The 241,242-nt window shown below is 40.3% G+C and overlaps 3 protein-coding genes across 14 annotated transcripts in view; 2 read left to right on the top strand and 1 right to left on the bottom strand.

Annotated features, from left to right (window-relative positions):
- Positions 1-39,167: 39,167 nt before the first annotated feature.
- On the top strand, positions 39,168-177,874 carry camsap1b (calmodulin regulated spectrin-associated protein 1b). 3 transcript variants are annotated; one of them, XM_073052848.1, is made up of 18 exons: positions 39,168-39,725; positions 88,589-88,851; positions 110,598-110,759; positions 122,433-122,513; positions 137,908-137,940; positions 142,357-142,498; positions 143,243-143,382; positions 145,798-145,894; positions 146,166-146,304; positions 146,616-146,707; positions 151,542-151,626; positions 156,091-158,662; positions 165,071-165,207; positions 168,429-168,637; positions 169,294-169,411; positions 169,823-169,938; positions 170,030-170,148; positions 171,828-177,874. In XM_073052848.1, the coding sequence occupies exons 1-18, from the start codon at positions 39,542-39,544 to the stop codon at positions 172,128-172,130; spliced, it is 4,992 nt and encodes a 1,663-aa protein (XP_072908949.1). In that variant the 5' UTR covers positions 39,168-39,541; the 3' UTR covers positions 172,131-177,874. The 3 variants fall into 3 exon arrangements, with proteins under 3 accessions (XP_072908949.1, XP_072908948.1, XP_072908950.1); XM_073052847.1 differs by having other exon boundaries at positions 146,166-146,331; XM_073052849.1 differs by lacking the exon at positions 137,908-137,940 and having other exon boundaries at positions 146,166-146,331.
- A 15,657-nt stretch (positions 177,875-193,531) lies between these two features.
- Positions 193,532-225,468, top strand: LOC140730166 (uncharacterized). Its single transcript, XM_073050291.1, has 9 exons — positions 193,532-193,785; positions 202,821-202,931; positions 206,840-207,373; positions 208,188-208,367; positions 211,742-212,859; positions 219,790-219,928; positions 220,118-220,969; positions 221,644-222,099; positions 222,665-225,468. Exons 1-9 carry the CDS (start codon positions 193,740-193,742, stop codon positions 224,581-224,583), a joined length of 5,355 nt encoding a protein of 1,784 aa, XP_072906392.1. The 5' UTR covers positions 193,532-193,739; the 3' UTR covers positions 224,584-225,468.
- Positions 211,666-241,242, bottom strand: part of kcnt1b (potassium sodium-activated channel subfamily T member 1b) — a 490,876-nt gene continuing 461,299 nt past the window's right edge. For 7 of the 10 annotated variants that reach the window (XM_073052836.1, XM_073052844.1, XM_073052842.1 and 4 more), the window contains 2 exons: positions 240,658-240,742; positions 232,246-234,965 (listed from right to left, as the gene is read on the bottom strand). In XM_073052836.1, coding sequence (XP_072908937.1) covers positions 234,848-234,965; positions 240,658-240,742 — 203 coding nt within the window. In that variant the 3' untranslated portion in view covers positions 232,246-234,847. Of the gene's footprint in view, positions 211,777-215,094; positions 215,449-232,245; positions 234,966-240,657; positions 240,743-241,242 lie in introns of those variants that run through there. The other 3 variants (XM_073052840.1, XM_073052837.1, XM_073052839.1) reach the window with 3 other exon arrangements.

The following is a 241,242-nucleotide window of genomic DNA, read 5'->3' as shown; positions in this document are numbered from 1 at the left end:
TAAGGATTACGAGGAAGTAAAAAGGGCTGTATTGAAGAGTTACGAGTTGGTGCCAGAGGCATACCGGCAGAAGTTCCGGAACTTCAGAAAGTCGTGGAACCACACATATTTAGAGTTTGCCCGTGAGATGCAAATGTATTGTGAGCATTGGTGCGCCTCAAAAAGGGTTGTTGGAGATTATGATAAACTATTACAGTTAATTCTGATGGAGCAGTTCAAAGGTTGTATCCCTGAGAGTATGAAGACATACTTGGATGAGAAGGAGAAGGTGACTCTGTCTGCGACTGCCAAATTAGCAGACGAGTATGCTTTAACCCACAAAACAAAGTTTTCCCTAAATAAGTGCTACCAGGTAGGCAGTAGGAATGGCAGAGAAAGCCCACCGGCTAAGGCAGAGAATAAGCCGGGAGCTAGTGGAAAAGGTAAGGAGGAGGAAAAGCAGGCAGGCAGGAAGGTTCCCAACTTAACGTGTTATAATTGTGGGAAAGCTAGTCATATAGCATCTAAGTGTTTTGCTCCGAAGAAGGAGACAGGAAAAGGGGAAAACGGCAGTCCCGACTGATTGCATTGAGTCGGTCAACAGATTGATGAGGAAGGCAAAGGTAGATAGAGCACAAGAGGGGCGTGAGAAGTTTATCTCGGAAGGGACAGTGTCTGTGAAGGAAGGAGAAACCCAGTTCCAGTGCGGATCTGGAGAGATACTGGGGCTGATCAGTCATTGATTCTAAGGAAGATGTTAGACTTCAGTCCTGAGACTGGGGAGGTTGTGTTAAGAGGTATTGGAAAAGGGACCGAGGCCGTACCTTTGCACAGGATGTTTCTGAAATGTGACCTGGTATCTGGACCAGTCGAAATGGGGGTGCGGTCGAAACTACCGATGGACGGCGTGGACGTCCTACTTGGTAACGATCTGGCAGGTGGTGACGTGTATTCAGCAGTGAAGTTAACAAGTAAGCCTGTAAGTGCTGAGGACCCGCCCATAGATTCCAAGATTTATCCCGCATGCGAAATAACTCACAGCATGTCTAGAAAGGCGGCTGAGAAAGGAGACAGTTTAATTGAGTCCAGGGTTGATTTAACGGAGACATTTTTGCCGACTTTGTATGAAAAGGGGTTACCGGAGAAGGAAAAGGATAGTGGGGTTAAGGAGAGTAAAGGAGAGGAGGTAGATCTACCATTAGCAAGGATGGACTTTATAAAGGAACAGAGTCATGATGAGGAGCTTGTGGCATTGAAAGAATCAGCTCTTTCTGAGGTAGAGATTGATAAGGAACCAGGGGATACTACCTGAAGGAGGGAGTGTTAATGAGGAAGTGGAGGCCGACCACGGTGCCAGTCGATGAGGACTGGGCGGTGGTACACCAGGTGGTCGTTCCGAAGGTTTATCGGGACGAAATTTTGAACTTGGCTCACAAGGGACCTCTAGGTGGACATTTGGGAGGAAGGAAGACAGTAGATAAGGTTATGAAAGATTTTTATTGGCCAAATATGAGGAAGGATATTGCTGACTATTATAAAAGGTGCCATACTTGTCAGGTGGTAGGAAAGCCAAATCAGATTATTCCTAAGGCACCTCTCAGACCCATACCCGCCTTTGGGGAGCCTTTTTCCTGAATCATCGTGGATTTTGTGGGTCCTTTGCCTAGAACTGCGAGTGGGCGGCAGTATGTCATGACCATGATGTGTGCTGCTACTCAATTCCCGGAGGCTGTGCCCCTGGGGAACATTAGGACTCCTGCGGTAGTAAAGGCACTCATTAAATTTTTCACCACGGTAGGGTTACCTGGAGAGATACAGTCAGATCAGGGAAGTACCTTCACGTCCCGTGCATTTCAGCAAATGTTGACATGGATGGGAGTTAAACAAATTCTAGCCTCTGCATACCACCCGGAATCTCAAGGAGCATTGGAAAGATTCCACACAACTTTAAAGACTATGATTAAAACTTACTGTCAGGAAAACACTCGTGACTGGGATGATGCATTACCACTTCTGTTATTTGCAGTGAGGGACACGGTTCAGGAATCTCGGGTTCAGTCCATTTGAGCTCGTTTTTGGTCACAGGCCCAGAGGACCTTTAACCTTACTCAAAGAAAAATGGTCTAGTTCGAATGTGCAAGTCAATGTGATTGACTATGTTCTGAGGTTCTGTGAAAGGCTCCATAAAGTTTGCGAGTTTGCGAAGCAAAATCTTAAAGACTCCCAGACTAAAATGAAACAATGGTATGATAAACGAGCCCGAGAGCAAGAATTTCAAGTGGGCGATAAGGTTTTGGTCCTGTTCCCTGTAGTTACCAACCCCCTACAGGCGAGGTTTCAAGGGCCGTACAAAGTGATTAAGAAAATAGACTCTCTGAAATATGTGATCGAAACACCTGATAGGCGAAAGCCGAGCCAGTTGGTTCATGTTGACATGCTCAAAGGTTATCATGACGCGACCCCCACGGCGGTCGGTGCTGTCGCGAAGACCGATGAGGCAGAAAGGATTGATAAGGAGGGGTTCGAGCATTTTGAAAAGATAAGCATAGTACCCACCAGACTAGAGAACTCTGTTATTTTGGCCAACTTTGCTGATAAAGTCAGTCACTTGGAGCCTGAACAAAGAGAGCAACTGACACAGCTAATTAACCAGCATGCAGATTTATGCCCAGATGTTCCCAGAAGGTGCAAAGTAACAGAGCATGATGTTATTGTTACCTCAGCCCAGCTGATTAAACAATCCCCTTATCGGATGAATTTGGAAAAGAGCAAGCTAGTGGAAAAAGAAATTGAGCATATGCTAGCTGCTGGTATTATTCATGAATCTTCCTCTGCATAGGCATCTCCATGCGTGGTTGTACCGAAGCCGGATGGTAGTATAAGATTCTGTACAGATTACAGAAAGGTGAATGCCATCACACAATCAGATGCTTACCCTATCCCCAGGGTGGATGATTGTATTGATAAAGTGGGTAAAGCGAGATACATCACTAAGATTGACCTGCTAAAGGGATACTGGTGTGTTCCTTTGACTGACAGGGCTCGAGAAATTTCAGCCTTTGTCACACCATCAGGGTTTTATGAATACAGTGTGTTGCCATTTGGAATGAAAAACCCTCCAGGGATATTTCAGAGAATGATCGACGCTGTGATTAAAGGGTTAACAAACACAAAGGCTTACATTGACGATGTAGTAGTTTGGAGTGACACTTGGGATGAGCACATTGAAGCTGGGGAGAAACTGTTTAAATGAATGTCTGCAGCCCACCTCAGTGAACCTTGCAAAGAGTGAGTCTGACCATGCCACGATCACATACCTGGGGTATGTGGTAGGACAGGGGCAATTGGCTCCTGTGCAGGCTAAAGTACAGGCTATTTCCAAGGTTCCTGTCCCAACAAATAAGAGGGCATTGAGAAGGTTTTTGGGCATGGCGGAGTACTATGGAAAATTTTGTGAGAACTTTGCGGACATTGCCCTCCCACTTACAAAGCTCCTACAGAAGGAAGAACAATTTGAGTGGAGCAGTCCTTGTCAGGAAGCTTTTGAGAAGTTGAAAACCATATTGTGCCACCACCCTGTGTTAAAAGCACCTGATCTCTTGAAACCTTTCTCCCTGGCGACTGATGCAAGTGATGAGGCTGCAGGGGCAGTCCTATTGCAGAAAGCAGGGGATGGCGTGGAACACCCAGTGGTGTATTTCTCTCGAAAGTTCAATGTGCATCAGAGAAATTACTCCACTGTGGAGAAAGAATTGTTGGCATTTATCTTGGCAATTCAGCATTTTGAGGTCTACATCTGTGCAGTACAGAGACCATTAATTGTTTATACTGATCACAACCCTTTGGTATTCTTGGCTAACATGAAAAATAAAAATAGAAGGTTATTAAGTTGGAGTCTGTTACAGGAATTCAATATTAAAATACAACGTGTAAAGGGGAGTGACAATGTAATTGCTGATTGTTTATCTAGATGTTCATTTGAAAGTGTATCTGTATTATTCTTGTAGTTAAGACCACTTCTGTATTTTGTTAAACTCTGTAATTCAGTAATATGCTTTATTAGTTAATTTTCACTCTGGTGAAAATTTCCAGAAGGATGGGGGTGTTATGAGTGATGAACAGACCTGATGGTCAATGGGGTGCAGAGTTAACCATTCCCAACCCCCCCTCCTGAGAACTACGAACTATTGCTGCTGCTATGCTGCTCATGAGAGAGAGAGAGAGAGAGAGAGAAAGTCCAGGCAAGAACATCTGCTACAGATAAGAGGGGGAGAGAGACTGTTGATTTACTGTATTATGACTCTTCCTGGATTATTTACCTTCCACTACAAGGACTTTACTTTGCTCGTTAACATTCCTCAGGAGACAGCAGGAGTGGCCTGATTTGATGGACACAGTCATTCATAGTTGATGGATAGCTGAGACCCCATGAGTGGGGATAAAAGACAGGTCTGGAGAGACACCCTTCAGACACACCAGTAGACACTGACTGAGTGTTGGGAACCTACAGAAAGGTGGGGGCTTCGGAGACTGAACCAGGAGATCGGTCAGTAAAGTTCACAGTGTTACAGCAGGGCCGGTGGGGACTTGTGTGTGTGTCCACTCATGCCAGAGTGATGAGTCCACCACAGAAGAACGGTCTAGCTGAAAACCAGAGGGGTCATAACTGAATGGCCACGACGACACGACGGATTAAGAAAGCCACAAAAGGTTTGCCTGCCGCAGCAGCTGTTGCTGTTACATCTCGCTTGCTCTCTCTCTCTAACGATTTCAACACAACAACCATAACCACCTCAGCATTTATGAACTGAACTCTATACTTTCCTATGACAATTCATTTACCCCTAGACATCAATAGAGCTTGTTTATTATTGATTATTATTGCTCCTACACTTTTAGGTTTATTACTGCTAACTTGTTTTATATGTATATTTGCATTTTTGATATTGTATTGTGCAGTTTACTAATAAACACCTTTAGTTTGGTACCACCAAACTCCAACGGATTCTTCTTTCTCTGCTGGTCAGACACCCAGTTACGGGGTACGTAACAGAGAGGTCTTGAATGATGTTAGTAAGTACAAATAATTCCTCTAATTCCAATCTTGCACTCTTAATAGGAAGTGTTTAGAGTCTAGAAAAGGCCAGATGTTAACAGATAATCATTTAGTCAAAATATCTTCTACTTGATTGTATTGAAGGATGTGTGATGTGTAAATCCGGGAAGTATCTCGTTTTTCTTTCCCCTGCCCAAGTGTTTACATGAAATTTGTTTTTGGCTTCTAGAATAAATAGTAATCTGCAAAGAGTTCAACATACCAATACAACTACATCATAAAGAAGTACCTACACCGTGTTTTTTTCTTGCAATAGTTCACTTTATTTTACTGAAACCCAGCATTGAAAAAATAATTCAAAACAGAAAAGTTTTGTAAAATCTGATTTTAATTGTGTAAAATTAAAATCACCCAGGAAGAGATCAAAATTAAGATCTCCCTTTTAATGTGGCACCTTTCTGACCAGACATATCAAAATAACAGAATAATAGGCCACTGGTGTCGTGCAATAAATATGCTGGGTAGTTTGTGCACAAGAGGCTTCAAAAATAGGAACCATGATGAAAATCAAGTATTTGGCTGTTGGTTGAGGGACTGGTACTTAGTGGTATAAGGGGCTCCTTTTCAAATTAGAGCTGTAGAATACTCTATCTGCTTGAGAAAGGTTTACTGTTAAAATCATTTGTGTTTTTTTTTACAATTCTGTCCAGCCATCAGTGATAGCAAGAGATTCCTTGTGAGCTTTTGGAAGTGATGAATCTGGTGGATTTTGTGGGTACCCATTAGATAATATGTCCTTGGAGGTGCCTACTGGATAATTCAAGAGGGTGATAATTACTGCTACTTACTAAAATGCACACAAATTGCTGGAGGAACTCAGCAGGCCAAGCCACATATATGGAAAAGAGTTAAACCATTGACGTTTCGGGCAGAGACCCTTCATCAGGATCTGAGAACAGAGATTAAAATGAAGATCTCACTTTAATGCAGCACCCTTATGAAGGTCCTGATGAAGGGTCTCATCCTGAAACATCAACTGTTTACTCTTTTTCCATAGACGCTGCCTGACCTGCTGAGTTCCTACAGCTTTGTTTGTGCATGTTGCTTGGATTTCCAGCATCTGCAGATTTTCTCATATTAAAATGCACGCTTGGTTTCATAATTGAAGTCTTCAAGCATTCTTCGTTCAGCTAAAGGTTACGCTGGTTATACTTATGAACTACCCTTGGATAACATTGGTGGCGTGGAGATGGGAGACATGCAGCTTGGGCAACTGCTGGTCTTCCATTTTAAAAAAAACCTTGCTTGCCCTGGCTTGCGCCCTGGAAACTTTCCAATGCACAAATCCATGGTCTATCAAGTCTAATGGAGGCCTACATGCTGATATACTGCAGGAACAAATGTCAACATCGTTATGTATTTAAAGGGTGGTTCATTCAAAGGGAACGTGGCTGACATTTTTCAGGATCTCACATTGTTTCTTAATAATACTGACTCTCTGATTGAAAATTTGGCCGATTCATTAGCTATATTTAAGAGGAAGTTAGATATGGCCCTTGTGGCTAAAGGGATCGGGGGTATGGAGAGAAAGCAAGTACAGGGTTCTGAGTTGGATGATCAGCCATGATCATACTGAATGGTGGTGCAGGCTCGAAGGGCTGAATGGCCTACTCCTGCACCTATTTTCTATGTTTCTATGTGTGGTGGGACCAGTTTTCATAGAGGACCTTTTAAATTCCTAATATTTAGTGTAAATCCTATGTTCTTGTAGGCTTTGGTGCATGGGGAGTTTGACTTGCTTGGCCTCTGAAAGTGCCTGTAAGCTAACAGAGCCTGTGGTTGTAAACCAATGAATGACATTAAGGTAAATGTGGGGACTGGCATTCCACTGCCAACATCTGTCAAGCCACCGTGTCCATCCCTGGCCACTCACAAACTGATCTGATGCGTGGTCCACATTCTTGTTGATTGTGGGTCTGCATTCTTGACACCACACTCCCTTTTTTAAAAAAAAAGCACTCTTTTTCTGAGGTCCATCAAGAGTACATAGAAAACACTCAAAAGGTTGCTCTCATTCCCCTTGCAAACAAGTGTAATGTCCTCACCAACCAATGGGGAAGCCAGTGGCCTTGTACCTACTTGAAGGAGCAGCTAGGAAACACTGATGCTATGGAAGGCCGTGTATAAACAGCAGGAATGCACAACTGACCAGTTGGCTCTCCAAACCACTCATCAAGCACCACCTTCCCCAGCTGTGGTTTATGACTTGTTAAGTACCTTTAGAAGCTGCAAAATTGGAGTAGAAGTGATGATTTTCAATCCCACGTGGTTTGGTTTTATATTTTTAAAAATCCTCTTGTAGATGGTTGCTTAATTCAATTTGCTTAACTGTTCTGGAAATGGGGCTATGCCTTTCAATTCTAGTCCACAAGCTGATTATGATTACTGTTCAGCTGACCAAGAGGAGCAGTATATTAATAAGTGTTTCGTGCATTGGTGCTGCTTGGCTGACAAAAATGTGCCAAAGTGCTGAATCACTCTGTAGCCTGGCCTCAGATCTTAAATTAGGCTATTTATATTTTGGAGAGTTGGGACTGAAGTAATTTTAGAAATGTGATGATCATGATAAAGTGCTAGTTACATATCTGTGTGTTCGTTTCTGTGAATTTTTGGCACTGTAGCTTAAATTCTAGCTGTGTACATCGGAGTTTATATTTTGGCTTGGTTTCATTATTTTTCAACTACTGAATGACAAATGCTGAGAATCTGAATAAAAAAGCTTAGCTGGCCTTATTAGCAGGTGCTGTACAGCTGGTAATTAAACATGGATAGCTTAAAACCTATTGATAGTGGGATTGAACCAACAAGCAAAATTTTCTTTATAACTCCTGATGAAGGACCTCAGTGCAAAACATTAACTTTAATCTTAACATTAATCTTAAGAAAGAGATTAGAAAAGCTAAAAGAAGATACGAGTTTGGTTTGGCAAATAAGGTGGAAGTAAATCCAAAAGGTTTCTACAGTTATATTAAAAGCAAGAGGATAGTGAGGGATAAAATTGGTCCCTTAGAGAATCAGGGTGGTCAGCTATGTGTGGAGCCGAGGGAGATGGGAGAGATTTTGAATGATTTCTTCTCTTCGGTATTCACTAAGGAGAAGGATATTGAATTGTGTAAGGTGTGGGAAACAGGTAAGGAAGTTATGGAACCTATGACAATTAAAGAGGTGGAAATACTGGCGCTTTTAAGAAATTTAAAAGTGGATAAGTCTCCGGGTCCTGACAAGGATATTCCCCAGGACCCTGAGGGAAGTTTGTGTAGAGATAGCAGGAGCTCTGACGGAGATCTTTCAGATGTCATTAGAAACGGGGATTGTGCCAGAGGATTGGCGTATTGCTCATGTGGTTCCATTGTTTAAAAAGGGTTCTAGAAGTAAGCCTGGCAATTATAGACCTGTCAGTTTGACATCAGTGGTGGGTAAATTAATGGAAAGTATTCTTAGAGATAGTATTTATAATTATCTGGATAGACAGGATCTGATTAGGAGTAGCCAGCATGGATTTGTGCGTGGAAGGTCATGTTTGACAAACCTTATTGAATTTTTTGAAGAAGTTACGAGGAATGTTGACGAGGGTAAGGCAGTGGATGTAGTCTATATGGACTTCAGCAAGGCCTTTGACAAAGTTCCACATGGAAGGTTAGTTAAGAAGGTTCAGTCGTTAGGTATTAATGCTGGAGTAATAAAATGGATTCAACAGTGGCTAGATGGGAGATGCTAGAGAGTAGTGGTGGATAATTGTTTATCGGGATGGAGGCCGGTGACTAGCGGGGTGCCTCAGGGATCTGTTTTAGGCCCAATGTTGTTTGTAATATACATAAATGATCTGGATGATGGGGTGGTAAATTGGATTAGTAAGTATGCCGATGATACTAAGGTAGGAGGTGTTGTGGATAATGAGGTGGGTTTTCAAAGCTTGCAGGGAGATTTATGCCAGTTAGAAGAATGGGCTGAACGTTGGCAGATGGAGTTTAATGCTGAGAAGTGTGAGGTTCTACATTTTGGCAGGAATAATCCAAATAGAACATACAGGGTAAATGGTAGGGCATTGAGGAATGCAGTGGAACAGAGAGATCTAGGAATAACAGTGCATAGTTCCCTGAAGGTGGAGTCTCATGGAGATAGGGTGGTGAAGAAGGCTTTTGGAACGCTGGCCCTTATAAATCAGAGCATTGAGTACAGAAGTTGGGATGTAATGTTAAAATTGTACAAGGCATTGGTAAGGCCAAATTTGGAATATTATGTACAGTTCTGGTCACCGAATTATAGGAAAGATATCAATAAATTAGAGAGAGTGCAGAGACGATTTACTAGGATGTTACCTGGGTTTCAGCACTTAAGTTACAGAGAAAGGTTGAACAAGTTAGGTCTCTATTCATTGGAGCGTAGAAGGTTGAGGGGGGATTTGATCGAGGTAGTTAAAATTTTGAGAGGGATAGATAGAGTTGACGTGAATAGGCTGTTTCCATTGAGAGTAGGGGAGATTCAAATGAGAGGACATGATTTTGAGAGTTAGGGGGCAAAAGTTTAAGGGAAACACAAGGGGGTATTTCTTTACTCAGAGAGTGATAGCTGTGTGGAATGAGCTTCCTGTAGAAGTAGTAGAGGCCAGTTCAGTTGTGTCATTTAAGGTAAAATTGGATAGGTATATGGACAGAAAAGGAGTGGAGGGTTATGGGCTGAGTGCGGTAGGTGGGACTAGGAGAGATTAAGAGTTCGGCACGGACTAGGAGGGCCGAGATGGCCTGTTTCCGTGCTGTGATTGTTATATGATTATATATGATTAACTGTTTATTTTCCTCAGATGCTGCTTGACCTGCTAAATACCTCCAGAATTTTGAGTGTGTTGCTCATGGTTTTCAGCATCTGCAGAATTTCTTGTCTTTGCCTTTTCCTTAACATTTGCACCGATTACAAATAGATAGACAGGTTTAACATTGGCCTGTGTGGGTAAAGGGGACGAAATGTGCTTATGCAGGAAGATGGAGACCTTCTTTAGGCGTGGACGTTAGCAAAGAGCAGAGGAGGCTTCACTAGTATTCAGCTCTGTTGTCCTCAGTGTAAATAGAAAGTGGACACTGAAGAAGTCACATGGATAGATAGAGATAGACTGACCAAGGTGTTCTCCTCATCTTCTTGGGTTCAATTTTCCTTTCAGGGCACCAATGGTTGGCAAAGGTTAATTCTCTAGCAAAAAACAACATTGCGTTATTAGAAAATTCTTAAAATTTATTTTAAAGCTCTTTAAATTTTATTTTAAAGTAGCAAGTGGCAGCTGGTAAATGAGTTGGGGAAGACTTTGAGGAGACTAGCACAGCAGAGATATTAGGCCTACTGAAAGTACGAAAAAAAAGAGATTCCTTGCCATTGCAAGGGTTGAGAAGAATTTGTATTAAGTTTCCATCGCTGTCTTCAATTACAGAGCTGTTGAAATGTTTTCCAGTGCCTATATTTTGCAGTATGCTTGCTCTTTAATCACAAAGATGACCTATTGGGAGCTTTCTGAAGATCCAATGTCAACTCGTGCACAATGTCAAGATCCAAATGCTGTTGGATTAGCAGACCAAATACCATTGTTGACAGAGTATGACAGTGAATAGAATAAATCTTATAAATGTATAATAATAACTTGCATTTCATACTGGGATTTGTATAGCAAAATAGCAAGGTGCTTTATAAAGATGTTTCAAACTGAATGTGATATTGGATTATATAGGATTGATGGTCAGAGTTTTTAAGGACCCTACATTCGGATTCCTTCACTGTTCATATTAAACAAAGCAGACAGATTAACTGGTATCTTTCATTGTAAATGATCAATGTCTCACACAGTTATAGAATTTCTTCCCCAATCCTTTTGGAATTTCTCTCCTTTCAATCTGCTAAAACCCCAAAGTGAGCTGCTAGTAATTTTTATTTTAGACTCCAACAGCAACATTGGTGTGTTTTTTTTTAAAGCAGCTCAATTTTTTGCTATAATTTTCTTCTGGCACAAACCATGACACAGTGAAATGGTACCTAGCACTTTAAACTCAGAGTCGTTATACCTATAATGCCTTTTACAAGCTCAAAGGTTTGTGTATCTCTGGGGCAAGAACTTCCTCAGCTGAGACTCACTTGGCCGTAGTGTGCGATGGCTGCCTTACATTAAATAGTAGCATACACAAGTTTCTTCCAGCAGGTTCAAAATCAGGAAAAACAATATCCTCAATAGCAGCCCTATTGGTAATGTACCTGAATACCTGAGTACTTGAGAAATTCAATGTAGATTTTACTGTCCTGCATGAAATGATAAGCAAGCAAAGACCAGAAAACTGAACGAGGTGGTACATACATGTTTGGGAAAGGAAGACTGAAGGAGGAATTCCCCCTATATGGTGTGGCTCTTACCATTAACATTTCCTATTTGAGTACTTCTGCAATTGCCTTTCACACCCCCTCCACTGTAAGAAAAGCAATCACCTCATCAGTCTCTGGCTTACTTTTAAGTCGAACCACCATACTGCAGACATTGACATATAGATATGTTAATGCAAGCAACAGGTAAGGGAAAGGATTAATGTTACCATTACTCTGAGCATTCCTTGGTAAGAGTCCCAGCTGTAGAGCAACTAGTAACTTTCAGGGCTAGAGGTGGAAAAGGCATAAACCTCTAAAATGTGATTAGGAAAGAGAAGAGAAAGCTCCTCCCAAGTCTCTGAGCAAAATGCTTCAAAATCCCAGTTACAGCTTTGTCACAGAGACAAGTACAAGATTTCATCACCTGCTCAATTCTGTCTTGAGTGTTTGACTGCAGAGTTGGTGCAACTTTTCTGCCATAACAGGTGTCAGTGACTGGCAGGATGAGCACCTGACCCAGTCTGTCATCTCCATTAACCTGGCCTCATGGTGAATACAACAGCAGGCTCGGTACAGGAACATTAATACTAAAGAACTCAATGGGTGTTCAATACTGGTGGCACCCTAGAGGCAAAAGTACTTGTGTTTGCTGGTCTACCATAAAATCTACTGAAGTAGAACTTACAAAGTGACTTTTGCCTTCTCTGTTAGAAAACACCAGTGCCTGAATTAATGAGAGCAACTGGAAGTTGCATGAATTAATGAATCATAAGCATGAGGTTTTCTTGCACTGGAAACACAATCGTATCTCATGAACAAGAAAGTCAGATCCACAGCCATCAAAGGTTGAGGACCAACAAAAAAAGCCCTGTGACCCAAGGGGGCAAATGATCCCTTGAAGAGGATGCAAAGATCCAGATAATGCCTGATACCCACAATTATCATGAGGGTATAACATGCTTCAACACTGTTTAAAATATTTGTGATCTGAAACCCAGGGACTCACTCAGCTGAAAGCCCCAAGAATGGGAGAGAGGTTGTCCAGAACTGAGAAGCAGTCCACCCCTGCTGGAAGGAGCACTTTGAGGATCATTTCAATTGAGACTGCCTTTTGATTGATCCTGCATTGAGGCGGTGTGGAATTAATAGGTCAAATGGACTGCAGTGCTGTCACCATTCTGTGATTTTTGTTTCTTTGATACCCTTTCATGATAAAGTATCCTAAACTGCCCATTTAGCAGCTCCAGTTGCACAGAGCAACTGGAGTGGATGCAAATCAACCCCAACCTGAGGGTCTGCCAAGAGAAAGAATGCCTTTCACAACACCAGGAAACTCCAACACAGCCATAATACATTTTATTACCATTGTGATATAGGAAAACTTTGCCATACATGGTCCCAAGCCCAGCTGTCAGAGGAGGATTGGGTATGGGGCTAGCAATCCCATCCTGTGAAAACCCAGTACCACAGAAGTGCCAACAGAATCTCACTGGGCTGCACCTGGGGACAACTTGAAAGACTAGCCCAGGGTAGAGGACTCTTTCAAGCTGCCTTCAGCAGCCTATGTCCCAATGTGGGTGATAGGCTTAAGTAAGTGATGTAGGAAACAGGCAATTTATGTCTATATAGAAAATGGTTGAAGTATTTCTGCTACATCCACCTGAGGGAGCAGGCATCCAGCTTTATAAAACTAAGATGCAATCATCATTTGGTCACTGGCCAAACTGTGAAAGGTGTACTGTGCACCCCCTTATAACTACTTTGTTCATTCTATTACATTATTGCTTGGTTGCTATTAGTGTTCATCTGGACTGTAAATGGAATTGCCAGCATTCTTTGTCTTAGATTAAAGAATCACATAAATTTTCTTACCAGTAATGGGGAATAATCCATTACCAGTCAGTTTCCAATAGCAACAGTGCCATCCTGACACTATCCATGGTGCAGCAGGCTGGATATGTTTAGCATGGTAGGCAACGTGACTATGTTAATTCCCAGAGATGGTGTTATCTGAAAGTTCACTGTAATCAGAAAGTTTAAATTTGGCAGCGAAAGAATGCAGATGCTGGAAATCTGAAGCTATAAAGGTACTACAGGGGTTCAGTGTGACAGGCAGCATCCATGGAGGGAAAAAAACTATATCAGCTGAAGGGTTTGACTCGAAATGTTGACTGTCCGTTTCTGTCCATAGATGCTCCCTGACCTGCTGAGTTCCTCAAGCACCTTTCGCTTGTTCAAATTTGTCAGTGGAGTTCAACGCTTTCTCCAATCTATAGTGTCCTGGGCTTGGAACGTACTGAAGAATGTGTCATAATCTGTCAGTTACCCAAATTAAGTAGTCTTTATTTTACATTTTTTTCAAATAAGTCCAGTTTATATGATCAAAATGTGAGAAAATGGTGCACATTATGTATATTCTTTGTGATCTTTGTTGCATATAGAAAACACTTGCATTTACCTTGTGCATTTTACAATTTAAAAAAATACTTCACATAATATGAAGAGACTGGTGAGAGAGGTATTTGATGTCAGCTCACTGTCTTGCTTCCTGAACGTCCAAGATAACAGAAGCTTGGTGGTTAGCACTGTAGTGCTTTGCAGTGCCAACTATCAATGAATGGGGTTCAATTCCTGCTGCTGTCTGTAAGGAGTCTGTGCGTTCTCCCCATGGCCATGTGGGTTTCCTGTCACATTCCAAAACCATATAGTTTAGGTTTAGTATGTTCTGGGCATTCTATGCTAGTGCCGGAAGCATGGCAACGCTTGCTGACTACCTCCACCATATTCTTGGTCTGTGTTGGTCGTTGACGCAAATGACACATTTCATTATGTTTTGATGTCCATGCTAATCTTAAAAGTCAGATTATTGAATCTTGAAAATGGACTGGCATCACCACTATGAGCATTGTCTGCTGGCATTCTTTTCACACACACTTATCTGTCCACCAAGGTTTCTTTTCCCTTTGTTCATCTTATCCACCTTTTCACCCCTCTCCTGTTTGAATCCATCTGCCCATCGTTCCCACCCCTCACCTCTCCTCTGGTTCCACCCGTCACCCACCAGCCTCTGCTTTGCCCTTTCACTTCTATATGCAGGACAGCTTCCCTCTGCCCTGTGTTCTGACACAGAGTCTCAACCCAAAGTGTCAACTATCCCTTTGCCTTTATGGTTGCTGCTTGAGCTGCTGATTTGTTCCATCAGTTTGTATTTTGCTCCAATTTCCAATCTCTTGTGTTGTCTGCAGTAATCTCTGGCTTCCTTGTATAGCTCAGATATGGACTCCTATGGCAGTCTCCTCAGTGTTCTGCAAAAATCTCACCAAAGTAGCCTCAACAAAATCTTCCAAACCCATTGGTGGGATAAGTCAACTAATTTCAGCCCTCTCTCCCAACCAACATCTCCACCAGGCACCTTCAGCTCTGACACCAGACCTCTGAAACAGACATTCAATTCCTTCCACAGTGAAGGATTTCAGGCAGAGAATCACCTCATTCTCTATCAAATTTGTTGTTTTTCAGCAGCAATACATACGTAAAGAATGCTATAAATTACAATAAGTTGTGTGTGTGTATATTTATATTATGTATTGTCCATTCAGAAATCTAATCGCAGAGGGGAAGAAGCTATTCTTAAAACAGTGTATGTTTTCAGAGTCCTGTGCCCCTCTGGGTAGTAATAAAGAAAAGACCATTCAGTAGGTGATGGGGTTTCTTAATGACAGATGGCACCTTTTTGAGGTATTGCCTTTTAAAGTTGTCTTTGATACTGGGGATGGACGGGTTAGTGATCATGGTGGAGCTGGCTGAGTATACAACCTTCTGCAGCCTTTTCCTATCCTGAAGAACTGAAGGAAGTGTTCAAAGCATTCTTGTTTTTTTTTTAAAAACTGCCCACACCAGATCTGGAGACTCCCTGATTGGTGACTGCTCAAAGTAAAGAAAATGCCTTACTAGAAAATTTCTCAACCCGAAAATATATATCTTTAAAGAAACTGTTGCTAGCCATTTTAAGCGATTATACTGTCAATTTGATGCTTTCAAACCTCAAAGCCAACTACATAAAGAATGCCATCAAATCTAGAAATATGTGACATAGGATTGGAAGATGTTTAATCCTTGTCGGTTGAGTTAAGAAACTGCAAGGGTAAAAGGACCCTGATGGCAGTTATATACAGGCCTCCCAACAGTAGTTGGGATGTGGATCACAGATGACAACAGGAATTGGAAAAGGGGTGTCAAAAAGGCAATGTTATGATAGTCATGGGAGACCTTAACATGCGAGTCAAATGGGAAAATCAGGTTGGTAATAGATCTTGAGAGTGAGTTTGTTGAATACGTATGAGATAGCTTTTTAGAACAGTTTGTTGTTGAGCCTACTAGGGGATCGATTGGGTGTTATGTAATAAATCGGAGGCAATTAGGGACATAGGGTAAAAGAACAATATGATTAAGTTCAACTTGAAATTTGATAGGAAAAAAGTAAAACTCTGATGTAGCAGTATTTCAGTGGAGTAAAGGAAATTACAATGGTATGAAAGAGGAATTGGACAAAAAAAATTGGACGGAGCTGCTGGCAGGGGTGACAGCAGATCAGAAATGGTGTGTGTTTCTGGGAAAAATGAGGAAGCTGCAGGACAGATGTATTCCAAAAACGAAGAAATACTCAAATGGCAAAACACTACAACTGTGGCTGACAAGGGAAGTCAAAGCTAATATAAAAGCAAAAGAGAGGGCATACAAGAAAGCAAAATTTAGCAGAAAGATAGAGGATTGAGAAGCTTTTAAAAACCTACAGAGAGCAACTAAAGGAATCACTCGAAGGGAAAAGATAAAATATGAAAGCAAGCTAGCAAACAATATCAAAGTGGTAGTAAAAACTTTCTTGTCTTAAATGAAAGATGAGAGTGGAGATAGGACCTCTAAAAAATGAGGTGTGGAGAAAAAATAACAGGAGACAAGGAAATGGCAGATGAACTAAATGAGTATTTTGCATCAGTCAGCACTGTGTAAGATACTAGCAATGTGTCAGATGTTGTAGTGTATGAATGCAGATATTACAAGGAAGAAGCTACTCAAAAAGCTGAAAGACCAAAGGGTACATAAGTCACCCAGACCAGATGAACTCCACCCTAGGGTTCTGAAATAGTTAATGTTAGAGGTTAGAAGCATTAGCAATGATCTTTCAAAAATAATTGGACTCTGGTATGGTACCAGCGGAATGGAAAATTACAAATGTCACTCTACTCTTTAAGAAAGGAGGAAGGTAGGAGAAAGGAAATTATAGACCAGTTAGCCTGACCTCAGTGGTTAGGAAGATGTTGGAGTCAATAGTTAAGGATGAGGTTATGGAGTACTTGCTGACACAGGACGAGATGGGGCAAAGTCAGCATGGTTTCCTTAAGGGAAAATCTTGCATAACAAACCTGTTGGAATTCTTTGAGGAGATTACATGTAGGATAGATAAAGGGGATGCAATGGGTGTTGTATATTTGGACTTTCAGAAGGTCTTTGACAAGGTGCCACTCATGAGACTGCTTACCAAGTTAAGAGTCCATGGTATTACAGGAAAGTTACTAACATAGTTAGAGTATTGACTGATTGGTAGGAGGCAGCGAGTGGGAATAAAAGGATCTGGTTGGCTGCCAGTGACTAGTGGTGTTCCACAGAGATCGGTGTTAGGACCACTTCTTTTTATGCTGTATATCAATGATTTAGATGATGGAATAGATGGCTTTGTTGCCAAGTTTGCAGATGATACAAAGATTGGTGGAGGGGAAGGTAGTGTCAAGGAAACAGGCTGCAGAAGGACTTACATAGATTAGAATAGGCAAGAAAGTGGCAAATGAAATACAATGTTGGAAAATGCATTGTCATGCACTTTGTTAGAAGAAATAAATGTGCATACTATTTTCTAAATGGGGAGAAAATCCAAAAATCTGAGATACAAAGGGACTTGGGAGTCCTTGTGCAGAACACCAAAAAGGTTAATTTGAAGGTTGAGTCTGTGGTGAGGATGGTAAATGCAATGTTAGCATTCATTTCAAGAGGTCTTAAATGCAAGAGCTAGGATGTGATACTGAGGCTTTATAAGGCACTGGTGAGGCCTCACCTTAAGTATTATGAACAGTTTTGGGTTCCTCATCTAAGAAAATATGTGCTGGCATTGGAGAGGTTTCAGAGGAGGTTCACAAGGATGATTCCAGGGATTAAAGGGTTATCATATGAGGTACGTTTGATGGCTCTGGGTCTGTATTTGCTGGAATTCAGAAGGGTGAGAAGGGGATCTCTTTGAAATCTTTCGAATGTTGAAAGGCCTGGACAGAGTAGATGTGAAAAGGATGTTTCCCATAGTGGGTGAGTCTAGGACAAGAGGGCACAGCCTCAGAATAGAGGCTCTGCATTCAAAATAGATACAGAGAAATTTCTTTAGCTAGAGGGTGGTGAATTTGGAATTTGTTACCACATGCAGTTGTGGAGGCCAGGTCACTGGGTGTATTTAAGGCAGAGATTGATAGGTTCTTGATTGGACATGGCATCAAAGGTTATGGGGAGAAGGCTGGGGAATGAAGTTGAGATGGGGGGAGAAAAGAATCAGCCATGGTTGAATGGCAGAGCAGACTCGATGGGCCAAGTGGCCTAATTCTGCTCCTCTGTTTTAGGGTCTATAATCTTTAGGATACTGCATACCAATCTCAACTAAGAAAAAGCATTGAAAATGTAATTATCACAGTGGCAGACCTGAAGTTTTAATATAGTCAGCCAGCACTTGATGGCCTGTTTATGAAAAGCTGTTTATAATTGAGGACTGAACAACTGGTGGCCTGCTGTTAGTGACCTGTTGTTCACTGAGATTTGGATGCCACAATAAAATGCAGAATTTTGGATTATGTAAGACCAGAAACATGCCATTTCTTCTATCTCATTTCACCTTCCAAAAAGAAAGCCCTGTTTGGATTCAAATGAGACCAACTATATGATTTGTGGGGCTTTATTCACTGCTTGGAGATCAGGAGGTAGAACCAGTTTGGGTGGAGCTGAGTAATGAGGGACAGGAGTGGCAAATGGGGAACAACATGGCTTTAGAAATTAGAGGAGTCATCTATAATAAAGGTAATACAAAGACTTTACATATGGAAGGCAAACCATATTAGCAGTAATAATGTGGATGATGAAATCAGTGTACAAGAGTTATCTACATCGATATGTCCAGGATCAAATGAGGGAACAAGCTATCTTAGATGTAGTTTTGTACAGTGTGTAAGGGAGGAGTGATCAGAACACAATGGGATTCATACATAAAGGTTAAAATTAATTTAGTACAATCTGAAGCAGCACTTTAATCCAAAGAATGTGTAAAATAATTGGTTGTGTTAGTTTGGGAAATTATATTAAAAGATGATAAAAACCAACATGTAAACACTTAATACAACAAAGGGAATATACAGTATAAACCTTTTAATCCACAAAAAAAGTGATCAAGCTATAACTACTGAAAAATTAAAGATAACATTAGAGTAAAGGAAAAGACTTAAAATAAAACTAAGCCTGAGAATTAGAAAAAAACATTAATTTCTGCAAAGTGGGACCAAGAAATTGATAAAGGAAACAGGAATAAAACACTGAAAATATCAAAAACACACATTAATTTTTTTAGATCTGCAAGACAAATGATAAAATTTATTATGGATCTTTTATGAACTGAGTCTGAAAAAGTTACATTGAGGAATAGGAAATGGCAGATAAACAAATATTCTGCGTCTTGTCACAAAATGTGTAAAGGACTTCTGGAAGTCATGAAGAACAACTGATCAAAAGTGAATGAGAAACTAACAAGTTGACATGAGTCAAAACAAAATGGTTATATTAATGGGGCTGAAAGCTGATTAAATCCACAAAATGAAACAAAACCTTTCAAAATCTTGAAAGAAAGTGATTGAGATGGTAGATGGGAGTAGTTGTTGAAAATATTACATGTTCTAGAAAGAATCCCATGATTGCAAGGTTACAAATGTAATCCCACTATTTCAGAAAGAAGAATGAAAATGAGGAACTACAAACTAGTTAAATTGACATCCCTCTTTGGGCAAACATTAAAATCTATTATTGAGGAAGTGGTAGCAGGTCGGTTGAAAATTAACTGAAGGATTTTGTAGAAGAGGTGATTTAATGAAAGGAAAATCACATTTGGCACATCTATTAGCATGCTTTAAGGTAATATCTAGCAAAATGAATGATGCACCATCAATAACTCTCGGAGACGTGAGGCGAGATATAGGCTTTTATTGGCTGGAAGAAAGAACAAGCAGCAAATGACCACCACACTACATCCTGGAGACTGAGGCCGGGGCTGTGTCTCCATTCGCCTTTATACCGGGGTCCGTGGGAGGAGCCACAGGAGCAGTCAGCGGGGGGGGGGGGGGGGCATGTCCAGACAGGTATATGTAGTTCACCACAATGAATAAGGGGGAGTCTAATATATTTGGACTTTCAGAAGCCTTCAAAAGCTCATCATTAGAACATAAGACATTGATGCTTATAATCTGACATGGATTAAACATTAGCAAATGGATAGAGAACATTGCAGGAATGAAGGGCATTTTGACTTGAGAGGCTGTGTCTACGAGGATGTCTTGTGATTGGTGCTACGACCCCAGCTATTTACAATGTTATCAACATTTTGAATGAAATAACTATGTATAATCAGCTCAATTTTTTGATGATACTAGGTTTAGTTGCTCCAAGTGGCTATGTATAGCTCATGTCCAAGGTACAATCAAAAACATCTATATGGATCATCTCATCACATCAGTGTATCAAGGTAGTACAAGAGAAAAGCAATAAGAGAATTCAGAATAGAGTGTTACAGTTACAGAGGAAGTTCAGAATAGACAGTAAAGTGCAAGGCCAGAAGAAGATGAGTTGTAGGTTAAAAGTCCACCTTATTACAAAGAGGTCCTTTTTAATAGTGGGATAAGCAGTCCTTGAACCTTGTGGTATGTGCTTTCAGGCTTGTATATCATCTGCCTGATGGGAAGGAAGAGATGAAAGTTTGCAGTGGAAGGGGTCAAGGTAGCAAGAAGGTAACCATTATACAAGGCAATCTAAATACAACAGATGTCTTTCTATAACTACATAGGGCCCTTGAGATTGCACATGAAATATGCTGTACAGATCTGGTCTTTCTACTGAATGAAGGATATACATTCTTGAGTCTGTTCTAACGTGCATAGCTGTGGAATCAAGGGATAAGATTAATTTCTCCACCATAGTAGGCTAGATGCCTTAAGTGCTGCATAAAAAATGGGTACTTGGGGGAAGAAATTAGAAGGTATTTAACACCCTTTAGGAGTCGATACCTCCGGAAGACAGAAGTGGTCAAATCAGTCTGTCAATTAGATCACAAAAGGAATTCTTGCTTTGGCACATTAGTAGCTTTATTTCAGTCAGTGGATTGTAGGATCGAGTCTCATTCTAGTGCGTCAGCATAAAACTTCTTGGCTGACACTCTCATTCAGTGCTGAGGGAGAGTGTACAGGGGTTAATTTTCAGATGATATAATTGAGGCTTTTATTTTGCTCTCAGGTGGATATAAAAGATGGGATTTCAACAAAATGTAGTTACCTTGTACCGAAAATATTAATTGCTCAGCCATTATTGCTAATTATTCAGTTGTAGCCACATTCCTTAGAACCTTGATCTCATGCTGTTTGCTAGGTTTTTTTTATTATTCGTGTGTCTGCATTTCAGAAGTACTTCATAAGATTTAAACATGCTTTCAGCTTATAATATCTGCAGACTTTGCTCCAATCTTTTTTTCAAGTGGTTGTTGATTTTACAGTGTCGTAATACTTTCTAAGCCACTAGGTGGCACATTTCATACAAGACAAGAATGATGTGTGAAAGACTCATTGGAAACGGGCTCTTAAAGCATGTGACAGAAATCAGGTTGCAAAGAGGGTGCTCTTATGAAGGAGGGAAATATGAAAGCATCTGATGTTTCCTGTGAATAAAATTCCATGGAATGGTCAACCTGTGCATCTAACTCGTGATTTATTTTGTTGATTGCTGAACACGCATTTCAGCACTTTGAAGGGACACTGGAATATGAATAGATTGTTCAACCCAGTCAAACCTGTAAGGTGACTCTTAATACTTTTTAGACTTCAGCCCAGAGGCTCTACGAGACACTTGTGCTAACTTATCATTGGGCTCACATCGACCAGTTGGAACCTGTTCATCATCAGCTGAAATGCTGAGCTTTGGTCTTGATACTCCCAGAGTCCTAGTACCGGTAATTTCCACAGATTAAACATTGACTCCAATATGGAACATTCCCAGATTAACTCGAGGCTGTTTCACTATTTGATCTGACCCTATTGGACCTGTGAGCTATCTGTAAATTGGTAAATTGATTTATTATTGTCACATGTGCTGAGGTATAGTTTTTTTTAAAAAAAGCTTGTCTTGCATACTCTCCATACAGGCCAGTTTATTACAGAGGTATATTCAGTTACTACAAAATAAAACAATATCACAATGCACAAGAAACATTCAGGAAGGGTAAGATGAGGGAACCATCTTCAGGAAGGGTAAGTTGAGGGAACACACACACCAATCTTCATAGAGGGATCAGAAGTGGAGAGAGTGAGCAATTTGAATTTCCTGGGTGTCAATATCTCTGAGGGTCTGTCCTGGACCCAACATATTGATGCAGCAACAAAGAAGGCACAACAGTGTATCTTGGAGAGCATTCTAACTGACTGCATCGTTGTCTGATATGGGGGTGGGGGGAGGAGTTGCTGCTGCACAGGATTGAAGTAAGCTGCAGAGAATCGTAAAATCAGTCAACTCCATCATGAGCACTCGTTTCCATAGTATCCAAGACATCTTCAAGGAGCGGTGCCACAAAAAGATGGCATCCATCATTGAAGACTCCCATCACCCAGGACATGCCCTCTTCTCATTGTTACCCACAAGGAGGTACAGAAGCCTGAAAGCACAATCCCAATGATTCAGGAACAGTTTCTTCCCCTCTGCCGTCCGATTTCTTGAATGGTCATTGAACCCACAAACACTACCTCACTACTTTTTTATTTCTGTTTTTGCACTACTTAATTTAAGTATTTAATATAAATATATACTATAATTCAGCTTTCTCTGTATTGTATTGCATAAGCCAGTGATATTAAATCTGATTCTAATTCAATAGTGTTAGAATACAGATAAGGGCAGACAAGGTGCAAGGTCACAACAAGGAAGATTGTAAGTTCAAGAGTCCATCTTATTGTACTAGGGAAACATTCAATAGTCTTTCAACAGTGGGCTAGAGCTCTCTTTCAGTGTGGTTGTGCATGCTTTCAGGCTTTTGTATCTTCTGCTCAATGGGAAGTGGTGAAGAAGAGAGAATGTTCAAGATCTTTGATTATGCTGGCTGTTTTACAGAGGCAGTAAGAAGTATAGACAGAGGGGAGGCTGGATTCCATGATATGTTGAGCAGTGTCCATAACTCTCTGCAGTTTCTTACAGTAATGGACAGAGCAGATTGTGATACATCTGGGCTATAATTTACATAGTGCATCAATAAAAAAAATGGTAAGGGTCCAAGAAGTTTCTTTACCCTCCTAAGGAAGTAGAGGTGCTGGTTAGCTTTCTTGACCATACCATCCATGTGGTTGGACTAGGACAAGCTATTGATGATGTTCACTCCAAGCAACATGAAACTCTTAATCATTTTGACCCCATCACTGTTGGTGTAGACAAGAGTGTGTGCATCTCCCACCCCGTCCTGAAGCAAATAACCACCTCTTTTTTGCTGACATTCAGGGAAAGGTTATTGTCATGACACCACGTCACTAAGGTCTTTAACTCCTTCCTGTACTCCAACTCATCATTATTTGAGTGCAGCCCACTCAATCTGTCAACTTGTTGGTGGAGTTAAAGCAGAATCTTACCTTGCAGTCATGAGTGTATAGGTAGTAAAGTAGGGAACAGAGGGGCATCAATGTTGAGAATAGTCATGGCGGAGGTGTTGCTTCCTATCCTTACTGATTGAGTTATATTGGTCAGGAAGTCAAGGATCCAGTTGCAAAGGGGGATTCTGAGTCCCAGGTTTAGGAGTTTGGAGATGAGTTTGCTGGAGTTACAGTATTGAAGGTAGAGCTGCAGTCAATAAACAAACAACAATCTAGCAAAGGTGTCCAGATGCTCCAGAGGTGAATGTAGGACCAGGCAAATAGCATCAGTTGTAGACCTGATTTTGTAGTAGGTGAATTGCAATAAAATGAGTGATCTACCTCAGCTTTGAAATTATTCAGGCACCATTTACTGCTATCTCCCACCTTTTATCAAATAAATGAATTATATTTGCTACCTTCCAATATGCCAGCATCTTCCCTGATCCAAAGAATATGAGAAAATTAAAAACCATCTTAGTACCATGAGGATGAAATGTGGAGATTTGAGTGAGCTGCATTCACCTGAGAAAAGCGTAGATATTTTTTGATTTATGTTTGTAGGTGGCAGAGAATATTTTATATTGAATCTATTACAGCCTCAAGATATCCTAAAGTACTTACTGGCCAATGGATTTTGTGGTGCAGTCACTGTTGCCAGGATCCGAAAACAACCATATGACTGGGCTTTCATGAGCTGGGTGAGTCATAGATGTGCTGTCATAGCTTTTGATGGCTGAATTGCCTCTTGTTGACATTGGCCATCAGCTGATAGTTGTGTGCTGTGCATTTTACTTGCCACTTATTATCCTCAATCTAAATATTCCACAAGTTTTGCTGCATGAATGCATGGACTTCATCCATTATCTGAGAAGTTAGAAATAGAACTGAACGCTTGTTTCCTTTTTCAACACAGTAACAGCACAAGGTGGGGCAACCTAAAGCTTTTTCAGATTTAATTTCGAAGGAACACCCTAATTTCTCTGGACTCGCCTACAACTGAAGCCTCTCATTAATATGATCTCTTTGATCTGATGAAGTGAAAATAGCTGGATTGCTATTATAGCTGTATTCAATGAAATAGCGAGTTACATGCTCTGCAGTGTTCTACGTGGGTGATGGTTAGTTATGAAAAAAACATAAATCTGCATGCAATCTATTACAGTGTCTCATTCCTTTCATGGGATGAGGCACAATAGGAAAAGGGCAGCAAGGTGTGGCTAATAACTCTGAGGATACAATGGGCCAAATAGCTTTCTCCTCTGTAATATTTATAATTCAAAGGTAGGATTGCAATTTTCTTTTTGTTTATAATTGGCAGCTATGCCTTTAGTTGTTTAGACTATCTCTGTAGTTACCTTCTTACAGCTCTGTACCTCATTCTTCTGTTAATAGTCTGCTTAAAACCTTTTATTTTGTTCAAACATTAGCTCACTTGTCCTATTGTCTCCAATATTGGCTCAGCTTAAGTTATGCTTTAGTAGGTGCTACCATTTCATCCATTATCTGAGAAGTTAGAAATAGAACTGAACACTTGTTTCCTTTTTCAACACAGTAACAGCACAAGGTGGGGCAACCTAAAGCTTTTTTAGATTTAATTTCTAAGGAACACCCTATGTATGGCCATTTTAACTAGTGCCTTGGCTCACATGGCAACTTCAATGAATGCAGCTTGCAAGGACTTAGAGCAAAGGGAGACACTGGAGGAAAGACCACAGAATCTTTGCAGCTCTCCGAAGAGACGGCTTCCGAGAACAAAATGTCAAAGGACATGTGAGCTATAATTACATGAGGGCACAGTGATCTGAAGACCAACTGAATCCCAAGCATGGGAGAATTCCTTTCCCTCCGAGGCTGAGACTACGATTGATAAAATTTAAATGGACAAAGTTATTTTAACCAGAGGTTTAAACTTGTTACAATGCAGTTTTGTGTTAGGCTATCAAACTAAAAATAAACTGAATCTGAAATTTAAGGTCTGTTAATCCTTGACAGTGGTGATAAAATTAAAGCACTAGTTAATCAAAGTTTCCCTGGTCAGTCAGTTCCCTATGGTGGCATTGTATAAACCAAAGAATGTGATTTTCCTAGGTGTTACCATGGAGACCAGTACTCCAGACAGGCATATTTTGTTTGTGCTGTGCCCAGATGAATGCAACATGTTTGGAATGATTCACAGACTGAGTTTGAGGGCTGGAGTCTGTCCTTTTCTCAGCAGCTTCAAATTCCTAAGAAATGGATAGGCTACCAGGGTCTCCAGGAGGAGGAAGGAGATGCACCAGGGAAGATTGGGAAGTCCCTAATCTGTCTGTCAATCAAAACTTACTCTCCTGTCCTCTGTACTCCCTACTGACATTTCCCCAGAAGGCCCAGTGGGTACAGTGTATGAGAAAATTGACATGCCTTCTAGCTGTTAGGTTTGTTTCTAGTAGATTACATAAATTAGTCTGATTTACCATTGTTGTAATGTGAATAAAGTCACCAGAGAGATGCAGCTGATAGATGCGGTGTGGTCTTTTATTCAGCAAATTGAGGCACGGGAAGCATCATAATGAGATCCTTTCGGAGGAAGAGGCCCACTCGACCCAATATTACGTGACATTTTATATGCTAAATATCAAAGGACAAGTTTATATTTACAATGTATCTACAATGCTTCCTTTGAATTACATATAACTTTCACACCTGACAATCAAAATGAATGTTAATCCACATTCACGCACAAAGTACTAGAGGAACTCAGCAGGCCAGACAACATCTATGGGGGGGGGGGGGGAAGTACAGGCGACTGTACTATTCAATTTGCTGTTCCGCTTATAATAAAGCAGTCTGTTCTCAAATCCAGGAAAGTGTGATCAATATCTAATCTTGGAGAGATAAATGGTATATAATATATTAGGTACTGAGGTAATAGGTTTTAGCAGTGTGCAACAGAACAGAATCTAATCACCTCCCTTTGATAATGAAAAGCATTACCATCACTAAGTCTTCCATCAATGTCCTGAGGTTAGTATAAATTGCATTTAGCTATACCTGCTACAATGATACCACCTGAGCAGGTCAATTACTAGGCATTTTACAAAAGAACCCTGCCTACTAATTTTATAAAGTCTTCCAGCACACCTACAACTTCCCAGTCAGGAATGTAATGGAAACTCTCCACTTACTTTGATGTATGCAGCACAAATAAATCTCAAGAGGCTTGATACCACCCAGGACAAAGCAGTGTTGCATCAAGGTGTTTTACATAGCTCCCAAAATGAATTATAAGAATATCTTCAGCACATGGACTGCAACAGTTCAAGCAGCATTTAAAAAAGGCAATAGGCCCTGAAGAGAAAGGTAGCAGTTCATGGTCAAAGTCTTTCACAACAGTGAAGGTAACAAGTAACTACTCTCATTACAGAATCATAGAAATTATACAACATGGGACTCGATTCTCCTTCTACAGCAATCCATTTCCTAACATCACCTGATCTTTCCTCAAAGCCCTGTGTTCTGAGTGAATGTTAAAGCTGCTTTCTTTGGGGGAAAAATCTTAAATAAAAACTCTGAATCACATTTTGTTTTTAAAGTTGTTCTCTGTTGACCTTTCCATGTATCTTCTGTGACCATTGAGGAATGTTGGGGCACTAATTATGGGATGATTCAGAACTTCTCAGATGCCAAATAAAGAACATTGACAGAGGAAGAGGGAATGAACTTACTGGTTGGGTAACGCTGTGTTGTTGAAAACAAGTACATGGGAAAAGTAAAAGAGAACTACAGGAAATGATGCAGATATACATCCTCAGTCACTTGCACTAAACATGCAATACAGAAGTATATGTATATTGAATTCTGTAACCAAAATTCTGTTCATTGCTTTCAGTGCAGCCTGATGTCAAGCAGAATACATTCCTCAGAGATGACTACTCACTTATCTGGGAAATGAAGGTAGGAAAAAGATCCATTTTCCAGAGATTTCTCAAACAATGAGATAGATCGATGTGCCAGAGGCTTCCTCTCAGCCGGTGGTGTTGTGGCATCCACAGCAGACTTTGAGGTAAGTGGTCCTAGTTCGAATCCAGCCGGCTCCTTGTACACTTTCCATCTGCTGGGTTGAGCATCGAGTTAGCAACTCAGCCTGGTAAAAAGTGGACAAATACTAAAGAAATGGCAAGGTTGCTGCCTGATGCACCACAAGACACAGAAAGAAACAACATAGAAACATAGAAAATAGGTGCAAGAGTAGGCCATTCGGCCCTTCGAGCCTGCACCGCCATTCATTATGATCATGGCTGATCATCCAACTCAGAACCCTGTACCTGCTTTCTCTCCATACCCCCTGATCCCTTTAGCCACAAGGGCCATATCTAACTTCCTCTTAAAAATATCCAATGAACCAGCCTCAACTGTTTCCTGTGGCAGAGAATTCCATAGATTCATCACTCTCTGTGTGAAGAAGTTTTTCTTCATCTCAGTCCTAAAAGGCTTCCCCTTTATCCTTAAACTGTGACCCCTCGTTCTGGACTTCCCCAACATCGGAAACAATCTTCCTGCATCTAGCCTGTCCAATCCCTTTAGAATTTTATACGTTTCAATAAGATCCCCCCTCAATCTTCTAAATTCCAGTGAGTATAAGCCTAGTCAATCCAGTCTTGCTTCATATGAAAGTCCTGCCATCCCAGGAATCAATCTAGTGAACCTTCTCTGTACTCCCTCTATGGCAAGAATGTCTTTCCTCAGATTAGGGGACCAAAACTGCACACAATATTCTAGGTGCGGTCTCACCAAGACCTTGTACAACTGCAGTAGAACCTCCCTGCTCCTGTACTCAAATCCTTTTGCTATGAATGCCAACATACCATTTGCCTTTTTCACCGCCTGCTGTACCTGCATGCCCACCTTCAATGACTGGTGTACAATGACACCCAGGTCTCGTTGCATCTCCACTTTTCCTAATCGGCCACCGTTCAGATAATAATCTGTTTTCCTGTTCTTGCAACCAAAGTGGATAACCTCACATTTATCCACATTAAATTGCATCTGCCATGAATTTGCCCACTCAGCTAACCTATCCAAGTCACCCTGCATCCTCTTAGCATCCTCCTCACAGCTAACACCGCCGCCCAGCTTCGTGTCATCCGCAAACTTGGAGATGCTGCATTTAATTCCCTCATCTAAATCACTAAATCAACAAAGGCTTCCTTTGTTGGGGAAAAGACAGTAGTCATTCTATACGTAATATTATAACACAAACAACAATGGGATAAATACTCACAATAAATAAGAACTCCCTATATTCTTTCAATTTGTATTTATTCTCTAATAGCAAGTCAAGCTGCTGAAAGGGGCAGAAGGGGTTCTGGTTTTCGGAATCCCCTGAAAGTTCACACACCAACAATATAATGTTTCTTCAAAATTCAGTATATACAAAATCACCAAGAAAGGAGTTTCGTTCTATCAGCTAGAGTTGACTTTAGGACACCAAGAGCTATGAGCTCATTCAGAGATGTAATTTCATTTGAGTGTAAAATATTGGAGCAGATTATCAAACAAAACTGGAGTTATTTTATTAGCAATACAGCACGGTAACAGGCCCTTCTGGCCAAACAAGCCCGCTTTGCCTAATTACACACTCATAACCAATTAACCCAGTAACTTGTACATCTTTGGAGTGTAAGAGGAAACCAGAATACTCAAAGGAAACCCATGTGGACAAAGGGAAGGATGTACAATCTCCTTACAGACAGCAGAGGAATTGAACTCTGGTTATTGGCAACTGTAATGGCGTAACACTAATTCCTATGTTACCATGCCATTACTTAGATGTGATGCCATATTGATATAAAACTCTGAATTTTAGGGGGTGGTGTGATGCTAATACAATTTCCTGTATTATACTGTGTGCATAACTTTGTGTCATTGCCAGTATATATAACTGTATCTCTTATGTCACTGCCTGTGTTATATCCAACAGACTCTGAAAATGACTATGCCATATGTTATCCATTTCCATGGCAACTAGAAGTGTCACAGATTAGTTCTTTGGCACTAATTAGTCAAAAACAATTGCAAAAATGAGGTAATTTCCTCATCAGGATTGAGATATCTCCTTTCAAAGGAGATATATCAATCCTGATTAAATGACATATTGATCAAGGCAATTTGCATTAATAGGATAAATTAAAACTGTTTGATAAATTTGGAACTGCAATTTATTTAACATGTAGACTGTTAGGAGGCTCTAATTTCTATCATTGCCATTTTGATTTTGAAAATATAATTTTATTTCACAATATTTTGCACAAAATTACCAAAAACAAGAACTTCATTCCGAACAATCTGGAAACCAGGGGGGAAGATTTCCCACCTACATTTTATCTGTGCATACAATATTAGTACCACATTTGAAGCTCATTCCTAATTGTTTTTTGAGGGGGTGGTGAACAACAATAAAACCTCTGCAAAGCCCCCAAAATACATTTTTTAAATCCCAATTTTGTTCATTACACATTGTTATCATTGTGTTAAAGTGATTTAGTGTATCCCACCTGCTCCCAGGTGGAGAATTGGCTAACTCTGTACAGACAGAATTGAAAATCAGGTCTGCATAACTCATTACCTAGTCAACTGATTTGTGTAACTGAGTGTTTGGGAAAGTAACAATGACTCATTGATGAAAATCACACATTATTTGTTTAGCAGCCACTTGTGTTGTGATTTAATTATAACACAACAGAAATCATTAACTGGAAAATATTTATCAATTTTGGAAATAAAAGATATATTGATGATAAAAGGCAAATAGGATATACAGAGAGGTGTTTTCTTACGTCCAGGAACATCATGAATCAACAGCAGTAATTGTTTGTTTCAGAGACCAAAAAAAAATTCTGCTACCAGCTTTCATCATAATTTAGGAATTCATGTATGGGAATGTTGATCAACTAATGTAGGTACATTAGTCCCAAATATTTTTGTTGTTATTGTTCCTCCCTGTGCCTTGTGGTGCATTAGACAGCAATCTCGCTGTTACTTCAGCATTTGTCTGTTTTGCTAGCTGGACACTCAACCCAGCATGGATGGAAAGCATGTAAGGGACCAGCTGGATTCAAACCCAGGACCACTCACCTCAAGGTTCAGTGCAGATACCACTATACCAATGCCGGTGCTCCAAATATTGTTAAGAAATTTACAAATCTCACAATCGTGCCTCAAATGCAAAATATTTGTTCACAAAACTGGTCTTTTAAGGCCTATACAAGGCATTGTGCAGGTTGGCATATATCAAATTATTTGTTCAGGATTATTTTAGTCTTATGTAATAACTGATTCAAGATTCAAATGTATAAATCACATATACATTAAAACATACAGTAAAATATGGTGTTTGCATTAACAAACAACTACCTGCGAGTGTGCTGTCGTCAGCCTGCAAGTGTCGCCACATATTCCAGAGCCATTAATTACGAGGGGTAATTGATAAGTTCGTTGCCTTAGGTAGAAGGAGTCAATTTTAGAAAACGTAGCACATTTATTTTTCAACATAGTCCCCTCCTACATTTACACACTTAGTCCAGCGGTCGAGGAGCATATGAATCCCTTCTTTGTAGAAGTTGGAATCTTGGACTTCCAGAAGTGGTCCACAGCAGGGGTGATTGATAAGTTTGTGGCCTAAGGTAGAAGGAGATGAGTTATTAACTTCAAACATTCTGCATAATCACTCAAAAAGTTGAACTGCACGTGCATGTAACAAGAGCTGTACAACTCATCTCCTTCTACTTCAGGCAACAAACTTATCAATCACCCCTGCTGTGGACCACCTGGAGGTCCAAGACACCAACTTCTACAAAGAAGGGATCCGTATGCTCCACGGCCACTGGACTAAGTGTGCAAATGTAAGAGGGGATTATGTTGAAAAATAAATGTGCTAGATTTTCTAAAATTGACTCCTTCTACCTTAGGCCACAAACTTATCAAATACTCCTTGTATAATATTAATTTCAATTATAACCTGTGTTTATAATATATCCATATTTTGAGAGGTAGATAACAGATTTCCTCTACTGTTGGGTGTAGTAATATAGTCTCATTCTTCCAAAACAATTTTACAATCATATTACACAGGTGCAGGGTAAAACTGCACCCTTTGTGTTAAGTGCTTGTTTTCAAAATGTACACAAACCTGTTTACAAATCCTCTCTAATCTGCAGATTTAATCTCTCCAATCACAGTTTCTCAGATTGTCTACATCTGCTACAAGTTGGTAACCAGATCACATCAATAAAATAGATCTACCCCTGTTATTTGCTTTGGATGGTCAGCCAGTGGATGACTGGTATTTATCATATGACTGAAAGCTTAAGATTTGCATTGGTCTCAAATGTTCTTGATTTGGATGGATATAATGCATGTTTGATATTAAAATCAAAGTTGACAGCATTAACATTTCTCAATTCAATGAAACATAACTTACACAAAGGTCAAAAATCAATTAGACACAATTAACAGTGCAGAAATTTGATACTGAGCCCAACTTCATGTAATTCTCAATATATTCTTCTATTCCCTTCTCTCTCAGGTAGTTGTCTAAATTGCCCTAAAGTGTATAAATTGTAATCAATTCTTTAATCACATGTGGTAACAAGTTGATCCTACTAATCTCCCTCCAGGTAAAGAAACTTCTGAATTATCTATCGGATTAATTAGGACTATCGTATGTTGATGATAATATAACAGAAAATGCTAACAGTACTCAGCAGAACAGGCAGCATCTCTGGAGGCAGAAATACAATTAAAATTTTTGGTATAATCGTCTTCCATTAAAACTTGGAACATTTAGATGGAATATAGGTTTCAAGCTGTGGGAAAAGGGGGATAGGGACTGAGAGAACAAAAGGGAAGGTTTATGATGAATTGGAGGGCACATGGAAACTAAATGCAACTTAAAGCAGGTTTGATTTTAAAATTTTCTCAGTTCTGATGAAAAGTTATTGACCTGAAATGCCAGCTGTTTCTCTCTTCACAGTTGCTATCTAACCTGATTTATACCTTCAGTGTTTCATATTTCCAGCATTTTTACAGTATTTTCTTTCTGGATGTGACACTGAGTCTTGGACATCTTCAGAATGGGGTAAAAAAAACTTCTTTTATAAATGCACAAATAAACTCATTCAGAAGTTTAACCATGTTTAACAAACGGATTTGGATGTTTTCATGTGTGAATCGCTTAAAGTTAACAAGCAAGTACAGAAGACAAGTGGAATGTTGACTTTTACAGCAAAAAGGATTTAACTATGAGGATGGAGACTCATTTGAGTCCAACCTCCACCAGCCTTTTCATTGGTTACGTGATGCAGTCCTTGGTCCAAACCTACCCTGGCACCACTCCACAACTCTTTCCCTGCTAATTGATGACTGCATTATTGCCAACTCTTACACCAGTGAAGAACTCATCAATTTTGTCAGCTTCACTGCTAACTTCCCACATTCACCTTTAAAGTTCACTTGGATGATTTCTGACACCTGGCTTCCCTTTCAAAATCTCTCTGTCTCCATCTCAGGAAGCACATCCGTTCACCACCTCTTCTTGAGAAGTTCTCTTTGTCAGCACATCTGAAAAGTCCTCCTTTTTCAGAAACATAGCTTCCTCTGTGCTGTGGTTGATGGAGCCCTCACCCCTATCTTAATCTCAATCTCAATTGTCTACCTTGTCCCAGACAAAACAGAGGTGGAGTTCTCTTAATTCTCACTTTTGATCCTCCTTGCCTCTGCATCCAGCATGTAATTCTTTGTCAATGTGTCAACTACAATGCAATCTCATCACCAGTCATATCTTCCCCTCCACACTCGTTTCTGCTTTCCACTGAGACCAGTCTCTTTGTGACTCCCTGGAACTGCTCATCCCATCCCACCATCTGCCTGCTCCCTCTCTCCATGCACTTCTCCCTGCAACCATACAAGGTAAAACATGCATCCCTACACTTTATCACCATCATCCATGGACCTAAACAGCCCTTCCAAATGAGGCAGATTCACATTCACCACCTCCAACCACATGTATTTCATTCTTGATATAGCCTCCTCTACATTGGTGAGACCAGATGTGGTGGTGGTTGTCTGACATACCTGACAATGAAAGGAAAACTGCGCTGGAGTGTTTTTAAAGTGGAAAAACTGCTGCACTGAGGCAGTTCTACTCTCTAAACCTCAGATCTCCAGGTCCAGTGGTACAAGTGGTCATTACAACTGTGGTCTTCCTTGGTTGCAGTGGATGACCATGACTACTTGGTGCCTCATCATGCCCTTTGCTCTCTATGGAAAGGTGAAGAACCACCTTCCTGGCCATGGATCTCATTGTAGATCTCATTCACCAGCGCTGACTTTGATGCCTCAGACAGGCATGTCCCTATCTCACCCTCACCTGGTTTAGCCCACCTGTCAAAGCAGTATACTGAGGTGTGGCCACTGTTGCATGCAAAGAGCTACCTGGAGCCACAGGTGAGAGCTGATTGTCCAATGAGGACCAAAGGGGAATGTACTGCCCCAGATAAGACATGGCAAGCCCCTTCACCAGAGATGTTATCCCTCCCTGGATACCCCATGCACCCCAAGACCAAGCACAGAATAGGTAACCATTTTGAGATCCAGTTTGCAAGCCACAAGGCTATAAGACATTGGAGCAGAATTAAGCCATTTGGCCCATCAAGTCCGCTTTGCCATTTGATCATTGCTGATTCATTTCTCTCTCAACCCTATTCTCTTGCCTTCTCCCCGTAACCTTTCATGCCCTGACATATCAAGAATCAATCAACCTCTGCCTTAAATACTCTCAATGACCTGACCAGCCACGTGGCAATGAATTCCACAGATTCACCAGCTTCTGGCTAAAGAAATTCTTCTTTATCTCCATTCTGAATGGATGCCCCTCTATTCTGAGATTGTGCACTCTGGTGACCCTAGACTCCCCCGTTATAGGAAACATCCTCTCCACTTCCACTCTATCTAGGCCTTTCAATAGGTTTTAATTAAGTCCCTCAGAGCCATCAAATGCTCCTCATATTGGTAAGCCTCTCAATCCTGGAATCATTTTTGTGAACCTCCTTTGAACCCTCTCCAATGATAGCACATCCTTTCTCAGATGAGGGGACCCTAAACTGCTCCAGTTCTCCAAGTGAGGCCTCACCAGTGTCTTATAGCATGAATGGCAGCGATGCTTCACTATCAGATTAACTCAATGCCTTCTATGCCTGTTTTGAAAAGGAGAACACAACTACTGTGAAGATCCCTGCTGCACCAGATGATCCTGTGATTCCCATCTCAGAGGCTGATGTTAGGCTGTCTTCAAAGAGAGTGAACCCTCATAAGGCGGAAGGTCCTGATGGAGTACCTGGTAAGGCTCTGAAAACCCGTGCTAACCAGCTAGCAGGAGTATTCAAGGACATTTTCAACTCTCACTGCTACAGTTGGAAGTTCCCACTTGCTTCAAAAAGGCAACAATTATACGTGCCTAAGAAGAATAATCTGGGCTGCCTTAATGACTATCGCCCGGTAGCACTGACGTCGACAGTGATGAAATGCTTTGAGAGGTTGGTCATGACTAAACTGAACTCCTGTCTCAGCAAGGACCTGGACACAATAGGTCAATGGCAAACGCAATCTCAGTGGCTCCCCACACAGCTTTAGACTACCTGGACAACACAACAGCTATATCAGGATAACACACACAAAATGCTGGTGGAACACAGCAGCCCAGGCAGCATCTATAAGGAGAAGCACTGTCGACGTTTCGGGCCAAGACCCTTCGTCCTGACCCTTCCACCAGCATTTTGTGTGTGTTGTTTGAATTTCCAGCATCTGCAGATTTCCTCGTTTTAGCTATATCAGGATCTGTTCATTGACTATAGCTCAGCATTTAATACCATCATTCCCACAATCCTGATTAAGAAGTTGCAGAACCTAGGCCTCTGTACCTCCCTCTGCAATTGGACTTCCTAACTGGAAGCCCACAATATGTGTGGATTGGTGATAACATATCCTCCTTGCTGATGATCAACACTGGTGCACCTCAGGGGTGTGTGCTTAGTCCATTGCTCTACTCTCTATATACACATCTGTGTATATAGCATAGCTCAAATACCATCTATAAATTTGCTGACAATAGAACCATTGTTGGTAGAATCTCAGGTGGTGACGAGAGAGCGTACAGGAGTGAGATATGCCAATTAGCGATCATGACTAGAGTGAACTCCTGCCTCAGCAAGGACCTGGACCCATTGCAATTTGCCTATTGCCACAATAAGTCAATGACAGATGCAATCTCAATTGCTTTCTACCCGGCCAACCTGGCACTTAACATCAGTAAGACAAAAGAGCTGATTGTGGGCTTCAGGAAGGGTAAGGTGAAGGAACACATACCAATCCTCAGAGGGATCAGAAGTGGAGAGAGTGAGTGGTTTAAAGTTCTTGGGAGTCAAGATCTCTGAGGATATAACCTGGTCCCAACATATTGATGTAGTTTTAAAAAAAAAAGCAAGACAGTGACTATACTTCATAGGAGTTTGAAGAGATTTGGCATGTCAACAAATGTACTCAAAAACTTTTTAGAGTTGTGCCGTGGAGAGCATTCTTGCAGGCTACACCACTGTCTGGTATGGGGAGGGGGCACTTCACAGGACCGAAAGAAGCTGCAGAGGGTTGTAAATTTAGTCAGCTCCATCTTGGGTACTAGCCTACAAAATACTCAGGACATCTTCAGGAAGCGGTATCTCAGAAAGGCAGCGTCCATTATTAAGGACCTCCAGCACCCAGGGCATGCCCTTTTCTCACTGTTACCATCAGGTAGGAGGTACAGAAGCCTGAAGGACACACAAGGTGATTCAGGAACAGCTTCTTCCCCTCTGCCATCCGATTCCTAAATGGACACTACCTCACTTTCTTTAATATACAGTATTTCTGTTTTTTGCACATTTTTTGATCTATTCAATATATGTATACTGTAATTGATTTACTTGTTTATTTATTATTATTATTTTTCTCTGCTAGATTATGTATTGCATTGAACTGCTGCTGCTAAGTTAACAAATTTCATGTCACATGCCGGTGATAATAAACTTGATTCTGATTCTGAAAGCTTAACATAACCTCCCCAGTATTTATTTGTAATTTTTGGCCTTTTAGTAGTTTGTTAATTTGTATTCTCACATCCCATGGGTATCATTTTAATTATTTTATAATTAATTTCTCTCCTTGGTTGTTTATACAAATCTATCATTTGCGCTTTGTAGAAATTGTTTCCACTTATACACACCACACAAGTTTACTTTCATTTTATGTATTGTCATTCATAATCTCCTCAACATGAACTACATCCTATAATATAGCATTAAATGCATATCTTCAAGTTCCAATTCCCAATTCTAAATCGAAAATAACTAGAAAATTGTGAAGAGCAGATCCTTGTGAAAAACCCCTACGCTGCAAAATTAAAACAAAATAAAGTGAATGCAATCTCATGTAAATGCCACCGAGATCAGTTTGAGAATCAGCATATATTTTGCAATAAATTAGGCCACAGAAATTTCATGATAAAAATAAAGTGCGGAAGAACACAGCATATCATGTAGTATCTGTGGAGGCAAAAGGAAGGTTGATGTTTTGGTTTAAGACACTGCACATCAGGACAGAGAGTAGAGGGGAGATGGTCAATATATAGAAATGTCAGAAAGAAGTGATCCAGAAGTTGGTATGTAATATGTGGAAGTAAATTTGGGAGGGGGAGGATAGTGATGGAAAGATAGAGCCAGCTGGCAGGGAGGTGGTGTGGGAGGAGAGAGGAAGAATGTTGAGACAGCGTAGGTAATAAATGGAAACAGGAATTTTAAAAAAATATGTAGATGGAACCAGATGTGGGAAAGACAAGGACAGAAAAGTGATAAGAAAGGAGGAATGATAGTGGATAAAACTGGGTGGGAAAGGGGATAGGAAAGGTGAATCAAAGGAGGGGAACCTAGATAGATACCGATATGGGTGATGGGGGGGGGGGTGAAACCAGGTGGAGACAAAGAGCCCACTGTTAGCAGATCAGAATCAAAATCAGGTTTATTATCACTGACATGTTGTAAATTTGTTGTTCTGTGGCATTGGTAGTGTGCAAGACATAAGAAATACTATGTTACATAAATAAATAAATAGTGCAAAAGGTAAATAATAAGCTAGTGTAGTGGACCATTCAGAAATCTAATAGGGACAATTCAAAGTACCGGGTACATTTATTATAAAAGTATGTATACATTATACATATTAGAGGTTTGTCTGTTTACAGGCAGCCATAAAATGAAGAAACCCAAAAGAAACCATATATAAAGAAGATCATCAAACACCCAATGTGCAGAGAGACTAAAAAAACGTATCGTGCAAATAATGAAAGTCAGCAAATAGCATTCAGAATGAAATTGAGTCCACAGACATGAAGCCTGGAGTAGCTGGAGAAGACCACAGCCTCAGTTCAGCGCAGAGCCAAGTAAACGTCATAGGACAGCGACCAGAAGCAGTTCCTAAAATGTTGAATGTAGGTACCTCCGCCCTGATGATAGCAACAGACAGATGGGAAATGGAGGACAAATAATGTGAGGGCTCCATCAATTACAGCAGAAGGGAAGACATGTTTTCTGAAGAAGGATATTTCTGAGGTCCTGCAGCAGAAAGCCTCCACCTGACAAAGGATGAAGTAGAGATGGAGAAATTAGAGAAGGGGATGACATTCTTGCTGGAGACAGGGTGGCAAGAAGTATAGTCAAGGTAGCTGTTGAAGTCTATAGGTTTTTAGTAATTGCTTGAGATTCCAGCACCTGGATTACATTCCTGCACAAGTTGGCCGAGCATCCTGTTGTGTTACATTTTACTATCCCATTGCGCTGCTGTAATGAATTGATCTGGATCGGATGACTTTCAAAACAAAGTTTTCACTGTATCTCGGCATATATGAATGAATGAAATTTGAATGACATTTTATCTCGGTCAGTACAAACATAACAAAAAGCATAATTTTCAACGATTATTTCATAAGACAAAATTAAATAATAAAAGTCTTTAAAACAGACTGAAAGGGTGTAGGCTGAAGCTACAGTTTATTATGTCTACCCCTCTTCTTACTTACACAAAAACATATTTGGTGCCAGTCATCACATCAAAACAAACAATTTCATAATCCTTTAACACAAAATCCAAATCCAAGTATTATTTAGTTACATTACTCCCATTCATTTTAAATCATGTATTTTATATTTGTTCATTAAATTATTTTTAAACTTAAGTGTGGTGCATGTTTTTAAATTCTCACTACAACTGTTCCATAGATTCACCCCTCTGACCGAATACAATGATTTTTCACATTTGTTCTTATCCTTTGTTTTTGAAATATACATGTTCCTCTCAAATCATGTTGACTTTCTCTCATTTAAACAATCTTTGGATACTTTGTGGTATATGACGAATTAACCAATTTACCATCTACAGTCTTTAGTGTCCATAAATTTCAAGACGTTCTTTTATGGAAAAAAGAGTTATCAATTATTGCAAGCATAAAGAGAGATTGGAAAGTTAAACGCAGAAGATGGGCCGATTCGAAAATCCCTCCACTGCACCCATTGGCAGAACGTTTCCTTAGTGAAGCGTGGCGTGCCCTCGAAACCCTCACGGGTCGCGCTTTCGGTGGGAGCGCGGACACGCCCTTCGCGTGACGCACGCGCAGTCGGGGCGCGTCCGCGTCCCGCACATGCGCAGTGGGGCTGCGGGGGAGGGAGTGAGGTGGGTCGCGGCGGTGCCGCCTGTCAGCACGAACGCGAGCTCGCCAGGGCGACCGGAGAAGGGGTGGGTGCCGAGCGAGCACACAAAGGACGCCCACCGCCAGTGTCGACGGCACCGGCTGAGCCACCATGACTCGCGTTTTATGACACAGTCGACTGGACTTCCGCGGGCTCAGCCTGCCATTTTATTTTGTTTTTAAAATAAACTCCCATTCATTGGAGTATCACATTGATAGGCCGCGTCCTTAGGAAGGCGGTCATTGAGGTGAATTAATGCGTCGATTCTGCTGAGCAACGGCGGGAGAAGAGAAAAATATACTGGATATTTATTTGGTATTTGGAGGATAATAATTCTTATCTGTTTGGCGATGGTGGATGTGGATTTCGCTGGCTGCGGTGCATCTGGCGATGGTAGCAGTCGCAACAGCCGGAAGATGCTGGAGCTGCCCGACTCTGACTGTGCTGAGGTTGTACCGCTGGAGCTGTACGATTCCTCTAGGGCTAAAATAGCCGCTAATCTGGCCTGGATCTTTTCCAAAGCATACGGAATAGGTAACTCGAAATTTGCGCTTTTTTTTGCTGAATGCAAATATTTTTGGGGAGGGGTGCGCCCGAATAATTTCGTCCGATCCGAATTATGGTTGCAACCATTCATCACCCACGAATGATTTATTTATGGTGGTGGGGGGGGGGGGGGGAAGAAGCAAGTTCGTGGGTTGCCAAGGTACAAATAATTAACATATTTGCTGATGTCTTTGTTTAAATTTGCCCTTACGATACTTAAACAAATTAATAAATTGTAATGTAATTTTGGACAAAAAATGAAGTGCACTGTAAATAGCTCTTTGCAAAGTAGTAGGAGATATGAATGGATCTGTTTTCTCGGATTTATTGCGACTGTAATATTTAAGGATTAGTTTCGGGGCTAGTGGTTAGGCTTTTGACTGAAAAGAAAGTTTTCATTTTTGAGTTCCTGAAGCATGTATTTTAACAAGAGCGTAACGTCTATTTAGTGGAGTTCTGTTTCTGATTTCATCTTGAAAGAAAAATCTTTTTCAATATGACTTTGAATTCGTAAGTAAGAAAATAAAACGGAAACCAAAACCACTCGCCGTGCGTCCTTTGATTTGGACGTGAGGAATGTATGAAAAATGTGAAATATTTAGATGCTGTGAGGCACTAGCCTGTAGGGAAAGTGTAACTATTGTGGTGACAACTGGTCTGATTTTCTTATTAGACAACATGCATCTTAACCCTTGCAGATATTTTTATTTTTATTAAGTGGGGAAATGAGGGTAGAAGTCTCATGACTACGGATTTACAAGTTTTGCACTATAGTAAATTGCATAGGTTTTGAATAATAAAAACGGATATTTGACTGCCCTGCTTACATTCCACCTGTCGTTATCTAACTCAGTGCAGTACCGTGTAAAAGTCTAAGGCATATATACTGTGTAAAAGTATTGGGCAGTACAGTAGAATTTTATGTATTGTGTTGCACTGCTTCCACAAAGGGAGAAAAAAACAAATTTCAGGACGTGTGTGATGATGAGCTTGATTTTGATATAGGTCTCTATTGTGGACTCAGAGTGGGGAGAGGGGAATACCAGGGAAGCATTCTGTAGTGATCAATAAGCCAATTGTTTGGAATCAAATGACCTTGCCTGGGTGTGTCTGCACCTGTGCCAACCCCTGCCCCTGGCACTCCTATCACCTGTCCCACACTCTTCCCATGGTGCTCCGACATCATTTGCTCCCACCAGATTTACAGCTTGCTCTCTGCTTTCAAATACAGCACTGTGTGAAAGTCATAGGCACCAAGCTACATAATAGGTACCTAAGACTTAGTACTGTATATCCATCTGTTATTTTTTTTTTGCACTTATTCACCTTCCCAGTTTCCTTAAATGCATCAATGCAATTCTCAAAGCTATGGCTATTTATATAATACATTTAACATTAAAAGACTTCCTAAAATTTGATATTGAGCCAAGTGCAGCATTAGTTGGACAGTAAGGTTGGTTTTAATGAGTATCTTCTGGGACAGAAAAGAGATACATCAGCATCCATCTTTGATATGAGGATAGGAGTTCCTGAGCCTTGGTCTAGGGCTGCTGAAGGAGTTCTGAACATTAGTGGAATGATCAAAATTGGAAGTGACCTAGAGGCTAGAAATGGAAGTCACAGAGATCTGAGAGTTGCACTACTGGAATAAGTTTACAGAAGGTGAGGTATGGTCTTGGAGCAATTTGAAAACCCTGTATTTTAATACCAAGTTTTTACTTTAGTGTGAAGGGTGAATGTGTTTGATATGAATTAAGGAAAAACATTAACAGGTTTAAATCAAATAATTACCAATTTTATGGTCTTTCTTCTCTTTAGGTTAACTTTTTTTAAAATTTCTGTTGACTTATTGATGCCAATATTGATTTTGGGCTTTAAGCTACATCTACCCTATTGGAGTCCTTTAAATACAAAATCTAAAGACATTGTCCCACTTCTAATGGAATTGGTTCAGAATTTTAGTCTGTGATAGTCTAGATACCTTGTTTCTGGTACTACATGCAAATATCTTTTTGCAGCTTCCCTAATGCATCTAGTAGTTTTATATGAACAGTTTTTGATAGCATAGAGACTGAGCTATTAATTAGAGAGTCAATTGATCTAGGGGACCTGAATTTTAAGCCATTCACTTAACTGAATAAATGAAGGATTTGTGTAGTAACTTTGTCATTTGTTGTCATTTAGGGAAGGATATTTGCTGTCTTTGCCTTGACTGAATACTGTGTGATCACGTTGGTCTGCTGAGTTCCTCCAGCATTTTGTGTGTGTTACTGTGTGATTTCAGATCTGCAGCATTGGGGATGATTTTTTAAAAATGGTCTCAGTAAGCAGATAGTTGATGCAAAAATAATTACCTTAGGGAAATTACCACTGATGTCCACATCTCATGAAAGTTTTTTAAAGAAATTGCATGATGATTATGGGTATGATCTAATAATTTTTGTATTTCAAATTGAATTTAACCTCGACTTTTGACTTCTGTTTCTCTTTAAATTAGTTTCATTGCCTTCATTTCCTTGCAGTTTTATGGCCTTATTAATTGATGATGATGCTTTACAATTCTGTATTTGTTCTGAGCTACCATTCACCCCATGAGGTCTGTGGCAGCTCATGGAACAATCTAATTCCCTCAGTAATTTTCACCATGATCTGGGGACAATCAGAGTGACTGGTTAACCTACCAACCTGCACCTCCTTTGTGGGAGCATATTGGAGCACCAGGAGGAAGCACATCTGATCATGAGGAGAGTGGTGTATTGGGGCCCAAGATGCTGCTTTTGCTCCCCTAGATTCTTCATGCTCCTTCCCAATGAGAATATACCTCTATATTTTTGTCAAAATCTACTACTACAAATTGAAATCCTTTTTCCAGTTTAATAATATCTTGCATTTTATCATAGTGTTCCTTGGCCCAGTGTCTAGTAATGAAATTTAGCTCCATTGTTTTCCATATCTCTTTAATACTGCAGAGTTGTCTTTGAATTCATCCTTGTTTAACACTACATACAACTCTTGGCATTACAAATAATTTACCTTTAACCCAAAACTTTTGTAACAAGCTTGTTATCCATTCTGGTTTATATTCCTGATTCTACCTGCTATAACTGTAATCACGACCCTACTGTCAAGCTTATTGAAAGACCTTTTGAAACTTTTGGCATGCAAACATATCAAAGTAATGTAGAGGTATTCCACGGAACTGAATTTGTAGATGACATTATGAAAAATAAAAACATTGAAAAACTTTTGAGTTTAATAGGATCCAATTGGATGATATCCTTCAGGGATGAAATCTGACAGAGTTTGACTATGTGTTACTGTATTCTCATACTTTGACTCTGTACGCCTCTAGAGTAATCTTCTTGTAGTAATTATTATTAGGATGGTGTCATATACATCTGATGAAAATATCTACTACTGTTAGGTCTCTGGATCACTAAAAATATGGAGTCATTTTACTCAATGCAAAGTCCACTAATTTCTAATGCTTGCTATTTTGTTGCAACATTCTTTGGAGAATAGAATGACATTTTGGAGAATACTTGGTGCTGATTGCCTTTGAAAGATTTGTGAAACAGACTTGGTACATGTGACTTACTTAGATCTTAAGTTTAGCTCTAAAGCACTGTTTAGTTCTGGTCACTAAAATATGCATCAAAAGGATTATTGTATAAATTAAACATGTTAGATTGTGCTTTTAAACTTTTTTTATTGCAATCAGAAATTTTAAATATTAAAACTCAGTGTTTGGGTTATGAATCAGAGTTACCAATTATAATTTAAGATGAGTGGAAAATAGAATTTAAAAAAACAAATGTCACTGATTATGCTTGTCTTTTACTCCTTAATAGTGACCTTGCATCATAACTGAGAGACCAGTGATTAATTATGCAACAATTAATACTGCAACTTCAAGTTTAATTGTGTAGCGGACATGAAAGGTAGTAGCACTGGAGGGTTGCCCAGTTATGTGTAGGCATGCCCTGCATTATGGAGGTTGAGGAGGGAGGGTGCGGTGGGGTTGTCTATCTTTAAAGTGGTCCACATCATGAATTTCTGTAATGCAAAGCTGCATTATCGGCACATGCATCAAGCACAGAATGTAGGAAGGTGAAATAAATGTATATGGCTGGAGAAATGATGCAGGAGGGAAATTTTCAGATATTTGAGACTTAGATGTGGTATCTGGGTCAGATGGACCCTGTAACATTTAGATGGTTCACACCAGACCAGACCAGATCAGTATGACTGAGGAGGCGCTTCTTAGGATGTTTGGGGATGAATTTGGTGGTGTGGGAGGTGGTGTTAGCTGAGGAATGGACACCCAAGATGGAGTGAGCAGAGAGGGAAACTGAGCTGGAAGTGAAAGTTTGAAATGTAAAAAGAGTAAGTATTGTGGAAAAAAAAGCAAGTAGCGAATGGGTTCACAGTACGGAAAACTGTTTAAAGGTGCTATATCTGAATGCAAACTGCATTCACATTAAGGTAGATTAATGACACAGAAAAGAAGATGAAGCACAGTTAAGTAAAGTCATTAATATAGTAGTGTAGCGGTGTGCTACACGCAGCGCTAAAATAACGACACGGAGTCGGTAAACTGCAATTAAAGATGATTTTATTCGAACTTCACAGCCTTGCTTTAAAGCCTCCCTCATCCCGCCCTCCCCGGGCACGGATGCTGTAAGGGACACATACTCACAAACCCCCGCAGGCTTTTTCCCTTTGTTGTGGACCTGGCCTTTGTGCCTGCGCGCTGGCTATTTGTGAGCCGGTTCGAGTGCGCTAGGAAGTGGGTCGCCACAGTAGTATAAAATATCTATTTCTGAGAAAAAAGTAACTATAACATGGCAAAAATTTGCATTAACTTTGAAAGTAATGTATTTGAAACTGGGAGTTTCAATCTAATTGAAATCTGTTATGTGGTCCATCTACATAGACATTATGGCCAAGAAAGCACATCAGGGCCTCTACTACTTCAAAGGGCAAGAAAAATTAGCATATCCCTTTGATTCTCAACCATTTTTATTGATGTACATAGAAACCATCCTGTCCATATGCATCACAGCTTGGTGTGACGCTACTTTGCCCAAAACTGCTGGAAATTACAGAGTTCTGGACACAGCTGAGTCCTTGAAGAAAACCATCTTCCCTTATTGACCCATCTCTACATCTCGCTGCCTCGGAAAAACATCTAATGTAGTCAAAGACCCCACCTACCCCAAAGAGACATTCTCTTTACCTCCATCCCAAAAAAATCAGGTAGAAGATCCAAAGCTTGAAAACATACCACCAGGTTCAAACACTCCCTAACTCCCAGCAACTGTGCTGATGTTATAAGACTATTGAACTGACCTCTTTTATGGTAAAGATGAACTCTTGACCTCACAACTTACCTTGTCATAGCCCTTGCACTTATTTCTCTGCATGCACTCTACTTCTTTGTAACTATACCACTATATTCTGCCATCTGTTGCTTTTCCCTTGTACTACCTCAATGTGCTTGTTTTTTGAAATGATTTGTGTGCAAAACAAAGTTTTTCACTGATTCTTGGTACATGTAACAGTAATAAATAATTACCTACAACAAATGTACATTTAAGGTACTAAAGTACAACAGGAAAAATAGTTCAGTGTGGGTAACAGTGGATATTGTGATGTGGCTGTAAAGTGGCTTCAGGAGGATATAAACAAGCTGAATAAGGGAACGTGGTTAAGAACATAAATCACATGGTTAAGTGTACCTTTAGTGCTATAATTACCGGGGGTAATCCAACTTTGTGCCTGAGTGCAGGCAGGTAACAGGGTCAATCCATTGAGGTTCTTCATGTTAGATTTTCATCAACAGTGATCCTGGCAAACTCATCAACGAATTTCTCTGCCGCTTCATGATCAGCAGGCACACAGATGACCACAGATCTTTAAATTTTCACGCTGTACCTTTTCTTAACTTTCTGCAACCAGTCTTCTGATTATTCACAGTTCCCTTCAATTTTCAGTTTGTTGTGCTAGATCCTTGCTTGTTTCACGATCAGCATAATGTTAAGCGGCATATATTCACTCCGATGCTGACTAATACACTCTTTAAATACATGATCCAGGTCTTACTTTTTTCTTTATGCAGTATTTTTCTATTTTTCATGAATTTCTGTTTACTACAGCTCACTTCTCAGAACTGTGTGGTGTGCAGAGTCCTCTGCATCATGTGGGAACCTAGTATCTTGTGGAATTTTCCATTTATGACATCATGTCAATGCTCAAAAAAATTGTATTTTGGAGTTTTTCAAATTTTGGAATTTCGGATAAGGGCTACTCAACCTGTATTACTACCAGTCTAAATTTAAACACCAAATCATCATTAATCCGATGAAATATACTGTATGCAAGATTTCTGTTCCAGTTATACAACACAGTCTTTAATGACCATAACATGAAATGGGTCAAAATTTTTATCATCTGTTCCTTGAAAAAGACTGCACATTGATAGTATTGCGGATACTGCATATTTTATGCATATTTATAAGATTATACCTGTGGTGGTCAAGGTCTCAAACTGTTCAGTCTACTCCAAGACTAAGTCTCTTGTTTAATGAATGACAAATCTCCTTTGCACTCTTTTCCAGCTTAATGTCACATTTCCTACAGAGGGTGACCAAAAGTGAACATAATATTCTGACATCTTATAAAGCGGTAACATAACATTCCAGTTTTATCCAGTACTTGGTGCCTTGACTGATGAAGACCATTGTGCTAAAAACTTCATTCTGCCGTATTTCTTTATGATCTGAGGCCTTTCTGCCCTTTATATTTCTGCCAGTTCTCAGAGCATTGTCATCAATCCTATTCTACCACTAATTTTCCTGAAAGTATGCTTTCTATCATGCCAATCATTTCCCCTGAATCTCTTGACTTTCACCTAAGCTATGGGTAATATCCAGTAGCCGACCAAATAAAACATCATTTCGATGTGGGAGGAAATCTAAGCAATTGGGCAATCCCACAGTCATAAGTAGAATGTGCAGTCTCAGCATAGACAGCACTGGATCCAACTGGGCCACTAGAACTCCGAGCCAACAGCACTGCCTAATGTGCCACTTTGCCAGCTATATAATGTAAAAATTCAGAAACTATTTCTGGTGTGCCATGTAATATCCAGTATTATGCATAATCTATCAACGATTTTGTTTCAAGTTCCACTGGTATCCACTGAAGGATTGTACCAAAAGAGAAAGTGTATCAATCAGAAATTATGCACTCCAACTGATAGCCATCTCACTAAGTGGACCTGCATTACTAAGCTAATGCTTCTGCAAATATGTTGTTTTCTGTTCTATGCATCTGATTGAAGGTACATGTTGTTCTAATCCCTTTTCAGCAAACATAAACTCTAGAAAACCTGAAATAGTTCTGCCATTACATTACAATATTTTAACACCTTAAATTACAAAGGGATTGCATGCCAATAATGCTTTGATTATTTAGAATTCTATTATATTATAGATAATTATATAATGACAAAATATTTGTTACCAAAATATGGGGCAATGATTTGCAGTGGAAGAGAGGGAAGATAGCTCTAGAACCAATTCTTTAAAATTACTTTTCATAATATGGAATATTGTAATATGAGAATGTGACCTTTAAATGTGACAAATTCTGCCTCAAGTCATTCAAGCAGAAAGTTAGTTCCAAACAAGTGGCATCTATTTGGGTGAAATCTTGGCTTCATTTTCTGTCTGCTTTCTTCATGCACTTTAAATCTACATGGGGTGATTGTTTGTTTATTTATATGAAGCAGAGTTTATATCTGTATTTTCCAGGGAATTTCCTCCTGCATGTTAGCATAAAGATTTAAAACTATGCAATTTATATCACTGATTCATTCATATTTTTGTTACTTATACAGGCAATTATACAGTATAAAGCTTATAAAACTCAATTATCATTAATATATTGGTCATCCCCTCAGCCTCAATTTAGCCTAATCTTTTATCACTAATTTTTATTGCAAGACCAACAAATTGCATTAAGTACAACCAATTGACGATTACATTTTGACTGTTTAACCCAGCCACCCCCAGCCCTCATCGCCATCCCCCCCTCCACCCCTCATCCTCCCTCCACCCCTCATCCCCCCTCCACCCTCTCTCTCCCTCCCCCACCCCTCTCCCCTCCACCAGCCAACTGAATAGTAGTGCATACACAGACAGAGCATTCCTATTTTAACAGAAGATCTTTTAAGTTAGATATCAAATTTGTCCATGTTAAGATTGTGTTTGGTCGTGCATCATTTACTCTTGATGATTATAATTCCAGGTAAGAAATGTCCAAAAAACTCAGAAGCCAGTGAGTACTTGAAATATCAGGAGGTTTCCAACACTAGACTACAATCTTCTTAGCCGCAGTCAGGCCTGCCAACCAGATTTTGCATGTTTTTTTCCGTAAGGGAAAGGTGGGAGTCATCATTTAGAAGATGTACAGCGGGGTCCATTGGTTATTGTACCCCCATTCATTTTGTAAGAGTACTGATAACCTTCCCCACAAACCAAAAATTGTTCCATAATGGAGATGATTTGCACCATATACTTTTAAATTTTAGGATTTTTTTTGCTGCTGTAAACACTTATAACATATAGATTAAAATTGGACCTTAATACAGATCACATTTTTTGTTAGACATACCTATAAGGAGAAAGTCCTTCAACCTTATTGGTGCTATTAGCTCTTATTCTATACTTTTCTGTGATGAAACTTCATCCTCTTCTATCCAATAGCTGAGACTTTTTAATACAAATTCCCAGTAATACAGTTTAAAATTTGGACATGCCAGTGCCCCATCCGACTTTTTGAATTGTAGAGCGGACCACTTTATATTGGGTCGTTTACCGTTCCAAACATAGCATCGTAGTAAGGAGTCCAGTTTTTGCCAATATCCTGCTGGAGGTGCAAGTGGGATCATTGAGCTGATAAAATTAATGCGGGGTAATATGTTCATTTTAATGACTGATATACAGGCTGGGACTGATGCTGGCAGGTGTCTCCATCTATTAATATTCTATTTTTTTCAAAATTTAAGAGTAATTTGTTTTAGCCACAGATGATAGGGAAGTATTAACTGTAATACCCAAGTAGAGGACCTCATTTGTAACATTTAATCTGGGGAGGGAGAGACACCTTACTTTTATCTGTATTAATCAGCATCAATGCTGATTTTGACAGATTACTTTTGTATCCTGAAAGAAATCCAAATTGCTTCAGTGTTTTTAAAACATAGGGGAGAGTTTGTTGAACATTTGCCATATAAACTAATGTATCGTCCACGTAAAGTGATAACGAATATGATGTTGTACCTATTGCTATAGGGGAGATCTGAGGAGAGTTTCTAATTAAATGTGCAAGTGGTTCAATAGATATAGTAAGAATTAAAGGAGACAAAGGGTCCCCTTGTCGTGTGCCCCGTCCTATGTCAAATAACTCTGAGAAACCTCCTCCCACATATACCCAGCTGAAGGATTAGCATACAGTGTTTGAATCATATTGATAAATTTATCGCCAAACTTATTCTTTTAGAACTCTCCAAAGATATGGCCATTCAAGACGATTGAACGCTTTTTCAGCTTCTAGAAATAGCAGGCCTCAGGCAGGCGGGATTTTATGTGTTGCACTCAGTATGTGTTAGAGCTGGTGAATATTATTAGATGCGAGACGTCCCCTGATAAAGCCAGTTTGATCTGGGCTAATTATTTTCCCAACTACTGTCTTGAGTCTACCGACTAAGGCTTTGGAAAATATCTTGAGGTCGGCATTTATCAAGGAATTTGGACGGGGATTGGCATACTCCAAGGGGTCCTTACTAGGCTCGGATATAACTGTGATCAGGGCTGTGTTTAGATCTCTATGGAAAGCACCATTTCCAGTAGCATAATTTAATGTTTCTAACCATACTGGTCCAAGAATGTCCCAAAGTGCTAGGTAAAGTTCCACAAGTATGCCATCTATACCTGGTGTACGGCCCTCATATGTTGCTTTGAGTAGCTCATCCAGTGTAATAGGAGAGTCTAGAGTTTTGGTGTCCTCTAATGGCAATGTAGGGAGATCTAATCCACTGGAAAAAAATCAGTGAAGCCATTCTCAGAAGGAACTGAGCCACTTGTATACAGTTTTTTAAAGTAATTCTTTAATGTCTCGTTTATTTCCTCTGTTGAAGATACTACTCCACGTTTAGCACATCTAATTCCTGGTATAGACCTTTTATCTTCATGTTGTTTGAGCATTAGTGCCAAAAGATGGTTCGATCTGCTGCCTTCTGCATAATACTTATGTTTGGTTATATGGGACATATATTCTGCCCTGCTTCTTAATAAATCATTTAATTCTGCTTGTTTTGTTTTGAGCTCATTTTCTTTTGTTATGGTGTATCTCCTTTTGAGATCGGGTGATTATTGATGTTCTGTTTAATAGAGATGTTTTTTCTAATCTGCAAGCTTCAGGTTCCTCATTGTTTTATGCAACTCAATTGAATGGTGCCTTTATTCCAAAGAAAACAACCATTTTTTATGTAGCATTTCTTCATAACTAAAATTCTCTAGTCTTAATAACATTTGTGTATATCTCTACTCTCTCTAGTTTGAAATGAAATTCCTGTAATAGGACAGATGAACAATAGCCTAACTATGGACATAACTTTATGTGTGTTGAGAAGTGTATTTTTTATTTTGATTTACTTAATAGCTCTAACCTTTGAACTTTATCATTAAATTTGTAATTTAACTTTAAATGTGTAAATTAAGACAAGTAAAAATTAGTTTGTCTGTTGACTTATTAATAGCATAATCCCATTTTTAGCGTCAATGTCTTTATTCAAAGCCTCTGCTAACAACTACTCGTACATTGTTTTTGGAAAAAGCAATCAGCAGAGGGAAATGGGCATTTAAGAAATACATTTTATAAACTTAACATTCTAGAAACAGGATTAAATTGATTACACCCTCACATCTATTCTTCCATTCAATAAAATTAATTTTTTGAGATAGGCATCATTATAAGGACAGCTTGTATTGTCCATCCACGACTCACTTTGAGAAGATGATCATGAGGCCACCATCTTGAACAGCTTACCGCTGAATTGCTTCTGGTAAATTATTTGCACAATACTATTGGGGAAGGAGTTACAAAGTGACAGTAAAGGAATAGCAATATGTTTCCCAGCTGGTGTTATGTGTTTCTCGGAGGGAAATGTGCATGTGGTAATGTTTTAAGTCTTTTTCCTTTTTTGGTATGTTCCAGGTTTGGCAGGTGTTGTTGGAGTATACTGGCCAATTAACTACACTGCATGTTCTAGATGGTACATACTGCAACCACATGGCAATATTTTAGGGTGGTGGATGAAGTGTAAATCACATGGGCTGCTTTATCCTGCATAGTATTAAACTTTTTGAAAGTTGCTGAAGCTGTATTGATCCAGGTAAATGGAGAGTATTCCCTCAAACTCCTGATCTGTGGCTTGTACGTGGTAGAAAATCTTTGGGGTGTCGGGAGATGAGCCACTTACTTTTGACCTACAGTATTTATGTAGGAGGTATAGTTCATCTTTTGGTCAGTGGTTACTCTCAGTTGGTTGAAGATGGGAAAGTGAATGTCGTGCTGTTGAATTTTAAGGTGTTGTGCTAATCTAACAATGATGTCCAGGTTTCAAATATTAATTTAAGAAAAAGTAGCATGATTATTATTGAATGGCACACATTAGGCTGTCCCTTATTGGAGATAAATACTGCTCAGCCCTTTTGTAACAGAAGTTTCTAAATAGTCTGTGTCTGAAAGTTGTCATCTAGTGTTTCAGCATGGACTGCTTCATCTACTGAGAATTTATTTGTTCATGAAAGTGACTTGTGCAGTCATCAGTGAACATTCACTACTCTGTCCTTTGAGAGGAAGGTTATTTGTGGAGTTGCTAAAGACAGTTGCTTTCAGAGCATTGCTCTGAGAAGCATTTGTAGTGATATACTGGGGGAGGGATGACTGACTACTGACAGTGACATCTTGCTTTGTGCAAGATGTGACACCAAACATTGGGGCTTCATCTCCTGAATGACAATTGAGTTGTGTTCAACCAGGGCTTCTTGATGCTGCACTCCACCAAAATGCTGATAATGTTTCATTAATAACAATTTCTTGTCTCAGAATTATGTTTGGGTTCTATGTTTGGACTAAGGCTAGGATGAAGTCTGGAATTGAGTGGTACTGATGAATAATAAACTTGGCATCGGTGAGCACTACTGTCTTCTTTCTACCTTCCTCTCTTCAATGATTAAAACTACGTTGACTGGGTAGTAGTAAGCTGAATTGGATATATTCTGCTTTTTGTGAACAGCATATCTATAATTTTCTACATTGTCAAGTAGATGCTAGTGTTTAAATGTACTGAAACATTATGGCTAGATGTCTTTGTAGCTCTGGACACTGTTCTTTAGAATGATTGCTGTATGTTTTCTGGTCCATTAGGCTTTGTATCTAGCTATCAATTGTTTCTTGATGTCACATGGAGTGAACTGCATTGACTACTGATTACTTTGTTGGATCCTCGGAGTTATCTAAGTCAGATCATCCACTTGCCATATCTGGCTTAACATGCTTACAAATGTTTCATCCTTGTCTTTGTACTCATTTATCGGTCTGCATGATTATAAATGATGGGAATATTCCTGGAACAACCATTTGTTGGCTGTTTAATTGACTACCATCATTCATGACTAGAGTTTTGATTTGATCCTTTGGTTATGACCCTGTAGGTTTCCTCCTGGGTGCTCTGATTTCCTCCCACAGTTGAAAGATGTACTGATTAGTAGGTTAATTGTCCTGTGATTAGCTTAGAATTAAATTGGAGATTGCTGGGCAGTGCAGTTCTAAGGGCCGAAAGGGCCTATATTGCACTGTATCTTTGAATAAACAAATATTTTCAGGTCATAATTTATTAACAGAATCAATGACTCAAGTATGGGATTTTAGTGGTTAGTGCAATGCTATTTCAGCTTGGGTCATCAGAGTTCAATTCTAGTGTCCTCTGTACGTCCTTCCTGTGAAATGTGTAGGTTTTCTCCCACAGTCCAAAGAAGTACAGGGAAAGTTAATTGGTCATTGTAAATTGTCCCCTGATTAGGTTCAAGTTAAATCAGGGCTGTCAGGGGTTGCTGGAGCAGCGCGGCATGAAGGGCTGGAAAGGCCTATTCTGGGTCTATCTCTAACTAAAATAAAAGCAAAGATATATCAGTAACTAAAAACAGGACTGATTGGTGACTGAACAAAAGGGTTAATAAAGTAGATGTTGTAACACGTGTGGCACTAAATTAATATTACTGATAATTCTGTTCAACTTTTGGGATGTGCCATTAATACTTGCCATATATTAGTATATAGGGTTTTGCTGAGAGAATTTGGCCAATTAAATGCAAATTAGAACATTGAAACAGATCGCATCATTCGATTTGAAAAACAGGATATTTTAAAAAATGACTAATATTGGGCTGAAAATCACCTTTCAGACACGTGCAAAGCAATATAGACAGTCCATTGTTCTATTAATGACCTCTGTTTATCTGTAGAGAACACATACACTCCACAAAACACCATTCCATGTAGGCACATTTAAAGGAATACAAATGGGACATGTATCCCATTGCAGCTTAATGCACTGCATAAAGCTAAAAACAGCAGTTTTGTAGAACTATTATTTAGCTTGCTTTTATAATTGACATTCACAGAATTTGTAGTTGCAGTTTTTATACTGACAGTTATTTTCAGAGCATTTTCACTCTCTCAGTAAAATCCTAGGTACTAATAAATGACAAGTCTTCATGGCACATCCCAAAATCATGCATGGAATAAAAGCTGATGTATAATGTGCCATAACAGGTATTTTGTTACGAATGAGGAGCAACTCTGATGGGCAGAAGGGTGCAAAGTCCCCCCCACTTTTTGAGAATCGCAAAATCGCTATTATTTCGGGTCTGATACCAAGGAAATGAGAGAGATAAACAGCTCATGTCAGTTAATGAGAGAGGGACAACGCAGGGATACACAAAAGTGGAATGTCTCCTAACAAAAGTGGAATGGAACCACTGATTACTGCTATTGTCTCTTGGAGAAGGAATTGTGTATTGAGTACTGTTCTATTCACTGAAACCCCTCGGGGCAACCAGAGTGGCCTGGTTGATGGGTTGCATCATCCCAACCTGATTGACATCTGAGACCCCGTGAGTGGGGATAAAAGTAGGGTCTGGGGAAACACCCCTCAGACGCACCAGGAGAGACGCTACGAGACCGGTGGGGGCTTGTGTGTGTGTCCACCCTTGCCTGGGTGACGAGTCCTCCATGGAATGGTCTAGCTAAAGGATGGAGGGGTCATACGTGAATGGCCACAATAACAACGCATCGACGGATCAAGATCGTAAAAGGAAAGTCGGCAAGTCAATAGCTGTTTCTCTCTCCCTCCTCCTCCTTGTCCTCCTCCTTGTCCTCCTCCTTGTCCTCCTCCTTGTCCTCCTCCTTGTCCTCCTCCTTGTCCTCCTCCTTGTCCTCCTCCTCGTCCTCCTCCTCGTCCTCCTCCTCGTCCTCCTCCTCCTCGTCCTCCTCCTCCTCGTCCTCGTCCTCCTCGTCCTTCTCCTCCTCCTCGTCCTCCTCCTCCTCCTCGTCCTCCTCCTCCTCCTCGTCCTCCTCCTCCTCCTCGTCCTCCTCCTCCTCCTCGTCCTCCTCCTCCTCCTCGTCCTCCTCCTCTTCCCCCCCCCCCCCCCAAGAATTGCAACACAGCAACCAACAACTACTGCAGCCTGCATGAACTGAACTGAACTTTATATTTCCATCGGACAATTCATTATCCCCTAGACAACGATAGAGCTTATTTCTTATTAATTATTATTATACCTGCACTTTTAGGTTTAGTATTGATGACGTATATTATCTGTATATTTGCATTAATGTTATTTTTGTGTATTTTTACTAATAAATACTGTTAAAAATAGTATCACCAGACTCCAATGGATACTCCTATCTTTGCTGGTAAGATACCCAGTTACGGGGTTCGTAACAATTTAATAATACAAGACTTGAAAGGTAAATTCCAGATTAAATTCTTAGAAAATATTGACTGTTATGGAAACAAATTAATCTGTAATAGTACTTAATTATATTCAAATGCTTGTGTTCACATATAAATGTCTTCCAAAATTAGTTCTCATCTCCTGGTGTTATCAGAACACTGGTAACATCTTTCCAAATTAATTTTAATGATACTTAGTCTATCTTTATTATCCCTTTCCTTCCGTCACCAACCTGTCCTGTTTTTAGTTATTGAATTATCTTTGCTTGAGTCACTGATGATGAATTACAACCCCTTGTTGATTTTTACAGCTGAAACAATGTTTGGTTGCTTTAAATTCAATTATTATTATCAAGCCATTTAGTCTGTCCTGAAGAAACGGATCAATTTTTTAAAATTTTGCCTTGTGCCAAGTTGTATCCTTTTGAAATTGTGTTGAACGAACAATACTGATTTAATTCTAACTATAACCTAAAACTCTAACATAGTGATCCCACCTAGTTTTGTTAAGACCACTAATTGCATAGTAAATTCTATATATATCTGCAAACATAGATTATATTATAGCTTTTTCTTCATTATCATCAATGTTAACATTAAAAACCTTCTATTTTTATACACTAGTATATAAAATAAAAATGAAATTTGATACTCAGTATGCTGACCAACAGCTTCATCACAAGGACAAAACATATTTTAAGGAAGAAGAAAGGCAGAGATTCAGGTTCATTTAAGGTGATGCTTTAAATGCCTAGAGAACTTGACAGACTTGCTCATTTCTCTATTCTCCAGAAATCCTTAAGCTTTCTCATTATCTAGCTTACCATCATACAACATATTACTTGTATTCAATCGCATTCCACCTGTCAACTTTTTTTCCTGTTTTACCAATTTGTTAGTTTACAGTACTCTTGTAATGTCACTCTAGTCCTCAGAAGCACTTCCCCTCCTTTTCCAGCTTTTTTTTTTGCCAATTTTCAATAGGTGCCACTGCTTCATACCTCACAGGCACACCAATGGTATGCACAATGAATAGGATCAGTCTCAGAAAGAATCTGATAGAACACTATATATTTTAAATGTTCCTGAGAAAATACCACTTCATTTCATCTGATATATATTTCAATCCAATTTGCTATCTTTCTGGTTCTCTTTCCCCTTGGTCAACATTTAAAAAAAAATGTCCATTGTGTAATTGACAAAAATTTATGCATGCATGAAATGTGAAATAAAAACAGAAAAACAAATAGGTACTCTTGGGTCGGCCAGTACCTGTGGAAAGAGAAACAGTTCATCATCATCATCTCCCACTTGAATTTATATATGTAATCAAACGAGAATGGTGCTAATACCCATGCTTCTTTACGGAGAAAGAAAAACTTAGTTAATAGTACAGGTGGTTAACCTTATAGCAGAGCTGGTCTCCCAATCTACTGGACATTTCCAGCGTTCTTTTTGTTTAGTTTTTTTCAGCAGCTCTTAGCTCTCCTCTTCCCTAACTTTTCTCGTTTGGTCAGACAACTCCATAACCATTGGGGATCAACTGGCCAATTCTGGCATCATGTATTAAAAAATTCATCTTTAGCTATCCACCCCTCCTCCCATCCTTTCTGAAGCTTAAAACTAATTTGTTTTATTCACTTTATAAATGTGCTGTCAATGTTCTTGCATTTGTACTGTGGTGTGTAAAATAAATAAAACCGCAGAAAGCCTACAATTAAAGTGATGCAGTAAATAATAGCAATTATTTCTTGTTTACTGTTTTAGTGCTGAATCAAAATTACTTGTGACTTGAAATACTACTTTGAAAATGACCTAAAATAAAAGCATAGTCTTGTATGGTGTGTCCATTTCCATAAAAGATTCCGTTTACTATGCAATCACATTAGATCCAAAATAGAATACAGGCAGTCCCCGGGTTACGTACGAGTTCCGTTCCTGAGTCCATCTTTAAGTCGGATTTGTATGTAAGTCGGAACAAGTACATCCGGTATTATTTAGCGTCAGTTAGTCAAACGATTGTCTTAGTATATTGTATATATTTTACCTTTCTATGCATATAAAACACTTAAGAAACGCCTGTATTTCAATAATTAAACCACTGCGTTGCTTAGTAATAATTGTAGCTTTCATCGGGGCAGGGCCTTTCACATGCTCCATTATTCTCACTTTATCCATTATCCTTTAAAATTGTTCTGATCGTTGACCGACTGTAGCCTAATGCTTTTCCAATGACCGATGGCGTTTCACCTCTTACCAAACACTTTATTATTTCCACTTTATTTTCAATCGCGATTGCTTCCCGTCAATGGAACAGAAACACTGTGGGCGGTGGGTCCCAAGCTGCGCCGGCTCCCGAGGTCGGCTGGGTCCTAAGGACCACCGCACTGATTTCCCCGGGTCCTAAAGTCCACCGCACTGAGATAGGTTAAATGGCACAAGTGGGGGCTCCACAATATTCCACGTGGGAATTTAAACTAGAGGTGGCAGTGTTTTTTTTAAACGAGGTCGAGTTGCGAGCTCGACATCAACCCAGCATGGTCTGTCACTGGATCGAACTCAGAAACCTCCGTTCTCGAGCTCGGCGCTGATTTCACTGCCCCACCAGCCGACCGGAAAAGAGGGGGGGGGGGGGGGTCAGGGTGAATCTTACTAAGAAAAATTTAAGCCAAATACCAAGTTACACACTCAACACAGTGTCAACGGCAACGACTTAAAATGGCGGACAGTGTTGCAATCCGACTTAAAATGGCAGACGGTGTTCTCCTTCCTCGGTTCATAAGTGTGAGTTGTTCGTAAGTCAGACGTTCATAACTTGGGGACTACCTGTATCTCAAAGTTTAGACAAAGTAGGACTGTTATAAAATGTCTTATTAAAATCATTTACTTTAATTTCCCATTTGTTTGTGTCCATTTGACATTCAAAATATTAATTTGCAAATGTTTCTGTTTGAGAGGGGTTACACAAACCAGTCTATACATTTGAAATCCCACTTTAATTGCATGTATATGATGAAAATACATTTTGTAAATAAGTTTTTGTTGGCACATTGTGCTGTACTATCCTATCTGTGAATTTTTGTTAAAGTATACAGTAACTTCGTGAGGTTGCATTTATATTTTTCAATATTAATAACATTTGCCAAGTTCTGTAGTATAAGAAAGAGAAAATAAATCCAAATCTGTTAGTAGTAGTGATGTGATCACTTGAGTCAAGTAAGATGTTCCCCTAAAGGGTTGGCTGTTGGTTGGTCCTCAGCTGACTGCAGAGGCCAGTCTGGGATCCACATTCTGGTGCAGTGTGGACACAGTACATAGAACCATAGAACATTACAGCACCGGAACTGGCCTTTTGGCCCTTCTTGGCTGTGCCGAACCATTTTTCTGCCTAGTCCCACTGACCTGCACCTAGGCCATATCCTTCCAAACCCCTCTCATCCATATACCTGTCCAAGTTTTTCTTAATGTCAAAAGTGAGCCCGCATTCACCGCTTTATCTGGCAGCTCATTCCATACTCCCACCACTCTGTGTGTGAAGAAGACCCCCCAATGTTCCCTTTAAACTTTTCCCCCTTCACCCTTAACCTATGGTTTTTTCTCCCCTAGCCTCAGTGGAAAAAGCCTGCTTGCATTCACTCTACCTATACCCATCATAAATTTATACAGCTCTATCAAATCACCCCTCATTCTCCTACGCTCCAGGGAATAATGTCCTAACCTGTTCAACCTTTCCCTGTAACTCAGTTTCTCAAGTCCTGGCAACATCCTTGTAAACCTTCTCTGTGCTCTTTCAACCTTATTAATATCCTTCCTGTAATTAGGTGACCAAAACTGCACACAATAATCCAAATTCGGTCTCACCAGTGTCTTATACAACCTCACCATTACATTCCAACTCTTATGCTCAATACTTTGATTTATAGAGTCAATGCACCAAAAGCTCTCTTTACGACCCTATCCACCTGTGATGCCACTTTTAGGAAATTATGTATCTGTACTCCCAGATCCCTCTGCTCTACTGCACTCCTCAGTGTCCTACCATTTACTTTGTATGTTCTACCTTGGTTTGACCTACCAAAGTGCAATACCTCACACTTGTCCACATTAAACTCTATCTGCCATTTTTCAGCCCATTCATCCACTGGTCCAAATCCCTCTGCAAGCTTTGAAAACCTTCCTCACTGTCCACTACACCTCCAATCTTAGTATCATCAGCAAATTTGCTGATCCAATTTGCCGTATTATCATCCAGATCATTGATATAGATGACAAATAACAATGGACCCAGCACTGATCCCTGTGGCACACCACTAGTCACAGGCCTCCACTCAGGAGTAGTAATCCTCCACTACCACTCTGGCTTCTTCCATTGAGCCAATGTCTAATCCAGTTTACTACCTCTCCATGTATACCTAGTGACTGAATCTTCCTAACTAAACTCCCATGCGGGACCTTGTCAAAGCTTTTATAGATATGTGAAAAGAAAAAGATTGGTCAAGACAAATATAGGTCCTTTACAGTCAGAAACAGGCGAATTGATCATAGGGAACAAAGACATGGGAGACCAATTGAATAACTACTTTGGTTCTGTCTTCACTAAGGAGGACATAAATAATCTTCCAGAAATATTAAGGGACCAAGGGTCTAGTGAGATGGAGGAACTGAGGGAAATACATGTTAGTAGGGAAGTGGTGTTAGGTAAATTGAAGGGATTAAAGGCAGTTAAATCCCCAGGGCCAGATGGTCTGCATCCCAGAGTGCTTAAGGAAGTAGCCCAAGAAATAGTGGATGCATTAGTGATAATGTTTCAAAACTCCTTAGATTCTGGATTAGTTCCTGAGGATTGGAGGGTGGCTAATGTAACCCCACTTCTAAAAAAAGGAGGGAGAGAGAAACCGGGGAATTATAGACCGGTTAGTCTGACATCGGTGGTGGGGAATATGCTAGAGTTGGTTATCAAAGATGTGGTAACAGCACATTTGGAAAGAGGTGAAATCATCGGACAAAGTCAGCATGGATTTGTGAAAGGAAAATCATGTCTGACGAATCTTATAGAATTTTTTGAAGATGTAACTAGTAGAGTGGATAAGGGAGAACCAGTGGATGTGGTATATTTAGATTTTCAGAAGGCTTTTGACAAGGTCCAACACGGGAGATTAGTGTGCAAACTTAAAGCACACGATATTGGGGGTATGGTATTGATGTGGATAAAGAATTGGTTGGCAGACAGGAAGCAAAGAGTGGGAGTAAACGGGACCTTTTCAGAATGGCAGGCAGTAACTAGTCGGGTACCGCAAGGCTCAGTGCTGAGACCCCAGTTGTTTACAATATATATTAATGATTTAGACTAGGGAATTAAATGCAGCATCTCCAAGTTTGCGGATGACACGAAGCTGGGCGGCGGTGTTAGCTGTGAGGAGGATGCTAAGATGCAGGGTGACTTGGATAGGTTAGCTGAGTGGGCAAATTCATGGCAGATGCAATTTAATGTGGATAAATGTGAGGTTATCCACTTTGGTTGCAAGAACAGGAAAACAGATTATTATCTGAATGGTGGCCAATTAGGAAAAGTGGAGGTGTAACGAGACCTGGGTGTCAATGTACACCAGTCATTCAAGGTGGGCGTGCAGGTACAGCAGGCGGTGAAAAAGGCAAATGGTATGTTGGCATTCATAGCAAAAGGATTTGCGTACAGGAGCAGGGAGGTTCTACTGCAGTTGTACAAGGCCTTGGTGAGACCGCACCTAGGTGCAGTTTTGGTCCCCTAATCTGAGGAAAGACATTCTTGCCATTGAGGGAGTACAGAGAAGGTTCACCAGATTGATTCCTGGGATGGCAGGACTTTCATATGAAGAAAGACTGGATCGACTAGGCTTATACTCACTGGAATTTAGAAGATTGAGGGGGGATCTTATTGAAACGTATAAAATTCTAAAGGGATTGGACAGGCTAGATGCAGGAAGATTGTTTCTGATGTTGGGGAAGTCCAGAACGAGGGGTCACAGTTTAAGGATAAAGGGGAAGCCTTTTAGGACCGAGATGAGGAAAAACTTCTTCACACAGAGAGTGGTGAATCTGTGGAATTCTCTGCCACAGGAAACAGTTGAGGCTGGTTCATTGGCTATATTTAAGAGGAAGTTAGATATGCCCCTTGTGGCTAAAGGGATCAGGGGGTATGGAGAGAAAGCAGGTACAGGGTTCTGAGTTGGATGATCAGCCATGATCATACTGAATGGCGGTGCAGGCTCGAAGGGCCGAATGGCCTACTCCTGCACCTATTTTCTATGTTTCTATGCCTTACTGAAGTCCATGTATACAACATCCACTGCCTTCCCTTCATCCACTTTCCTGGTAACTTCCTGGAAAAACTCTTAATAGATTGGTTAAACATGACTTACCACGCACAAAGCCATGGTGACTTTTTCTTTTTTTTTAAAGCATTTTATTATTAGTTTTTCAAAACATTTTACAAATTAAAAACCCCAAATCCCAATGAGGAGCATTAATACAGTGCAAAATTAAGCGTACAATAACAATATGCTGCAAAGGAAGAGAATTTAACAAAAAAGCACCTAAATTGAAGACAAGTAAGCTTAGTGTCCTCCCCAAGCCCCAAAACACAAGATAAAAAACAACAACAATTCCAGACCGACCACAGCACAGTATAAAGAGTATAGGTCAGGACAGTCAAACTCCCAGACTGTGAATACACTTAGCAGCAGAGGATAATAATGCCTACTACCAGAAAAAAAAGGGAGCTGAAAGCAAGGGACTGAAAAGAAGAAGAAAAAAAAAACCCTAGTCTGGAGGAAGGTTATGAAAGTACTCGATAAAGTATGGAACTTTAGATCCGAATTAAGAACTGAATAATGAATTTTTTCGAGGTCCAAGCAGGCCATAATGTCGTTAAGCCATTGCGCATGAGTGGGCAGGGCAACATCTCTCCATCTAAGGAGGATCAAACGTCTAGCCAGGAGAGAGGCAAAGGATAGTATTCGGCATTTGGTCGGACCCAGACATAAATCTGTCTCGCCCCAAAAACCGAACAGAGCAATTAAGGGGTTTGGTTCTAGGTGCTGATTCAGAATACCCGATAATGTAGTGAAGACATCTTTCCAGAATTTCTCCAAGCTAGGACAGAGCCAGTACATATGGATGAGAGAGGCCACTCCCCTCTTGCATTTATCACAAAGCGGGCTAATGCCAGGGTAGAATTGAGATAGTTTAGATTTAGACATATGGGCTCTTTGAACAATCTTAAACTGTAAAAGGCAATGGCGAGCACAAAGAGAGGTTGAGTTAACCGATTTGAGAACTGAGTCCCAGCTCTCCTCGGATAAGGAGATCTTTAAATCCTGCTCCCAGGCCATTTTAATTTTATCCACAGGGGCCCGTCGTAAGGCTGCTAGTTTATCTCTGATAATTGATATTAAACCTTTACCTAGTGGATTAATGGAAAGAAATAGGTCCATAGAATTTTTCGCAGGCATTTCTCGCAGGCATTTCAGGAAAGTTAGGTATTAAAAGAGCAATAAAGTGTCGGATTTGGAGATATCTGAAAAAGTGAGCCTTAGGCAGGTTGAACTTAACAGAGAGCTGCTGAAAAGAAGCGAAGCGATTATCAATGAAAAGATCTTCAAAATGTCTAATGCCCTTCCTATACCAAACATGGAATGCTGAATCGTACGTAGTAGGTAAAAAAAGGTGATTATGTGCGATGGGCTAGAAACGGAAAACCCCTGGAAACCATAGCATTTCCTAAACTGAGCCCATATACGCACAGTGTGTCTAACCAGAGGATTAGCTATTGATCTGGGCAGACTGCTAGGGAGTGCAGAGCCAAGAAGTGCAGATATAGATAATTCTTTAGTGGAGCTCAACTCCATTGCCACCCAGTTAGGGCACTCGGGTTGGCCGTGGACGAAAGACCAGAAGGTAGCACAACGTATATTAGCTGCCCAATAATATACCGTAGATTCCGGATTTTAAGCCGCTACTTTTTTCCCACATTTTGAACAGCTTTGAACTTTGCGGCCAATAATCCGAAGCGGCTAATGCATGATTTTTTTCATGCCGCCTCATAAACATTTTGCCTCATAACAGTAGACCAATAAAATTGATGAGTAGTTCACAGAGGTCCAATGAAATTGTACGATAAATCAAGCGCACTTTCACAATTAAATTATTGTAAATCAGTCATTTGTACTCACCCTCATCAACATGGAAAACACTCGAAGCATTGTGCTGCCTACTTAGTTTAAACTATATTTGTTTTCTGTACTACATCGCGGGATGCTATGACGTCACACCCGGTTTCGCGGTGTCTTGTGGGAAAATGCCGGTTTGCGATAAACGGAAAGGAGGGGGGGAGCGCATTACGCGAGCGGCTTTGGATCTGAGCGAAATCTGCTTTTAAGTTAAAGGTGATCAATAACTTTTCCTGGTAGGCTGCAATATATATATTTTTTTACCAGTCGTTAGGAGATATTGGAATGTTGTTCAGTAAAGAAGTATACGCAACGTATATTTAAAAGTAGCCGCGTACGGGCACGGTTCGAAAAAAAGCATTTGCAATATGTATTTGTTTTTGTTACCATATGGATTTAATTAAAAGTTAAAAAAATCCTCGCGTGTAATATCTTTCTGTGTAAATATCTCATATTACAACGTGGGACACCTGCGGCCGAAAATCCGGTGCGGCCTAAAATCCGATGCGGTCTTTACAATTAAAAAATTGATTTTATTTCTAAAATTAGAGCCAGCGGCTTTTAATCAGGTGCGCTCTGTAGTCCGGAATCTACGGTAAGCGAAAGTTAGGTAAAGCCATGCCACCCTCTTTTTTAGATTTTTGGAGGTGGATTTTATTAATTCTAGAGCGCTTATTCTGCCACAGATATGACAAAATAATAGAGTCTAAGGAATCAAAATAAGATTTAGGAATAAAAATTGGGATAGATTGAAATAAGTATAAAAATTTGGGGAGAACATACATTTTAACAACATTAATACGACCTACCAAAGACATAGATAGAGGTGACCATTGTACCAGACTCTGTTTTATAGCATATGAAAGGTTGACAAAGTTTTCACGAAAGAGATCTTTAAACTTCCTTGTGACTGTAATTCCAAGATAAGTAAATTGATTATGGACTACTTTAAAAGGGAGATCACGAAATATTAGTTCTTGTGCTTCTTTATTTATTGGGAAAAGTTCACTCTTATGTAAATTAAGTTTATAGCCAGAGATCTGGCTAAACTGGTCAAGAAGTGAAAACATTAGAGGTAAGGATGTAGGCGGATTTGAGAGAAAGAGTAATAAGTCATCAGCATAGAGAAAAACTTTATGCTCAACACCCCCTCTCCAAATCCCGGTCAATTCAGGACAGTTTCGAAATGCTATCGCCAGAGGTTCTATAGCCAAATCAAAGAGAAAGGGATTTAATGGGCATCCCTGACGGGTGCCACGTTTGAGATTAAATACTTGGGATTTCTGAAAATTAGTTAAAACAGAAGCAGTAGGACACAGGTACAGCAATTGGATCCAAGAGATGAAACTTTGGCCGAGGTCAAATTTTTCTAAGACTGCAAAAAGGTAGTTCCACTCTATATGATCAAATGCTTTCTCCGCATCGAGGGAAATAACACATTCAGGAGTCCCAGTTGGAGCTGAGTATAAGATATTAAATAGACGCAGAATGTTAAAAAAAGGGAGACGGTTTTTAATAAAGCCTGTTTGGTCATCAGAGATAATGGAGGGAATAACAGTTTCTAATCTATGAGCCAACACTTTAGCTAAGATCTTTACATCAACATTGAGCAGAGAGATCGGCCTGTACGAGGAACACTCTGTTGGGTCTTTGCCCTTTTTTAAAAGAAGAATAATAGATGCCTCATTGAAAGAGGGTGGCAATTTGCCATAATTAAACGAGTCAGATAATACTGAAAGTAACTGAGGAGAAAGAAGTGAGGAAAATGATTTATAAAATTCTACAGGGAACCCATCAGGTCCAGGAGATTTCCCTGAGGACAGTGCAGAAATTGCAAAAGATATTTCTTCTGATGATATAGGCGCATTGAGTTTGGCTTTGAAATCAGATGACAGTGAGGGGATATTCAGATTCTGTAAAAATTGATCCACAGAGATATTGTCATTCAGAGATTCAGAGGAATAAAGCCGAGAATAAAAATTTTTAAATGCGTCATTAATTTCTAAATGATCCGATGTAAAGTCTCCGTTCTCCTTCCAGATCTTTGTAATATGTTGTTTAGCTTTGGAGCGCCTCAGCTGATTGGCTAGGAATTTACCAGACTTATCCCCATGAATGTAAAAGCGACTCTTGCTTTCGAGAAGTTGGCGTTCGACAGGTTGAGTGGACAGAAGGTTAAATTTAGTTTGGAGTTCAACGCGCTTCTTGTATAATTCAGGGTTCTTAGTTTGGGCATATATTTGATCCAAATCTTTAATCTGGTTAATGAGGTCTGATCGATCTGCACGGGATCTTCTGTTGAGATTTGCTGTGTAAGAGATTATTTGACCCCTCAGATATGCTTTCATGGCATCCCAGACAATCTGGGATGGCACTTCAGGTGATGTATTAGTGTTAAAATAAAAGGTTATCTGATCCTTAATAAATTTTACAAAATCATCATCCGATAATAAAGTTGAATCAAACCGCCAGTGTTTATTCCTCTGAGGGAGACCAGGAAAGTTGAGAGAGAGGGTAATTGGGGCATGGTCAGAAATCAGTATACTCTGATAGTCACAAGAGTGAGCAAATGGGATAAGTTGGTTATCGAGTAAGAAATAGTCAATTCTAGTGAAGATATGGTGAACATGTGAGAAAAAAGAATAATCTCTCTCAGTAGGATGGAGGAAACGCCATATATCAGAGATACCAAAATTAGAGAGAAACGATTGGATGGCTAAAGCAGATTTAGTAGGTGATCTGGTAACAGAGGACGATGGATCCAGTTTAGGATCCAACCAACAGTTGAAGTCACCACCCAGTATAAGAGAGTATGTGTTTAAGTCTGGTAGTGAGGAAAAAAACCGTTCAAAAAAGTTAACATCGTCAAAGTTGGGAGCATACAGGTTTGCTAGTGCAACTTTAGTGTTATATTCTTTACCAGAAACAATAATAAAACGGCCATTTGTATCAGATATTTTATTATGGAGTTCAAAAGGAATATTTGAGTTAATAAGAATGGAGACTCCCCTAGCTTTAGCGGCAAAGGATGAATGAAAATGCTGACCCGCCCACTTTGACAGAAGCCGGGAGTTATCAAAACAACGAATATGAGTTTCTTGAAGGAAAGCAATGTCAGCTTTGAGTTGTTTGATATGTGAGAATACCTTCCTCCTTTTAACAGGGTGATTCAATCCCTTTACATTCCAGCTCACAAATTTAAGTGCACTAGCCATTATCAATTACTAATGCATAAAAGGCAGCAGGCATATAAAAAGTCAAGCAGTACACTAGCAGTCTGGGAGCAGAAATGTAAACATAGATTCGTAAAATCAAAACATATACATGTCCTGAGCAATAAAGAGAAACAATAAATACAGTGAGTGATGTTGGAACTGGAACTGGAAAACCCCATCCACACAACCCAAAACTAGACGGCTACCAAAACAAGTAGCTAGTTCTACCAAAAAAATTAACCCAAATACAACTTCCAGATCTGTGTCATTGACAACAGTTCCGTATAAATACTATAGCAAATAGTAACTAGTTTATGCACTGGAAAACATAACTACAGATTAGAACACCTTCTGCAGAAATATAAAACTTAATACAGAGAAAATCGGAAGAAAATCAAAACTAACCTACCCGCGAAAAATTATAGAAGAATAAAGTAAGAGAAAGGGAAAAAAAAGGTAAAAAAAAAAGGAGAGGAAGGGGAAAATTATAAATTCAAGACGAGTATTTATCAACCATTTACAGAGAGGAGAGAAAAAAATTCAGAGATTAGAAAAAAGGGGTGAAGAAATGAAGAAAAAAGATAAAATAAATAAATATAAAAAAAAGGGAAAAATAAATCAGCAATTAAACTGTGAACCAACAAACAGGGAGGCCTTCACCAAAGACTTCGAACCTCCAAAACAAGTTAGAGTCAGTTGTAAAACTCTGTAGATAAGGTTATACAAAAGTAAAAATAGATTACACACACACCAAATCCCGGGAGAGATTGTCAACAGCCCTTAGAGTTTCAATGAATAATGTCTGAGTGTTTCAAGTGAAGTCGGAGTCCAAAATAAGTAATTTTACTACGAGGAGTACTTATCCACCATTTTAGGAGGTCCGATCAGATTCCGAAGATGACTGGATAGCCGGAAGACTTGCCACAAATGCTTCAGCTTCCTTCACCGACCTGAGCCATTTGTATTTTCCAGTATTAAGCTTGATTCGTAGATCAGCAGGGTTGCGAAGGGAGGGTTTAAAACCACGATCAAACAGCACTTTCATTACGTCTTTAAACTCAGCGCGCATCTTTAAGGTCTGGGGTGCAAAATCTTCCACAAAGCGAATGGTTGTATCCTGGAAAGGAAGAGACCCCCTGTGACGTGCCTCCACAATCAGACTGTGTTTTACCTGGTATTGATGGAAACACAAGATTACTGGTCGCGGACGGGAGCCCAGAATTCCGGGGGGAACGTAAACTCTGTGTGCCCGTTCGAGCTTGGGCAGGTTCGGAAGCAAATCTTTCCCGAATATCTCACAGAGAAACTCGGCGAAAAACTTCACGGTTAATCCCTGTTCAGTCGCCTCTGGCAATCCAAGAATTCTAAGATTGCAGCGTCTGCTGCGATTTTCGAGATCCACCATTTTGGAAAGGAGTTTGTTAGATTTTTCCTCTAAGCTGGAACAGAGAGTCTCCAAGTATCAAACACGACTTTCTAAATCTTCAAAAGTCGAATCGATGCGAGATAAGTGTTCAGCATGCTTGTCCACTTTATCGTTGATCCGATCCAGTTTGTCTTCCAACTGTTTGAAAGCGGTTTTAAATTCCTTTAAAATTTCGTCTCGGAGCTTTCCGAGCACAACCAAAGTCTCATCCGAGGGAGCGATAGCCTCCTTTCTCCCGGATTTAGAACTCTTGCTAGACATTGTAAGTTAGATATGTTCACAGGCAAGTAAGAGATACCGAAAAAATTCCTAATGTTTAAAAAATGGAGACATTTAGTGCAAAGATAGCGACATTAACGGAACAAAAGTTTGGAGCAGCTAAACAATCGCCATCTTACCGGAAGTCCCCGTGACTTTTTCTAATAAGTCCCTGTCTATTCAAATACTTGTAGATCCTATATCTTAGTATTCATAGAACATAGAATAGTACAGCACATTACAGGCCCTTCGGCCCACAATGTTGTGCCGACCCTCAAACCCTGCCTCCCATATAACCCCCCACCTTAAATTCCTCCATATACCTGTCTAGTAGTCTCTTAAATTTCACTAGTGTATCTGCCTTCACCACTGACTCAGGCAGTGCATTCCACGCACCAACCACTCTCTGAGTGGAAAAACCTTCCTCTAATATCCCCCTTGAACTTCCCTCCCCTTACCTTAAAGCCATGTCCTCTTGTACTGAGCAATGGTGCCCTGGGGAAGAGGCGCTGGCTGTCCATTCTGTCTATTCCTCTTAATATCTTCTACACCTCTATCATGTCTCCTCTCATCCTCCTTCTCTCCAAAGAGTAAAGCCCTAGCTCCCTTAATCTCTGATCATAATCCATACTCCCTAAACCAGGCAACGTCCTGGTAAATCTCCTCTGTACCCTTTCTAATGCTTCCACGTCCTTCCTATAGTGAGGCGACCAGAACTGGATGCAGTACTCCAAGTGTGGCCTAACTAGAGTTTTATAGAGCTACATCATTACATTGCGTCTCTTAAAGCTAACACCCCATAAGCTTTCTTAACTACCCTATCTACCTGTTAGGCAACTTTCAGGGATCTGTGGACATGTACCCCCCAGATCTCTCTGCTCCTCCACACTACCAAGTATCCTGCCATTTACTTTGTACTCTGCCTTGGAGTTTGTCCTTCCAAAGTGTACCACCTCATACTTTTCTATTCCTTCTATTCCTTCCAATAATTTACCTACTACCGATGTCAAACTTACCAGCCTATAATTTCCTGGCTTTTTGAGCCTTTTTTAAACAACGGAACTACATGGGCTATCCTCCAATCCTCTGGCACCTGACCCGTGGATATCAACATTTTAAATATTTCTGCCAGGGCCCTGCAATTTCAACACTAGTCTCCTTCAAGGTCCGAGAGAATACCCTGTCAGGTCCTGGGGATTTATCTACTCTGATTTGCCTCAAGACAGCAAGCACCTCCTCCTCTTTAATCTGTATAAGTTCCATGACCTTCCTACTTGTTTGCCTTGTTTCCATAGACTCCATTCCAGTTTCCTTAGTAAATACAGATGCAAAAAACCCATTTAATATCTCTCCCATTTCTTTTGGTTCTATACATAGCCGACCACTCTGATCTTCAAGAAGACCAATTTTATCCCTTACCATCCTTTTGCTCTTAACATACCTGTCGAAGCTCTTAGGATTATCCTTCACCCTGACTGCCAAACCAACCTCATGTCTTCTTTTAGCCCTCCTGATTTCTTTCTTAAATATTTTCTTACTCTTTTTATACTCCTCAAGCATCTTATTTCCTCCCTGCTGCCTGTACATGTTATACATCTCTCTCTTCTTTATCAGAGTTCCAATATTCCTCTAGAACCAAGGTTCCTTATTCTTAATCATTTTGCCTTTAAGCCTGACAGGAACATACAAACTCTGCACTCTCAAAATTTCTCCTTTGAAGGCGTCCCACTTACCAATCACATCCTTACTAGAGAACAACCTGTCCCAATCTACGCTTTTTAGATCCTTTCTCATTTCTTCAAATTTGGCCTTTTTCCAGTTTAGAACTTCAACCCGAGGACCAGATCTATCTTTATCCATGATCAAGTCGAAACTAATGGTGTTATGATCACAGGAACCAAAGTGTTCCCCTACACACACTTCCGTGACCTGCCCTAACTCATTTCCTAATAGGAGATCTAATATTGCATCCCCCCTAGTTGGTACATCTATATATTGATTAGAAAACTTTCCTGAACACATTTTACAAACTCTAACCGATCTAGACCTTTAACAGTATGGGAGTCCCAATCAATGTGTGGAAAATTAAAATCTCCTACAATCACAACTTTCTGTCTCCTGCAGTTGTCTGTTATCTCCCTGCAGATTTGCTCCTCCAATTCTTGCTGACTATTGGGTGGTCTATAAAACCTATTAAACCCTATTAAAGTGGTCATACCTTTCCTGTTTCTCAGCTCCACCCATATGGCCTCAGTAGACAAGCCCCCTAATCTTTCCTGCCGAAGCACTTATGTAATATTTTCCCTGACTAGCAAAGCCACCCCACCCTTCATCCCTCTGCCTCTATCACATCTGAAACATCAGAACCCTGGAACAGTGAGCTGCCAGTCCTGCCCCTCCTGTAGCCAAGTTTCAGTAATGGCTATGATGTCATAATTCCATGTGTCAATCCAGGCCCTCAGCTCGTCTGCCTTTCCCACAATACTCCTCGCATTGAAATATACACACCTTGGAAGATTATTACCACCACACAACCTTACTATTTGTGACTTTGCATGAACTACTAACATCATTTATTTTTACCCCCGTTCCACTATCTACTCTGGCACTCTGGTTCCCATCCCCCTGCAAATCTCGTTTAAACCCTCCCTGCGAGTATACTGGTCCCCTTGTAGTTCAGGTGCAACCCGTCTCTCTTGTACAGGTTCCACCTGCCCCAGAAGAGGTCCCAATGATCTAGAAATCTGAAACCCTACCCCCTACATCAGTTTCTCAGCCACATGTTCATCTGCCAGAGCATCCAACTCTTACCCTCACTGGCACATGGCACAGGCAGCAATCTGGAGATTACTACCCTCGGTCCTGTTTTTCGACTTCCTACCAAGCTGTTTGTACTCACTCTTCAGGACCTCCTGACTCTTTCTACCTATGTATTTGGTACCAGTGTGTACCTCGACATCTGGCTGATCACCTGTCCACCTCAGAATGCTGTGCACGAGATCAGAGACATCCCTGACCCTGGCACCCGGGAGGCAACAAACCATCCGGGAGTCTCTGTCACGACCACAGAATCTCCTGTCTGTATCCCTGACTATGGAGTATCCTATCACTACAGCTGTCCTCTTCTTCCTCCCTCCCTTCTGCAGTGCAGAACCAGACTCAGTGCCAGAGATCTGGCTGCCGCAGCTTGTCCCAAGTAAGCCATCCCCCTCAACAGTATCCAAATCGGTACACCTGTTTTGGAGGGGAATGACCACAGGGGAACCTTGCACTACCTGCCCTTTCCCCTGCTCTCACCTGACGGTAACCCAATTACCTGTGCCCTGTTCCTTAGGTGTAACTACCTCCCGGAAGCTACTATCTATAAACTGTTCAGTCTCCTGAATGATCCGGAGGTCATCCAGCTCCTGCTCCAGTTCCTTAATGCGGTCTGTTCGGAGCTGCAGCTGGATGCACTTCTTGCAGGTATTGTTGTCAGGGACACCAGAGGTTTCCCTGATTCCCACATCCTGCAAGAGGAGCATTCCAACAGCCTGCCTGGCATATTCTCTAGTCTGAACAAAAAAAAGAGAAAAAAACAGAAAATTACCAGAACCTACCCTTGCCTCTGCCTGTATCTCGCCGAAGCCTGATTGAGCCAAAGCCGTCCCTCTCCGACTCAGTACACTTCAATGATGGCGGCTGTATATAGCGGTCTTTCTTTTAAACCTTGGCGCTTTACGTCACGAGTCTGCGCTGCCTAGCCTCTTTTCCCCGAGCTGTTAAAGAAAAACAACCTTCTCTCCGCGATAGCTTCAGTCTTCCACTCTCAGCCTCTTGCTTCGATTGAAAAATTGAAAAAAATTTGTTTTCTCTTTGGAAAGGCAAATAAGCAGAAATCAAAGTCATTCCAATAATACGTTCTTTAATCTATTTATTTGTTGAAATACAGCACGGAATAAGCTCTCCCAGCCCAGCAATCCCCCGATTTAGCCTTAGCCTAACTGTGGGACAATTTACAATTAACCTAACAACTGTTCCATCTTTGGAAAGTGGGGGGAAACCGCACCAGAGGAAAACCACACGGTCACGCGGGAATGTACAAACTCCTCACAAGGCAGTGGTGGGAATTTAATTCTGGTTACTTGTACTGTAAAGCATTGTGCTAACTACTGTGCCGCCCACTGTAAAGCATTGTGCTAACCACTATACTACTGTGCTGTAGAACCATAGAACCATGGTAGCTGTGGTTAGAGTTTGGGTGTTCTGGTTGGCCATTCTGTCTTTACAGCTGCCGCTTGTTCTCTGGCACAGTGGAGGTTGCTCTCATGTAGTGCAGCTCCCTCTCGAACAGATATCCTCCAAATGCATCTGTTGAGTGTAATGTCTTCCCAATTTTTAGATGTAATGTTGAATTTTTAAAGGATGATTTGATGTCTTTGAAGTATTTCCTTTGCCCAGCAGAGCTCACTGACCTTCAACTGGGAGTAAAGAATCTGTTTGGAGAAACATGAGTTGGGCATTCAAATAACATGACCTATCCATTGGAGTTGGTGTTGCTTTATTGTAGTGGAAATGTTGCTCACGTTGGCCTCCTCCAGCTTGCTGGTGTTAGTGAATCTGGTCCCTAATTCAGCTGCATACAGTAATGTAGGAAGGATGACTGCCCTTTAGACCAAAAGTTTTGCTTGGACATGTAGGTTGCAACATTCAAAGACTCTTGCTGAATCTTAGGCTCCACTAACACTACTCAGATAGTGGTTGATGTATGAGCTGTCTGCTTTTGAGGAGAGAATAATGCCAAGGTAGAGAAAATGGTCTACATTTTCAAGGACAATATCTTTAACTTTTATGGAAGGGCTGGATAAATGGCTGGTTGGGCGATGGCTGCCAAGGTACCTGTCCTTTTTTAATATATTCAAAATGACCCTGGGCTCTATATGCCTTGGCAAAGGCATTCAGGATACATTGGGGATCTTCTTTAGAGTGTGCTGTGATGGCATTGTTATCCGCATACTGAAGCTCCCATGGTAGTAGTGGTGCTGACTTTGTACTTAGCCTTGAACCTATTGATGTTGAAAAGCCTAGTGTCCATTCTATACACAGTTGGGATTCCCTGTGGCAGGTCTTGGCCAATGAGGTGAAGGATGGCAGCAATAAGAATGGCAAATAGAGTGGGTGCAATGATGCAGCCCTGTTTAACTCCTGTCTTGACAATGAAGGGTTCTGATTCAGCGCCACTATTGCTGAGTACTGTGGCTGATGTGCCATCATGCAGTAGCCTCAGTATTCATAAGTACTTGTCAAGACAGTCATGTCTTGATAGTATACACCAGGGAACTTGGTCTATATCAGATGCCTTTGTCAAAGCTATGAACACCAAGTACAATAGTTGCCTTTGTTCATGTTATTTTTCCTGTAATTGGTATGCTGTGAAAATCATATTTGCGATACCTCTGGATGGGTGAAAACCACACTGTGATTCAGGGAGTGCTACTTCAGATAGTGGAAAGAGTCCGCTGACAAGGATGCAAGCACATTGTCTGTTGTTGACAGGAGGAAGATGCCTCTGTAATTGTCACGAACTGCCTTGCCTCCCTTTTTGAATATGGTCGCTATTAGAGCATCCTTGAGCTCAGAGGGCATTTGTTCCTTCAGGAATAAACAATGTATGTGGTGCAAGAGTGCTGGTCCACCTTCCTTAAAGATCTGTGCTGGGATCCTGTTAGAGCCTGTGGTTTTGTTCCTTTTCAAGCTCCTGATGGCTTTATGGATGTTATTCATACTGGGAAGTACTCCTATATTTTCTTTCAAGGTCTCTTGAGGGTTTGTTTAGTAACTTCTGTTTAAGCAGACAGACAGACAGACACATACTTTATTGATCCCGAGGGAAATTGGGTTTTGTTACAGCCGCACCAACCAAGAATAGTGAAGAAATATAGCACTATAAAACCATAAATAATTGAATAATTATTTTATTGCATGTTTATGAAGGTCTTGAAAGTGTCCTTGGCATGATCTTTGATACCCTTTAGCAAGTTCTTCCTATCCTTTGAGTGCAGTGGTGGCATTGAAGAAGGTTCTAGTGTCACCAGAGTCTTCCAGTCTTTCGATTAACAGTGCTTTCTCAGTCCACCAAGAATTCTTTAGCTCCTTCACCTTATGCAGGACATTTGCCTTTGTTCTAGAGTAAGCTTCTCTTTTGGCCTTGCCTTTCCTTTTCTTGAAGATGCGTTGTTCCATCTCCATATCATTATCATCAAGCCAATCCTGATGTTTTCTGGACTTGTACCCAAGATGTTTTTGCAGGTATTGAAAGTGGTGGATTTAAGCGGGCCCCGGTGTTCTTCAGTATCCTCTGGATATTCTTGTTGGAGGTTTCCCCAAATGAAGCTTGAAGGTACTGTGCTGTTGAGTGGCAGCGTCAAGCAGGCACTTAAGTTTTAGTCTTTGCTTGGTCTACTGCTTGTGAACCTTCCTATTTTTCATGAGACTGATGAACTCGACATACTCGTGAACCCATTACAATTCCATGTGAAGGAGGTTTCCTGAATTTATTTCATAATCTTGCATTCAATATCTCATTATTTATTGTTTTCCTTCTATATTATGTATTGCATTGAACTGATGCTGCGAAGTTGACAAATTTTATGACTCATGCCGGTGATAATAAACCTGATTCTGATAGTTGTGCAGAACATGTCCCTACCTTAGGAATTACTAGGCTTACCCATAGCCCTCTATTTTACTAAGCTCCATGTACCTATCTAAAAGTCTCTTAAAAGACCCTATCGTATCCGCCTCTACCGCCGTTGCCGGCTGCCCATTCCACAAACTCACCACTCTCTGAGTAAAAAAACTTAACCCTGACATCTCTATACCTACTCCCTAGTACCTTAAACCTGTGTCCTCTTGTGGCAACCATTTCAGCCCTGGGAAAAAGCCTCTGACTATCCACACGATCAATGTCTCACATCATCTTGTTTACCTCTATCAGGTCACCTCTGAACTTCCTTCGCTCCAAGGAGAAAAGGCTGTGGAAATAAATCCAGAATTGTAGGTCTCAGCACAGTTATGCTGTTGTTGGACTCTTTCTCAAAGCTCTGTTCTATTCTGCTAGAAATATTATTGCTTCCCTATGGTCCAGGATTAAAAATACACCACATCCTGGAGACATAATGTTTATGCTATATCTGAAACTGCACATTTGTAAATTCCTCTGTAAATTACTCATAGTGTGTAGGTGAGTGGAAGAATCTGGGGGAACATGAGAGAATATGTGGATAATACAAAAATGGAATTAATGTAGGTTTAGCTCAAATAGCAGTTAGTTGATGGTTGGCATGGATTTGGAAGGCTGAAGGGCTCTCTGATTCTGCATTATAAGAGGCATGTTAAATTGAGGCTACATTATTACCGCATTCAGATAGAACATAGAAGTTAAATGATGAAGTAAGTGAAGCTCTCCATCAGTGAAATCTGCTTTTGATCACTAAAAATTGAAAGCAATCTTCTAAAAATTAATTCCTACCAATTCAAAACTAATAGTTGCAATTAGCATTAGCTGACATTTAAGATACCTTCCACCAATAGATCAGGAGATCACCTGACTTTGTGGGTGATGCCTCCCTCCCAGATGTGCTGAATAACTTCTATGCTCGTTTTGAGGTGGAAAATGATGTGGCAGCGAGGAAGTCCACCCCTTCTCCAAATGACCAGGTGCTGTGTCTCACCGTGGCCGATGTGAGAAGAACCCTGTGCAGGGTCAACCCACGGAAGGCTGCTGGACCAGACAATATTTCTGGTAGAGTGCTTAGAGGATGTGCAGACCAGCTAGCAGATGTTCTCACTGACATCTTCAACATCTCACTGAGTAGCGCCACCGTTCCAACGTGCTTCAAGGCCACCACCATCGTCCCCATGCTGAAGAAGTCTTCAGTGTCCTGCAACAATGACTACCGTCCTGTTACACTCACATCCATCACCATGAAGTATTTCGAGAGGCTTGTAATGAGGCACATCAAGACCCTGCTGCCCCCCTCACTGGACCCCCTGCAGTTTGCGTACTGTCCTAACCGTTCAACAGACAACGCCATTGCCATCACCCTCCACCTGGCCCTAACCCAGGTGGACAAAAAGGACACGTACGTTTGAATGCTGTTCATAGACTTCAGTTCAGCATTCAACACAATCATCCCTGAGAAACTGATTGGAAAGCTGAGCCTACTGAACCTGAATACTACCCTCTGCAACTGGATAGTAGACTTCCTGATTGGGAGACCTCAGTCAGTCTGGATTGGAGGCAGCATCTCCAACACCATCACACTGAGCATGGGGGGCCCCCCCCAGGGCTGTGTGCTCAGTCCACTGCTGTTCACTCTGCTGACCCATGACTGCTGCAACACACAGCTCGAACCCCATCAAGTTCACCGACGACACGACCGTGGTGGGTCTCATCAGCAAGAATGACGAGTCAGCTTACAGAGAGGAGGTGCAGTGGCTAACGGAGTGGTGCAGAGCCAACAACCTGTCTCTGAATGTGAACAAAACAAAAGAGATGGTTGTTGACTTCAGGAGGGCATGGAGCGACCACTCAAGCCAAGTCAAGTCAAGTCAACTTTTGTTGTCTTTTCGACCATAACTGCTGGTACAGTGCATAGTAAAAATGAGACAATGTTTTTCAGGACCATGGTGTTACATGACACAGTACAAAAAACTAGGCTGAACTATGTAATAAAAAAAACACAACACAGAGAAAGCTACACTAGACTACAGACCTACACTGGACTGCATAAAGTGCGAAAAACAGTGCAGGCATTACAATAAATAATAAACAGGACAGTAGGGCAAGGTGTCAGTCCAGGCTTCGGGTATTGAGGAGTCTGATAGCTTGGGGGAAGAAACTGTTACATAGTCTGGTTATGAGAGCCCGAATGCTTCGGAGCCTTTTCCCAGACGGCAGGAGGGAGAAGAGGTTGTATGAGGGGTGCATGGGGTCCTTCATAATGCTGTTTCCTTTGCGGATGCAGCATGTAGTGTAAATGTCCGTGATGGCGGGAAGAGAGACCCCGATGATCTTCTCAGCTGACCTCACTATCTGCTGCAGGGTCTTGCAATCCGAGATGGTGCAGTTTCCGAACCAGGCAGTGATGCAGCAATGCAGCTGCTCAGGATGCTCTCAATACAACCCCTGTAGAATGTGATGAGGATGAGGAGTGGGAGATGGACTTTCCTCAGCCTTCGCAAAAAGTAGAGACGCTGCTAGGCTTTCTTTGCTATGGAGCTGGTGTTGAGGAACCAGGTCAGATTCTCCGTCAGGTGAACACCAAGAAATTTGGTGCTCTTTATGATCTCTACCGAGGAGCCGTCGATGTACAGTGGGGAGTGGTCGCTCCATGCCCTCCTGAAGTCAACAACCATCTCTTTCGTTCACATTAAGAGACCGGTTGTTGGTTCTGCATCAGTCCATTAGCCGCTGCACCTCCTCTCTGTAAGCTGACTCATCGTTCTTGCTGATGAGACCCATCACGGTCGTGCCATCGGCGAACTTGATGATATGGTTCGAGCTGTGTGTTGCAGCACAGTCGTGGGTCAGCAGAGTGAACAGCAGTGGACTGAGCACGCAACCCTGGGGAGCCCCCGTGCTCGGTGTGATGGTGTTGGAGATACTGCTCCCGATCCGGACTGACTGAGGTCTCCCAGTCAGGAAGTCTAGGATCCAGTTGCAGAGGGAGGTGTTCAGGCCCAGTAGGCTCAGCTTTCCAATCAGTTTCTGAGGGATGATTGTGTTGAATGCTGAACTGAAGTCTATGAACAGCATCCGAACGTATGTGTCTTTTTTGTCCAGGTGGGTTAGGGCCAGGTGGAGGGTGGTGGCAATGGCGTCATCTGTTGAGTGGTTGGGACGGTATGCAAACTGCAGGGGGTCCAGTGAGGGGGGCAGTAGGGTCTTGATGTGCCTCATGACGAGCCTCTCGAAACACTTCATGATGATGGATGTAAGTGCAATGGGACGGTAGTCATTTAGGCAGGACATTGAAGACTCCTTCGGCACGGGGACGATGGTGGCGGCCTTGAAGCACATTGGAATGGTGGCGCTGCTCAGAGAGATGTTGAAGATGTCAGTGAGAACACCTGCTAGTTGGTCTGCACATCCTCTGAGCACTCTACCAGGGATGTTGTCTGATCCAGCAGCCTTCCGTGGGTTGACCCTGCACAGGGTTCTTCTCATGTCAGCCACGGCGAGACACAGCACCTGGTCAATTGTAGGAGGGGTGGACTTCCTCGCCACCACGTCATTTTCAGCCTCAAACCGGGCGTAGAAGTTATTCAGCACATTTGGGAGGGAGGCATCACCTGCACAGTCAGGTGATGTTGCTTTGTAATTGGTGATGTCCTGGATGCCCTTCCACATGCGCCGCGTGTCGCCGCTGTCCTGGAAGTGACTGTGGATTAGCTGGGCATGTGCACGCCTTGCCCCTCTGATGGCTCAGGACAGTTTGGCCCTTGCTGTTGTTAGAGCTGCCTTGTTGCCTGCTCTGAAGGTGGAGTCGCGGGACCTCAGCAGCGCACGCACCTCTGCGGTCATCCATGGTTTCTGGTTGGCACGTATAGTGATGGTCTTGGACAGAGTAACATCATCAATGCACTTGCTGATGTAGCTGGTCACTGATGCTGTGTACTCCTCGTAAGTTGGTAGAGTCGCCATCAGTTGCAGCCTCCCTGAACATGTGCCAGTCAGTGTGCTCAGAGCAGTCTTGAGCAGAACACTGAACATTGCCGGCTCCTGGGTAGAGATCGTTAAGGGCACCAAATTTATTGGTTTTCACCTGGTGGAGAATCTCACCTGGTCCCTCAACACCAACTCCATAGCAAAGAAAGCCCAGCAGCGTCTCGACTTCCTGCGAAGGCTGAGTAAAGTCCATCTCCCACCCCCCCATCCTCATCACATTCTACAGGGGTTGTATTGAGAGCGTCCTGAGCAGCTGCATCACTGCCTGGTTCGGAAATTGCACCATCTCGGATTGCAAGACCCTGCAGCGGATAGTGAGGTCAGCTGAGAAGATCATCGGGGTCTCTCTTCCTGCCATTACAGACATTTACACCACACGCTGCACTCGCAAAGCTAACAGCATTGTGAAGAACCCCACGCACCCCTCACACAAACTCTTCTCCCTCCTGCCATCTTGAAAAAGGCACCGAAGCATTTGGGCTCTCACGACCAGACTATGTAACAGTTTCTTCCCCCAAGCTATCAGACTCCTCAATACCCAGAGCCTGGACTGGCACCAACTTACTGCCTATTGTCTTGTTTATTATTTATTGTAATGCCTGCACTGTTTTGTGCACTTTATGCAGTCCTGGGTAGGTCTGTAGTCTAGTGTAGTTTTTTTTTCTGTATTGTTTTTACATAGTTCAGTGTAGTTTTTGTACTGTTTCATGTAGCACCATGGTCCTGAAAAACGTTGTCTTGTTTTTACTGTGTACCAGCAGTTATAGTTGAAATGACAATAAAAAGTGACTTGACTTGATCTTTGTATACAACATTCTTAAGCCCCTGAAGTTCTGTAATTTTTTCATAATAGCCCCTGGAAATTTCAAACTGGAAACAGTTTATCATTTAATATCATTTACTCACCATGTTCTGATATTTCCTCAACCATTCCTCTTCATTTATACACTTTGCCTCAACTACTTTTTGTTCTTGATGGGGTAGCAATTATTGACTGTCCCCAAGGTCATGTTTAAGGCTCTGGTTGTATGTTGGCAAAACCAGATTAACTGATTACCTACTTGTGGAGCATTAATGACTTGTGGGTCTTTGGGACTAAATGCAGTTTTAAGCTATTTCTTTTGGTTACTAGTTACTAAAATCAACTTTGGGACTTCCCTCAATCAGCTTTTAGTAATTCAGAAATAGTAATTGTTAGTTAGTTTCTGATATATCCAATAGCATTGCCAAATCTTCTCTTACCTGCTGCTCACAGGTTATTCTAATTCATACAGGATTGATTTTCAATGCCATTTTTTAAATTTAGCAACAGCACCATATTTATTAAATGTGACCACCTCAGAACTGTAGGTATGGTTGAAACAGATATAGTGGTTAGCACAATGCTTTACAGTGGGCGGCACAGTAGTTAGCACAATGCTTTATAGTACAGTTAACCAGAATTAAATTCCCACCACTGCCTTGTAAGGAATTTGTACGTTCTCCGCGTGACCGTGTGGTTTTCCTCCAACTTTCACCCTGCCCTCAAATTTACTTGGTCCATTTCCGACACCTCCCTCCCCTTTCTTGATCTTTCTGTCTCCATCTCTGGAGACGGCTTATCTACTGATATCTACTATAAGCCTGCAGACTCTCACAGCCACCTGAACTATTCCTCTTCCCACCGTCTCTTGCAAAAATACTATCCCTTTCTCACAATTCCTCCATCTCCGCCACATCTGCTCTCAGGATGAGGCTTTATATTCCAGGACGAAGGAGATGACTTCCTTTTTTAAACAAAGGGGCTTCCCTTCTTCCACCATCAACTCTGCTCTCAAACGCATCTCTCCCATTTCCCGCATATCTGCCCTAACCCCATCCGCCCACCACCCCACCAGCCTCCAGGTCCAACGTATAATTCTCCGTAACTTCCGCCACCTCCAACGGGATCCCACTACCAAGCACATCTTTCCCTCCCCCCCCTTTCTGCTTTCTGCAGGGATCACTCCCTACGCGACTCCCTTGTCCACTCGTCCCCCCATCCCTTCCCACCGATCTCCCTCCTGGCACTTATCCTTGTAAACAGAACAAGTGCTACACCTGCCCTTACACTTCCTCCCTCACCACCATTCAGGGCCCCAGACAATCCTTCCAGGTGAGGCGACACTTCACCTGTGAGTCGGCTGGTGTGGTATACTGCGTTTGGTGCTCCCGGTGTGGCCTTTTATATATTGGTGAGACCCGACGCAGACTGGGAGACCGTTTCGCTGAACACCTAAGCTCTGTCCGCCAGAGAAAGCAGGATCTCCCAGTGGCCACATATTTTAATTCCAAGTCCCATTCCCATTCTGATATGTCTATCCATGGCCTCCTCTACTGTCAAGATGAATCCACACTCAGGTTGGAAGAACAACACCTTATATACCGGCTGGGTAGCCTCCAACCTGATGGCATGAACATTGACTTCTCTAACTTCTGTTAATGCCCCTCCTCCCCTTCTTACCCCATCCCTGACATATTTAGTTGTTTGTTTTTTTCTCTCTCCCTCTCTGCCCATCACTCTGCCTGTTCTCCATCCCCCTCTGATGCTCCCCTCCCCCTTTCTTTCTCCCTCGGCCTCCCGTCCCATGATCCTTTCACTTCTCTAGCTCAGTATCCCTTTTGCCAATCACCTGTCTGGCTCTCAGCTTCACCTCACCCCCTCTGGTCTTCTCCTATCATTTTGCATTTTCCCCTCCCCCTCCCCCCTTTAAAATCTCTTACTATCTTTCCTTTCAGTTAGTCCTGACGAAGGGTCTTGGCCCGAAACATCGACAGTGCTTCTCCCTATAGATGCTGCCTGGCCTTCTGCGTTCCACCAGCATTTTGTGTGTGTTGCTTGAATTTCCAGCATCTGCAGATTTCCTCGTGTTTTCCTCCGGATGCGGTTTCCTCCCACTTTCCAAAGATGGAATGGTGGTTAGGTTAATTGTAAATTGTCCCGCAGTTAGGCTAAGGCTAAATCAGGGGATTGCTGGGCTGGGAGAGCCTATTCCGTGCTGTATTTCAACAAATAAATACCGGTAGATTAAAGAACGTATTATTGGAATGACTTTGATTTCTGCTTATTTGCCTTTCCAAAGAGAATGCAAATTTGCTGCAGACAAATGTCTAGTTGTGATGATTTGGGCCACATGAAAGTAGGAACAGATTGCCAGATCTATTATCTTTTCCTACCTATTTTCATAAATTTATTGCCAAAAATCTTATTATGCACTAAAACTAATGCTTAGAGAGAAATTAAATGGGATTATCTAGTTAATATAACTGTTGGTTTGTAGAATAACAAAAGAATTAATACATACAGTGGCATGCAAAAGTTTGGGCAACCCAGTCAAAATTTCTGTTACTGTGAATAGTTAAGCGAGTAGAAGAGGAACTGATCTCCAAAAGTCTTAAGGTTAAAGATGAATCTTTCTTTTCAACATTTTTAGCAAGATTAGTACATTATTTTTGTTTTGCACAATTTTAGAGTGGGGAGAAAAAGGAAAGGAGCACCATGCAAAAGTTTGGGCTTCCCAAGAGATTTGAGCTCTCAGATAACTTTTACCAAGGACTCAGACCTTAATTAGCTGTGGCTTGTTCACAGTCATTGTTAGGAAAGGCCAGGTGATGCAAATTTCAAAGCCTTATAAATACCCTGACTCCTCAAAACTTGTCCTAACAATCAACAGTCCCGGCTCCTCTAAACAGCTGCCTAGCACTCTGAAAATTAAGACAAATGATGCCCACAAAGCAGGAGAAGGCTATAAAAAGATAGCAAAGTGTTCTCAGGTAGCAGTTTCCTCAGTTCAAAATGCAATTAAGAAATGACAGTTAACATGGTGGAGGTCAAGTTGAGATCTGGAAAAACAAGAAAATTTTCCAAGAGAACTGCTCGTAGGATTGCTAGAAAGGCAAATCATAACCCTTCTTTGACTGCAAAAGAACTTCAGGAAGTTTTAGCAGACCCTCGAGTGGAGGTGCACTGTTCTACTGTGCAGCGACACCTGCACAAGTATAACCTTCATGGAAGAGTCATCAGAAGAAAACCTTTCCTGCGTCCTCACCACAAAATTCGGCGTCAGAAGTTTGCAAAGGAACATCTAAATAAGCCTGATGCATTTTGGAAAGAAGTCCTATGGACTGATGAAATTAAAATAGAACTTTTTGGCCGCAATGAGAAAAGGTGTGTTTGGAGAAAAAAAGAGTGCAGAATTTCCTGAAAAGAACACCTCTCCAACTGTTAAGCATGGGGGTAGATCGGATCATGCTTTGGGCTTGTGTTGCAGCCAGTGGCACGGGAAACATTTCTCTGGTAGAGAGAAGAATGAATTCAGTTAAATACCAGCAAATTCTGGAAGCAAACATCACATCGTCTATGGAAAAAAGCTGAAGATGAAAAGAGGATGGTTTCTACAACAGGATAATGATCCTAAACACACCTCAAAATCCACAATGGACTACCTCAAAAGGTGCAAGCTGAAGGTTTTGCTATGGCCCTCACAGTCCCCTGACCTAACATCATCAAAAATATGTGAATAGACCTCAAAAAGAGCAGTGCATGCAAGACAGCCCAAGAATCTCACAGAGCTAGAAGCCTTTTGCTAGGAAGAATGGGCAAAAATCCCCCAAACAAGAATTGAAAGACTCTTGGCTGGCTACAGAAAGTGTTTACAAGTTGTGATACTTGACAAAGGGGTTGTTACTAAGTACTGACCATGCAGGGTGCCCAAACATTTGCTTCAGGCTCCTTTCCTTTTTTGTTATTTTGAAATTGTAAAAGATGGAAATAAAAAAGTAATCTTGCTTAAAATATCAAAGAAGTGTGTCATCTTTAACCTTATGCCTTCTGAAAATCAGGTAATCTTTTTACTCGCTTAGCTATTCACAGTAATAGAAATTTTGACCGGGGTGCCCAAACTTTTGCATGCCACTGTACCTCACTTAATTGCATTGTTTTTTTTACAAAATGCATCAGAGGTTTGTTTAATTTAAAGATTATAAAGTAAAAATTTGTTTCGTCATTGTGTGAAATAATGTGAATATATGTAGACATTCCTTGGAGGTCTTGCTTTTTTGTCTATTTTGTGCTTTATCTTATTGTGAATTTTTTCTATTTTTGTTCAGAAGAACATTTTGATTAATACAACAGGATGATGAATATATTTCATTAAGGTTGACTTGAAACACTTAGAAATCATGTAATTGCAATGGCCTTTCATTTGAGCAGCTTCAGTGCCCTTCAAGCCAGACCTGATTTATCTCTGAGCTTCAAAAATTGAGAGGAATAAAATCAGCTTGAGAGTGTGAAAGGTTGTTGAGAAAAGGAAAATGATGTTAGTTTTAGTGAGGCATCAAAGGGACGGCATCAGTTGATGATGAGATTTAAGGTTTTTTGTATGAATGGTTGTAATGAAAGGTTTATAAAGCATGCTGGTATTTAAGGAACTTCTGCCTCAGATGTATTGGACATCAGTGTAAGAAAAACCAAAATAGTAAAGGTGAATGCAATAATGTAGGCAGACCAAGTCATGAAGAACCTGTAAATTTCAAATTAAATTCCTTTTTAATCAGAGGGATAAACCTATTATAAACCATGATTAAATTACTGTTAGGATACATTTATTTTTTGGAAGTAATCCTTGTATAAGATTTGTAATCTTCATATAAACAAGGTATTTTGTTTGCTGAATGAGTAGTGGCAATATGAATACTTCCAAAATGTTATCGAATCAGTTGAAATTCTTTTCCCAATTCTGGTGAAGTGGTAATTCTGTTTTTCCTATTCAGTAAATGTGGTCTTACCTGAGCATTTTCTGTTTTCTTGTTAGATTTCCAGCATACTGTTACTGTTTGAATGGTACCCTTATTAAATGTCTACAATTTTTGTCACAAGTACTGTTTCCTTGAGCAATGTGATTCTTTGAATATTTCAACCCTTCCTGTATCTCTTAATCAATGTTCTATGCTTGCATTCTTCAAGAGCCATATAAATCTACCAAGAACATGCATATAATGTACTTCTTCTGTCCCAGGCTGATTGTGTCCTTACAATATTATACCTTACTTACACATTCTGTCACAGTGATTCTCTTTCAGCACATTCTTTGCAATTAGCATTATTTTTGACAATTTGACATTATATTTTCCTCCTTGACTTTTCACTATTTTCATACAGTTAATGCATATACTATATTTGCTTTCATGATCTTTATAGCACTATTCCTTTTTTAAAAACCATTGATGTTTCTTTTTCACTTAACTCGGACATTGTAATAAAAATTTAAGTATTGCAATACAAAACAAACCAACTTCAATTGGGCATCAGTTTTGCCATTCTACTGCTAAAAGTCTGAGAAATTTTAGTATTTGCATTGCAACTACCAGCTGCCAAATCATCAAAATCTGAAAAATCTTTGTTCAGAACACCTATTCCCCAAAAACAAATACTCCCTTTGGAGGCTAAGGCAATATAAAAACAGTCAAAGAAATGCAACTTTTATAAACAATCAAATATAAAGCAGATGCTAGAAACCTGGAACAAAATAGAAAATCTTGGAAGCCCTCATTAGGTTAGGCAGTTTCTGTGGGAAGAAAAACAGTTACTGTTTGAGTTCTGAAGTACTTTGTCAGAATCCTACATTTTGAACTAAATTGAACAAGATTGGAAAAATTTAGACTTCCATATCTGTAACTGCTTTATGGACCCATGTCCCAGTATGGGTTTTAAAGGGCAAAATGTGCATTCTTTAAATGCAAGTCAAGATGGATGTTGTTTGCAGATCAGTAAGTAGACCATAAGACATAGGAGCAGAATTAGTCCATTCGACCTATTGCGTCTGTTCCACCATTCCATCATGGCTGATTTATTACTCCAACCCCATTCTCCTTCCTTCTCACTGTAACCTTTGACGTCCTGACAAATCAAGAACTTATCAACCTCCGCTTTAAATATACCCAATGACATTTCCTCCACTGCTGTCTGTGGCAATGAATTCCACAGATTCACTACCTTCTTGCTAAAAAAAAGATTCTGATTTCTGTTCTAAGTGGATGACCCTCTATTCTGAGGCTGTGTCCCTGGTCCTAGACTTGTCCACTATAGGAAACACCCTTTCCTCATCTATTCTATCAAGGTCTTTCAATATTTGATAGACTTCAATGAGATTCCTCTTCATTCTTTTAAACTCCAGTGAGTTCAGGCCCAGCACCATCAAATGTTTCTGATACGTTAATGCTTTCATTCCCAGAATTATTCTTGGCAGCCTCCTTTGGACCCTCTCTATTGCCAGCACATCCATTGCCCAAAACAGCACACAACACTCCAAATGTAACCTGACCAATGCCGTATGAAGTCTCAGCATTACATCCTTGCTCTTATAAACTGGTCCTTCCAGAATGAATATTTTTTCCTTGCTTACCACCAAAATAACCTGCAAGTTGATCTTTAGGGAATCCTACACAAGGACTCCCAAGTCTCTTTGCACCTCTTGAGTTTTGAAATTTTCTCACAGTTTAGAAAACAGGCTGCGCCTTTATTCCTTCTACTAAAGTGCATGACCATACACTTCCCTACACTATATTCAATCTGTCACTGCCCATTCTTCCAATCTGTCTTGTGTTCTGCAGACTTCCTGCTTTCTCAATGCTACCAGTTCCACCACCTATCTTTATATTGTCTGCAAACTTGGCTGCAAAGCAATCAATTGACATATAATGTGAAAAGAAGCAGTCTCAACACCGACCCCTGCAGAACAGTGCAAGTTTCTGTACATTGTGTAATTATGTAACTGTACTGATATGTTAGAATCTTTGACACTGAAACCATTCTATTCACATCATTGCACCTTAGTTACTGTTTCCATTTCTCTTTCTAACTGCACAGGCAAACAGACCTTGAATCAGTTAACCTTGCTTTATGTTCTACATTAAGAATGCCACTAAGCTTTCCCCCATCTCATTTAAAAAGCAAACACGAGGGAATCTGCAGATGCAGGAAATTCAAGCAACACACAAAATGCTGGTGGAACACAGCAGGCCAGGCAGCATCTATAGGGAGAAACTCTGTCGACGTTTTGGGCCGAGGCCCTTTGTCAGGACTGATGAAGGGTCTCGACCCGAAACGTCAATAGTGCTTCTCCCTATAGATGCTGCCTGGCCTGCTGCGTTCCACCAGCATTTTGTGTGTGTTGCCCTAATTCATTCTCAATTTGCATACCAAAACTTGGTTTATTAACAACTTACTAGCTTGTTGTGTACATCTATAACTAATCCAAATCTCTCCTTGCATATCTATTTTCATATTAAGTTCTCAAGACTATTGCTCATGCATTTTGAACATTGTTAGGTTCTTTTACTTCAAAGTTCACCTCCACTGTTGTCTTGTGTATTGAATCACAGTTTATGCTTTCTGATCTATGTCAGTTTTGATACTGCCCAGAATTTCCAATCCACATTTGCCCTGGTACCTAATTTTATTTAAGAGTCTTAACTGTTTTATTACATGAAAACTGTTAGTTAAATTAATATTTAAAAAATAATGTGATTATGTGTCACCTGGAGGAAATTACTTTGGGTCTGTTAAATTCAGTAATGAGTTAAAATGAATAGAGATATAAATGTTGTAACCCCCAGTGTCATTTAAGGATATAATCATTGATAATATGTGGAAGATTGTATGATATACTTATGGCTGAGACTAAGTACAGCTCTAATGCCATATTTACATTTGCTACTGACACTACTGTGGTGGGTGAATCTGTGGAATTCATTGCCACAGGTGGCTATGGAGACCAAGTTATTGGGTGTATTTAAGGCAGAGGTAGATTCTTGCTTAGTCAGGGCATGAAGGGATTTGGGGAGAAGGCAGGAGATTGGGGCTGAGAGGGAAAATGTATAAGCCATGATGTGAAGCAGACTCGATGGGTCCAAATAGCCTATTTCTGCTCTTATATCTTGTGGTCTTACAGAATCAAAGATGGTGACAAATCAGTGTATAGAAGGGAGATTGAGACTCCGGCTGAATGGTGCCACAACAATCTCTCACTCAATGTCCGCAAAACCAAAGAGCTGTTTATTGACTATTGGCGGTGGGGGGGGGGGGTGGGGGACTGGAGGTCCATCCTCCATCGGGATCAGAGGTGGAGAGAGTCAGCAACTTTAGCTTCCTTGCTGTTATCATTTCAGAGGATCTGTTCTGGGTCCAGCACAACTGCCATTACAAAGAAGACACAGCAGCGCCTCTACTTTCTTAGCAGTTTGTGCAGATTAGGCACGTCATCTTAAACTTTGACAAGTTTCTATAGATGGACGGTGGAGCATATACTGACTGGTTACATCACGGCCTGATTTAGGAACACTTAATGCCATTGAACAGAAACATAACTATAAAAAGTGGGTACAGCGCAGTCCATCATAGGTAAAGCCCACCCCACCATTGAGCACAACAACGAGGAATACTGTTGCAGGAAAATAGCATGTTTCATCAAGAACCTGCATCATCCAGGCCATGCTTTCTTCTCGCTGCTGCCATCAGGAAGGAGGTACAGGAGCCTTCCGTCCCACACCACCAGGTTTATGAACAGTTATTATTCCTCAACATTCAGACTCTTGAACTTCACTCACCTCAATGCTGAACAGATTCCACAACTTACGGAATCATTTTTAAAGAATCTACAACTTGTGTTCATGATTTTGTTGTTTGTTGAATTCTCTTATTTGCGTTCGCACAGCTTGTTGTCTTTTGCACATTGGTTGTTTGTCCATTTTTGTCGTGTGCAGTTTTTCATGGTTTCTGTTGTTTGTCTATTTACTATGAATGCCTATAAGAAAATGAATATATGTTGACAATAATATATTTACTTTGAACTTTTCAACTTTGATGTAAATGTGATTTTCTAGCTGCAAATTTATATATTCTCCTGATTCCTTCTGTGGTTCATTGCAGATAATATTCCTGAGGATTTAAGGGATGCTTTCTACACAGACCAATATGAACAGGAACATATTAAGCCACCAGTGATCAAGCTGTTGCTATCCAGTGAACTCTATTGTCGTGTGTGCAGCCTAATTTTAAAGGGGGATCAGGTGGCTGCATTGCAGGGTCACCAACCTGTCATTCAAGCATTGTCACGCAAAGGCATTTATGTAATGGAGAGTGATGATATGCCAGTTTCAGAATCGGACCTCACACAGTCTCCAGTCAAAATGGTGAGTGAGAGATTCTAATTAAGATTTATTTTAATTCCTTTTTCTAGTGACTTTCTAGTATTCCAGGGCAGATTTATTTATCTTTTCATGGTGAGCTTGCCATCTGGAGTGTATGGGAAAACACAATTGTGCAGTACAGAGCTCCTTTCCATGCTTTCTAGCACTGCTGACCTCTCTGGTTTGCAAGTTGTTAATGTTTACATGTGCTAATGTAAAACCTGTAGACATTACCACTTACCCTGTCTGAGAAGTTGAGCCATTTATAAGGTGTCTTCACACATTACTTGGCTTGTGCTTGTAATACCATTTTCTTATTTCTTGGTGTGTATCCTGCTTCAGATTTTTTGTGCCTACATAATGCCTTTCTTGGATTTTGATTGTTAAATTGGTTAAAGTAGTTTTGAAGATGAAAGACTAATAATTGAGTGTCTTTAATCCTTGTGTAGTATTGGGATTGATTAACTCTATACATATCCAAAATGTGAGGAACTAAAACTTTGCCTACACAATGTACCAATGTGGTTCCTTTTATCATTATGATATTGCTTGAGGTTGGAGATGACATTAGATGCATGACAACTCTGGCAGGGCTTGCAAGACATTACTTCCTACAAAACAAAACCCTATTGCATGAATGGCAATGATGCTTCACTACCAGATGAACTCAATGCCTTCCTTGCCTGCTTTGAAAGGGAGAATACAACTACAGCTGTGAAGATCCCTGCTGCACCTGATAACCTTGTGATCTCTGTCTCAGAGGCCGATGTTAGGCTGTCTTTAAAGAGAGTGAACCCTCGCAAGGCGGGAGGTCCTGATGGAGTACCTGGTAAGGTTTTGAAAACCTGTGCCAACCAACTGGCGGGAGTATTCAAGGACATTTTTCAACTTCTCACTGCTATGGGTGGAAGTTCCCACTTGCTTCAAAAAGGCAACAGTTATACCACTGCCCAAGAAGAATAATGTGAGCTTCCTTAATGACTTAATCATCTACAGTGATGAAGTGCTCTGAGAGGCTGGTCATGACTAGACTGAACTTCTGCCTCAGCAAGGACCTGGACCCATTGCAATTTGCCTGTCACCACAATAGGTCAGCGGTAGATGCAGTCTCAATGGTTCTCCATGCGGCTTTAGACTACCTGGACAACACAAACACCTACGTCAGCATTTAATACCATCATTCCCACAATCCTGATTGAGAATTTGCAGACCTGGGCCTCTGTACCTCCCTCTCTGATTGGATCCTGGACTTCCTATCTGGAAGACCGCAATCTGTGCGGATTGGTGATAACATATCCTCCTCACTGACGATTGACACTGGCGCACCTCGGGAATGTGTGCTTAGCCCACTGCTCTACTCTCTATATACCCACGACTGTGTGGCTAGGCATAGCTCAAATACCATCTATAAATTTGCTGATGAGACAACCATTGTTAGTAGAATCTCAGGTGGTGAAGTAAGGGCGTACAGGAGTGAGGAATGCTAACTAGTGGAGTGGTGCCGCAGCAGCAACCTGGTAGTCAACGTCAGTAAGACAAAAAGGTTGATTATGGACTTCAGGAAGCGTAAAACAAAGGAAGACTTACCAATCCTCATAGAGGGATCAGAAGTGGAGAGAGTGAGCAGTTTCAAGTTCCTCGGTGTCAAGATCTCTGAGAGTCTAACCTGGTCCCAACATATTGATACAGTTATAAAGAAGGCAAGACAGCAGCTATACTTTATTAGGAGTTTGAAGAGATTTGGTATTTCAACAAATACATTCAAAAACTTCTCTAGATGTACCGTGGAGAGCATTCTGACAGGCTGCATCACTGTCTGGTGTGGGGGGGCTACTGCACAGGACCGAAAGAAGCTGCAAAGGGTTGTAAATCTAGTCAGCTCCATCTTGGGTACTAGCCTACAAAGTACCCAGGACATTTTCAAGGAGCAGTGTCTCAGAAAGGCAGTGTCCATTATTAAGGACCTCCAACACCCAGGGCATGCCCTTTTCTCACTGTTACCATCAGGTAAGAGGTACAGAAGCCTGAAAACACACTCTCAGCGATTCAGGAACACCTTCTTCCCCTCTGCCATCCAACTCCTAAATGGACATTGAATCCTTGGACACTACCTCACTTTTTAAAAATATATAGTATTTCTGTTTTTTGCATGATTTTTAATCTATTCAATGTACTTATACTGTACAAAGTATACTGAATATTATTATTATTACTATTTTTTTCTACACTGTTATGTATTGAATTAGAACTGCTACTACTAAGTTAACAAATTTCACGTCACATGCCAGTGATAATAAACCTGATTTTGATTGCTCAAAATAATATAACAAACAATTCAGCCATTGAAACCATTTTTTTCTGCCCTTTTCACTAAAAGATATTAAGAAGAAAAGGATTCTCATGGATCCTAAATATTGTCTTAGATCTGAAATGCTACCAACTTCATCAAGCATGTCTAGAGCAAACTTTCTTTTTCCATCTCTGACGTCTTTCACAAACCTATTGACTTTCAGTTATCAAATTGCTTTCCCCTTCTCTCAGTTCCTCCATCTCCACCATATCTGTTCTCAGAATCAGGTTTTCCATTCTGGAGCATCTGAGATGTCCTTTTTTTTAAAAAAAAGACCAGTGTTTCCCTTCCGTCACCATTGATTCTGTCCTCAGTCGCATCTCCTACATTTCCCAGACATTTGCCCTCACTTCATCTTCCTGCCATTATGACAGGGACATTTTTCCCCTTGTCTACCACCCCATGAGCCTCCATACCTAGCATATACAGTGGCATGCAAAAGTTTGGGCACCCCGGTCAAAATTTCTGTTACCGTGAATAGTTAAGTGAGTGGAAGATGAACTGATCTCCAAAAGTCATAAAGTTAAAGATGAAGCATTCTTTTCAACATTTTAAGCAAGATATATAACCATGTATAACCATATAACAATTACAGCATGGGAACAGGCCATCTCGGCCCTTCTAGTCCGTACGGAACGCTTACTCTCACCTAGTCCCACCTACCTGCACTCAGCCCATAACCTTCCATTCCTTTCCTGTCCATATACCTATCCAATTTTACTTTAAATGACAATACCAAACCGGCTTCTACCACTTCTACTGGAAGCTCATTCCACACAGCTACCACTCTCTGAGTAAAGAAGTTCCCCCTCGTGTTACCCCTAAATTTTTGCCCCTTAATTCTCAACTCATGATTAGTGTATTATTTTTGTTTTGTACAATTTGAGTGGGGAAAAAAAAGGAAAGAAGCACCATGCAGAAGTTTGGGCACCCCAAGAGATATAAGCTCTCAGATAACTTTTACCAAGATCTCAGACCTTAATTAGCTGTGGCTTGTTCACAGTCATTGTTAGGAAAGGCCAGGTGATGCAAATTTCAAAGCTTTATAAATACCCTGACTACTCAAACCTTGTCCCAACAATCAGCAGCCATGGGCTCATCTAAGCAGCAGCCTAGCACTCTGAAAATTAAAATAAATGATTCCCACAAAGCAGGAGAAGGCTATAAGAAGATAGCAAAGCGTTTTCAGGTAGCCGTTTCCTCAGTTCGTAATGTAATTAGGAAATGGCAGTTAACAGGAACGGTGGAAGTCAAGTTGAGGTCTGGAAGACCAAAAAAACTTTCTGAGAGAACTGCTCGTAGGATTGCTAGAAAGGCAAATCAAAACCCCCATTTGACTGCAAAAGATCTTCAGGAGGATTTAGCAGATCCTGGAGTGGAGGTGCACTGTTCTATTGTGCAGTGATACCTGCACAAATATGACCTTCATGGAAGAGTCATCAGAAGAAAACCTTTCCTGTGTCCTCACCACAAGATTCAGCATCAGAAGTTTGCAAAGAAACATCTAAACAAGGCTGCATTTTGGAAACAAGTCCTGTGGACTGAAGAAGTTAAAATAGAACTTTTTGGCCACAATGAGCAGAGGTATGTTTGGAGAAAAAAGGTTGCAGAACTTCATGAAAAGAACACCGCTTCAACTGTTAAGCATGGGAGTGGATCGATAATGCTTTGGGCTTGTGTAGCAGCCAGTACCACGGGGAACATTTCACTAGTAGAGGCAAGAATGAATCCAATTAAATACCAGCAAATTCTGGAAGCAAACATCACACCGTCTGTTTAAAAAAAAAAGCTGAAGATGAAAAGAGGATGGCTTCTACAACAGGATAATGATCCTAAACACACCTCAAAATCCACAATGGACTCATTGTCGTCATGGCTATCCCTCGAGGTCGAGTATGATGTTCTTCGTTCCATTTCCACAGAGCGAAGATGTCTGTTCGTGTAATTGTTTAATGTGTACTTGATATTTCACTCCCAGAAGCACACAAAACTTCACAAATCAACCAACAATTCCAGTGGCATGGAAACTACGACGATTAGAGCTGATGGATTTGTTGCAGCCTTCATCCGCCTTCACAGACATTGTGTTCGAAGTAACTTCATCTGCCTATTCCACCGTTGAGGTCTTGGTTAGATTGTTCTTTGTCAGGGAGCTCACCTTTGACCTTACCACCATGGGTGACCCTACCAGGAGCATAGCTCCAGATGGCATTGCTCTCAGGATTTCAGGACCACACAAGCTTCTCCAGCACAACCAGTTGACAATCCACGGAGAAGACAATGGACTGCCTCAAGAGGTGCAAGCTGAGGGTTTTACCATGGCCTTCATGGTCCCCTGACCTAACATCATCGAAAATCTGTGGATAGACCTCAAAAGAGCAGTGCATGCAAGACGGTCCAAGAATCTCACAGAACTAGAAGCCTTTTGCAAGGAAGAATAGGCGAAAATCCCCCAAACAAGAATTTAAAGACTCTTGGCTGGCTACAGAAAGTGTTTACATGCTGTGATACTTGGCAAAGGGGGTGTTACTAAGTACTGATCATGCAGGGTGCCCAAACATTTGCGTCTGGCCCTTTTCCTTTTTTGTTGTTTTGAAGCTATAAAAGATGGAAATAAAGTAATCTTGCTTAAAATATTAAAGAAATGTGTCATCTTTAACTTTATGCCTTTTGGAAATCAGGTAATCTTTTTACTCACTTAGCTATTCACAGTAATAGAAATTTTGACCAGGGGTGCCCAAACTTCTGCATGCCCCAGTGTTTCTGCCATATCCTGAGGGATTTGGTACTAGCATATCTTTCCTCCTCTTCCACTCCTTTGTCCATTGGTCCCTTCTCACTGATGTCTCATGGCACATCCCTGCTGCATGATGAGTGGCACACCTAGCGCTACAACTCCTTCCTCACCAACGTTCAGGGCCCTAAGCAGTCCTTCCAGGTGAGGCAACACTTCACCTTTTGAGTCTGTTGGGTTCTATTGTATCTAGAGCTTACAGTGCAGTCTCCTAATGCAACTCAAATTGGGGAATTGCTTTGTTGAGCACGTTTGTTCTGTACAGCACCAAATGTATGATCTCCTGGTGGCTTCTAATTTCAATTTGATTTCCCATTCCCATACTAGTATATTTGCCCACGTGGCCTTCTCTACTGTCACGATGAAGCCTCACTCAGGTTGGAGAAGCAACATACTCCATCTGGTTAACTTCCAATTTGATGGCATGAACCGAATTCTCTAACTTCAGTTTTTCCTCTTTCTCTTCCCTCCCCCTTTTCTTCATGCTTCATTCTGGTTATCCGCTACCTTTTCCTTTTCCTACCTGCCTCTCTCTGGTTCCTCTCCTGCCCATTCTTCCATGGTCCTCCATCCTCCCCTATTAGATTCCTTCTTCAGCCTTTACCTCTTCCACCCATCCCCTCCCAGCTTATTACTTTGCCCTCTCCCCTACCCAACCCTCCCATCTTCCTCCTCATGGGTTCTTACTTATCACTTGCTAGCTTACACTCCTTAATTTGGCTTCTGACCCCTTCTGTTCCAGTTCTGTTGAAGGGTCTCTGGTCAAAACGTTGATTGTTTATTCCCCTCCAAGGGGCTGCTGACCTGTGTTCATCCAACATTTGTGTGTGTTGCACAAGGTTTCCAGTGTCTGCAAAATCTCTTAGGTTTACAACTGTTTCTTGGTTTTGTTTCCTCCTCAATCCAGCCTCCTCTTTGATGGCCATTTCCAACCTATTAAGTAGAATGCTTGATCAGAAATGCAAGATTTAAAATTTTTTACTCTTTTCACTCTATCTGCACATTTGCATCATCTTGGTTCCTCAGGGTAGATCTAAAGGGAGTTGGATAACACTTCCCTATACAATCTTGCTAGTATAATTCAAATATCTACTCTCAATTTTGTGGCAGCAAGTTCATTGACACTGTTATGTATGGACCAGTTCAGTTGGATTCTGACAGTAAACGATTTATACAATCCATCAAGGTCATATCTTTTTCTAGTTTACTTACAATTACCATGATCTTTGCACTGTTTTAGCTTTAATTTGCCACGGCTTTGCTTTGTTTTCAGATGAACTGCTGTCTTTTCATAGCACAGTAACGTCCAACAAATTGTGCCAGAATGCAGTTCATATTGTGCACTGCCATGGTGATAGCTTTCTTTATTAAGTTTGCTCTTCTGTCTTAATTTTAGTACCTTCACTAAATGCTGTTAGAAATTTTATGCTTGTTTGAATCTCCATTGCTTGAACAAAAATTAAATTTCTGCATAACATTTGATTTTTTTACTGATCAACTTTGAATTTGCACATATGGATTACACCAGGATTACTATTCTGCAAAATTCTTGTCATGTTCATTAATCTGTCTGCAGTCTTCTACAAAATTTACAGCTGATTTATCTGAGGGTTAATTCCAGCTATTAAGCTGATCCACCAGGTTCAGGAACATTTATTACCCCTCAACCATCAGTCAACCTTACTTGCTCCATCACTGAACTGTTTCTACTATCTATAGACTCACTTTCAAAAGCTTATCTCATGTTCCTCATGTTCTTGATATTTACTTATTTATTTGTTGTTTTATCTTTTGTATTTGCACATTTTATTGTTCTTGCACAATGGTTCTTTGTCCTGTTGGATGTGGTCTTTCATTGATTCTATTGTGTTTCTTGAATTTATTGTACATGCCCGCAAGAAAACAAATTCCAGGATTGTGTATATTTAGTTTGAACTTTTAACTTTGGGACCACCATGTAACTAATTTAACCAAATCTTAAAATATTTTGTCCTCTGTTTGGGTAGAGCCAGCATTGTTTTACTGAATCATCTTGCAGCACCTACAGATGAGAGTGGAATGATTTCGTTCCTTCTATAAGTACATACCTATTCCATTCATGACTTGATTCAACTGCTGTAAGGACCTTAAAGTCCTAATTGTGGCTGACTTTACTACCACAGCACAACTGATTACAAGCATAGAATAAATCAATTTTTGAATCAATTTGTTGATCCAAAAAAAAACCTAACCTCTCAAAATCCAATCCATATCTAATCCTAAAGTGCCTTAGTTACTCTGTTCATTCTCCTTGTCAGTTATCATAACGGCGCTAATCATTGTAAGCAAAAATTGATGAAAGCCACATCACTCTCAGCAATTTAAATCAATAATTTAGCCATTTCATTTTTGTCACTCATCGCTACAGGGGATTGCAATGCAACTATAACAAGGCTCCTGAATGAGTCCTAACATCTGTCTCAGTTTTCACATCAGTATAGTATAGTAGAGTCAGACAGGGTAGAAACAGATCCTTCGCTGCACCATGTTCATATGAGTATCAAGTGCTATCCTAATTGAGTCTATAGCTTTCAATGCTTTTGTGAATTAAAATGTTCATCCAGATGCTGTTTAAATGTTGTGAGAATACCTGTCTCCTTCATCTTCTCAGGCAGGATATTCCAGATTGCATCCATCCTCTGGGTGAAAAAATCTTCCTCAGATGTCCTCTGAACCTCACCTTAGATCTATGCCCTCTAATCTTTAACACCTCTGAAATGGGGAAAAGTTTCTCACTGCCGCCTTGAAAATTTGTAGACCTTTTTCAGATTTACAGAGTCCTCTGCTTCAAGAAAAACAAGCCCAGTCTATCCAACTCCCTCTTCAGAGCTGAAACATTCCATCCCAAACACCATCCTGGTGAACTTTGTCTGCATCCTCTCAACAGTAGTAAGCCCTTTGTGACAATCAGAACTGCACACATTATTCCAAATGTAGCCTAACCCGTGTTTTATAAAGGTGTGTACTTGGATCTTAAGCCTGATTTATACTTTTGCGTCGCATGTATGCTGTAAATACCACATACCCTACGCCGCAGGGTGACGTGCACCTCCCCAAAAAAGTAACTCGTGCGTCGTGGCGATACAGACTGCAACAACTGTGATTGGTCCGCTTGGTAGCATCGCATTTCCTCCTACACATTTCTGGTTGCTTCTTCAGGTTTGTACACCGATGCAAAATAGATGAACCAAATCGTTAAATCTACCTGCCGACATGTGAACATGTTTAAAATGCATTTCCTCATCCATGTCTCTCACGAAGAAACTCAACACAGTGGCATAGAAACCCCACCACCAACTAGAGTTTTGGCGTACACCAATGCATGCTCGCTACGGCGTGGAGCCTATGCAGGAGTGAAAATCAGGGCTACAACTTAGCCCATACGCACAAGTATAAAACAGCCTTTATGCCTTAGATAATGAGGACAAGCGTCCCATCTGCTTCCTTTACCGCCTCATGTATCTGTGTTATGATTTTAAGGAATTTTTGTACTTGCTCGCCAAGGTCCCTTGGTTCCTCAATAATCCCTACTACTTAAACCCTGCCTTTGATCACTTGGGTGCTACTCTCATTTATCCTTTCTTTCCCCCTCCCCCAAAATTTTCAGGATTAAATTCCATTGTCATTGCTCTGCCCAATTTGCCATCTGATCGATATCATTCTTTGGTGCAAGCCTGCTCACTGTCAACAACATTGCTAATTTTTGTGTCATCTGCAAACTTGTCATTCATACTTTCTGAATTGATATCTTAGTATTAACATAGATAACAAATTCCCTGTACCAATTTGCTGGTCAAAGGGTTCCAATCACAAATGTAATCTTTCACCATTGTTCTTTGTCTCCTACTACCAAACCATTTTAGTCCTGCGAAGGGTTTCAGCCCAAAACATTGACTCTACTCTTTTGCAAGATGCTGCCTGGGCTGCTGAGTTTCTCCAGCATTTAGTGTGTATTGCTTGGACTTCCAACAACTGCAGCCTTTTCTCATATTTGCAATTTTAGATCCAATATACCAACTTGCTTTTGATCTCTGGTTCTAACCTTTTTAACAAATCCTGTATTTGGGACCTTGTCGAAGGCCTTGCTGAAGTCCATGTAAACCACATCAATTGCACATCAAAAGTATATTTCAAAGTTCAAAGTACATACATGTCAACATATACTACTCTGGGATTTTCTTATGGACATTTAATGTAAGTACAATAGAATCAATGGAAAAACCGCAAACAGCAAAGACAGTCAAACAACCAATGTGCAAATACAAAAAAAAATCAAGAAAATGAGTTGTAGAATCCTTGAAAGTGAGTCCATTGGTTGTGGAATCAATTCATTGTTGAGATGAGTGTAGTTATCCCCTTGGGTTCAGGAGCCTGATGGTTGTTCCTGAACCGAGCGGTGTGAGACCTGAGGCTCTTTGCCTTTTTCCTAATGAAAGCAGCAAGAAGGGAGTAAGGCTTGGATGGTGGGGGTCCTTGATGATGCTGCTTTCCTGCGGCAGCGCACCCTGTAGATGGGCTCAATGGTGGGTCGGGCTTTACCCAAGTTCCCTCTTCAAAGATAACTCGCTGAAATTAGTCTGATCTCCCAACACAAATTTGCACCAACTATCCCTGTCAAACTCAACTGTTGCAAATTTAGATAATTCTTGCCCCGAAGATTTTTTTCCACTAATTTCCCTCCCACTATTGATAAGAGTGAAAGTATTTCCTATCACAGTCCTAATGTCTTGCTCTATATTCTTGCTTCTAACCTGAGCTAAGGGAAATGTCCTTCCATAGAACATAAAAAAAACTACAGCACAATACAGGCCCTTCGGCCCACAATGCTGTGCGGAACATGTACTTACTTTAGCAATTACCTAGTTACCCATAGTCCTCTATTTTTCTAAGCTCCATGTACCTATCCAGGAGTCGCTTAAAAGACCCTATCGTATCTGCTTCCACCACCATTACCAGCAGCCTATTACATGCACTCACCATTCCCTGACATCTCCTCTATACATACTTCCAAGCACCTTAAAACTGTGCCTCTTATGATAGCCATTTCAGCCCTGAGAAAAAGCTTCTGACTATCTACACAATCAATGTCTCTCGTCATCTTATACACCTCTATCAGGTCACCTCTCATCCTCCATCGCTCCAAGGAGAAAAGGCCATATTCACTCAACCTGTTCTTGTAAGCATGCTCCCCAAATCAGGCAACATCCTCGTAAATCTCCTTTGCACCCCTTCTATGATTTCCACATCCTTCCTGTAGTGAGATGACCAGAACTCCAAGTGGGGTCTGACCAGGGTCCTATATAGCTGTAACATTACCTCTCAGCTCTTAAACTCAATCCCACTGTTGATGAAAGCCAATGCACCATATGCCTTCTTAATCACAGAGTCAACCTGCGTAGCAGCTTTGAGTGTCCTATGGATCCCTCTGATCCTCCACACTGCCAAGAGTCTTGCCATTAATGGTATATTCTGTCATCATATTTGACCTACCAAAATGAACCACCTCTCACTTATCTGGGTTAACTCCATCTGCCACTTCTCAGCCCAGTTTTGCTTCCTATTGATGTCCCTCTGTAACCTCTGACAACCCTCCACGCTATCCACAACACCCTCAAACTTTGTGTCATCAGCAAATTTACTAACCCATCCCTTCACTTCCTCATCCAGGTCATTTATAAAAATTACGAAGGGAAAGGGTCCCAGAGCAGATTTCTGAGGCACGCCACTGGTCACTGACCTCCATGCAGAATATGACACATCTACAACCACTCTTTGCCTTCTGTGGGCAAGCCAATTCTGGATCCACAAAGCAAGGTCCCCTTGGATGCTTTCTTACTTTCTCAATAAGCCTTGCATGGGGTACCTTATCAAATGCCTTGCTGAAATCCATATACACTACACCTACTGCTCCACCTTCATCAATGTGTTTAGTCACATCCTCACAAAATTCAATTAGGCTCATAAGGCACGACCTGTCTTTGTCAAAGCCATACTGACTATTCCTAATCATATAATGCCTCTCCAAATGTTCAGAAATCCTGCCTCTCAGATAGATAGATAGATAGATACTTTATTCATCCCCATGGGGAAATTCAACTTTTTTCCAATGTCCCATACACTTGTTGTAGCAAAACTAATTACATACAATACTTAACTCAGTAAAAAATATGATATGCATCTAAATCACTATCTCAAAAAGCATTAATAATAGCTTTTAAAAAGTTCTTAAGTCCTGGCGGTAGAATTGTAAAGCCTAATGGCATTGGGGAGTATTGACCTCTTCATCCTGTCTGAGGAGCATTGCATCGATAGTAACCTGTCGCTGAAACTGCTTCTCTGTCTCTGGATGGTGCTATGTAGAGGATGTTCAGAGTTATCCATAATTGACCGTAGCCTACTCAGCGCCCTTCGCTCAGCTACCGATGTTAAACTCTCCAGTACTTTGCCCACGACAGAGCCCGCCTTCCTTACCAGCTTATTAAGACGTGAAGCGTCCCTCTTCTTAATGCTTCCTCCCCAACACGCCACCACAAAGAAGAGGGCGCTCTCCACAACTGACCTATAGAACATCTTCAGCATCTCACTACAGACATTGAATGACGCCAACCTTCTAAGGAAGTACAGTCGACTCTGTGCCTTCCTGCACAAGGCATCTGTGTTGGCAGTCCAGTCTAGCTTCTCGTCTAACTGTACTCCCAGATACTTGTAGGTCTTAACCTGCTCCACACATTCTCCATTAATGATCACTGGCTCCATATGAGGCCTAGATCTCCTAAAGTCCACCACCATCTCCTTGGTCTTGGTGATATTGAGACGCAGGTAGTTTGAGTTGCACCATATCACAAAGTCCTGTATCAGTTTCCTATACTCCTCCTCCTGTCCATTCCTGACACACCCCACTATGGCCGTGTCATCAGCGAACTTCTGCACATGGCAGGACTCCGAGTTATATTGGAAGTCTGATGTGTACAGGGTGAACAGGACCGGAGAGAGTACAGTTCCCTGCGGCGCTCCTGTGCTGCTGACCACCGTGTCAGACCTACAGTCTCCCAACCGCACATACTGAGGTCTATCTGTCAAGTAGTCCACTATCCAATCCACCATGTGAGAGTCTACTCCCATCTCCGTTAGTTTGTGCCTTAAGATCTTGGGCTGGATGGTGTTAAAGGCACTAGAGAAGTCAAGGAATGTAATCCTCACAGCACAACTGACCCCATCTAGGTGAGAGAGTGATTTGTGCAGCAAATACGTGATAGCATCCTCCACTCCCACCTTCTCCTTATACGCAAGCTGAAGAGGATCCTGGGCATGCCTGGTTTGTGGCCTCAGATTCTGTATTATCAGCCGCTCCATGGTCTTCATCACGTGCGACGTCAAGGCAACAGGTCTGAAGTCATTCAACTCCTTTGGTTGTGGTTTCTTCGGTACCGGGACAATACAGGATGTTTTCCACTGTCTGGGTACTCTTCTCTGCTCCAGGCTCATGTTGAAGATACGCTGTAGTGGTTCTCCCAGCTCAGTCGCACAGGCCCTCAGTAATCGTGGGGAAACTCCATCCGGTCCAGCCGCCTTGCTGGTACAGATCTTCCTCAGTTGACCTTCCACCTGTGCAGCCGTAATCCTGGGCGTGGGCAAGGTCTCCTGTGAGTGGCTATTTTCCTGTGAGGGAAGTAAGCCTGGTGTGGATTTCTGCGGTGAGGATGAGATTGAGCTGTCAAACCTGTTGAAGAAGTTGTTCAGCTGGTTCGCTTTCTCCACATCTCCACTTATGTTCGCCCCCCGCTTTGCACCGCATCCGGTGATGATCTTCATCCCATCCCACACCTCCTTCATGCTTTTTTTCTGCAGCTTTTGTTCTAGCTTCCTCCTATACTGCTCCTTTGCCCCCCTTATCTGTACTCTGAGTTCCTTCTGAACTCTTTTAAGCTCCAACTGATCACCATCTTTAAAGGCCCTCTTCTTCTGGTTTAGGAGGCCTTTGATGTGACTAGTGATCCAGGGCTTATTATTGGGATAGCAACGAACAGTTCTAACAGGGACAACGGCATCCACACAAAAGTTAATATAGTCTGTTGTGCATTCAGTGACCTCCTCAACGCCCCCACAGAGCCCCCCTTGCAGTACATCCCAGTTAGTAGTACCGAAGCAGTCTCTCAGGGCCTGTTCAGCTTCAGGATCTTTTCCATCAACTTAGCAACCACTGAAGTAAGACTCACTATTCTATAATTTCCTGGGCTATCTCTACTCCCTTTCTTGAATAAAGGAACAATATCTGCAACCCTCCAGTCCTCTGGAATCTCTCCCGTCCCCATTCATGATGCGAAGATCATTGCCAGAGGCTCAGCAATCTGCTCCCTCGCCTCCCACAGTAGCCTGGGGTACATCTCATCCAGTCCCAGAGACTTATCCAACTTGATGCTTTCTAAAAGCTCCAGCATATCCTCTTTCTTAATGTCCATATACTCAAGCTTTTCAGTCCACTGTAAGTCATCTCTACATCACCAAGATCCTTTTCCATGATGAATACTGAAGCAAAGTATTCATTAAGTACCTCAGCTATGTCCTCTGGTTGCATACACACTTTTCCACTGTCATACTTGATTGGTACTATTCTTTCATGTCTTATCCTCTTGTTCTTCACATACTTGTAGAATGCCTTGGGGTTTTCTTTAATCCTGCTTTCCAAGGCCTTCTCATGGCCCCTTCTGGCTCTCCTAATTTCATTCTTAAGCTCCTTCCTGCTAACCTTATAATCTTCTAGATTTCCATCAGTACCTAGTTCTTTGAACCTTGTGTAAGCTTTTCTTTACTTCTTGACTAGATTTTCAACAGCCTTTGTACACCACAGTTCCTGTACTCTACCATCCTTTCCCTGTCTCATTGGAACGTACCTGTGCAAAACGCCACGCAAATATCCCCTGAACATTTGCCGTATTTCTACCGTACTTTTTCCTGAGAATATCTGTTCCCATTTTATGCTTTCAAGTTCCTGCCTGATAGCTTCATGTTTACCCTTAGTCCAAGTAAACGCTTTCCTAACTTGTCTGTTCCTATCCCTCTCAAGTGCTATGGTAAAGGAAATAGAATTGTGATCACTATCTCCAAAATGCTCTCCAACAGAGAGACCTGACCAGGTTCATTTCCCAATACTAGATCAAGTAGGCTTATCTACATGTTGTGTCAGGAAACCTTCCTGAACACACCTAACAGACAGATAAACCCCTTGCTCTAGGGAGATGCCAATCAATATTTGGGAAACTAAAATCTCCCACCATGAGAACCCTGTTATTATTTCACCTTTCCAGAATCTGTCTCCCTATCTGCTCCTCGATGTCCCTGTTACTATTGGGTGGTCTATTAAAAAAACACCCAGTAGCGTTATTGACCCCTTCCTGTTTCTAACTTCCACCCACATCCAAGTAGTGATCCACGCTCTAAGCTCACATCCACTTTGCTCATGATGCTTCTTGCATTAAAATAGACACATCTCAAACCATTGGTCTGAATGTATCCCTTCTCTATCACCTGCCTATCCTCCCTCTTGCACTGTCTCCAAGCCTTCTCTATATGTGAACCAGCTGCCCCTTCCTCTCTCTCTTCAGTTCGGTTCCCACTCCCCAGTAATTCTAGTTTAAACTCTCCCCAGTAGCCTTAGCAAACCTCCCTGCCAGGATATCCCCCTCGGATTCAAGTGCAACCCGTCCTTTTTACACCTGCCCCAAAAGAGGTCCCAGTCCAGAAATCTGAATCCCTGCCCACTGCTCCAATCCTTTCTACATCCGGAGTATCAATTTTTAAAACACAATCACTGTGATGTGGACATGTATTACTACTTGTGTCTTATGCAAAACAATATATGTATGCTCTTAACTCCAATGAGTACATGCAGAATTTTATATAATTCAGTGAAATCTCCTTTTATTCTTCTAAACTCTAATACATATTGGTCTCGTTGACCCAGTTTTGCCTGGCAGGGCTATCCTATAGTTTCAGGCTAGAAAATCTTAATTGCACTCCTGCTATGGTAAATACATCTTGGATAAGAAGACCAAGCCAAGGCTGCATGCACTTGTCCAGGTGTGATCTCACTGAAGTGTTTTCAATAAGATTATTTCCTGTTTTTTTTAAAAAAGCAAATGAGTATAAAGCCCTGATAATCTCCATCTGCCTATTTGGAAATCCCAGTGAATTGGTATTTGGCTTTCAACATAATGTTTATCATGCTCTCATTCTACTCCCAGGGTCCCATTTCCCATGCTCCCTTAACCAGGGCCCTTGTTATGTGTTCTGGCTTCACTGAAGTTTTGAGTACTAAGTTACTGTATTTTGCAATATTGTTGATACACTAAACCAGTTTAGTTAGTTTATAGAGGGTCCAGAATTAAATTACTAACTAATTTCACTGAAGTTCTGTTAGGATTATTTTATGTTTATGGTTTACATTCTTTACTCCTCACATGTTGTCATTCTTGTAAAATTTCAATAATGTTTTAATTTCCTCAATTTTTCATGTCACTTTTTATTAGAGTTCCATTATTGCATTCATTTGCATGCCATTAATGTTCTGGCCCTGAAAATAATCATAGCTTGTGCTGAGTGGGGTCATCTGTCTCCAGTCCCCACCTAAATTCCCCATTGCACAGCATTGGTTTGGATCTAGAAGGCCAAGAATGCAGTTGGCCTGCATTGTACTGGAAATTTCCACCTTATTTTCAGGTCACATGGTACAACTCCATCTATAAAACTTTGGGAAATCTTTTAATGGATGAAAGAGCCGAGCCTTAGCATCTTTGCAGTCAGGACTTGTCTGGATGCTGTTAATATTACCATAGGTATTGATTTTCTTCCTTATAACTATAAAACTTTTGAAGCGAAATGGGCTTATGGATTCTGGTTCAGATTGAAACTGTGAGCAAAATTCCAGTGTATGTTCTTAGATCTCCAAGTTTACTTTTCTATAGTTATACTCCATACTCCAGCATTGCAGCATACTGATAGATTTGTGAGATGAAATGCCTCATTTAATTCAGAGTTCCACATTTCACTGCAGTGTTGGAGTTTAGACTTGAGTCTTGCAGTACAGGTTTCCCCCACTATTCGTAGAGAGAGAGTCCTATAAAACAGTTCGTAAGCCAGAATGTTGTAAAGTGAAGAAGCAATTACCATTTATTTATATGGGGAAAATTTGTGAGCGTTCGCAGACCCAAAAAGTAACCTGCCAAATAACACATAAAACCTAAAATAACGGTAACATATAGTAAAAGCAGGAATGATCTGATAAATACACAGCCTATATTATGTAGGAATACTTTTCTACAATTATTGCAGCACTGTCCACCGCAGTGAAAATTTCACGCAAGCGCTCTCAGCAGCACTCGCAGCAAAAACACTCGGCGCAAGCGCTCCTGGCAGAAGCACTTTTTCCAGTAACCTTTAAGCTGTGAAGCTACTGAATAACACTTAAAAATACACAGCCTATATAAAGTAGAAATAATGTACGCCCAGTGTGGTTTCACTTACTGGAATTGGGAACGCAGTGAGGACACTGATGGTGGTGTGTTAGGCTGAGTCTTCGGAGGTTGGGTGATGGGACACTGGGGTGTCATCTCATCATCGTTTGTTTTCATCAGGGCAGGCTGGTCACCTTCTATGTCTGTCTGCCTCAATGTCAAAGATCGAGTTTCGTCGTCTGCTGTGGCTGATGTGGAAGGCTTGAAAAACGACAGTATGCTTGACTGCTTAGCCTCGCACATTTTTCTATCATACAGTTCTTTGTAAGCACTCAAACCATCCTGCAAACCTGCGTTCAGCTTCAATTGTTATCCTTTCCTCTTCATCAGCTCTTCATCTGTCAGTTCTTGGTTACGGGATGCCAAAACCTCTTCAACATCATCTTCGTCAACTTCCACAAACCCTTAGCCAAATTCACTATATCCTTACTTCATTCACCACGATCGAAGCTCTTTATTATGTCTAGTTTTACGCCAAGTGTAACACCCTTACGTGCTCTTTTAGGTTTTTCCGATACCTTAGAACTCATCTTGCTAACGGATGCACAAAATAAATCTACATAGAGCACAGATGCTCACAGGCATGTGCTTAAGCAATGCCGGCTAGAATGCAGTTCCAGGGGAGTAGCTAGTTGGCTCAGCGCACGCTACCTTTTCTCTTAACAGTGAAAATGCCTTCTGTTAGCGAAAACAGGTAACTAATGTAGGTCTTTGGTAACAGCGAGTTGACGTAAAGCGAACGTTTGAAAAACGTAGGACTCCTGTAATTTGATTAAATGATGGTTGTTATGTAAATACTGACAAGATTCAGCCCATTAGCAAAAAAATTCTGAAAGCTCTTTCTTTATCTCTGTCCATCAGCATGCTAGTTTGAAGATACTTGGCTGAAGAAGAAACTATTCTACTCCAGTCTGAAATAATGATTTATGTATTATGGATTAAAGAAATGATTGTATTAAGGGTGGGCCTTTGTCCAGCTTCAGTGATAATACCAGCATTTGCTGTAAATAATCTAATTCAGGAAGCTCTGCAAAGTTTGCACAATTAAGAAAACCTTGTATTGATGCTGTAAGTTTCCTTGCAGTTCATCAATAAAGTGATTTGGAATCAGAGAAAAGCAGAGTGATGAATAAGCCTTTCACATATTCCATTTAACTGTGATCAGCATTTCCTTTGGGTGTGTTAATATTGGAAAAAGCTAATGCAGAGCTTTGGTGGTGCATTACATTTGGCACATACCTGGAATTTGACAGTGATAATGAGGTAATTTAACGGATTTACTTTCTCATCTGTGATTCAGTTCATCGTAGTTTATGCAAAATGTTTTTGGTGATGATACTTTAAAATTGTTATGAACTATATCTGATTTTTAAAAAACTATTTTGCTCAGATGATATGTTGGATGAAAAGAAGGACACCACACAAATTTTGCTGTCCTCCTATACCACTAATCAGTGACCCAAGAACACTTAATTCTACTGCGTCACATTTGTTACACTGCATTTAGAGCCAATGATTTCTATCCACAATTTGACCAATTAAAAGATATGACATCAAGGAAAGCCCCCTTTTCCTGAGAAGCAGGCACCCTGTTTGGCCGCAGCTGAGTTGAGGCGGTGTCTGGCCAGGGTAAACCCATACACGAGGAAATCTGCAGATGCTGGAACTTCAAGCAACACACACAAAATGCTGGTGGAACGCAGCAGACCAGGGAGCATCTATAGGAAGAAGTACAGTCGATGTTTCAGGACACCTGATGAAGGGTCTCATCCCAAAACGTCGACTGTACTTCTTCCTATAGATGCCACCTGGCCTGCTGCATTCCACCAGCATTTTGTGAGGGTAAACTCATGCAAGGCTGCAGGTCCGAACAACATAACCTGTTCAGGTGCCAAGGTACTCTGTGGCCCAATTAACAGAGTTCTTAATGGACATCTTTAATATCCCTCAGACAATCCAGTATCCCTTTGGCCTTCAAGGCAGCCACCATCATTCCAGTGCCTTAGGCCCTCCGTTGGTTTGGGTCGTAGTTGTGTGCATGATATGCAAGCTGGGCAGTATGATGTGGAATGGCAGAGACTGATAGATTTTGGCACCAGTGGGTCGCAGGAGTTGCCAGTCAGCAACAAACAAGAAAATCTGCAGATGCTGGAAATCCAAGCAACACACACAAAATGTGTGTTTGTGTGTGTTGCCAGTCAGCGTTGAACTTAATGTAGGTCTGCCTAAGGGACTCCAACTCTGGAATTTTCCTCGTGGGTTTACTCCCAAAACCTTCCCCGTGAAGGCAGTGAAGATTTGAGATCTTCCAACCACAGCACACGAGCCCCTGCCTGAAACAACTGGTTTTAAGAAGCCAGTAACTCTTTTTCCTTTCTAATAGTAAAAGCTGTTCCACCAGGCTTAGAAGCTAAGCCATACGTGAAGGCCAGGAGCTGGACTTGGTTGTCAGATGTTATTTGAAATGCATGCTATTGGCAGCATTTGATAGGTAAAGGGAGCTCATCCCCACTACCACCCCTAGCAATGCAACCTTAAGGAACCCGGGTGCCCAAGAGAGTAACAATAACAGGCTTGAATGACTACTGTTCAGCGACACTGACTTCAACAGTCATGAAGTGCTCTGAGTGGCTGGTAATGGATTGTAAAAAATCCCACTGTCCAGTTGTTTGGACCCTTTCCAGTTCACGTACCACTGAAACTAATCCAGAAATGATGCCATTGCTCAACTCTATCCCGTTCTACCTAGAAAATGAAACCTCATACTCCAGGATGTTGTTTGTTGACTTTTGCTCATTGTTTAACACGATCATTCCCCAAAGCTGATGGGTAAACTGTCCTCAGTACTGTACACCCCTCTCTGTAACTGGAGTTTGGACTTGTCAGTCAGAGTTGGCAGCAACATCTTGAGCTTTATCAAGCTGAGCACCTGTGCCCCCTCAGGGTTATGCAGTCATCCTGCTGCCATTCACGTTGGTGACTCATGACCAATCTGCATCAAGTTCGCTGATAATACTGTAGTGGTTGACCTCAACAGCAACAATAATGAGCCGGCATACGGAAAGGAGGTAGAGAGGTATGTCAAGTGGTGCGAGAACAACCACCTGAGTCTCAACGCAGACAAGTCAAAAGATGATTATGGACTTCAAGAAGATACAGATCGACCACTCTCCATTGCACATCAAGCACTCTGTCATGGAGAGAATGAAGAGCACAAATTTGCTGAGCATGTACATAATGAACGATCTAATGTGGACCCAGAACACCTCATTAGTCAAGAAGGCACAGCAGTGTTTACATTTTGTGCAAGGCTCCCCGCCCCCATTCTAATAACTTTCTACAGGACCACCATCTGACTACAAGGCCCTACAGAGGACAGTAAAAACCACTGAGCAGATTATTAGGGTCTCCGTACCCCTCTTTTGTGACATTTAACTGGAGTGTTAGAATCCCTACCACTCATACCATATTTTTTTTTTGACCCACTATCATCAGAAAGGAGGTACAGAAACTTCAGGACTAGGACTGCCAGACTGGGTAACACCTTCATCCCTTAGGCTGGGAGACTTATGAATATCCTGATATCTCTGAGCGCTTGGCACTAGGACAGCCAGCTGTTTACTGGTGCTGCACTTTACACATGCATTTATGAATTTTATTTTATTAAATTGGATAATATTTTGTTTGTGCTGTGTGTGATGTATGTTGTGTCGGTGCAACATGGTTTGGAGGAATGTTGTTTAGTTTGGCTGTATATATGTACAATTAGAATACAATGAACTTGTTTACACTCGGAAAACGAAATGCAGATTAGGTGACCTCTTTGTGAAAAACCTTTAAGTCAGTAAGGGTGATGCTTATAGTATTGAGTTGTCCATCATTTTAATCTTCAATCTTACATCTGGCTCTCAGTCTGACCTTTAATATTGCTTTGCTGAAAAGTTCCAACAAGTCTCAGCACGAACTTGAACATTTGATTTGAATTCAAAAAATTTGAGGTCATTGGCTATTTCAGTTTTGGTACCCATAGCTCCAAAATTCTTTTGCTCTCATGATGTTCCAGAATTCATGATTCTGTTGTATTTGCATATGCTCCAGACATATCATTACCATTTCTTTTTGTAGGGATTGCCAACATCTATGCCATGCGTTCTTTCCTAATTGCCCCCCTATCACAGATCTCTTTACTGCACCCCTTACTGCTTCTCTGGAATGTTACACACACACTATCTCTAATTCTTCCTACATCTGCTGAAAGATCATAGCCTGAATAGGTAAACACTGTTTTGCAATCCTTGGGGAACAGGCCTGCTGAATTTTTTTTCCAGTATTTTGTTTTTTTTCTAAATAAGAAAAACTGCACCAAATTCAAACCAAAAATAGAAATTAATGGGAATGCACAGGAGGTTTTATTTTTGAGAAGAAAAGCAAGTTAATGTCATGGATAATCAAGAGTGGACTGTGGAAAGTGGGTGGACAAATAACAGACACTGTATTTTGAGGGTTGAGCTATCTGCTTAAAGGAAAGCAAAACGTAGTTGATAAAGTTCAGTGAGAATGAATGGGTAGTAAAACATACTTTTTATAAATATCTAGGACAGTGCTTTTGTCATCAAAGTTCTCTTAATATGTAAACAGTAAATCTCAAGTTCATCATGTCTTTGTGTGAGGAGCTACTACTGTATATTTTCTGTACTTTCGATATATGTTGAACTTCTATGTCTGCTTTTTCTTGTAGTTTATGTAGCTACTGTTGTAAACAATTCATTGTCTATATCAGTAATGTTATGAACAATACAACCTAGTAAAGTTCTGATGTCCAAATAGGGAAACTGGCAATATTGATACTGACCCTATACAGCAGATATGTTTAATTAGAGCAACAACCATTTCAAGTATCAGAAATTGTCCTTTAAAATTTAAAGTAATGTACATTAATTTGAAGTACAGATTATTCCATTTCGGTTTGCAGAGAATACCAGTTTTATTAGCAACTGAAAAGTAAGGTTTTCTAATTCTTTAACCATATACTAATCGAATATTTCTGACATTACAGAATGCTCACATGGCTTTGATTGATGCTCTGATGATGGCCTACACAGTTGAGATGATCAGCATTGAAAAGGTAGTGGCATCTGTAAAGCGGTTTTCCACGTTTAGTGCCTCAAAGGAATTACCATATGATCTGGAAGATGCCATGGTGTTCTGGATAAATAAGGTAAATGTAAAATCTGAGCTGCTTTATTTCCATGTTCTGTATGAAATTGGTTTATTATTGTTACTTGTACCCCAGAGAGACAGTGAAAACCTTGTTTTACATACTGTTGCTAAAGGTCAAGTAGAAAGAGGTGAAACAGTAACAGAATACAAAATAAAGTGTTACGGCTACAGAGGAAGTGCAGTGCAGGTAAACAATAAAGTGCAAAATCCTAACATGGTAGATAGTGAAGTCAAGAGCTCATCTTATCTCAACTGGTCAACAGAGCCTTGACTCAGTAGCAGTACTTCTTCCTCTGACAGAATGTGAGTATAAGTATTGCTTACGAAATATGTGTAAAATCTATTTCCATTTCTTATCCAGTCAAAGAAAGTGCTAATTTTCCTTATGGTACTAATTTTCTGTCTGCTAAAAGCAGCTGTCTCTACACATCCCGGCTTTTGCATTCTAAGCTTCCAATGTGGAACACTATCAAGTACTTCCTGGATGGTCGTGAATATTGAGCCTATTGCAAATTCCTTGTCACTTATTTTTCTGTTAAATTTTCAATAATTCAACAAAGTTGACTTACTATTTTTTTTCTGGATAGTTCCTCTTATTCTTCCTCTTAGAGTTTTTTGAGGAAGTTATCAGGAAAGTTGATGAAGGCAGGGTAGTGGATGTCGTCTTCATGGACTTTAACAAAGCATTTGACAAGGTCCCTCATTGGGTTCAGGACCAGCTGGAGGAATGGGATGTGAAATCGCAGATGGAATTTAATGCAGACACATGCAAGGTATTGCACTTCTGTAGGACCAACCAGGGTAGGTCTTACAAAGTGAATGGTAAGGCACTGAGGAGTGTGGTAGAGCCAAGGGGTCTGTGAATACAGGTCCATAATTCATTGAAAGTGATAGCATAGGTAGATAGGGTTGTGAAGAAAGCTTTTGACACATAGTCCTTCATAAATCAAAGTATTGAGTACAGGAGTTGAAATGTTATGTCGAATTGTATAAGACATTGGTGAGGCTCAGTTTCAAAGTTCTAAAGTACATTTATTATCAAGGTATTACAACCTCGAGATTCATCTGCTTACAGGCAGCCACAAAGCAAGAAACCTGAAAGAACCCAACTTTAAAAAAACACAACACCCAATGTGCTGAGAAAGAGGGGGAGAAAACACAAATCATGCAAACAATAGAAGCAAACATCAGCATTCTTAACCAAATGGAGTCCATAGACCCGGAGCCGGAGTATGCTCATAGCCTCGGTCTCAAGTTCATCATACAGCAGGACAAGTTACCGTGAAGCTCACAGATACGAAGCACGTAGTAGCTGGAACAGTCTCACAGCCTCAGCTCTATGGAGAGAGAAATGAACTGTGAAAGAGCAAGCGGAATCTGCCTGACCTTCATTCGCCTCCAGTCTCAACACCCTGCCTTTTCAATCTATTTAGGCTGATGTTTAAAGTGTCCAAACCCCAGGTCATGCCTCACATTAGGATTCATGCCTTGCCACAGTGATAAGCTCTGGGCCAAGACCTCGCTTCCCAGCCCAAAACAGTTTTCGATCTTTTCAGATTGGCTCAGTTCTAAGAGTGATCCAACCTTGCTTCTGAATTTGGTCGACAGGTATCAAAACTCCTCCTCCATGTCCCCTCTACAAATCAATCACTCACTCCAACTCCACATACAAAATGCTGGTGGAACACAGCAGGCCAGGCTGCATCTATAGGGAAAAGCGCTGTTGACGTTTTGGGCCGAGACCCTTCGTCAGGACTAACTGAAAGGAAAGATACTAAGAGATTTGAAAGTAGGAGGGGGAAATGCGAAATGATAGGAGAAGACCAGAGAATGTGGGATGAATCTAAGAGCTGGAAAGGTGATTGGCAAAAGTGATACTGAGCTGGAGAAGGGAAAGGATCATGGGATGGGAGGCCTAGAGAGAAAGAAATGGGAAGGGGAGCACCAGAGGGAGATGGAGAACAGGCAGAGTGATGGGCAGAGAGAGAGAAAAAAACAAACAACTAAATATGTCAGGGATGGGGTAAGAAGGGGAGGAGGGGCATTAACGCAAGTTAGAGAAGTCAATGTTCATGCCATCAGGTTGGAGGCTACCCAGCCAGTATATAAGGTGTTGTTCCTCCAACCTGAGTGTGGCTTCATCTTGACAGTAGATGAGGCCATGGATAGACATATCAGAATGGGAATGGGACGTGGAATTAAAATGTGTGGCCACTGGGAGATCCTGCTTTCTCTGGCGGACCAAGCGTAGGTGTTCAGCGAAACGGTCTCCCTGTCTGCGTCGGGTGTCACCAATATATAAAAGGTCACACCGGGAGCACCGAACGCAGTAGACCACACCAGCCGACTCACAGGTGAAGTGTCGCCTCACCTGGAAGGATTGTCTGGGGCCCTGAATGGTGGTGAGGGAGGAAGTGTAAGGGCAGGTGTAGCCTGTTTACAAGGATAAGTGCCAGGAGGGAGATCGGTGGGAAGGGATGGGGGGATGAGTGGACAAGGGAGTCGCGTAGGGAGCAATCCCTGCGGAAAGCAGAAAGGGGGGGGGGGGAGGGAAAGATGTGCTTGGTAGTGGGATCCTGTTGGAGGTGGCAGAATTTACGGAGAATTATACGTTGGACCTGGAGGCTGGTGGGGTGGTAGGTGAGGACAAGGGGAACCCTATCCTGAGTGGGGTGGCGGGTGGATGGGGTTAGGGCAGATATGCGGGAAATGAGAGAGATGCGTTTGAGAGCAGAGTTGATGGTGGAAGAAGGGAAGCCCCTTTGTTTAAAAAAGGAAGACCTCTCCTTCGTCCTGGAATGTAAAGCCTCATCCTGAGAGCAGATGTGGCGGAGACAGAAGAATTGTGAGAAAGGGATAGTATTTTTGCAAGAGACGGTGGGAAGAGGAATAGTTCAGGTGGCTGTGAGAGTCTGTAGGCTTATGGTAGATATCAGTAGATAAGCCGTCTCCAGAGATGGAGACAGAAAGATCAAGAAAGGGGAGGGAGGTGTCAGAAATGGACCAAGTAAATTTGAGGGCAGGGTGAAAGTTGGAGGCAAAGTTAATGAAGTCAGTGAGCTCAGCATACGTGCAGGAGGTAGCGCCAATGCAGTTGTCGATGTAGCAAAGGAAAAGAGGGGGACAAATACCCGTATAAACTTGGAACATGGACTGTTCCACAAAGTCAACAAAAAGGCAGGCATAACTGGGACTCATGCGGGTGCCCATGGCTACACCTTTGGTTTGGAGGAAGTGGGAGGAGCCAAAGGAGAAATTATTAAGAGTAAGAACTAATTCCGCTAGATGGAGGAGAGTGGTGGTAGAGGGGAATTGGTTAGGTCTAGAATCCAAAAAGAAGCGAAGAGCTTTGAGACCTTCCTGGTGGGGGATGGAGGTATATAGGGACTGGAAGTCCATAGTGAAAATAAGGCGGTGGGGGCCAGGGAACTTAAAATCATTGAAAAAATTCAAAGTGTGAGATGTGTCACGAACATAGGTGGGAAGAGATTGAACAAGGGGGTGTTAAGACAATGTCAAGGTATGCAGAAATGAGTTCGGTGGGGCAGGAGCAAGCTGAGACAATAGGTCTACCTGGACAAGCAGGTTTGTGGATCTTGGGTAGGAGGTAGAATCGGGAAGTGCGGGGTGTGGGAACTATGAGGTTGGTGGCAGTGGATGGGAGATCCCCAGAGCTGATAAGGTTGGTGATGGTATAGGAGACAGTGGCCTGGTGCTCCTTAGTGGGGTCATGATCAAGGGGTATATAAGAGGAGGTATCAGAGAGTTGTCGCTGTGCCTCGGCCAGGTAGAGGTCAGTACGCCAGACAACAACAGCTCCTCCCTTGTCAGCGGGTTTTATAGTGAGGTTGGGATTGATGCATTGGGAGCGGAGAGCAGAGCGTTTGGAAGGAGTGAGGTTGGAATTGGAACAGGGTGTGGTGAAGTCGAGACGGTTGATGTCCCGTCGGCAATTAGCAATAAAGAGATCCAAAGCAGGCAGAAGACCAGAGCGGGGTGTCCATGAAGAGGAGGAGGGTTAAAGATGGGAGAAGGGGTCATCGGTGGGGGTAGGAGAGTCCTTGTCAAAGAAGTAAGCTCAGAGACGGAGCTGGCAGAAGAAGAGTTCGGCATCATGGCGTATGCGGAATTCGCTGAGGTGTGGGCGAAGGGGGACAAAGGTGAGGCCCTTACTGAGGACAGAGCGCTCTGCCTCAGAGAGTTGAAGGTCACTCCCTCTATCCCCAGCTTAGACTCTGAAACCTTTTCAAACACGTTAAGTTCCAATTTTGCAACGCACCAGCGCAGCACATCCACTTCGCCTTTGCTTGCTTCTTCATTGCTTGCTGTGATAGTTCACCACAATTTATCTCATAAATGGTGTTATTAACAATGTTTTTCGTCATATTTCTTGCCTTTTTGACAGTAAGCTGTCACCCAACTTCACTAGCACCATCTTAAACTGGAACTTTGGAAATATTATGTGCACTTTTGGTCACCTACCTGCAAGAAAGATGTAAATACAGTTGAAAGAGTAACAGTTAATAGGTTAAATGCAAGCAGGCTTTTACCACTGAGGTTGGGCAGGACTACAACTAGAGGTCATGGGTTAATGGTGAAAGGTGAGAAGTTTAAGGGGAACATGAGGGGAGACTTCTTCACTTGTAGGGTGCTGAGAGAGTAGACTAAGCTGCCAATGTAAGTGGTGCATGCGAGTTCAATTTCAAAGCTTAAGGGAAGTTTGGATAGGTATATTGATGATGGGTATGGAGAGTTATGGTCCGGGTGCAGTTTGATTGGAGTAGACAGTTTGAATGGTTCAGCACAGACTGGATGGGTCAAAGGTCCTGTTTCTGTGATGTACTTTTCTATGACTCTATGGCTCTATTTGTTTTCAGTGAGATAGATTTCTCTGATCTCTTAATTTCTTTTGCTTACACTGATTGTTTTTCTTACTGTCAGCGTTTTATCTTTTTAATGTTTTCATTCTCTGGAATATTTTTAAAATATTCTTTGTGTAAATCTTACTTAACTTGTACCTGGCGCTGTGATCACTTAATCTTTCATAATATCTGCACCAGATTGATGCCCATTGGTTTGTCTTGCAGTTTTTGTTATTGAACATTTTACATTTTGCTAAATATGCATATAATCTTAAAAAAAAAGTCCTCCACTTTTTCATTTCTATTTGTTGTTTATTTAGGAATTGTTAAAAATTCCCCAACAATATTACACATTTTTATTCATTCTGTATGTTGACTAATTGTTTCCGTTTTTCCAAAAATGTATAGTACACTAGAGAGAAAGCTGAATAATCACTTTCTTTCCTTTGTTTCTGTAAATGTAAATTCTATTTCTTTTATTGTCCTTTCTGACCACTGTCAGTATTTAAATTTTTTCTTTGAAAATAAATTTTATTCTTGAGCATGTAATTGTTAATTGTGCCGAATATGCAACCATGTTTCTGTCATTTGTTTTGCATCTTTTTCTTCTAATTAACACACTGTCCTTAAGTTTTATTATTAATGCTTGTTATGTAACATTGGACTAACGACTAGGCATGCTTTTTTTTGGTCATTTTAATCCGATTTTTTAAATCTTGCTTGTTTCTGTGACATTTTCTGTTTCTTAAATTATCTCTTATGGTATCTGATGATCTTCACTCTCATCTCTTCTGGGGAAAATGGGTGTTTCTCTGGAAGCTTCTCATCCAGTCATCTTTCTACAGAATTAGTTATTCAATCCAGTTGAATCGGCCTGCTTTGGAGTTTGTGTTCAATGAACTGGAAAAACAATATCCCTTATCAAGCTTTTGGTTACACACTTTTATTTGGTTTTGTAATGTTGGCATTACCTGTCATTTTAGTCGTAAATTTGCAGGAGAATTGGATTGTAATTGAAAAGAAACCCAATTGTGCTGTTCAACTTTAATTTACTTACTATTGCCATTATTCATTGTTAATAGTTCTATACTACTTACTCCAGGAGAAGATGACTATTAGAGGAAAAAAACAAAAACTAAACCATAATTTGCTATAATCTGCCACTTTCATTCTTCTATTTATATCCAAAACATTTTTTATCTCCCAGATCTTCCACATGTTCTTTTAATGCCTTAACTCTTGCAATTTTTCTGTTTATACCTTCCACTGTATCATACTTTAGTAAGGCTGTTAAATTGGCACGCCTGGGACTTGGTGCTATACTGGTAGATTTTGCTGGATATTTGGATGTTACTCCTATAATATACAAACACATTTTAATTCATATTTTTTAAGTTGCAGTTTTCCATCGTGTATAAATTTTGTATCTGTGTACTATCATAGAGTTAAAGTTGAGTTTGTTGTCATGTGCACAAGTACATTTATGCATGGGGAAAGAAATAAATATACATATTAAAGCTGTTATGAACTCCATGGAACATGTGGGGATCTTCCGATATCCAGTCTTTCTTTCTTTCCTTCTTTCCTTCTTCTTTCCTTCTTTCCTTCTTCTTTCCTTCTTTACTTCTTCTTTCCTTCTTTCCTTCTTTCCTCCTTCTTTCCTTCTTCTTTCCTTCCTTCCTTCCTTCCTTCCTTCCTTCCTTCCTTCCTTCCTTCCTTCCTTCCTTCCTTCCTTCCTTCCTTCCTTCCTTCCTTCCTTCCTTCCTCCCTTCCTTCCTCCCTTCCTCCCTTCCCTTCCCTTCCCTTCCCTTCCCTTCCCTTCCCTTCCCTTCCCTTCCCTTCCCTTCCCTTCCCTTCCCTTCCCTTCCCTTCCCTTCTTCCCTTCTTCCCTTCTTCCCTTCTTTCCTTCCTTCCTGAAGTCGGCTCTTCAGTTTTGCTGATGTTAAGTGAAAGGTTGTTGCTGTAGCACCATTCAACCAGTTATCCTATATGACAGTCAGAGAATCCATTGAGAGACGCAGCATAGCAACAAACCCACTGAGTCCATGAATCACCCACTCACACTGATCCTACACAAATCCAATTTTATTCTCCCTGCCTTTCCATTGACTCCCACTCCCCAAATTCTACCCCATACACAATTTACAGTACATTAACCTATCCACCCTTGTATCTTTGGGAAGTGAGAGAAAACTGGAGCACCTAGCGAAACCCACACAATCACAGGGAAAGCTTGCAAACACCATACATATCACCCTAAAGGTCATTATTTAAGTTCAATGATCATTCAACCATATGTGAATATATATGAATACAGCCACATGAAACAATATGCCTCCAGGGCCAAGGTGCAAAACACAATACCAACAGTAATACACAGTGTAAGGCACATATTAGATAGTAGTAAACATAGTCACACAAAAAATGCAATATAGCCCAAGTCCCTGAGTGACATGTCCTGAAATCAGTGGTGCATGGATGATTATCAGGAAGAACAACCCAAACCCTCAGTAGTCTGCAAAAAAACGCATGCACACAATTCGTCTTGTCTTCCACTGAGCGAATAAACTCTTGAAGATAGCGCCAGTGGGAGTGGCTGCCCCCAATCTAGCATGGATGCCATGCCACAGCACCTCTGGTGTCTCCTCTCCTGGGCAGCTGCAACAGATGAGCCTATGGCAAGAGACCTAGTCCTTGGTGTATTCTACATACCAATGTCCCACAGGGTATCACAAGACAATCTCTCCCTGTATGACCGCACACTGCCTTTGCACACTGACTCTGACACCTTTCTGTAACAGGCAGCAATACTGCCAGCTGCACCACTGTGCTGTCTCTGTTCAAAGAAAGAGCTCAACATTGACAATGTTATTTCAATAGCATTTTTCCCTCAGTATATTTTTGTTTTCTGTTCTACTAATGTAATATTTATTTACTTTTTTTCTTAAACCATAGGGTTCTTGCTGTTTGTATTTTTTTTACAATAATGATTAATTTCAGTGTTGGCTACTTAGTGACTGAAGCCACAACATGCCCAGAAAATAGAAGTCAGTCTGTTTATCTAAAGATGTAACAAAAAGGTCAGTTGTCATCAATCTGAATTAAAAACAAGAATAATGAAAATGCTAAAGGCACTATAAAACTGAACTCATACCAAGCCTTAGAAAAAAAGGAAAAAATTATCAAATTGTATCCTCATCATAACACTTGCTTTAGATGTGGCCACCAGGATTAGTGAGATATAGAAGCACTGGGGGCAGTATCAATACTTCTGTTAAATCTGTGAAAAATGATGCGTGAATATCATTAAATTTCTATATTAGACTTGGCATTTTGTCACAACTTAATTTGTCGTTATTCCTGTGTAGCAGGGTTATGTAAAGATGTCGTTACTCACACATTTACTTAGCAACATAGGATAGCCACGTATTGCTTTGCTTAGCAACCAATAAAAACAGGACGACAGGTCCAATAAGCTTTCAGCCAGCATTCAGATTGGCTAAAGGCCAGTTTGTTAGTCAGTTAACTATATAAAATTGTTCTGATTTTTTAAAAAAGGCTTAAATTATTCAGAAGAATATGCAATACTTTGTTCTGAAAGTTTGTGTATATTCCTCATTTAGTCACTGTTGCTTTTCTGTTTACAAAACTTTTTGTGAAACTAAGCATTAATTTTGATTTATTAATTAATCTGGTTGTTTGTCAGGATTGTGTGAAATGATATTTGTTCTCTCTCACAAAATTGATAAATACAAGTGCAGAAAGTACAATATTTTGTAATTTTCATTTTCAGTGTCCTTGTCTGTTTCATGATGTTGAATTAGTAAAACCTTCTGCTAGGGAAATAACTGGTGACTGTTTGATGTGTTAATCTGTTCTCAGCTGTTCATGCTGTTTGTTTTGCTATGGGTGAATATTATATGAACCTCAATTTCATGATCTGTTACTAAAGCTAGAAGAAACAAAACAACTAGAAAGTATTGTATTTTATGTTGTGTTTATTGTTATTGCCATTAATGTTGAAGTTGCAGTTATGAAACTATAAATTGAAGACAGTATTGAATTACTGCAATTTATTGGATTCGTACTAAGTGTACATGATGACTATTGTAATTGAATTGAAGTTGAGGATAATCTTTTTATTCCTCCTTCTTTGAATGTCATAGTGATTGGTTTTTGTTTGTCTTATTTCCAGGCATCTTGTTGATGGTTCTGTTTTAATCCCCTTTTTATTGACTGGTGTTCACACTAAACATATTTCATTTGGACCACTTGCAGCTCCTTTGTCAAAGATATGATTATTATTTTAAATATCTGCAAAGAAAAAGAAAGTACTGCCTTTTTGTATTTCTACTTGTATCCCCATTTTTATTTGAAAGACCAATTGCAATGGGAGAATCTTTAGATAGAAACATACATGGAACATTATAGCACAGTACAGGCCCTTCAGCCCACAATGTTGTGCTGGCTTTCTAGCCTAGTCTAAAACCTGTCTAACCATTCCCTATTACATAACCCTCTATTTTTCTATCATCCATTTGCCCATCTAAAAATGTCTTAAATGTTCCTTAAAATAAAGGACAATTTTAAGCTTTAGTATTATTTTCTTGTGCTGCTCATCATAGTTGTTGCTTGAATGAACTGCCAATGGACTTGTAAAGTAATAGCAAACAAAATATTTTCTTCAATTTCACAATTTTGTTCCATTGAGATTGGGTGTCTTGATTACTTGGCAATACTTAAGAGCATGAGGTTTCCAATCAGCTCTGTCCTGCTTTCATGTAAGATCAATTTCAAATGATTCAAATGGTTCCGTTGATTATCAGAGAATGTGTACAATATACAACCTGAAATACTCGTCTTCACAGACACCCACGAGAAGCTGAAGAAGACCAAAACAATGAACGATAGAAAATCCTGACAAAGGGTCTGGACCCGAAACGTCGACTGTACTTCTTCCTATAGATGCTCCCTGGTCTGCTGCGTTCCACCGGTATTTTGTGTGTGTTGCTTGAATTTCCAGCATCTGCAGATTTCCACGTGTTTGCGAATGATAGAAAATGTTAGAACACCAAAGCCCCCCTTTCCCTCCCCATGCAAGCAGCAGCAAGCATCAACACATCAACTCCCCCACCTGCTTCAGCAAAAAGCGTCAGTGCCCACCATCCACCAAGTAATAGCAAAGCACCCAAAGACAGACCATGAATTGCAGTGAACAAAAATAGTTACTTATCCAAAAATTTGACATGTCACAGTCATGATATTACAGTCTACTGCGTTGCTTTTTATTCCGAGATTCTCCGACTCGAGAATCGGCAGCAAACTTACACCATCGAGAGAGAAAGTGAGAGAGAGAGAGACCACTCGACTACGGAGACCTCCGTCCATACATTCGCTGCAGCAAAATCCTGACGTTCCATCTCCCGCGACGCCTCGGGCGACAACACTGGCTTGGAATTGATCATCCACGGGGCTACACCCTGGAGGTGCCATCTTCCAAACAGTGCCTGGAGAATGTTGGAAAATGGTCAGCCAGTGAGCTCCAGGAATGGGAATTCATCGACTGTTTCAAAAAAAAAAATAGTTTGAGTGCCATTTGTAGATCAGGACTCTGATAGAACCCCAGCCATCTAAAAGGGAAAACCAGAGACATTAAAGAGAGGAATTTAAGTTGTTTCTGCAGACGAGCTTGAAGAGGCAGCCGTTTGGTCCCTTCTTATCTCCACCCTTTTAGTTCAGTCCTTTTGCTTTTGTCCCATTTTTTTCCAACTCTCACTTAGATTTTTTTGATACTTGTGGCATTAACATGTGTGTTGAACTCCTTCCAAACAATGCTTCTTTGCTCTGCCCGTCACACTTTGTTCCTCTTTCCAGCTCTTCCTTTCCACTCCTGCAGTGTTATACCAATTGACGACTTTTTCCAACTATTCCAAAATTTCCAGACATCTTTGTCTCCCTAAACTATTGTGTATTCCAGCTTTTTTTAAGTCTTGTTTACTAGTTTGCTTCTACATTCCTGGTTCCATCCCACTTTTCTGTAGAGAAGAGAAGGCTGAAAGAACTTAAAGTATAGAAAATAATGACAGGTCTGGATAGAGTTGGATACGAAGAAGCTGTTCCCTTTAACGAAGGGGTCGGGGTTAGAAGGTAAAAGTATGAAATAAACAATGAGAATTAACAATGACATGAAGAACAGTCTACATGAACAAAAAGGACTGCAGATGCTGGTGTATGGAATAAAAACAATGCTGAAAGGACTCAGTGGGTCAAGCAGCATCTGTGGCAGCAAAAGATACAAGTTGACATTTCCCATTGAAACCCTATATCAGATTCTTACAGTGTCATTATCCAAAAAGTCAGCCTAAATTTTTGCCACCTCAGATGCTGCTTGATTTGGTGAGATTTGCAAGAGTTCTGATGTTGTACCTTTCTATGCAGCAACGGTTAAAGTTTGGAATGGACTGCCTGCAGCTAAGGTGGATACAGGTTGCTTTGTTGCCTTCAAACTGGAATTAGATTACTGTTGTGAGGAAACATTTGTAAGGCTACACAGTTGGTGCCAGTGGAAGGAGCTAGAGTTAAACTGATAGGGAGCTTGGTGGGGAGACACAATAGACCAAAAGGCTTTCCTATACTGTAACTACTCTGATTCATGCTCCTGACAAAAGTAATCTTTCTCTTTATTGCAGCTCTGGATTTGTATATTAGAAACTATATTTTTGCTGACTCTTTATCCCAATTGTTTTTATTAACATGCTTCTGTTCCTACTTTGAGATTAAAATATCTTTGTTGTCTTTTGCCTTTATAGGTGAATTTAAAAATGAGAGAGATTACAGAAAAGGAATTTAAACTTAAACAACAAGTTATAGAAAGTCCAAGTCACCAAAAGGTAATTTTTTTAGGCTTATCAAGTTCTTCTAGATCATTATATAGAAAATTGACTAAGTGCACTTCTCTTCTAGTTTGTTTAACTCTGATTATATAAGAAAATGTTTGTCAAGCAATGAGTCATCATTATATTTCATTCTTGATGCAATATTTAGTATTTAATGAAAGCAAGATACTTAGATGTACTCTTATCAAACCTTTTGTTTGCAAGGTTCATTGGTGATTTCTTCAACAAATTACATTTTTTCCTTGAACATCCACATTTAGCGGGTTTAAGTTTTTTTGTAGTTACTGTTAATTTCCTGCAATATTAAAACTCTGCAGTTCTGTTAACTTGGTATTATATAGATTAACTATATGCTATTTGTGCCAACACCTCAATTTGTAAATAAAGTTTGAGTCAGTCAAACTTACCATCATTTGTCAATTAGAATGTACTTGTAAACACATGAAACTTTGCAGATGCTGGAAATCCAAGGCAAAATACACAAAATGCTGGAGGAACTCAGCAGGTTAGGCAGCATCTATGGAAATGAGCAAACTGTCAATATTTTCTGCTGCGACCCTTATACTTGTGACTTAAAGGTTAATAGTGTATATTTTAAATGAGCAAATGCATGCTTGTCTTGCTGAACGTAGAGCTGTGGTTGATAATTATGAACTAAAACTAGATGATGCCTTGTTACAAATTGTACTTTTGATTTTTGATGGAGTATACTTGCTCTGTGAAAGAAATCTGTTTCTTATTTCTTCATCAAAGCTGAGTTACTATTCTTACAGAAACAGATTTGGTCCAACCTCTATATTGATTCTGAACAGATTTTAACAGTCTTTGAAACCAGTGATGAAGTTTACTCTATGGAAGCTTGAATGCCTTTGGACATGTGATTTAAAGAAATGTTTCATCCCAGAAGACTAAACTGAATAATCACTCAATACTTCGAGAAACAATCAGAAATGGTTATTTTAGACCTTAAGACATGGAACCACAATTAGGCCATCTGGCCCATCAAGTCTGCTCCTCTATGGCTGATCCTTTCTTTTATCTTCTCCTCAACCCCAGTTCCTGGCCTTCTCCCTGTAACCTTTGATGCCATGTCCAATCAAGAACCTGTCAATCTCTACCTTAAGTAAACCCAACAACCTGGCCTCCACACCTGCATGTGGCAACGAATTCCACAAATTCACGACTCTCTGGCTAAAGAAATTTCTCCGCATCTCTATTCTGTAAGGGTGCCCCTCTATCCTGACTTCTCTTCTTAGACTCTCCCACCATGGGAAATACCCTTTCCACATCTACTCTATCTGGGCCTTTCAACATTCAGAAGGATTCAATGAGATCCCCCCCCCCCCCCACCCCCATCCTTCTGAATTCTGGCGAGTACAGACCCAGAGCCATCAAACGTTCCTCGTATGATAACCCTTTTGAATGGGTTACCTCTCCAATATTGTTCAAATTGCCAGCATGCCCTTGTCAACAGCAGATCCTCTAATGATCAGATTAAATATTTTGACGGGGTAACAAAGTTTATTGATAGGAGTAGAGGTGGCTTTCACTGACTACAAGTAAAGCTTTTGACAAGGTCTCACATGGGAGATCAGTCCAAAATTAGAGCAAGTTGGTAAATTGGACACAAAATTACTTTGCAATAGAACAAGAAGGGTGATAGAAACGGGCTGTTTTTGTGATTGGAAGCCTGTGCCTGGTGGTGTTCCACATGGATCAGTGCTGTGACCCTTGCAATTGGTAATAGACACAAATCATATGGATGTGTCTGGAGGGGATACAGTTATTAAATTAGCAAATGGCATGAAGATTAGTGCAGTTTTTCATGGTGTAAAGTAAGGATAGTCTTGGACAACAATAATATCAACGTGTTGGTGAAATGGACTGAGAAATGGTAGGAGATTAATCCAGGTCACCGCAAGATAATGCATTTTGTGATTTCGCATTGGAGGGTCTAAAGTTGTATTGAGGAACAGAGGACCTTGATGTAAAAGTCCAAAGTTCCTTGAAGATAACTGCACAGGTAGAGATTGTGATTATGAAGACGTGGGATATTGGCTTAGAAACATAGAAAATAGGTGCAGGAGTAGGCCATTCGGCCCTTTGAGCCTGCACCGCCATTCAGTATGATCATGGCTGATTATCCAACTCAAAACCCTGTACCTGCTTTCTCTTCATACCCCCGATCCCTTTAGCCACAAGGGCCATATCTAACTCTCTCTTCAATATAGCCAATGAACTGGCCTCAACTGTTTCCTGTGGCAGAGAATTCCACAGATTCTCCACTCTCTGTGTGAAGAAGTTTTTCCTCATCTCGGTCCTTTATCCTTAAACTGTGACCCCTCGTTCTGGACTTCCCCAACATCGGGAACAAACTTCCTGCATCTAGCCTGTCCAATCCCTTTAGAATTTTATACATTTCAATAAGATCCCCCCTCAATCTTCTAAATTCCAGCGAGTATAAGCCCAGTTGATCTAGTCTTCATATGAAAGTCCTGTCATCCCAGGAATTAATCTGGTGAACCTTCTTTGTACTCCCTCTATGGCAAGAATGTCTTTCCTCAGATTAGGGGACCAGAACTGCACACAATACTCCAGGTGCGGTCTCACCAAGGCCTTGTACAACTGCAGTAGAACCTCCCTGCTCCTGTACTCGAATCCTCTTGCTATGAATGCCAACATACCATTTGCCTTTTTCACCATCTGCTGTACCTATATGCCCACTTTCAATGACTGGTGTACAATGACACCCAGGTCTCATTGCACCTCCCCTTTTCCTAATCGGCCACCATTCAGATAATAATCTGTTTTCCTGTTCTTGCCACCAAAGTGAATAACCTCACATTTATCCACATTAAATTGCATCTGCCATGAATTTGCCCACTCACCTAACCTATCCAAGTCACCCTGCATCCTCTTAGCATCCTCCTCACAGCTAACACCGCCGCCCAGCTTTGTGTCATCCGCAAACTTGGAGATGCTGCATTTAAGTCCCTCGTCTAAATCATTAATATATATTGTAAACAACTGGGGTTCCAGCACTGAGCCTTGCGGTACCCCAGTAGTCACTGCCTGCAATTCTGAAAAGGTCCCGTTTATTCCCACTCTTTGCTTCCTGTCTGCCAACCAATTCTCTATCCACATCAATACCATACCCCCAATACCGTGTGCTTTAAGTTTGCACACTAATCTCCTGTGTTGGACCTTGTCAAAAGCCTTTTGAAAATCCAAATATACCACATCCACTGGTTCTCCCCTATCCTCTCTACTAGTTACATCTTCAAAAAATTCTGTAAGATTTGTCAGACATGATTTTCCTTTCACAAGTCCATGCTGACTTTGTCCGATGATTTCACCTCTTTCCAAATGTGCTGTTATCACATCTTTGATAACTGACTCTAGCATTTTCCCCACCACCAATGTCAGGCTAACTGGTCTATAATTCCCCGGTTTCCCTCTCCCTCCTTTTTTAAAAAGTGGGGTTACATTAGCCACCCTCCAATCCTCAGGAACTAATCCAGAATCTAAGGAGTTTTGAAACATTATCACTAATGCATCCACTATTTCTTGGGCTGCTTCCTTAAGCACCCTGGGATGCAGACCAACTGGCCCTGGGGATTTATCTGCCTTTAATCCCTTCAATTTACCTAACACCACTTCCCTACTAATATGTATTTCCCTCAGTCCCCTACTATTTCCGGAAGATTATTTATGTCCTCCTTAGTGAAGACAGAACCAAAGTAGTTATTCAATTGGTCTGCCATGTCTTTGTTCCCTATGATCAATTCGCCTGCTTCTGACTGTAAAGGGCCTACATTTGTCTTAACCAATCTTTCTCTTTTCACGTATCTATAAAAGCTTTTACAGTCAGTTTTTATGTTCCCTGCCAGCTTTCTCTCGTAATCTTTTTTCCCTTTCCTAATTAAGCCCTTTGTCCTCCTCTGCTGGACTCTGAATTTCTCCCAGTCCTCAGGTGTGCTGGCTTTTTCTGGCTAATTTGTATGTTTCTTCTTTGGACTTGATACTATCCCTAATTTCCCTTGTCAGCCATGGGTGCACTACCTTCCCTGGTTTATTCTTTTGCCAAACTGGGATGAACAATTGTTCCAGTTCATCTATGCGATCTTTAAATGCTTGCCATTGCATATCCACCGTCAACCCTTTAAGTATCATTTGCCAGTCTATCTTAGCTAATTCACGTCTCATACCTTCAAAGTTACCCTTCTTTAAGTTCAGAACCTTTGTTTCTGAATTAACTATGTCACTCTCCATCTTAATGAAGAATTCCACCATATTATAGTCACTCTTACCCAAGGGGCCTCGCACGACAAGATTGCTAACTAACCCTTCCTCATTGCTCAATACCCAGTCTAGAATGGCCTGCTCTCTAGTTGGTTCCTCGACATGTTGGTTCAGAAAATCATCCCGTATACATTCCAAGAAATCCTCTTCCTCGGCACCCTTACCAATCTGGTTCACCCAATCTACATGTAGATTGAAGTCACCCATTATAACTGCTGTTCCTTTATTGCACGCATTTCTAATTTCCTGTTTAATGCCATCCCCAACCTCACTACTACTGTAAGATGGCCTGTACACAACTCCCACCAGCGTTTTCTGCCCCTTAGTGTTATGCAGCTCTACCCATATTGATTCCACATCCTCCAGGCTAATGTCCGTCCTTCCTATTGCGTTAATCTCCCCTCTAACCAGCAACGCTACCCCACCTCCTTTTCTTTCCTGTCTATCCCTCCTGAATATTGAATATCCCTGGATGTTGATCTCCCATCCTTGGTCACCCTGGAGCCATGTCTCTCTGATCCCAACTATATCATATTCATTAATAACTATCTGCACATTCAATTCATCCACTTTGTTACGAATGCTCCTTGCATTGACACACAAAGCCTTCAGGCTTGTTTTTACAACACTCTTAGCCCTTATAAAAGTATGTTGAAAAGTGGTCCTTTTTGATTTTTGCCCTGGATTTGCTTGCCTGCCACTTTTACTTTTCACCTTACTAATTTTTGCTTCTACCCTCATTTTACACCCCTCTGTCTCTCTGCACTTGTTCCCATCCCCCTGCCACATCAGTCAGGGCATTGAGTTCAAGAGCAGTGAGTTTGTGCTCCAATTTTATAAATCATTGATCAGAGCTCAGATAGAATACTGCATGCAGTTCTAACCTCCACTCTAGGAAGGATGTGATAGTGCCGGAACGGGTGCGTTGGCATGAGTATCTGAATAGCTTGGGCATAGAAGGTTATGAGCCAAGAGCTGGAAGATGTGATTAATACAGATGGATGTGCGTTGTTCAATTGAAGTCAAAGTAGAGTTTATTGTCATATGTACCAGTATGAGTCTGCGCAGGTGCAATTTCACTGGTATACACATTTTAAAGATAATATGCAAGGAAGAGACTAAGGAGTAGCTTTAATACTTTGAGATAGATTGAGGTTTGAGATTTATAAAGGTTTATTTGGTTGCAGTATTGAGTAAAAATGTACAGAACTGTGGATTTTAAAGTTGTGGTATAACTGCATAATTATACAACCAGGTGATGGTTGTGCTCATTAGGAACAGTGTTACAAACCAAGGATGTCAAGATCAAGTGTACTTTGTATCATTTGGCACATCTGAATAGGACAAAAACGTGGTTTGTTATAGTAGCAAAGTATTGACGAAATAGCTCGAAGGTTTGTAACTGAAAGGATTGAAGGATATTTTGTACATTTCCATTATTCTCTAGTGTATTATTGATTCATAGAATATAGAATAGTACAGCACATTACAGGCCCTTCGGCCCACAATGTTGTGCCAACCTTCAAACCCTGCCTCCCATATAACCCCCCACCTTAAGTTCCTCCATATACCTGTCTAACAGTCTCTTAAACTTCACTAGTGTATCTGCCTCCACCTCAGGCAGTGCATTCCACGCACCAACCACTGCACCAATGCACCAAAAACCTTCCTCTAATATCCCCTTTGAACTTCCCTCCCTTTACCTTAAAGCCACGTACTGAGCAGTGGTGCCCTGGGGAAGAGGCGCTGGCTGTCCACTCTGTCTATTCCTCTTAATATCTTGTATACCTCTATCATGTCTCCTCTCATCCTCCTTCTCTCCAAAGCGTAAAGCCCTAGCTCCCTTAATCTCTGATCATAATCCATACTCTCTAAACCAGGCAGCATCCTGGTAAATCTCCTCTGTACCCTTTCCAATGCTTCCACATCCTTCCTATAGTGAGGCGACCAGAGCTGGACACAGTACTCCAAGTGTGGCCTAACTAGAGTTTTATACAGCTGCATCATTACATCGTGACTCTTAAACGCTATCCCTTGACTTATGAAAGCTAACACCCCATAAGCTTTCTTAACTACCCTATCTACCTGTGAGGCAACTTTCAGGGATCTGTGGACATGTACCCCCAGATCCCTCTGCTCTTCCACACTACCAAGTGTCCTGCCATTTACTTTGTACTCTGCCTTGGAGTTTGTCCTTCCAAAGTGTACCAGCTCACACTTCTCTGGGTTGAACTCCATCTGCCACTTCTCAGCCCACTTCTGCATCCTATCAATGTCTCTCTGCAATCTTCGACAATCCTCTACACTATCTACAACACCACCAACCTTTGTGTCGTTTGCAAACTTGCCAACCCACCCTTTTACCACCACATCCAGGTCGTTAATAAAAATCACAAAAAGTAGAGGTCCCAGAACAGATCCTTGTGGGACACCACCAGTCACAACCCTCCAATCTGAATGTTCTCACTCCACCACGACCCTCTGCCTTCTGCAGGCAAGCCAATTCTGAATCCACCTGGCCAAATTTCCCTGGATCCCATGCCTTCTCACTTTCTGAATAAGCCTACCATGTGGAACCTTGTCAAATGCCTTACTAAAATCCATGTAGATCACATCCACTGCACTACTCTCATCTATATGCCTGGTCACCTTCTCAAAGAACTCTATCAGGCTTGTTAGGCACGATCTGCCCTTCACAAAGCCATGCTGACTGTCCCTGATCAGACCATGATTCTCTAAATGCCCATAGATCCTATCTCTTAGAATCTTTTTCAACAGCTTTCTCACCACAGACGTAAGGCTCACTGGTCTATAATTACCTGGACTATCCCTACTACCTTTTTTGAACAAGGGGACAACATTCGCTTCCCTCCAATCCTCCGGTACCATTCCCGTGGACAACGAGGACATAAAGATCCTAGCCAGAGGTTCAGCAATCTCTTCCCTTGCCTCGTGGAGCAGCCTGGGGAATATTCCATCAGGCCCCAGGGACTTATCCATCCTAATGTATTTTAACAACTCCAACACCTCCTCTCCCTTAATATTAACATGCTCCAGAGCATCAACCTCACTCATGTTGTCCTCACCGTCATCAAGTTCCCTCTCAGTGGTGAATACCGAAGAGAAGTATTCATTGAGGACCTCGCTCACTTCCACAGCCTCCAGGCACATTTTCCTACTTTTATCTCTAATTGGTCCTACCTTCTCTCCTGTCATCCTTTTGTTCTTCACATAATTGAAGAATGCCTTGGGGTTTTCCTTTACCCTACTCGCCAAGGCCTTCTCATTCCCCCTTCTTGCTCTTCTCAGCCCCTTCTTAAGCTCCTTTCTTGCTACCCTATATTCCTCAATAGACCCATCTGATCCTTGCTTCCTAAACCTCGTGTATGCTGCCTTCTTCCACCTGACTAGATTTTCCACTTCACTTGTCACCCATGGTTCCTTCATCCTACCATTCTTTATCTTCCTCACCGGGACGAATTTCTCCCTAACATCCTGCAAGATATCCCTAAACATCGACCACATGTCCATAGTACATTTCCCTGCAAAAACATCATCCCAATTCACACCCGCAAGTTCTAGCCTTATAGCTTCATAATTTGCCCTTCCCCAATTAAAAATTTTCCTGTCCTCTCTGGTTCAATCATTTTCCATAAAGGTCAGGGAGCGGTGATCACTGTCCCCCAGATGCTCACCCACTGACAGATCTGTGACCTGACCGGGTTCGTTACCTCATACTAGATCTAGTATGGCATTCCCCCTAGTCGGCTTGTCAACATACTGTGACAGGAATCCATCCTGGACACACTTAACAAACTGCCCCATCTAAACCCTTGGAACTAATCAAGTGCCAATCACTATTAGGGAAGTTAAAGTCACCCATGATAACAACCCTGTTATTTTTGCACCTTTCCAAAATCTGCCTCCCAATCTGCTCCTTGGTATCTCTGCTGCTACCAGGGGGCCTATAGAATACCCCCAGTGGTGTAACTGCTCCCTTCCTGTTCCTGACTTCCACCCATACTGACTCAAAAGAGGATCCTGCTACATTACCCACCCTTTCTGCAGCTGTAATAGTATCCCTGACCAGTAATGCCACCCCTCCTCCCCTTTTTCCCTCTCTCTATCCCTTTTAAAGCACTGAAATCCAGGCATATTGAGAATCCATTCCTGCCCTGGTGCCAGCCAAGTCTCCGTCATGGCCACTATATCATAATTCCATCTATGTATCCAAGCTTTCAGTTCATTACCTTTGTTCCTGATGCTTCTTGCATTGAAGTACCCGCACTTTAGCCCTTTTACCTTACTACCTTTACACCCTTTATTCTGCTTCTCTTTCCTCAAAGCATCTGTATTTATTGGATCTGGCTTTACTCCATGCACTTCTTTCACTGCTCTATCGCTCCGGGTCCCATCCCCCTTGCAAATTAATTTAAACCCTCCCGAATCATGCTAGCAAACCTACCAGCAAGGACATTGCTCCCCCTCGAGTTCAGGTGCAACCCATCCAATCTGTACAGGTCCCACCTTCCCCAGAAGAGATCCCAATGGTCCAAAAATCTAAAACCCTGCCCCTTGCACCAACTCCTCAGCCACGCATTCAACTGCCATCTCCTCCAATTCTTACCATCACTATCACATAGTACTGGCAGCAATCCTGAGAATGCCACCCTTGAGGTCCAGTTCTTCAGTCTTCTGCCAAGTTCCCGAAACTCACAATTCAGGCCCTCATCCCTCTTCCTGCCTATGTCGTTGGTCCCAACATGTATCATGACTTCTGGTTGCTTTCCCCCTCGTACCAGGATGTCATGCACCCAGTCAGAGACATCCCGGACCCTGGCACCCGGGAGGCAACAAACCATACCGGTTTCCTTCTCACGTCCACAAAATCTCCTGTCCGCTCCCCTGACTATAGCGTCTCCAGTGACGACAGCTCTCCTCTTCTCCATCCCATTCTTCTGCACCACAGGGTCAGACTCAGTGCCAGAGGCCCTGCCACCGTGGCTCACACCTGGTTGGTCGTCCTCACCAACAGCATCCAGGACGCTGAACTTATTATTCAGGGGAATGGCTACAGGGGTGCTCTGCACTACCTGTCTACTCTCCTTCACTTTCCCCCCCTCGGACTGTCACCCAGCAACCTGCTTCTGGCAGCCTAGGTGTGACTACCTCCCTGTAGCTCTCATCTGTGACTGCCTCATTCTCCCTTATGAGTCGAAGGTCATCCAGCCGCTGCTCCAGATTCCTCACACGGTCTTCCAGATCGCCCAGCCGCAAGCACTTCTGGCAGATGTGACTCTGCGGGAGAGGGGAGTTCCCCCAAGACTGCCACATCTCACAGGAGAGGCACATCACCGTCTCAGGAGGCATTGTATAGACTAACTGGGAACAAGCTCGTCCTCCGCCTCTTCTCATCGAAGCCTCTCGAGTCAAAGCCTCAAATCTCCACTCCTTCACTGGCCCACACACTCACTGGCCACTTTCCACAGCATGTTGTTATTAATGTTTTTAATGCTTATGTTTAATGTTTATTAATGCTTTCCACAGCATGTTAATAATGCACTGTTGTTGGCCGAATCAAAGATAGGGACAAATTAGCATATAGGAGGGAGATTGAAATTCTAGCTGAATGGTGCCACAGCAACAACCTCTCACACATCAGCAAAACCAAAGAGTTGATTCTTTACTACAGGAGGAGGAAACCAAAAGCCCATGAGCCAGTCCTTATCAGGGGATCAGAGGTGGAGAGGGTCAGGATATATAAATTCTTCAGTGTTATCATTTCAGAGGATCTGTCCTGGGTCCAGGACATAGCAGGCATAGCAACGACTCTATTGGAAGTTTGCAAAGATTTGGCATGTCATCTAAAACTGACAAACTTCTATGGATGAGTAGTGGAGAGTATCCTGACTGGTTGCATCATGGCCTGGAAACATCAATGCCCTTGAATGGAAAGATGTAGAAAAGTTGTGAATGCGGCTCAGTCCATCACAGGTAAAATCCTCTCCACTGCTGATCACATCCACAAGGAGCATTGCCACAGGAAAGCTGCACCATCATCAAGGTCCTGCACCATCCAGGCCATGCTCTCTTCTCACTGCAGCAATCAGGAAGTAGATACAGTTGGCCCTCCTCATCCGCGGGGGATTGGTTCTGGGACCCCCCCGCGGATACCAAAAAATGCGGATGCTCAAGTCCCTTATTTAGCTGACCAGTGAGGTGGTCTTTAGGACCCAGCGGAACCCCGGACTTTATTTAACCTGTTTCAGTGCGGTGGTCTTTAGGACCCGACGCAGCTCTGAATCCGCAGTGTTTCTGTTCATGAAAATAATCACGATTGAAAATAAAATGGAAGTAATAAAGCGATCGGAAAGAGGTGAAATGCCATTGATCATCGGAAAAACGTTAGGCTACAGTTGGTCAACGATCGGAACAATTTTAATGGAGCATGTGAAAAGCGCTGCCCCGATGAAAGCTACAATTATTACTAAGCAACGCAGTGGTTTAATTATTGAAATACAGGCGTTTCTTAAGTTTTATATGCATAGAAAGGTAAAATGTATACTATATACAAAGACAAACGTTTGACTAACTGACGCTAAATAATACCGGATATACCTGTGCCAACTTCAAATCCGACTTAAGGACGGACTCAGGAACGGAACTTGTTCATAACCCAAGGACTGCCTGTACTTTTAAATCATCTCTAGATTACTTATAGTACCTAATACAATGTAAGTGCTATGTAAATAGTTGTTATACTGTATTGTTTAGGGAATAATGACAAGAAAAAATAGTCTGTACATGCTCAAATAACGAGTGCTGGAGAGAGAACTTCCGGGTTTTCCTGATCTGCGGTTGGTTGAATCCGCGCATGCGGAACCCGTGGATAAGGAGGACCGACTATACAGGAACCTCAGGTCTCACATCACCAAGTTTATGAATATTTATTACCCAAATACCAGACTCTTGAATCAGAGGGGATAACTTCACTTACCTCAACACTGAACTGATACCACAACTCACTTTCAAGGACTCTACAACTCATGTTTTCAATATCTTTATTTATTTATTATTTTCTCTTTTGTCTTTGCAGAATTTATCGTCTTATGCACATTGGTTGTCCGTTTCTTTTCTATGCAGTTTTTCATTGATTTTATTGTGCATCTTTGTATTTACTGTGAATACTGACAAGAAAATCAATCTCAGGGTAGTATGTTGTGACATACATAAATGTACTTGTATTGAATTTATTTTGAACTTTATTCGTGCACTGGGTCTGAAGGCTCAATTAACAACCGAAGAAATGAAAATTTAAATACAAACTTTTAAGAGACAGACATTTAAAGTCTTAATGCAAAGAAGAGAAAGCAGTAAACTCAAGTACAACCAGATGCACTGATGTGGGAAAAATAAAGTCTATACAGTTATAACAGACTGGTGCTGGTATCCAGCAGGGAACAAGAGAGGCTCAAGCTACAGATGGTGGACAAACTCTAAGCACCAGCAACAATGGAGACAATAAAAGATGGCAGCAATTTAATTTCATTGGCGGAACAAAAATATCAATTTTTAGACAGTGATCTGGAAAAAGTTTGTACAGCTAGTAAAATTAGGTAAACTATAATGTTTAATAAGTCTGGAGAAAAATAAAGAACAAAAATAGGTGGCAATGATACTTGTATTTCTAATTTTGACCAGAAAAGAGATCAGTTAAAGTGCATAAATGACATAATTTTCATTACTTTTTCTGCGGTGTTGGACTGATCTGGCTTCTGTGTGTTTTTGCCCCACTGGTGTAGAAGCTGGGGACCAAGGCTTGGCTTGGGCCAACTCTGGGTACTCTCGGAGTGGATCTAGGACTCATACTGGTTCGGGGTGCTGTTAGCTTGCTTCTATTATTTGCACGATATCTGTTTTTTTCTATCTCTTTCTCTGTGCAGTGGTTTTTGGTCTTTTTTTTAATTGGGTGGTTTGAGTTTCTTGCTTTGTGGCTGCCACAAGCAGACAAATTTCAAAGTGTATAATTTACATATTCTTTCATGATAAATGTGCTTTAAATCCTGAATCTTGACTTGTTTGAACTACATGGAGAAACTTGCAGACAAATTCAAATATCCATGAGTAAGGATTTTGAGTAGCTGGAAGGGTGAGCAGGTATTATGCTGCCACCTAGTGGTAAAGGTTGAAAAATGATTGGCTGGCAGCTTTCTACAGGAAAATGCCATTAGGAATGTTTGTGGGGAAACTTCAGCCTATGGCAACTAAACTCAAAAACCAAGGTCACATGAATCTTTTTTGTGGAACTGCAATCTGCAGATGATGCATGCATTTAAACATAGAAAATAGGTGCAGGAGTAGGCCATTCGGCCCTTCGAGCCGAATTGACTTAAATTAAGGCTGAGCTTCAGTTATCCACTATTATCCACTCTTCTACTGAAGCAGTTAAGAGGAAGGACATTACATTTAGCATCTTGAAGGACAAAATCCACTGTCTTTCTCTTTGCTGTACCACAATTCTTTCTGATAATGATAGATAGATAGATAGATACTTTATTCATCCCCATGGGGAAATTCAACTTTTTTCCAATGTCCCATACACTTGTTGTAGCAAAACTAATTACATACAATACTTAACTCAGTAAAAAATATGATATGAATCTAAATCACCATCTCAAAAAGCATTAATAATAGCTTTAAAAAGTTCTTAAGTCCTGGCGGTAGAATTGTAAAGCCTAATGGCATTGGGGAGTATTGACCTCTTCATCCTGTCTGAGGAGCATTGCATCGATAGTAACCTGTCGCTGAAACTGCTTCTCTGTCTCTGGATGGTGCTATGTAGAGGATGTTCAGAGTTATCCATAATTGACCGTAGCCTACTCAGCGCCCTTCGCTCAGCTACCGATGTTAAACTCTCCAGTACTTTGCCCACGACAGAGCCCGCCTTCCTTACCAGCTTATTAAGACGTGAGGCGTCCCTCTTCTTATTATAATGATTCATGATGAGATCCTGGAAAACACAATGCACTTCCCATATTTCTGGAGCTATTCATTAGAAGAGGTAGACGTTGATGATAAAATTTGACATAGCCATCAAATGCTTCCTGGCAGTCTGGTTGAAAGAGTATCTGATTTTCAACTTAGGTCAAATCTCATGATGTAAGCTTTCTTGACTACTACACATTACACACACAACATTCCCACTTACTTTTGGTATTTGCTCAAAGTGCTTAAGGAGAAGACTGGATGGTATTGAGGACCTCAAAACTGTATTGTGATCACACAGAAGTCTTGAGTAAGCAGAAGTGCACTATAATCACAAACTACCCACCTACTGCTCCATTTGTATGAAGCTCTGCAGTTCCCTCGTCAACCCCATCAGCATCTCAGAATCTATAAAGGCTGTATTGTACCAGACTGGCAATGCTTTGGAACCCGTGTCATCGTTTTGTTAAAAAAGTTAGACAAATAAAATGATTAAGGAAAATGTAAGAAATTGGCCAATCGCTGTCAGCAAAAGAGGTCAAATTATAGTGTGTGAAACTAGAACTAGAGGTTATGGGTCAAGATTCAAAGATGAACTGTTTAAGAAAACTTGAGGGGGAGCTACTTCATTGATGGTGGAGAGTGGAATGAGTTGCCAACAGAAGAGGTGGATGTTGTTTCAACACTTAAGAGAAATTTGGATAGGTACATGGATGAGATGTTTCCAGATCGATGTGACTAGATAGACTAATGGTTCGGCATGGACTACATGATCTGAATGGCCTTTATCTGTGCTGTAGTGTTCTATGAGTAAGTTATGACAATTTTGTTGTGTAAGCTTTGACAGTCTTGAATTTTTTTAAAACCTTATTTCTGTTTCTTGTGGACTACTTGATGTGCATAACTGTGTACTTAATTTGTTTTAAATAGCTTTCTTCTTGAGCAACTGCGTAATTTCATCTTTTTGCAACATTCTAGGAGAGGTGAAATGCAGCATCACCTGAGTCAGTTTTTAGACAAACATTTGCCATATTTACCATTCATCTATATTCTTCTCCACTTTTTCTTATGTTTTTTGTAAGGAGAATTTTGGTTTCAGTTGTAGAAGACAGTATTGTGTGCTTGTGAAAAAGCAATATTTAATCAGATGAAAAAGTATATTAGCAAATGACATTTATTCCATTGCCATGTTCTGGTGTATGTATATGCTGTATGTTTAACAGATGGAAAGATTATGAATTGAAAAGCCTGTGAAATTGAGAGGAGAATTGGCATTCTCTTTCTGTTGCAAACTTTTCTGGTGAAAAAATTTAAGTTGATTGTGTTTTGCACTTCCACTAACTTTACCATTCATCCTCATGGAGCAATTCTAAGCACTGTTTACTTTCTCTCTGTAACATAAGAGACAAGAAGCTTATGTAGATGATGGAGGAGATTACTTTGATTAGCCTTTATATCTTTTGGTATTTAGGTATAATTGTGAACAGTGCTGTGTTTGCTTAGAATGAAAATGGTACAGCTTGGATAAATGTAATTGTGCTGCCACTTTTGGGAATTTTCTCTATTTGCTGGTCCTGCATGAGCATTTTAATTGAGTTAATGTGATAACAGTAATCAAAAAGGAAATATTTACCAGTAAACATTACTTTGGAAATTTTGTTAAACCATTCTTTTCTATGTAAATTGGATTCAGGACATGTATCAAATGCTATTCTAAACATTTTCCAAAATTTTAATTATTTCGCTTAAGAATTCTGGTCTAATTAAGTTTCTGTAAGCGTTTTGCATTGTCTTTATTTAAAACATTTAGTACAATATGTACTAATGATATATATACACAGTCAAATCAGAACTATGAACTTTGCCTTTTCCTTTTTCAGTTATTCCACCATCCAGCACATCACAATTGTAAATATTCTCTATAACATTTGAGTCACTGATGCAATAAACTTTGTAATACCTGTTGATAATGTTTGCTAATCAATAGGATTAGCCATCTAATTTGGAGTGTTTTATATTGGTCTGTGTGTGTTCTAACAAGCTTTGCTCCTTGCCTTTTGCTGTCCTTGAACTCTAACTCCTTTCCCTGCTTTTTGGGCAGTCTCCTTCAAAATGGTATTGGAAACTGGTGCCTGTAAGTGAGCCGTTACATTTCTATTTATATTTCAGTCAAACTTAATTCGTCCTTTTAACAGCAGCAATAAACAACAAAACATTTTCTGGTACACCGAAAGTTGGAGACCCTTATCAAATTTCTGTTTAAAAGCTACCTATGGTTATGTATGCTTGAGTTTTGTACCAGTTTTTGATTTTAAAAAAATTGGACCTATTGTGAACTATTGGTAGGCATTGATTAAGAGCCGAATGAAACAACCTCTGATTTATTTTCATCTAACCTTGATACTTCAAAGGAATTCATTTGGATATTTTAATCATTTAGAAACATTGAAATAAAGTGAATCAGACCTTAAGTAGCCTGCTAGCCTGACACTCTGTGTATTGCTGAGGGAGTGCTGCACTGTTAGAAATACCATCTCAGTCCAAGGCTCAGTCTGCATCAGGTGAGTTAAATGATCTCTTGTTATTTCAATGATGGTCTACACTATTATCCCTGGTGATCAAATTAATTGATCATGATCACATGACTCTTTGTGGGAGCAGTTGTGCATAAAGAGACTGTTGTATTTCCTCCTTAAAGCAGATTGAACAATTTAATTTAGTCAGTAGATATCTCTTGCCTCAGATACCGGGTAAGTGCTGCTGAGTGCACAAAGAATGTTAGCTTTGAATTCAGTATCAAATGATTTGCGATTTGAGAAATAATAAAGCAAGGGCAATTATATTTAAAAAGCAAGAGGCCTTTATTTTAATATTTTGAAAATATGCAGGAAGAATGTCTAAAGTGACATTGCACACTTGTAAAAGCTAATTTTTGGCACTAGAAAAGCTGACAATAGTGATTTACCATACTGGTAAAGTGGATAGTTGAAATGGAAGGAAAAGCCTGCATTTTGTGTTTTTAGTACCTTTCGCTTTCATTTCAGGGCATTACAAAATACTGTACGGTCAATGATGTATCTTTTTTTTGTGAAGTATAATTGTAGTTGTAATGTAGAAAGCTGTGCCCAACTTTCCACAAGCTGCCATGTAATAATTGACTAGGTAATTTGATTATCAGAGATGAGCCTTTCTACTCTTGAAATAATGCCAGGACTAATTCCACTTCTAACGTGCACCAGACCCTAAGTATTTGTGCTGAAGTTTCTATTGCTCTTATCCCTGAAGTGGGAGAAGCCACTACAATGTGTCAAGTCAGACCACTTTTAACCTTTCCACTGCTAGCATGCAAGTTGTTGGAAAATTCCTTTCTCTGGCTCTCAGTGAGTGCAAATATTTTAGCAACTTCGTACCATTTACCATGTTTAAGTGATGTTTCAGTTAACAAGATAACGTTTTCTGCTTCTGAAAGAGCAAGGTGTCTTGCACACCTCTTTTTCCCTTTCCATGTTTTACTACATCCATGTGGCCACTGGAAGTTGCTGAATAATTTTAAATGAACACCATTACCCTCAATGTTATTTCTGTCACAGAATCCAAGCCAATATTTCAGTATGGGTTTCATGATGCCTTACTCAGATCTGTTGTCTTGGTTGGAAGATGGTTTGTTGTTTATTGCTGAAAATGCTCTGTTCTAGAGAACATCACTGGGCTTTAAAAAGTGATTATTTGAAAAATACAATGTTCCTCTCTTAAAAAAATTAAAGTTTAATGTTTAATGCTTTGAATATGGTTTATTAACTTAATAGTCTGATATAAATGTTCAAACTAGTTGTTGAGAACATTGGATTTACAAATGAGGCATTGGGAATTTGAGGATATTCAGCAGATTCCTTGTCAAGCATGCTTTCTCATGCAGGCACTGAATACTACTGATTTCATTGTCAAATATGTACGCACTGGAATCCTCTTACTCAACATGTTGAAACTATTTCAGCAAGACACTGCAAGGAACTGTCAACAACCCTCAAAGATATTCCAAACCACACCATCAGATCAGACTTCTACTAAAATTTGCTGTGGTTTTTAACTGCAGTTCCTGGGTTATCTTTTCAAATAAAGGCACTTGATGCAAAGTTCCAAATGGAAAGTACTGTATATCTGGTGAATATACTGTATTTATGAATGATGTCAGTTATCTGTGTGCCTGAAATTAGAGAATCAACGTTATTGTCCACCCCCCCCCCCCCCCCCCATTCTTCCTAACCGGTCTTCGGCCTTCTGTAGCTATCAACCGTTGTTAATTCACTTTAAAATTGCACCCAAGGCCCACTTAATTTATCAGCCAAATGCTTTGAGTCTGAGTATGAATGAGGATTTTTGACAATTCCTGTCCTTAAACAAGGATACTATTTTCTGCATGCTTTGCATCTTTCAACATCCTTCCTGTCTGCTTTGTGTTGGTCTATTTTGATGCATGCCAACCTCATTGTGTATTGGAACCAGAAGAATATGCTGAAGGTATTATAGTGTGCTTTACGTTTTCAAATTAAGCTTCTGGCTTTATTTTTACTGAAAGTTTATAGTTTTTGCATTCATTAACGTAGAGTACTGGTAAATATATAACCAAAATGAACATTGTATTAAACAGTCAGATGAATGCATTTTCATACAATTTCTGAAAAAATAATTGTGGAGCTGGGTTAGTGCTGTTATTTCTGAACTGCTATTTAATTAATTCCAATTAGATTTTTGTAAATTCTAAATTCATTAAACCAGCTCACTTTCCTATTACAGTCAATGAAGCTGTAATTTGTCACAGCAGGCTTGAAATAATAAATGTAGGTTTCATTGACAACCAATTGTTTTACATCAGCAGAAGCAAAACAAACTGGGGAAAATGTTATAGCACTTTAAAACTTTTTATCATTTGTAGGTGTAAGTAATTAGGTACTGTAATTTATTTATCTGTAAAGTCTTGTACAGCTCATCATGTATAAGGATATGTTTACATGAATATTTTCAAAAGCTGTGGTGTTATAGTAAAATACACACACGTTATTAGAGACAAAATTTTCGAGCCAATTTACTGAGCTTGATACCCAGTTGATTCACATGGTTTATTATACATGTACTCTAATAAGTCGACAGTGGCATCAGCAGCATTAATCACATCTGATTGCAGTATTTAATTTTAGAATCAATTATGACTACATGTGACCATAGGCTAAATTTCATGTTACTATATAAAAATGTTGCACAGATTGTTAACTTTAATGGGCTCTTAAAATTGTTACCTCATGTATTTTTCTTTAAAGTATGGGTATAAAGCTGATTGGTACTGATGAGTATCCAGAAATCCATCGAGCGAGGATAGATTAATACTTAAAATGACTCATTAAGTGAAATAGACTAAATTCATATCAGATTGATAATCTTCCACAATTCTATTGCTTCAGGCTAATGATGTTGCAAAAATAAAATTTCATCAAAAGACATAACATCAATCTTCTCTGGGTTAAAGAACAAATCATTTTAAAATAAACAATAATTAACAAATTTCCTGACAGACAGGTATCTCAAGAATGTATGACAAGATACTTTGCCTTTTGTTAGAGACACTGTAACACTGAATTATCTGTAATGTCCAGAATTTAGTGAGACTTGCAGCCAAATCTTTTTTTGAATCTGAGGCTATTGAAAGAACAATGCTATTTTTTTCTCACACACTTTGGTGTATCAGCCACACCAGGACATTCTTTGTGGTTGATTTCATGTTCTGTTATTTTTTTTTAAAAAAGGGATTTTTAATTGTGTGCCAAGTGCAGAATGGTTAGCACGTCTTTGAGAGCTTGCATACGTCATGTCTGGAATAACAAGGATCCAATTTAGGTTGTAAAAGAAGGCTTGATTTGCTAGTTCCAATTTATTAAAATTGCAAGTAAAATTGACACAAACAAACTCTGCAACTTCAAGAAAAGAGATGTTTGCAAAATGCACTTCTAATTTTAAAATGCATCAGCAAATAAATTGGTCTAATGTATTTTGTGGGAACAAAGCTGAGGAAAAGATCTCAGGTGACCAACCATTCTAGTGTCATGATGGTGCATTAGGGAAGAGAGTGGCAGAGACCTGAGCTCAATCCTGATTCCAGGTGCTGTCTATGTAGAGTTTGCAGATCCCCGCTGTATCTATGCAAGGTTTCATGCAGATTCATAGGTTAATTGGCTACTAAATTGCCCTTCATGTGTAGGTGAGTGGTAGTATCTGGAGCAGTTGATGAATATATGGGAAGAATAAAATAAAGATTAATATGGGATTAGTGTAAAGTGATTGATCATCAAATAGGAAATGGATTGAAAAGGCTTTTATTGTGCTATATCTCTCCATAACTCATGACTCATATCCTTAGTGGTGAAGTCATGAAGAAAATAGCAATTGCCAGCTGTTTTGTAGTTGAGCAATGTAGAAAATTTCAAAATATAAATCTCAACTGTTTTTTTTCTTGCATGTACACATGGAAAACCCTTAAATCTTTATTTTTTTGTGTTAGGTTCGTTATCGACGGGATCACCCCTTGAGCAAGCAGTTACCATTTTTCCCTCTAATGGAGGATTTAATGAGGGATGCTTGTGATGGCTGTTCACTTCTGGCCGTTATTCACTATTACTGCCCAGAGCTCATGAAATTAGAAGGTATTTGTACCTAAAATTATGCACTATATTTATCTTTTTCTGTTGTTCCAGTGTAAAAATTAGATGTGATTTTACATACAAGTTTATATCAAATGTTTATTTTAAGCAATACATTATATGTAATATTTTTTCAACAATAATTTAAATTCTTCAATACCATTAGCTATTTCCAACTGATACCTTTTGTAGAAATATCATGTAAGAAAAGCATCAAGTGAAAGAAATATGCAAAAAAATGAAGAATTGTTTCAGGTCATCTAATCTTTGAGCAAGTAATTCACTTCATTCATCTTTTATCTGTTCAACACAACAGGCTCCCTAAAATATTGACTTAATCCTGGAGATCCCCCTTTCCACATTTCAAAAAATCATGAGTAAATATGTAGGTGGCATTGTATTAGCATTTAATAAAATTAAAAATTTAAGAAATGGGGGAGGCATGACAAGAAGCAGAGGAGGGTAATGTCAGAACAGATCACAGTGGCATCTGAAATTCTGTGTACCCCATAACAGTTAGAGCTCCTGGTTTCAAAATAAATGACTTAAAGCTGCATTGTTTATTTATTCTCGGCAGGAGTTTGTTGTTGAAAAATACATCATGTATGGGGAAAATCAATTGGTTATTGACAGCTGAAAACAGTACAATTCAAAAATGCTGTGTTTAAAGTTTGTATTCATTCCTTTAAAGACTGGTTTCTTTGAACATTAAATGGGATTCTTTTTGTCATTTCTTTTTCTTTGCAGATATTTGCCTGAAGGAAGTGACTTCAATTGCAGACAGCTTGTACAATATTCAGCTCCTGATAGATTTCTCAAATCATTACCTGAACAGAAGTTTCTATCTTACTCTTGAAGATATGCTATATGGCCCTACAGTGCTGAAGGTAAGGTCTAGTTGAGAATCCCTATTTAATCAGGCATTCCTTAAGTAGTGTCATTGCACATCTGGAGGTGGAGATTGTAAATCAACGTGTTTAGTTATCATGAGGTGATGCAGACTGTAGTCAAGTCTGTCATTCAACCATACATGAAAACAGCTGAATGAAACAGCATTACTCCAGGGCCAAGGTGCAAAACGGTAACAGTCATACACAGCACAAGGCACATATAAGATTACAAGCAAATATAAGATAGCAGTAAAATACAGTCACACAAAAGAAAATATAGTCTAAGACCCTGAGTCCATCAATGCTGCAGCAGTCTACAGTTGAGCACAATGCGGCGTGACTTCTGCCGAGCGAACATTGGGGGCAGCACCAACTCTAGCTTGGATGCTATGCCTCACTGTCCCAGCCACTCCCGTGGAGCACATTAACTCTAGCGCCTCTCTTCTGGGTGTTTATAAACTGGCGACACCATGGCTTGAGGCCTATTCCTTGCTACAGTCAAAGCCACACAGATCCCCTGCTCTCCATCACTGCCATCTGCTAATGAGTAAGTGAATTGGATTTGCAGCATTCCATACTGACAACAGGGTCTTGCGATAACAAGAAAAGTAACTAAGACTATCTTTTGCTGTTAGACTGCATGTTGCCTTCACTCACCGATCCCCCCCCAATGCCTCTAATGCAGGCAGCAGTACGATCTGCACCAAGTTCAGCTTCTTCAACGAGCAGTTCGCTGATGGGGTAGACACGCTGTACTTTAAGTACAATGTTCAGCAGGGTCTTGCAATCATAAAAACAAAAGTTTAAAAAAGACAATAACACCTTTGGTTGGCACAGTAGAAGCCGCTGTACCTATGCATGCTACCATCTTACCAGAAATGTGAACTGATGATGAAAGGAGTAAATGTTTAGGGTAAGATGTGCAAAAAATGTGATCTGCTTTACTCTGGGTAGCTTTCAGCTCCTTGGGTGAGTTCATGACTCAGTGAGAGAAGTTGTTTCTCCTCATAACCATCTCAAATAGGTAAACACACAAAATGCTGGAGGAACTCAGTAGGCCAGGCAGCATCTTTGGTAAAGAGTACAGTCGATATTGCGGGCCAAGGCCCTTCATTGGGTCTTGATGAAGGGTCTCAGCCCGAAATGTTGACTGTTCACTCTTTTCCGTAGATGATGCCTGGCCTGCTGAGTTCCTCCAACATTTTGTGCGTGTTGCTTAGCTTTCCAGCATCTGCAGATTTTCTCTTGTTTGTTAAATGGGTAAATCCTTATTTTAAAATGGCAGCCTCTAGTTCTATATTATTCTTGACACTCATCAGTAAGATTAACACCTTTTTTTTATATTCCAAAATTTTGTGGGTAGTTGTAGCAAAACCACCCTACTTTATACCTCTAGTCCAATATTTCATTGGCCACTTCCATTACAAGCTGCAGCTCTCCAGTAATTTTGTTTCTCATTCAGGAATGCCCAATCCTGTCTTTACAATTGTATTCTTAAGTTTCTCTCCCTTTTAAATATCAAACTAGTTTTCTACTTTTTCTGCCAAAGAAAATGTTTTCACTTTTTCCCAAATTATATTCCAGTACAAAAAACAAATAGCTGGCATAACTCATGGGCATCATCTGTAGAAGCAAAAGAATAGTTAATTTTTGGTTCAAAGCCCTGCATCAGTGCAGAGTGGATTTTATTTGCCATTATTAGGCTGTGTGTAAATGAAATTTCCAGGTTCTATTGCACATGGTCATGAACCATTTGTTACAAGAGAAATGAGTGCAGGCATCCATTCAAATTACTGAAATCCACCCTTACAGAATTCACAACTCAATATCTAAAAATATGAGAAATGGAATGAATTTCATACTTGGAATTTATATCAGGAGAACAACTAAATAAATGCATCAATAACTGCTAATTGAAAATAAAATTTATTATTTTGACACAACTTCATTTTATGGAAAATTCCAATATGCCCTTTCCTGGAATGGAATTCCCCTCCATTCCGTTAATGTGGTGGGGTGGTTGGGGTCACCTATTGCTTACAGATCATTTCTAGCTTTTTTGATTAATGGAATATAATTGACAAAACATCAATGGTTGGGTCCAAGACATAATTATGTAATATCTCTGGGCTAAGTTGATTGCCCTCTGAGAACCACAACCTTTGTGGTGGTTTTGTCTACTACTGCTGGAGATTTTAGCTTGCCATCTTTAGTGGAAGGTCTGGATTTTGTGTCCTGCAGAGGCTGTTAATCAGACATATTGAATGTCATGTAGCTTCCTGCATTACAGTTACCTTAGATGAGGAGTCAGGTGTGAGCTGTTTAAATCAGCTTATCTTATGCATGGTCAACTTCTTTTCATCTGTATCGTAATAAACAGTTGTGTGCTTAACATCACTTTTTTCTTTATAGCCTAATGTTATGGTGTTCATTGCTGAGTTGTTCTGGTGGTTCGAAGTTGTGAAACCTGACTTTGTACAGCCAAGGGAAGTTCAAGAAATCAAAGATGGTATGCTGTTTTGAATGAATCTAAATTATCAATGTGATGTGACTGGTCGTCTAACATTTTCTAGAATCGCTTGATAATTTGACCACCAAAATTTGGGGCCAAGCCACAATTTTCTTGCAACTGTTTGTTCCGGATAAAAATGTATAAAAGATATTGCCTCTTGAAAATCTTAACACACTACATAATATCAGTGCCTCTCTGTGATAATTGCACTTTAATTACAAAGGAAAACATTCTCAACTATGTAAATGTAATATCTACTTTCTTTTAGCTAAAACCCTCTTACAACAAAAGAACTTGCGTCCACCTCTTCCAATTTCCAATGCAACAAAAAGGAGCTTTATGGTCAGCCCAGCAAATGGTGACGTGACAGCAACTCCACCACAAAGTAGCCAAGATATTGGAACCAGGTATTGCCTGCATCCTGAAGAGTTTGTGTAAGTTTGTCTCTGTCCTCTATCTTGGCATGTCCTGAAGCAGCTTGTTTTCCAACACGGGTACAGTGTTAACAAAAAGCATATGAGTGATGGCTGCTTCTGTTAAATTTAATGTTGTGTGTTTGTATTTAAAGTTTTATTATATATGATATTGGAAGTAAAATTTTGTAATACTAATCAAATGTATGGAAAAGTTAAGCATCTAACTTATCTCATCAAATCAGGCTTTTTGGATCTTTTATTAAATAAAGCCAAGGATGTTTCTCATTTCCCTTTACATGCAGCAAAGGAAGCCCTGCCTTCAGTCCATCCCACCCACTGTTGCCTTTAAGACAGAGGCAACACAAATCTTCTTTGCCTTATGAAGATAGTCAAGGTAAGACTGTTGCAGTGCATTCAAACTGGAAAATGTCCTAGTGAATATTCAGAAAAATTTTAGAAATGCAAGAGGTTGGGTATGATAATGGTGTAGCAATAATAAGAAATCATTAATAATGCAATGGGAGCACCTTGGTGATCTAGTGGATTATTTAAAGTGGTATCAGCTTGTTCATCATGTAGTTGTTTTAAATAGTTGTTCTAAGTAGTTACTTTAAATCCCAACTGATTATTACTTAACTGCTTTTCCTTTTTTATTGCTGTTTGGAGCTGAAAACAAACAAAAAAATCTAAAGACATTATAAAACAACTTTGTGTTATAATAAGTTGTCAGCGACTTTGATCATTTCTTAGTTATTGATTATTTATATTGCTAGAATAGCGATGTTTCTTTATAAGGCAGAATTCTTTATCCCTGAGAACAGTAGAAGCTGAACTATCAAATGTGTTGAAAGCTGAGGTGGGTTGTTGGGGCTATCGGTGACTAAGGATTGTGAGCAACGACAGGAACGAGGAATTGTGGTCCAGGTTAGATTAGCTAAAAGATGTATTAAAAAAAGGTACTCTCAGCACCCAAGTTATTAATTTCCTTTCCAAAATTATTTTTAAGAACATAGTAAAACATGATCAGATGTAAAATTAACTAATTTCTAGATTTAAATTAACCAGTTATAATTTGACATTTTATATAGAATTTGATTTAGATATCCAGATTGTCAAATGATTGTGTTTGGTTTTATTTTCAATTTTACTTTAAATTAGTTTTTACCCAGTATTCTTGTCGTTTTTTGCCAGATATGCTCTAGAATGACCAGTCATCCTCCAGTACATTGTGCAAGTGGCAATTAATTAGTATGAGCCTTGAATAAACTATTCAAACATGAGCATCAACCCACTTGGTCCTCTTGAGTATTTTAACACTGGGAAATATCATCCCTCACCAAGAATCTTGACATGTATAAGGCCTTTTCTGCTTTCATCTAGACTGAGATGTGAGTAGAGTTAGGATCAAGTCTGCCAACTCAGTGATTTGTATGCCAACCTGCTCCTGAATAAAGCTTTTTTTTAAATTGTCCTGAATATAAGTATGAGATCACAAATAAACACCACATAGTGACACTGAATCTTTGTGGAGATGTTAAAATTATCTATGATGAAAATGACTAATCCCGTTTGTATTGTTTACCAAGTTTAAATCATATTAACATAATTGCCTTTGTCATTGAAAAATATATAGTTGTGACATCAGAGTCTGATATGAGACCATAAGACTATAAAGAATAGGAATAGAATATGGCTCCTTAGCCCATCGTGTCTGCTCTGTCTTTCCATCATGGCTGATTTATTATCCCTCTCAAACCCATTCTCCTTCTTCCTGTAACCTTTGATAGATTCTTGATTAGCTATGGCATAGAATTTTGCTTTAAATGTACTCAAATATACTCAGTTCTAAATGGATCCACTCTATTCTGCAGCTGTACCGTCTGGTCCTAAATTCACCTGTTATAGGAAACATTCACTCTATCTAGGCCTTTCAATATTCAATAGGTTTCAATGAGATTCTTATGGACTCATTCTTATCAACTCCAGTGAATATGGGCCCAGAGTCATCAAACACTCCTCATATGTTAAACCTTTCATTCCTGGAATCATTCTTGTGAACCTCCTCTGAACCATCTCCAATCTTTCTTGGATAAGGGGTCAAAAGTATGGTTTGACCTATGCCTATATAAAGCCTCAGCATTACATCCTTGCTCTTATATTTTAGTTCTCTCAAAATGAATGCTAACATTCCATTTGTCTTCCTTATCACTGACTCAACTTTCTCCCCATTTAGAAAATAGTGTACCCCTTTATTCCTTCTATCAAAGTGCATGACTGTGCACCTTCCTACATTATATTCCATCTGCCACTTATTTGCCCATTCTTCCAATCTGTCGAAATCCACTGCAGACTGCCTGCTTCCTCAGCACTACCTGTCCCTCCACCTATCTTTGTATTGTATGCAAACTTGGCCACAAAGACCTCATTTCCATGATCCAAATCATTGATATATCATCCGAATATTGATATAAGACTTACTGTACATGCTCGAACCAAAAGCCGTGGATGAACCAGGAGATATGTCATCTGCTGAAGGCTAGGTCTGTGGCATTCAAGTCTGGCGATCCAGGTCTGTACCAGAAAACCAGGTATGATTTGTGGAGGGCTATTTCAAGGACGAAGAGACAATTTCAAATGACATCGGATGTATGATAGTTCTGGCTGGGTTTGCAAGACATTAATTCTTACAAAGTGAAACCCAATATCATGAATGGCTGCGATGCTTCACTACCAGATGAACTCAACACCTTCTATGCCTGCTTTGAAAGGGAAAATACAACTACAGCTGTGAAAATCCCTGCTGCACCTGATGTCCCAGTGGTCGCTGTCTCACAGGCCGACGTTAGACTGTGTTTAAAGAGGGTGAACCCTCACAAGGCAAAAGGTCCCGATGGAGTACCTGGTAAGGCTCAAAAAATTGTGCCAACCAACTGGCAGGAGTATTCAGCCTCTCACTGCTGTGAGTGGAAGTTCCACTTGCTTCAAAAAGGTAACAATTATACCAGTACCTAAGAAGAATAATGTGAACTGCCTTAATGACTATCGCCCAGTAGCACTCACATCTACAGTGATGAAATGCTTTGAGAGGTTGGTCACTGCTTAACCCACTGCTCTACTCTCTCTATACCATTGATTGTGTGGCTAGGCATAGCTCAAATGCCATCAGTAAATTTGCTGATGATACAACCATTATTGGTAGAATCTCAGATGGAGATGAGAAGGCATACAGGAGCGAGTCAGCTAGTGGAGTGGTGTTGCAGCAACAACCTTGCACTCAACGTCAATAAGATGAAAGAACTGATTGTGGACTTCAGGATGGGTAAGACGAAGGAACACATACCAATCCTCGGAGGGATCAGAAGTGGAGAGAGTGAGTAGTTTCAAGTTCCTGGGTGTCGAGATCTCTGAGGATCTAACCTGGTCCCAACAAATCGATGTAGTTATAAAGAAAGCAAGACAGTGGCTGTACTTCACTAGGAGTTTGAAGAGATTTGGTATGTCAACAAATACACTTAAAAACAGAATAGGGCACTTTTATTCCAACTCTTTGCCTCTTGCCTTTCTTCTATCCATGCTAGTATCTTTTGTGTCATACTATTGACTCTTGTTAAACAGCCCCATGTGTAGCACTTTGTTAAAGGCCTTCTGAAAATCCAAGTAAACAACATCCACTAACTCTCCTTTGTCTTTCCTGTCTATTATTTCCTTAAAGAATTCCAACAGATTTGTCAGACAAGATTCAACCATGATGACGTTGACCTCCTTTAACATGTGCCTCCATCATGTAACTTCATCCTTAATAATGGACTCCAACATCTTCCCTATCACTGATTAACTGGTATATAATTTCCTTTCTTCTGCTTCTCTCTCTTCTTAAAGAGCGAAGTGACATTTGCAATTTTCCAATCCTCCAGAACCATTTGAGGATCTAGTGATTCTTGTTACTAATGCCTCCACAGTCTGACTTACTTTCTCCCTCTCAAACTGCGTGAACTCTATCGTATTATGATCACTGTCTCCGAAGGTTCCCTTACCTTAAGCTCCCTAATCAAATCTAGTTCATTACACAACAACCAGTCCAGAATTGCCTTTCCTCTATTGGGCTCAACCACAAGTTGCTCTTAAAGAGGTACCTCATAGGCATTCTACAAATTCCAGTGCTTAGGATCCAGCACCAACCTGATTTTACCAATCTACTTGCATATTGGCATCCCCATGACTATTGTAACGTTGCCCTATTACATGCCTTTTCTAGTTCCCATTGTAATTTATATCCTACATCCTAGCTACTGTTTAAAGACCTGTATATAACTCCTTTCAGGATCTTTTTACCCTTGCAATTTCTTAACTCTACCCTCAAGTGTTCTACACCTTCTGATCATATGTCACTCTTTCTTAGGAATTAATTTTACTCCCTGTCTGCCTGCTAGTCCTTTTCATACAAGGTGTATCCTTAAATAGTAAGCTCCCAACTATGATCTTCGTTCAGCCACAACTCATTGATGCCCTCAACACAAATTGATTTTGTGAATTGATTTTGCAGCTGCTGTTTTAAATTGTTTTGACCCTTTTAAAATAAGCGCTATTACTGTCTGTTTGAAATGCAAATCAATCAATGCTTAACAAATAACACAAAATTTGTTTTTGTGCGTTCTCTGACACATCTTATCTTCGATAATGTATCCATATGGATTTGTGAGATAGACTGTATGTGCTCAAATGTGTTTTTATTTTCAAATGTAATATTTAAGGTATTCTGTTTACAAATTAGCTACAATAAATGACATTTCAGCATGCAGACACTCTTGACTGAATATGTACAAATAAAGTGTTGCTTTCATCTATTCCAGAGATGAAGAGATTTTTTAAAATGAAAATATTAATTTGGGTACTGGTTTGAGTTTATAGGAATGAAACAATTTGGAGAGGATCTGGCAGAATAGATGCTGACATTATGTTTCTTTTCAAAATGGCATCTTGAACTGGAAAGTTCTTTGGAATTCTCTGCCCAGTGAATTGTTGAAGCCGAGTCACTGAATATGTTCAGCACTGAGATAGACAAATCTTTGGACTGGTGAGCGAGGTGCAGGCATGAAAAAGGAGTTGTGAAAGTTAGATGAGCCATGATCATAAAAATTTGAAGAACAAGGTCACAATGTTGGATAACTGCTCCTGCCGATGTTTCTTTGGTCATCATGCATTTTAATATTAATTTTATTTTTGTTTAGATACCCGGCATCGTTCAAATTCCCTTACTCGAGTTGATGGGCAGCCAAGAGGCTCAGTGTTGGCTTGGCAAGAAAAAAAACCAAGGTAGACAGAGGAATACCTTAAAGTTAATAGTTTACTTTTGCTTGGAAGGGACATCCTACCAAGTGGTTCTTTTGTGATATTAAAATATGATTTTAAAGTCATTGCAGAAATGTCAATTATTGGTAATCTAAGCTTTTTTCTGTGAAAGGTTCTCCCAGTCCACAATCTTTGTTACATTCTGTCTTGAATAAACCTTATCTGAATTAGCTCATTAATGGTCTACAGATATGCTCCTTCACATATAACTAAAGGTTTGAGAGAAATTTTTGATCACTCTTAATAGTAAAAATATAATATTCTAAGTTATTCACTATTGAATACTGTAGTTATTTATAGTTTATAATTAATATTAGACAACTGAAAATGTACAGACTGAACACAAACACAAGGAAATCTGCAGATGCTAGAAATTTTTGTTGGCTTGTTGGAACAGTCCATGTTCCAAGCCCTTACTGGTTGGTATCCATCCCCCACTTTTCCTTCACTACATTGACGACTGCATTGGCATTGTTTCCTGCAGGTATGCTGAGCTCGCTGATTTCATTAACTTTGCCTCCAACATTCTCCCTGCCCTCAAATTTACCTGGTCCGTTTCCGACACCTCCCTCCCCTTTCCTGATCTTTCTGGAGATGGCTTATCTACTGATATCTACTATAAGCCTATGGACTCTCACAGCTACCTGGACCATTCCTCTTCCCACCGTCTCCTGCAAAAATGCCATTTCCTTCTCGCGATTCCTCTGTTTCCGCCACAGCTGCTCTCAGGATGAGGCTTTTCATTCCAGGATGAAGGAGATGGCTTCCTTTTTTAAAAAAAGGGGCTTCCCTTCCTCCACCATCAACTCTGCTGTCAAATGCATCTCTCCCATTTCATGCACATCTGCTCTCACCCCATCTTCCCGTCACCCCACTAGGGATAGGGTTCATTTTGTCCTCACCTGCCACCCTACAGGTCCAACCTATAATTCTTCTTAACTTACGCCACCTCCAATGAGATCCCACCACCAAGCAGATCTTTCCCTTACCTCTCCCCCCCCCCCCCCCCCCCACTTTCCGCAGGGATAATTCCCTATGCGACTCCCTTGTCCATTTGACGTTCCTCCTACGGTAACCCTCTCATTCCTGGAATCATTTTCGTGAATCTTCTCTGAACCCTCTCCAATGTCAGTATATCCCTTCTAAAATAAGGAGCCCAGAGCATCACACAATACTCCCAAGTGTGGTCTCACTAGTGCCTTATAGAGCCTCAACATCACATCCTGGCTCTTGTTTCTGTACCTCTAGAAATGAATGCCAACATTACATTTGCTTTCTTCACAACCGACTCAACCTGCAGGTTAACCTTCAGGGTATCTTGCACAAAGACTTCCAAATCTCTTTGCATTTTGGCATTTTGAATTCTCTCCCCATCTAAATAATAGTCTGCCTGTTTATTTCTTCCACCAAAGTGGATGACCATACACTTTACAACATTGTATTTCATTTGCCACTTTTTTGCCCTTTCCCCTAAACTATCTAAGTCTCCTTGCAGGCAGTTTCCTCAATACTACCCACTCTTCCACCTACCTTTGTATCATCGGCAAATTTAACCACAAATCCCTTAATACTGTAGTCCAAATCATTGACACATGTCGTAAGAAGTAACGGTCCCAACACAGACCCCTGTGGAACTCCACTGGTAACCGGCAGCCAGCCAGAATAGGATCCCTTTATTCCCACTCTCTTTTTTCTGCCAACCAGCCAATGCTCCACCCACACTAGTAACTTCCCTGTAATTCCATGGGCTCTTACCTTGCTAAGCAGCCTCATGTGCGGCACCTTGTCAAAGGCCTTCTGAAAATCCAAGTACACCACGTCTACTGCATCTCTTTTGTCTACCCTGCTTTTAATTTCCTCGAAGAATTGCAATTGGTTTGTCAGGCATTATCTTCCTTTCAGGAAACCATGCTGGCTTTGGCCTATCTTGGCATATGCCTCTAGGTACACCGTAATCTCATCTCTAACAATCGATTCCAACAACTTCCCAAACACTGATGTCAGGCTAACAGGATTATAGTTTACTTTCTGCTGTCTCCCACCCTTCTTAAATAGCGGAGTAACATTTGCAATTTTCCAGTTATCCGGTACAATGCCAGAATCTATCAATTCTTGAAAGATCATTGTTAATGCTTCCGCAATATCTCCAGCTACATCCTTCAGAACCGGAGGGTGTATTCCATCAGGTTCAGGAGATTTATCCACCTTCAGACCATTATGCTTCCTGAGCACCTTCTCAGTCGTAATTTTCACTGCACATATTTCACTTCCCTGACACTCTTGAATGTCTGATAAACTGCAGATGTCTTCCATTGTGAAGACTGATGCAAAATACACATTCAGTTCCTCTGCCATCTCTGCATCTCTCATTACAATATCTCCAGCGTCATTTAGTATTGGTCCCATATCTACACTCAACTCTCTTTTACCCTTTATATACTTAAAGCTTTCAGTATCTTCTTTGATATTGGTCTCCAGCTTCCTCTCATGATTCATCTTTTCCTTCTGAATGACCGTAATTTCCTTCTGCAAGTTTTTTAAAAGCTCCTCAATCCTCTGTCTTCCCACTACCTCTGGCTTCTTTGTATGCCCTCTCTCTTGCTTTTACTTTGGCTCTGACTTCACTTGTCAACCATAGTAGTGTCCTTCCCTTTGAAAATTTCTTCTTATTTGGAATATATCTGTCTTGCACTTACTTCATTTTTCGCAGAAACTCCAGCCATTACTGCTCTGCTGTCCTTCTTGCAAATGTCCCTTTCCATTCAACTTCGGCCAGTTCCCTTCTCATGCCATTGTAATTTCCTTTATTCCACTGAAATACCAACACATTAGATTTTATTTTTTCCCTCTCAAATTTCAAAGTGAACTCAATCATATTTTGATCACTGTTCCCAAAGGGTTCCTTAACCTTAAGCTCTCTTATCATCTCCGGATCATTGCACAACACCCAATCCAGCACAGCCAATCCCCTAGTGGGCTCAACAACAAGCTGTTCTAAAAAGCCATCCCGTAAATATTCTACAAATTTTCTTTCTTGAGGTCCATTACTGGTCTGGTTTTCCCAATCCACTTTCATATTAAAATCTCCAACAATTGTCATGACATTGCCTTTCTGATATGCCTTTTCTATCTCCTGCTGTACTTTGTAATCCACATCCTGGCTGCTGTTTGGAGGCCTATATACAACTGCCATTAGGGTCCTTTTACCCTTGCCATTTCTTAACTCAACCCATAGAGACTCTACACCTTCTAATCCTATGTCATCTCTTTTCAATGATTTAATATTATTTCTTATACACAGAGCCACATCAGCCCCTCTGCCAACTAACCTATCTTTCCGATACACTGTATATCCTTGGATGTTCAGCTCCCAGTGGCAGCCATCCTTTAGCCGAGTTTCAGAGATGGCCACAACATTTCAAGATCATAACATTTTATTTCTTATGCTATGTGCATTCAAGTACAACACTCTCAGTCCCGTATTTGTTGCTTTCTGTTTTAACTGCACCACGTTTCTATTGCCCACTGGCTTTGATTAAGCCTCATCTCCTGAATGTTGCATGCTATCTTTGATTTATTTCTGTTTTCCCCTTCCTCAGCCCTATCACTCTGGTTCCCATCCCCCTGCCAAATTAGTTTAAACCCTCCCTAATAACTCTATTAAATGTGCCCGCTAGGATATTGGACCCCTTTGGGTTCAGGTGTAACCCATCCTTTTTAAACAGGTTGTATCTCCCCCGGAAGTGGCCCCAGTGATCTCATGGTTTCTTTGTGCTATCCTCATGTATTTTTCTTCATTGACGTTTTGTCAGTTAAATCAACTGTAATTAGCAGGCGCTGCTTTCTTAAAAGGGACCAAATCAACCGTGTCACTTAAAACACAATGTTCTCTCAATTTTTGGATTCTGAGTTTTTATGAAAGGTTATTGTGCTGAAACATTAACTTTAAAAGTTCAAAGTAAAATTTATTATTAAGAGTACATGTATGTCACCACATACAACCTTGAGATTCTTTTTCCTGGGGTAACACTTCTCAAATCTACAGAACAGTAACTATAAATACTGTGCAAATGCACATATACTTAAATAGCAATAAATATTGAAAGCATGGAATAACAAGATGGAGTCCTTAAGGTGAGACCATTGGTTGTGGGAACACTAGAAATAGAATGAGTGTAGTTATCCCGTTTTGTTCAAGAGCCTGATGGTTGAGGAGTAGTAACCTTTTTTTAACCTGGTGGTGTGATTCTTAAGGCTCTTGTACCTTCTACCTGATGGCAAATGTTTTCCTCTCCACTGATGCTGTCTGATATCCTAAGTATCTCAAGCATTTGTTTCTATTGCAGAATATATGTGAAATCTATCAGCAAATATGTATTATGTGCACTCTTTAGTCTCCTGTCTGACATTCTGTTTTTTTCCCCCCAGACCTTTGTCTCAACCAACGCCATTTGCCCTTCACTATGCAACTGACAGTGATATAGATGTTGCTTCTGGTGATAGTATCAGCCTGGCCAGGTCTATTAGCAAAGACAGTCTTGCATCCAATATAGTCAATGTAACTCCTAAGCATCAATCCCAGTTGTTTTCTCCAACTGCAGAAAGCAATGGAAAAAGTTTGCTAAGAAATGTGGACATTGAAGACGAGGATGATGAAGAACTAATGGCAATAATTAAGTCAAACGAAGGAATGGTTAATAATTGTAATCTTGAGTTACAAAGTGTTTCATCAAAAGCCCAAAATCAGTTTGTGCTGTCAAAGTCCCCAAGGAAGCAAAATGACATTGAAGCAGGAAACCAAACTGGTGGTTTTTTCTTAGAACCTTTAATGCCTGCTGTTTTAAAACCAGCCAAGGAAAATCTCTTCATTGTTAATAAACATGAAGAATATGGAGAACGTAAATACAGATCTCCATCAGCAAAGAAAATAACCGATGGACATTTGCCTTCAATGCGCAAAAAAGCAGTGAATGTCAATGGTGAAGCAGATATTAACAGGACTTTCACTCCCATAACCAGCTCTGACTTCATGGTAGTCACAGATCCAATCACTACAGAATCTTTAAGGCACATTGAAGCACCAGGAGTTTCCATGAGTAACTTCAGGCCTTTGGCAAGCAGTAGTGTTGAAGGTTCAATGCAAGAAGAGTCTGGAGGTTTCTTTCTTCATACTGGTGATGCTGAAGAAGGATTCAGTGACATATCAGTGAATAATACGATTACTATGGACAGTAGTAAACCCCGTGACACAACAACATGGACTGTGAATATCCAGGATTCTGATTCAGACGTTCTGGATATGGAAGAGGCTGTACAAGATCTAGTTAATGATGAGGAGGAGCAACATGTAAGAAGCTGTTATAGTGGAGAAGAGGAATCTCGAAAATTACATCATGATATGAAGGTAAAAGAACATGAGGACAAAGATGATGCCAGTGGACGTTCCAGCCCTTGTTTGAGTACAATCTCTCAGGCTAGCAGTACGTCCATGACCAGTGCCAGTATTAGAATGACCAGCTTTGCGGAACGTAAATTACAAAGGCTTAACAGCACTGAGGCAAAATCTAGTGCAAGTAGTTCTCAGAAGACTACACCTGATGGGTCAGAATGTTGCCCCCTACCCATGATGACATGGAGGCAGAAACGAGAACAGAGTCCTGGTAGACAGATCAAAGATAGTGCTCAGATACTGGCCTCTGAACTAGTTCAACTTCACATGCAGCTTGAGGAGAAAAGAAGGATAATTGAAGCTCAGAAAAAGAAAATGGAGGCTCTCTCTGCTAGACAGCGTCTAAAGCTTGGCAAAGCTGCTTTTTTGCATATTGTTAAAAAGGGGAAGAATGAAGGGATTCCTCAACCACTCAAGCCTGAGCATTTCACAAAAGGAGCAGAATGTCCAAGTCATGAGGAAACCGTTGCTCATGTAGCTAGACCACCAAAAGCTGATGAAGATTTTCCAAACCAGGAAGTCAAAGAAGATTACTTAAGACAAGCAGATGAATTAGGGGCAAGAGATTTACAGGAGAAAATAACTGAGGATGATATTCAAGAGAGCATTGCTGCTGTTCGACAACGATGGTTTAAGGAATCCTCACAAGTTGGCCCTGATGTTGATAAGAACAAGATGAATTCTAATGGCGGCTATGAGGATGGTATGGCAGATCTTGATGTGAATGAGTACAATCGTTCAATTGAAAAACTTAATGAAACTTTGAGCAACCTTCAGTTTGAGATGCATAAGCTTTCACAGCAGCAGGAACTCTTGATGAAGCTTAAGGACCAAGTACCAACAACACCTGTACCAAATATCAATCGTACCCTGCTGGATCAAAAGAACAAGCAAGCAGTGCAGATTGTGGAACCATTATCACCCACAGGTGGGAGTCCATCACCAACTGTACGCAAGCAGCCACGGAGTATGTCATTGAAAAGTCCCCGGGCAGGAAGGCCAACGGAGCTGAAAGTCTCGAGGGATACTAGAACGCAAGCGTCTTTTCGTATTATTACACCAACGCACAGTGTAGAAACTCTGCCCCATTTGCGACCTTCCCCAGGTAGTAAACCACTTAAATCTGACACTGAGGATATTGCTGCTGGGTCTTTTGATGGCAGGTCTTCTAAAGACTCTGCTGATCCCACTTCTGAAAGGACGAAGGATACTGATGGTGCCAAGCAATATGAACAAAATAACCAGCGAACATTGGTGCTCTCTGGATTTCAGAAAGACAGTTATAATTATTTCAATGATCAAATCAACACTGAGGCAGTAATTAGTACTCCAAACATGCTTGAACACTCATCACTTAACTCTTCAGATAGTTCAGGGAAGGAGAACATTCCTATTGAGGAACAATCCAAAAACAAAGCCAACCTTATTGAAGTAGATCTCTCTGAACTGAGGGCACCAGCAGAAGGTGAAGAATGTGAAAGCCAAGGCATTTCCACCAGCCAAGTGATTTGTGAATCAGATCAGAAGTCTGGATTGGGCTTTTTTTTCAAGGTTAGTCAAACTTATTTTTAGGAAACTTTATTTTCATGTGATGCACATCACGGATTTTTTTTCCTACTAGTTTCTATTTCAAGCCTCTTTGCAGAATGTATGAAGCACAACATAAATATAGTGTATATGTAACTTTGCATAGTTATGAAGGTGTTGCATCACCTGCAAATCTGAGCGTTTTGTTGATGTAGTCCCAATCAATAAATCAGTTTGTGGTGCATCATATTAGATTTAGATGTGTCTCATATGCCATTGGCTGATTTTTGTGCTAATTCAGTAAGAAGTAACTTACATAGTATGGAGCAAGAGTGTATAATTTGAATAGTCTAAAACACCTTGAATAGAGTATTCTAGTGTGCTTCAAAGTAAATCAACTGAAGTAGATTACTTATGCCCCTTTTGCTGTTAAACACCCTGAGTTGCTTTTTTAAAAAAAAATATTACATTTACTGGATGATGTATGTTATCACTTGAACAGACAGGGAATTGATGAATTTCATTGTATTCTCTTCTATGTCATTAACCTTTAAATTACTTTATTCCCACATTAAGACTACAAGAGATATTTGTACTGCTACAGTACTGTGACTTGTTTTCCATGATGCTTGCATTTTTTTCAGACAGGTGACAGTTATCTACGTTTTTGTTGTCTAGCTTTGTGGGACTACTTTGCTTGATTCCACTGAATTTGATGTAGCTGACTTGTATTTTTGCTCACTGTTTTTGTCCTGATCCAGACACCTTTTTACACTACCAATCTAGAGAAGGACCTTCTCTTGGCTCCCTGGTCAGCTCCGAATTTGACCTCTTCACTTGGCAATCATGTAAACTGACTAGAATTTCATTTTCATATTTTGTTTTCCATCCATTTCACTTCATCATTCACAGTCTTCTATTGCCTCTCTATTGTGCTGCTTGATGAGCCACATTTCTTCCAAGATTGAAGTTTTTGCTGTCAGTTCCTGCCAAAATCTTTGATGCGTGAAACTGGCTCTATCTTGTTCTGTAGTGATTTATCAAGCAATTTTAAATTACTAGGACATGGCGTGTAAATGGATTTCAAGATAGTTTACTTGAAGGGTGAAACTACTTCAAAGGGTTTCCCTCTGAATTTCTTTTAGGGCTGAATCAACATATTCAATCCTCTTTTCCATTTCATCCTGCATAGAGTTTCTGACTTTGCATTGCCCACTCCCACCTTGGTGCCTGCATACATTTCTTATCTATGTTTTTATCACACCCTTCGAATGTATACCTGATTATTTTCCAAGTTTCCATCCAATTGTGTAACAAGACACTGAAGAGAGAGAGAGAGAAAGGAGACTGTGGATGATCTGAGGGATCTTAGGTTCCATGTCAATAGGACACTCAAAGCTGTTGAGCAGCTTGACAGTGTTGTTAAGAAGTATGGTGTGTTGGCATTCATCAACCGTGGGATTGAGTTCAAGAGCCATGAGGTAATGTTACAGCTATACAAGGCCTTGGTCAGACCCCACTTGGAGTACTGTGTTCAGTTCTAGTCACCTCACTACAGGAAGGATCTGGAGAGAGTGGATTGGAAGCTGTATCTTATGAGAATAGGTTGAGTGAACTTAGCCTTTTCTCCATGGAGCGATGGAGGTTGAGACGTGACCTGATAGAGGTGTATAAGATGATGAGGGGCATTGATCACGTGGATAGTCAGAGGATTTTTCCCAGGGCTGAAATGGCTAACACAAGGGGGCATAGTTTTAAGGTGCTTGGAAATAGGTACTGAGGGGATGTCAGTGGTACGTTTTTCACACAGAGTGGTGGGTGCGTGGAGTGCACTGCTGGTGGCGGTGATGGAAGCAGAGGCAATAGGGTCTTTTAAGAGTCTCTTAGATAGGTACATGGAGCTTAGAAAAATAGAAGGTTATAGAAACATAGAAAACCTACAGCACAGTACAGGCCCTTCATGTACTTACTTTAGAAATTACCTAAGGTAACCCATAGCCCTCTATTTTTCTCAGACCCCCAAGATCCCTCTGATCCTCCATGCTGCCAAGAGTCTTACCATTAATACTATATTCTGCCATAATATTTGACATACTAAATGAACCACCTCACACTTACTGGGTTGAACTCCATCTGCCACTTCTGAGCCAAGTTTTGCATCCTATTGATGTCCTGCTATAACCTCTGTCAGCCCTCCACACTATCCAAAACAACTCCAACCTTTGTGTCATCAGCAAATTTACTAACCCATCATTCCACTTCCTCATCCAGGTCATTTATAAAAATCATGAAGAGAAGGGGTCCCTCCATTCCTCCGGAACCTCTCTGGTCCCCATTGATGATGCAAAGATCATTGCCATAAGCTCAGCAATCTCCTTTCTCGCTTCCCATAGTAGCCTGGGTATATCTTGTCTGGACCTGGTGACTTATCCAACTTGATGCTTACTAAAAGCTCCAGCACATCCTCTTTCTTAATGTGTGTGTGCTCAAGCTTTTCAGTCAGCTGTAAGTCGCCAAGGTCCTTTTCCATAGTGAATACTGAAGCAAAATATTCATTAAGTATCTCTGCTATCTCCTCTGGTTCCATACACACTTTTCATTGTCAGACTTGATTGGTCCTATTCTCTCACATCTTATCCTCTTGCTCTTCACATACTTGTAGAATGCCTTGGGGTTTTCCTTAATCCTGCTCGCCAAGGCCTTCTCATGGCCCCTACAGGCTCTCCTAATTTCATTCTTAAACTCCTTCCTGCTAGCCTTATAATCTTCAAGTTCTCTATCATTATCTAGTTTTTTGAACCTTTCGTAAGCTTTTCTTGACTAGATTTACAACAGCCTTTGTAACCTATGGTTCCTGTACCCTACCATCCTATCCCTGTCTCATTGGAACGTACCTATGCAGAACGTCACACAAATATCCCCTGAACATTTGCCGCATTTCTGCTGTACATTTCCCTGAGGACATCTGTTCCCAATTTATGCTTCCAAGTTCCTGCCTGATAACTTCATATTTCCCCTTACTCCAATTAAACACTTTCCTGTCTTTTCTGTTCCTATCCCTCTCCAATGCTATGGTAAAGGAGATAGAATTGTGATCACTATCTCCAAAATGCTCTCTTACTGAGAGACCTGACACCTGACTAGGTTAATTTACCAATACCAGATCAAGTACAGCCTCTCCTCTTTTAGGCTTATCTATATATTGTGACAGGAAACCTTCCTGAATACACCTAACAAACTCCATCCCATCTAAACCCCTTGCTCTAAGAAGATGCCAATTAATATTGGGGAAATTAAAATCTCCCATCACGACAACCCTGTTATGATTGCACCGTTCCAGAATCTGTCTCCCTATCTGCTTTTTGATGGCCCTGTTACTATTGTCCCCTTCCTGTTTCTAACTTCCGCCCACAGAGACTCAGTAGACAATCCCTCCATGAGTTCCTCCTTTTCTGCAGACGTGACACTCTCTCTGATCAGCAGTGCCATGCCCCCACCTCTTTTGCCTCCCTCCATCTCTCCCTGTCCTTTCTGAAACATCTAAAGCCTGGCACTCTAAGTAACCATTCCTGCCCCTGAGCCATCCAAGTCTCTAATGGCCACAACATCATAGCTCCAAGTACTGATCCACACTCCTAAGCTCATCCACTCTGTTCATGATACTTGCATTAAAATAGACACATCTCAAACCATCAGTCTGAGGCATCCCTTCTTTATCACCTGCCTATCCTCCCTCTCACACTCTACTAGCTTTCTCGATTTATGAGCCAACCGCTCCTTCCTCCATCTTTTCAGTTTGGTTCCCAACTCCCAGCGATTCTGGTTTAAACTCTTCCCAACAGCCTTAGCAAACCTCTCTACCAGGATATTGATCCTCCTCGGATTCAAGTACAACCCATCTTTTTTGTACAGGTTACGCCTGCCCCAAAAGAGGTCCCAATGATCCAGAAATCTGAATCCCTGCCTCCTGCTCCTACTTCCTCAGTTATGCATTTATCTTCCACCTCACTCTATTCCTATACTCACTGTCGCGTGACACAGGCAGTAATCCCAAGATTACTACCTTTGAAGTCCTGCTTCTCAACTTCCTAACTCCCTGTAGTCTGCTCTCAGGACCTCTCTTTTACTCTCTATGTTGTTGTAATATGTACCACGACTTCTGGCTGTTCACCTTCCCACTTCAGGATATCGTGGATGTAATCAGAAACATTCCGGACCCTGGCACCTGGGAGGCAAACTACCATCCATTTTTCTTTCCTGTGTCCACAGAATCGCCTGTCTGACCCCCTGACTATAGAGTCCCCTATCACAGCTGCCATCCTCTTCCTTTCCCTACCCTCTGAGCAATAGGGTCAGACCCTTGCCAGAGGTGCGGCCACTGTTGCTTCCCCCAGGTAGGTCATCCACCCCAATAGTACTCAAACTATGCACTAGGGAAATTCTAGGCAGTCTCTAGAGTAGGTTACATGGTCGGCACAATGTTGTGAGCTGAGGGGCCTGTAATGTGCTGTAAATTTCAATGTCCTATGAGAGCAAAAAGTAATTTGATAGAGTGGCAGGCAGGAGAAACGAAAAAGTGATTAAGCTAGGTTGAAGGAAAGTAATGAAGGCAAACCAAAACAAAGAAGTGTGCCTATTAGAGGTGTGAATCAGAAAAGGCAAATAAAGATAGAAATTACCAGAAGGGAATTAAAACTGAATGCTGCTACTGTGAATTGGGCTGGAATAGCTGACTACCTGAAATTGCTGAATCGTAGTACAAAGTCAAAATACATTATATGCACAAGTACATGTATGCACAGATGTAATGGAAAACTTGCTTTGCAGCAGCAGCACAGGCACATAGCCTTAGATAAGGAACATTAACAAAAAAGAAATTAAGCATAAATTCTACATAACTTTTGCAAGAAGTAACAGAAATAGAAACAATAATATCCACTTTACTGCAAAGTGATCTAGATGGTCATGGTGTTGCTATACTGTAGTGCCATTTGGTTCAGTAGTCAAATGCATGAAGGGAAGCAACTTACTGAAATTGGTTGTATGGGATTTAGTGGAGTTCTTTGGATGTTGACTTTCGGAGGCCGTGCCTCATATAGATACTACCTATGTAGGGTAAATGCGCTCGAAATATATTAAGCTCAGTCAATATTGCAGCTTTTTTTCATTTCTGTGCATTTGAATTGCCATACCAGACCAGGTTGCTAGTCAGGGTACTTGTTTGTTGGCGTTTGGTGACAAGTCAAACATCCTTAAAATCCAAAGAAAGTAAAGGTCCTGGTGTGTCTCCCTTATGATTGCATCTATGTGCTGGACCCATGCAGGTCATCCTATATGTTAATGCTCAGGAACTCAAAACTGTTGACTCTTCACTTCCGATCTGCCAACATAGACTAGCGCATGTTCGTCCTCCTTCTTCCAGATGTTAACAATCAGTTCTTTGGTTTTACTGATGTTGAGCAAGCGATTATTGCATCATCGCTCAATCAGTTATCCTATTTTACTGACTTATTGTCACCTGTGATTTGTCCAATAGCAGTGAGGTCAACAGAGGTGGTTGTAATCCTGGTTTGAAGATTGGGTGTTCCTTATGTTTGTGATAGAGTTCTTATGTGGAAGGCAAAAATCAAAGAGCTGGTGGAATAAAGAATCAAAACAGCAAATAACTGGAACTTAAGTGTTATAATTGCAATCTGGTTTGGTTTCCCCAGTGTATAGGTGAACATATCATAAACAGTTTATTTTTGTTTCCTGAAGCAAAATGCTATAATCTTTTTGTAGATTGTATACAAATGAAATCCTAATATTTAATGTTTCCCATTACTTGATTTTGGCTCTCTGGTAACAGTGTTTTGTTTCTGCACTAATGCCACCAAGTGGAAATGTAAAGAATTGTATTTCAATGTGTTTAATTTTTAAATTAAACTCCTACACACCCTGGTGTCAAAAATGGGATAGTACAACAGGTAAAATATTTATTGTTCCTGTAGTGATGGTGAAAAAATGTTGAAATATTAATTGGTTGTATAATAAAGATTATTTTTTCATAAGCAAATAATTTAAAATGGGAAGAAAGTAAGTCATATAGTTTTTATTAGACTGTAGCTCACTGTTTCTAAGCATATTCCAATTTGCAAATTTCCTTCAGTAATCAATTAAATTTTAAACAACCCAAATTAGTTTAATTATAGCATTCAATGTTGTGCCTTGAAAACTAACTCCATTTAAATATTTTTGCTTTGTAATAAGATATTCAATTTTCAATAATGTAGTATAATGCTGTTGGTATCATAAAATAACCATTTTATCTAATAGCAAAAGAAAATGTGATTAGATGGAAATTACTTCGCAAGTAATTTCTCAGTTATTTTAAAATCAAGAACAAAAAGGTTATTTAAGGGCTGAATCAGTCATGTTTTGATTGGATGACAGGATGATCAGAAAGCAGAAGATGAGTTGGCAAAGAAGCGAGCGGCATTCCTCCTCAAGCAGCAGCGCAAAGCAGAAGAAGCTCGTTTACGAAGACAGCAGCTGGATGCTGAGATAGAACAGAAACGTGACGAAGCAAGGTGAGTAATAGGTTTTGAAAAGAGATAGCAAACATGTTTTGGATGCAGTTTTATATATGGTCCAGTGATTTATGTGCTGTGAACTAGAAACTAAAGCCTTTAAGAAGCTGCTGTTTTTTGTAGTGTCTTGCAGTTATGCCTTGTGTTTCAACTTGACTGCAGAGAGGTTGTCAAAGGTTGCATGAAAGAAATTGAAATGAGACAGCCAAAACAATTACTGTTGTTGACTTCGTCCAGAAAATGTTTGTGTTTTGTGTCTGGGTAGAAATTCTGTATGCAGTGAAAAAATATAGACTAGACTGTTTCAGGTGAGAAATAGGAAAGGCACATCATATAATATTTACACTGTCCAAGGATTAGAAGATACAAAGGAATTTCTTGAATATATAATGTAAAGCCTTAATACACTTCATGGTATTAAAGCTAATACCATGCATTCTGCTAGCCTTTGGATAGTATGGGTGGGGAAACGTTGAATGAAAGTATTGTTTTTGTTCTGTTGCAGATTACATCAAGCTTAGTGTGCCCTTTCTTCTCCCTCTTTACAAACCCCATTTCCAGAAAAGTTGGGATATTTTCCAAAATGCAATAAAAACAAAAATCTGTGATATGTTAATTCACGTGAATCTTTATTTAACTGACAAAAGTACAAAGAAAAGATTTTCAATAGTTTTACTGACCAACTTAATTGTATTTTGTAAATATACACAAATTTAGAATTTGATGGCTGCAACACACTCAACAAAAGTTGGGACAGAGTTAAAATAAGATTGAAAAGTGCACAGAATATTCAAGTAACACCGGTTTGGAAGACTCCACATTAAGCAGGCTAATTGGTAGCAGGTGAGGTATCATGACTGGGTATAAAAGTAGCATCCATCAAAGGCTCAGTCTTTGCAAGCAAGGATGGGTCGTGGCTCACCCCTTTGTGCCAAAATTCGTGAGAGAATTGTTAGTCAGTACAAAAGGAACATTTCTCAACGCAAGATTGCAGAGAATTTAGGTCTTTCAACATCTACAGTACATAATATTTTGAAAAGATTCAGAGAATTCGGAGACATCTCAGTGCGTAAAGGGCAAGGTCGGAAACCACTGTTGAATGCGTGTGATCTTCGAGCCCACAGGCAGCACTGCCTAAGAAACCATCATGCTACTGTGACAATTATAGCCACCTGGGCTCGGGAGTACTTTGGAAAACCATTGTCATTTAACACAGTCAGTCGCTGCATCCAGAAATGCAACTTGAAACTGTATTACGCAAGGAGGAAGCCATACATCAACCCTTTGCAGAAACGCCGGCGAGTTCTCTGGGCCCAGTCTCATCTCAGATGGACCGAAAGACTGTGGAACTGTGTGCTGTGGTCAGATGAGTCCACATTTCAGCTAGTTTTCGGAAAAAATGTGCGTCGAGTTCTCCGTGCCAAAGATGAAAACGACTATCCTGATTGTTATCAGCGAAAGGTGCAAAAGTCAGCATGGTATGGGGGTGCATAGTAAAGAAATTCCCCCTTGTGTTACCCTTAAACTATTGCCCCCTAACTCTCAACTCATGTCCTCTTGTTTGAATCTCCCCTACTCTCAATGGAAAAAGCCCATCCACGTCAACTCTATCTATCCCCCTCATAATTTTAAATACCACTATCAAGCCCCCCCCCCCCAACCTTCTACTTTCCAAAGAATAAAGACCTAACTTGTTCAACCTTTCCCTGTAACTTAGGTGCTGAAACCCAGGTAATATTCTAGTAAATCTTCACTGTACTGTCTCTGTTTTGTTGACTCGGTGACCAGAACTGTACACAATACTTCAAATTCAGCCTTACCAATGCCTTGTACAATTTTAACATTACATCCCAACTTCTATACTCAATGCTCTGATTTATAAAAGCCAGCATACCAAAAGCTTTCTTCACCACCCTATCCACATGAGATTCCACCTTCAGGGAACTATGCACCATTATTCCTAGATCACTCTGTTCTACTGCATTCTTCAGTGCCCTACCATTTACCATGTATGTCCTATTTGGATTATTCCTACCAAAATGTAGCACCTCACACTTAACAGCGTTAAACTCCATCTGCCATCATTCAGCCCACTCTTCTAACTGGCCTAAATGTCTCTGCAAGCTTTGAAAACCTACTTCATTATCCACAACACCACCTACCTTAGTATCATCTGCATACTTACTAATCCAATTTACCACCCCATCATCCAGATCATTAATATATATGACAAATAACACTGGACGCAGTACAGATCTCTGAGGCACACCACTAGTCACTGGCCTCCAACCTGACAAACAGTTATCCACCACTACTCTCTGGCATCTCCCATCCAGCCACTGTTGAATCCATTTTACTACTTCAATATTAATACCTAATGATTGAACCTTCCTAACTAACCTTCCGTACGGAACCTTGTCAAAGACCTTACTGAAGTCCATTTCAAAGGCCTTACTGAAGTCCATTGAGTCTCATTGAGCCACTATGCTTTAATTTTTCCTTGCAGCTTTGATACCCTTCTCGAGAGATGCACTTCCCTGATGGTGCCTTGATCTAACTTCTTTTCACTTCCTCTTGTGAAGCTGTTGGAACAGATTGCTATATAAGAAATGCATGGGAGTGTTCGTCAAGTAATCTGACAAAATATGTGACATTAGAGCTTGAGAAAATTTTTATGTTTGTTTGTGCTTATGTTTTTAACTTTCATTAGGTAATTTTGAATAAAAGGTGACCAATGTAATTTCACTTACTCTGCGACATAGAACTGTGTCAAATGGGAAGATTCTGTGATAGACTTTCTTGTCTAGGAATGTTGGAATATAATCTTATTGAGACTCTGAGCTGCATCTTCTACACAAGTTTAAACTGTTTAAAAATCTAGGTTATATACTTAATCATAGATTTGCACAACAAATGTCCATGCTGATCTTTTTCCCTATTTGCACTAATCCCATTTGCCTGCACAAGTTCCATATCCTTCTTGGCCTTGACTATTTAATACCTGTCTGCCTCCTAAGTGTAGTTATTGCATTTCACTTCACCACCACCTTTGGCAGGAAATTACAGACCATCCCCTCAGTACCAAATCTTTCATATAGTTTGGTGACCAAAACTCTATATAGAGCTCATACTAAAATTTTTTTAGAAGTGCACAATGTATCTGGGTCTTGCTCAATTTATTTCTGAGATGCCACCTACACAAGATAATTCTTTCCCTGCAGGCGTAAAGCTGAAGAGGATCGGATTCGTAAAGAGGAGGAGAAAGCACGAAGAGAGTTAATCAAACAGGAATATCTAAGACGTAAACAGCAGCAAATACTGGAAGAGCAAGGTCTTGGTAAACCGAAACCTAAAGTTAAGAAGCAACGTCCAAAATCAGTTCATCGGGAAGAATCGTATAGTGAACCACCATCAAGATATCCTTCTACTCGTAAGTCGCTATGAAGGATGACTTTAGCTCTTAGATGGTTTGTCATTTAATAAGGTGTAACTATATCACTGCTAGTGCATTAATGAAAAGCTGGTTAAGTTATATATTGAGACTTAAAGAATAAAGCTGCACATCTCATCTTGTTTGATTCCCACGTTACTGCATCTGAGCGCTATGATTCTCATTTCCAGAAGGCCGTCATTCTACTTTTTCAGAAATCCATAAATTTTGTAGTGAGATTTGGCAGTATTTGAACAATTTTTAAGTATAACAGAAAAGTTAGGGAAAATTATCATGGTGTGCTGTATAACAAACTGTATGAGAAGAATCAATGGATATTGGACACTCAGCTCAAACAATATAAATGTCATAATGAATGGCTTGAAATTCATGCCTGGCTAGTTTGTACTAGAATGATTTTCAAAATACTAGAGGGTTATTAAAATATTAGTTTGTATCCTAATATTTTTAAGGCAAAAATTGAAGTTAAAACTAGTTTTCCATTTTATTTCATAAACTTGGATATTTATTTCATGAACTATTATTTTCCAATAAAATGCTGAAATTTCTATGAAGTCATCAGTTTGTGATATGAATGCAGTTTTGTTTCATTAATAATGATGTATGAGTTGTGCTTTTTGTTTTATTTCATCTAGCTGATAATCTCAGCAGTGCTCAGTCTGGGTCCAGTCTGTCACTGGCATCCGCGGCTACCACTGAAGCAGAAAGTGTGAATTCTGGTGGTGGCAGTGGTAGTGGTGGCTTTTCACAAAGGTAAGCATAACATGGGTTATGGTCGAGAATGGTCGAGGATTAAATAATTTTATATTCTTATAGAAAAATAACTACAATAATTTGCAAAAGACGGAAATCTTATGGTTTTCATCTTATTTCCATTGACTGTACTTCACTATCTCAAAAAATTACATATGATCAAAAGCAGGCAATCACTGTAAACAGTCTATGCAGTTATTCTTGCCCTCGTTCCTTTTGCTTAACTGTTCATATTGCTCCCTCCTTATCTTCCTCTTCTGTTTTTTTACTCAATGGATGTACAATTGTGTAAAATACAATTTTGAGTAATGCTCAACTTTTCCCAACCAAATAAGCATATCATTATGTTCATGTGCATTACAACTACTGGATGCTAAATATTCAAAATTATTTCATTTGCTAAATATACAGGACAGACTCCATGGAGACCTTCTCAGTGTTGAGCCGAAATCAGAGTAGGAACACAGAACGAGACTGGGAGAATGCATCCACAGCCTCATCAATTGCATCTGTGGCTGAGTACACAGGTGATGTCAAAACTCTTAAGATATATGAAGTTTGTCCTCGCATTGATCAAAGGTCCAGTGTTTTGTTTTTAACTGTGTGATTATCTTACAGGTCCAAAGTTATTCAAGGAGCCAAGCTCAAAATCAAATAAGCCAATAATTCATAATGCTATCACACATTGCTGTCTTGCGGGAAAAGTAAATGAGCCACAGAAAAATTCAATACTTGAGGTGAGTAACAGGAAGAAAAACATTACAAATGTGCTAAACACGCAGATCAAATAATTGTATGGTTAAAAGATGAAGCTTCAAAGCACAAACCATTCATAAGCTCATTGAATAGATGAATCTTTTAAAGTAGTTTGTTTCACTTCACCTCCCTCCATTATACAGTTTCCTTTTAAATTTGTTTCAATATTCCTGAAACAGACATGTAAATAACTCAAGTACTCAATTTTAAAAATGATTTTAAAAAACAATTCAATTGAATATATCAAGTTGTACAACAGAAAATTATATTATTATCAATGTGAGAATAATTTACTTAACTTTTGCTGGTACCATTAGGTGTACATGTCAAGAATGCACATGATTTATATCAGATATAGAAATAAATTTATTGTTTCCATGGCAGAGAAGATTCTGAAGCTTCCTCTCCTTACTTGGAGCGAGACCTTTGTCTTTGTTAAAATACTTTTCCTCTATTTTTATTTCAATGGCTTCCTTCACCAGGCCGTCCCAAAATGGCCATTACTAGTGCAATGTTCTGCTTCTGTCAAATTCTGCGGGTAACCCAAGCAGGTACATCTCCTGTGCTCCTTGAAGCAGGTTTCCACCGTGCATCCCATCTAGCCGATGTATGCTGCTCTGCATTCACAGGGATTCCTGTAAACGTCAGCCATCCTGAGTCCCAGGTCATCTTTGATCTGCATAAGCTGTGATTTGATCTTCCTAGCCAGTTGTGGATGGTATTAATCCAGTAATTCTTCAGGATCCTGGCAATCCTTTCAAAAACCATGGAAATATCCTAATATCGAGGAGAAACCTGTTGGTACTCTCTTTCATCCCTATATTTCCATAGTTTCTGGAAGGATTGCCAGGATCCTGAAGAAATTCTGTGCTGCACTAATTGCATTTGGGACTGCCTGTTGATGGAAGCTGTTGAAATAAAATTAGAGGAAAATAATTTTAAAGACAAAAGTCTTGCTCTGAGTAAGAACTGGAATTTGATTGTAAGCAAGGGAGAGCAGAAACTTGATTGAATGAGGACTAACCAATCAGTAAGGACAGGTGTATATATACCACTGGACTAGGTATGCCCAGGCATTGTCCCTGATGAAGGCAGCAGAGTTTGTCATTGAAATGTCGGTTAAAATCGATACCTGTACTTGGCTGGAAGTCCAAGAAGAGTTTATTCGTCCTATACATTGGGAAAGCTCTAGATCCTTTTCCAGTAGAATTTTGATTGACGGCTGTCCATTTCGCAACTAAAAATGTTATTTCAGCTCAACACCAAAAGGTTGGGATGTGAATACTGCTCTAGATTCCAAAAAAATACTACAACCCTTTGTACACAATATCTTTGCTTCAGTCTGTCTCACATTCTATGAAGTTGGATGTGAAAATAGCTCATTTCCTGGCCTAGCAACTGTTTTGTTAGTCTGTAACTTTACAACACCAGGCACATAATACCTGAACAGCAAAATGGATTCCAGGCAAAACAAATACTGGGAAATACGGCAAAACTACTTTTGACTTTGTCCCAGTTTAGATAGACAGCCAGTTTTACTACACACTTTATCTAAGATCTGAGAGAAAAGGAGTACAAAGATTTATGTTTGTAATCAATGAAATTGTTGCATTTACAATTTAAAACTTGTTAGAACATTGTTTCTCATTTATCTTCCTAGGAGCTTGAAAAATGCGACGCTAACCATTACATCATCTTGTTTCGTGATGCGGGCTGTCAGTTCCGAGCACTTTATGCCTATTCTCCAGACTCTGAGGAGATCCAGAAGTTAACTGGCACAGGGCCTAAAAACATTACAAAGAAGATGATCGATAAGCTTTACAAGTACAGCTCGGACAGAAAGCTGTTTAGCCTAATACCTACCAAGACCATGTCAGTCAGTGTGGACGCAATCACAATTCACAACCATTTGTGGCAAGCCAAGCGATCTGCAGTGCCAAAGAAGCATGCAACAGGAAAATGAAGAGAGTTTTTTTGCTGGTTCATTTTAAAGTTCTCCAGCAATCTAATGTTTCTCCCATTTCCCCATAGTAGATTGTGTTGAAATCGGCATTTTTTCTATTTGATTTGGTGGCTATTTAGTTTTGGGAGACAGCAGATCTCTCCAGGTTCTGTTGCAGATTACAGAATGGAATCTTTTATTGAATGTTTGCACAGAAAATGAAATGTTACCTATTCCACTAATGACAAAATAAGTAGTTGGTATTTTTCTGATGGATTGTCAGTCTCTAAGTGCCAACATTTGGCGGTACGTGACAGAATTCTGGCTTTGTTTTCTATGCTGGTTACTCTGGCTTGTAACTGTCTTTTCTTTGCATGTGGCAAGTTTTCTAGCCAGTGGATTCTTAAAGTATTTGTGGACTGTGGTTGTGAGAAGATTCCTCTGCTTTTTCTTTTCCTTCAATTCCTTTTTGGAATGGCATCACCATGGGGATTGAGGCAATGTCACAGCTGGATTTGGCTTGAGGTAAACTTGTAATGAAAGGTTTTCTAACATCATTCCTGCCAGTGGAAGGCCATCTTCCTATACTGGTTCAGATAGTTCTGTCCTGACTTTGGTTTATCAGGGTCTATGTGCAACAATCAGAGCAATCTATAAACTGCCAAGAAACTTGACAACAACTGACCTTCAGTTCCGGATGCTGCTCATCTTTCTCCACGTACTGTTACCGTGAACGGTAATGCATTGTGATATGTACAGCAATGTGACCGATGTATCAGCAGTCATTCTACTGCTGGAAAGGCAATCACGCAAATCTGCACAGACTGGCAGGATGACGGCATATGCTGAGAATTGCCTCTTGGGAAATCTAATTTATTAAACACTTGAATATGACACATTTTATACATGCCATCATTTTAGAGAGAGTCTGTGTTCTGCAGTAATGGTTGGGTGTTCTTTGTCCAGTAAGGAAGATTGTTGTAGAAGTAGTGTATTACCACACAGAGCACAGTATTGCTGTATGGGAGGCACACTGAAAGGTCACAGTCAAAATTTAATGCTTTTTATTGCATTGTGCATTCTGAAAAATTTCCATCATATTTTCCATACTATATGAGCAGCATGCTCTTCTAAGAATGTATATTCTGTTGAACACAGCCAATTTTCTTTTGGGTTAGCAATATTTATTATATTTCATAACTAGTTATCCTGTCATTCTTGGCTAATGTCTGCAAATTGGGCATTCTCCCACCAGATGTTTATGAAACTTTTTTTTTCCTTGTTCTGGAGTTTTTAAATAACCTGTCTGGAGCTATGTGTGTTCTGTTTAAAATAAACAAAATCTTAATATTAAGCGGTACAGTGGAAAATAATTTGAACACTCTTGAATGTGTGATCACAATGATCCTTGGAAGCTGGATTCTTTCTCCCAATACATGGCAGTTTGTGTAATCACTGTAGTAAACTTAGATAAAGGTAAAGCTGCTTACAAGACAGTTTTTAATTTTAACAGTGCTATCTTGTGCATGTTCAGTCTAAACACTAACAATATGTAAACATCCTAAGCAGAAGGATTTTTCTTTTAAGAAAGCAATTTTATTTGCTACTGGCTGTGGTCAATTTTTTAATATACAAAATAAAGGACTCCACATTTGAGCAGTGAGTTTGTAGTTATGACCATTTACAGCAGTCCAATGTGTGTGTGTGGCTCCTTAAAATGGGACATTTTGACCTGAGAAATGAAAACATTGTCTTTTGAGCAGGTCAATTTCTTTAACAAAGAGCTTATGGGTTATTGATGTAGTTTGTAGTTTTTTTATATGTTTTATATGAAAAATGTATTGTTAGATGATTTTGCCTATACTGTCTCATCACTTTTTTTTCTGAAAAAGAACTTTGTGGAAATGCAGAAATTAGCAGTTTGAGCTGTGTATTTTTAGAAATTTTCAGTTAAAATTGGTGAGATCACGGAAGTCGTGCATGCAAAAATGTAATTACCAATAGCGGTTTGTAAGAATCTTAACTGCAGATGAATATATTTTCAATTTTTTTTTGTTTTATTATTAGGCTAAAGTTACAATCCATTATACACTTTGGTACAGTTTAGTACACTTGTTCATCCTGGCTGGTAAGATAATCAGCAAACGTTTAATTTTGCTGATTTTTTTAAATGATGAGTGCATCATACAGGGATTGAGCATTTTGATAGTTGGTTTGTGTTGATGTTTAATGCTTATTAAGTAAGGTCAGAGAGGAAATAATTAGAAATATAACAAATGAAAGCTTTTCATCTAAGTAATTTTCTTAATGGATTGTGTTGCCTTTATATAAGCCAACACTGAGCTGTTTACAAACCAGTTTGAGATCTGTAGTAGGGGAGATAGTAATTATGCAACACTTGAGATTAATAGAGGTTGTCCTAATGCCTGTGAAATGTTGGACCCATATGAGATCTGTCAACTTAAGTGTGATGACTTTCTTTCTAAGCCCATGAATATCTTCAGGAGGCAGTTTAACATTCTGTTAAAGCACTTTTAAAAAACATATAAAGGATATTAACGGATGTAAATATTCATTGTGCATTATTTGGTAAATTGACTTTGAAATATTTGGAACCTGGCAGTTTCAGGATGTTGAATGTACTCCAATTTTAAGAATTTGTATTTAAATTCTGTTCAGGTTTAAATGCTGGCTAGAAAGCCCCAGGTGAAGCGAATTGTGTTCTAGCTTTTGTTAGCAGTGGATTACTCTTGTATTTTTATTGTTTTATAAAATGCTACATGCTTTCCCAATTTTTATTTTGGATAAAACCTTTATATCAGTGCTTTATTTAACTCTCCACAAAGCTTTCCTGTCCTGAAAACCTCCGAAGATCGATGAAGGTAAAAATGTAGTTATCTTCAGTCCCACAATCATAATTTAAATTTTTAAAAGCTGAATCTGCATTTCTAGTTTTGTGCCAATTAAAACTTAAGTTTTTCATTGTTGACAAGAAACTCGACAGCTTTGCTGCAGTCATTTTCAATTTAGTTCACTTGTAACCAAAATATGTTACCGTTGTTACATTACTTAATATACACTAATATACCTCCTAGTCGGAAGAGAAAGGACTTCAACTGTTTACTTTGTTTTTTGAAAATGTTAGCATAATCAGCTGTGTAAAACCATTTGGAAACTGCTTGCCAACTAAACTACTAAAGCATAGATGTTCAGTGGATGGCTTCAACACCAATTTGGATATGACCAAAAGGAATTGCTATATTGGGACATCAACACTTGAAGAATTTTTACCTTTATGATTTTCTCCCATTACAATTTGCTTATTCACAGATGCCACCTGTTGTCTGTGTCCAGGTACCGGTTCATTTGTGCGCTCTTTGGCAAGTGGGTTAACCATCATTAATGAAAAACTTCTGTGGCAGGCGCAAAAGATGCATGGGTATAAGGGAGAATTAGGTATGATGGAGGGGATGAGGGGAAGAAGGGTGGTTATGAAACAAGAGAAATCCAGAATGTGTAAAGGATAATTTGCCGTAGATAGGTAGTGGTGTGCCCAACACTGCAGAAGAGCCCATCTAGGCACCTATGCTTAAATCTTTATTGGGCTACCTGTCCACAAAAGGGCAACAATTAAAAGTCAGTGTTCATTGGGCAAAATAAAATCAATGTCACAACAGCAATCCTTTCATGTTTTAATTGACTTTCTGTATGATATACACTACTTTTATTGTGTATTAACAATGAAGATATTTTGATTCAGTTTCTGTTGGGAATATTTACCATGCACGTTGATAACATCAGATGCATGAATAAGAAGGGGGAATGCTGTGTAAATACTGATAGAGAGTACCTTGTCTGGTTACTGTAAACGTTTCCATTGGTAGTGGATGCAGACTCTTCAGAACATGCACAGAACAACTTTGTGTGTATTATTCATGCAAGGAAAGAAAAGTTTTCTTTTAAATGCATATTCTGGGCTTAGTCTCCATTTGGTTGCAGTTGGGTTCTGATAACTTGAGTAGTAATTGTGTTTACATATTGTGACAGTCCTTTAAACCGATTTGCCTCCGCTGTTTTTTTGTGTGACAATTTTAGTAGTTGGGTATAACAAGAATCACAAAAGCATAAAACATTGTGGATCTTAGATAAGAACCGAAAACACTAAAGATAAACAATAAATGTATAAGAAGAGGTATATTAAGAATTTGGCTTATGGTCATTGCTGATGAAAAAGACACGATCCAAAATATCTCTGCTAAACCTCAAATACAAACTGAATTTGCTAAATATATTTTCTATATCTGTTAGTCAATCACCTTTGGTGTCCATGATTGGTAACATGAGCAGGATAGCTAGTGGAAAGAGAACTTTGCTGTATTGTGATATTTACAAGCAAAGGTCAAGATCTCCAATTTTATATACATTAAATAGGAATTAAATTCTGCTGATGTGACCAGTTTTGATGTGAGCCAAAATGTGTATGTGTTAACACAGGATATTGGTAAATGGTATTCTTTGTAAATTGAGTGGCTAGTGTCAGATTATGCATTGCATCATAATAGCATGTTGCATAGCTTTGTCCATCATAATATTTTAACTAGCAAAATATGTTAGAAAACCTGAGCTAAGAAAACATTGTACATCTTGCTAATGGTATGTAAATGTGTGCATTCCAAATTACATGTTAAATTTAAGGCAACAAAATGGATTGCAGATATTTTCCTCATCAGATTATCACAACCTCTATCAGTGAACTGTAATATAGATTTTAAAGTTATTTTCATTTTTGTGGTAATTTTTTAAGTAAGTAAATATAGAAGGACATCAAATGCTTCGGGCCGTATGTTCAATTCATTGAGTTAGTTAATACATTAGCTATTTCTCTTGTTGCTTGTTACTCTAAAATTGGCTAAATTTTATTTTGGAAGCTGAGAATTTTCTATAGCTGAGCAGTGTAGATAAAAGGGAGTGAAAATACTATTGTCAATTACTATTTTACTCAGGTATTTTTTTTTAATAATGAAAGAATGTCCATGGTCTTTGCAAATAAGATAATATTGTAAACCATGAACAATTTTTCTGTCTTTCTATAAGTGGAGGAATAAAATTCTCGATGCTGGTTACCCACTGTGCGTAAAATGTAGAAATTAAAGGCACTTGCAGTCAGAGTTAAACTTTTACCTATCCTTAATACCACTTTGAAAATATTCAGAGCTAAGTGAACAAATAATATCCTTGGATTTTAATGCTTTTTGGACTGTTACCTTATTTAAAAGAAGTGCAATTATCCTTTATGTTGTTTTGAAACTGAGATCTTTAACAGCAATCTGTCGGGCCATTGTTGTAATGTGTAAATTACTGTTTATATTGGAGTGAGCCACATATAGTGAAATTGGCTTGCACTGTTGCATTTGGTAATGTGACTTAGGGTTGACAGTGAATTCTTGAGCTAACACAAGTTTGTCTTCCACTCCATTTTTATGTTGTTCTCATGGTTTTGAAACAAGTGTGACAGTGAGAGTTTGTGTTAAGTCATAGCACTTTGTAAATTACTGATTGGAACTGTAAATATCCAAAAATACCAGAAGTTACTTTTTAAAAGGTTTGGGTATTACCAAACAATTAACATTAAGCAATGACATTTTTGTAATGTTGTCATGCTTATTATCATCATCACCTAAATGTTGCATACTTTTATGTTGAGTACATAAAGCCTATTTATTTTGGAAAAGCACTGAAAATTTAATAAAGAACAGTGAACTGTACTGATCAGGTCATTTGTATATTTTAATTCCCATCATTTTTTATTTGACACACTTTTGCAACATTTTTTCATGTTTGAGTTATTGAAGATGCATTACTTCATTAATTAGAGAATAGATTGGTTTACAAACAGTATTTACCCACAAAATATAGCTGATGTAAACATTATGTGAGATCTAAGAAGCTGATGCAATTTTAGTCTCCATTCAGCATTTGAGGATGATTTCAGCAAGTGCTACATTTGGGTAAGTGTCAAGGGATGATTCAGAATACAGTCACAGTCAGTTCTGTGCAGGTCAAGTACTTGATTCTGAATAAAGAAGGTAGGTGTAATTTCTCCCAGATGAGGGTGAAGGGATTTAAAAGTAAGAAAGACAGTATGAAGTATTTTTCTTGCTTACATGCTGCTGTAAGTTTTAGATCCTTATTGCTGCCTTTGAAAGATTGCACTGGAAGTTGTGTGTGTGTGTGAGATTATTTCTGCATTTATTTTTCAGATATATAACTTGATTTCTACCTACCCACCCCATAATCAGACTTTAAGGATGTAAACTTAATTAACCTGTAACTTTGTGGAACACTTTGCATAGTGTGGATTTATATTGGCTGTTTTAGTTTATTTGGTAACCCTACCTGAGTTCGAAATTTATGGGTTCAAGACCCAGTCCATTGCTACAGCATAAAAATCTCGTTAGATAGATACTTTATTGATCCCAAAGGAAATTACAGTGTCACAGTAGCATTACAAGTGCATAGATATGCAAATATTAGAACAGAAGTAAGAAAGAATATTTAAAAGTAAGTTACCTCAAACAGTCTAACAGGAGGGTCATCTCTTTGGCTATAGGTTGACTCAGTATGGAGCCTAATGGCTGAGGGTAAGAATGCCCTCATACTGTTGTTTTTTTTGGACCGGCGCAGTTGTCTTTGTTTATTACTAAAAGTTGCTCCTCTGTTCAGCCAAGGTGGCATGCAGAAGGTGAGTGAGACACATTGTCCAGGATTTTCCATAGGGTCTTTCGTTCTACCACTGCCTCCAGTGTGTCCAGTTTGACTCCTATAACAGTGCCAGCCTTTCTAATTAGTTTATTGAGCCTGTTGGCATCACCTTTGTTGATGCCATTGCCCCAGCACACCACTGCATAAAAGATAGTACTGGCGACAACAGAACACGTGAAGGGGAAGCCTGCATACTTCAAAGGACCTCAGTCACCCCAGGAAGTAGAGCTGACTCTAGCCCTTGTACACAGCCTCTGTGTTGGTGCTCCATTCAAATCTGTCATCCAGGTGCACCCCCAGTTACTTGTAGGTCCTCACCACATCAATGTCCTCACTATCAATAGTTACAGGAGCAGTGCAGGCTTAGTCTTCCTAAAGTCCATCACCATCTCCTTTGTGTTACTAATGTTGAGCTGCAGATGATTCAGCTTGCACCATTTGACAAAGTCCTCCACCAGGGCCCTGTATTCATCCTCCCGTCCTCCCTTTATACACCCAACTATTGCTGAGTCATCAGAGAATTTTTACTGATGACATGACTCGTATCTAAAGTCTGAGGTATACAGGGTAAACAGAAGGGAGCCAATACAGTCCCCTGTGGACCCCCAGTGCTGCTTATAGCCATGTCTGGCTCACAGCTCTGAAGCCACACAAACTGTGGTCTCCCAGTCAGGTTGTCCATTATCCAGGATACAACGGAAGTGCCCACCTGCAATGAACGGAGCTTTCCCCCAGCAATGAGGGCTGTACAGTGTTGAAGGCACTTGAGAAACCACAACATAAACCTCAGTGCTGCCTTGCTTATCCAGATGGGAGTAAGCTTTGTTAGCAGGTAGATGACAACATCATTGACTCAGTGTGTTCCAGGTAGGTAAACTGCAGAGGATGGAGAATTGTTCTGACCAGGCATTGGAGGTGAGCCAGGAGCAGCCTCTCCTGATGATGATGTCTTCATGATGTGTGAGGTTAGGGCCACTGGATGGTAATCATTCGAGGGTTTTGGTTGGCCCTTCTTAGGTACTGGGACAACACGTTTTCCAATAGTCGGGGCCCTTTCCAGGCTGAGACTCAAATTGAAAATGCGCTGGAGAAGTCCAGGCAGCTGCTCAGAACCTTTGGTGCCAAGGTAGCAGCATTTAGCATGACAGTGTTACAGCTTGGGCATTAGAGTTTGGAGTTCAATTCTAGTGCCGTCTGTAACAAGTATCTGTATGTCTTCTCCATGGAATGTGTGGGTTTTCTCCGGGCGCTCTGGTTTTCTCCCACAGTCCAAAGACGCACCGGGTAGGTTAATTGGTCCCATAATTAGGTTAGGGTCCAATCGGGATTTGCTGGGATGGCACAGATCGAAGGGCTGCGAGGGCCTACTCTACACTTGTATTGCTAAATGAATGAAATTGACTGAGGGATTGTGACACTGTTGATGTCTTCTCTGATTGTCATGTTACTGTCAATGGAATCTTACTGAATATAAAATAACTGCACAGTTCCTACTTTACTGAAATGATTACTCCTCATAAATAATTCATTCACTGCTGGCATCTTGCAAGAAATCTTTATCAATAATTTTTCCATTATAAAATGAAGAATGGGCCCTTTGCTAATTATCACACAGTAGGTTCCAGAAACATCATCTAACATCATGCCAGCCAAGAGTAAAACCTTTGCTTAGATTAAACTGCCATTAGGATAGCAATATGAGTGATTTGATAGCAGATATACAATAAATCAAATTCAGTCTTGAAAATTGGCACTGTTGGTTTGGAATTGTTTGGTAGGAATAAACAAGATAGGACATACATGGTAAATGGTAGGGCATTGAGGAATGCAGTAGAACAGAGTGATCTAGGAATAATGGTGCATAGTTCCCTGAAGGTGGAATCTCATGTGGATAGGGTGGTGAAGAAAGCTTTTGGCATGCTTTCCTTTATAAATCAGAGCATTGAGTATAGGATGTAATGTTAAAATTGTACAAGGCATTGGTAAGGACAAATTTGGAGTATTCTGTACAGTTCTGGTCACCGAATTATAGGAAAGATGTCAACAAATTAGAGAGAGTACAGAGGAGATTTAACCTAAGTTACAGAGAAAGGTTGAACAAGTTAGGTCTTTATTCTTTGGAGCATAGAAGGTTGAGGGGGGACTTGATAGAGGTATTTACAATTATGAGGAGGATAGATAGAGTTGACGTGGATAGACTTTTTCCATTGAGAGTAGGAGAGATTCAAACAAGAGGACATGAGTTGAGAGTTAAGGGGCAAAATTTTAGGGGTAACAGAAGGGGGAACTTCTTTACTCAGCGAGTGGTAGATGTGTGGAACGAGCTTCCAGTAGAAGTGGTAGAGGCAGGTTCGATTTTGTCATTTAAAAAAAATTGGATAGGTATATGGATAGGAAAGGAATGGAGGGTTATGGGCTGAGTTCAGGTAGGTGGGACTAGGTGAGAGTAAGTGTTCGGCACGGACTAGAAGGGCCGAGATGGCCTGTTTCCTTGCTGTAATTGTTATATGGTTGAATTCTCCATGAATACGAAGGAAAAGGAGTAAACTATTTATCCCCTACACGACAGCCTAGCAGAGGAAGAGGCACTTCAGCCCGTGATGTCTGTACTGACCATGATGCCAGTCTATTAATCTTACCTGCCTGCACATCTGTTTCTATTTGCCTGTTTATATGTCTCTCTAAATGTGTAAACATTGTTACAGTATGAGTGCCACGGTAGTGTAGCAGTTTATGTGACTCTATTACCACTTGGAGTGTCTGAGTTTGGAAGAGTTCAATTCCGCCATTCTCTCTAAGAAAATTCATACGTTCTTCCTGTGAGCATGTGGGTTTCCTCTGAGTGCTCTGGTTTCCTCCCACAGTCCAAAGATATGCTGGTTAGTAGGTTACTAGGTCATTATAAATAGTCCTGTGATTAGGCAAGGGTTAAATAGGTGGGTGGTGTGGCTGCAAGGGCCTGTTCCTCACTGTGTTACTAAATAAAATTCTGCTTCTACCACCTATGCTAACAGCACATTCCAGGTACCTATCACTCCTAATAAAAAAAAACATTTCTTACCCATCTCCTTTAAACTAACTCCTCTCACCTTTAACATTACCAACCTGTTTAAAAATAGCTGTCTACCATATTTGGCCCCTCGTAATTTTATGCACGTATTTCTGGTTGCCCCTTAGCCTCCAGTCCTCCAGAGTTCCACCATGGACCTGATTTATGATCCGGCTCCTTGCATTTGCCTGGAACTCTGAAATAAAAATTGTTCATACCTCTCAGTAAGTCAGGTAGCACCTGTGGAAAGTGAAACAGGTGAAAGACCTTTCATCAGAACTGAGAAAACTTCTGATAAAAGCTCTTCAACCTGTAAAGTTAACCCAGTTTCTCTTTCCATGGTGTGTTCGGATGCAAGATATTTGATCTGAAAAATTAACTCTGGTTTTCCTTTCCACTGGTGCTGTCTGACCTGCTGAATAATCCCAGTATTTTCTGCATGTTTTCTGATTTAATTCATGAAAAATTTGGCTTTACATTTTAGACTGTATACCCAAGTCCTCGATTTCTCCAACTAGTAGAAATCGTTTTTCTTTCTCTAGCCTATCGATTTCAATTCATCTTTGAAATGTTCAATGAGATTTCATCTTAATGTTTTCAATTGCAGAAATTCAGCACTTGTTCAAGCTCTCAATTTACTGCACACCCTCAAAGGCAAGTATATCCTTCCTAATGTCTGTAGCTTTGGCACATGTTTTACTACTTATTTTTCCAGGTCCTTCAGATATAATGCACAGCATTCCATTGGATATATTGATTTTCTACATTAGTCTGTGCACATTAAGCCCATGTCTGTCTGGTCCAATTCTGTTCTGTTATCACCATTTAGAAAGTTCAATTTTAATCCTTTTAGTACAAAATAGATTTTAGTTTACAAATGGTATTTTGTTTCCTAGATTTAATTCCAACATTATTTAGTTTGATTTTCTACCTTCAACTGTTTTGCTTGCAAGATCATAATTCCCCTTGAGTTTCAATTTTAACTAATAGTCTATGATTATATCAGATGTTTTCTGGAAGTCTGTACAAATAAATGTTGCCAATTTTTACTTTAGTTATCAATTTTAAAAATTGGTTAGCTTCATGAGATATGACATACCTTTAGGATTCTGCTAATTGCAATCAATAATTTAATAGGACCAGAAGATCAATTTGCACAGAAATAGAAAAACAAATTTCAAAATGTAATTTATAATTTTAACTGAAGGAACTTGTTTGCAGCTATAATAAACTACTAGATATTGAAAATTAGTTATAGTCAGAGTATTTATTAAGTTGCATCCAATGAAAGGAAGCAGTAGTCTTAAAAAAAATATATGATAGCCTCACGAGTGAATCTGCAGATGCTGGAAATAAATAAAAACACAAAATGCTGGCAGAACTCAGCAGGCCAGACAGCATCTATGGGAGGAGGTAGTGATGAGGTAGTGTGTACTTCCCCTTGATCTCTATTTGTACTGGATTTTTGCCTCTGATCTTGTATGCTCCTAAAAGATCTTGCCTTCAGATCTAACAAGCCAAAGAACATAACTTTATGCAATATCAACCCTACTAATTCCTTCTCAGATTTAGTCGCCCCAGGTGTGGGCATTCCACGAATTCAGACTTTGCCACAAATACCCTTTCTGCAATTTTTAATTCTCCCATTGTTCTCTGATACTGAATTAATTTATCTTGAGAACCATCCTTGACCATGAGAGCATACAGGTTGTGCGTATTCTTGCTTTGGTCTTTTTCTACAGTTAGCATTACTTTGGACTGGATAGACCATCATGCTCTGTTTCTTGGTTCCATGTTCAAAGTGGTATTGGATAATTATAACACAGAATGAGTTTTGTAATTATGTACTGGATTAATACATTCCAGTTGAGTAATGTAATACAGTTTTAACTTAAAAATTTTAATGATTAAAACACCTTTTATGTCAGAAACACTTCAAAAAATTACACTGTTGGTTCAGGCTATCTCCTCAAAAACCTTGCTGGCTCTGACCAACTGAAATATACGTGCATTTGTGGAATAAACAAATCTCTCGCACTTGCCCTTTTCTTGGATCCAGTAGAAACAGATTTTGTAGATGGATCATTCAGCCACATGGGAGATAGAACCATTCATTTTGCAGATTACATCCACATGTTGTTCCCCCTCCCCCCACCCCCACAATAGCCATATATGCTGACGTATGTATTTTGATAATAAATTTACTTTGAACTTTGAAGTTCCATTATATCTTTTATTACAGTGCTTCAAGAGTATTCCATTCTGGGAACAGACCCATTATCTTACTAATAGGTACATTCCTTTGGGAGTATTCTAGGAACAGCCATTATCTCTTTCTTGCTAACTTAGCTATTCCAAGTAATTTATCTTTTGAAACAACAGACATACACTTATGACTCTCTAAATTTATTCATCCCTACCCTACATACTTGATGATATTGTCCTACTTTAGTGTTCATACACCCCATCATTAACTGGAGGCAAATAGCTTTGCATGTTTAGCAAACTGGTCACAATTCCCTAGTTTCCTTCTCACTTTCTTTAAAGGAAAATTATATGAAATTTTTCTAATCAACAGATATGAGCCAAAGCTGACCAGAACTTTAACTGAACTAACCATATAAACATGGCTTCATGAAACATGTATAGAGAAGTGATAAAACACACATTTTATGAAGAAAATTGAACCAAGCACCCATCCTAAGAACTCAAAGGCACTCATCACTTATATTAAAATCAATTAAAATTTTCTGTAAGGGTCTGTAATAAAGCAAAATTTGATAATTAGTTACACTGAAAAGTTTATTGCTTTATCCATTCTAGGTATCAGAACTGCAATGGCCCATCCTTAAATTCATGGGAAAATGAAGTAAACTTATAATTGAGTTAAAATTATATCAAGGGTAAATTATATCCTGAAACATCAAGGGTTTATTCCTCACCATAGGTGCTGTCTGACCTGCTGAGATCCTCCAGCATTTTTTGTTATTCGAAGTAAATGCTGTAAAATGAACATCAATAGTGAAGCTACTTCCAATAATTAATATATACATTTTGCTTCAAAGGTTAAGTAAAATACTTTTTCATCTAGGCAATATTTGTATTTGGGAGTATAAAGCAAACTTGTCCTCTGGTGGCCTGTGTAATTGTACAACACAGTTACATATAATGTTTGTTTCTGTTGGAAATAAAGCAAACAGCATTATGTATAGAAGGTGGTTAAAATGATCACAACACTGTCAAAATTGACTTTACCTCCTTATTTTCCATACTCTTTAGCTCCTTCCTTCCTTGTCTTTCTCCCAAACTGTTCATTATAGTTCATTCAACCACACTTAGATGTATTTAACCCTGAAGGTCAGTTTTATCAATCAGTGTTTTTGTTTGCCTCCTTAAAATGCTTTACTGGGTGAGTGCAGTCAACTGTCCTAGAGGTGCAGGCATTTTAATTCCATCCACCAAGCATACCATGCCAAATGGAAGTTTTAAATGGACACTGCTTTGGTGTAAATTCAACCACTGTGCTTTTGGTAATTGTGTCAGCTGTCTGAATCTGGCAACATCTGAGTAATGCATTTTTGGTAAGAGTTTATGACAAAGTTGGGCATTTCATCTGTTGTTCTCGATGGACACGGAACATAGTGACTCCAGGTCAGTGATACATAGTGTGAGGAAAATGCTCAAATTTGTAGTTAACTAACAGAGCACCTCGAAAATAACAGATAGCAGAGACTGTGGGTACTAGAACCTGCAGCAACAAACAATCTGCTGGAGGAACTCAGCAGGTTAAGCAGCATCTGTTGGAGGAAAGGAACTGTCAATCTTTTTTTAATACAGGGCTTCAATCTGAGCTTACTGTTTCTCACAAAGATGTTGCTTACCCACCAATTTCCCCCAGCATTTTTTATTCCTGGAAGAGAACGGATTTGGGCAAAGTCAACAAGGATTGCTGAAAGGGAAGTTGCCTTTTAATGTATCTTTAAAAATTATTATGAGTTGCAACTAGCAGAATAAATAAGCATCAACCCGATGATGTATATTTGGACTATCTGAAGCCTTTCAGAAGATGCCAAACAAAACTAGGGTGAATGGTACTGCTAGTACACTACATAGGTTGAGGAAAAGAAAACAAGTAGTCTGTTAGGCTAGGGTTAGTAAAATGCTACGAGGATCACTTCTGAGACCTCAGTTGTGCATGATATGTACCTATGATTTAGATGAAGGATCAAGTGTAATAGCATATACAAGTTTGCAACAAATTAAAGACTTGCTCCCATCACAGGGCCCTGATGTGATTGTATTTGGAATATTGTGTACTAGTCTATTTTCCTCATCTAAAAGAAGGCTATACATGTAGTGGAGTGCAACTGAATTGATTCCAGAAATTGTGTATTTTCCAGATTAAGCAGACTAGGCCAGTATTCTCTAGACCAAGGGTTCCTCAACTGGGGTCCGCAGACCCTTTAGTTAATGATATGGGTCCATAGCATAAAAAAAGGTTGGAATCCTTACTCTAGGCTTAAGAATGAGCAATGAGCTAGTCGAAACATAGCACTCTTAAGGGGCTAAACATGTTTTATTGTGAAATGTGTTGTCCCTGACGAGAATGTCTTGAACCAGGAAATCATTCAGGATGGTGCAGATGTAAACAACTGGCCCTATGAATGGGCGAGCAGGCATGACTGAGAGGTGGGATTAAGTGGTATATTCTTGTACTTATTAAGTTTATCTAATCCTACATCTGTCTTCATTTTGTTTCCAATACAATTATTTAAATATAACTTGTAATTCCTTTGATTTTTGCCTTGGAAGATTCCATGTGGTAATTCTGTATTTAAGTTGCTTGAAATGCCATAGATGTCCAGTAGAGGGCGTTGATTTCAAATTTTGATGCTGAAGATTAAAAAAATGTTTATTGAGAACCTGCTGAAATCTGACCAACAGAAACCGAAGTGAGCAGCGACAGTGATCCACCAAGACTTTTAAATGTAGTATTATAATCAGTTATTGTTATTATTTTGTTTTAGAAAAGATTTCAAGGTCCTTTGCATTTTTCTGACATTTTTTGCTGCAATTATTTCTTAGGAATAAAATAAATTAATGTTGATAGTTATGAGGCCCCACACCATGTTAAATATAATTTACTAGTCATCCACCCACTTTAAATGTTTAGTTCTGCCTTCCTATTGTGCTCTACACTACATTAGCTATGCTCCAGAAGGGTAATATGCAAATTTCAAAACTGCATCTCCAATTTTGCAGTCCAAATGATGAACGGATGGAGATAGTGAACAGCAATGCCCACTTTTTGCCTGTCTTGAATATCCTATCCTTTCACCTGTTTCCTCTGTTGTAGTTTCCCTTTAAGTCATTCCAATTCTATGTGCTGCTACGTGTGCGTCAACACACACCTTTAACACAAACAGGCATATCAGTTAGGAGCTAGGTTAGGCACTTGAGTTGTCAATAAAATCATGGATGACCTTATTAGATTGCTGCCTGTTTCTAGTCATCCATCTATCTACGTTTGCTTTAAAAAGAGTTTGCTTTTACTGCCCTATAAGGAAGAATTCCAAAGACCCAATACACTTTGAAAGAGAAAATCCTCATTGTAGTCTTTAATTAGCAACATTTATTTTAGACCCTTGGTTTGAGAGAAAGTTGTATTTGGAAGATGGCATATATTGCAACTGTAGTGCCATGAGGAGAGGAATTGAATATTAATCAGTAGATAGTGGACCGGTGTTTTAGAATGGAGATGAGGAGCTATTTCTTTAGCCAGAGAGTGGTGAATTTGTGGAATTTCTTACCACAGGTGGCTGTGGAGGCCAAGTCATGGGTATATTTAAGGCAGAGGTTGATAGATTCTTGATTAGTCAGGGCATGTAGGATTACTGGGAGAAGGTTGAGATGGAAAATGAATCATATATGATGAAGTGTTGGAGCAGATTTGATGGGCCAAATGGCCTAATTCTACTCCTATATCTTATGGTATATGGTACTTTTGCTTTGTAGATAATCTAAAAGAAGTTTGTAAGTTGAATCATTTCAGCCTCTAACATATATTTTTGCAATAATATTTACATGGCTGGTCCAATTAAACTTGCTGTTGATGGGAGCCCACAGTGTGTCAATGGTGGGAATTCATTTCAGACTCAGGTAGTTCATCAATTTTTGGGGGAGGATTTGGGTGTAACTGGAGAAGCCAGCATTTATTGCTCATTACTAATTGACCTCGATATGATGTTGATTTTGAAACACTCAATCTTTCTAGAGAAGGTACTCTGTCATTACTGTCAGCCCAAGGGTACAGCAGGTAGATGAAGTAATGATGAAGAACTGGCGTTCCTTCTGCAGATTGCTGTTACCCAATCTTTGCACTGCAGTTGTTGCATGGTATTTATTTGACTGGTCCAGTTGAGTTGCCGATCAATAGTGATTTCCTTAATGATGAGGAATTTAGTGGTATTAGTACCCTTTAATGCATGAGCTGTTTGGATTCTTGCTTGTTAAGATGATCATTGTTGGTAGTTTTATGGTACAGGTGTTACTTATCATTCATCAGTTAATGCCTCAGTTTTGTCTCGGTCTTGTTGCATGCAGACATTGTGTGCTTCATTAGCTAAGGAGTTGCAGATAGAATTGAATACTGTGCAACCATTCCCACTCTGGCCTCATGATGGAAGAAAGGTTATTGATGAAGCAGCTGTGATGGTTGAATGACATTTGATCTGCAGTATAGAATTAAGGACCAAGTGGATCTAATTTTGTAACTTGGTTTGAGGTAGGTGATAGTAGGAGAGTATATATCAGTTAACTATGCAAGAGGTAATATAGAAACATCTCTCGCTTGTGTCTGAGCCATGGGAATCTCAGTAATTAACACAGTCCCCCTTCAAAAGTGTTTACTGATAACATTGATGGTAGTGTTAAAGGAACAATGAAATAAAACATTCTGAATGGCAGGAAATACTGAGAATTTTCTGGTGTTTCTAACAAAGGCTGTTAACAGATCGGTATGGGGTGAATCTCTAGGGATATACTGATTAGCAGTCCAGCCCACAGAGCTAACAGGATTTCACTTCTGAAGGCAAATCAACACCTGGAGATGGTTGAAACCTGAAGTGAAAGAAGAATATGATGGAAAAACATAGTAGATCAGGAAGCACTTGTGAAAACAGTGTCCTCTCCCAAATGTTAACCAGAATTTTGTCATTTCAACACAGGACCATCTTTTTTGAGATTTGTATAAATAACTGGATAATTTCCCCCTTTTTAAAAAGAAATAACTGGATAGAAATGGTCCCAACCTCCCTCCCATTTAACATGGGGGCTCTCAGCTCAGCAGGGGACTGAAAAAATGTTCGTTACAATGACTGCATGTGTTTTGTTGAAATTGCAATCACAAGTCGCCATGGTAACTTGGAGAGAGAACAGCATAGTGTGTCAACCAAATGACCCATGGGAAAGCGGTGGGGGGTCAACATCAGATTAATGATTTGTGTTTTCACTGAAGTGGTCCCTGTACGGTTAACACAGAGAATGTCATTAATCCTCAGTAGGTTCATGTATTTATAGGATTGATCTTTTGGCTGAAAATTGAGGAGTTACCATAGAACCAAATCATCACACAGAAGGAAGAGTAATGAAGAATGTTTGCAATTAACCAATGCAACAGTGCCATGTATATCCCCAGAGTTGACAAGATATGATAAAACTGTTATCAAACTGGAAATAATGTAATCAGGAGGCAAACAGATCTTTTGAAGTTATTTTTAAGGGAATGAAGTAGAACTGGTGTTTCTGTGCTGCTTGAATCTATGACCAAACTTGTTTTTATTGACTACACTAGGAGCCAGAAAGTTACTAAGAATTAATTTATATCTTTTCTCAATGATACACAACTACAAACAAAACAACAAAGGGCTAATAAAATGCTGACATGATCCTGGATACACTAAGGAATGTCTAAATGACTCAAAGATACACAAGAAATGAGTCCTATGTTTGTATATTTAAATCTGGATGGGTCTTGGAATATGATCTAAACATTGGACAGGAGCATGTGTGATGCTAAATTTTAATAAGAGCAAAAAATCAAAACTGTCAATATATTAATCTATCAGTGAACTTCAATTGTGCCCAAAGGAATCAATGGAAGTACATTTGTAAGCAAGTTAAGAGTAGATGAGTAAAGAAGGACTTGCATTTACAGTGTATGTCCATGGGATGCTTTAAAGCAATTTTACAACAATGTTTCAGTCTAGTCACTAATTAGGATACCTGGAAATTACATTTCCTGAGATGTCAATGTGTTAATGGCCAGGTAATCTGGCTTTGGTGATATTGATTGAAGAACACATATTAATTTGGACAATATTCCCTCTGCTAAAGAAAATGCCATGAAGTCAACTAGTGAAGGGAGATGAGGCACTCTCTCAATACTGATCTGAAGGGTTAGTGTGGAATTTCGTGCTTGGGTTTCTAGGGTAAGATTTCAATTGTTTAGATTTTAATTCAAGTGTGCTGCCAACTGAATGCTGAGTGAAAGTTTTGGAGTTGGTTGGTGGCTGTAGGCAGTTAGTTTTGACTAAATGCCAAACTATTCAATAAGTCTTTGTAGGCATAGTAGGCGGATTTTGGATTGATTTAAGTAATTGGTTGCATGCTAATCATCAGATATTTTTTATTGCTCATAATGCTTGGGTGTAGGGATCAATGTTCTTGTCACCACTGTTCATCAGCATTGATGAGAGCTTACCACAGGCTCATGGATGATACAAAGATTGTGCTAATAGAATAGGTGGAACATGAATTAATATGGAAATTAATGAATTAAATATTAAACTTATTGAAAGTAAGAAATAGATGAATAACTGGTACTGTTTTGATAAACTTTTAAATTTATTTTTGGAACTATTATGATCTAACAATAATATTGTACACATTGTATTGAAAGGACCGAGAGGTAGGCAGAGGGGTTGGAGTGGTTCTGTTGGTAAAAAATGAAATCAAATCTTTAGAAAGAGGTGACAAAGGAGCAAAGGTGTAGAATCGTTGGTAGATTTAAGAAACTGCAAGGGTAAAGAGACGATGGGAGTTATATACAGACCTCTGAACAGTAGCAAAGATGTGGTCTACAAATTACAGTGGGAGATAGAAAATGTGTGACAAAAGACAATGTTATGATAATCATGTGGGTGTCAATGTGCAGGTAGATTGGGAAAATCAGGATGGTGCTGGATCCCAAGAGGAGGAATTTGTAGAATACCTATGAGATGGCTTTTTAGAGCATCTTGTGATTGAGCCTGCTAAGGTATCAACTATTCTGGGTTGCATGTTGTGCATTGAACTAGGATTAATCAGAGATCTTAAGTGGGTAGTGACAGAATCTGTGAAATTCATTGCCGCAGGCAGCTGTAGAGACCAAGTCGTTGGATATATTTATGGCTGAGGTTGATAGATTCTCGATTAGTCAGGGCATGTAGGAATATGGGAGGGAAGGCCCCAAGGGAAATGGATCAGCCATGATGAAATGGTGGAGCAGACTTGATGGGCCAAATGGCCTAATTCTGCTCCTATAGCTTATGATCTTAGAAACATAGAAAACCTACAGCACAATACAGGAACTTTGGCCCATAAAGCTGTGCCGAACATGTCCTTACCTAAGAAATTACCAAGGGTTACCCATAGCCCTCTTATTTCTCTGAGCTCCATATACCTGTCCAGGAGTCTCTTAAAAGACCCTATCATATCCACCTCCACCACCATCGCTGGCAGCCCATTCCATACACTCACCACTCTCTGCATTAAAAAAATAAATTACCACTGATATTTCCTCTATACCTACTTCCAAGCACCTTAAAACTGTGTCCTCTCGTGTTAGCCATTTCAGCCCTGAGAAAAAGCCTCTCACTATCCACACAATCAATGCCTCTCATCATCTTGTACACATCCATCAGGTCACCTCTCATCTTCTGTAACTTCAAGGAGAAAAAGCTGAGTTCACTCAACATATTCTCATAAGGCATGCTCCCCAATTCAGGCAATATCCTTGTAAATCCCCTCTAAACCCTTTCTATAGTCTCCACATCCTTCCTGTAGTAAGGTGATCAGAAATGAGCACAGTACTCCAAGTGGGTCTGATCAGGGTCCTATATAGCTGCAACATTACCTCTTGTCTCTTAGACACAATCCCACAGTTGATGTAGGCCAATGCACTGTATGCCTTCTTAACCACAAAGTCAACTTGCGCAACAGCTTTGAGAGTCCTATGGACTCGGACCCCAAGATCCCTTTGATCCTCCACACTGCCAAGAGTCTTACCATTAATACTATATTGTCATCATATTTGACTTACCAAAATGAACCACTTCACACTTAACTGGGTTGAACTCCATCTGCCACTTCTCAGCCCAGTTTTGCATCCTATCAATGTCCCGCTGTAACCTCTGACAGCCCTCCACTTTATCTACAACACCATCAGCCTTTGAGTCATCAGCAAATTTACTAACCCAACCCTCCACTTTCTCATCCAGGTCATTTATAAAAATCATGAGGAGTAGGGGATCTATCCTTGAACAGATCCCTGAGGCACACCACTGGTGATCAACCTCCATGCAGAATATGACCTGTCTACAACCACTCTTTGCCTTCTGTGGGCAAGCCAGTTCTGGATCACAAAGCAATGTCCCCTTGGATCCCATGCCTCCTTACTTTCTCAATAAGCTTTGCGTGGGGTACCTTGTTAAATGCCTTGCTTAAATCCATATACACTACATCTACTGCTCTACCATCAATCAATGTGTTTAGTCACATCCTCAAGAAATTCAATCAGGCTCGTAAGGCATGACCTACCTTTCACAAAGCCATGCTGACTATTCCTAATCATATTATGCCTCTCCAAATGTTCATAAATCCTGCCTCTCAGGGTCTTCTCCATCAACTTATCAACCACTGAAGTAAGACTCACTGGTCTATAATTCCCTGGGCTATCTCTACTCCCTTTCTTGAATAATGGAACACCATCTGCAACCCTCCAATCCTCTGGAACCTCTTCTGTCCCCATTGATGATGCAAAGATCATCATCAGAGGTTCAGCAATCTCCTCCCTCGCCTCCCACAGTAGCCTGGGGTACATCTCATCTGGCCCCGGTGACTTATCGAACTTGATGCTTTCCAAAAGCTCCTACACATCCTTTCTTAATATCTACATGCTCAAGCTTTTCAGTCTTATATGCTGATGAAGATAGATACCATTCCCTTTTTGGATGTTTGGTAGAGCTTGAAGTTAATCTGTCCCACTGAGTTATTTGAACACACCGAATCAGTTGCTATCTCTTTGACCATGTCATTCCAACATCCAAGAAGCCCAATGCAACTGTATTGCTCAACTCGATTAAGATTTGCCTTTTGTCTTCTGATTGCAGAGATGGTTTGTCGTACTGTCACATTTTTTTCCAATTTGAGCCATAAATTCCTGTCGATGATTTGCACAGATAGATTAGCTCTAGGAGGGAGTCGCAACTTGATTTCTCAACCAAAGCCATGCATAAAAACCAGCACTTTTAAATAAGTAACAGGGCATGGTAAGCTTCGCCATCTCGGTGTGTGGGTTTTAGTGATACTGTCCCAGGTCCCCTGCAGATCAAGGACACACTCCGCCGCTCATGTAAGTCAAGTAAGCATGCACAAGGTGAAACAAGTCTTCCAGCATTAGAAACACCAGGTAGACTCGCCATTCTTCAGAATCTGCAGGGAGTCGCAGTTGCTGGTTGTATGTGCCACGTGTGAATACAGCACAACCCAACTTTCTCCAAATGTTTCGGTTTCTGCGGACAGTGATTCAGATGCGAAACATAAACTGTAAGTGCTTGGTTTAAAACAGATTACATTTTAGTTTATGTTGTTTAAAATTATACTGGGGTCAATTAAAAGTGGTATGATGGGTTCCAAATTGTTGGAGGTTGGACCTGATCACACTCATCTTCAAAATTGTCGGCACTCATACCGAAATCCTTGGCTGAAAAATATGGACTCTGAATTGGAGTTCCATGCAGCTCATCTCCCCGTAGCTGGACAGTAACTGTTCATCACCGAATCTGCGTATGGGTTAAACGGGACAGCTCGTACGTCACGAGAGACAAATGAATTGAAACAACACAACAAAGAGCTTAATGGGTTTCTGGAAAAGGTAAAGTACCAGCATCGACACTCTCAGGTTTTTCGTTTTCAAGAATTAATATTGGCAAAATTGCAGATGATTTACCCCAGTATCTTTCCCAATGTATTTTATCTTATTATTTCGTTAATGCTCCTTTTTCTTTCCACCCCCCCCCCCCCCCACAAACCAATTTGACCTAAAGGTGAAAGGACGTGGGATTGATTAACCAATTCATCTGGTAACTAAGCTGTCTATGATGATTCTTTCCTTCCTCATCGTCTCTGTCCCTGCCTCCTGCTTTCCCCATATCTCCCAGATGTTTTTGGTCTCTAATTGAAGAGTGAAGTGCTTCAATATATCAAGGTTCAGAGTATGCTTCTTGGTAAGGTACAAAGGAGGGGAAAGTTAAATTACATTGTTCGTGAAGTTGGATTTATTTTCCTGAAACCAGGGAAGATTATAATTTGTATTCCTGATGGGAAAAGTTCCTGTTTCAGTGTAAGGTCTTGTCCCTGTTTCAGTGTAAGGTCTTGTCCCTGTATCGGTGTAAGGTCTTGTCCCTGTATCGGTGTAAGGTCTTGTCCCTGTATCGGTGTAAGGTCTTGTCGCTGTTTCAGTGTAAGGTCTTGTCCCTGTTTCAGTGTAAGGTCTTGTCCCTGTTTCGGTGTAAGGTCTTGTCCCTGTATCGGTGTAAGGTCTTGTCCCTGTTTCAGTGTAAGGTCTTGTCCCTGTATCGGTGTAAGGTCTTGTCCCTGTTTCGGTGTAAGGTCTTGTCCCTGTATCGGTGTAAGGTCTTGTCCCTGTTTCGGTGTAAGGTCTTGTCCCTGTATCGGTGTAAGGTCTTGTCCCTGTTTCGGTGCAAGATCTTGTCGCTGTTTCAGTGTAAGGTCTTGTCCCTGTATCAGTGTAAGGTCTTGTCCCTGTATCGGTGTAAGGTCTTGTCCCTGTTTCGGTGTAAGGTCTTGTCGCTGTTTCAGTGTAAGGTCTTGTCCCTGTTTTGGTGTAAGGTCTTGTCCCTGTATCGGTGTAAGGTCTTGTCGCTGTTTCAGTGTAAGGTCTTGTCCCTGTTTCGGTGTAAGGTCTTGTCCCTGTTTCGGTGTAAGGTCTTGTCCCTGTATCGGTGTAAGGTCTTGTCCCTGTTTCAGTGTAAGGTCTTGTCCCTGTTTCAGTGTAAGGTCTTGTCCCTGTATCGGTGTAAGGTCTTGTCCCTGTATCGGTGTAAGGTCTTGTCCCTGTATCGGTGTAAGGTCTTGTCGCTGTTTCAGTGCAAGATCTTGTCGCTGTTTCAGTGTAAGGTCTTGTCCCTGTATCAGTGTAAGGTCTTGTCCCTGTTTCAGTGTAAGATCTTGTTCCTTGGTCTTTCAGGAAGCAAAATGCCACTCTTCTCCTTTCAAGTTTCAGCCACCCTGTTATTTATGGTTTTTGTTTGTATCACTGTCTGTTGTTTCACTTTGTTGGCAGAGCTTTCAATCAATTTTCATTTGACTACTTCCAGAACAGCAGTTCAGTTGGAAAAATTGGAAATTTAGATCACTTTTATAAATCTCTGCAACCGTTAACCTCGTTTCCCATTGCTGTGAAATTTGGGACAAATTACCAGCTTAAGTCTACTGAAGCATCTTTCCTCACATCCTGAGTGGGAATAAACAACAATCCCTGCCCAAACTGTAAACTCTTCTCAGAAAGCATTGAATGGCATGCAGCAACAGAAGATTGTCAGTTTTCATAATTGTTAGTGATGCAACTAGAATTAAGAATAGACCTACATAGAGAGGATATGGACAGAACGTTTCTTATAGTGGGGGAGTATAGGACCAGGGGGTACTGCCTCAGAATACAAGAACATCCTTTTAGACTAGAGATGAGGAGGAGCTTCTTAAGCCAAAGGGTGGTGAACCTGCAGAATTCATTACCACAAATGGCTAGGGAGGTCATTTCGATTAGCAAGGGTGTCAGCGGTTACAGGGAGAAGACAGAGAAAAGGAGTTGAGAGGGATAATAAATCAGTCATGGTGGAATGGCAGACCAAACTTAATGGGCTGAGAAACCTAATTCTACTCCCATTTCTTTTGGACTTATGATCTGGTGAAGGGCTCTTTTCAACCCAAACCATTCACCGCTCTGTAGAGTGGTGCTAGAGTACTGAGTCATTCCCATAGTTGTGTCTGTTGGTTACAAGAATTTCATTCAGGTAGGTGTTATGTTTTGTAACTCCAAAGTACAAAACTAATCAAAATAAAAACATAGAGCCAGGAACAGCGTGTCTAACTTTGTTTTCACTTTTAGTGGAGTGTGTGCATTTGATGTGGTGGTGTAATGAAGGATGTCATTCACCTAATTCTACATACAACCCATAGCAAATTAAACAAAAAAGAATGATTAATCAAACAATATATTTACAATTTTACTCAAATATTACTGATATATTAAAAACACTACACTCCTTCCTACATAGCTATAAAGTCCAACTCAATGTGGAATGCACCTCAACTATACACACATTATACATGTGGAAAGCAGCCAGTGAGTGAGCGGGCCAGTGAAGGAGTGGAGATTTGAGGCTTTGACTCGAGAGATTCTGGCAGTTTTGGCAGTTGGACTGTGTAATCAAGTCAATCAAGATTTGAATAGCTCAGCAGAAAGCCGTTGATTAGACAATCAAGATTTGAATAGCTCAGACTCAGCAGAAAGCAGCTGATTGGGCAATTGAGGTCAGGTGACCAAGCAGTTTGAAAAGCTCAAACAAATAAATAGAGGGTTACCTCAAGCGGAGCGGCCTGTGGAACGTGGCCAGTGAGTGAGTGGGCCAGTGAAGGAGTGGAGATTTGAGGCTTTGACGAAAAGAGGCTTCACTACAAGTGAGGTAAGGTCGGGTAAGTTCCTTTCAAAGGAGAAAGTTTCAAAAGTTGAGGCAAGTATTGGGTAGGTCATGGCAGCTGAGATCAGCCCCATGGTTTGTTCATCCTGCAGCATGTGGGAAATCAGGGATATTTCCAGTGTGTGATGGAAGCGTGTCCAACTGCAGCTTCTGGCAGACTGCATTGAGCGTCTGGAGCCGCGATTGGATTCATACTGGAGTATCCGCAATGCTGAGAAAGTCGAGCAGCGGATGTATTTCCTGCGGCTCTTGAGGAAATACGGTCTTGCCTCAGGAATTGCTGCTGCAGTTCTACACTGCAGTCATTGAGTCTGTCCTGTGCACCTCCATCATTGTGTGGTTTGGAGCTGCCACCAAGCAGGATAGAACCAGACTACAGCGCACAGTGAGGACTGCCGAGCGCATCATTGGAGACTCCCTGCCCTCTATTGTGGACCTGTACTCTTCCAGGTTGAAGAAGAGGGCGGGGAACATCATAAAGGACTCCTCCCATCCTGCGCACGGACTGTTTGATCTGCTTCCATCTGGTAGGCGCTTCAGATCCCTCCAGACTAAGACTAATAGGCACTGGAGAAGTTTTTTCCCTACTGCGGTCACTTTGCTGAACAGTTAACTGCCGGTTAACTGTCGGCTAACTATTACTTGGATTGCACTACCTGTATGTATAATCTATATTTTCATTTATATTTATCATTATTATTGTTATGAGCAGAGAGACGACATCTGCCGGAAGTAAATTCCTTGTATGTGCATAGGTACTTGGCGATTAAAGTCTGATTCTGATTCTGATTCTGAATAGCACGTTCAGTGAGTTGGCCACACTGCAGGTAAAGGCTACACAGGCAGAAAGGGAAGGGGTGGCCACTAGACAGCGTAGCAGTAGGCAGGTAGTGCAGGAGTTCCCTGAGGTCATCTCCCTCCTAAACAGACATACTGTTTTGGATACTGTTGGGGGAGATGTCTCATCAGGGGAAGGCAGCAGCAGCCGAGTTCATTGCACCATGCGTGGCTCTGTGGCACAGGAGGGAAGGAAAAGGAGTGGTAGAGCTATAGTGATAGGGGATTCAATTGTAAGGGGAATAGATAGGCGTTTCTGCGGCTGCAAACGAGACTCCAGGATGGTATGTTGCCTCCCTGGTGCAAGGGTCAAGGATGTCTCTGAGCGGCTGCAGGACATTCTGGAGTGGGAGGGTGAACAGCCAGTGGTTGTGGTGCACATAGGTACCAACGATATACGTAAAAAATGGGATGAGGTCCTACAAGGTGAATTTAGGGAGTTAGGTGATAAACTAAAAAGTAGGACCGCAAAGGTAATAATCTCTGGATTACCACCAGTGCCACGTGCTAGTCAGAGTAGAAATAGAAGGATATTTCAGTTGAATACTTGGCTTGGAAAAAGGTGCAAGGGGGAGGGATTCAAATTTCTGGGGCATTGGAACCAGTTCTGGGGAGGTGGGACTGGGATAAACAGGACGGTCTGCACCTGGGCTGGACTGGAACCAATGTCCTAGGGGGAGTGTTTGCTACTGCTGTTCAGGAGGCTTTAAACTAATGTGGTGGGGGGATGGGAACAAGTGCAGAGAGACAGAGGGGTGTAAAATGAGGGTAGAAGCAAAAAGTAGTAAGGTGAAAAGTAAAAGTGGCAGGCAGGCAAATCCAGGGCAAAAAGCAAAAAGAGCCACTTTTCAACATAATTGTATAAGGGCCAAGAGTGTTGTAAAAACAAGCCTGAAGGCTTTGTGTGTCAATGCGAGGAGCATTCGTAACAAGGTGGATGAATTGAATGTGCAGATAGTTATTAATGAATATGATATAGTTGGGATCACAGAGACATGGCTCCAGGGTGACCAAGGATGGGAGATCAACATCCAGGGATATTCAATATTCAGGAGGGATAGACAGGAAAGAAAAGGAGGTGGGGTAGCATTGCTGGTTAGAGAGGAGATTAACGCAATAGAAAGGAAGGACATTAGCCTGGAGAATGTGGAATCGATATGGGTAGAGCTGCATAACACTAAGGGGCAGAAAACGCTGGTGGGAGTTGTGTACAGGCCACCTAACAGTAGTAGTAAGGTTGGGGATGGCATTAAACAGGAAATTAGAAATGCGTGTAATAAAAGAACAGTAGTTATAATGGGTGACTTCAATCTACATATAGATTGGGTGAACCAAATTGGTAAGGGTGCTGAGGAAGAGGATTTTTTGGAATGTATGCGGGATGGTTTTCTGAACCAACATGTTGAGGAACCAACTAGAGAGCAGGCCATTCTAGATTGGGTATTGAGCAATGAGGAAGGGTTAGTTAGCAATCTTGTCGTGCGAGGCCCCTTGGGTAAGAGTGACCATAATATGGTGGAATTCTTCATTAAGATGGAGAGTGACATAATTAATTCAGAAACAAAGATTCTGAACTTAAAGAAGGGTAACTTTGAAGGTATGAGACGTGAATTAGCTAAGATAGACTGGCAAATGATACTTAAAGGTTTGACGGTGGATATGCAATGGCAAGCATTTAAAGATCGCATGGATGAACTACAACAATTGTTCATCCCAGTTTGGCAAAAGAATAAACCAGGGAAGGTAGTGTACCCGTGGCTGACAAGGGTAATTAGGGATAGTATCAAGTCCAAAGAAGAAATGTATAAATTAGCCAGAAAAAGCGGCACACCTGAGGACTGGGAGAAATTCAGAGACCAGCAGAGGAGGACAAAGGGCTTAATTAGGAAAGGGAAAAAAGATTATGAGAGAAAGCTGGCAGGGAACATAAAAACTGATTCTAAAAGTTTTTATAGGTACGTGAAAAGAAAAAGATTGGTCAAGACAAATGTAGGTCCTTTACAGTCAGAAACAGGTGAATTGATCATAGGGAACAAAGACATGGCAGACCAATTGGATAACTACTTTGGTTCTGTCTTCACTAAGGAGGACATAAATAATCTTCCAGAAATAGTAAAGGACCGAGGGTCTAGTGAGATGGAGGAACTGAGGGAAATACATGTTAGTAGGGAAGTGGTGTTCGTGTTCGGTAAATTGAAGGGATTAAAGGCAGATAAATCCCCAGGGCCAGTTGGTCTGCATGCCAGAGTGCTTAAGGAAATAGCCCAAGAAATAGTGGATGCATTAGTGATAATTTTTCAAAACTCTTTAGATTCTGGATTAGTTCCTGAGGATTGGAGGGTGGCTAATGTAACCCCACTTTTTAAAAAAGGAGGGAGAGAGAAACCGGAATTATAGACCGGTTAGACTGACATTGGTGGTGGGGAAAATGCTAGAGTCGGTTATCAAAGATGTGATAACAGCACATTGGAAAGAGGTGAAATCATCGGACAAAGTCAGCATGGATTTGTGAAAGGAAAATCATGTCTGACGAATCTTATAGAATTTTTCGAAGATGTAACTAGTAGAGTGGATAGGGGAGAACCAGTGGATGTGGTATATTTAGATTTTCAAAAGGCTTTTGACAAGGTCCCACACAGGAGATTAGTGTGCAAACTTAAAGCACACGGTATTGGGGGTATGGTATTGATGTGGATAGAGAATTGGTTGGCAGACAGGAAGCAAAGAGTGGGAGTAAACGGGACCTTTTCAGAATGGCAGGCAGTGACTAGTGGGGTACCGCAAGGCTCAGTGCTGGGACTCCAGTTGTTTACAATATATATTAACGATTTAGACAAGGGAATTAAATGCAGCATCTCCAAGTTTGCGGATGACATGAAGCTGGGAGGCAGTGTTAGCTGTGAGGAGGATGCTAAGAGGATGCAGGGTGACTTGGATAGGTTAGGTGAGTGGGCAAATTCATGGCAGATACAATTTAATGTGGATAAATGTGAGGTTATCCACTTTGGTTGCAAGAACAGGAAAACAGATAATTATCTGAATGGTGGCCGATTAGGAAAAGAGGAGATGCAATGAGACCTGGGTGTCATTGTACACCAGTCATTGAAGGTGGGCATGCAGGTACAGCAGGCGGTGAAAAAGGCAAATGGTATGTTGGCATTCATAGCAAAAGGATTTGAGTACAGGAGCAGGGAGGTTCTACTGCAGTTGTACAAGGCCTTGGTGAGACCGCACCTAGAATATTGTGTGCAGTTTTGGTCCCCTAATCTGAGGAAAGACATTCTTGCCATAGAGGGAGTACAGAGAAGGTTCACCAGATTGATTCCTGGGATGGCAGGACTTTCATATGAAGAAAGACTGGATCGACTAGGCTTATACTCACTGGAATTTAGAAGATTGAGGGGGGATCTTATTGAAACGTATAAAATTCTAAAGGGATTGGACAGGCTAGATGCAGGAAGATTGTTTCTGATGTTGGGGAAGTCCAGAACGAGGGGTCACAGTTTAAGGATAAAGGGGAAGCCTTTTAGGACCGAGATGAGGAAAAACTTCTTCACACAGAGAGTGGTGAATCTGTGGAATTCTCTGCCACAGTAAACAGTTGAGGCCAGTTCATTGGCTATATTTAAGAGGAAGTTAGACATGGCCCTTGTGGCTAAAGGGATCAGGGGGTATGGAGAGAAAGCAGGTACAGGGTTCTGAGTTGGATGATCAGCCATGATCATACAGAATGGCGGTGCAGGCTTGAAGGGCCGAATGGCCTACTCCTACACCTATTTTCTATTGTTTCTATGTATACTATATAATATATTTAATATACAGACATCCACAGCATAGTAATTTTTAAATTGTCCATTAAGGCCAGTTTCTGTTTAGATGGTGCAATTTTTTTCACACTGAATTTCATTCCTGACTGCAATTAAATTGTGTCTCTGTCAGTCTTTTCCACTGATACAGCAGTTTCAACTGCTCTTTTACATGTGAACTGTGCTGTAGTTAGGAGCCATTTTTGAATGCATTCTTGTAAGATTCCACGAACTAAATGATCTCTCTGTGCATCATTAAACTCAACACTGAACTGGCAATACTCAGAGAACTTCAATTCAGTCATGTATGCTGACATGGACTCCCTTTCCCTTTGATTTGACTTTTGAAACCTAAAGCTTTCTGCAATCAACAATGGTTTCAATTCTTAATGTTCCTGTATTAATCTCATGATACCAGCAAATCACATTTTGGCTGGTTTGGTTGAAGCAGTCAAACTGCTAAACAAACTGTATGCTCTTCCACCCAATGCACATTGCAAACCTGGCACTGCTCAGTTTGTTCCTTACACAACAGCCAGTTATCTCTTGTGCAATTTAATGCATCTATCTTTCCAATGTAGCCAGCCATTTCTGTTCTTCTCTTTTTATTTATGATTATTATCACCTGGTTCTTATGAACACACAAATTCTCTCATTTTCTTCTTTTTTACCTTAAGTGTCTTTCTCCTCTTGTGAAGAAAAAAAACATGCTGTGTTTTTTTTAACTCAACCATTTCATGCTGTGCTTCAACAGGCAGGTGGTTATCTTGGGTTTTTCTTTAAAATGCCCTCGTCGCCACTGTTATGTTTTGTAACTCCAAAACAAAACTAATTGAATTAAAAACATGGAGCCAGGAATAATGTGTCTGACTTCATTTTTTACTTTCAGTGAGATGTGCACAAATGACATGGTTGCATAATGACTTAAACTATTGATGTACTTCTTACATATAACCCATAATAAATTATGTAACCAACAAAGAATGCATAATTAAACAGTATCTACAATATTACTCAAATATTGCTGATATATTAGATCCACAACAGTAGATGGTGCCAGTGTGTACACTCTTGGAATGAGCTTGTCTGGCTGTAATGTTCTATAAGTGCACCCCTCCCTCATTGCTCCTCAAACCCTCCCATCAAACTCGCATGCTCCATTTTGTTCCATGTCCCCTGTGTTGTTGATTGATTTTGTGCTTTTTTTTCTTTCCAGTGTTGCTGTCAGTGTTTTGTGTTTGGAATCTGTTGTATTCAACATGTGAAACTAGTGATCCATGCGTACAAGCAGAACATGATAAGTACTTCTGCACCTTAATACCGCATGGTAAGTACATTTATGACTGAATTATTTTTTTTACAGACAACTGTAAGTAAATGTATATAAGCTCTCAATCTCTCCAATCATTTTTTGCACAAAACCTCACAATGCAGAGATGGTAATCCTGGACCAGAGGTGGTGAACCTTTTTGTGAGTGTGTGCCCAAACTAGTGATAATCTTTTAAAAAAAAATCATGTGCCAATGGAATTTTAAAATTATCATTGATTAATATATTAGTAACAAAAATTATGAACTTTTTAAAAAAGGAAAATAGTTGTCCTGATACGTATATTAATTTTAGAAAACAAGTTCAAAAATTAATATTGATCTTTGCAAAAGACAATTTGAAGTAAAGCTAATTTCTGTGTAGTATTTATTGTACCTGATAGTGAACCACAAAAAAATCGAATGTGGTTTATAAGATTTAATGCATATTCATAATAGATCAAGGGAAGTAAAATTCACATTTTACTCTGAATGACACTTTTGTTGCTGCACCAACAATGACAAATATTTTGCATCTGGCTAAAATCTTGGTTGTTTTGAGAGGTATGCACAAAGTACTGGTTCTATCAGAAGTCTACTCCTATAATTAGACTTAACCAAGTTCACCACTGAAAATGGTAACTCACACGAATAGTCACAGTGCTAAACTACATACAGTATTTACCGTTGTAATCACTAGATAGCCAGTGTTCACTCACAAACAACAGAAGGAAAAATAATGTAAGCAGAGCAAGCCCACTGTCAACTGGCCCATCTGTTTACTTTCCACATACTGATGGTATATCAAGTCTGTGAAGATTTCAAAACTTATCCAAAATCATGTGTTTTTGCAACATATGCCGCTTAATGGTATACTGATCATGAAACAAGTAAAGATCTATCACAATGAATTGAAAATTGTTGCAGCTATATGACCCTGGTCAGACCCCACTTGGAGTACTGTGCTCAGTTCTGGTCGCCTCACTACAGGAAGGACATGGAAACCATAGAAGGGATGCAGAGGAAATTTACAAGGATGTTGCCTGGATTGGGGAGCATGCCTTATGAGAATAGGTTGAGAGAACTCGGCCTTTTCTCCTTGGAGCGATGAAGGATGAGGGGTGACCTGATAGAGGTGTTCAAGATAATGAAAGGCATTGATCATGTGGATAGTCAGAGGCTTTTCTCCAGGGCTGAAATGGCTAACACGAGAGGGAGTAGTTTTAAGATGCTTGGAAGTAGGTACAGATGAGATGTCAGGGGTAAGTTTTTTACGCAGAGACTGGTGAGTGCGTGGAATGGGCTGCTGGCGGCAGTGATGGAGGTAGAAATGATAGAGTCTTTTAAGAAACTCCTGGATGGCTACATGGAGCTTAGAAAAACAGGGCCATGGGTAAAACCTAGGTAGTTCTAAGGTGGGCACGACTTTGTGGACCGAAGGGCCTGTATTGTGCTGTAGGGTTTCTATGCTTCTAACTGTCTAGCTGGTGTGACACATTTCCTGTGAAAGCATCTCACTGCTTTCGGGTTGTAAAAAATCATTGCTTCATTTGACAATTAAGATGATCATTATATATCATTTTGTTACGGGTGGGCTTTAAAGAATCGAGGGGTAGCGCTGCATGCCAAATTTTTGTGTACCATCTTGGGCATGCATGCCATTGCAATGCCACCTCATCCTAGGCAGTGTGGATATTGATGGAGAAGATGAGCCAATTAATGTTGATAACCATTTTGTCTATTATAATTGTAGCTGATTTTATATGCACTGAAGCACAACATTGGAGCTTGACTTGCTGTTGCAGTGGTCTGGGTAGGGTACTGATGTCCAGCACTCTGTGTATAGAGTTCCATCCTCTTACTGTGTGTACTTCCTTTTATTGATTTGATTTCCTCTGACATTCCAAAAATAAGAAATGGGTTGTATTAAGTGCCTCAGCTACATCAAAAGATCTGGGAAGCAGTTGATCGATTGTGAGAAATCAAAATGGGATGAGTTTAGGTGGGTGCTGGATGGTTAGCTTGGCCTTGATCGAATGAAGGTCTTATCTCCATGACTCTAATTTGAATGTAATTCTATTCCATTCTCTAATTTTTTTGACATTTTTTCCACTTTTATTGGGAGATGACTCTGCAGTCTCCTCAAAATTTTATTCTGTTCTTTGTACTGTGAACTCTTCCTAAGTAAATTTACTTTGTTATGGAATAAATACTCCTCCAGTTCCTCGAATAGCAGCTCTGTCATATGTGAAGCAAATGAATTGTCTGTCTCATTTGTTCAGTTTAGAAAAATGACAAGTGACCTTATTGGAACTTTTATTTATAGAGGACTCCATATAACCATATAACCATATAACAATCACAGCACGGAAACAGGCCATTCCGGCCCTCCTAGTCCGTGCCAAACTCTTAATCTCACCTAGTCCCACCTACCCGCACTCAGCCCATAACCCTCCACTCCTTTCCTGTCCATATACCTATCCAATTTTACCTTAAATGACTCAACTGAACTGGCCTCTACTACTTCTACAGGAAGCTCATTCCACACAGCTATCACTCTCTGAGTAAAGAAATACCCCCTCGTGTTTCCCTTAAACTTTTGCCCCCTAACTCTCAAATCATGTCCTCTCGTTTGAATCTCCCCTACTCTCAATGGAAACAGCCTATTCACGTCAACTCTATCTATCCCTCTCAACATTTTAAATACCTCGATCAAATCCCCCCTCAACCTTCTACGCTCCAATGAATAGAGACCTAACTTGTTCATCCGTTCTCTGTAACTTAAGTGCTGAAACCCAGGTAACATCCTAGTAAATCGTCTCTGCACTCTCTCTAATTTATTGATATCTTTCCTATAATTCGGTGACCAGAACTGTACACAATATTCCAAATTTGGCCTTACCAATGCCTTGTACAATTTTAACATTACATCCCAACTTCTGTACTCAATGCTCTGATTTATAAAGGCCAGCGTTCCAAAAGCCTTCTTCACCACCCTATCTCCATGAGACTCCACCTTCAGGGAACTATGCACTGTTATTCCTAGATCTCTCTGTTCCACTGCATTCCTCAATGCCCTACCATTTACCCTGTATGTTCTATTTGGATTATTCCTGCCAAAATGTAGAACCTCACACTTCTCAGCATTAAACTCCATCTGCCAACGTTCAGCCCATTCTTCTAACCGGCATAAATCTCCCTGCAAGCTTTGAAAACCCACCTCATTATCCACAACACCTCCTACCTTAGTATCATCGGCATACTTACTAATCCAATTTACCACCCCATCATCCAGATCATTTATGTATATTACAAACAACATTGGGCCCAAAACAGATCCCTGAGGCAAACTCGAAGGATGTTTGCTCCACAACAAGGGAATAATTGTCTCAAAGTAAGAGTAGACCATTTTGAAATGAAACGAGATAGTTCTTCACTCAGATTGGTAATATTTTGGGATTTTCTATGTAAGGGAATGTGAAATTTTGTACATTAATGTGTTTCTGGAAATTTAAGGTATCAAAGCATATGAAGATGAAGCAAGAAAATGATATTGAGATAAAAGGCCAGCCATATTCTTACTGAATGGTGCAGCAGGCCAAACAACTCTCTAATGCATCTATTTTTTGTATGTTTTTGTTTCTGTTATGAGACATGAGCATCACTGGCAAAGCCATTGTAAATTTTCAGTTATTACTCATCCATAACATCAGACAATTGCTATGAGCATTGGTTTGGCTTTACCCATTGTTTGATTATAATATTGTCAATGACTATTCTGTACAAAATCCATTGGTTTATGAATGTTCTGTGTACTCAGTCCAGTCTTAGAATTTTTGTTTTCTTTTGTAAAGCTCACACCATCAACATTAGCTTCTGTTTTACAATAGCTAAACATTTGTCACTTCCAAAACCATTTGTTTTTCAGCTTCATGGTATCCATCAAATATAAAACTCCTTTTGTTCAAAGTGGAGAGTGGGATTGGGTCTATCAATTTCACCACATTCAACAGTTCAAGACTTACTTCTGTCTCCAACCTAACAATCACCAACAGTGGTGTTACAAGTATTGCACAAGGAGCTTTCAGTTCTTTCCTCAGACTCGTTGTGTTGATTCTAAATGACAATAAATTATCTACCATCAGTGCCTCCTGGTTTGCCAGCCCTGCAAGCCTGGTAAAACTTTCCTTATTCAGGAACAGGATTCATACAATTGATGTCACCAGTCTATCCAACCTTTCCAATCTGGTTGATCTCAATCTTTCTCAAAATGTAATAAGTGATATAGCAGACCAAAGTTTCAGGAGTAACTTGAAGCTGTCCATCCTTGCTCTTTCCAACAATAACCTGACTTTTCTGAGGACAGAGACTTTTGCAGGCCTTCATCTCAAGAAGCTTGGCCTTCAGGACAATCCTTGGATCTGCTCCTGTGAACTTGCAGATTTTGCAAACTTCCTAGGAGGTAATTTGTTTTCTGATTCTTGCTGACCCCTGCTAACTGGATAGTATTGAGAATTAAAGTGCAAAGTATTGTAGATATTGGAAATATTTAACAAAGTTGTTGAAGTTATAAGTGACTTTATCCATGTCAGGCGGCCTTTCAATCTTAATTCTTATAGTACTTTGGCATAAATATTGGACCATTTGAATGTCTGACTGGGTCATTTCAAGTCAAACTTAGTGAAGAAAATTTTTCATATTACCCTATCTGGCATCTTTGATCCAGTCCAGATAAGAAAGAATAATTTTCTTCATTAAGGAACGCTGTTGGATCAATTTGTATTTCTGAACAGTTTTTGATCATGTTATTGATTTTTGCCAGTAGCATTATCATTATACTACTAGTGTCCCATATGAGCAGGTTAGGAATGTATCATCTTTACAAATATTGAAAATATTCAGGGTTCAATTCAGTAAGTTGTTGAATGCTGAGGGAACCAAGAAATAGGGGTATTAGTGAGGAAAATGGAGTTGAGATAAAGGATCTCATTGAGTGCTAGATAAGGATCAAAGGATAAATGCAGACATTGGAATGTAGCTATAAATGTACAGGTATATGGATTCCAAGTAGTGAGTGAAAAAAAAATAGGAAATTCAAATGCATAATCTTGGGTGTACTAGAAAAAACAAGCTGGATAGTATCTATGAAAGATGTATGTATCAGTGTAAAGTCCTAATTGTATGTCTGTGCCAATGCCCTGTGAGTTTTTGTTTATAATGTACTTTATAGTGTTTTGATATTGCACCCTGAATAATTCTGCAATGAATATTTCCAGATCTGGTTAACAAGTCTGTTGTTGATGGGTATTCAATCACTTGCCATGATCCTCCCAACTTGCAAGGCAGCCCTGTCTGGAATATATCTGATTTTGGCTGCAAGATCAGTGCAGATACAACCTGGCCCAGCCAACATGTAGCTTCTGAGAATCTGTTCCCAAGATTACTTGGGCTGCTAGGTATGTTTTGGCTTTTTTTTTCATGCACAAGTTTTTTGTAGCATTTCCCTTAAACTAATTTGGTTATAAAGGAAAGGTGAACTTGATCACAGCAAGCTGAATTTTCCATGAGATGTTTCAATATCCTTGTCAATATTATACATCTTGGTGGTTTGCTGTGTGTTGGTGTTTTATTATCTGATTTGAACCAATGCAGCAATGATATGGTTACAATTGATGTCAATGTTCCTCCACTAGGAACCCAAGGAATTAAGTCTTTCTGAAATTAATGGCATCAGGGAAAAACTCTAGTGGTTAAACTTGTACCAGATACAGAGGAAGATGTTTGAGGGTGTTAAATGTCTCTGATCCTAGCCCAGGTCATTGCTCCAAGAGTCCTAGCCTAAACATTTTCAGCTGCTTCATCAATGACTTCCATCATAAAGTCATATTCCTTGATAATTCATAACACTCAATTGCATTTGAAATTCAACAGCAAATGAAGCAGGCCATACCTGCATGCAGCAGAGCAAGATACCTTTTGGGCATGTGCTAATAAGCTCTAAGTAACATTTTTACCTCAGACCATTAATGATAATGTCCAATGAGGGAGTCTAAACTAAATGGCATTACTGCTGCCAAGCTTTTCATCAATATTCTGAGGGTTGCAATGGACCAGATGCTCAACTGGTCTGGCAACACAAATATCTCAGCTGCAAGAGCAGGGCAGAAGTGAGTACCCTTTGGTGATTGACTTACCACCCGACTCCATTCACAAAGTGCAAGCCATAAGCACGATGAAATACTTAACAATCACCCGGATGAGTATCTCACAAACAACTGTGAAGAAAATTGACATCAACCAGGACAAAGTAGCATGTGTCAAGGGCACCAATTACACTAAACATTCATCATTTCCATCCCTTATGAACAGTCCCTATAGTGTACACCATCTACTCTGACTGCACTTTTGTAACCTGTGACCTCTACCACCATGAAAGACAAGGAATGAAGACACATGAGCATACCATGACCTGCATGTTACTCTTCCAAGTCCGACTTGGAAATGCATTGCTGTGTCTTTTTGCTAGATATATAATTTAGAACTCTTTCCCCAACACCACAATCACTTTCATCAGAAGGATTGTCATAATTCAGGAAGGAGACTCACCATCTTCTCAAGAACATTTATGGATGAACAAGCAATGCTGGCCTTGATAGTCATGCCTAGATATTAGAGAGTGAGAAAGCACACTCCTGAGCAATGCTTGTTGAACTTTCTTGAAAGTTGTCACTAAACAGATGAAGGATGTAGATGAAATCAGGTTTGTTACACTGTTTACCTTCACTGGCCCACCATGTAGGATTCTCACTTTGGTGGGGCATCCATAAAGCTTGGACATACATCATCAACTTCAGGAAGGCTAACAGAGAAACTTTCATCACCCAACATTGATGCTGAGTATTTTCAGACCTAATACAATATAGAACATAGAAAACATGCAGCACAATGCAGGTCCTTCAAACCACAATACTGTGCCGAACATATATTTACTTTAGAAATTACCTAGGGTTACCCATAGCCCTCTATTTTTCTAATCCAGGAGTCTCTTAAAAGACCCTATTGTATCCGCTTCCACCACTGTCACTGGCAGCCCATTCCACGCACTCACCACTCTCTCCGTTTTTTAAAAAAAAACTCACCTCTGACATCTCCTCTCAACCTACTTCCAAGCACCTTAAAACTGTGCCCTCTCATGTTAGCCATTTTGGCCCTGGGAAAAAGCCTCTGACTATCCACACGATCAATGCCTCTCATCTTATGCACCTCTATCAGGTCACCTCTCATCCTCTGCCGCTCCAAGTTCACTCAGCCTATTCTCATAAGGCATGCTCCCCCATCCAGGCAACATCCTTGTAAATCTCCTCTGCACTCTTTCTATGGTTTCAACATCCTTCCTGTAGTGAGGTGACCAGAACTGAGCACATTACTCCAAGTGTGGTCTGACCAGGGTCCTATGTAGCTGCAACATTACCTCCCGGCTCTTAATCTCAATCCTACGGTTGATGAAGGCCAAAGCACTGTATGCCGCCTTAACCAGTCAACTTGCGCAATAGCTTTGAATGTCCTATGGACTCAGACCCTAAGATCCCTCTGATCCTCCACACTGCCAAGAGTCTTACCATGAATACTATATTCTGCCACCATATTTAACTTACTGAAATGACCCACTTCACACTTAGTTGGTTGAACTCCATCTGCCACTTCTCAGCCCATTTTTGCCTCCTATCAATGACCCGCTGTAACCTCTGATGGTCCTCCACATTATCCACAACACCCTCAACCTTTGTGTCGTCAGCAAATTTACTAACCCATCCTTCCACTTCTTCATCCAGGTCATTTATAAAAATCATGAAGAGAAAGAGTCCCAGAACAGATCCCTGAGGCACACTACTGATCACTGACCTCCATGCAGAATATGACTCATCTACAATCACTCTTTGCCTTCGGTGAGCAAGCCAATTCTGGATCCACAAAGCAAGGTCCCCTTGGATCCCATGCCTCCTTACTTTCTCAATAAGCCTTGCATGGGGTACCTTATCAAATGCCTTGCTGAAATCTATATACATTACATCTACTGCTCTTCCTTCTTCAATGTGTTTAATCACATCTTCAAAAAATTCAATCAGGCTCGTAAGACTCAACCTGCCTTTGAGAAAGCCATGCTGACTATTCCTAATCATATTATGTCTCTCCAAATGTTCATAAATCCTGCTTCTCAGGATCTTTTCCATCAACTTACCAACCACTGAAGTAAAAACAGGTAAGAACTCCTGAACTTTCCACATCACTAAGTTCTTGAAAGCCTCCACTTTCTTGAACTAAGATCTGACCAGCTCCCTTCCACTAATACTCCCATCCATCTGAAGAACTTGTTTTTTGAATGACAACTTCTGATTCCTCTCACTTTCCACAAGAAAGACCCTTCTGAGGTACTGATGTTACTTACAACTAAGCCTGCCTTCCTGACAATTGCCAAGTTTCAGTTTTCAATTTGGGTGAAAATCAAATTTTACAATGTTTTCACTTGGGGCTGTCCAGAACAATGAGTGCAGGTTTGGGCAAAGGTGCACAGCATGGAAATGTCTCGGCTTCTCCTTCCTGCATTCACCCTACCCAATGGCACCAATGTCAAAGGGGGAAGGAAAGAAGTTTTAATTGTTCTGTCCATTTCACACCCAGATGCTAGAGGAGAAAGAGAAGTGTGAAAATCTTTATATATTCTTTGAAAATTTTCCTTTTGGATACTGTAGTTCCCCTTTCTCTTGAATGTGTTGGAAGGGTCTTCTAAATCTCATGTATTCTCACTTTGCCTCAATGTGCTTCTTCCCAGGGCTGCTTTTCATTCTCCTTCTATTAGTTCTTCCACTATTGAAAAGGAAACAGGAAAAGAAACAGATAATACCAGGAAGCCAAACAGATAATAAACAGGAGAATGACCTTCAAATGGAGGATCCTACTGGAAAATCTAATTTTGAAATGCAAGCAGTCAATTCATTGACAGGAGTGGAAGTGAACAAAATACACAAATCATCGCAAATAGCCGGGGTTCAACAAGCAAATGAAATTCCTCCCAAGGATCTGCCTGAATTAATGTGGTGTGATCAAGAGATCTCAGACATTTGTGTATCAACATCTCAGTTGTTTACTGAGAATTCAGAACGTATAAAATATGAGCGATTCACAAGTAAACAGGAAAAGGCAATGTGTAATGGCGGTTCATCCCTTGAAAATCAATCAGCAGGAATCCTTGATTATGGAACAGTGAGCGGTTCAAAATTATTGTCCATGTCACCCTTCCAGAACCAGGGAAGGCCTGATTTAACCCAGAGGAATAAGAATGGAAATGGCAAACCTGTAGGAATGATCATACCGTTATCCAAAATGAATCCTGATGAGAACCTGGCTCTCACTGCCTCAGTGGTGAGTGGTAAACATGCTGTAGTGACAAATTCACTGAAAGGAGACAAATTAATTAAAGATGATGCTCATGAGATATATGATTCAAGATGTTTAATGAACAGTGTAAAGCAACGTGGCAAGGAAAGTGAAATGCCTGAGAAAAATGGAAGTCAAGGAAATATTGCACAAATTGAGACAAGAGTTTTCGGTGACGGAAGTAAGGAATCAAGCCTAAGGAATGATGAGAATATTCTGAAGTACTCCTCTGGAGTAGGCAAACCTACTTCATTGATAAGGGGGGACATATCAACAAACAAAAGTGTGAGAAGAGGCCAGCTCAGCTCTGAGGCTGTAATCCTTCCAGGCTCAAGGTGTGCTCCAGCCACACCAAACAATGAGACAGTGGCTAATACAAGCTCATCAACCAAAGATAATCCTTGGGGCAGTGACTATGGGTATGCTAACCTTTTACATGAAATTGTGGAAAATCAAGGACGCCGTACCAGAGAGCGTTGGAAGCAAAGCCATCGGTTTAAAATAGCACATCAAGTCTAATACTTTCCGGTGCCTGGTCAGTAGATTAGGTTGCAAACTGAGTTGAGCCTTAAAGCACTTGAAATAAGAGACTGGACACACATAGGCAAGCATACAATGATTAATCTTGAATTATCCTGATAGTACTTTGGGGTGGTGTGAGTTAGGATAGGGCTACACTATGTTGAGTGTGTACTAACATATAGGAAGGATGTACATATGAATATGTAACTGCACACACAAACAAGAGAAAACCTGCTGATGCTGGAAATCTGAGCAACACACATAAAATGCTGGAGGAACTCAGCAGGCCAGGCAGCATCTATAGAAAAAAGTACAGTCGAAGTTTTGGGCCGAAACCCTTGGGCAGGACTTTTTTCTGTAGATGCTGCCTGGCCTGTTGAGTTCCTCCAGCACATTATGTAACTGCACACATTAACGGCATGATTAGACCAGTCAGCCTCTCAAGCCTACACTGTCATTTAATAAAACCACGGCCGAACTGATTTAACCTCAAATTTGCATTCCTTTTTACCCATGGGATCCATTTCATTACTTGCTTATCAAACATCACACAACGCCTTCAAAATATCTAAAGACTGCATCCTCTGTGAGGAAGAGTTACAAAGGCTGTTGACCATCTGAGTGGGGATAAATGTTGCTTCCTATCAGTCTTAAATGGGTTCTTTTTATACTTAGTTGGTGACCCCTGTTTTTAGGTTCTCATAGTGAAAATTCTCTCTACTTTCACCCTTATCCCTTCAGGGTCTTGTGTATTCCACTCAAAGGTGACACTTTGCCAGAGTACACTGGGTTTCCTGCCACATCCTAAAGACATGCTGATGGGTTAGTTAGATTCTGTAAATTATCTCTAGTGCAGTTAAGTGGCAAAAGGATCAAACAGGGAGTTGATGGACACATGAGAGAGAATAAGAATGCAGGATTATAGAAAAGAATGGATTACCTAAATGGCCACCTTGGGTTTTATAACAAAGTAACTTCAAACATTGTGGTGGTTCTTTTAAATCTGTTCCTTTGTTCTGGCAACATAAACTTGTTACTTCAAAGTGTTAAGAAAGACACTAATGTGAAGTTTTGAGCATGAGCCAAAATCGTCAATGTATTTGAAATTAGATGGCTCCTCTCAATTCTTAGATAAATGTTTGGTTTTTTAGAAGAATCCCAACAACTTTAGCAGCTGTTGTGTCAACCCAAAGTAGACCTTTGCCCACACTGCATCGGTATGTTAATCAACAGATTTGATGCTTCAGCTCTTCACTTTTCAACATATTGTGAGTGGTTCGTTATTTTTTTCACTCATATTTTGACCTGGTACCATTGAACTACACGTAGTTCACTTAGCCGTTTTAAAGAGCTGTTGTTGGGGCATACGCTGTTCTGAAGCTGAAGTTGCAAATCTTCCAAACCAGTAAGGACAGCAGATTCACTTTTCCGATGGCCAAGAGATGGGTTTCTACAATTCAGTAATTGCATGGTCACTCTCAAACTTCTGAGATTGCCTCATCTCAGGCTTAAAATGGGCTACCCTTTATATTTTAAACAGTGACCCCTGCACTGATATTCTCCCACAAGCAAAAATTCTATTTTGTTCTTGATTGATATGATTAAGCTTTAATTTCCCCACCTTCCAAGTGAAATTTGAACTAGTGCCTCCAATTATTTCAAACTTGTAGTTCAGTGAGAAAACTATTATCCCACTTGAATTTAAACAATTTCTCACTTGAGAGCTCTCATCTATCAAATCTAGGCTACCTGTCAACTGAGGCAGTATGTTACATTCATAGATAGTTGGTGAACTGAATTTTTGTCACATTCATAGTCGAAAATGGTTAATTCTGAAAATTACTTGTTACTGATTAGATTTGTATAAAATATTAGAAATATGCTGGTATTTTCTTAGTTAAATTGAGCACATTTGCTGAATTGTAACTAGTAAGAATTGGAACTGATTTTATATGTGATTTCTTCCTTTTTGTATAGACTTTGTTTACTTCTAAATAAATAAATGGGTCAGGCAACAAATTTCTTGAAACGTGTTGCTTTCTCAGCATTTTTTTTGTTTATTGTAGACCGCTTGAAGCTGAAATATAATTTCAGACTACTTATATCATGCAGGAATTTGGAGAAACAAGGAATGAACTTTTATTGAATATAATACATTTAATTATATCACAGTGCTGGTGCTCTGCAAGAGTTTAACAAAGCCAAAAATGATTTGTTGTTGATTTTCATTTGTACTCAGTGTCCTAGGCTTCTCGTTGAACTGTGCAACAATAATCAGCCAGCATTGATGGATTCCAGTTGCCCTGATACCATTTCTCCATGACTGCAATGTCCTGGTGAAACCTTTCACCATGCTCATCACTGACAGCACCAAGATTTGCAGGGAAGAAGTCCATATGGGATTGCAGGAAAGTAATGATGCACTTCATGGTTTTGTATGGTTGAAGTACATTGTTAACAACTGCATGTAGTTTGGTGCTCTGTAGCTGCTGAGAAATTTTCAACAAAATCCTTGAATGCCTTCCTTGCAATTTTCTCCAGTCCCACTAGAAGTTCTTCGAATTGCCTGTCATTGATAACCTGTTTGATATTTGAACCAACAAAAATACCTTCCTTAGTCTTGGCATCAGTTATTCTGACTTGATTTATAAATTGTAATAACAAATATAGGCAATTTCAAAAGAATGGTGCATGATAGGGAAATGTCATGGTGATTTTCATGGTCAGCAGTCCACAATCCATGAGATACACCCAAAAGTATTTAGGAAGACAACATCTTTGTTGTCCTGTGTTACTTTCTTTAGTAGAAACGAGCTGTACCTTTGTTGGTGTGACCAGTGTTTTCCCTTCGTTTTTGTTGTGACTGGCTTCAGTGCAAGGTGACTGAAAACATCTGGTGAACATGCTTCACAATGATTTTTAAGTTTTCTTTAGCATATGGTAGAATATAGACCATACTTCCCAGGAACATTTCATCTCTCTCTGCTGATTGCACAGAACCTTAGCAACATAAATTGAGAAAAGTAAGCTCAGAGAGAATCCACAACAAAAAAAATGAATTAGCTGGGCTGTTCAGAAGCTACCATGAGTGTGTGTGGAGGGGGGCGTGAAGGCAGTTTACGGCGGTGCCATAGAGGGTGGACCCCCCTCAGATGAAGGATCAAAATCATACCTAGCCCTTACAGAAGGAGCTCCACAAAGCTTGTACTATAATGTGCTTGAAGTGAATATTGCTCTCTGTGGACTGTCATAAGAGTGGAAAACCCACTCTGCAGATTTGAACACCATATTTAACTAAAGCCAACATTTATTTCCCATCAGAAAAAAATCCGAGTTGTTTCGTATGGTAGTTTTAAAAGTCTTTGATTGAACAGCATCAGCTTGCTATTGTCAATTAAGTAAAACAGATCACTGATATCACCTTGGTGTTTCCTGTAAAATATTATTACTCGTGTATCACTAATTGTATTATAGGCTTTTATAATAAATCTTTCATAAAGCCTGTGGTGCATTAGTTATGAGTTCCACTGATAGCTTCTGAGTATATCTAATTGCTGAGTCTGGAAAGCCAGAGATTCTTAGTTCAGTCTATGATCTTTATCTGCTTTGTCTCAATCCTGTTACTCTGACTTGGAAGACTGAGGGATTGAGCTGTAAAATGCGATGTTAAAACCAATCCCTTGAGTGCTACTTTTGTGGAGGTGAAATTCACTCCAGTACTGCTCAGTTTTCAACATCTTAGAAAATGATTATCCCTCAGTTGACATCACCAGTGGAAATACAGTTCTTTCATTTCTGTTTTTGAATTTATAAATACCATGGCTGTACTTTAAGCATAATTTTGACATTGGATGTTCAGAAAAAAAGCTGCGATTCCTGTGTCTGTATACAATATACGGGAAGGATATAATTGTATTGGGCTAAGATGTACCTGCCAGTTGTAACTGCTTGTCAACACTTGTGTTTATAGTTTGTAAAATGACAAAAAGGCCATGGGTTTAGCTTTGATAATTTCCCAGGAATCAATATTACTCCAAAGCAAACTCCAGGAAAACAATAATTCCCACATGGCTTGAATTGAATATGCTAACCACTCAACATCACCTTCTTTCTTCCCCCCACCCCCCCGACTTCCTCTACGCCATCTCCATCCAATCCAGTCCTCCAGCTAAGCAATGGGTGTTAAGCTCAAAACAGCATAATCTACATAAGACCAATACAGAGGACAATAGGACAAGGTGAGACCATTTGTTTGTGCTTACTCTTTTTAAAGAACAAATGTGTTAGTCCCACATCTTTCTCTCTCTACACACCCTGCCATTTTGTCCTTCAAGTACTTAAGTCAATTCCTCTTTTAATATTACCAATGATTCTAATATCCACTCAGTCTTAATCACAGGTTACTTGCCATGTTCTCCAAATCATTGAAGTGCTTCATAAGTTCTTGTATGGCATTAAGGCTCTAGAACTGTTGAGAAATGTGGCAGAAATGCAAATGATTTTGTTGTGGTTTAGGGGTTTAAATAATGACAAATGAACAAGCTAACTGAAGAATTGTTTTTTTCCTCGGGAGGGGAATTTGAACTACATTACTTAAAAGTAAATCCAGCAAAAAGAAAATCACATAGGTCTGGCTGCCAAGTAAATTGATGTGTTCGGACAGAAGAAACTTTTCCTAGTTGAAGGGATATGGAGGAAAGGCAAAAAAAAAACTGGTATTAAAAGGTAGAGCTTAATGATTGGGATTTACCTCTGATCTCTATATGGAGTAGTTATGTTTTCATCTTAAATGGACAGCTCACTTCAGCAGCTAAACATAATTGTAATGAAATTAAACATTGCTCTGGAAGAGCTATTTGCTTATTAAATTTTCAGAAGTTTCCTTGTGGTTTAATCAGTTACTTAACTCATTAACTAAAGTAGTTAAAATACTAGGACATGTCCTGATGCATATACTTGCCTATCTCCCTGGAGCTGTGGAGACTTGTCAGCTCAGTTAATGTTTATACTTTTCTAACATGGCTCATTAACATCTGCACTGAACCAGAATCTGCTTGAGAATAAATTCAGCAGTTACTGAAAATCTACCCTCAAACAACAGTCAACAGGATGAGCAGGAGCAAGTGGGAACGGATCTGAAATGGTCTTGGAGGTGCGGATGGGACTCCATTTTCTAAATTGGCTTGCTACACTAAGAACAATGAAAAGTAAGTGTAATGTATCTTCATAATCAATGCCATAAATTTCTACTATTTATGCTTTCCTAAGATTTTGTCCTTTATTTAAGGTTGTGCTTGTACAGTGATTATAGAATCTGTTATCAAAGTATTCTTTTTGTACAGCTTTCTGACAACCTCCCTAACTAGGTGCAGTAAAATTCCACTAACTTTAGTGGTGGATTAGCAGATATTTTTGACCTTTAAGACAATTTTTCCACATGTAACATGGTCATATAATAATCCTTCCACTGAATCCAGTGAAGTTAAACATACAATCGCTCTAGACCTAGTTCTGGCTGAAAAGCTATACATATTCCTGATCCCAACTTCAGCCCTAGCTGATGTTTTGCATCTGGCCAAGCATCCTACTTGCTCTCTGGACCCGTGGATTAATGTGCAGTTTAGATTAGGGATAGTCAGGTTTTCTGAATAACTGGATGCCAAACTATCAGAGTTTCACTAGGAGCTGAGCTTCTCTGTCACAGATTTTTACTGATGTGCAGGATGGTTTCATTTGCTGGTGTTCAAGATTGCTAGAGTCTTAGTTACTCTGCTTTCTGTGGATGGATTTGCTGCAGGTTTTCAATTATTCTTGGGTATCTGAAAAGTAATGCAAGGAACTTTCGCACCTGATAGTAATAACTTTAGACTAAATAGTAGTTTAGTCTCCACATTAGCTGTTCATTTTTGTGATCTTTTTCTTTATCAGTGATTGAGTGGCTCTACAGAAATTTCCACAGTAACTAAGAAAATTGTTGAAGGCGGAGAGGAAGATGTAGTTTCTGTGGCATTAGTAAAATTTTTGACAAGGTCTCACATGGTATATATAGTCATGTTGTAGTTATAGACCTGGAAACCACAGTTAGTGTTATGGTGTTATTGAATGCTATAGATTTAACCAGAGAATAGACAGCCTGGACTTATTCTTATTGGAAAGTAGGAGGCTGATGGGTGACCATGTAGCTGTCTGTAAAATTGAGGGTATTGACTGGATAGATTAGCTATTTTTGCCCTGGGAAAAAGGCACCGGCTGTCCACTGTGTCCTTTTACCATCTTGTGTACCTCTGTCAAATGGCCTCATCATCTTCACTCCAAACAGAAAAGCCATAGCTTGCTCAACCTATCCTAATGAGACATGCTGTCAAAACCAGGCAGCATCCTTGTAAATATCGTCTGCACTTCTCTATAATGATGCAACTGGAACTAAACACAAAACTCCCAAGATAAAGGTTAGCTTTATTTGTCACATGTAATCAAAACATACAGTGAAATGCATTGTTTGGGTCAAATCAAATTAGTGATGCACAGCCCTCAAGTTTCACTACACTTCCAGGGCAACAATTCATTATCCTTAGCCATCTTTGTAAAGTGAGAGTAAGCTGGTGCACCCACACATGGTCACAGGAGAATATACAAGCTCCTTACAGACAGTGGTGGGAATTGAACACTGATCTTACAGCTGGCTCTGTAATGGGATTATACTAACCACCTTGCTACTGTGCTACCAGAATTTTATAGCGTTGCAACATTACCTTGTGGCTTTTGAGTTAGTGTTTGGGTAAAGGATAGATGGAAAATTGAAATTGCTAGACCTTTGTTGGCCAAAGCATATTAAATAATCTTGGAAATGTTATGGGTTTATGGGTAAATTAATTTGGTTGAAGATTTCCTTCCTACATCCCTTTTTAAAAAAAAATTCAGCTAAATCTCTCAACAGGTAACTTGTTCTTTCTGTGTCTCGCCCCTATGCTATTGTGTGCTGCTGCACAGTCCTGTTCCAGCTACTGCACCTGTGGTGACGATCTGGCTAACTGTAAGTCTGTGCCTTCACTACAGGCAGGTAAGCGAGATTTCCACAGCACTTAATAGTTTACAAGTTCATGGGGGGTGGGTGGGGGGAAGAATGATTTAAATGGACATTTTGATAACTGAAATAGGGTGGAGGAACATAAACATTAGTAGGCCAATGAGACTGAATGACTACTGTAAATTCAATGTATTTGTTTATTCTGCTCTGTCTTGCTATAAGTATTTACAGATTTACCATTGTCCATGGCCATGGTTCTGCTTCAGGGGGGAGCAATCACAACGATTGAACCAAGGGCTTTCCAGAACTTCTCCAAACTGCGCTACCTGTCCGTCACCGATTTCAGACTCTCAATTTCCAGCTATGCCTTTGCTCCACCAGTGGGCAACCAGAACAGACTACAGACACTGGATCTCTCCAAAAATAGGCTACTCAGTTGTAACATTGATAGCTTGGGCTTTGCAGGCCTCTTAAATCTGATGGAGCTCAATCTGTTCCAAAATTTGCTTGATGTGCTCAATACCCTGTGGTTCTCAGAGCTGCCTTCACTTCAGAGATTAAATATTCAGCTTAATAAGATTTCCTATCTCTCACCACGCATATTTCAAACACTAAGTCTGCTGAACAAACTCAATGCATCCTCAAATTTCATCCAGTACCTATCCACAGACACATTCCTTGGCCTGAATGCCCTCTCCAGCTTGGATTTGTCCAACAATAGGCTCCTTTTCATTTCCAAGGATGCATTTAAACCATTACAAAGGCTGAACCACCTATTTATAAATGACAATCAACTGGTGACATTGGCCGAGGCACCGGCATCATTGCAGAAGATACAGTTGCAAGGCAACCCCTGGGACTGCAGCTGCCAGTTGGAGATGTTGCTCATTTCATGGAGGGATGCCGTGCAGGATCCAGGGAGCCTGGTTTGTGGGAGCCCAGAGTCACTGAAGGGAAAACTCATCCTGAATCCAGATTCCAGTTATTGCTCATCCACATCCCCGGCACCAGAAACCCCAGCCTTGCACATCGTTCCTGTCCTTAATGCTCAAGCTGTGGTTTATGGATTTATTGGTGAGATTATTGTATTTTCTCTTTCTTTTAAAGATATAAATCTGCAGTCCCAAGGGGGTGGGGGGGGGGGTGGGGTAGGTTAATTGGCTACTGCAAGGTAGTGTAGTGGTTAATGCAATGCCGTACCAGTGACCTAGGTTCAATTCCAGCCACTGCCTATAACGAGTTTGTACGTTCTTCCCGTGACCACGTGGGTTTGCTCTGAGTGCTCCAGTTTCCTCCTCCAGTCCAGACTTACTGGTTGGTAGGCTAATTGCTCATTGTAAATTGTCCCTTGATTAGGCTAGAATTAAATTGATGGATTACTGGGTGAAGTGGCTTAATGGCCTATTCTACACTGTATATCAATAAAAATTTTAAAAACCAAAAATGAAATTGCACTTCAGGCCACTTCTCAACTTGGGTCTCAAACAATTGTTTTTGTTTTGGAAAATTGCATTATCCCTTTCTGTTTAAAATGTCCCAGACAGAAATAATATTTTTTATATTCTGAAGTTCAAACTTTGGGCATAAATAGGGACTGTCTTGAAAGGATTTTACTTGGCCAGGGTTTGGATTATTTTCTGCAGATCAATTTGCCACTGATTGGGCCACAGCTGAAGTATTTTCTATAGTTCAAGATGAAATGTTTTCATTTCAAAATAATCCTGGATTTTGTAATCTTTCCTTTTCAGGGGGGTTTTTACTGGCAGGTGCCATCTGTCTAGCTACCTGCTTGGGTAGAAGATCCTGGAGAAAGGGAACCATGAGGAGTTTCGAGATTCACAACAGTGAGGCAAAAGGAAAATTAGAAACAAGAGAATCAAATGAAGCTCTGACAGAATTGGATGCCAGCAAGCTGAAGGGTGTTTCCATGATCACTTCACATCAGACTATCAATGTGTTGCAAAACATTAAGGATAACCAAGTAGAACAAAGGGATGAACTCTTAAAGACTTCCACAGAATCATGGACTGCTACGAAGATGGAAAATAACATTGAGAAGAGAAAGGGAATGCAACCTTGTAAAACATCACCCAGTTCTCTTAATGCAGCTAATATTGCACACACAAAAAATGAAAAGACTGCAAGTCTAAACAGTGCAGTCATCAATGAAGGAAAAACAGGGAGCCAGGAAAGCACTGAAAGAGGTTTGAAATTCATTCTCCATTTTGAAGGATTTTCTAACTTGTTAGACTTGCTGGTGCAGTTTGATTACTGATTTTTCATCAGCTTTGCAAGACTCATCCATACAATGTCTGAAAGTAACCAGTTAGGAGTATTTATCCTCTGCAGAGCTTTTCAATAATATCTGACCCAAGATCAGAATTTGCTACACTTCCACTTCTCATTGTTTCCTCTGTTATTTTGCAGAAGTCAAGATATCAGTTTGCTCTTTGTGAGTCAAATGGGTGGCATGGTATTGTAATGGTTAGCACAATGCTATTATGGCTCAGGGTATCAGAGTTCAATACCAGTATCCTCTGTAAGGAGTTTGTACATCTTCCCACTGGAATGCAGTGATTTTCTCCAGGTCCTCCATTTTCCTCCCACAGTCCAAAGACATACCAGCTAGGTTAATTGTAAATTGTCCCGTGGTTAGGTTAAGGTTAATTGGGGTATTGCTGGGTGGTGTGGCTGGAAGGGTCAATTCGCGCTGTAACTCTGAATAAAATCAGGTTACCCACATTAATACTTCCTTTTCTACTTTTACAGAGAAAAAATTAATTTGTTCTGCCGCCACCAGTAGCTCATTTCACAATCTGCAGTTAACAAAAAAAGATGAACTGATCACTTTAAGAACCCTCCGATCACTGAATGTTAAGACAGCACCTAATACCATCTCAGCATCTGTGCAAGATTTGTCCAGCATGTGCAAGGAAATGTCCAATGTGGCAGTTCCACATTTACTGCCTGGGGATACTCAAACTCACATGAGATTACAAACTTCTTTGCAAAGTAACTCTAAATGCAAACTTCAAGAGAAATTACAGGATGATAATGTGTCAAAGGAAGAGGGAACTACTTTTCAAGCATCCAAGTCTTCAAATGAACCTAAAATTGATACCTTGCAGTTATTGGAGATAGATGGAAAACTCAGAGATAAACTGCCTGACCATCGAGAGATATTATCCAGAAACATTCAGAATGTTTCAAACATTAGTGTACAGCCTCCCACCTGTCTAACAACCAGTTATCATGGACTTTCTGAAACTTCACATCAGCAGGCTAGTCATCACTATGATCAACTAAGATTGAACGCCTCTCAAAGTCTCAGTTTACAATATCACAGTGAAAGCTCTCCATTCACAAATCAACCCAAGCCAGTACTTGATGCAGACTTCAATGAATCTAATACTGCTAAAGTGGCAAAGAATAATATATCATTTATGTTCACAGCAAATACCACCCCACTTGATGAGCATGAACTTACAAGACACCATTCTCCTTGCAAGCAAAAGTTTACAATAAATATGTCAGAACATGAGTTTAATGAAATAGAAACACTTCGCAGAGAAGATCCAACTTTCAGTGGTAACAATCAGTTGTTTGATGGAAATAGTTTTGAGTTAAATAATAACCTCCCTAAAGAATCTATATTATTAGGAGGTAGTTCTGCTGGAATGGTATATAATGATATAGCAGTCAGCAATGTTTTAGAGGATAAAGTGAGCCAATCTGGATCAGCCAGTACCTCTTTCAGCAGGTCATTTGCATGGAGTGTACAAAGTCAACACAACTGGAGTCAAAGTCCCACAATGGTTGATTCAGCTTCAGAACATTCTGAAATAAACCACTCACAAAAGTTCACATCAAACACCAGTACACCTAACCAATCGAGCACCAGAATAACAGACAAGGAGAATAACCTGGATGTGGAAAAATGGACTAATAGATCTGTGACATCCTTCGAAAAAAGATTTTCCAGAAACATTGCCTCAATAGATGGGAAATCCAACTTGGAGCCAGAGCAATACAGTCAATGTCCAGTCATTAGACAGTCACAGAAATTATTGAATAAGAATGATGTAAGAGAAAAGATTAACTCTGATCTTTATAAAGAACATTTTGGTGATACAAACCATTCCAAGAAAATGTACAAATCAGTTTTTAAATTAATTGATGAAATGCAATTACCACCTTCATTAGCGAAAGTTCAGAATAAAGCATTGCAAGATGAACCACTTTTTGACATGGAGATGAGCAGGGCTAAGTCTCATCTCCACAATGTTTTGATTCCACTCTCCACAGTCAAAAATATTAAAGCTGTACAGCAATTCAAATCTTCTGGTCCTGCACTTGATTTGACTCACTTAAGTTCATTGTATAGTCGGTGGTATTATAAAAGAGAATTTGGATATAAACTTGGGAAACAAATTCAAACTGTTGGACCTGAAGGATCTGATTTAAACCCAATACCACATTTTCACCGTGAGAAGAGTTTTAGCAGACCAGCTGACAATCAAACATGCACTGACCATGAGGAAGTCACTGATATCAGAGCCTGGAAGGATTTCCATTCACCCAAGCAATTTGTAAAGCTTCATCCACCCATGCAAAAAGAGCTTTTAGCTGATGACGAATTAACTGTCATTAACTTATTTCATAATCTCAAGCAAACAGCATTTTTTTGAGTAAAAGTCACAAATTCATTCCAGTGAATTAACAATTTTAATTTGGTAAGATTATTCATAAGCTTTGCATGTTTCAATGCTTAATTATGGACAGTATAAAGATGAGTGCACTCTTCCCATCCAAGGAAACCTCTCATTCAATTGTCTTTGCAAGATTTCCATCAGTAGAGAAGTGTAATCAGTGAAGTAATTTCATGAATGTATCAAACAACAGCTGACATTCTCTCACAATCAGGATATCTTGTCTTCTCTCATCATCCACTAATTGGACAAACCTGTTCAAGGTGGTAAGGTACAGTCAGAAGGCAGCAGCCCTAGGGATCCTCAACATTGATCCCATTAACTCTTATTCCAATAAATCACCTGCAAGTTATAGTTCCTGTCATATCACAGCTGACACATCAGTAATCTCAGAGGAACACCATTTGGAAGAACCTTTGAATGTGCTTTGGATAAGAAGCTGCAATGCCAACTGTGGGATGCTGGCATTAGTAGCTTTGTTGACTACCTGTAGAAGAACATAATTGGAAAGAGAACAAATGGGGAAATCAACTTGACTTCGTTCCCATGGATCTACCTATCATGGATCCTACCTGTGGCCATCAAACTTTACAACTCCTCCCTCGGAGTGTCAGACACCCTGAGCCAATAGGCTGGTCCTGGACTTATTTCCGCTTGGCATGATTAGCTCATTATTATTTATGGTTTTATATTGCTATATTTCTTCACAATTCTTGGTTGGTGCGGCTGTAACAATTTCCCTCGGGATCAATAAAGTATGTCTGTCTGTCCGTCCATCAGTGACACATCTGTCCCCAAAAAGACTTGTAAGTGTGGAAATTGCACAGTCTGCTTGGAAATAAAATTTCCCCTCTCTATAACTTAGATGGTGTGGTGTGGAATTACAATCCTGTTTATTCATAATGGCTCTTGCAGCTCAAAATTGGCCATTTGTGAGATAATGATCAGTAATAGCAGCACATTGCATTCCACCACAGTCTGCTAACCTTACATATATCCAAACATACCAAAAATCATGGCCAGCCCTTACATACGGAGTGTAGAAGAGCAGTGTTTGAGCAGTACCAGATGCATGACATGCCAACCTCATGATATTCAAGACAGCAAAGGCATCATGCTAGACAGAGCAAGTGATTTCATCATCCATTGAATTAGAATGTAATTAATGAATTACAGCATGGGCCCTCTGACCCATGATAGTGTACGGACCTATATAAACTTACTCCATGATCAACCTAACCCTTCCCTCCTACACACTCCATCCATTTTTCTTATATCTGTGTGTCTATTTAAGAGTTTATTTACTGTACCTATTGTATCAGACTCTATCACCAACCTGGCTGTGAATTCCAGACACCTACTACTCTCTCTAAAAGAAAGATCTACCTCTGATATCTCCCCCATGATTTTGTCCAATCACCTTAAAAGGATGTCATCTGGTATTGCCTGTTGTCACCCTTGCTAAAATAAACTGGTTGTCCCCATTCTCTGTGCCTGTCATAATATTCTACACCTGTATCGTCACTTCCCATCCTCCTTCACCCCAAAGAAAAAAGCCCAAGCTGGCTTACCTTTTCTTCATGAGACATGTTATCTAATCCAGGGAAATTTCCTCTACATTTTCTTTAGCTTCCGTATCTTTCCTATGAGGTGACCAGAAATGAACACATTCCTCAAAGTGTAGTCCAGAAGGTGTTTTATAGAGCTGTTACATTACTTCATGGCTCTTGAACTCTGCCACCCTACTAATAGAGGTCAACATACCAATTACTGTAAGATATAGGAGCAGAATTAGGCCATTTGGCCCATTGAGTCTGGTCTAGTCCACAATTTCATCATGGCTGATCAATTTTCCCTCTCAGCCCCAATCTCCTGCCTTCTTTCCATATCCCTTGATGTCCTGACTATCAAACTCTGCCTTAAATATACCCAATGACGGCTGCCACAGCCGCCTGTGGCAACAAATTCCATAGATTCACCACTCTCTGGCTAAGGAAATTCCTCCTCGTCTGAGGTTGTGTCCTCTGGTCTTAGACACCCCACCGCAGGAAACATCCTCTCCAACTCCACTCTATTAAGGCCTTTCAACATTTGTTAGGTTTCATTGCGGTCATCCCTCATTCTTCTGAATTCCAGTGAGTAGAGGCCCACAGCCATCAAAAGCTCCTTATGTGACAAGCCTTTCAATCCTGTAATAATTTTTGTGAACCTCCTTTGAACCCTCTCCAACGTTAGCACATCCTTTCTGAGATAAGGAGCCCAAAACTGTTCGTAATACTCCAAGTGAGGCCTCACTAGTGCTTTATAAAGTTTCAACATTACATCCTTGCTTTTATATTCTAGTCCTCTCAAAATGAATACTAACTTCATATTTGCCTTCCTCATCACCAACTCGGCCTGCAAGTTAACCTTTAGGGAATCCTGCCCAAGGACTCACAAGTCCCTTTGCACCTCAAATTTCTGAATTTTCTCTCCATTTAGGAAATAGTCTATGCTTTTATTTCTTATACTGAAGCCTATTTCCTCAAAGCTACCAAAAATATGTCTATGAAAGCATAGAAACTTTGATGGATATCTGGACTTAAACCCTAAGACTACAAGGCTATAAATCCTTCCTTCAAACTTAATCTCTCACAGTGTATCACTGTGTATCAGTGTATCACAATTTTTTCTACTGAACATCTGCCATTTCTCTGCCCAGCACTGCATCTCGTCTATATCACACTGTGACCTATGATAACCTTCTGCACTACCCACAACACTTCCAACCTTTGTATCATCTGCAAACTTACTAACCCACCCTTTCACTTCCTCATCCCAGTCATCTATGTAGCCTGGGGAAAAGTACACACTCAGGACAACAAATACTTTTTCGGGTTTTCACGAGGAAATCTGCAGATGCTGGAAATTCAAGCAACACACACAAAATGCTGGTGGAACGCAGCAGGTCAGGCAGCATCTATAGGGAGAAGCGCTGTCGACGTTTTGGGCTGAGACCCCTTGTCAGGTTGGAGGCTACCCAGCCGGTATATAAGGTGTTGTTCCTTCAACCTGAGTGTGGCTTCATCTTGACAATAGAGGAGGCCATGGATAGACAGAATGGGATGTGGAATTAAAATATGTGGCCACTGGGAGATCCTGCTTTCTCTAGCAGGCAGAGTGTAGGTGTTCAGCGAAATGGTCTCCCAGTCTGTGTTGGGTCTCACCAATATATAAAAGGCCACACCGGGAGCACCAGACGCAGTATACCACACCAGCCGACTCACAGGTGAAGTGTCGCCTCACCTGGAAGGACTGTCTGGGGCCCTGAATGGTGGTGAGGGAGGAAGTGTAAGGGCAGGTGTAGCACTTGTTCCGTTTACAAGGATAAGTGCCAGGAGGGAGATCAGTGGGAAGGGATGGGGGGAATGAATGGATAAGGGACTGGACATCCATGGTGAAAATAAGGTGGTGGGGGCCAGGGAACATAAAATCATGGCATGAACATTGACTTCTCTAGCTTCCGTTAATGCCCCTCCTCCCCTTACCACATCCTTGATAATATTTAGCTTTTCTTCCCCCCTCTTTTTTTCTCTCTCTCCACCCATCACTCTGCCTGTTCTCCATCTCCCTCTGGTGCTCCCCTCCCCCTTTCTTTCTCCCTAGGCCTCCCGTCCCATGATCCTTTCCCTTCTCTAGCTCTGTATCCCTTTTGCCAATCACCTTTCCGGCTCTCAGCTTCACCCCACCCCCTCTGGTCTTTGCCTATCATTTTGCATTTTCCCCTCCCCCTCCTACTTTCAAATCTCTTACTATCTTTCCTTTCAGTTAGTCCCAAAACGTTGACAGCGCTTCTCCCTATAGATGCTGCGTTCCACCAGCATTTTGTGTGTGTTGCTTTTTTGGGTTTTAATTCCTTTATCTGTTTTAGATGTTTAAGTGCCAGAAGAGGGTCTTAAAACAAAACGAACGACTTTACAATTAGGTCCTGCCGTTACAATCTCTGTTTAACTTTCTATCCACACAGTTGTGTATCGACAAATTGCATATGCAGTATAAAATACATAAAGAAAACCGCACAAAAGTAATACAGTACTAATACGGTAGTGGCAATTCTGAAGGAACACAATACAAACAACATTAGAATTCCCCCAACCCTGTACCTTATACATAGCAGCGAAAAATGTAAGCAAATACATCTCATCTAAGATGTCTACTACTTTTTAGTATACACGTGCTGAACCCCCGAACAGAGACTAAACATTCACGTTATGCTGTTACATGTACAGTCATGATACAATAAAGTTAGACAAAAGGTACACTTTGGTACAACTTTTACAAGATATTGCCTGGTAGTTAAATTACAGGAAGACTGACCTACTTGGCTGGTAAGCAACTTCGCACAAGCCACGCTATCCAGCGTCGAGTCCTTCACTCGTGAAAATCTGAAGCATCCACATGTAAAACATGTCAAATTACCGATATTCTCGATTTGCCAACAAGCATAAACGAATTCACATGGATATTGTAAATTAATGTTCACCCTTCCTCACCAAGCCCAGTATCTCTGTGAGGAACTCAATTCCAAAGCCCCACCAGCTTCTTCAGCAGAAAACAAAATGGTCTCCCCACTATCCACTCCACTGTCACCATCTCCACTTACAGGCACAGACAACTATTCTAGCATTACCCAGATGGATGCCTGAGTACACTTCTTAACAATAATGAATAGCATTCGATGGTCACCCAGTTACATTACTGCATCTTGTCTACATCACAGTGTGACCTATGATAACTTTCTGCACTACACATAACACCTCTGAACTTTGAATCATCTGCAAACTTACTGACCCACCCTTTCACTTCCTCATCCAAGTCATTTATACAAATCACAAAGAGTCAGGGTCCAGGCAGATCCTTGCAGAACACCACTAGTGACTGACCTCTTGGAAAAATACCATCCATCTATCACCACGCTTTGCCTTCTGTGGGTAATCCAATTCTGAACCCACGAGGAATTGCAAACACGAGGAAATCTGCAGATGCTGGAAATTCAAACAACACACACAAAATGCTGTTGGAACACAGCAGGCCAGGCAGCATCTATAGGAAGAAGCACTGTCGACGTTTCGGGCCGAGACCCTTCGTCAAGGCTAACTGAAAGGAGAGATACTAAGAGTGGGGGGAGGGGGAAATGCAAAATGATAGGAGAAGACCAGAGGGGGTGGGATGAAGCTAAGAGCTGGAAAGGTGATTGGCGAAAGTGATACAGAGCTGGAGAAGGGAAAGGATCATGGGACGGGAGGCCTCGGGAGAAAGAAAAGGGAAGTTGGGGGAGCACCAGAGGGAGATGGAGAACAGGCAGGATGATGGGCAGAGAGAGAGAAAAAAAACCAAACAACTAAATATGTCAGGGATGGGGTAAGAAGGGGAGGAGGGGCATTAACGGAAGTTAGAGAAGTCAATGTTTATGCCATCAGGTTGGAGGCTATATAAGCCAGTATATAAGGTGTTGTTCCTCCAACCTGAGTTTGGATTCATCTTGACAGTGGAGGAGGCCATGGATAGACATATCAGAATGGGAATGGGATGTGGAATTAAAATGTGTGGCCACTGGGAGATCCTGCTTTTTCTGGCGGACCGAGCGTAGGTGTTCAGTGAAACAGTCTCCCAGTCTGCGTCGGGTCTCACCAATATATAAAAGGCCACACCGGGAGCACCAGATGCAGTATACCACACCAGCCGACTCACAGGTGAAGTGTCGCCTCACCTGGAAGGACTGTCTGGGGCCCTGAATGGTGGTGAGGGAGGAAGTGTAAGGGCAGGTGTAGCACTTGTTCCATTTACAAGGATAAGTGCCAGGAGGGAGATTCGTGGGAAGGGATGGGAGGGACGAGTGGACAAGGGAGTCGCATAGGGAGCGATCCCTGCGAAAAGCAGAAGGGGGGGGGGGGAGGGAGGGAAAAATGTGTTTGGTAGTGTGATCCCGTTGGAGGTGGCGGAAGTTACGGAGAATTATATGTTGGACCTGAAGGCTGGTGGGGTGGTAGGTAAGGACAAGGGGAACCCTATCCTGAGTGGGGTGGCGGGTGGATGGGATGAGGGCAGACGTGTGGGAAATGGGAGAGATGCGTTTGAGAGCAGAGTTGATGGTGGACAAAGGGAAGCCCCTTTGTTTAAAAAAGGAAGACATCTCCTTCATCCTGGAATGAAAAGCCTCATCCTGAGAGCAGATGCGGTGGAGACAGAGGAATTGTGAGAAGGGGATAGCCTTTTTGCAAGAGACAGGGTGGGAAGAGGAATAGTCCAGGTAGCTGTGAGAGTCTGTAGGCTTATAGTAGATATCAGTAGTTAGGCCGTCTCCAGAGATGGAGACAGAAAGATCAAGAAGAGGGTGGGAGGTGTCGGAAATGGACCAGGTAAATTTGAGGGCAGGGTGAAAGTTGGAGGCAAAGTTAATGAAGTCGACGAGCTCAGCAAGCGTGCAAGAGGCAGCGCCAATGCAGTCGTCGATGTAGCAAAGGAAAAGAGGGGGATGGATACCGGTATAGTCTTGGAACATGGACTGTTCCACAAAGCCAACAAAAAGGCAGGCATAACTGGGACCCATACGGGTGCCCATGGCTACACCCTTGGTTTGGAGGAAGTGGGAGGAGCCAAAGGAGAAATTATTGAGAGTAAGGACTAATTCCGCTAGACGGAGGAGAGTGGTGGCAGAGGGGAATTGGTTAGGTCTGGAATCCAAAAAAAACCGAAGAGCTTCGAGACCATCTCGGTGGGGGATGGAAGTATATAGGGACTGGACGTCCATGGTGAAAATAAGATGGTGGAAGCCAGGGAACTTAAAATCACTGAAAAAATTCAAAGTATGAGAAGTGTCACGAACATAGGTGGGAAGAGATTGAACAAGGGGGGATAAGACAGTGTCAAGGTATACAGAAATGAGTTCAGTGGGGCAGGAGCAAGCTGAGACAATAGGTCTACCTGGACAGGCAGGTTTGTGGATCTTGGGTAGGAGGTAGAAACGGGAAGTGCGGGGTGTGGGAACTATGAGGTTGGTGGCAGTGGATGGGAGATCCCCAGAGCTAATAAGGTTGGTGATGGTGTAGGAGACAAGATACTGATGCTCACTTTGGGTTCTCCCAGGACCATTATCAGTTTAGTCCAAACAGTTTAACCAAAGAGCCGAGTATCACAGGTAAGAGTAACCATCACAAGACCAATAAAACTGAAGTGATAGAATTAGAAGCAAAATACAGTCCACTAGATTGAGGCATATCTGATGCAAAACCAGGCACTTGTAATTATCTGAAGCGAATCATTTTAGCCCAAGATCAACGCTATAGCAATTCCTCGGGGCTGCATCTTACATCTAATCATTGCCAGCTGTTTGAATGAAAGGTTGCACATGACACATTAACCTCATCTCAGACACCACATTTACCACCAGGCTTGCTGTGCATTTTCTGTTTGTATTTTGCTTTCTGGCATATCTGTTATTTTCAATTTTTCCATAAGTATCACAGTTATAGAAAGTCAATTATTGGCTGCATGCAGCAATTTATTTTAAATGATCACATTCATGGACAATTCACTGAACAGTATAAAATTGAGACACTTCTCATTCAAAACAACATATTACAGTAGAGAGGTACAAGAAAAAAGTCAAAAGAATCCTTTATTATTATATTAGTTGCAACTGTGGAAAAATGGGAAGTGCACTGGAAGATCACAGGCAAGGGGTATCAAATTCCATAGTACTGTCAAAATACATGGCCAAAAAGACACAGTTAGCTTATAATAACACCTGTTTTAAATGGCATGCCATATACATATGCATTTAAAAAGAACTTTTATCCCCTTCCCCCCAAGATGACATGTTGTCAGTCCACATATGAGGACTGAGGTGAATGAGTGACCAAACAATCTACTTTATTAGATTTACTGTAACACATGCAAGAACATCACTCAAGTGCATCTGTTGCAACATATTCATTCAGCAGAAAGGCCAGGCTTCAGGCTTAGGAGGTGTGGTTATGTAGTCGTCAGGGGTGGAGGATGACTTTAGACACTGGATCAGAATGAGGTTGAGGCGCATCTACAATGACTTCCCTGTATTGAGTTGTGAAATAAAGTGATTGGTGTCATTTTTGGTAAGTCATGATTGCTGATGCCCACATACTAAACACATGCAGGTTTTTAAATTGGTGTCTTAAGTTGGTTTGTATATATGTAGACTGGCACTTTTCAGAGTTAATACACAAAATACTAGGTTAGAATTTGGCAGTGTTTTGTTCGAAATTCTTACACTGAATCTTCATTTTTACTCTGCACCATCTCAATTCCGTTTACTAGTTTGAGCAAACTAGTTGATGTAACGCAATGCCAAAGCACCACTCTTCAAGTGGGCACAAAAAATTATCAAATAACTCACACAAGAATTTTTATTTTCTGTTCTCTGAGGCCACTGCAAAAGCTCTTTGCTATTTTTTGAAAATATACCTTCATAGTTGTTGCCATGGTTGATTTAAGACATGATCAGACGTAGCTTGTTTGGTATACTGTTTAATATTCATACTGTGGCTGGGTCAGCTAGGCCCAGGTTGTAAAGGTGTTTCAATGTCCTCAGAAACTTGAAAGTTCCACAGCTTATGTACAACTTGTAACTAAACAGACCTGCATCTGGAGTACCATGGGATGTGGCCTGGAGTTTTGATGGAGGGTGTGAAGACCAGGTGTCATAATTATGACAAACAAGGAGGTACTGTGGACCACATCTTCCTTGCCTTGTGATGCACCATCAATAACTCTCCGAGACGTGAGGCGTGGTGTAGTTCACCACACCTTGCAATCCAGAGACACATGAGGGACAATTGATAAACTTGTTGCAGCATTTGGAGGTTTGTTATGTTTCAGTAACTGGATGTACCATACTATCTGTTCAATAAGGCGAAAAGACCCACCAAATTAGCTTATTATCTGCACAATAAACTAGTGTAGTTTCCATTATTCGTCCAAATCCAGCATTTTTGACATTGGATATGGTGAGAAAAAACTATGCATGTTATTGTGAAGTTTCAGAGCCAACATCTATGACAGTATCAAGATACAGCACTGCTGTCTTCTATTGCCAGTGTTTTCTTTTTTTTGTTTAAATGTTCACTACCTCCGGGTTTTCCTCTACACAAACAGCAATGTGCAGATATCTTTAAAACTTTGTACAGCTGGAGACCAATTCTTGTATCTTTGCCACTCTTTTGTAATTTGATATTGACGTGATAATCTTAGAACAAAATAAATAAAATTCAGGTGGACTGTAACTATCACAACAGTTTGCAATACAAATGTGAAAATGCCCACCCTCCATTACAAACCCATCTTTGTTAAAATTATTAATAATACAAATAGCTCCAAATGAATATTGGCTGCTGATATCTGGACTGATTTTCTCCTGTGCATTTGTCCTGATATTCTTTTCCACATTTTTGTCCATGGGGTATTATTTCTTGTTGGCAAGTAAATGATTGGCTAGTTCCATGCTCAGTTGGACTGAAGGCACCACTTTCCACTCAAGCCAGCGATGAGAAATTGCTAACTACACAAAATGTAGCTGAGGTCAAATTCCTCCTGAATACAGCATATAACAAGTGTCCAAGCAGATACGAGTAGAAAAAGGTCTTTAAAGCATTTGTCCCTTTGGCACCAAAGGATCCTTTTGAATTAACTCGACACAGCAACTTCGGCAACTGGACAATGGAAAATTCATGCCAAACCTGTGTACATATTTGATTCATAGATACTATTTGGTAGAAAGTACCAGTGAAGTCTGCACGCTCATAACTGATATGGGGCCATTTGTCCCAAGTAGGTTGAATGTTAATAAATAAACAGCACATCCCATTATACATGGTACAAAAATATATAAAATCGGTCCACTGTCTGAACCTGAAGCTATGCATAATATATCAAGTAAATTTTCTCGTCATATGTTGCTTTAGCTTGAGTCAATGCTGATATTCAACTGGCACAGTTCCATTAAACCTGGTTGTGTTTCAGGGTCTGATGAGAGTAACTTTAGTGATGTATTTCAATTTGTAAACTGGCTTGTGTCTGATAATGCAAAACTTCCGATTCCTTAAGACAAACAGAGCTGTTATGTTTCAAGGTATCAGCGTCATCATCTTCTGTGCATAAACAGTATTTTGTCACTTTTGTAAAAATCAAAGTAGAGTCTTACAAATTGGAGCTGCTGGGGAATCATCATTCATAGCTCCGTTTCATTCCTTGTCTTCTCATTGGAAGGGAACAACCTACACGATTTGCTTTTCAGGCTGTTGGAACCAGGCTGAACATTGGCCAGTGGATCTGGGCGTATCAGGTACCTAGTCAAATGTATAATAGTCCAGTTAGCAACAGTAAATTGCTTTAATACAAGGTATTGAAACCTTCCATCTCAAGATTGGTTTAGAAAAGCTAATAAGCCATCTTTTTCAATGTGATTAACCAACAGACCAGTAGCATTTATTAAGTTATTTAGATGTATCAGAACTACATGTTTCTTAACACAAACTCAGTGGAAGTACTTTCCCAAATTGTTGTTAATGGCAGCATCCATTATTGAAGACCTCCAGCACCCAGGGCATGACCTTTTCTCACTGTTACCATCAGATAGGAGATACAGAAGGCTGAAAGCACACACTCAGCAATTCAGGAACAGCTTCTTCCCCTCTGCCATCTGATTCTTAAATGGACTTTGAAGCTTAGGACACTACCTCACTTTTTTTAAATATACAGTATTTTTGTTTTTGCACATTTTAAAATAATCTATTCAATATATGTAATTGATTTACTTGTTTACTTATTATGTTGTATTTATTTATTTATTTTTTCTCCCTCTTTGCTATATTATGTATTGCATTGAACTGCTGCTGCTATGTTAACAAATTTTATATCACATGCCGGTGATAATAAACCTGATTCTGATTCTGACTACCTGTTTACCACAATTGCAGATAGTTGTCTCAGGCAGAAATTGTCCTTAAACCCTTAGAAGTAAAAACAGAAAATGATGGAGATTCTCAGCAGATCAGGCAACATCTCCAGGCAGAAAAAGAGTTAACATTTCAAGTCCATGATCTTTCATTAGAACTGGGAAAAGTTAGGATGGAAGTGAGTTTACACTAACAGAAAAGGAGCACTGAATAGAGAAAACAATGAACGTGAACAAAAGTTCAGGTACTGGAAACTACTGGGGTGGTTTTATTGTTCTTCAATCCCTCATCAGTTCGTATGTAATAGTTTTTCTATTCCACAGATATTGCTTGCTCTGTTGGGTTCTACCAATAACCTTACTTCAGGTTATCAGTAACTGCTATTTTTGATATTTCAAAGTTCCAGCAGGTTTCTTTTCTCTCCTCCTGTTCTCCCTCTACTTATCTGAACAATGTATTTATTATTAGCAATTCTTCTGTACTCTCTGAGTCAATACCAATCGATGCCATCAGTCTCCTCTCAATCTCCACCACATTACAGACATTCAGTAGAACAGAGTGATTTAGGAATAATGGTGCACAGTTCCCTGAAGGTGGAATCTCATGTGGATAGGGTGGTGAAGAAAGCTTTGGGTATCTGGCCTTTATAAATCAGAGCATTGAGTATAGGAGTTGGGATGTAATGTTAAAATTGTACAAGGCATTGGTGAGGCCAAATTTGGAGTACAGGCAGTCCCCGGGTTACATATGAGTTCTGTTTCTGAGTCCGTCTTTAAGTCGGATTTGTACGGAAGTCGGAACAAGTACATCCTGTATTATTTAGCGTCAGTTAGTCAAACGTTTGTCTTAATATATAGTATATATTTTATCTTTCCATGCATATAAAACACTTAAGAAACGTATGTATTCCAATAATTAAACCAGTGCGTTGCTCAGTAATAATTGTAGCTTTCATCGGGGCAGCACCTTTCACATGCTCCATTATTCTCACTTTATCCGTTATCCTTTAAAATTGTTCCAATCGTTGACCGACTGTAGCCTAATACTTTTCCAATGACCAATGGTGTTTCACCTGTTTCCAAACAAAATTATTTCCACTTTATTTTCAATCGCGATTGCTTCCCGTCAATGGACAGAAAACACCGCGGGCGGTGGCTCCTGAGCTTTGCCGGCTCCCAAGGTCCGCTGGGTCCTAAAGACCACCGGATTGAGACAGGCTAAATGGGACAAGTGGGGGCTGTGCTGAGTTTGGGTATTTGATCATCCACAATATTCCACGTGGGAATTTAAACTGGAAGTGGCAGTTTTTTTTTTACAAGGTCGAGTTGCAAGCTCAACATCAACCCAGCATGGATGGTACGGCACGGGAACGGTCTATCACTGGATCGAACTCGGGAAGCTCCATTCTCCAGCCCGGCGCTGATCTCACTGCTCCACCAGCCGACCGGAATGGGTGGGGGGGGGGGGGGGGGGTTCAGGGTGAATCTTACTAAGAAAAATTTAAGCCAAATACAAAGTTAAACTCTCAACACAGTGTCAATGGCAACAACTTAAAATGGCGGACGGCGTTGCGATCTGACTTAAAATGGCGGACTGTGTTCTCCTTCCTCGGTTCGTAAGTACGAGTTGTCCGTAAGTCGGACGTTCTTAACTCGGGGACTACCTGTATTGTGTACAGTTCTGGTCACCGAATTATAGGAAAGATGTCAACAAAATAGAGAGAGCACAGAGGAGATTTACTAGAATGTTACCTGGGTTTCAGCATCTAAGTTACAGAGAAAGGTTGAACAAGTTAGGTCTTCATTCTTTGGAGCGTAGAAGGTTGAGGGGGGACTTGATAGAGGTATTTACAATTATGAGGGGGATAGATAGAGTTGATGTGGATAGGCTTTTTCCATTGAGAGTAGGGGAGATTCAAACAAAAGGACATGAGTTGAGAGTTAAGGGGCAAAAGTTTAGGGGTAACATGAGGGGGAACTTCTTTACTCAGAGAGTGGTAGCTGTGTGGAACGAGCTTCCAGTAGAAGTGGTAGAGGCAAGTTCAATTTTGTCATTTAAAAAAAAAATTGGATAGGTATATGGACAGGAAAGGAATGGAGGATTATGGGCTGAGTGCAGGTAGGTGCAACTAGGTGAGAGTAAGCATTTGGCACGGACTAGAAGGGCCAAGATGGCCTGCTTCCTTGCTGTAATTGTTATATGGTTATTCTCCTTGGTTGTCCCCATCCTTCTCCCATTTCCATCTGTTTTACCAACCTGAAACATCAACCCAATCTCCTGAGTATTTCCAATATGGTTTTATTTTTTTAACTTTATGAATATTTGTAAAACTTTAGAACTGTCATATTTACATTACTGAGCTAACTAAAGCTTTTGATGAAACTGTCCATTTTTGATATTTTTCTCTTTTGTCTAGCTAAACATGTATTTTAAATCTTTAAAAGTTTTAAAATTGAATTTTAAAAATATTTGCTTGAATAATCTTCATTTCTAACATCCCATTAAATAATTATCTATGTAAATAAATTTGATACATGACTTTCTATTTTATTTCTAAAGTCATTTTGAATTGTCTGCTTCAGATTTGATTCCATTACCAGGGTAAAGAACTCATGGATCAGCTATCTTCCGACTAAGTTTATTGCAATTTAATAGTAACTTTGCATACAAGCTCCATTTCACCAACTGAGCTTTTGGTCTATTCAGTATTGAGGGTGTTCTGCATTGTTGAAGGTTGCTCTTGTTTGGGATACACAATCTATCACATATCCATTCAGGTGGATCTAAGACATTTTCTAGCATTATTCAAATGGCTGTCCTGGCCAACACTCATCTTTCTCTTAATATCTACAGTATATCTAAATGTTCACTATTGTTTCTGGGACTATTATAATTGGGCTGTTACATTTATCCATTAAGCGTAACAACATTTCCAAACATTTTAAAGACTTATGAAAACTATATAAATGGAAAATTTGATTACAACTGAAAACTTTCCCAAACAAAATACTGCCAATATTTTTTAAACACTGCTAATTTTGTTTTTACTTAATAATATATCCAGTCAGGCCTTCTAAAGTTCTTCCCACTTCAGGGTGGCCAGAATAATCAGTGCTAAAGCAAAAATCAGACTGATGCCCTAAACAGTGGCAATTAAATGCACATGCCTCTAAATGAGAAACTTGTTGACTTTAGTCATTCTTCAGGGACAAGCACAAAAAACCTAGGATGACAATTCTGTATTGCCAGTGCTGCTGTCTTTGGGGCAAGGTGTTGCACAGAGGTGTTGCGTGCTTCTTCGGTGCAAGCTAAAAATTTCATTGGACTTTTTCCAAAGAAGACAAGGACTGTTCTGGCAACATTTATCCTCCAGCCAACATCTCTACAACTGTTAACCTGCCCCAGGTATGCCTGCTCTTTGTTGGCTACATAGAATAGTCCATGTTCCAAGCCTTCCCTGGTAATATTCAACTCTTCCTCTGTTACTTTGATGACTGCATTGGTACTGCTTCATGCATCCATACTGAGCTCATCAATTTCATAAATTTTGCTTCTAGCTGCCAACCTGTCCTTAAATTCACTTGGTTCGTTTCTGACACCTCCCTCCCCTTTCTCCATTTCGTGAGACAAACTGTCAACCAACGTCTTTTACAAACCTACCGATTTCCACAGTTATCTTGTCTATACCTCTTCCTACGCTGTCTCCTGCAAAAATGCTATTCCCTTTTCTCAGTTCCTTCACCTCCACAACTGTTCCCTGGATGCAACTTTCCTTTCCAGGACGTCTGAGACGTCCTCCTTCCTCAATGAATGGCGATCCCCTCACTCCACTATTGATGCTGCCCTTACCTGCATCTCCTCCACTTCCCAAACATCCATGCTCACCCCATCTTTCTGCCACCTTAATAGTGATAGAGTTCCTCTTGTCCTTACTTACCACCCCATGAGCCTCTGCATCCAACATATCATCCAACGTAACTTGTGCCATCTCCAAAGGGATCCTACCACAATATATCTTTACCTCCCTCCTCCCCCCGGACATTCCGCAGGAATTGCTCCCTTCCCAATTCCTTGTCTATTCATCCTTTCCCACTAATCACCTTCCTGGCACTTATCCCTGCAAGCAGCCCAAGTGCTACACCCTCCTATTCACCTCCTCCCTTATATCCACTCAGGACCCCAGACAGGCAAGGCAACACTTCACCTCTGAATCTGCTGGGGTTGTCTATTGTGCCCAGTGCTCCTGATGTGGCTTCCTTTACATTGGTGAGACCCATCGTAAATTGGGGACTGCCTCGTCGAGCACCTCCGCCCATCTGCCACAAGTGGAACTTCTCTGCTGCTAAACACTTTAATGCTGATTCCCATTTCCTCAGGTTGGAGGAGCAACATTTTATATTCCATCTGGGTAGTTTCCAATCTGATGGCATGAATATCGATTTCTCCTTCCAGAAAAAAAGGAGTCTTCCCTCCCCCTCCCCTATGTCCCCCATTTTGGCCTTTTACCTCTTCTCTCCTGCCTATCACAACCTCCTGGGTCCCCCTCCTCCATCCCTTTCTCCTACAGTCCTCTCTCCTCTCCCATCAGATTTCTTCTTCTCCAACCCTTTACCTTTCCTACCCATCTGGCTTCACCTATCACCTTTCAGCTAGCCTCCTTCCCCACTGCCTCCACCTTTTTATTCCGGCATCTTCTCCCTTCTTTTCCATATCCTGATGAAGGGTCTTGGCCCAAAACATCAACTGTTCATTCATTTCCATAGATGTTGCCTGTCCTGCTGAGATCCCCCAGCATTTTGAGTGGTTTGCAACAGATAACCTTTGCTACCCTTCAACGGTCTGTCATTAGCTATAAAATACATGAAAGAAACAAGAAAGGTGCAATATTAATGCAAGTACTTTTCCAAAAATCTTAAAACAAGCTAAAATTAAGAAATTCTAATGTTATGGCATGAAAAGTTAACTGCTCATTGGGATTTTATTGGAGCTATGCAGAAAAATCATTTTCTTTATCAATAAGCTCCATTGTTAATAACACCACCTGCACCATCTGATAAAATGGTCACAATATTTAGGTACATACACAATATCGTTCAGCTCCAGTCGAGTGTCAGGTGGAGGGTTAATCAGAACATATGATAATGTATTCTGATGATCATTCATCTCATCTGAAGAAAAAAATTAGAATCAGATAAAAGTGTTTGATAATTGAAAACAGAATTAATAGTCCTTTCAACAAAATTTAGATTGTGTACAGAGTATCCTGAGAATCCACTCCCAAGGCTATGCTCATGATTTTCTATTTGTAGAACCATTACTCAACTATTACCAATAGCCGCCACCACGTGGCTATCAACCTCTTTCCTCACTGAGGTATTGGAGACCCATCTCCTGGCTGCTCCACATTGCACATGAATGCCCAATAGCCAATGCACATTTAATCCACCCAGCACGGCACAGAATAAAAGCCTCTCCTAAAGTTTGAGATGAAAAAAATTGTAAATTGCAAAATTTGACATGAAAAATTATTGGTTTTGATTTAATAAAAAGCATTACATACAAGTTAAACCTGGGAGTATACTTTTTACAAAAACTAAATGGCCATAATAATATCAGGTTTTACTCACCTCCATACATTTGATGACAATGACTTTATTGGAAACAGATT

Source organism: Hemitrygon akajei, chromosome 7 (genome assembly GCF_048418815.1).
Source record: "Hemitrygon akajei chromosome 7, sHemAka1.3, whole genome shotgun sequence".
NCBI classification, from domain to species: domain Eukaryota; kingdom Metazoa; phylum Chordata; class Chondrichthyes; order Myliobatiformes; family Dasyatidae; genus Hemitrygon; species Hemitrygon akajei.
Note: the sequence above shows the minus strand (reverse complement) of the source record. Positions and strands in the feature narration are given on the sequence as shown.

Excerpts from the sequence above, each read along its gene's own strand:
- camsap1b (XM_073052847.1), top strand. The coding sequence starts at position 39,542 with ATGGTGGATGTGGATTTCGCTGGCTGCGGTGCATCTGGCGATGGTAGC. Across the intron at positions 143,383-145,797 it reads ATGGCCCTACAGTGCTGAAG|CCTAATGTTATGGTGTTCAT; the intron begins GTAAGGTCTAGT and ends TTTTCTTTATAG. Across the intron at positions 158,663-165,070 it reads GATTGGGCTTTTTTTTCAAG|GATGATCAGAAAGCAGAAGA; the intron begins GTTAGTCAAACT and ends ATTGGATGACAG.
- LOC140730166 (XM_073050291.1), top strand. The coding sequence starts at position 193,740 with ATGTTTCGGTTTCTGCGGACAGTGATTCAGATGCGAAACATAAACT. Across the intron at positions 208,368-211,741 it reads AAGATTACTTGGGCTGCTAG|GGCTGCTTTTCATTCTCCTT; the intron begins GTATGTTTTGGC and ends GCTTCTTCCCAG. Across the intron at positions 212,860-219,789 it reads GGTTTAAAATAGCACATCAA|CTAAATCTCTCAACAGGTAA; the intron begins GTCTAATACTTT and ends AAAAAAATTCAG.